This window comes from Phacochoerus africanus, chromosome 15 (genome assembly GCF_016906955.1).
Source record: "Phacochoerus africanus isolate WHEZ1 chromosome 15, ROS_Pafr_v1, whole genome shotgun sequence".
NCBI classification, from domain to species: Eukaryota; Metazoa; Chordata; class Mammalia; order Artiodactyla; family Suidae; genus Phacochoerus; species Phacochoerus africanus.
The window spans coordinates 76,327,505-76,565,120 of NC_062558.1; the positions used below are offsets into that span (position 1 = coordinate 76,327,505).

General features: G+C 37.8%; 1 protein-coding gene across 1 annotated transcript; it reads left to right on the forward strand.

The window, feature by feature from the left end:
• The first annotated feature begins 41,186 nt into the window (after positions 1 to 41,186).
• MCU (mitochondrial calcium uniporter) lies at positions 41,187 to 235,104 on the forward strand. The gene is made up of 8 exons (XM_047759565.1): positions 41,187 to 41,368; positions 194,480 to 194,549; positions 215,029 to 215,199; positions 216,592 to 216,696; positions 226,469 to 226,629; positions 227,944 to 228,147; positions 231,107 to 231,223; positions 233,131 to 235,104. Exons 1-8 carry the CDS (start codon positions 41,219 to 41,221, stop codon positions 233,206 to 233,208), a joined length of 1,056 nt encoding a protein of 351 aa, XP_047615521.1. The 5' UTR covers positions 41,187 to 41,218; the 3' UTR covers positions 233,209 to 235,104.
• The last annotated feature ends 2,512 nt before the right edge of the window (positions 235,105 to 237,616 follow it).

Below are 237,616 nucleotides of genomic sequence, written 5' to 3' on the forward strand. Positions count from 1 at the left end.
CACAGGATGCTGAATTATCAGAAATAATACAGGCTTTTAAGCCAAATAAGTTTGGATTAAAAACCCTAAAGCTGCTACTTATTTGCTTTATTACTCTAAACTTCCATTTTCCTATGTGTAAATTAAGTATTCTTATATCTACCTTATAGAGTTGTTATGCAGATTAATGAGAGTGTATCTAAAGCAGAAAACAATACTAGATACTCAGTAAATGGTAGATATTATGATCTCATATGCTTGTTTTAATTAAGTGTTCAAGCAACATTTAGAAAAAAAATTAAAAGAAGAGAAGAAGGAAAAAAAAAAAAGCAGTTTATCACTCCTTTCCCTATCTTGTCCTACTTAGCTGCACATACCAAAGATCTTCTAACTTTGTGAGTTCAGTCACATCAGATTTCAGAATCAATCCACATCCTGCCTGATAGTATATTGAAAATATCTTTTCCACCAGCAGATGAGTCAAATCAGTCTTGCTTTGATAAACATATCCTATATACCTAATACATGCTTTTTTCCTCAACTCATTGTTTTGACCAATCTGCAGAATTTTTATTTTGATTGCTGATTTGCATTATTTCCTCCCTTAGGGCCAGTATCCTAACTTGAACTCTAGCCTGGCTGTCTGTGGTTCAGAAAAAAAAAAAAAAATCTTCTTAGTCTCGCACTTGGCAATCCCTTCTCCCTGGAGCTGAGCCAACCTCTGTATCCCTAGCTGATGGCCAGGGACCAACTTCAAACTGTAAAGACCCTCCTAACCCTCCTTGTATCCTTATTTGACCAGAGCCAGTGTGGCAAATAAGTTTCATACTAGGTTAACAGCAATTTACTGATAGTCACTGCCTGGAGCACTGTGTTGAGAAGTAGTAGAAGGCTTTTCTGGGTACATAGGAAGGAAAACCATAACTGACAAAGAAAGTCTGCCTTAGGGGCCAGGTTGGGGAATGTGGAAGGAAAAGGGTCGTGGTGTCACACATTGGCCAGCCTTAGTTCAGATTCCTGCTGCTTGATCCCCATTCTAGAGTAGAGTCCTTATGCGGCAATGCCAGCCATTAAGCCTGAATCTTTCCGTGTGCTTTGAACGCTGTGATTTGGACTGAGGTTACCCTCATGGCTGTGTCCATTCTAGTCATCAGGTGACTGTGCTGACAGTCATTGTTCTGAAGGCCAGCCAGCCTGCTCTACATAACCTCTCCCTTTAGCCCTAGGGTGGTGATAATGGCTTCTCGCTGTTAGAAACTCTGGGTTACGACAGGACCAGTTGTGATTCCCCTATACTCCACCTACACCTTTAGAAATGGTCTCTCCTCAAATTATCCTATTTTGAGTATGCCATCTGTTTCCTGTTGGCACCCCAAGTAACACGAGTGCTTACTATGTACCAGGCACTGAAGATACAGTAGTAAACAAAGAGATTAAAATTCCTACTTCCTACCTTCTGGAGATTACTTTCCAGCCAGTTACAAAATGCCTTATAATTAGACCTGCATAAGTTATAGTCTTGCCTGTCTGAAATTTATATGCCTGTCTTGCCATTAGGCACAATTAAGAAAGGGTACACATGTACCAGCAAGTATAGTTTTGAATAGACCCCTATAATTAGGACCTCAGGAAATCCTGAGGGTAAGAATTCTCATACTTCCTCAAATCGCTCATGTGTTGCCTTTTTTTATTCAACAAATATTTATTAAGAGCCCAAGTGCTCAATACATTTAAGTTGGCTTGTTACTATGTTCTAGGTATGCTATGAGCTGAGGGGTGGAAGTGGGTAGGGAAAAGGAGCATACAGAGATGAGTAGAACAGGTTGTGTGAGAAATAGACTCATAAACAATCGCTGCGCAGTGTTAAAGTCTATAACAGAGGCTTGTGAGAAGTGCTTTGAGTGTATAGAGGAGAGAATGACAGTTCATTTGGAAGGTTGGGAACGTCTTCATGGAGGTGATGTTTGATCTGAGCTTAGGTGGATGAGTAATACTCTGCCAGAAAGAGGGAAAGGGGGAGTTCCTGCCGTGGCATGGTGGGTTAGTGATCTGGCTTGTCTCTGTGGAGGTGCTGGTTGGATCCCTGGCCTGGCATAGTGGGGGTTAAGGATCCAGTGTTGCTGCAGCTATGGTGTAGGTCATAGCTCCAGAACTTCCATGTGCATGGGTGCAGATGAAAAAGAGAGAGAGAGAGAGAAGGAAGGAAGGGGAAAAGAGGTAGACTTTTACTGCAACAGTGTATGAGAGTAATGATGAGGACCTAAACTAAAACAGTGACAATGGGAATGGAGAGATGAAGGTGGTGATTTTCCCTGGTATTTAGAAGGTAGAATCAGAAAATTCTGATGACTTAGATGTGGGTAAAAGATGGAACAGGAGACCAAGATGATGCAAAACGATGGGAGACTAGTCCGTAATTTGGCAAAATAGAGGAACAGAAATTGAAATCTGTCTGGTCAGAGTTTTGTTGTGGCTCAGTGGGTTAAGAACCTGACATAGTGTCCTTGAGGATGCAGATTTAATCCCTGACGTAGCTCAGTGGGTTAAGGATCCAGCGTTGCTGCAAGCTGGAGGTCACAGATGAAGGTTGGATCTGGTGTTACTGTGGCTGTGGCATAGACTAGCAGCTGCAGCTCCAATTTGACCCCTAGCCTGGGAACTTCCAGAAAAAGAAATCTGTCTTGCCAAAGGAGAAGCCAACAAAAAGCAAGCTGATTTTATTGTTGAAGTTGAAAAAGTTCAGGAATTGGAGGTATCAGGTGTATCAGAAGTTGAGGAGTGAGCTGGAGACAGGTGAGTAGGTCAATATCCAATGCACAAAGCATGTTAGACCCACCAATCCTCTTGTCTCCCTGGTAGAGTCAGCAAGTATCCTTTCTCCACTCAACCAATATCCTCTTGAACTGAACTAGAAAGGCCTTGAGGTCAAAGATATAAGGCAAAGTAGAGGGTCTGGATGAGACATAAACAAAAAATAGGGGCATTCCCATTATTAGCAGGTTAAGAATCTGACTACCCATGAGGATGGGGGTTCAATCCCAGGCCATGCACAGTGGGTTAAGCATCTGGCGATGTGGCATGTTGAGGCGTAGGTCCCAGATGCAGCTCAGATCTTATGTTGCTTTGGCCATGGTATAGTCTCACCCCTAACCCAGGAACTTCCATATGCCCCAGGGGTGGCCCTAAAAAGAGAATTAAGTCAGTCTCCCAAATCCTGAGGGTGTTCCCTCCCCACTCAACTCCTGGAATGTTAGTACCCAGTCAGAGTCCCCAAGCAGGAGCTTCTGCCCAGCCTCTCCCCCTGCGGAAATGACCACTAGGCAACAAGCCTCGCTCATACACAGTAAACTTGCAATCAAGTCTTTCAGTTCCTCACTCCTAAAAATGAATGGACACAGAAGAATCACCAGAAAAGTGAAGAATTTCTCTTAACAAGAAAGCCAGAGATAGATGCAGAGAGGAGGATCTTGGAGGAAACAGAGAGTAGAGGGAAGTGAGGAAAATATTTTTAAAATTAGTTTCCTCAGATAAAAGAAGATATTTCATTCATGAAATAGGAGTAGTTTGCTTAGAAAAAAAAAAAAAACAGTGAAGAACAATAAAAAAAAATCTCTGGTAAATTAGACATATGATATAGTCAAAGATTTAAAGGAATTTCCTAGAAGGTAACACAAGACATTAGAGATGAAGAATAAGAGAGGAGAGAGAAGAAAATGAAAAAAAATCAATCCAGGAGTTCCAGCATATGGCTGTGAGAGAATGGAGAAAGTGGAGTGGAAGAAAGGATCAAATAAATAATAAAACAAAATTGTCAAAACTACCCATCGAGTGTAACAGTAATGACATTTCAGACTGCAAGGGCTCAAGAAAATTTATCTCCTATACCCTCCTTCTCAGGAGGCTACTGAAGGATACCCAAATGCAACACTACACAAAAAGAAGAAAAGAGATCCAGAAAACAGAAATTCAATGCAGAAGAAAGATATAGAGAATCCCACAGAAAACTGTGAAGATGAATCTCAGGATGACAGTGAACAGGCCTAGAGACAAAACCACAGCCAAATTGGAGGAGGACAGAGGATTCTAGAAGAAATTGCTCCAGAGGGAAAAACAATATCAACAACAGCAACCAGATAGAGTGAGTATACATACATATATATATATATTTTTTTTCATTTTATTTTATTTTATTTTTTTGTCTTTTTGCTATTTCTTGGGCCACTCCTGTGGCATATGGAGGTTTCCAGGCTAGGGGTCAAATCGGAGCTGTAGCCACTGGCCTATGCCAGAGCCACAGCAACGTGGGATCCGAGCTGTGTCTGCAACCTACACCACAGTTCATGGCAACGCCGGATCTTCAACCCACTGAGCAAGGGCAGGGACCGAACCCGCAACCTCATGGTTCCTAGTCAGATTCGTTAACCACTGCGCCACAACGGGAACTCCAAGAGTGAGCATATTGAAAGGATGAAAATGTCGCTTTACCATTTTGGGTCTTTCTCCCAGAAACATATTGCTTTGGTTTAACCATAAGAAAAACATCAAACAAATCCCAATTCAGAGATGTTCTACAAAATACTTAAGTGGTACTCCTCAAACTGTTCAGGGCATCAAAAACAGAAAAGTCTGAAAAACTGTCAGATGTAGATACAAGAGGACCCCAAAGAAACAAGACTGCAAAGCAGAATGTGGTACCCTGAAACAGACAAACAAGTACTGGTAAAAACTAAAGAAATCTGAAAAAATAATGAAGTTTAGTTAATTTAACCTATCAACATTAGTTCATAAATTGTAACAGTAATTAATTGATTGTAACAATAGTGTACCGTACTAATATAAGATGTTAATAAGAGAAACTAGATAGTTGAGGAGACCCCCCTGTACTATCTTTACAATTTTTGTGTGAATCTAAAACTGTTCTAACTTTATTTTTTAAAGAGCTAAATGAGAGAAGTGAGAAGCAATCATTAACTTCAGGAAAGCCAAGAAATTATATAAGGAAATTCTCTAATAGTATATCTCAGGGCTCAGCAATTAATAATAATGATATAATCCTAATAATGTAAAAACTGATTAACAACTTCATGGAATGACCTTTAAATTGAGTTTAGAAAGAGAAGTAAATGTATGGGTATAGATACAAGATTTCCAAATCCTCATCTTCCATAGAAGGAAGTCAGTAGATAATGTCTAAAATAGAAAACTAAAGAATTAACAGCATAGGAGTTCCTGTCATGGCGCAGCAGAAACAAATATGACTAGGAACCATGAGGTTTCAGGTTCGATCCCTGGCGTCGCTCAGTAGGTTAAGGATCCGGTGTTGCTGTGAGCTGTGGTGTAAGTCGCAGACGCAGCTCAAATCTGGGCTTGCTGTGGCTTAGGCCCGCAGCTGTAGCTCTGATTTGACCCCTAGCCTGGGAAACTCCATATGCAGCTGGTGCGGCCCTAAAAAAAAAAAAAGATTTAGCAGATAAATATATTATTTAGAAACATGGATGGAGATAGGTGCCAGTAGAAATAGTTTTGTTGTTGTCGTTGTTTTGTTTTTTGCTTTTTAGGGCCACACCGGAGGCATGTGGAGATTCCCAGGCTAAGGGTCGAATTGGAGCTGTAGCCACCGACCTACCACAGCAACGCAGGATCCGAGCCGTGTCTGCGACCTACACCACAGCTCATGGCAACGCTGGATCCTTAACCCACTGAGCAAGGCTCCAGAGGCCAGGGATTGAACCTGATACCTCATGATTCCTAGTTGGAGTCGTTTCCGCTGGACCACAGCAGAACTCCCAGAAATAGTTTTTAAAGGCTGACAATGGCTGCCTCTGGGTAGCTAGTTGCAGGGAAAGTGTTGGGAGAGGAGGGGCGGTGTTCTACCATTTTTTGTTATAAACTTTTTTTGCATTGCTGACCTTTACATCTATGTGATGTATTACATTAATTTGATAAAAATAAAAGTTTTAAAAGAATGGGAAATATTTAGAGTAAAGTGGGGAGAGAACATTTCTGTGATGCTAATAGTCTAATAGTTAACACCTATGGTAGTTAATGAAAGGGAGCAAATGATACACCACTCAAAAAAAAAAAAAAAAAAAACGGGGAATATTAAATTGCCTTCTGAGGAATTCCCTGGTGATTCAGCAGGTTAATGATCTGGTGTTGTCACTGCCGTGGCTTGGGTCACTCACTGTTGTGACATGGATTTGATCCTTGCCTGGAACTTCCAAATGCTAGGGTGTGGCCAAAAAAAAAAAAAAAATTGCCTCTGAGAGACCACACAAGTGATACATAGATAGATACATATCTAAAAGATACAGAACACTTGATATACTAACTAAATGTACTAATACGGTTAAAGAAGGATTCAAACAGAATGTGGATCAGTCAGCCACAGGAGTCTAGAGAACAGGTTCTCAGAGACAGACAATGGCCAGGCCTGTCTAAAGCCTGGCCAGGTGAAAGGGTGCCATGTAGCAGGTGCTCTATTCTGGAGATGATGCATAAACATTTGAAATTGTTAACAAACTTCCTTTTCTCTGTTTCCATGCTCACCCAGCAACTTAGTACTTTTGTAACTGAGCAGGACCCTTTGGGGCCTTCCTGTGAGAGACCCCTCCCCCATAACGTCTGCTTTAGCTCCTCTCTGAAGTTCCTAGATCATGGTCTCTGATGCATATTTTGTGGTTTTTCAGATGCTGAAAAAACACCACCAAATGGAATAAATTAATTACTCCTTGATCATGAACACATAGACCCCAGACCTTCTGGTGCCTCAGGATAGATAATGTTAACCGCTCGGTTACATCAATGTCAACCAATCAGAGGATCGTGCATGAGCTAATCACATACCCTGGGATGCCACCCCTCCTCCTGGCATGGCCCTGCAATAAGCCTTTCTGTGCTCCAAACTGACGTGTAGGTTTGTTTGGCCTCACTGTACAAACTTGCTTTCGTTAACAATTATAATTTGCCTTCTTGTATAGTCCCCAGAGGAAGAGAAAGGATACAAGCCTAAAGACACGTGGGTTAGTCCTCTTGGCAAATATACTTTTTATTGTGAGATAAACAACCCAGCATTCTTTTTATGTGATTTTCTGTGAGCAAGGTCAATATCATTCTGCTCTCTGAGAGTCTTGGCACCATTTTGCAGCTGACATATGAGGCTTCTGGGCCTTCTAAATCGAGGGCCAGGAGTTCCCATCGTGGTGCAGTGGAAACGAATCTGACTTGGAACCATGAGGTTGCGGGTTCACTCCCTGGCCTTGCTCAGTGGGTTAATGATTCGGCATTGCCATTAGCTTTGGTGTAGGTGGCAGACGTGGCTTGAATCTGCCATTGCTGTGGTTGTGGTGTAGGCCGGCAGCTGTAGCTCCGATTTGACGCCTATCCTGAGAAACTCCATATGCCGCAGGTGTGGCCCTAAAAAGACGAAAGACAAAATAAAATAAAATTAAATTAAATTAAAATAAATAAAATAAAATAAAATAAATCGAGGGCCAGAGGCTGGCCTGTGAATTCACTGGGGGGGTGGAGGCAGGGGAACCCATAGGGGTCAATCACCTGGCTTTGCCTTGGCAATAGCCTGACCTCTCTATGGACCACCATCTCCTTTGAGCCTCATTTATGCATGAAGGGATATTTTAATAATGTTACACAAGACATACATATCGTTGTTGTGGAGCAAAATGATCCTAGCCTCTTATTTTTCTAATTCTTGTAATAGGTCAGGTAGACGATAAAAGACTATTTCCTATTGGGTGCTCCTGAGTGAACTAATCTGATAGGATATTTTGATCAGTGCCTACAGACACCCACATAGGTTGAGAGTTTGAAACCCAGAGCTACTGGCACTGACCTTAAGGACAACTCACTGTCCACTACATCTGGGCAGGATAATACCACTAGTCTAGTTGCGATTTCTTCTAAAGCCCACTATTGTAAAGAGAAGTGGTGTTATGACTAGGAGAGGCATCAAGTTTGCTGTTTCCTTCCTGTACTCATTATGGTTCAGGCCTTGCCTTCAGTAGGGTAATACATGAATCATCAGCATTAGCAAAACTTGGAAGCTTGTTAGAAATGCAGACTCTCAAGCCCCATCCCATTCTTACTGAATTAGAATGTACATTACAACAAGATCTCTAGGTGATTCAAACGTACTGTAAAGTTTGAGAAGCACTGATCTAGGGCATGTTTTTCAAGCTGTGGTTGCAGCCCATTAGTGGGTCATGAAATCAATTTAGTGGTTCTGCCCCCAGCATTTTTTCAATGAAAGAAAACAGAAAATATCAGAGGGCATTGCATGTAGAAGAGTCAGCATTATTTTGTGAAACTCTTATTTGCTTACAAATATGTTTATATTTACTGAGTCCTGATGTAATGTGTGGGTCCTGGTCAAAAAATTTGAAAGCTTCTGGTTTAGGGCACTGTTTCTCAAAATGTCTGCATGGAAATCCTTAAAGGTATTTAAAAATGTTAGGCCCAGGAGTTCCCATCATGGCTCAGTGGGAACTTGTATACATGAGGATGCTGGTTCGATCCCTGGCTTTGCTCAGTGGGTGAAGGATCCAGAATTGCCGTGAGCTGTGGTGTAGGTCAAAGATGCGGCTCAGATCCTGTGTTGCTATGGCTGTGGCGTAGCTCCAATTCCATCTGTAGCCTGGGAACCTCCATATGCGGCTAATGCAGCCCTAAAAAAAAAAGAAAAAAAAAATGTTAGGCCCACATTGAGGTAGGAGCAGGAATTTGTATTTTAAACACACACCCCAGGTAATTCCGATTGTGATGCACACTAAATGAGAACCACTAGCTTGGCAGTGATTCTCGGACTTTAGCATGCATTAGAATCAACTGGAAGAGTTCCCATTGTGGCTCAGCGGTAATGAGTCCAACTAGTATCCATGAGGACGCAGGTTCAATCCCTGGCCTCACTCAGTGGGTTAAGGTTCCTGTGTTGCTGTGGCTGTGGTGTAGGCCAGCAGCTGCAGCTCCAATTGGACCCCTAGCTTTGGAACCGATATATGCTGTGGGTGAGCCCCCCCCCCCCAAAAAAAAATAAAACAAAAGGAAAAAAAAGAAACAACACATGTTGCTGGGCCTTACTTCCAGGCTTTCTAATTGAGCAAATCTGGGGTGTGGCCCAAGGATTTCAGTTCTAACAAATTCCCAGGTGATGCTGATGCCACAGTTCCAGGAACATCAAAATACAACTGTGAAGGGCTTAGAACCAGGATATTTGCTTTAAGCTAAATTATTTCTCTAATTTATGACTAAACCCATCAACTCAACAACTCAACAAACAATCCTATTAATTTCTTTATATATCATCATCATACAGCAAAAGGCCTTTTCTTAATTGTTCCAAGGAGGATCTCTATTGATCTCTATTGATGATATTTATATATCATCATCATACAGCAAAAGGCCTTTTCTTAATTGTTCCAAGGAGGATCTCTATTGAATACTTACGGCATTTTACTCTTCTAAGAATCACAGATCTATCCACTTTTTGCCAGTTTCTCTTTTCTCTGGAGAGTACCTTTTACAGTCATCAGTTTGGCATGCAGAGAGGAATGTTATTAAAGTTCTGAATTTGTAAACTTTTTTATTCACAGAATTTTTTCGATGAGTGCTGCTCAGTGCCTCAACCTTGAATAGGCAGCGTCCCTCTCACCTAAGTGCTCAACAGAGATGCATGTATTCCCACACCACCCCAGACCTCCCGAATCAGAATCTTTGAGGTGAGGACTAGTAAAACCCTCCAGACTGTTCTTATACACTATAAAGTGTGAAGAGCACTGTGCTAGTTGTGCTTTTACAGTTGATGAAGGCTTGTGTTAAACTGCAACATCTTTGTCATCATCACGCTGGGGAACCCAGCAGCAATATCAACTTTTGAAGGATGTGACCCTGGATTTTCCAACACCACATTCAACACAGGGTATGTAGCCTGTAACTATTAGTCAAAGTTTCCTATATTTATTGAGAATGTTCATATGCCTACACTTTGAGAGGTTACCAAAGCAAATTACACATCTGCGCATTCATATCTCCTGAAGCTTATTATCAGAAATTCTTTTCCTCCTTTCTTGATACAGTGATTTTTTTTTAATCTCCCAAAATATACGTGGAAATTAAGTATCATGGAAATTATTAAACTGAAGGTTATGTGTGGTGGTGGATTTTAAAACAGAAGAAAACTTTCAAAATTCAGAGGTGGAAAAGAAACCTACATTGGAAAAATGTAGGCTGTTCAAGCATATGGAAATGTATATCATGGGCCAAAACCTGCTGTTAGCAACTGGAGATCAACTCTTAATGACATTGGCTGATTCCATTTGAAAAGAATTGATGTTGCCAGAGAATCTTCATTTTTAAAGAATTCCCTGAAAATCAATGACTTCCATATCACATTACTAGTATGATTTTCCCCAATAGAGGCTGAAGATGCTACTTTAGCACAATTTACCTGATATCCCCATTAAGCCAACAATGTCCAGGACAATCCCGAGCCTGTGTGGTGTATGTGTATATGTGTGTGTGTTTATTTACTATTTTTCAATAAAAGTGATAACTTTTTTTTTTTCTTTTTAGGGCCGAACCCACGGCACATGGAGGTTCCCGGGCTTGGGGTCGAACTAGAGCTATAGTTCCTGGCCTGCACCACAGCCACAGCAACGTGGGATCCAAGCCATGTCTGCAACCTACACCACAGCACATGGCAACTTCAGATCCTTAACCCACTGACCAAGGCCAGAGATCAAACCTGTGTCCATCATGGATACTTGTCGGGATCCTTAACCACTGAGCCACGCCAGGAACTCTGAGAATAGTTTTTCTAAAACCTATAATGTTTCGTTCCTCTTCTTTATTTTAAAGAGGGGCAATTAATCTTAGTAATATTCTTTTTAGTTAATTAGTTATCATAATATATATTGATGGGTTGTGCTTTCTGTTTCACATTTGTACCCAATTTGTTGCAACCCCCAACTTTGTGTAGTGCATGCTCAGCAGCAGCAAATTGCTTCCTATTTACAACTGCCTTCCAGTGTACTGTATCACCATTAAGAGATTTGTCCATTACTGATGACAGATACATTGTAAAGGCCCAGAGTAGTCCCAAAAAGCACAGAAGTCTTAAAAGTACTGTGAGGCCCGCTGAGCCATATGGCTTAGCTATATAATTTCTGTTTATAAATTAGGACAGTGAGCTGTGTCATGGTTAAGAGCATGGGTTTTGGAGTCAGACAGGTCTAGGTTTCAAGTCAAAGCTTGAGAATTTACAAGCTGAGTTACATTAAGCAAGTTATGTAAATTTTCAGAGCTTCATTGTTCTTAACTGGAAAATGGGAATAATAAATAAGGTTATTGTAAAGGATTAAATAAGATAATGCATGTTATGCCAGGCACTGTTAAGATAAGTGCTCAGTAACTGTTTGCTTTTCTTACTATTTTTAGTAACAATGTTATTATTTCACAGGCCACAATGAAATGAGGAGAATACCAAATGGCTGTATACCTCAAAAATGTAAATCTGTAGACATAGAATTATTTTATTCTTTTCATGTTGATTATCCTTTTCCCCCTTTGATTGTATTTTCCTTCTTGTTAGCAAACTCATGCTTCCTAATATTTATATAATTATATGGTGGTGCCTACATCAAATATCTGGTTATAGGGAACCTCATGCTATGGATGAGACTTGCTCTCTTGGAACACATTAGCTTTGAATCTGTTCTTAGCATAAAGATTTTTCTCTTTATACCCTGTGCTATTTTCCTACTGTTGCTGATTTTAATTTAAAATATTTCTCTTGGAGTTCTGCTCTGGCTCAATGGGATCTGTGGCATCATGGGAGCACTAGGATGCAGGTTTGATACCCAGCCCTGAAGAGTGAGTTAAGGAACCAGTGTTGCCACAGCTGCAGCCTAGGTTGAAACTGCAGCTTGGATCTGATCCCTATGCTGCGGGGTGGCCAAAAATAATTTTTTTTTCTTCTGTCTTTGGGTGTTAGATGGGTACGCTACTACATCAGAAATGATTATGGTGCTTCTGTGGGTGAGGTGAGCTCGTATTTGTTCTTAACTTTAAATATGTGTCAACAACTACTTCAGTAGTATAAAATCCAACTTCCTGGGGGATCTGGCAGTCCTAGTCTTGGAGTTGGCCACGGAAGTGGGTTTTTGACCAGCCGTTATGCTGCAACTTGGAGCTTAAAAATAGGGGAAATGATATGAACAGTCTAGAGGAAAGTGTTTGCTTACCTTTAAGTATTCGGGGATCCTCCTTTATCCACAAAGTAACCTGATTTTGGAAGGTGGCTAAGAGCCAAAGATCAAGCTACATAGCTGGACTCCAGGTGGGAATTTGTATATCAGCAATAACAGAACTTCACAAAATATTCCAAAAACATCTGAGGAGTCTTAAATTAGAATAATTCCTAATTAAAGTTGATAGTATCTCTAAATCTTTTCTTACATAGAACTAATGAATTATAGACATTTACATCCTTTCATTCAATATATGAAAGATTGAAAATTACACTGTAGCAGATGGAGAGCTTACTGTATGACTCATTGAAAGCAGGATAGGTCAGGAATGTTTATGTTTGCCTAATACAACTCAAGCTTCAACACAAGATTTTGCAACATAAATCAATCAAGTAAAAGATTGGTGGATTTTTTTTTTTTTGCAACTCTTGTAAAAATTGAACTTTACTTGAGAATCTCAGGATGACTAATTTATATGTGCTACCTTATTAATGAAACTACTACTTGAATGAAAGTATGAATTTGATTTCTGTATCCTTAGTACCTAGTACAGTATTTACCATATTAAATGCTGGTTTGATGAATCATTGAATGAATGAGAAGGAGGGGGGAGAGAAATAGAAAAAGAATGAAAGGAATGGATGGGTGAATGGATGTGGGATCGTTTATCCCTCTTTTGAAGGCAAATAAATGATAAGAATTAAAGTGATTCACTGATGAAGGCAGACTGGCAATAAAAGGAACATACCCAAAGTGTTCTATGCTAGAAATACCCACTTTCTACCCCCTCTGGTGGATGGGTCTTATTCTTTAGGTCATCCTCAACCCTAGCTGCATATTAAAATCACCTATAGTATTTTTTAAAAGACGTCAATGCCTAATCCCCACCTTCCACCTCCACATTATATGTATATACATATGGCTGTGCCTGTGGCATATGGAGGGTCCCTGGGCCAGGGATTGAAGCTGTGCCACAGCAGTGACTCAAGCCACTGCAGTGATGATGGCAGATCCCCAATTTGCTGCACCACAAGGGAACTCCCATCCCAGTATTTTTTAAAAAGATGGTTCTAATGTGTATCCAAGGCTGAGAATAACTGTGTGAAGGAATTATAATTGCTATGCTTTTTGGGTTGCTTTTGTTGTTGTTGTTTTGTTTTGTTTTGTTTTAAGAGGAGAAGCAAAAAGATACATTTGCCAAAACTTGTTTTTGTTTTCCTTCCAAAGTTTTTAAAATTAGTGTTAGGTGTTTGCTGAACCAAAAATAATGTCTTAGTCTGTTTGGTCTGTTATTATGGAATACCATATATTGGGTGGCTTAAACAACAAAACTTTATTTCTTACACTTTTGGAGTCTGCAAAGTCCAAGATCAAGGCACCAGAAGATTAAATGTCTGGTGAGAACCACTTTCTGGTTCATCAATGGCCATCTTTTTCCTGTGTCCCCCACTTGGCAGAAGGGGCAAGGGAGCTCTCTGGGGTGTCTTTTATAAAGACACTTAATCCCATTCATAAGGGCTCTACCCTCATAACCCAATCACCCCACAAAGACCCCACCTTGAAATATCATATTGGGCATTAGGTTTCAATATATGAATGTGAGGGAATAGAAACATTCAGGCTCTAACAGATAAACACTAATGAGACACAAAACAGAACAAGATTATTATTGTTCTGATCCACAGTAGCTTAACTTACTGACCTGCAAAAGGAAGTTTGCTTACTGCTACCATAGCAAAGTGTAAAAAGGTTTTTCACTTCTAATTAAATATGCACCACAAGATTGGTTTGCCCAGTGTCACTGTTAGGGCAGGTTAGGTAACACAGAAGTTAAAGCTTAAGGATGCAACAGAACACCTTGGGGTATGTCTAGATAATGCAATATTCCATTAATACCAAGGCACAAAATCCAGTACTCTTCTCAGTTGCTTGTAAATCCATGAATCATCTCAGCTTGGTTTCTTTTAAGAATAGGATCTTACTATGGTGTTCACAGACAAGTGAAAAAAAAAACTCTATGAAAGCTAAATTGCATTTTCTTTTATCTCAACTACTGCAATTAAATTTCCAGCCAGAGGCCACTTTCAGACTCATGTTTTGAAGTTGCTAATGATATCTGAAAATATAATATCCATGAGGGCAGGGATATGTTGTTTGTTTTTTGTTTACTGCTCATCCCTGTAAGAAATAGACTACTAGGCACAGAGTAGATACTTGATGAATATTAATTGACTGAGTAAGAATTGTGGGTTAGGTATTGGATAGTGATTTCCAATGCACACTGAAAAACTGTGGGAACTACTTCAAGAACTTCATTATTGTTTTTATTATGAGAGTCTAGAATGGATATTATAATGAATATTTGTTATTTTAGCCCTTCAGCATCACTTCTCTCTTCCCTTCTTCAGAAGGTAAAACTCTTTCCCACTGAAAACCAACTCAATGTAGACTTCTCCTCATTAGCCATAGGGGATGAACTGTGACCATGACCCGTCTCATTAGAAAATGACTACATCCCTTATTTGCTCTCACTTACTCCCCTTCACATTTTGGTTCCTAATCCAAGTCAAGACACTCAGTCTGCCCTGTGACTTTCTGCTGAAGCTAATAGGGAAGATTGTCTCTATCAGCCAAAGTTAATTATGGATACTGTTTTGGAGTCTGGAGCTGATGACACCATCTTCCCTGCTTTGGGGCTAGAACCTGTACGTAGTAGTAAGCCAGTTAGAGGCAAGCAGAACTGAAAGATGGAAAGAGTGAGAGAAACTGTTTTCTCTTCATCAAAAACTCATACCCCCCCCTTTTTTTTTTGTCTTTTCAGGGCCACACCCGCGGCATATGGAGGCTCCCAGGCTAGGGGTCAAATTGGAGATGTAGCCACTGGCCTACGCCACAGCCACAGCAACATGGGACCCAAGCCATGTCTGCGACCTACACCACAGCTCACGGCAACACTGGATCCTTAACCCACTGAGCGAGGCCAGGGATGGAACCTGCAGCCTCATGGTTCCTAGTCAGATTCATTTCTGCTGTTCCACAGCAGGAACTTCCCTCATACTATTTTTTAAATAGAAATATCTTTGTTTTTTCTGATTATGAAAGTAAAAAAATGCTCATTGTGAAAAATTTCAGAAAATGCAAAAAATGTAGAGTTCAATATTCATAAACCATCTTTTTGATATTCTAATACAAGTGCTTTTTTTCTTATTAAAAAGTTTCATCAATTTATGTGTCATATCAATAAAGACATATTTACATAATTAAAGGTTTACATAATTTACATAATTACATATAATAGTCCACTGTGTAAATTAATTATAATTTACTTAACCACCCCTATTGTTGCTGATAGCTCTTAAAAAGATTTAGGCTTGTTTTCTGAAAAAAGCACTAACTCTTACATTGATTGATTCCTCATTACCTTCTCTTATTCTAAATTTTCCTGGTGTAATTCAAACAGTTGCAGGTTATTGGTTGGATGAGTGAGGTACAAGCAGATTTTTTTAGCTGTATAAAGAACAGAAAGTAGTACTTTTGTAACCATGCAATATTTCATACTGAATTTCAAATTTACTAATTTCTTTTTGTGTGTGTGTGATTCAGAGAAACCATAGGACTTTTTTATGCCTTTTTTAAAAATTAAAATGTAGTTTATTTACAATGTTCTGTCAGTTTCTTCTGTACAGCAAAGTGACCCAGTCATATATATATTTGTGTGTGTGTGTGTGTGTGTGTATATATATATATATATATACTTTTTCTCTTATAATCTTCCATCATGTTCTATTACAAGTGATTGGATATACTTCCCTGTGCTACACAGCAGGACCTAATTGCTTATCCATTCTAAATATAATAGTTTGCATCTGCTAACCCCAAACTCCCAGTCCATTCCACTCCCTCCTCCTCCCCCTTGGCAACCACAAGTCTCTTCTCCATGTCTGTGAGTTTTTTCTGTTTCTGTTCTGTAGATAGGTTCATTTGTACCATATTTTAGGTTCCACATATAAGTGATATCATATGGTATTTGTCTATTTCTGACTTCACTTAGTATGAGAATCTCTAGTCGCATCTATGTTGCTGCAAATGGCATTTCATTTTTTATGACTGAGTAGTATTCCATCTTAATCCATTCATCCGTTGATGGACATTTAGGTTGTTTCCATGTTTTGGCTAATGTGAATAGTGCTGCTATGAACATAGGGGTTCATGTATGTTTTTGAATTGTGGTTTTGTCTGGATATATGCCCAGAAGTGGGATTGCTGAATCATATAGTAGTTCTATGTTTAGTTTCTGAGGAACCTCTATACTGTTTTCCATAATGGTTACTAAGCTTACTAATTTCATAGAAGTGAAGAGTAAGTATAACCAAGCAGGACCCAAGAGGTCCTGCCCCCATATCCTCTGCTTTAGCTCCTCTCTGAAGTATCTGAGTAATGGTGTCTGATGCACATTTCCTGAGTTGACTTACCCACACCAAATTGAAGAAATTAACCATCTGATGACATGAGCACATGGCTCCCAGACCTACTGGAGCCTAAGGATTGATAATGCTAACTCCTGTGACACAACCTTATTACTTCACCATCAACCAATCAGAGAATTGTGCACAGGCTAATCAAAGACACTGGAACTCCTCTCCCTCACCTCACCTTTAAAAAGGAGTTTGCCCCCTGGTGCAGTGGGTTAAGAGTCTGACTGCAGCAACTCAGGTCACTACAAAGGAGGTAAGAGTAGGGTTCAGTTCAGTTCTTGACCTGGGAACTTCCATATGCTGTGGGTGCAGCCATAAAAACAAGTTTAGAAATAAAAAATAGGTTATACTGCTAGGAATATAGTAAGATTCATTGAAAGTAAATAAATAAAAAGTTTTTCTTGAAATCCATTGGGGACTTTGGGTGTTTTGAGCACTAGCTGCTTTGGACTCCTTGCTTGGCTCTCTGCAATAAATGTCACACTTTCCTTCACTATAGCCTGGTGTCAGTAGGTTGGCTTTACTGCATGTGGGCAAGTGAACCCAAGTTTGGTTCAATAACATAAGCATCATATCCCTAGTGTTTAGCACATTTCTTGGCTAGTCTCCAGATTCATTAAAAAATCATGTTTGTGTAATGCCTGTGGCATAATATTTTGGTGCTGAGTATACCCCACTCTCTGATGGCTACCAGATCTGTAATTATAAGGGTGTGGTTATTCAATAGCGTGAGTAAACCCAATCCCACAGCAGACATCATTTGTGCTTTATTAAGATAAAAAAGCAACCGGAAATCAAGTAACTACAGAAATCTAGAAAATGTATAAATATTCAGTGTAAAGAAACTTGACAAATCAAAAGCAGAAGATATGTCTGAAAAGCAAGAGTTTATGAGAACAAGATGAGAAAATAAAATATCTCTAGGATTTTTAGAAGGACAAAAGGGAACACATATTAATAAATGTCGTGTCATTCTTTTTCAGTGCGGCTGGCATCTTTTGAAATAGGAGCCAATTATAACAGAAACCAATAATAAAAGGAAATAGCTTTGATAGAATCATTTTGAAAAAGAGATGTAGGACACATGATGCTGCTTTTTGTGAGTTCCCACTCATGCCTTATGCTTTCCTTTTACAAAGAACAGATTTGTTGCTGTGGGTAAGTCCAGTTTCCTGGTTATTTTTAGAGAACTAATGCCTTTTTCACATAATTAAGCAACTTAGACATTGTCAGCGATAATTGTGGATAAGACTCTAAAGCATTACCATAGATTCCTAGGAAGATACTTCAAATTGAATGTTTCTATTACCCTTCATATGCGTTATACTAATATACTAAAGAAAAGATGACATAGTGGAGCCCTGCGGAGACTCATCTAAATGCATAAAAGCTTAGTAAGTAGTTCATGTTAGGACAATGGAATTTAATTTTCACTTTGCCTCCAGCTTCATGGACATAAAATTGGTAATTTTAAAATTGTATGTATTTAAGGTATACAACTTGATGTTTTATATGTATGTGTGTTTGTGTGTGTATAGTGAAATAATCCCATAATCAAGATAATTAGTATATCCATCACCTCACCTAATTACCTTTTGTGTGTGTGTGTGTGGGGGGTGACAACACTCAAAATATACACTCTGGAGTTCTGTTATGGCAGGTTAAGGATCTGGTGTTGTCACTGCTGTGGCTTGGGTTACTGCTGTGGTGTGTTTCCCTGGCTTGGGAACTTCCACAGGCTGTGGGCGCAGTCAAAAAACAAAGCCAAACAAAACAAAAAAACGACACTCTTAGCAAATTTCAAATATACAATATAACACTATTAGTCATAGTTACATTGTTGTACATTAGATCATGCCTAAAGACTAGAATTTTGTATCCTTTGACCAACAAATCTCTATTTCCCCCTCCTTTCTCCCAGCCCCTGGCAGCTACCACTCTACTTTCTGTTTCTTTGAGTTTTACTATTTTAGATTTCACATATAAGTGAGATCATGCAGTATTTGTCTTTCCGAATCTGGCTGATCTCACCTAGGATGATGTCCTCAAGTTTCATCTGTGTTGTCACAAATGGCACGATTTCCTTCATTTTAAAGGCTGAATAATAATATATCTCTTCTTGTTTTTTGGTCCCATCTGCAGCATATGGAAGGTCAAACTAGTGCCACTGCAGAGACAACACCGGATCCTTAACCTGCTGAGCCACAGTGTGAACTCCAAAGCTGAATAATATTTCATTGTATATATATGCGTGTGCGTGTGTGTGTGTGTGTGTGTATACCACATTTTCTGTATCCTTTCATGATTAATGGATATCTACATTGTTTCCATATCTTGGTTTTTGTGAATAATGCTGAAATCAACATGGGAGTACAATTTTCACTTTTTCTTTTTTTTTTGTCTTTTTGTCTTTTTAGGGCCTCACCGGTGGCATTATGGAGGTTTCCAGGCTAGGGGTCTAATCGGAGCTATAGCTGCCAGCCTACGCCACAGCCACAGCAACGCCAGATCCTTAACCCACTGAGCAAGGCCAGGGATCGAGCCCACAATCTCATAGTTCCTAGTTGGATTCATTTCCTCTGCGTCACGATGGGAACTCCACAATTTTCACTTTTCTAAATACCAAGAAACATCTACCATAATTAGTCTTATAGAGATTCTCAGCTTCTCTCAATTTCTATATGGTATCTAAGGATTTTATTGTTTTTGAAGAAAAAGTAAAATTGAGAAAGGAAATCTTTTATGAATTTCTAGGAGACTCTAAGTGATACTGAAATAAATTAACATATGTGGAAAATAGCTTGAGTTAGGACGAGTACAAGTAGCTCCATTGTTAATGCTTAGGTTTAGTTTTTAGGAATATTGGGAAAGGTTTATTGCAAGATGTATAATATACTCTAAAGCACGTAAATTTATATTTTCAAACTCTTTGTTTTTTTTTTATTTATTTGCTTCAAAGAGATATATTTCGTCTTCCAAATCATAAAATATCTTCCCAGGGAGAACTTTGCATAGATGTTTTTGTTACTTTTAAGTCTTAAAAAATCTTTTTCCATCAAACTTCTGAAATGTAGAAGTGTTCCAGACAATACTGTAGAATTCAATAACATGAGTTACCTTTGTGTATTTTTTTCCTTAAGGTTAACCTAGTTAGTAGTCACTAACATTGGTAATATTGGGGAAATAATATTGTTCAGGCAAAGGAAAAAGGGCTGTTGTTACTATCAAAGTCTTTGTAAAAGGTATAATGATTCTAAAACTTGATCTGGGAGTATAAGAATACAACTAATAGAAAAAAAATTAATTATGAAAAAGGACTAAGTCAAGCTAATATAAAAACATATCCAAACTACTATATTAAAACAGAGAACTGTGGGAGTTCCCACTGTGGCTCAGCAGAAAAAAGTCTGACTACCATCCATGAGGATGCAGGTTCCATCCCTGGCCTTGTTCAGTGGGTTAAGGATCTGGTGTTGCTGTGAGCTGTGGTGTAGGTCACAGATGCTGCTGGGATCCCAAGTTGCTGTGGCTGTGGTGTAGGCCGGCAGATGTATCTTCAATTCAACCCCTAGCCTGGGAACTTCCATATGCTGCGGGTATGGCCCTAAAAAAAGGAAACAAAACAAAACAAAACAAAAACCAGAGAAGTGTAAGTAAAAAAAAATAACCTAGAGCAGAAATAGTCCTATTACATATAGGAACTTGCCATGCGATACAAGGGATTTCATAAATCACTAGAGGAAGGAAGGACCATTTTGGAATATTTATCAATTTAGAAAAAAATTTTATATCATCTACTCATATTATATATCAAAATAAATTCCAGATGAATTAAAGAGTAGGTATAAAATGTTAATCAATGGAAAAACTGGAAGAAAATAGAACAGAGTGTGTAATAAATCTCTGGAAGGTAATTATTTTTTATACTCAAGCAGTTTTTTAAAAATCAAAGGAAAATATGAATAGGCTTTTGTATTGCTTTGTTTGTCTTTTGTTTTTTCTTTTTTTTTTTTTTTTTTACTGCCGCAGATGTGGCATATGGAAGTTCCCTGGCCAAGGGTTGAGTCAGAGCTGCAGCTGTAGCCTATGCCACAGCCACCAACACTGGATCCGAGATACATCTGTGACCTATGCAGCAGCTTGTGGCAATGCGGAATCCTTAATCCATGATCGAGGCCAGGGATCAAACCTGCGTCCTCACAGAGAAAATGTCAGGTCTTTAACCTGCTGAGATATAATAGGAACTCCTTAACAGGTTTTTTTTTTTAAGTAATCAAAATGAGTAAGCAACAACAGAATGGGAAAATATCTGCAAATCTACTAAATGTAAAGGGTTATAATCTTTCTTGTATAAAGAGCTCAGACAAATTGATAAAATATACTAGGCCTCAAAGAAATAGAGAACAAATGATGTAATGTTAGTGAACAAACATGTAGAAAAAATATTGTTTTACTAGTAATCAATAAATGCAAACTAAAATAATTAATAAAGTGTCTGTTTTCACTTAAGAATTTAGAAACTAATTTAAACAATCATATCAAATAAGCAAGGGTGCAATGAAAAGGTCCTTTCATACATCATTAAAGTCTTGATAAACCAATAAGCCATCAAAATGTTTCTATCTTTGACCCAGGAATTCCACATCCCTATAACCATAATATGTCTGAGGAAGTAAAGCTAGTGCTTAAACCAAGTTATTCTGCTAAATTTCAAGTTTTACTGAGCTGTGGAAAGTAATATATAAAAATATTTTAAGTGAAAATGATTAAATTTTGAGAAAAGAAAAGCCAGTGTAGGGGAGTGCAAAATGGAGAATTAATATATTTAAGGAAAAGGGGGAAAAAAAACAGTTCTGGAAACATTTAGAGTAAGTGAAGTGGAACGATTTGGGGGGAGTTGGGAATCAAAGAGGTACTTTTTTCATCTCCTTTGTCATTTTCTTTCTTTCTTTTTTTTTTTTTTTTGCTTTTTAGGGCCCCACCCAAAGCATATGGAGGTTCCCTGGCTAGGGGTCCAATTGGAGCTACAGCAATATAGGATCCAAGCCACGTCTGCAACCTACATCACAGCTCATGGCAATGCCAGATCCTTAACCCACTGATGATTCCTAGTCGGGTTTGTTTCTGCTGCGATATGACAGGACTCCTTCTTTGTCATTTTTAAGCTTTTGTTGTTTTAATTGCCATGTTTGTAATTAATATACACATTTTGATTCCTGCTCCTCCTGAACAGTGAATCACTAAATGCCATGCTTTTTCATTGTTGTCCATATATATTCTACATATACAGTGAGTGTATTGTTTTTCTAGATGTCTCACAGGAATAATTAGACAGTGTCTTTAGTATCTTTGATGTTTCTTTTTTATAAGTCCTAACATGTAAGATCCTTGATATAGGAAAGTGTCACAAATATACAGTCACTACTCATGACAGTGACATAGAGTCCCCATTTTTCTTCTCATCCTTTACAATAACAGATATACAAATAATCAGTCCAAAGCTGTTACTCTCTCCTGTTAACAGTTTGCGATTTGTTCCAGGTTTAATTCTTGATCTTTTTTTTTTTTTTTTTTTGGCCATTTCTCGGGCCGCTCCCACGGCATATGGAGGTTCCCAGGCTAGGGGTCGAATTGGAGCTGTAGCCACCGGCCTACGCCAGAGCCACAGCAACTTGGGATCTGAGCCACGTCTGCGACCTACACCACAGCTCAGGGCAACGCTGGATCCTTAACCCACTGAGCAAGGTCAGGGATCGAACCAGCAACCTCATGGTTCCTAGTCAGATTCGTTAACCACTGCGCCACGACGGACACTCCAGGTTTAATTCTATTAAGGCATAGATTGACTATAAATGTTAATCTCTTTTAGCAATTCCTAGTTTGGTCAGTAATTAAGGCCTTTCTTTCCCTATGTGGAACTCCTTATGTGTCTGTCTTCTACCACAATTTCTGCAGTTTCCAACCCTCCCTCATTCCAACAGGGAAGACCTCCTATATAATCACACTATTATACTCTATGTGCAGTGCTCATACATGTGTTTATTTATAACATATATGACAGCGTTTTCATTCCCTATCATTGCTTCAGAGCTGGCACTGCTAAATTCCTACTTGTAGGTTCAACCAGCTCTGGGGGTGGGGAAGGAGCGGCGAACCCTCATTTGTAGCATTTGCCAGTTCTTGTATGGAAGTACTCACACTCTAGCCATTTTAAAACTACTGGCATAACATCACTGAACACAGAGTCGGGAAGAGATGCACAGTAGCACAGCATCATCTAGTATTTCTATCATACAGACACAACAAACATAAATAACCTTGAGCAGAGACAATAGTAAAATGTAGTAAAATCATTAGGAAATAATGAGTTCCAGTATTCTTACCTTTGTTTTTAATATAATTTATCAACTGTAAGTGTATATAACTTAAGTTTAAAATATGGCTGTGTTTAACACCTAGCTTGCAATGATATCCTGAAAATTTAGCAACTGGCTCTTGCTAACTAATACAACTTAGCTCTAACATACCAATGGTTTTAACCTTGCCCCAGACTCTAGAACTAAGCCCCAGTTTAGTAACTTGAATGAGTCAGTCTTCTATCTAGATGAACTCTGATCTCAAATACATGGAAACTAGATTCAGATTAGATTACTGGTGTGCACAGAACATTTCTATGTGCTTGCCATTGTGCTAGATTATGAGGATGTAAATAGTCTTCCACCATCTTCCCGTGTCAGTAAACAGCGCTCCCTTTTCAAGTTTTTCAGACCAAGAATCTTGGGGTCATCTTTGACTTCTCTCATTCTCTTCCATCTTATTTCAAGTCTATTAGCACATTCTGATGGCTCTACCTTCAGGATATAACCATGTTCCAGTTACTTCTCACCCCTCTCCCAACCAGCCTCTCTGAGCTACCATTCTTTCTTACCTGGATGACTGGACTTGTGTCCTACATGGTCTTGTTTCCATCTTGCCCCCTTATGGTCGTACCCCAAAACAATAGTCAGACAGATCCTTTTGAACTGTTAAGTCTTGTGCTTTTCTCCTGCTCAGTAATCCCCTACAGTTTTTCATCTCATTCGAAGTAAAAGCCAGAGTCCTCATAATGATCTCCAGGGCCCAACATAATAGGTGTCTCTCTCCTTACTTCTCTGACATCACTTCCTATTTTCCCCCTTCCTTGTTCTGCACCACTCTGATGGCCTCCTTATTTTGCCTCAGATGTGCTGGGCAGGATGCTGTGAAGGGTCTTTGCATTTGCTCTATTCTCTGCCTAGAGCACCCATCTTAAGCTGCATGACTCGTGTCTTGTCCAAGACTTTGCTCACATGCCATCCTCTCAGTGAGGACTTCTCTACTACCTTATTTTAAATTGCAGCCCCACTTTTCATCTTAAGAACTTGCCACTTAAATTTTCTCCATAGACTTATTTCAATTGACCTACCATATGTTTTACTTATTTATTTGCTTTTTGTCTATACTCCCTACCCTGTAACTAAAATATAAACTTCACAAGGTCTGTGAACTTTATTCTCTTCATTGCTGATTCCCTGGTGTCTAAAATGATGTCTGGTATATGTTGGTGCTTAATAGATATTTATTGAACGAATGAATGCATGAAGATCTGTCCTCAAGGAGTTTGGTAAGTTTATAGGTTTTCTTTCTTTATTTTTTCTAACCAAAGTGACTGGATTTCCTACCTGGACTCCAGTTCCTAGTGATTAATCCTCAGTACTTGGTACCAGGCATCTACAGTCTGACCTGCCTGCAAAGATCTTTGTCAGTTACCAGGTCAACTCTAAATCTTGGGTCTTCCTTGGGTGGGATTTTTGGTACTTATGTTCTTCTATTCCTTTACCCCATAGATTTATCTTTCAGTTTTAGACCTTTGAATTAATATGATTTCATGTCTCAGTTTGATAACTTTTTCCTTCATTGTCTGAGTTTTGGATCTGATAGTATGCTAATGTGACAAAGATTATATAACAAAATATATTACCATTACAATCTTTAAAAATTAAAATGGGCATTGTAAGGATAATAGCTCTTTTAGCAATTAGATAGGATATTACTTGTTATCTATCAACCCTCCTATTATCTACATGAGATAGGTGAATATCCCTATAATATTCTTAGGTTTGACACACACAAAAAGCTAAGTAGATTAGAAGATGTCAACTATTGTTAGATTTAAGATCCCTCACTACCTACACACTTTTCTCGGGCACTTTACAAAAATCCTGGAATAACTAGGAGCAACTGAGTAATATCCTCATTTGTTAGCTGGTATTTGCTACCTGACAAGAAGGCTACGGACAGCTCTGAATTAATAATCAGTGTCCTTCAATCTAAGATGATTAGAGGTGATAATATAAATCAGAATTTTTAAATGCCAACAATCACAAATTTTGCGAAATAATTTTGTTTTCTTAAAGCATCTTCTCCAAGGCCTATTTTATTTCTGCCAAGGTTCTGCAAAGAATGGCAGTATAAATAGTAACATTTTCCAAGTAGAATTGCTGTGGCTCAAACTCAGGGAGCACTAAGTACCTAAAAATACCAGTAGAAATAATAGAAAGGATTTTTCTCTTTATGCAGCAACAGTCTAGAGAGATCAAAAATCTTTTATAGCATTCATACCCTTTTCATCACTGTATTTTTGTGAGGGAACTGGAGAGAAAGAAGGGCAAATAATTTATCATATTTTTATAGATAAAGAAACTGAGGCACCAAGTTAGGGAATTTCTTGCTTGAGACCACAATGGCACATTAATTTTAGAAAAGGACTGCTGCATCCTCCTAGTTATTAGCTTACAGGGTGTTTTTTCCAGATCACTCTGCACTGCTAATATAATTCAGATTCCAAGTAATAATAGAAGATGGTCAGGGCAAAGTAATGGTAATGAGCTAGAGCTAGAAATGAAAATAGAGTCCAACCAAGTCTTCTAGCGCCCTGTCCATCGATCCTGCCATTAAGCTGCAGGACTAAATTACTGGACTTCATCAAAAAGTGGCAGCCTAATGCTATTGGAGAGTAACCAGTGTCAGTTCAGTTAACTTTTCATTATAGATGGACAGAATAATTCATATTTTGACAGGCTCTAAGGAAAAACCATCTCACATTAAAACTCTTCTTGGACATTGTCATTTTTCTTCCGTTATTTAAGGTGTTTGCTTGCGTGATGGAAAAAGATCTTGGTTGACAGCAGATCGCTAGGATTCAGAAAAAAAAAGACATTACGAGTTAAAAATAATTATCTCTTTGCTTAAAGAAGGTGTGAATCAGCAAGCTGAAGAACTCAGGTTCTCAATGGGTTGGCTGTGTCAGTCTGAGGGATAATGTTGTCCATTCTAACCTCTGAGAATAGGCCAGGGAAAGAGAGGAAAAAATAGAAGAGAAGGGGCGCTGTCATCTTTTCCTCTACATTTAAGATATCTGTTGCTTAACCTGGTAGTGACTAGTCATAATTCAGAAGTCAAGAAGCTTTCCACCAGGCCCCAAATAACCAAAGCAATCTTGAGAAAGAACAGCAGAGCTGAAGGAATCACACTTCTTGATTTCAGACCACTACAAAGCTACAGTAATCAAAATGTATGATACTGGCACCAAAACAGACACATAGATCAAGGGAACAGAATAGAGAACCCAGAAATAAACCTATGCACTTATGGTCAATTAATCTGTGACAAAAGAGGCAAGAGTATAGGATGGGGAAAAAAGTCTCTTCAATAAGCGGTGCTGGGAACACTGGACAGCCACATGTAAAAATGAAATCAGAACATTCTCTAATAGTATTTATAAAAATAAACTCAAAATAGATTAAAGACTTAAATGTAAACCTGGAAACCATAAAACCATAGAAGAAACCATAGGCAGAACACTCTTAGACCTAAACTGTAGCAACTTTTTTGGATCTGTCTCCTAAGGCAAAAGAAACAAAAGCAAACATAAACAAATGGGACCTACTTAAACTTAAAAGCTTTTGACAGGAAAAATGTATGGCAATTTCTAGATAATGGTTTCCAAGGAAACCACTGGCAAAACAAGAGAGACCTACAGAATGGGAGAACATATTTGCAAATGACATGATCTATAAGGGTTTAATATCTAAAATATACAAACAAGTTATACAACTCTGATCAACTATATATATATATATATATCCAATCAAAAGAAGGACAGAAGAGCTGAATAAACATTTCTCCAAAGACCATATAGCTGGCCAAAAAGCACATGAAAAAATACTCAACATAGCTAATTATCAGGGTAATGAAAATCAAAACTACGAGATAGCATCTCACATGTGTCAGACTGGCTGTCATCAATACAACCACAAATTACAAATGTTGGCAGGAATGTGAAGAAAAGGGAATTCTCTGTACACTGATGGTTGGAATGTAAGTTTGTATAACCACTGTGGAAAACAACATATGGAATTCCTAGAAAACTAAAAATAGAACTGCCATATGATCTAGAAATTCCATTCCTAGAATTTCTGAAGAAGATGAAAACACTAATTTGAAAATATACATGCACCCTAATATTCATAGCAGCATTATTCACCATAGCCTACCTAAGTGTGGTAGCAACCTAAGTGTCATCAAGAGATGAATGGTAAAGAAAATGTGAAACACACACACACTCACACACACACTAAAATATTAGCCATGAAAAAAAAGAAATTTTGCCATTTACAACAATATGAAGGGTATTATATCTAGTGAAATGTCAGAGAAAATCATACTGTATGTTATCATTTATATATACAATCTAAAAATAAAACAAATAAATCAGTATAACAAAACAGAAACAGACTCACAGATATAGAGAACAAATTAGTGGTTACCAATGGGGAGGGAGAAGGGGAAGAGGAGGTAGGGGACTAAGAGTTTCAAAGATACAATAAATAAGCTACAGGAGTTCTCATTGTGGGAACTGTAAGGAACCTGACTAGTATCCATGAGGATGCAGGTTCAGTCCCTGGCCTCGCTCAGTGGGTTAAGGATCCAGCATTGCCATGAGCGGTTGTGTGGGTCACAGACGTGGCTCGGATCCCGTGTTGCTGTGGCTGTAGCGTAGGTCGGCAACTACAGCTCTAATTCGACCCCTAGCCTGAGAACTTTCATATGCTGCAGGTGTGGCCCTAAAAAAAAAGAAAAGACCAAAAAAAAGCTACAAAGATATATTTTACAGCACAAGGAATATTGGCAGTATTTTTTAATATCTTTAAGTGGAGTATATGCAATAAAAATTTTGAATTGCTATTTTGTACACCTGAAACTAATATTGTAAATCAACTATACCTCAATTTTAAAACAAGAAACTTTTCATCAAATGAAAAATATTCTGAGATGCAACACAGAGAGATGAGTTCTCACTATATGAACTGACACATGGTACTCTTCTCACGTATTTTCAAGAGCATGGGTACCATGCCCTGCTGGAAGAGATATAAAGCTCACATAGATTTCCTCAATGGTGAAACTTTTCATATAAATCAGAACTTCAGAAAGGTAGGGACCAAATGAACAACAATTTTATTATCTTCATAATTCTTTTCATAGTTTTGTATAGCAAATTCTCAGATGAAGAAATGTCTTTGGGGTTGTCTAGTTTCCCTCGATACCTCTCATGTATACAGGACATATACATGCTATTAAACTGCTGTTTGTTTTCTCCTGTTTAAAAAAAGAAAAAAAAGGAAACATCTTTAACATAATATTTATGGTTTTACTTGAACTGACATTTTTTAAGGTGCTGCATAGCTTTATGAACATTATTGTTCACTTTTACAACGACCCAGAGAGGAGAATATTGTTTTATAGATGAGGAAGCAAGTTTTAAGCGTTTTTCCCAAGGTCACAGATTGCATAGCAATCAGAGCTGGGTTTAGAATCTAGGTCTCCCAAAGCACTTCTAATACCCTTTCTACAATGTCACAGAAGTCACTGGCAATATTTTAATTTTTATCTTTATGGCAATTTTTGGATAAACGCTAGGCTATTTGATATTTTTTTGAGAAGTAGATTTAAGAATATTTGTTTTGAATCCCTCTTTTTCTCATATATTTAGCAACGTATAGGCATTAGACAGCAGATTGTGGGTCTTTTGGCTGCAAAAAAATGCGTTTCCTCAAAACTGGAGGGGCACTGTAAGCCTGTTTGTTTTGGGTTCACCCAGGGTACTATAAGTCAGACTTGATGGCTACAGGCAGAGTCCTAAAGTGAGAAATGTGAGTTGACTTGTGGTAAACAAAGGATTTCTTATCCTTTTTAAAACAAGATAGAAGGCACTAGTGGATAAACTGAGATACAAACTTTTGATTTTACTGCAGCCTAACATGAAATATTAGAAAGCCTTTTAGTTTTAGAGAAAAAGCAAGCTAGTGTTCTTTTCAATTTACTTACTCCCTAGAAAGGTTATAATAATTGAGCATTTGCTGATCATCACCAATTCACCAGTTGTTACACTAAACATAGATTTTAACCCAACCCCTACCTGGTGGAATATTGTCTCAGCAATTTGGTGATAAAATTATTAAAATCATTAATGATTAATTCCTATGCGACTACATCTAGGGAACTTCAGGGAAAGCTTATGCCTTCTCTAACCAATCATTAAGCCAAATAAATATTTGAATAGTCTCCATTATGCACCAATCTCAGTGTTAGGCATTGTACTGCCTTCACTATGAACTAAATAAAAGCTCAGTATCATTCTAGAGTAATTGAATGAGTGAAGGAAATAGGAAGAAAGATACCGCATTTGCCCAAAAGATGCTATCTAGGACACCAAAACATACCAAAGAAATTAATGTAGCAAAGAAACTACTCTAAAAAAAAGGCCATGTCTTTTTTTTTTAACTTTTATTTTTATCATGATGCTACTCTCTATGGGCTGAGTGAGTACTTTTGAACTAATAGTTCAGTACAATTTACTCTGAGATCATGTCCTGAACTCTTCCACAGCAGGAGAGGTAGTATAGAGAAATACATTAAATGTGTGGATTCTGGTGTCAGATATCCTAGATTCATATCTTAACCCCACTACTTCTCAGCAAGGATATCTTTGGCAAGTTACTTCTCAATGCCACAATTTTCTTACCTGAAAAATGGGGGCTAATATAGCATTTTCCTCATACGAATATTGTGAGGATTAAAGATGCTGTGATGTGGGAGTTCCCATTATGGCGCAGTGGTTAACAAACCCCACTAGGAACCATGAGGTTGCAGGTTCGATCCCGATCCCTGGCCTCGCCCAGTGGGCTAATGATCCAGCGTTGCCGTGAGCTGTGGTGTAGGTTGCAGACAAGGCTCAGATCCAGCGTTGCTGTGGCCCTGGCGCAGGCCGGTGGCTACAGTTCTGATTAGACCCCTAGCCTGGGAACCTCCATATGCCACAGGAGCGGCCCTAGAAAAGGCAAAAAGACAAAAAAAAATACTGTAATGTAATGTTTATATAGAACACAGCCCAACACCTTGCCAATAGCTAGTACTCAGTATTATCATTAATAATATTTCTTTCATTCCGATTAAAAAATACTTTAAAATCTAGATCTAATTAATCTTCTTATGACCTCGCCAAAAGGTCTACTTCCATACGCTACCTGCCAGATAGCCCACTTACAAATGAGAAATCTATATATGTACTTACCTGTGATAAATTAGACCACTGAAGCTCAATACCCTGCAGTAAAGTATAGGGTTGGTGTAACTGGAAATCTACAACTACACAAACTCTAGGAAAGCAGTTGTCTGGGTAGGGGCGGGTATAGTAAGACAAAGATAAGCATGAGTCAAAAAAAACAGAGATAAGCATGAGTCAGACCTCAGTTGGATTCAGCTCTGCACACAGTACTTAGCCTCTTTGAATGATTTCTTAGTTTCTGTGCCTTTGGGAAATTAAACTCTTTAGACTATTAATTTTTCTCATCTATAACATTGGGAAAATAATACCTTGAGAATTCACTGAGTTTTTTGTGAAGACAGTGAATCCACAGAGTAGAGGCTAAGTAAATGTATTGAGGGCTGCATCCAGCACTGTGAATGTTAGTTCTCTTTTTCTGAAGCTCTCTTGGGAAAAGAGTAGCAATAAGGGGATGGGGAGTGGGGCTGGGTGGGGGGAGGGAGTGGGGAGGGCAGCCCCTCAGCAACATTATGACAGATGTGATTTACCCAAGTCTGTCACAGATGGTGAGTCAGTGTACAAGGGGGCCAGAGGGGGTAGAAATCTAGTCTGGGCTCCATTCTCCATGATGTGCAAGGGGCCTCTTTGTATAAAGTTGCTCTATTCTCCACCCAGTTTCTACACCACTTCCTGACTTTCAGTTCCTTCACACCTTTCCGGAGGGCTCAGTGGCTTCCCAAGGTCATGACCCATCACTGCTGTTCCCACTAGAACCACTTCGAACTTCTCAGGTCATCCAATACCATTGGATCTTGCTGCGAAAATCCTACTCTTTTCAGTGTCCCCCTCCTCCAGTTCTCTTCTCAGAGATGAATACTGATCACATAAATGAATCCTCCTAAGGAAGACCTTCCTCTAGTTATTTATATCATGTCCACTAGTATTTTAATAAAGTGTGTTCTCAGTGTTTCAACCCAAGGGAGCAAACAATGTGAGGGTTTGAGGTATCGGGGTGAAGCGAATGTACAGAAGCAGTTTGAAAGCCGAGAGGACTTTTCGCCACAGCACATAGAAGCTGTCTATTCTGCTAACATATAAAACTGGAGATGGCAGTGAATGTGAACCAGGAAGTAGAAACTGTGTGCATTTAATGAACAACCCTGCCTGCCCCACATCAGCTAGTCCATTTAAAGAATCAACAAAACTTTGGCCCCTGTACCCATACTAGCCTCTGAAAGAAGAGAATGTGGGAGGGGAAGACTTCGTTGGAGAGTGAAAAGAGAACTGCCTTGAGAGTTAGGAAACTTGGGTCCTAGCTCTGCCTTCACCGTAGAACGGCTTATGGCCTTGGGAAATGTCAGTTGCATGTTTAGACTTCAATGACTTCCCTGTAGACGGAGAGGCTGAACTAGGGAAACTTTTCTCCGGACTAACCTTCTCTGTGGCTTTTTTTTCCCATTGCAAACTGATTAGCCTAGCAGGAAAAGCAACACCGAACAGTAGTTTAAAGAGTATTATATTGAACTTCAAATTAAGAGTGCTGGCTTCCAGAGAGGCAGATTGTGTTAATGATTAGGAGTGTAGGGGCTGGAGTCCTTCATTCCTGGATTTGGGTACTGAATTTGGACAAACCACTTAACCTCAATTTCTTCATCTGTAAAAGAATGGTAATACCTATGTCATAATGTTAGTGAGAGGATGAAACTAATACATATAAAAGCACTCAGCACAGTGCCTGATATCTAGTAAGTCCTCAATACTTGGTGATGGTATTATTCATCCTAGCTCTGATACTAAATTAATTCTTGACTGGCTGTCATTCACCTCTCTGGGTCTTCTTAAATTTTGAGGGGGAGAGTCCAATCAGAGTATAGGACTAAATTATTTCAAGTTATTTCTATTATTTATTTCCATCTTTCAATTTTTATCTTTTAATGTTTGCAATAGAAAAATTTGTTTTTGGAGTTCCCATTGTGGCTCAGGGGGTTAAGAATCTGACTAGTAATGAGGATGCGTGTTTGCTCCCTGACCATGCTCAGTGGGTTAAGGATCCCGTGATGCTGGAAGTGCAGTGTAGGTAACAGATACTGCTCAGATCTGGCATTGTTGTGGCTGAGGTGTAGGCCAGCAGCTGCAGCTCTGATTTAACCCCTACCCTGGGAACTTCCATATGCTGCAGGCCCTAAAAAGACAAAAGGAAAAGGAAAAACAAAGGAAAATTTGTCTTCAAAATTTGGCCAGATTGGAATTTAGTAACTCAATTATCCCTCCCATGTGCACATTATAGCTTCCCAGAAACATCTCTAAATCAGAACTACTCCCTTTGTGAGTGGGAGGATCATTGCTGGCTACCAGGATATAAGAGTTGTACAGTTTTCATCCTAAAACCATTGCTGCTGTACCTCAGCTCCCACATAGGAGACCCCATCTCTTTAGATGTCTGGGTCCGAGAGTGCAGCTGCCACTTGGGCCCTTAAGACATTTGTCTCTGTAGGCAAATAACCACAATCACCCTGAGAAATAATTTGATTAAGTGTGAATATGCTGCATGCCACTGATTACTAGCATCATGTTTCTTTTTGGCAGGGAGCTCAGCTCGGCCTTCAGCCCAATGACTTGATCACAACAATCTTTAAATCCCATATTTGATGGTCTGCTTCCTGGTTCATTCCTGGTACCAATTCTGTATCATTCAGGAGAGAAAAACCATAACCAGTTACTTGATCAGAGATAATTTAGTAGAAATAATTGTTAACTAGATATAAAGATGTTAACAAGGGTAAACAGAAAATGAATAAATGATTAGGTAGCAACTGCAGGAAGCAGCTACGATTCCTATGACTGAGAAAACAAAGAAAAATGGTTAGAATGATTAAAACTTAGAGAAGAGGCTTTTATGAACAATTCTTTATATTAATAGTCATTTTTTCAAATAAGTGGCATGGTTTCTGTTTCCTGAGTGTGCTATCACTGATACAGTGGTTGTACCAATTTTTACGCCCACAGGCAACATATGAAGATTGAAATTGCATCATGTTCTTACCAAAACTTGATGTTTTTCGTCTTTTTTAACTATTCTGGTGGGCTCAAAGTATATTATTGCATTGTGGTTTTCAATTTGCATTTCCCTCATGGGGAATGAAGTCAAGCACCTTTTCATTTGTTCACCGGTTATTGTGATCTCTTTTGTGAATTACCTGTCCAAATCTTTTGGCCTGCCTTTTTATTTTTTATTTTTTGTCTTTTTAGGACCCCTTCCCAGGTAGGGGTCGAGTCAGAGCCATGGCCTCCAGCCTATGCCACAGTCACAGCAACACCAGATCCGAGCTGCATCTGCAACACATGCCTCAGCTTAACCCACTGAGCAAGGCCAGGGATCATACCTGCATCCTCATGGATACTAGTTGGGTTCTTAATCCACTGAGTCACAATGGGAACTCCAAATTAATGTATTTTTCTTATTGATTCATGAGAGTTCTTTATGTATTTTGGACATGAATTCTTGGTTGGATGTAGCACCCCAGCTTTCTGTCAATATAATATGCCCAGGCAGCTTTACCAGTTCAGATGTACTCCTTTGATTAAATGGCCCTATGGACTAAATTACTGTGTTGTTCTTATTGTAGTACCTTTATTATTATTTGGGGGGGGGGGGCTGAGGCATATGGAGTTCCCAGGCCAGGGATCAGATTTGAGCCGTAATTGTGACCTAAGCCACAACTGCAGCAATGCTGGATCCTTAACCCACTATGCTAGGCTGGGATCGAACCTGTGTTCCAGCACTCCCAAGATGCTGCTGACAATCCTGCTGTGCCACAGCAGGAACTCCTGTAGTAACTTAATAAGCCCAAGAGTAGCGGAGTATGAGTACTATAACTTTCTCTATTGTAAGAAGAGAGGAATATGTATTTTATTCATGCATTTATTCATTCATTCCACAAATTGCTTTGAACACGTTTATTGAACATTAATTATATGCAAGGAACTGTGCTGACTATGTAAGTTTGCTCTTTCTGAAGTATAACAACTCAGCTTGGGAACTTTATACATATCGTCATTGTAATAAAATAAGAATATTACATTAGAGTTAGAGCTGTTGCATAGTGTGTTAAGAATCTGACTGCAGTGGCTCGGGTCACTGTGAAAATGTAGGTTTGATCACTGACTTGGCACAGTGGTTTAAAGATTCAGTATTGCAGTTGTGTAGGTCACAGCTGTGGCTCAGATCCAATCCCTGGCCCAGGAACTTTCGTATGCCACAGGTGTGGCTGTAAAAGAAAAAAAAAATCTATATGTTAAATTTAATTTAATAAAGTTGACTTATTTCCCAGGATTATTTCCAGGAGAAGGAATCATGTTGGCACACAGTAAGTTATTTGTCTATGTTTATTTATTTTTTCACATTCCAAAATACAAAATGATAAGAAAGCAGCAAAGTCCTTTTTATTTTATTATATTATTATTTTTTGTCTTTTTAGGGCCATAACCACAGCATATGGAGGGTCCCAGGCTAGGGATCTAATTGGAGCTGTAGTCGCCAGCCACAGCCACAGCCATAGCCACAGTAACCCGGGATTTGAGCCGCGTCTTCGACCTACATCACAGCTCACAGCAATGCTGGATCCTTAACCCACTGAGCGAGGTCAGGGATCGAACCCACTACCTCATGGTTCCTAGTCAGATTCGTTTATGATGCACCACAACGAGAACTCCTGCAAAGTCTATTTTAAAAGAATCATCAAATCTTTACAATCTTTCTCAAATCCTGAGTGAGTTCTACATCATGGGAATTAATAAAATGGCACTTCCCAATTAACTTGAGATTCTGAGTTAGGATGATTTCAAATGCTCTCCTGGGTTTGTAATCTAGAGGTATTTGTGAAATTTTCTTCTTTTTACTGATAATCATGTTTTGGATTGATAGGTAATAGGTCTAATTGCTTCTGAGCCTTAAAGTAGTAGCATCTGTAGGTGCTATAAAACTTGCTTAAATTTAAACAAGTTTATTCAACCTGTTATCCCCTCTAATGCTGGATAAGCCAAAGGACCCTGTTTTAGCCTAATATATGCATCCTACCAAAGCAAGGCATGAAGAAAGGAAAGCAATATCTTCTTATGATGCTCTGAGACTAAATTTTTTTATACTCTAGGCAGCGAAAAAGAAACTAAGTAGACTTGAACCCTGCTACACATCAACAGCAAAAAAATTTCTTCATATGTCTTCTTAGTAATGTTGTTGGAATGGCTTTTAAAGGATTTTTCAGGAATTCTGACTGATATATAAACATTCAGAAACAGTGGGAAGAATTGAACATATGGGAAGAACTGATCCCATTTCAAGGTTAGGATGGATAAACAAGCATTTTAGAAAAAGAAATACATGATGCAGAAAATGTGAACTTTGCAAAATCTCTCCTAGCATATATTGTCTGTTATATACAGGCATTCAATATATTTTCCATGGTTGACTAATTTAATGAATAAATAAATTATACTCATTCTGGTCTTGTCCCCTACTTATCCCAACTCTCAATTAATAGTAATTATTTTTGGAGTTCCTGTCGTGGCACAGCAGAAACCAATCCAACTAGCACCCATGAGGTTTCGGGTTCGATCCCTGGCCTCGCTCAGTGGGTTAAGGATCCAGCATTGCCGTGAGCTGTGGTGTAGGTCACAGACGAGGCTCAGATCTGGCCTTGCTGTGGCTGTGGCGCTGGCCGGCGGCTGCAGCTCTCATTCGACCCCTAACCTGGAAACCTTCATATGCCACAGGTTCGGCCCTAAAAAAAGACAAAAAAATAGTAATTATTTTCTGAGTCCCTCCTCAAATTTTAGATAATTTGGCTCTCAAGTTTCAGGAGCTGGAATGGCTTTTAAAGTGCTTAATTAAGAGCAATTTGTTAATGATTATTATCTCTTGGAACAATATCCTTCCTCTTTACATCCTTTGAAGTTATCTTTACACATTCCAAGTCTCATGCTGCTTTTTATTCCTTAGGGCTAGTTTTTATTCAATACAAGAGAACAAAATTCTGTTTCTCTCTCTTCTTAATGTGACCCTTTCTGTCATCCTTTCCTTGATCCTTTCCAAATCAGTAGTGGTTGCTGTAAGTGATGGCTAAGAGACAAGATGCCAAGTGCAATGGCTATATTTAAAGAGCAGCGCTTGCACCTGTTGTTAACTGGCAATGACCAATTTCACACCCACAGTTTCCTTCACCCTCTGCCTCCCATCAAGTGCAACCCGTAGCCCAGACTCTATGTATTCACATATAAAATTACTTACAAAGATTATATACATTACGTGGAAATGGAGAATGAATATAACATTTGACACTAAATTAGTTCAGTTTCAGAGGAGCTGAAATTTGGGCAACACCCAGCTTAATGATACATCAGATCTTGAAATAGGCAGACAGAAGTGGCTAGGTATTTGACAAATTTTTGAAGACTATTAATAGACTATCTAGCCCCAAAATTATTGTTATTATTATTTTTTTGTCTTTTTAGGTCCACATTCACAGCATATGAAGGATCCCAGGCTAGGGGTCGAATCAGAAATGTAGCTGCTGGCCTATACCACAGCCACAGCAATGCAGGATCTGAGCCAAGTCTGCAGCCTACACCACATCTCACGGTAACACAGGATCCTTAACCCACTGAGTGAGGCCAGGGATCGAAACTGCGTCCTCATGGATGCTAGTCAGATTCGTTTCCACTGAGCCACAATGGGAACTCCCTGAAAATAACTATTCCAAACCTGCCATATTTGTGACATTATTTTGGCTATCAGCATTGGAGGATCCTCTAAATGTAAATGTTGTGTAGAAGAGGCAGCCCAGGAAGTACTTGCTATCATCTGAAGCCTCAGTTTAAAATAATTTGCCAGACTGACAGCTCTAATCTGGAAGAGCTATGTAGGAGAAAGATAGTAACATAAATAATTCTGATACAAACACATATAGAAGGTGAGAAAAGGGGACTGTGGTCTAGCCAGCCAGATTAACCTAATCAACCAGGTCTGAAAATCGAGGGTGTGGCGGGGCTCACTGTCAGACCCACTCACATCAAGTACCAAAATACTGTGAAAAAAAGTCAAACAACAAATTCTGAGAGTTTAAATTTACCTGGGATTTTCCTCTCAGAGGAGGCCAAGTTGATCTGCAAAAGAGTGGAACAGGTGGCTTATAGGTACAGTTGGAGCAAAGCTTTGGAAGTTGGAAACTGGGCGTATTTAGGGTATGGGTAGTAAATGCCTGAAGAACAGAGAGAGGGGGGAGCCCAATACCAATTTGGAATTTTGTTATAATTCAGCCTTGTTAGAGAATGTCCTGAAGATTTTGGGGGGCACTTTTGAATGCTCTGGAATGGATGGTGTGGAGTCACATAAAAATGTGTGCTGAATTTCTGTGCACTTAGGTGTGGTTTATTTGAGTGTAGGATTAGTATCTTGCCCCTTTGAATCACTTAAGATAGAGACAAAAGACTTCCTGACTCCAAAGGTCTGGTAATAGCAAAGGCTACAGGAGGCAATCCAACACAAAAAGGAGAGCATTAAAGGTAGCTGCCAACCTCTCAGATCCTGAGAAATATGAACAAAGACAGTCCTATTTGAACAAGCCCTGCCCCTCTCAACTCAATGTTTCCCTGGTGTTGTGTGCTTGACAGAAAAAACAAGACAAAACAAAAACACTTAAAGATTGGATGTTACTGACATGGAAGAATGTTAGATTAGAGTCGCTTAGTTGTAAAATGCATAGAGTCAGTCCTCCTTTGGAAGCCAGGGCATGAAACACTTGTCACACAAAATTTTTAGAAGGGAGTATGTAAATATATTTATGTAAATTACATATCTAAAGTACCTGAGGTTGTGCTCTGTATCACAATAAAGGGATGGGAATATTGGGGGAAGAAAAGGAAGAAGCAGAAGTTCCTGCTGTGGTGCAGTGGGGTCCTTGGGCCTCTGGAGCATGGAGACGTGGGTTTGATTTCCACCCGGTGCAGCAGGTTAAGGGTCTTGCATTGCCACAGCCATGATGCAGATTCCAACTGTAGCTCAGATCTGATCCCTGGCCCGGGAACTCCATATGCCACAGGGCAGCCAAAAAAGAAAAAATAAGAGAGAGAGAGAGAGAAATAAGGAAGAAAACGGAGTGTGTGCGCGTGTGTGTGTTAAATGAAGTCAGACCAGATATAGATACAGAGAAGCTATGTAGTTGGGTTTAAGTGTAGTTGAGTCCTTCTGCAGATGGGTGGGTGTAGAAAAATAGGAAAAATGATATCTAAAAAAATAGTGAGGCCAAATAGCCAGAAAACAGATCTAGGCTGTGGTTTATGATACATATGTGAAGGCTAAAACCCCTTTCCTCTTGCTCTCCTGCATGTACTTTTTTTCTGATCTTTAAGAATTGCTGACCTCACTTGAATGATAATTCACAATATCAGTAAAGCATGAAACATAGCCCCCAGATCTCTAAGCTGATCCCCTTTATGGTTTCTCGCTCACGTCAATAAACTTTGTGCATCACCTACCCTGGCTATTCTGGAATGCTTTGGCAAATACTCCACAGAGTTGAGTCATACTTTGGAGCTGACTTTAGTGTACATTTTTGTAGGGAACCTAGTTAGGGTTTCACGCTCCAGGAAATCTGTTCTGATTAGTTTTAGCTAAAAAAAAGATCAACCTGTTTTTAAGTATTGGCACAGAAAGCAATTCTGCAGCCATGTAGGTTTCAGTGACCGTATTTTTGTAATTATAAAAATAACATGCAGATGGAAAAAAGCTAAACTATTCAAAAGGGTGGCTACTCCTTAAAACTTCCCGGAGGTAACATTTGTTGTTGTTGTTGCTGCTTATTCTTCCAGAAATCACTGTTTACCTAGAGGATGATTTTCTGTTGTGCTATCTATACTTTCTCCTTCTTTGGCCTAGCCAACCCGCTGGTAGGAGCTACGTCCTTTGCAACTAGGGAAAGGTTTTCTCTGTGGAGAGATAAATGACATTTGTTTAACTTCTAGCCTGGATTATTAGGGCTCAGTTTAGTCAGTGGATTCTCAAAATATAAGCCTACCTGTGGTTCATCAATGGTATCATCTTGGTAGATAAAAGATGACACATTTTGGTAAATAGATAAAAAGAAAGCTTTTGGTAATCCCTCCAGTTTCAGGTTTATGCCCTTGAAAAAAAAAAAAAAACCAAAAACTTATTTATTGTGGTTCTTTTGCAAATCCACAGAACTGAATCAGTACTGCAGGATGCAGGTGTAGTTTTCCTCTCTTCGAAAAATAGAGGAAAGACAATTCTAGCAGAACTTTCCAAAGGGTAAAATGGAGCGGAGAGCACAGTACTGATTCATAGCCAGATTTTTGAAACCACAGAAAATAGAAACAAAACTAAAACCTGTGGCAATCCTAGTAAGAAGGTGTGAAGGGACAAGGGAGAAGGGGAAATGGCACAGCATGGGTCAGTACATAAAATGCAGATGGGATAAATATAGATGGGTGGAAAATGATTGTGAGCAAAGTTGCTCCAGGAATGTCACAGATTTCCAGCTAGGGGGATTAGTGTGTGCAGCTGTTGAATGGGGGGCTTATCTCATCCCTGAGCTCTCAAGTTCCACTGTTGAGCAATAAATGCCTTTTGGGTGAGTGTGGTATGAGTGTCTCACCTGGAGAAGCCAATCATCTTACTGTTCTGGGGTGGGGTGGAAGGATTAAACAAACCACAAGCTTGACGTCATTATTTAACTACTGTTGGCCAAAAAAGTACCATTTCAGTCCAAATTTAAAGAATACTATGAGAATAAGTGGCACAATAAAATTATGTGTGTGTATTGTGTTTGTTTCAACTTTTTCTCCTGAGGCTGCTCTACAAAGATGTTTCCCCAAATTTAGGACTTTTATATGCTTATCAAACTGTTTTCCTGAGTCTGATTTTAAAATCAAGTGTGAGCCTTAAGTAGTTTATAATAATAAGCAGCAAGGACATCCTCTTCCAGGGAAATTCAAGAACCTCAAATCTCCTTTCTTTCATAGTCTTAAGTAAGCTATCATTATGAGCTTGTTTCTGTGGAAAGAAGTATTTTTCAGGAGAAAGAGTTATTCTAAATTATGAAAATTTATTAAAATAACCTTTACGTGGTTTTTATTACATTACCACCATGTTGTTTCTATAGTTTAATAAGTGGTAAGAAAATAGAGGGTTGCTTCTGGAGAGTGTAAGAATATCAGTATAAAGGTGCTGTAAAAGTGGAATGAGTATCTGAAATGCATAGAGTTCTGTTAATTCACTCTGATAATATGTACTTATCCTGGGACTTTGGTATCAATCATTCTACTCCTCCGTACTATGCTACATATTACAGTCATTAGATCACCCCGTGAGGTGGGGTTAATTTCAGCGTATCCAAATACCAGTTATGAGTGATAATTCTGGGTGTGTCCTTGAGAGTTCCAGCACATCTGGCTAATGATTACTAATTTGGTGCCTGTTTTGCCAAGTTAAAACACTCACGAAGTACAAAGCTTTGCAAAAACATCCATTTCCTCGGTTACCCTTTTCATAACTGTATCCTTGGTGAAGATTAGCCGAATCGAACATGCCATCCCTATCGCTGCTATTCTGAGGGGCTCGGATGCCAATTACCGGCTCCCTTGTATTTGCCCGTAATTGACTATCCCACAATAGGTAACTCTGGAAGTGACAGGCAATCTCTAGCGTGGTTCTCCCGCCGGTCGATTGGGCCTTGCAAGAAGCCCCGCCTCGTCAACTCAGTCAAGGGCGCCAGTTGGCCCGGCATGGGTGAGTGGCGGATCCTAGCTCCGCCCCGGCCGTCCGCTGCGCTGCCTGGGCCGGCGCCGTTTCCAGTTGAGAGATGGCGGCCGCCGCAGGTAGATCGCTCCTGCTGCTCCTCTCCTCCCGGGGCGGCGGCGGGGGGGCCGGCGGCTGCGGAGCGCTGACTGCCGGCTGCTTCCCCGCGCTGGGCGTCAGCCGCCACCGGCAGCAGCAGCAGCACCACCGGACGGTGAGCGAGCGCGCCCCGCGGCTCTGGGGAGGGCGGGGCGGCGCTGGTGTGTGGGAGCCGCCGGCAGGCAGGCCGCCGGGGCAGCGGGCGAGTTACCTCAACTCGCGGCCGCTCCCGAGGTTGCCGGGCACCGAGGAGCCGCTGTGCCCTTCAGGCTCCTGCGGCGGCAACCGGGGAAAAAAGGGAGGGCGGAGGAAGCCTAGAGGAGGAGGAGGAGGAGGGGCGACGGCGGGGATGTTCCCGCAGGACCAGGGACACCAGGGCGGGGAAGGGACGGGACTTGAACCTCTCCCAGACCCGCCCCCGATCTCGGTCCCTCCCTCCTTTTTCCTTAACAGCTTTGCCCCATTGCTCATGAACTGAGCCCCGTGCAAAGTTGTCCCCCTTCTCTCCTCCTCCAGGCGGGTTGGGGTGCCCTGAGTTGCCGCGGCTGCCTTGTGTATGTGTCAGGAGAGTGGCAGTGCCATGCTACTGGGAACCGTTCCCCGGAGGGCAACCCAGGACCCAGCGGGGCCGCTCCCTCGTTCTTTCTCAGCCCTTGGAGAATGGACAAGACGGAAAATCAAACTTTATCCCCCTCTGTGACTTCCTGCTAGTGGGCTTGGGGAACAGCACGCTTGCGATGGATGCTGCATTGCTCAGGAGGCAAGCTTCATCCCTGTCAGGTCCTTAAAGGTCCTCGTGGTCCTTTTGGAGGGCTGATTTATAAGCTTGTTAACGCGTGCCTGAAGAAGGAGGGGTGGGCAGCAGGCAGAGGGAAAAGCGAGTATGACAAGTTGTTCACAGAGGCAGGGATTTGGTGGTTGTATTAACCAGTTATTGCTGGATTTCATTGGCTGGCAACGCACGGGAGTTTCTATTTGAACAGTCTTTGTGTGTGTGTGTGTGTGTGTGTGTGTGTGTGTGTATGTATTTCTTTTTCAGTTGCAAGAGATCAACTTGGCATGGAGTTCTTGACCTAACAAGTCAGCAGGTTCTCTTCCTTTGGACTTTCTAGACCCATAGTGTTGGTCTCTGGCCAACTCCAAGAGAAAGACTGTAGGTTTTATTTCCTAGGGCGAGGGTGTAATAGTGTGGCAATAAGAGAATCACTGCAGACAGCCTAATAGCAGATACTAGTACCTTCAGCCCTCAACAGATAACATCCACCTGTCTTGTTCTCACAGCTCTTGAAGGGAAGCTGAATGGAGCTTTTCAGAGAATACCCCAAGACTGATGACAGCATAAAATTAAGTGTATGAAAGAGCAATGAAGGGAACTAATGCTTTTTAAATGCAAGATGGTATTGTTGTTATTGGTCCTAGGTATGGACCCTATCCTCATTCTTGGGAGAAAATGGTATTCTTCACTTTGGCATACTGACATATTGCTTTGCTGAAGCTTTTGGGTGAGAGCCGAGCTTTCCATAGTTCAATTTAGATTTGCATGTTTCATAGCCTCCAATTATGTGTTTTGTTCTCTTAAAAACATAAGGCCATCCAAAAATCTGATTGCATTCCCCTCCCCCTCAAACTATTTAAAGACTTCCCAAGTTGTCTTTATCGCTGTATTTTGATAATACATCTTCTGATTTTGCAGTTTGTTTTTAAGACTATTTGGGCGTGGTATATCATTTAGCATTTTAAAATTTGTGCCTTGTGTATTTTCCACTATGTGAATTTGTCAGGCTGTTAGTGCCTTCCTTGTGCGAGTACTTCATGAACGTGTTTTTCGGTGCTATTCTGGGGTGCGTAAAAGTGATGTGCTGAATTTGTAGCTGAAAGCACAACTGAAATGAAGTGTTATTTCTGAAGGGCAGAAGTGTTATGAGAATGGTGACTTGTAAATGAATTTAGAATTGTAAGATTTTGAAAAAAGTTGCGCCTGATTATTTAAAATATGTAAACAGTTTTCCCCCCTTTTCTAAAATTGCTCTGAAGCTGTCATGTATGCAGTTGTCTCCATCTGTTATTCCTCATAAGGCTCAGTTTGAAAGGTATCTCTGAGAGATTTAACTCTTGACATTTTATGCCCGATGAGACCCAAAAAGGGGAGAGACTTGCCGCCAGGGTTACAAGGCTAATATATGACAGTTTTAGAAACCCACCCCAGATATTCTGACCCCCTTATTGTGTTCTTTTTATTATAGAATACACTTGCTTCTTCACATCTTCCTTTTTCCTTATAAAACTTCCTGTTGTTTGTTATGAGAGTATTGGTATTTCAAAACACCATGAATGAGAATTCTCCATGTAGGTTTGAGGCATATGTATCAGGCAATATGGGAACAAACAACTTGCTCTTATAAAAGGTCCAGAGAGACACTAAGGTTGAATCTTGCATAGGTGACATCCTGTGTTTGTGCAGCAGATGGCACTCTGAGTTGGACTAGATCACAAGTCTAGCTTGTGCCACTTTTGTTCTGCTGTAGTAGGTATGGTAAATTAGAGCCAGTGGGACATAACTAATGACAGTACTGGTTAATTTTTTGCTCGAGAGGCAGGTTTTTTGATGTCTATCTTTTCCAAGTTTGGAGAACAAGTCCAGAGCAATATAGTTCAGCTAACTGGTAAATGTATTGTGAGGTTATAAAAGAGTTTGCACCCCCCTATTAAACTATCATTCAGCTGACTTAATAGGAAAAAAAGGTGCAAGGGCTTATTCAGTATTTGTAGCACCATCTAGTGTAATTTTTCCTTTCTTGTGTGAAGAGCCCGTTACTGCTTTCCAGCTCGTGACTGTAAAGTATTTGTTGCATGCCTTTCTGTGTGGTTAGTGAAGGTGGCTATTTTCAAGGAGGATTCTTTGACGGGAACTGCCTTTCATTGTGAGCTGTATAATTCCTTTGCTAAATAAAAGTATGTCATCTCTGATTATGACAGCCTGATTGTTGGCATTTCCTAGTGGTCAATGGCTATGCTGAATTACTAAATCTCAAATTTCTTAAGTCTGTCATTATGCTATTATAGTCTGTGGCTGTCCCTTTCTACTTCACACATTGTAGTTCTTTGGCAGTGATATTCTTTCAGTTTAACCTGAAAGTTTTAACAGATGTTATATTGCCTGACACGAAGGAAACGGAGGAAGGTCCCAGTTCTTTCATCAGGTTTCTCATGAACTGGCCCAGTCTTGATTTGCCAGATGCACCCAGCACAAATACTCCACTGTACCTAAGCCAGTGTCTCATATATCCGTAGTAAAGGTTTATGCAGTTTTTGTACCTGAATTTCAGTCTTAATCACTCCTCTAACCTCTAAAGTCCATTTTTAGGTGAGACTATGGCCTATGACTTCTCTTCCCTTTTTTTTTTTTTTTTGATGTGCATCATTGTATTTTTTTCTCTAAATGATTTTTATGTTTTCCATTATAGTTGGTTTACAGTGTTCTGACACTTTTCTACTGTACAACAAAGTGACCAGTATGACTCCTCTTTCAGTCTAATATCCTCACTTTACAGATGAGGAAATAGACCTAATGGAAACTGAGGAAAGTGACTTGTTCTGTAATGTTTGTGGTTAATGACATCTGGAATGAAAATTCTTTTAAGTGGAGGTGGATTCAAGGAGAAATCTTAGTCTGAATCTTAATTTGTGTGTTTCCTAGCTTTTAATCCCTTTCCATTGTTCTTGTCTGTCTTTTCTGAACTCTGATAGGATTTATTATTTTCAGGACACAGGTCGACACTGGCTTGTTCTCTAAGTGTTTCATTTGTGAGTGCCTTACCTCACTGGGCAAAGATTGTGTCTTACTACTTTTTTGTCTCTCTTAGACTGCAGCACATTGCTAGGTACATAGGTGACACTCAGACAAGCCTTAATTGAAAATGCACCTTTTGTCTGCTTGCTGGTGAAAAGGTGTGCCCCCTTCTTCTCCCCGACTAGTTTGACTTGTTTAATGACCTGTTGCTTAGGTAGCCACATTTGGGTAACTGCTTAAAGTGTAGTTTTGTCAGTGCTGTCTTTGGTGGTATATTACACTTCTTTATTGTGGACTGATACAGAGAATTGTACCATTGGATTAGCTCTGCAGTGGTACAGACTTTCTGTCCAAAGCAGCAAAAGCATGAGGAAAAAAACCCAGATTATTAGGAATATATGTTTGAATCAGAGTCTAGATTTTATTGTTTTAGTCGACTGTAATATTAAGGTTTTGAAGATTCTGGATAAATACGTTTAGAACAGATTTATTAAGGAAATTTTATTTATTTTAAATCTTTTTTTTTTTTTTAGGGCCACACCTGCGACATATGGAGGTTCCCAGGCTAGGGGTCTAATCAGAGCTGCAGCTGCCACCCTACACCACAGCCACAGCAACATGGGATCGGAGCCGCATCTGCAACCTACACCACAGCTCACGGTAATGCCGGATCCTTAACCTACTGAGGGAGGCCAGGGCTCGAACCTGCATCCTTATGGATGCTAGTCAGATTCGTTAACTACTGAGCCATGACAGGAATTCTTATTTATCTTAAATCTTGCTTATTTTGAACCCCGTAAAATATTTGAATGAGTAAATTTGGATCTAGTCAGCAAATTCTGCTTATTTGAACTTTTCTAAGTCTCAGGGTGTTCTATTTTATGCTTTATGGAACTCCAGGAAGAAATCTAAATAGAAGATGCAACATCAAGGATGGTGTATGTCAAAGACAGCAAACTGAATGTGAATCCTTTTTTGGTGTGGGGGCTGCCTAATGTTTGAAGGTGAAATCAAGGAGTGGGCATGGTCTTCTGCAGTAGCCCTTCGTTGATACCATTGTCTGAATAACTCTTGAGATGTTGCTTTTTTCTTTTTATATTCTAGTTTTGTGCCCCTGTGGGTTTTCTTAAAAATTACTGTTTGTTTTCCTGTGAATAAGTAATTTTTTCTTAAAAATTGCTGTTTGTTTTCCTGTGAATAAGTACAAATCCTACCTTTTAGGATTTCAAGAAAGCCATTCAATATAGGCTATCTTGAATCCTCTATTCTTTCACTGATTAATACAATATGTGAGCAACATATCATTGGGAAAACTGAGATGTTACCAAGTAAGATATATACTTAAAAGAGTCCTAGAATTTTTTTTGGCTGGACCCTTGGCATGTGGAATTTCTCTGGGAAGGGGTCAAGAGTCCTGGAATTTAGATCTTGAAAAGCTGTAGGTTAAGGAAATAAACGTTGAGGGACAGTAGAATGGCTTTTTCCTTCATAGCCCAGCAAGTTACTACAGACCTGAAAATGGTTTACATATCTGCTGGTTTTCCCATTCAGTCTTTTCCTACCAAAATTACATAATTTTATATTTCCTTCTAAAAATGTTTAAGCTGAGATTGGTTTTTAAAAGTGAATTGGGGTCAGATTCCTCCAATAAGTACCTAAACTCAAACTCAGTCTTAAATAGTTACTCTCTGATGTAGATCAGGCTTGATGACATCTGATAAAAAAAAACCTGTTCTCGTAGGTTGAACAGAAAAGGGAAACAATCTATTTCACTGCACTTTATTAATGCTTGTAGTGTAAAAATGAAAGTTAACTTCAAGGAAAGTAATTTTAATAAGTTCAGTTAATGTTTGACCCATAAACCATGTACAGGCTTGAATCTTTTATACTGGTAAAAGCATAACTTGGTAAATTACATCACCACCTGAGTCTAATAGCATGCTAAAATTGAACTTTTTCTAATGCAGTTCTGGATAATGACATTGCATTCCCACATTTCTCTTAAAAGAGCCTTATCCAAAAGTTCTTTAATGACATTAACGTTTATTGGGAGTTCCCATTGTGGCTCAACAAGTTAAGAACCTGACTAGTATCCGTCATGCATTGGGTTAGGGATCTGGTGTTGGTGGCAGCTGCAGGGCAGGCCGGCAGCTGCAGCTCCAGTTCAACCCCTAGCCTGGGAATTTCCATATGGTGCAAATATGGCCCTAAAAAAAGAAAAAAAATCATTAATCCAGAAGAGTGAGATGTTTACCTTTTATGCTTCATTATATTTTTTTCTTACTATTTATTATCTACTTTATTGTTTGGGAAGCACTTGTAATAATCACCAGAAAATTGCTGAGGTGGACCTGTTAGGTATAGGACACTATCCAGAGGACAATGTCAAATGTACAGGCCTGAGCTGTACTGCCTTACAGGTTGCAAGATTTTTTAAACTCCTTTTTTGCCTTCTAAGAAGGCCCACTTTGAACTTCTTATCTGTAGTAAATCGTGTTACAGGATGTTTAAGCGTATGTCTGCCTTAAACTTTGGAGAAAATTAATGCAACTGATAGTTTATAAAATAACAGGAAAGCAAATAGGTTAGCTGAACTACGTGACCCTTAAAAATAGAGCAGGAGATAGAGAAGAAAGCATCTAAGAGCTGAGGGCATTGTGTTTCCCCATTTAATTCTCATCATAACCCTATGAGAGGTATTATTGTCCTAGTTTTATAGATGAGGAAATTGAGGACTAGATGGGTTCATTTCTTATTATGTGTCATAAATTGTTTTAATGATAGGGATGTGAAGATGGACACATGTTTTGGAGCTGGGATTTAAGCCTAGGTCTTGCTAGAGTTAAAGCTGTACCAAGCTGGTTGTCAGTGTGGGTCTTCCTTTTCAGTCGGCTTCTTTAGCTCTGTTCTTTTCTCACGCATCTACTGCAAGTTTCTTCCAAGAGATCTCACCGTTCCTCCCACTGACTACATTTTTTGTTGTGGTTGTCTTTTTAGGGCTGCACCTGCAGCATACGGAGGTTCCCAGGCTAGAGGTCGAATTGGAGCTGTAGCTGCTGGCCTATGCCACAGCAATGCCAGATCTGAGCCGAGTTGGTGACCTACACCACAGCTCATGGCAATGACAGATCCCCAACCCAATGAGCAAGGCCAGGAATTGAACCTGTGTCCTCATGGATACTAGTCAGATTCATTTCCACTGAGCCATGACTGCATTATTTATTTATTTTAAAAGGGCCACACCTGTGGCATATGGAGGTTCCCAGGCTAAGGGTCCAATTGGAGCTACAGCTGCCAGCCTGTGTCACAGCCACAGCAACGCCAGATTTGAGCTGTGTCTGTGGCCTACACCACAGCTCATGGCAACACCGGATCCTTAACCCTCTGAGCAAGGCCAGGGATGGAACCCGAAACCTCATGGTTCCTAGTCAGATTTGTTTCTGCTGCACCACAACAGGAACTCCACTGACTGCATTTTAAAAATTTTTCTCCACCCAGCCCCCAAGGAATTAGCTGATAAGGGGTCTAAGGTATTACCTCCCCAGAGATCTTTGAAATTTAGTTTAAGATTCTGAAAAGTCACATCCACTAAATCTGGTACTTACTGAGTATTACTTCTATATCAAGCACTTTTATAACATTGTATAGTATATTCCACAACAACCCTTTAGGCAAAATACTCTCCCCATTGTACAGATGGGAAAATGAAGACCTGGAAAGTTAACCAACTGGGAGTCATTCAGAAAATATCTATGGAATTCCTGTTCTTAGTGAGACACTGTGCTGGAAAAGAGCTGTTTCTGTTGTGGTCCTAAAAGTTCTCAGTCTAGCCAGGAGATACTCATACATAAGACTGTAACTGGCTGTGCTTTTTTTTTTTTTTTTCTTTGAGGGTTCATTGGGAGCCTTAGGACTACCTGAGAATGTTGGTGGAGGCTGCACATGGGAGGCCTTGTTTGAGCTGAAATATGGGGAAATTTTGAGGTGTGGGGTATTGGAATGCTTGGTTCAAATTCCAGGCAGCATTACTATCTAACATGACAGTATGAGGGAGTAAGTTTTTTTTGAGAAGCAACCAGTAATTTGTTACAACCGGAGTATGGGCAAGAATAGCTGGAGATTAGGCTGGATAATAGTAGTGATACCAATAGTAATTAATATTTATCAGTTGTACCATGTGCAAAGCGTTGTACATGGTCTCATTTAATTCTGATGAATAGGTGCTGTTCTTATCCTAGCTCTACAGATAGTGAAACTGAGTTACCCCAGATTGGTTAAATGATTTGCCTAGGATCATAGCCGGTTAGTGACACACAGCTAGGAAATGATTTGCCCAGGGTAATATAGATAGCTACAGACATACCCAGCATATGAACCAAGTAGTCTGGCTCCAGAGACTGTCTCTCTTTTTTTTTTTTTTTTGTCTTTTTGCTATTTCTTGGGCCACTCTCGTGGCATATGGAGGTTCCCAGGCTAGGGGTCCAATCAGAGCTGTAGCCGCCAGTCTACACCAGAGCCACAGCAACGCGGGACCCCAGCTGAGTCTGCAACCTACACCACAGCTCAGGCAACTCCAGATCGTCAACCCCTGAGCAAGGCCAGGGTTCGAACCCGCAACCTCATGGTTCCTAGTCGGATTCATTAACCACTGCGCCACGACGGGAGCTCCCAGAGACTGTCTCTTAATCATTTGCTATGATGCAGGATCAGACCATGAAAGGACTTCTGAAGGAGCTGAAGTTTTATTATGCGGATCAGTGGGTTTTTTTTTAAAAAAAAACCCAATCCACAGAAATACATTTTTTATTATGACTGAGCATGTGCATGTGTGCATAAAACTATGAAAAGTTTCATGAACAATATTTTTACTTTGTATGAGGCATGCATAGTTTCTCTTCTGTTTTCTTAAGGAAATACTGGTTGGGACCCACTTAAATTGATTCTACAATTTAAGCCACAGTTTGGAAAAATACTGCTTGTCAGTGTGTGAGTGTTGGAAGAATTTCAAGTAGGGGAATTGCATGGTTAGGTTTGTGCTTTTAGATAGGTCACACTGGCAGCAGTGTGAAGGCTTCATTGGAGAGAATGGGACCAGAAAGACAGACACCAGTGCAGAACATCTTAATGGACCAGGCAAAAGATGCCTGAACTGGGACAGTACATTGAGGATAGAGAAAAGGGACTAGAGAGAAGGAAGATTAGGAAGTAGAGTTGATAGAACTTGGCAATTGAATGTGGACTATCACTCAGCTAGTACCAGGTAGAAAGGCAGTTTAAGTCAAAACTATATTATTCAGGCACTGAAATTTTACTTCTTTTTTTTTTGTCTTTTGTCTTTTTTGTTGTTGTTGTTGTTGTTGTTGCTATTTCTTGGGCCGCTCCCGCGGCATATGGAGGTTCCCAGCCTAGGGGTTGAATCAGAGCTGTAGCCACCGGCCTACGCCAGAGCCACAGCAATGCGGGATCCGAGCCGCGTCTGCAACCTACACCACAGCTCACGGCAAGGCAGGATCCTTAACCCACTGAGCAAGGCCAGGGATCGAACCCATAACCTCGTGGTTCCTAGTCGGATTCATTAACGACTTCGCCACGACGGGAACTCCGAAATTTTACTTCTTGACCTTTTTTATGTGTTTTTTTTTTTTTTGTAGTCATGTTAAATATACTTTGTTGTTTTATCTACACCTCTACTTTTGTATTTAAAAAAAAAACAAAACTGGTTTAGGAGTTCTCATTGCGGGTTCAGCAGGTTAAGGACCTGACATATTGTTGGTGAGGATGTGGGTTTGATCCCTGGCTTTGTGCAGTGGGTTAAAGATCTGGCGTTGCTGCAAGCTATGGTATAGGTGGCTTGGATCCGGTGTTGCCATGGCTGTGGCATAGGCCAGTGGTTGTAGCTCTGATTTGACCCCTGGTCTGGAAACTTCCATATGTTGTGGTGTGGCCCTAAAAAAAAAAAGAAGAAACCTGGTTTTATTATTATTATTATTATTTGCTTTTTAGGGCCACATCTGTGGCATGTGGAGTTTCCCAGGCTAGAGGCTAAATTAGAGTTGCAGCTGTCAGCCAACACCATAGCCACAGAAGGCAGGATCTGAGCCACGTCTGTGACCTACATCACAGCTCATGGCAACGCCGGATCCTTAACCCACTGAGTGAGGCCAGGGATTGAACTCACCTCCTCATGGGTACTAGTCGGGTTCGATACTGCTGAGCCATGATGGAAACTCCTAATTATTTTTAAACAATTAAAACATCTACATATCAAATCAGATACCCACCTTACCCTCTTATTTCTGAGTCCCCACCCCTATTCCATCTACTATTATCTGGAAGATTTGCATAGCAGTATGAAAAATTCACACTTCTGTTCTAGCTTAGTGGCTAATGAACCCAGTTAGGATCCATGAGAACGCAGGTTTGATCCTTGGCCTCACTCAGTGGACTAAGGTTCTGGCGTTGCCACTGAGCTATGGTTTAGGTTGCAGACTTGGCTTGGATCCTGAGTTGCTGTGGCTGTGGTGTAGGCCAGTGGCTATAGCTCCGATTCGGCCCCTAGCTTGGAAACTTCCATATGCCATGGGTACGGCGCTAAAAAGGCAAAAAAAAAAAATTCAAATAGCATGATGAACACTCAGCAAATCTCTTTTGAAATAATATATTCTCTGTATTATACTGTCCCAAAGCAGAAACTCTTAATGTTATAGTCATTTATTAGAAGAATACTTTTGAATAATTTTCTTGGACTTTGTTCTCTTTAACTTTCCATTTTTGTAATATTTGATTCCCATTAGGGAATATTAAGCATTGTGTGTATGATACTCTTACCTTAAAAAAAAAAACAAAAAAAAACCCCTGCCATTCCTAAGCATGAAACCTTTTCTTAGTAAAATTTTAGTAGTCTTCCTTTCCACATCATAAATGTAGATATACAAGATTCCTACTGCTGCCACCCCAGTTATTGAAGAGAGGTATAATATATATATTATATTTATATATAAATAATTGAGAACCAGTTATTTGGAGTGGTTTTCTAGCATTTTATTTGACTAGAATCTTACTGGATTGCTTTACCTAGAGAGCACATGTTCTTTGGTCTTCTAGGTATTATAACACAAAGGTAAGTATTTATTTGATAACTGTGATACTTTTTTTAGAGACATTATAGTGTCTGCTCTACCAGAAGAGATTGTTTTTGCAATGTAGTTGATGAACCTTTTGAAATCTTATAGGAGCAAAGCATAGCTGAATTACAGATTTTTTGTTTTGTTTTTGTTTTTGTTTTTTTTGCTATTTTTTGGGCCGCTCCCGCGGCATATGGAGGTTCCCAGGCTAGGGGTCTAATCGGAGCTGTAGCCACTGGCCTACGCCAGAGCCACAGCAACGCGGGATCCGAGCCGCGTCTGTAACCTCCACCACAGCTCACGGCAACACCGGATCGTTAACCCACTGAGCAAGGGCAGGGACCGAACCCGCAACCTCATGGTTCCTAGTCGGATTCGTTAACCACTGCGCCACCACGGGAACTCTGAATCACAGAATTTTTTATTAATTTTCTGAGATAGTTAAATACATGAAAAGATGAAAGTCCTAAGAGTGTGTATATGTGTGTTTCTCAGACACACATAAAAAGTAAGTAATTGAAGGGAATTAGGTGCTGTGTGGTTTAATAGAGTCAGGAGTCTGGGTTCTCCTTTCTCTTACATTAACTTTCTATTTGACCTTGGGCAAGTGAGGAAACCTCTTGGATCCTAATATTTTTGTCAATTAAAGGTGCTTGATTAGGTGAGCCTAAAGGTCATCTTTAATTCTATGATATGTATCATTTTTATATAATATTTGACAAGTAATTTTTACATTATTTCATTGGTTAGCTTGTATAAAATCATAAACTGATGTACATTTGCTTATTCTCACAAGGGCCAAGGGCTCGGGGTGAAGAAAAATAGCCTTTCGATTCCTTTTCAGGACCTTTCACGTAATTACTTCTGACATCTTGATAAAGAGTTTACCCTGCATTTGTTTTAAATAGTTCATTATGCCTTTTAATCCTGTCTTACTCTTTTTTCTTTTTTTTCTAATTCCAACTGCTAAGGGAGTTGGGGGAAGAAGTGCAGATGTGGTAGGGAATTCTGAGAGTTGGAGAGGGGAGGAGGGAAAAAACAGTGCTGGAGTGTTGAGGTGATTTCGGACTGTTCTAATAATTTGTTAATTCTGAGTTGTGGTCTGCCAGCCTGAAACAGAAAATGTTTCTTGGTATTTATACAACAGGTATCCCTATTGTGTAAACTTTAACAAGTGATTAGTTGCCCATAGTAGTCTATTCTCCCAAACTCTGTGAACTGAATCTAATGCAGTGTCAACAGCAGAGACATTTAATGATTAAAAAAATCCTGGGGGAACAGGTCCTAGGGACCATTGTCTAAAACCATCAACTTTTGGGGTGTTCCGGTTCTGGCTCAGCAGTAATGAACCCGACTAGTATCCATGAGGACATGGGTTTGATTCTTGGCCTTGCTCAGTGGGTTAAATGATCCTGGGAGCTGCGGTGTGGGTGGCAGAGGCGGCTTGGATGTGGCATGGCTGTGGCTGTGGCTGTGGCCAGCAGCTGTAGCTCCGATTTGACCCCTAGCCTGGGAACTTCCTTACGCTGAGGGTGTGGCCCTAAAAAAAAAAAAAAATTCCTTCAACTCTAAGAATAATGCAGCTATATATCATCTTGTTCTTTGTGCCTAGATACTGCAGTGGTGGGAATTACAGAACTATGAAAAAGAACTTTTCTTTGAATCAGGTAGCGGCTACTAATCATAAAAGAGTTCACAAATTGTGCTGAAACAAGCATGGCTGTATAACATGCCAGGTAAAAATAGCAATGACAAAAGATTATAGTGCCATTATGCTGTAAGTAATTTAAGAAATTGACACAAGGACATCTACCTGGCAGGTATTTGGAGCAAATGAGGAAAAAAAGGGAAGAGTGAGGGGCTGGGCACTGCAGAAGAGAGAAAGGAACTATTTGAAAGCGGTACTGCCAACTCTAGATTCCCTGCAGATACATATTTCCAAAGATGACAGATTTTTGGAGGTGTTTATTTTGGAACGAATCTTCTGTATTTCCATCCTACCCCCACTGTATCCTGTATCTTGCACTGCCAGAATTCTGCTAGCTGCCATGAAGCAGGGCTGTGGCAAGTGGCCAAGTGTGATAAAAACCTCTTTTTCATTTTAAAACAGAGTATAGTTGTCACATTACTTTAAAGAAGTATTTGAAGATGGATTGAATGGAGTAGAAGTAGTAGTAAATACCTAATGAGAAGATTGAAAGTTTTGATTTGGTTTTGATAGAATTGCATTTCTTTTGTAAACAGAAGAATACCAGCTTATGTCTATCTCTGTCAGTTTCTCTTTCTTGTCTCTCTTTTCCTGATCTTTGAGTGCTGCTGAATAGACAGGAAAAATGTGTTTTCTTATCACAAAGAGGTGGTAGTAATTTTTTGGGTTGATTTCATTTTTGAGGGGATCCCAAAGGTATATACTCTGTGTGAATGTTTCACTATTTATATGCATGGTAATAATTAGGTTTTGTTTCATATTTTGTTGTTGTTTTAACCCCAAAGAAAATGAAATCTTTTTTTTTTTTCCATTTCCAGCTCAGACTGAAGCTTCAAAATAAAATGTTGTCTAAGCACAGATGAGATGGTAGAACAGAATTGTAGTATACTGTATTATAGGATTTTGGAATATTCATTTATTAAGTGGAGAATTGAACTCCATTCAATCAGTACTTTCTTTAATTTGAATATATCATCCTGCGTTAGTGTTTGATTCAGAATGAATTCATAGCTTGGCCAAGTGCCACAAAGTCGGGTGAGCTTTAGATATATAGTGGCTTTCTTTAATAATTGCTAGAGCTTTTAGCAATAAGGGGGTGGGGTGAAAGGGAACTAGATGTAGTAGATTTCTTGCCTAAAACAAGTATTCTTGGTAAAATTAAAAGTAGAGACAAGCTGAGGCTCTGAGTTATGGGTCTGAAGGTCATATCACAGCCAGCATTAAAAAGTAGCAGAACTAGTGGGAAAAAGGCAAGACTGAAGGAAGATAACTACTGATGAGCAGGCTTTCAAAGAAGCTCACTTGGAAAAGCCATTCCAACCAGATGGTTGTTTTTGTTTGGGGGTGGGGTGGGGTGGATGTCTTTCGTAAAGGAAATTATCTTGTGTTCAGTCAAACATACAAGGGGAAAAGTCTTGTCTTTTTAAATGATGAAGTATGTAATGTCTATAAAGACAAGTTTAAAAACGACAAGGAAATGTATTTCCTTTAGCTTGAGAAATTGAACGGTACAATTATAATTACTAAATTATCAAATTTCCTTCCTCAATCCTGTTTCCTGTCCTCTCTCTGAAAGAAACATTCTCTCCAATTTGATGTTTTCTGTGCATGTGTTTATGCCATATATATATACTTCATACAATATTTTAAACGTATTTTAAAACTTATTTAGAAGATACTACACTGTGTATATCCTTATGCAATTTGTTCTTTTTTGATTAATACTAAAAAAAATTATGTAGTTGATACATGTGGTTGTGATTCATTCATTTTTAACTGTGTGCAATTTTATTCTCTATTTCACTATATAACTTTTCCTGAAAGTTGACTGAAAGCCTTTTTAGCTGAATATTTGGGGAAGACAGGGAAGAGAAATATTTTATGTCATTTAAAAAGTTAGATTAAGACTTTTGGAGTTCCCATTGTGGCTCAGCAGGTTAAGGACTCAGTGTTGTCTCTGAGGATGCTGGTTCAATTCCTGGCCTTGCTCATCGGGTTAAGGATTTGGTTGCCTCAAGCTGCAGTATAGGTTGCGGATGTGGCTCGGATCTGGTGTTACCATGGCTGTGGTGCAGGCTGTCAGCTGCCGCTCCAATTCGATCCTTGGCCCGGGAACTTCCATATGCTGCAGATGTGTGGCTGTAAAAAGAAAAAAAAAAGACTTGACTTTCAAAAAAGCCAGTTCCCTTTTTTGGTGTGGAATGTCCTCCTTTATCATTTTTCTGGGAAAACCCCTTACACTTCCTGAGAGGAGGCAGAGAAGAGTAATGTTTAATTGCGCAGATGAACATGTCTTGTGCAAAATGCAGAACAGCATCTGCTATATTACAGCCAGCTCACAAGGGACTGAGCTGCAGCAAAAGCTTGGTTTACTGTATTAAAATTCTCAGATTTTTTTTAAGTGCAGACAAGCTGTGAATAGAAATTTCTTGTAATTATTTTTTTTCTGTGTGTTTGGAATAATTTGCATTTGGACTATCTGCCTTAGTTTGTAAAAGGATATGTCCCTTATATGGTAAAAAACACCCAAAAAAACTGTTCTTGAATTGTGTCATGGCTTTGATGGCGTAAAAGAAAAATAAGGTATAGGGTTGAGGGAAGGCACTTTTTTTGAGGCAAGTAGTTGGTGTGAAATAGGTATTTGTTTTAATAACAAGTAATACACACACACGTATGTCAGTATATATTCTTTGTAGTCATTGATTTAAAAAGCCAATCTCTGATAAATATTTTTTCTTCCCAGTTTCATTCTTTTCATTGTCTTTGATAATGGTTTGAACAGTTTTGCAGAATACATAGTACAGAACTTCATTCAGGTTATCCCTCTAAATGATTTGCTACAATGCATTAACCAGAATGCTGATGCAGCGAGGGAAACACTAATAAATGGGATGCTTTCCAGGGACTGTAGCTAAGACAAAGCAAACACAAGCCAAAATTAAGAAGAAAACATTAGTTAGGCATCCAAGATGTAGTCCAGCCAGATATGCTATTAACAGTGAATATCCCATTCTAATTAGATTAATGGAGGCCTGGGCAATTTGAATCACCAGACTTTAAAAAAATGACCCAACTTTAAGCATGTTAGAATTAGGGGTTAGTGGAAAAATAGTCTTTTGGCTAAAATTGATTTAGAGTGAAAACTTAGGAGTTCCTGTCATGGCTCAGTGGTTAACGAATCCATCTAGGAACCATGAGGTTGCTGGTTCGATCCCTGGCCTTGCTCAGTGGGTTAAGGATCTGGTGTTGCCCTGAGCTATGGTGTAGGTTGCAGACATGGCTCAGATCCCTCTTTGCTGTGGCTGTGGTGTAGGCCGGTGGCTACAGCTCCGATTTGACCCCTGGCCTGGGAACCTCCATATGCCTTGGGAGCGGCCCTGGAAATGGCAAAAAAAAAGAATGAAAACTTAAATTATTTGCTGTTTCTTGTTGAAAAGATTCTAATGTCTCAAGAATGATTAAACTCAGCTGCCTGTTTGTTCCTTCCATTGTGATTCTGAGGGAAAGGGTACTGAATGGACCTGCAAATAAGAGTGGTTTTTTTTGTTTGTTTTGTTTAGAGGAAGGAGGAGAAAGGATATTGCTAATTAAGAATAATTTTTGTTTTTTCACTTTGGCCATTTTCTTACAAATCATACTGATTTTTTTTTTCATAAATTATTTCCCCATGAATAGTGTAGGTTTGGAAAGAGGAGGTAGGTATGTAAACAAGCTTTTTTTTTTTTTTGTCTTTTTGCCATTTCTTGGGCTGCTCCCGCGACATATGCAGGTTCCCAGGCTAGGGGTCTAATCGGAGCTGTAGCTGCCAGCCTACACCACAGCCACAACTCGGGATCTGAGCTGCGTCTGCGACCTACACCACAGCTCATGGCAACACCGAATCGTTAACCCACTGAGCAAGGTCAGGGAGTGAACCCGCAACCTCATGGTTCCTAGTCGGATTTGTTAACCACTGCACCAGGACGGGAACTCCATAAACAAGCTTTTTAAAATTGCTCTTCTTGTTTTTGAAAGATCTTTGATTAATTCGCCAAGAGTCAGGCATTTAAAAACAGAACTCCTACACCAGAGAGTTAATTTTTTTTTACTGTACTAAGATTTCTGAGTTTTGTAAACATGTTTCTGAAACTAGTGAAAGTTCCTGAATGAACCTGGATAGCCTGAGACCTCTATTGCCAGGGACTCCTTATGTTTTTAAAAAAATTTTCTTAATTTTTCATAGTTTATTAGGGTTATTTTTTTTAAGTGCTAGAACGGTAGAGGTGTGGTGAAAAAATTTCCCTCTAAAAATGTTTCTAAAGGTATTGATTTATGAGTTGTTGTTTCAAATTACCTGTTTTTACATCTCTCTGAGCCTACCATGTGGTTATCTAAGATACTTTCCTCTGAAAAAAAAGTGTATTTCAGAGTTTATCAAAACCAGTCTGAATTTATTCTAAATTACAACTCATTCTCTCTCCCTCTTGTTTTGTTTTTGGCTTTTTAGGACTGTACCTGTGGCATGTGGATGCTCCCAGGCTAGGGGTATCGATCGGAGCTACAGCTGCTGGCCTACACCACAGCCATAGCAATGCTGGATCCTTAACCCACTGAGCAAGGCCAGGGATCGAACCCGCATCCTCATGGATCCTAGTTGGGTTAGTTAACAGCTGAGCCATGAAGGGAACAATTCATGTTCTTTTTTTTTTTTTTTTTTTTTTTTTTAGGAAAAGACAAGTTTATTGAGGCAATAGATACTGTTAACATGGTGGGCTGATTTCCTGATAATCAGGGAGAGCCGACCTAACTCATGTTCTTTTGAAAGTGTCCTCTTGTCCTAAAGGTCACTTGTAATAACCAGCAGCTAAGAATGTCTTAAGACCTTTTGAGACTTTCTTATCTTTTTCGGCATTATATGCTGAGGTACCCACGTCAGCAGGCTCAAGAGGGCCTTTACCTTTGACATTGACTTTACTTTTTTCTATTCTTTTAGGTCTTTCACTACCATCCCTACAGTGGTTGGCAAGATATCGTTTCCACCTCACTCTCCATGTACCATTGCCAGTGACATCTTAGCTGCTAGAGTGTGGAGCTGGCCTGTGGGAGTCAAGTAAGTGCCTTTTTTACTATTTGGCATGGTTTTTGCTTACTTTGCAAAGCCATGGAGAGGAACTCCTTAAGATTAGTTTTTAAAAAGGCACTTGCTTGATCCTTGTGGGCCGGCTCTTTGCTCCAGCCTGCTATTGTACACCTGGTACCTAACATGGGGCTGCATTTAGCAAGATGACTATCACCAAAAGGAACATTTTTGCTGGGCTAGACCCTAAGGAGCCTAGATCTGATCTTGGCTTGATTAGGCCATTTATATTGATGGGCAACCCCTGTCGCATCCCAGAATGAATCAGAACTTGTGTGTTAGCTCAATTAGTTAGTGTGGCCTCCTGGAAATTTAATAGGGTGTTATAGATGACCAAGGGTCTGTTGTTCTAAACCAGCTGGGTTATATGGAAACAGAACAGCTCTCTCAGGAAAGCCAATGTCCTTGGTGTTTTTTATTTTATTTTTTAATTTTTTTGAATTAATTTAGCTTACTTTAAGGAAGCAATGATTGCTGGTATTAATGATGTTTGGGTTTCTGTACTTATTGCTAAAGTTGCTAAAACCTGGTGTTTTACTTTTGCAGGTCACCTTTTAAATTTTGCCTATATAAATTAACACATCCCCTGTTATGTCATAACAACCATGTAAGGGAGAGTGTTTTCCTGCTCTGTCTTAGGTATTGGTGATGTGACCTGTTCATTCAGGGGAAACTTGAGCAGTCCCAGGTATGTGAAGATCCTGATTCATAAACATTTTGTCCCTGCAAACAAAACACAGTTTATTTCATGTTCATGAGAGTGAGCTCATGATGTAGTTTTACAAAATCAATCAATCTTGCCTGTTGATTTTCCTGCCCCTGATGTTATAGAACAGGGATTGGCAAATTGCAGCTGAGACCACTGCTTGTTTTTGTAAATAAAGCTTTATTGGAACACAGATACATTTGTCATTCACGTGTTGTCTGTGACTGCTTTTGCACTGTAACAACAGAGTTGAGCTGTGACAGAGACCATATGACCACAAAACCTAAAGTATCTGACTCTTTTAGAAAAAGTTTGCTGACTTCTGCTATAAAAGAACCAAGCTTCAAGCTGTATTTAGATATAAACTTATCAGAACTACAGTTGAATTCATTAGATTAGCAGGTGAGGGACAGAACCGAAGCTAGAAGTTAGGTCTCCTGTCTCCTTGTCTCTAGGGTTCCTTCCTCTAGGCCTCATACCGTGTTAGTAGTTTCGCTACTAGCTATAAGGCCCAGTCTTTTTCCTTTATTTTCCCCAAAGTAAAAGTGAAGACTCAATGATTTAAACCATAAAGATATGATTTATTGGAGAATCGACCTTACCTAGAGTTTGGATGCTTTTGTTTTATTATTTGAAGGTAACTGGGGCATTGTATCTTAATCACTTTGTGCTTATAGCGTATACTCAAAAAAGATTAGGTTAGTTGGAATGAAAAGAAATGTGATCCTTGTTCATAATTTCATAGCTGGGGTGAGACGAAAATTGGCATAGATGGAATGCTTCCTTCATGAATCTATGTGTCTAAGCTCATAAATAGCACGATAGTTTGTGTGTGTGTGCGCATGCATATGGGTGTTTAACAGCTCTCTCAGTGCATTCGAATTGCATTCTGAGAAGAGTTTAGCAGGTGTATTACAATCTGCAGATATGTTGCAGAGTTTTAAATAGAGTTAAAAATAAATTTTATTTTAAAACAGTTTTGGATTTACAGGAAAATGGCTAAGACGATACACAGATTTCCTGCATATACCCCTTCCCCAGCCCCCCTGTTGTTAACATCTTATGTTAGTAGAGTACATTTGTTATAATTAATGAACCAATATTGATACATTTTTATTGCTAAAGTCCATACTTCATTCAGATTCCCTTAGTGTTTGTGTAATATTCTTTCTCTGTTCTAGGATTAAATGAATTTTTATTAGTATATTCACTGATATAGAAGGCATTCATATGACCACCTGAGGGTTAAACTAGTTTTGAAGTCCCTTCAATTTCCAGGAGTGTAATTAAATGAATACAGGCTTAATTGCTGCAGAGTTCTGGCTTGCAACATTTATATTCTGTAACTTGTCAAGAAAGTGATTGCTTTAGCCTTATTGATAGTAATGGCTCTTCAATTGTTTGTTCCTAAATTTTTATCATCATCCATTCCAGAAAGGACAGGACAGACTTAGTTACATCTGTTATTGTCATATGCGAAATTGCTTGTGAAAATATTCAATGTAAATTGCTGTCTTTGGAAGCAATGTGGATCAACTGTCCTACTTCAGTATGTTTACTGCCCCCCCCCCCCCCCCCCCCCGCAAAGTAGTCAGCACCTTCGGATGAATCATTAATCATTCAAATTTCCCTATAAAGACCTTAAACCATATCTTCCTTAAACATTTATTAGTTATTTCCCAAAGTTAAACATGTGCATGCTCTGTGACTTAGCAGTTCCACTCTTGGACTTATACACAACAGAGTTATGTGCATATATTCACCGGAAGACATGGATAAAAATGTTCGTAACAGAACTAATTGAAATGGTCTAAACTAGTTTTCCAAATTCCTATCAACAGTAGAAGGGGTAGATAAATCTCTGGCATAATCACACAATACATGTTATAAACATTGATCACAGTCAACAGACTACAGCCGTGTATAATAATGTGTGAATCTCACAAATATAATATTGAGCAAAAGAAGCCAGATCCTCTATGATTCTATTTACATAAATTTCAAAAATAGGTAAAACTATCTGAGGTGTCAGGAGATTGATTACTCTTGTTGGGAATGGGGGAAACTGCGTTGGGATATGAAGGGGCTTCATGAGGTGCTAGTAATGTTCAGTTTCTTGTTTGAGCCCTGGCTACATGGATGTATTCACTTGGTGAACATTCTCCAAGCTTATATATTTTTCTATATTTATGTTATTCTTCAAAGAAAAAAGTATTCAAAAGTATTAGCAACTCTGGAAAACACACATGTAAAATTCACTGCGACATTTGAGGGTTATGTGGAGAACAAACTGAGCAAATTTACCTTACATCTTAGAATAATAGGGTGTCTGAATTATAGGATTATCAGAGTGCTCTTATATTACTGGAGCTGTTACAGTCGTTTTTGTACAATGAGATGAATAAATTGTAGCTGCCCTTTATTGTAAGCAGGTTTGGGGACTGCCTCAGAAGAGACTTCTTTTTAGTCTGTGTTGATAGAGAAACCGGGTTACAATGTCCATTCATTCTTTTATTATAGTAAAGACTATTAAGCCAAGTAGTTGTGACTTGGGTATATTGGTATGATTATATATCCTGGAATTTCTCCTTCCCTCTGATTGTTATTATTAGGTCAGTGAGTGAGCTTTCAAACCTCACCAGAATGTAGAGTCCTTTTCCCAAATGGAGCCCTTTTTTGTGACTTTACTGGTTTTGTTTTTTTTCTTTTTCTTTCTTGTTGGTACCTTTGGTTCTTCCAGTTGCTTGAATTAAATTATTTTTTGGCTCTCCCCTTTGCCTTTGCAACCGTTTCCTATTGTTAAAATATATGGTCGAGATGCACATAACATAAAATTTACTTTCTTAACCATTTCTTAGTGTACAGTTCAGTACAAGCATATCTCATTTTATTGTACCCTTTATTGTGCTTTACAGATACTGAATTTTTTACAAATTGAAGGTTTGTGGCAACTCTACATTAAGCAAGTCTGTCAGCACCATTTTTCCAATAGCATTTGCATACTTCATTTCTCTGTGTCACGTTTTGGTAATTCATGCAATATTTAAAATTTTTTCATTATTATTATGTGTTATGGTGATCTGTGATCAGTGATCTTTAATATTACTGCTGCAGCTGGCTGAAGGCTTAGATGATGGTAGGCAGTTTTTAGCAATAAATTATTTTTAAATCAAGGTATATACTTTTTTTTTTTTTTTTAGACATACTGCTATTGCACACTTAGCAGACTACAGCAAACAGAACTTTGAGATGCACTGGGAAACCATAAAATTCATGTGACTCACTTTTTTGGAATATTTGCTCTATCGTGGTGGTATGGAGCCACATCCGGAATATCTACCAAGTGTACCTGTGTCCTGCCCTTTTTATTTAATAATTAAATCCTAGTTGGAGTCTGCCTTTCTCACCTCAGTTATCTTGTACTTTGTTTTCTCATTACACCATCCTTAGTTGTATTTAAACTCTTATCATGTGTCTGGACCTCTGTATAAAGAGCATCTCAACTTGCAGTGTTTCCTCTGCACTCAGTCCATTCTTTATCTTCCGGTCAGATTTATCTTTCTAACATCTTACCAAAACATTTCCTCCTACAAAACTTTTGCTTACCGCCACCTATAGGATTTAATACAAATTCCTTAGTCTGGTATTCAAGACCTTCTGAAGTTGAGTTCCAGTGTGTCTTTCTACCTTTAATGATAATGTTGATAACCAGTGATTGCTTGTTAACTTGCAGGTTGTGTGAAGCACCATACATGCATGGCTTTATTTAATTTATTCCTGTAAATTATTTAGTGTAATTACTACTGCTGAGGAAATAGAGGCTGGAGGGTTCTAAATAATGTACCTGAACTAGTACAAGTTATAGTTGTAACTCCTGTCTCCCAGAACTCTTGAATGCCTTCAGTAGACCCATCCCTGACCACCAAGTGCATTTGCACCTTTATCCTATCTCTTTCACTTTGCAGATCCACAGCCTGGAAGGCCCCTGGCTCATTCCTTCTTCCCTCTCTCACGACCTCATTCTCTTCATCCATCAAGGCCTAGCTCAAGTTCTATCTGTTCAGTGTCCCCCCCCCCCCCCCGGCAGTTTATAAAATACTCATTAGCCTCCACTTATTTTGTATTTTATTGCCTTGAATCTGTATTTTTTAATGAATGGATGATTCAGCTTTGTCTTTAGATTGTAACCTCCTGGAGATTGAAGTCTTGGATTATAGGTTTTTTTTTTTTTTAATGTCTCCTGAAGTGCTATATATTTATATAAAAGGTGCTCAATAAGTGTATGTGTTGATCATTTGAAATGGTATCAGAACCGTTAATAGCTAAAGATATATAATATACATCTAAGACTCTTTCTTAGCCTTTGTGTTTCTTGAAGCTTTTTATAAATCCAACTAGTAGTCTTAATTCAGAACCAGGAATGACTATACCTAGAGCTAGATATTGATTGAGTTCCTCATAAGAAGCTTAAGTGAACAGTAATTTCGTGATGCAATTACCAAACTGATTTGTTCGTATGTATTATAGGTGTTTTCATTTCAGCCAAAATGGAATGCTTCTTTTGCCACATACTGATTCAAATCAGAATAGCTCTTCATAACAAGAGTTTGACTTCTTTTTTTAAATTGATGTATAGTTGACTTACATATTATATTAGTTTCAGATATACAATGTAGTGATTGAATATTTTCTATATTACACTCCATATGAAGTTATTATAAAATATGGGCTATATTCCCTGTGTTGTACATCCTTATATCTTTATTTTATACTTAATTTATTTATACCTCTTCACCCCCTACCCTTGTCTTGCCTTATTCCTACCCCCCTGCCCACTGGCAACTGTGAGTTTCTTCTCTGTATATGTTAATTTATTTCTGTTTTGCTATATTTGTTTTATTTTTTAGATTCCACATGAATGAAAACACAATATTTGCCTTTGTCTGATTTATTTTACAGAGCATCGTAGCCTTTCAGTCTGTCCATGTTGTTGCAAACAGCAAAGTTTTATTCTTTTTATGGCTGAGTAATACTCCATGGTATGTGTAAACCACTTTACCCATTCATTTATTGATGGATTTAGGTTGACTTCTGACGGTCTCACTACTGGCACTTTGTTTTAGGCCGTGAACACGTCTCATGTGGATTATAACAAAAGCCTCCAAATTGGCCTCCCTGTTTGTGCCTTTTGTTAGCTATGGTCAGAACTCAAGCAGTGGAAGTGATGCTGTCAGGCCGAAGATGACTGTTCCAGCAGCTTCAGATTTCAACTCAGAGTAAAAGAGTATGTTAAGTGGCCTATGGGCAGCAATGTGCTGATAAACTGGCTCTCTGGAGAAGGAAAAGCTTCTGATTTGTAGCATATGCCTATTTCTGTGGTATAATTATTCCCACTAGGGGAGTCAAAGTTCTGGAATGTATAAGAGTCTGCTCTTCTTCAGCTGGTTCCAGCCAGCTCCAGCTTACCACTGCTGAACACGTGGTTCCTTGTCTCACCCCTGACTGCTGCCACTTCCCCCTTCCCCACTTTGTTCTTGTGATACTGCCCTCCTTGCTGTTCCTCAGACATGCCATATGTGCACTCACCTCAGAGGATCTTTACATTTTTAGTTTGCTATAATTAGAATGCTCTTCTGAATACCTGCAGATTTGCTCATTTCTTATCTCTGTCAAGTGTACTCGAATATCTTCTTTGATCTCCCTATATAAATTTGCAGTCTTTACATCTACCTCACTGCTTCCTTTCTTCATTACCCTGCTTTATTTTTTTCTGAGCACTTGCAACATATGTTTATCTATTACTTGCTTTCCCTTCCTGTATCCTTTGTTAGAGCAGGAACATTTTCTTCACTACAGATTCCTCAGCACCCACAAGAGTACCTACCACATAGGCACTCAAAAAGATGTTGGAGTTCAACAAATCTGGCTAACATCCATGAGGACGCAGGTTTGATCCCTGGCCTCGATCAGTGGGTTTAGGATCCAGTGTTGCTGTGAGCTGTGATGTAGGTCGAAGATGTGGCTCGGATCCATCGTTGCTGTGGCTGTGGTGTAGGCCAACAGCTACAGCTCTGAATCAACCCCTAGCCTGGGAACCTCCATATGCCGCAGGTGCGGTCCTTAAAAAAAAAAAAAAAAAAAAGTTGTTGAATCAATTGATATGTACTACTTTTATTTATTTATTTATTTTTCTTTTTTGGCTGCACCACGGCACATGGAGTTCCTAGGCTGGGGATCAGATCCAAGCCACAATTGTGACCTAAGCTGCACCTGTGGCAATGCTAGATCCTTAACCTGCTGTCCTGGGCCGGGGATCGAACCTGTGTTCCAGTGCTCCCAAGATGCTGCCAGTTCCCATTGACCACAGCAGGAACTGCAATATGTACTTCTTTTAAAGACATAAATTTTTAAAATTAAAATTTTGTTTTGAAATTAAGGTATAGTTGATGTACTGCAAAGTGACTCAGTTACATACATGTATGCGTTCTTTTTTATATTCTTTTCCGTTATGGTCTGTCCTGTCCCAGGAGATTGGGTATGGTTTCCTGTGCTATACAGTAGGACTTTATTATTTATCCTTTCTAAATGTGATAGTTTGTATCTACTAACTCCAAGCTCCCAGTCCATACATCTTCCTCCCCCCTCTCACTTGGCAACCACAAGTCTGTTCTCTATGTCTGTGAGTCTTTCTGTTTTGTAGATAGGTTTATTTGTGGCCTTATTTTACATTCCATATATAAGTAATATAATATGGGATTTGTTCTTTTCTTTCTGACTTACTTCATTCACTTAGTATGGTAGTCTCTATTTGCATCCATGTTGCTACGAATAAAGATAAATATGAGTGTGTGTATTTCTCTACTTTAGAGAACATCCTTGATATGGAAGGAATTTTTAATTTTTGTTTTATTGGTTGTCCTAAAATAACTTCCAAAATACACTGCAGTGTTTTTGTACCTGTCTGATGCCTTTCTGTAGTGATGCATTACTTCTGTTTCTAGGCAGTGTTTTCTGTACGTGAAGATAATGGTTATATTTGCTGTTAAGACTGAAAAAGGAGCATTTCATTTTGGCTGAAATAAAAATATCTGTAATACATGCGGACAAATCATTTTGGTAATTGCATCAAGAAATTACTGTTCACTTAAGCTTCTTATGAGGAGCTCAACAATATTTATGGTTAAAGTATTTGGTAGTGTGTTAATCTCGTAATAACATTATTGCAAGTTTGAAGATCTGGAATGAGTAATGAGAACAGGGAATATATATACTTTATTTGAAGACTAACATGGGTTTATGAGGACAGTTTTATATATAAATATTAAGATTTAAAGGCTAGCTTTACATATTGGTTTATTGTAATCAAAAAGGTGTATGACTTCTTTTGAACTAGATGCTGTCTTTTCTCCTTGATCTCAGTTTCTTCCTTTTTCCCCTGAAGTGGAATTCAGCCCTCTGCTTGACTTAGTCTAGGCATAAACAAATGTTACACTGAGGTGGCAAGATTGAGTAGTAGTTACTAACCAGGGTTTTCTTTCTTTGTTTTTTTTTAACAATTAAATATTTTTACAAGTAAAATAAGAATTGAGAACATGATAGCCAGAGTTGATGTTTTTCAAATTAATCTTTTGGGTATCAACCATGTTAACCTATTTTTATTTTAGGGTTGGAGTTATAGAGGTCAGAGAAAAGGGTAACTTGAAAGCTATCATTTCTTGGCAAACAATTAAGAAATGGAGAGAAAAATCTGTTTTTCTTTTACAACTATGCATGTTACTTTCTTGAGTGACACTAAAATTTGCAGTATTTCTCTTCTACAGACTTTTGAACATTGGAGAAAAAACCCTCTTTCTCTTCTGAAAGCATAATTTTCTTTGTTATGTTACTTTTGTCTTCAGAAAATGTTTATCTTCTAGAGTTTTTTTTTTAAATTAAGACTGTGTTTTTAGAGCAGCATCGCAAAGATTTATAGCAAAACTGAGGGAAAGGTATAGAGATACAGATTTTTTTTTACAACATTCTTAGTAATTATCAAGTTTGTCAGAGACAGCAGATATAAACTTGTTTTCTGCTCATGTGTGTGATGCTGTGATTCTTATTTTTTCTAAAATATTCAGAATGATTATCCATTTTAAAAGCTTGTATCTATTATAAGGGTACTAAATCTTTATCATAGAAAAATTGAGATATACAGAAAAATGGAAGGAGGAAGAAAATGTTACTGAGAGACAACCATTGTTAACATTTTTATGTATTTCCTTCCAGACGTTTTTTATGGAGTTCATCTCGCCTCTGATAAAGAATCATTGATCTTTATATGCAACATAAAACTATATAACTATATTTTGCTTCTTTTGCTTAGCGTTTTACCAGATATTTAAAAAATCTTGTCATAAACATTTAGTGACAGCATAATATTCCAAAGAGTGGCTGTATCGTTTGTCTTAATAATGCAGTTTTCAAAATAGATTTTGTTGGTGGCGCATTTGAGAATTTTAAAGAATAAATATTCTTTACCCTGAAACAAGTTTCAGGAAAATTGAAAACAATAACAACAAAAAACATTGGTAATCCTTCTGTCATGTGTTACTGTGTGAACAGTGTTGGTTACTGCCCTGACCATATTCTTAGACACTCACAAGTAACAGCCACAAATTACAGTAAAGTTATTTAAAGCATCTTTAAAACCCCATCTGTTTGAGATGCTGTTTTCTAGAAATATTTTGCTATTTTAGTGGAGACTGTCAGATTCTTCTATGGCTATTGGAAAGTCTATCCTTCTGTCTATAGGTTTGGTAATTAAAAATATTAAGAAATAAGCTCAAAGTGGGTATGGAGAGATCATATCTCAACGTAGTAAAGGCCATTTATGATAACCTCTCAGCTAACATCATACTCAGTGATAAAAAAGCTGAAAGCCTTCCTGAAAGCTGAAATTCAGAAACAGGACGAGAATGCCCAACCTTAGTGCTTCTATTTAACATAGTATTGGAAGTCCTAGCCACAACAGTCAGATGAAGAGAAATAAAATGTATCCAGATTGGGAGGGAAGAGGTAAAATATGTCACTATTTGCAGATGACATGATACTCTATATAGAGAATCCTAAAGTCTCCTCACAAAAACTATTAGAACTAATAAGTTATTACAGCAAGGCAGAAAGATACAAGATTGATATACAGAAATCTGTTGCATTTTTATATACTAATAATGAAATAACAGAGAAAGTGAAAAAAGAATTTCAGAGTTCCCCTTGTGGCTCAGCAATGGTGAACCCCACTATTGTCTCTGAAGACACAGGTTTAATCCCTGGCCTTGCTCAGTGGGTTAAGGATCCAGCATTGCCATGAGCTGCAGTGTGGGCTGCAGATGTGGCTTGGATCTGGTATTGTGGTGGCTGTGGCATAGGCTGGCAGCTGTAGTTCAGATTTGACCCCTAGCCCAGGAACTTCCATATGCTGTGGGTGCAGCCCTAAAAAAGCAAAAACAAAACAGAAGTACCTCATTTAAAAATGTATTCAATTTACAATTAAATACCAAGGAATAAACTTAACCAAGGAGGTGAAAAACCTATATGCTGAAAACTATGAAACATTGATAAAGGAAGTTGAGGATGATTCAAAGAAATTGAAGGATATCCAGTGCTTTTGGATTGGAAGAATTAATATTGCTAAAATGCCTATACTGTCCAAAGCAGTCTACAGATTTAATGCAATCCCTATCAAATTTCCCATGACCATTTTCACAGAACTAGAACAAATAATCCTAAAATTTATATGGAACCACAAAAGATCCAGAATTGCCAAAGCAATCCTGAGAAAAAAAGACAAGCCTGGAGATATAACTTTTCTAGACTTCAGACTATATAACAAAGCTACAGTAATCAAAATAGTTTAGGGAGTTCCCATCATGGCTCAGTGGTTAATGAATCCGACTAGGAACTATGAAGTTGTGGGTTTGATCCCTGGCCTCACTCAGTGGGTTAAGGATCTGGGTTTGCCCTGAGCTGTGGTGTAGGTTGCAGACATGGCTCAGATCCCTCTTTGCTGTGGCTATGGTGTAGGCCGGTGGCTACAGCTCCGATTAGACCCCTAGCCTGGGAACCTCCATATGCTGTGGGTGTGGCCCTAGAAAAAGACAAAAAGACCAAAACCAAACCAAAACAAAACAAAAACAAATCAAAACAGTTCAGTATTGACACAAAACCAGACACATAGATCAATAAAACGGCATAAAGATCCCAGAAATAAGCCCACACACCTAGGGTCAATTAATCTGTGACAAAGGTGGCAGGAATATACAATAGAGAAAAGATAGTTCCTTCAACAAGTGGCGTTGGGAAAGCTGGACAGCTACATGTAAAGCAATGAAACTAGAACATTCCCTTATACCATATATGAAAATAAACTGAAAATGGTTTTAAGACAATTGTAAGACCTGACACCATAAAACTTCTAGAAGAGAGCATAGGCAAAACATTCTTTGACATAAGTTGTGGCAATATTTTCTTAGATTAGGCTCCCAAGGCAAAAGAAATAAAAGGTAAACAAGTTGGACCTAATCAAACTTAAAAGCTTTTGCACAGCAAAGGAGACCAGCAACAAAAGGAACAGACAGTCTATGGAATGGAAGAAAATATTTGCAGATGATGCAACCAACAAGGATTTAATATCCATAATAATAGAAACAACTCATACAACTCAAATCAAAAGAGACAAACAACCCAAACAAACCAAAAAAAAAAAAAATGGGCAGAAGACCTGAATAGGTGTTTTTCCAAAGAAGGCATACACATGGCCAAAAAACACATGAAAAGTTGCTCAACATCACTAATTATTAGAGACATGTAGATCAAAACTACAATGAAGTTATTACCTCACACCAGTCAGAATGGCCATCATCACAAAATCTGCAGACAATAAATGCCAGAGAAGATATGGATAATAAGATTGTTGGTAGGAATGTAAATTGGTGTAGCCACAAATGGAAAACAATATGGAGGCTCCTTAAAAAACTGAAAATAGAACTACCATATGACTCAGCAATTCCACTTCTGGGTATTTATCCAGAAAAAATGAAAATTCTAATTCAAAAGGCACATGCACCCCCATGTTCATAGGAGTACTGTTACGATAGCTAAGACATGGAAGCAACTTGTGTCCATCCACAGGTGAATGGATAAGGATGATGTGTGTGTATGTGTGTGAATATAAATATATACACATGCATATATGTACATACATATATATGTGTGTATATATACACACACAATGGAATACTCTTCAGCCATTAAAAAAAAATGAAATGTTACTTGCAGCAACATGGATAAACTTAGAAATTATCATACTAAATGAAGTAAATCAGAAAAAGACAAATATTACATGATGTCACATGTGGAATCTAAAAAGTAATACAATGCATCTATATACAAAACAAATAGACTCACAGACATAGAAAAGCAAACTTACGGTTACCAAAAGTAAAGGGCGGGGAGGAACGTATTAGGAGTCTGGGATTAACAGATACAAACTACTGTACATAAAAATAGATGAGCAATGAGGATTTACTGCATAGCTCAGGGACTTACACCCAATATCTTATAATAACCTATAATGGAATCTAATCTGCCAAAAAAAATCACTATGCTGTACACCTGAAACTGACACAAAATTGTAAATCAAGTATATTTCAGAAAAGAAAGAATATTAAGAAATAATTGTCCTGGGAGTTCTTGGTGTAGGACAGTGGATTAAAGATCTAACTACAGTGGCTTAGGTTGCTGCAAAGGTGCAGGTTCAATCCCCAGCCCAGTGTAGTGGATTAAGGATCTGGTGGTGCTGCAAACTCCAGTGTCAGTTGCAGCTGCAGCTCAGATTTGACCCCTGGTGAAGGAACTTCCATATGCTGTGGGTGTGGCCAAAAAAGGAAAGGGAAAGAAGGAAGGAAAGAGGGAGGGAGGGGGGAAGGGGAGGAAGGAAGGAAGGAAGGAAGGAGGGAGGGAGGGAGAGGAGAGAAGGAAGGAGAAAGGGAAAGAAAGAATTGTCCTGTAAACTGTTTTTTTAGAATTGCTCCCTGGTGTTTTTATAGCTTGGGATTCTATCACATAGGTGTGTAGCTATGTACTGCACTTAAATCAATTCCCTGTGTTACACATTGTTTCCAGTCTTGCTGTTATTTGCGTTGTTATAAGAATAACTTTGTGCATTCAATATTGCTCCTGTATGAGCTTAAAGAATGCCTTCCTAAAAGCAGAAGGTATGAGAATTACTGTCTGCTTACATCTTTGCCACCAAAAATTGTTACTAGCATTTGATAACAAATACTAAACTGTGTCTGGTGAAAAAATGGTATCTTGCTGTAGGTTTAATTTGCATGAAGTGAAACAACTATATCATTATTATTTTGCTGTGCACTAAATCTCCTATTTGTTTACTCTTACAGTGATATGGGTCCTTTTCTTTGTAATTTAATAGGAGCTCTTTATATATTAGGGAAACTAACCCTTTATAATCTGAGTTGCAATTTTTTTTTCAGCTTGTCATTTTTTTAAACATTTAAATCACTTAAGTCTGAGTCTATACATTCAACTTTTAGGCATTATTTTAAGGGCCGTATTATGTATGAAAGTAGGAAGCTACCTGTAATTGCTAAGTGAATAAAATATTAGCCCTGAAAATACCTGAAGATGGTTGTGTTAGATTTATTCCTTCTGCTTAATGGAGAAGCAAATTTCAGCTAAACACATGGAAGAATTTTCTTTGATTATACCAACTTTTTTTTTTTTTTTTCCCCCTTATGGTTACACCTGCGGCATACGGAAGTTCCCAGGCTAGGGGTTGAATTGGAGCTGCAGCTGCTGACCTATGCCACAGCACTGGCAGCACTGGATCCAAGCCACATCTGCCACCTACACTGCAGCTTATGGCAATGCCAGATACTTAACCCACTGAGCAAGGCCAGGGATTGAACCTGAATTCTCAGGGACACTATGTTAGTTCTTAACCTGCTGAGCCACAACAGGAACTCCTGATTATATCAGCTTTAATATGGAGTGGGCATTTTTGGGACTAGATGGAGTCTTTGTTATTAGATCTGTTTCGATGTATACATATATTTTCATGCAACTGTGAATTTATATTTCTTTCCTAATTTTCTTTCTCTCTTTTTGTTCCATTTTGTTCCAAGGTAACCGTGTATATTTATCCTTCTTTATTTTTCTCCATACTTGAAATGTCATCCTATCTTTTTCTTGTCTGCCTTCCTATCAGTACACACACTCCCTACTTGAATTGTCATCCTGTCTTTTTTCTTGTCTGCCTAACTATCAATACACGCACACTCTCCTCATGCATATATGTAGTGTTTTTTTTTTTTTTAATTTTACTTTGGTTTATAGAATTGGATTATATTATACCTTCTTTTCTGTATCTTGTTTTTCTCACCCAGCAATAATTAGAACTGCCTCTAAGTCAATATGTGTAACTCTGAGTCATTCATTTAATGGCCATATAAAATATGGCATTATATATGAGATTATTCCCTGGTGCAGCTAGTACCATGGTTTATTTAGTTAATTCCTTGTTGATGGACATATACTTTGTTTCCCATTTTTTGTCACTGTGAACATTGTAATATCTTTTGCTGGCCCATTTCCTCCATGGGATAAAAAATCAAGAGTGGGATTATTGATTCAAAGGATGTGTACATATGATATTTTTATGTTTAGTAATAATTAATGAATACTGTCAAATTGTTTTCTAAAACCAACAACATAAGAGAGTCTTTCTAAGGTCTCTGCTAATTCATGGAAGACCAGAAAATATAATTATGTAGCCTTTTTATAGTTAGGTACAGGATTTGCTGGATTCTTACGAGAATCTGAAGAGTTTTATCTGAAGAGTTATTTTTATAAAATCGATTATCTCTCTGTGTTCTGGGTAGTTGTATTACTTTAATATAAAGCAAAATAAAATTCTATCCTCAAAGCTCTAGTTCATTAAACTAGTAGCAGTGTAATATTCTAATAGACTAGAGAATAAATAGAATTGAGACAAATTTTAAAATCTATCTTTAAGGATGAGGTTGGGAAATAAAGGCCATTTTGGTAATAATAGATTTTTATCTTTAAATTGGGTATTTGCTTGGTTACAAAAGTATTAATTAAAGAATCTCTTTCTCTAGTAGATTCTCAGCTTGAACAGATAAATATAGAGCACCAATGTTCAGAAAGGGAATAGTGTAGCAAATGTGTGGGTAGCTGTTGTAGTTTTGCACAGCAGATAACATCTAGAATAAAGAATAGATGAAAATGCTTATTAAGGATTAGTGTTCTTGCAACATCATCAAATACACCATTCCCCAAGCCTAGCATTCAGAGCCATTCATAATCTTGCCGATCTTGCATTATCTAAGATATTTTCAACCCAGCTAAACACACTTTACCTTAATTCCTTATTTCTGTGTTTGTCACACTCATTCCCATTACTATTCATTTGTTCTCATCCATTTAGAAATCATATATTTCCCCTTCTACACCCCTGTAGAAAGATGGATTACAGTTGACCTCTGGCCTCTCCAATACACATCTATCCTCTTTAGCTCCTAACTTCTTCTTCTTAGTCTTTTTTTTTTTTTTTTTTTTTTTCCTTTTCAGGGCTGTGCCTGTGGCATATGGAAATTCCTAGGCTAGGGGTTGAATTGGAGCTGTAGTTACCAACCACAGCCACAGCAATTCGGGATCCAAGCCGCATCTGCAACCTACACCACAGCTCATGGCAACACTGGATCTTTAACCCACTGTGCCGGGCCAGGGATGGAACCCACATCCTCATGGATACTAATGAAGTTCGTTTCTGCTGAGCCACAGTGGGAATTCCATTAGCTCTTAACTACTATAGCACTGATATTTTGAATATCTTCAAACTGGTTTCCAAGAACTATACATTTATGTATCAGTAAAAAGGTGGATTTTTTTGTTTTTTAGTTTTTATTGAATGCCTCTTGTATGTACAGCACTATTCTAAATTGTAGGTATATAGGGATGAACAAGCTAGACAATATCCCTTTCATGGAATTTATATTCTTGTTGGGAGAGACAGACAATAGATAAAATAATTAACAAAAAAATCAGTAAGAATCTGATGAAAACATTTGTGAATAATGAATCTGATACCTTAGTTGGAAGTGGCGGAACCACCCCACTTACAGAAAAAAAATTTTTTTTTCCCATTTTTAATTAAAAAATTTTTTTCCCCTTTTTTAAAGTTTAGTTGATTTATAGTGTTTCAGGCATATAGCACAGTGATTCAGTCATACATGTATCTATAATACATCTATATCTTCTACTTTATAGGTTATTACAAGATATTGAATATAATTCCCTGGGCTATACAGCAGGTCCTTACTGATGTCTGTTTTATATATAGTAGTGAGTGTATATCTGTTAATCCCAAATCCCTAATTTAACCCTCTTCCCCTTTCCTCTTTGGTAACCATGAATTTGTTTTCTGTCTTTGAGTCAATTTCTGTTGTAAAATGAGTTCCTTTGTTATCTGTTTTTAGATTCCACATGTAAGTGATATCATATGATATTTGTCTTTCTCTTTCTGACTTACTTCACTTAGTTTGATAATCTTTAGGTCCATCTATGTTGCTGCAAATGGCATTATTTCATTCTTTTTTAATGTCTGAGTAGTATTCTGGTGTATATATCTATATCTGTATCTATATAGAGATAAAGAAGATGTGGCATATATGCATCTATCTATACATACATACATACACACACGCCAGAATACTACTCAGCATATACATATGCCATATATATCTTCTTTATCTGTTTCATTTGTCAATGGGCACTTAGGTTTAAAAAAAATTATTTTTAAGGATTTTGCATAGGGCACAGAATATTTGCAGGAAGCTGGAGAATCAGTCCTGAAGTCTGCTTAGCTAGGAACAGTGCCCACATTATACCCCCAGACTATGTCATTGGTGACTCTACTGTTTTTGCCACGGGGAACAGGTATTTGAATTTGTACTGTCTATGCTAAGTGTGAGATGCAGCTGCTAGGATCTTTGCCATTTCTGTGTCTGAAGGAAAGCTAATATTTCTCTGAGCTGTTCTTCAGAACATATTCCAAAACATGGTGTCTCCATTATATCACTTGCTTCCTAATTGAAATATCATTTCAATGTGTTCGATAGGCAGAACCTAGGTCAAATACTTGCTTCCTGTTTGCAAGAGAGGCTGGGAAAATGAATTTCTGACTCCTGTCTTGGGAAGGCAGGAATTATGAGAAATTCTCCTAAAGGAAGGCTGTTTAAAGCTGCTGGGTCTGGGTAGTTAAAAACCATGGGAAATCTGATATGGTAGAGAGTGGTTGCAGGATTGACTTGGATTTGAGTAGTCAGGGAGGGCCTTCCTGGGTTAAGGTACTTAGGCTGAGATGTAAATGACAAGGAGAAATCTATGTAATGATAAGGGTGTAGAATACCTCAATATCGGGAACAGTGAAAAGAGGTTTAGGATCAAGATGAGGGTTTGGGACACAATTTGGTGGATGAGATTGGTCTAATAGAGGCACAGAGGGATGATTGGTGTTGCTGGAGTGTGGTGCATGAGAGAAAGTGTAGAGTGAGGCTACAGAGGAGAGAAGATTTTGTTCTGTTTTGTTTTGATGGAAATTTGAAGACATTCATCTTACTTCCTTTTTCTTCCCCTGAGATGTCTTGTTGAGAGTAGAGATGTAATTATAGATGTGGAAAAAGAAAGACATTTCTGTGTTATTAAATCCCATGAGCTGCTGGATATCATAGAGTGACTAAAATTATTTACATACTGCTTAGGAGGAGAACAGCATGAGGTTTCTAACAAAGATAAGAAATACTAGGGTTTCCATTGTGGTGCAGTGGGTTAAGTATCTGACTGCAGTAGTTCAGGTTGCTGCAGAGACGTGGATTCAATCCCAGGCCCAGGCACTTCCATATACTGTGGGTATAGACATTAAAAAAAAAAAAAATTTAAAGAAATACTAGAAAGACTACAGGCCCAGTGAGTAGTGGAATGAAGCTGTCTGTTTTCATTCCAGTGCCTAACCTAAGGTTGGCCTTGAAAGAAATTGCTTCTTTATCCAACTCTCACCTTGACGAATGTTTTGTGGTTAGAGTTACTTGTAATGCACTAGCTCTAGTGACTGCTTCAGAATAGCAAAAGCCTCCAACCTCAGTTAGCACAGATAGATCTTTTCCTATTAAAGAATTCTATTATAGACGTTCTAGTCCTGGCTCAGCGGTAATGAACCCAACTAGGATCCATGAGGATGTGGGTTTGATCCCTAGCCTCCCTTCATGGGTTAAGGATCCAGCATTGCTGTGAGCTGTGGTGTAGGTCGAAGATGTGGCTTGGATCCTGTGTTGTTGTTGCTGTGGTGTAGGCCAGCATCTGCTGCTCTCATTCGACCCCTAGCCTGGGAACTTCCATATGCCATGGGTGTGGCCTTAAATATAGGAAAAAAAAAAAAAAAGGAAAACAATGTATTAAATAATGAAGTGATAGAAAACTGCATTGTAGACCACTTTTAAAAAAGAAATCAACCCCACCAAGTGAGATAAATTTGTGCCTTTGGAATGCAGGATAGTTGCCGCTATGAATAAGTGAACTCAGCTTCCTGCTCACTTTCTTTTCTACTTTCTATTTCCAACTTAAGCTGGGACTGCTTAAATACTATTAGATATTATTAGATTTATGTATCTAATATTCTCATGCTACAGAGTAGCATTTGGACTTTAGGTGGACTAACAGCACCATATGTGGTAATATTCTAACAAGAGTTCCTCAGCCTTGGCACTACTAATACTTTGTACCAGATAATTCTTGTGATTGAGGGACTGTCCTGTGCATTGTAAGACCTTCAGCAGCATTCCTGGCCTCTAAGCACTAGATACCATTAGCACTCCCCTCCCCAATTTTGATAACCAAGAAATGTCTTTAGACATTGCCAAATATCACTCCTGGATGAGAACCACTGCTCTACTGTATCTTTCCGCCTTCTTTCAAAAGTTATTCTTCTAGTTGTCCTTCCTAATAATATCTGATGGCCATACCCTGTAGGTGCTTTCTAGAGAATGCATTCTTGTGAACAGTTTTTGAATGCGACCTCCTTATATTAAATATACTGAAAGTTTTAATAGTTGCAAAGTGAGAAGATAAGACCTCTTTTCCTTGTATGCATATCCTTTGGATTTTTCTAGTACTCCTCTTTTTTTTAGGGCCGCACTTTCGGCATATGGAGGTTCCCAGGCTAGGGGTCGAATCGGAGCTGTAGCTGCCAGCCTACTCCAGAGCCACAGCCATGCCAGATCTGAGCCGTGTCTGCAACCTACACCCAGCTCACGGCAACGCCAGATCCTTAACCCACTGAGAGAGGCCAGGGATGGAACTCACAACCTCATGGTTCCTAATGGGATTTGTTTCCGCTGTGCCACGTTGGGAACTCCTCCAGTACTACTTTTGTAAGATCATACAAGATGATGCATGTGAAAGTGCACTGTGGGCAGTGTTAGTTGATGCAGTGCCTGGTGCCTCAGTAACTATTTCACCTTTCCCCCATTGTGTAGTCGCAGTAATGGTTTCTGAATCTGACTCTAGTCTCACATGTGAGCTCTGATAAGCCTAAGCCAGAGGTTTTGAAACTGCCAGACATGACCTATTAAAGGGTCATAAAGTCAATTTAGTAGCAGGACAACTAACTTAAAAAAAAATAAGTGTAATACAAAAAAAATGAATGCATTGTGAATAGTAAGGATGTTTTATTTTATAGAATGATTGTTAACTTATCTGATTATGTGTATATATGTACATACTTAGTTTGATAAAAATATATTTGATATTGTGGCTTGAAATTGAAAAAGTTAAAAAGCCACTAGTCTCAGGTAGTCATATAATTACATCCCCCTGACCAGTGATTGAGCAAGCCTAGGGCTCGCCAGTCTGTACATGGAAATGCTCTGGTGGCAGTAATTGATTCTGGGGTGGGCACATGATCTAACTTGGCCCAGACAGCCTGAAGGAAAGGGTTTTGAGTAAGGGAAGCTTCTTGCTTTTTTATGAGTGCAAAGAAACCTACAAATCCATTTGTGACTAGCTGCTCTCATAAACCACTGGAAGAATCAGCCATTGAGGTTGAAAATGGACACAGCCTGGGTTCTTCAAGACATTATGGAACTGCTGGATTAATATGGGCTTAAACATTGCACTCCTATCTCTGGTCCTTCATGTAGGGACAGATTATTTCCATTATGTTAAAACCACCTGAAGTTTATTTTATTCTGTAACTGCAAGAGTACTGACTGATGGGTATAGATGATATGAGTGGTGTTTTGGAATAATTGCTGGAAACACTTTATATTTTTAGAATCTAGATGAAAATCATACTAAATCCTTTTTCTTATCTAGGAAACTGAATTGGGACTAAGTTACTTCAGGCCTCATGTAGAACAGATTGCTTTATTTGAATGCAATATTTAATATATGTAATATGCTACCTTGTAAATATGTAAATATTAAACATATAAAAATATCATTTTAAGAGTTCTATTAACCATCCATTTTTTGGCCTTTATTTTCATTTATTGGGTTTAAAGCTAATTCTGTTTCAAAAGCTTTTCTTTTTAGCTGTACTCAGAAATTGTTTCCCAAGCTCAAAAAGCAGTTATGATTTTTTTTTTTTTTTGCTGGTATGTTTGATTGTATTTATTTCTCTTCAGAGTATTTAAAAAAGGAAAAAAAAAAAATTTGTCTCATCCTATTTATTTATTTATTTAGCCATATCTGCTGTGCCTGGAAGTTCCTGGGCCAGGGATTCAATCTGTGCCTTAGTTGCAGCCTGCACTGCAGCTGCAGCAATGTTGGATCCTTAACCTGCTGCACCACTTGGGAACTTCCATGTCTCATCCTTTTTAAATGGTTGAAAATGTTAATAATTCAGAGAACAAGTCTGTGGAAAAAAATAAAGATTACTACTCATTCAGACTTTTATCCTGGGTATTCTTGTCAGCACCCATGGAAAGGATGTTGGAAAGTTATGGCTGTCCTTAACTTCAGTGTAAAGGGTAGGAATCTCTCTTTTTTCATAACAGCTTTGTTGACATATAATTTACATACCGCAGCATTCTCCCTTGTAAAGTATACAATTCAGTGTATTCACAGAGTTCTGCACTCTAATTCCAGGTCATTTTCATCACCACGGAAAGAAACCTTGTGCTTACTAGCAGTCACTCACCATTCCCTCCTATATCCAGCCCCTGGCAATCACTAATTTCTTCTTTCTATGGATTTTCCTAACCTGAACATTTCACTTGAATGAAATCATGCAATGCATGACTTTTGTGACTGGTGTCTTTCACTTAATATCATGTTTTCTAAAGTTCATCCATTTTATACCATACTTGAATGCTTCATCCTTCTTATTGTATAATCCGTAACATTGGATGAATATACATATTTTATTTATCCATTCATCAGTAGAATAATGTTTGGGTTATTTCCATTTTTTACTAGTATGAATAATGCTATGAACATTCTTGTACAGGTTTTTTGTGGACATATGTTTTCATTTCTCTTGGGTATATACCGAAAAGTAGAATTTCAGGTCACAGGATAATTTTATGTTTAAGTTTTTGAGGAACTGCCAGACTTTTATCTTAGCCATCCTAGTGAGTGTGAAATGGTATCTCTTTGTGGTTTTGATCTGTATTTCCCTAATAACTAATGTTGAACACAATTTCATGTGCTTATTAGCCATTTGTGTATCTTTGTACAAATGCCTATTCAGTCCTTGGCCCATTTTAAATTGGGTTGTTTGTCTTTCTGTTGTTGAGTTGTAAGAGTAGGGATGACTTTCTTAAGCTTTACTTCATTATGAATCTATCATTCATTCATTTTTCAAACTGATAACTCAGAGAATGTTCTTACAGAGAAGTCACTCCTGTGTCCTTTTCAGTGTCTTTTAGTTTTTTAATTGTTGGTCATAAAGAGAGTAAGTCATGTTTTTTAAAAAGTGAAATGGAGATTGTTGATAGATAAATGGAAGAAATTTTAAAGCACTATTACTTTCAATCAAATGTGATAGGACCTGGTGAACTAAATTAAATCCCTTTAATTCCTGTGGGAATCTGTGCAAGGAAATCATGACTGCTAAATGTGTCAAAAAAAAAAAAAATGCTGTTGGTTTCTTGCACAGTCCTTCAACACAATTACCTCACTAGGAATATAAGAAACATTTGTACCTAGTATCACAAAGTTTTGGAGTTCCCATTGTGGCGCAGTGGTTAGCGAATCTGACTAGGAACCATGAGGTTGCGGGTTCGATCCCTGCCGTTGCTCAGTGGGTCAAGGATCCGGCGTTGCCATGAGCTGTGGTGTAGGTCGCAGACGTGGCTCGGATCCTGCGTTGCTGTGGCTCTGGCATAGGCTGGCAGCTACAGCTCCGATTCGACCCCTAGCCCAGGAACCTCCATATGCCGCAGGAGCGGCCCAAGAAATGGCAAACAGACAAAAAAAAAAACAAAAAAAAACCCCAAAGTTTTGTGTGTAACATTTAAATATATGTTTGTTTTACCCTCCCTCAAAAGGAATTTAGGTATTCGAAGAATTCATAACCGGTTTAACTGGACAGTGAGAGTGATTTACATATAGCTATCGTATGTAGCTTCTTTTGTAGTAGCAAATGGAGGCTGTTAAATGTATTCTTAGCTCGATTAAATTATAGGAGAGAGCATCCGTGAGACCAGAAATACCCTTTTGATTTTTTCCCTACATTTAGTGGGTTTAATGAGTGTAATCTTTCAGTAAGAGCACTTATGCCTGATTAGTATTAAATGGAAAAAAATAAACAGACTATCTGTAAGGAGTGCTTAAAGAAAGGTAGAGACCATTGGAAAGATCACACACAGGGTTTGGTGACAGACTTGATTTCAAAATCTACCATTCTCTCCCTAGGTGACCTTGATCTTGGACAAGCCACCCTAATCTCTAAACATTAGTCTTATCTGTAAAGTGGGATGGATGAAATCTACATTACAGGGTTGTTGAAAAGATAAAATGAGGCAACATATGAGAGGCATATAAGCTAGTGCTCAAGCGATGGTACCTACTGTATACTGTTTCTTTTCTTCTTCTTCTCTTTTTTTCCCCCATTTTTGGCCACCCTGTGCCTTTTTTCCCCCTATGCCACAGCCACAGCAGCTTGGAATCTGAGCCATATCTGATCCTTAACCCACCACCAAAGCCAGGAATCGAACCCGCATCCTCATGGTTACTAACCAGGTTTGTAACCTGCTGAACCACAACAGGAACTCCCTATATTGGTTTGATTTAGATAGTTTTAGTCTTATTTACCTTAAATTGGTGCATCTATTTAATCTTGATGAACCTTTCTGATAATTTCATAGAAGGTAGACAAAACAAATTTGGATGTACTTTTTTTTCAAGAATTAACTTTTTATTATAATGGTAAAATATGCTTGTTGAAGAAAAACTTGGAAAATTATTTTGAAAGTTACATTTTAAAACCTCAAAAATAGGAATCAGTGGACAGAGGCTTAAAATGGGAATGTGGTCCAGGAAGGAAAGAAAAATCCCTCAAAAGTAAATAATAGCAATGTTAATGGAAATTCTGAGTAAGAATTGGAGAAGGATTCTTTAAAGACTGATGTATACTACCAAAGAAATCACTTGCTTTACTCAGATCTAAGACAGACATTTACAAAATGCCACTGGGGAGGATGTACAATTGAGTGACTTTAGAGCATTATCAGAATGAGCTCAAAATGAGATGACACTTCTAAAGAAACAAAAAAAGCAAAAACGTTTTTAAAATTGTGGAATAATAGGAATAAGTAAGTGTAAGACTGCTTTTTATATTTAATGATGTTAAAACAGATGACAATGAAGGCATGATTCCTTACCTCTTACTCACATTTCAGATAAAGAACCTCTTTTGACTTGAAGGATGAAAATGACACTAATAAAGGATAGTCCAAGTCTGGAAATAGTGAAAAGCCTATAAGAAAACATAGAGTTAGCCCAGTAAAAAATAAACTGCATGGTTCTCAGAATTTAACTATGAAATTATCTGTGGTCTTTGAGAAGTCTTAGAAAAGGAGAGAAATCCTAGAAAATTGAAGTCGAGTCTTCTGAAAAAGAGAGTAGAGTTGAAGACCAGAAAGAGACTAGTGACATAGGCAGGATTCTAGAGTAGATGACTAAAAATGGATTTAAAAATTTTTAAGTATTTTAAAGAAGGAAGTAACAGTTGAAGATTACCCTAATTTTCTTTCTAAACTAGTAGTTGAGTGAAATGCTTGTCCATGCTGTCCAGCATGGTTATAACTAGCCACAGGTGACTTGAAATGTGCCTAGTTCAAATTTAGATGTCCTAAAATATACATCAGGATTATTTAGATGTTGACATGATACTATTTTGGAGAGACTGTGTTAAATAAAATATTTTATTAAAGTTAATTTTACTTGTTTTTTTCTTTTTCTTGCTTTTTAGGGCTGCACCTGTGGCACATGGAGGTTCCCAGGCTACGGGTCGAATCATAGCTACACCTGCCGGTCTGCACCACAACCACAGCAAGCTGAGCTGCATCTGTGACCTACACCATAGTTCATGGCAACACTGGATCCTTAACCTGTTGCAGAAACCGCAAAAACCGTGGCAACGGAAGGAGACAAACAGCACTCAGAGATATGAAAAAGCAAGGTTTATTCAGCACTGGTGCGGGCTCAGAGGAGTCACCTCCAGAGTCTGAGCACCAGGTCTTTGTTCTCAGTAACATTTATACACTACAAGGTCTTGATTTTTCCATGTAAGCATCCCGGACCTCCCCCATCCCCAAGCAGACAGTGTTCCTCCCTAAGAAACTGAGCAAGCAAGGTTACAGAAGCAGAACTGATAAGCAATGCTGGGTACCTGATTAGCAGGGCTGTTGGCTTGGACAGAGGGCACACAGTTGTTACATTATTACAAGAAGGGTGGCATAGTGATGAGCACAGCTGGAAAGGCTTGCAGCTGCCTTCTTAGCCAAGGCGGGGGAGGGTGTTCTTTAGTTAAAACTCCATTTCAAACCCACTGATCGAGGCCCAGGATCGAACCCACAACCTCATGGTTCCTAGTCGGATTCATTTCCACTGCGCCACAATGGGACTGCCTCCCTTTTCTTTTATTAAGGTGGCTTATAGACTATTTAAAATTGTATGTGTGACATATTCTATTGAAAATATAGTGGATAACACTGTGCTTTAGACACAGTAATAGTTACTAAGCTATTTTTGAAAAATATTAAGATACTGGATATTGAACCAGGGTTATAATAATTTCCTTGTAAACAACATGGAAAAAAATGAGTACTTTACATTCTTGTAATTGAGTGGACTTAGAACCAGTTAAATCCAAAGAATTTTAATAAAAAGAATGCATATGTCTGTTGGTGGAATGTTCTGGTTATGCTGACCATAACAGCAAACAATGGTAACATGGTAGCAATAGGCAGACACTATGCTTTGTCATCATTTTAAAATTTACTCATCTTTTTGAGTTAAACTTTTAATTTTGAAATAGTTATAGATCAACATGCAATTGTAAGTAATACTGCAGAGAGATCCAATGAGTCCTTTACCCAGTTCCCCCAAATTGTAACATTTTGCAAAACTGTAGTACTATATCCCAACCAGGATGTTAACAAAAGTACAATTAGACTTTGTGTTTCCTTCTACTCATCCTGTGTGTGTGTGTGTGTGTGTGTGTGTGTGTGTGTGTGTGTGTGTGTGTGTTTTAGTTCTCTAGAGTTACATGTGTAGGCTTCTGTATCCATCACCACAAGGATCCTTCTTCCTATCCTTTAAAAATCCTACCTTTTTCCTCCTCACTCCCTAACCCCTGGCAATGACTAACATGTTTTCCTTTTCTCTAAGTTTGTCATTTCAGGAATGTTATATAAACAGACTCATGCTGTTCATAACCTTTTGAGATGGGCTTTCTTTCACTCAGCATCAATAATAGTTCACCCTTTTCCCCCCTTTATTGTAGTAGGATGTACATAACACAGTACTTACTTTAACCACTTGTACATGTGCATTTCAGAAACATTAACTACATCATCACTATCTAAAACTTTCATCATCCCTCCAAATACTCTGTATCGATTAAACAGTAATTTTCCCCTCTTCCAGCACTTGTAAACTCCAGTCTTCTTTCTATACCTATGTGTTTGCCTATTCCAGGTAACTTATATAAGTATAATCATACAATAGTTATCACTCTGAGTCTGGCTTATTTCATTAAGGATAACGTTCTCAGGGTCCATCATCTTGTATGTAGCAAGTGTCAGGATTTCAGTCCTTTTTTATAGCTGAGTATACAACATTTTTATTAATAACACATGGATGATGATTTGCTTTGCAAATCCATATATCTGATAATAAGTTGTCTAGTTAATGTGTTTTTTCAAAATAGAGATTGAAAATAGTTACTATACTGAAAGAATGGGTCAAGGTGGATTGAACATTGGTAAGTGTAGAATTCCACATATGATTCCAAAAATAGGTATTACTCTAGCTAGATGTGATGTGGTTTACCTGCAGATAACATGAAAAATACCCCGGAGGATTTCGTTTGACATAATGTTCAGTGTGAGTCCACAGTGTGATTTGGATTCTTAATAGAATCAAAGTCCAGAATAAGGAGTATAATTGATCCAGAGTATTGTGTTCGTTTTTGGGTACCCTATTTTATGGGTGCATATTTAACAACAGAGACATATTCAGGAGAGAAACCAGGATGATCTGACAGTAATGTATTAGCCACTCTTTTGTAAAATGGAGTGAACTGCCATGAGGGGTCCCTTTCAAAAGATTTGTTCAAGCAGAGGCTGGCTGAACACTAGCCAGGGTCATTGGATTCTTAATGCACTGAGCAAGGCCAGGGATCGAACCTGCAACCTCTTGGTTCCTAGTCGGATTCATTAACCACTGCGCCACGATGGGAACTCCTATGTCATGTATTTCTGTATTTAATTTTAATTTTTACAATTGGTATGTATTACTCTATTTTTTAAAAAAGCACAGTTATAAATGTCCCTGTTTTGTAAATCAACACAATAGTTTAATTTTTAAAATTTCATAGTTCAATAAATTAATATAAGCATTCCCAGTGTTTAAAACCCAGGAATTAAAAAAAAAAAGGCGTTCTTATCGTGGCTCAGTGGTAATGAACCTAGTTAGTATCCATGAGGATCTGGGTTTGATCCTGGGCCTTGCTCAGTGGGTTAAGGATCTGGCATTTCCTTGAGCTATGGTGTAGGTCACAGATATGGCTCTGATCCTGAGTTGCTATGGCTGCAGGGTAGGCCGGCAGCTGTAGCTCTGAATGGACTCCTAGCCTGGAAACTTCCACATCCTGCAGGTGCTGCCCTGAAAAGCAAAAAAAACAAAAGTACAGAAAACCCTTGTATTGAGAGGTGTGTGAATACGTGGAGGTTGGGTACGTTATTTTTGTATGATTTGGAAGAGTGCTTTGCTTAATGTTTGCCTTTGTTCCTTTTAGTAGTTCTCTGGATGGTAACTGTGAAAGTTGGTTGGGCTTTGGCAGGTCACTCTGCATACTCAGATTTACCTTCAACCCTCAGGTCTGGATTGTTAGATAACTAAATAGTAAGATTCTGACTAATTTCTGTGAGTTATTTTCTCTCTCATTGACTCTGTATGGTTAGTACTCCTGTACTTGTAAAGGCTGTTAGTTCTAAAAGGAAGTGAGAGGGGGGGAAAATGTTGCATTCTCTTAGGAAAATATTTCCTTCTTACCCAGCTATCTTTTGTTTTCCCTCAGATGGTTCTGTTTTATCCCTTGGAGACTAAGGGTTGGCCCTTTGTGCTTGCGGGGAAAGGATTATGACCGACATTTGCCTCCTGAAGATGTTTAGGAGAGATGTTGCTAAGCTGCCTTAGTAAATAGGTTGAAAACAAAAACTCTGAGCCACACCTCCTTTCCCTGTTATTATCTTAGTGAATTTTAGCTTTGGATTCTAATGATTTAAATGTTGCTGTTCTCTCATGTACTTTTGAAATCTGTAGCATTTGTCAGGGAAGAGACTTATTACTGTGCTTCCTTTGGCTTAGTTTAACAGTAACCCTTTTGATGATTTTTAGGCCAAACATTTAGCAGCTAAGTAGAGGATGATCTTGGACATTGTTGCATGATGTCAACATGAAGTTGTTTCGTGTTAGAAACTGTAGTACAAGAAGGAATGCTTCTGTTAGTGTTTGATCATAGTGCTTTCACAGATTGGTTGCTTTCAGTGTTTATGAAAAGTTTCTGTAAGAACTTTCACACTACACTGCCTTATATAAAGCTGCTTCGTCTTGTTAGTGAAGCGTATGACGTGTGGCTTAAACTCTAAACGGCCACACTTCTTGAGAATAATTTGCTTTTCCCTAACTTTAGAAATTCTTCATTTGGTACCACAGTAGTGAAAAGTCCAAATGAAAAGTCCAACTTTCTGGTCATGATTTGATTTTCAGCGATGTTAAGGATCGCTGAGTGTCTTAGGAGTAAGAAAACAAAGAGTGATAATTTATGTAACAGGAACTTTCTGTTAGAGCAAGATAGGAACAAAAGTGGTAAAACAGATGAGCAGAAACCTCAATCCAAGAAGTAACTTTAAAAAAAAAAAAAAAAACAACCAACTTATTCTGTGTCTTCCATGTGAAAGGCTAAGTCTTGGCTCCAGACCTCAAATAGCACTTACCCTGACTGTAAGAGATGTATAATTTAAAACTTCAAGGGAGAGGATAAGGAAAGCAACCCTATGTGCATTCCTTAGGAGAAAGTTGGCAGTGTTTCCCTCTTTTCTGCTTCTTAACTTTTGACCTGAATTTCAAAAATGGGCTCTCCCTGATTATAGGCTCCAGGTGCTGCAAGCTTCTGGCTACATCCCTAACAACTCCTTACCATTTCGTACTTGTACTTTGGCATGGGAGCGGGGATAAGTGGTGGTAGAGATGGGGGTTTATCTTTAGGAACAGTGGCTGCTTCAATAGCCATGAGGACGTGCAGGCTTCCGGGAGTTAGGACAGCTGGAGAAACCCTGTAATAATTTGAAAGAATGAGAAAGCTTACCCTAGAACTGGGGACAGACTTATAGTCTGTTATAAATAAAACCACTGGAAAACTTTCCAGCTCTGTTAATGGAATAAAGCTTATAATTATAGTAATCAAGAAGAGTTTTTTTGAGGAAGAATGGGGAGGTGGAGAGGAGTAAAGTTTTACGTATAAGTCCCCTAAGGGCTCCGAGAAATTCCTCCCACTCATTTCTCCCTTCGTTATATACTCAGCAAATCAAAAAATAGCCTTGTGGAATGGGAAATAGAGCCAGTCATATATAGTAATAAAGTAGTGTGTACCCTTTGTGCCAGATTTAGCTTTCAGATTGAGCAAACATTAGAAAAGACTCTACTTTTTCCCCTGGTGTGCTGTTTGTTTTAGATAAAACAGAACAAAAAGACAGAGCCTTTCGGAAAGTTTATGTTAAGCAAGGGAATTCGAATTCTTAATTATCTTGAAAAAGGAAATGTTGTTACCACAGTGGTGGTGTTGACATCCTAGCTTCACATTTCAGTAGTTCAGGGTTATAAATAACAGGACATAAGAAATGTTATGTGAAACTTGTAGTTTCTTACCTGTGGAAATTCTGTATTTAGCACACAGTTTTTAATGGTCATCCTGCTGCTTAAACTCCTCTGCTGCTTATTACCTGGAGAATAAAGCTTAAAATTCATGAGCTTTGGTACTGAAAGTCCTTCATGGTTTGAACCCAGTCTACAGGTTCTTTTTTTTCTTTCCTTCTCTCTTTTTTTTGCAACCTAGGCTTTTCCTGTGCTAGATTCCTGAAACATGCCTTGTGGTTCTGTCTTTGTTCATGGCTTCTTTTTGTACCAGATGTCCTCCTGACCCTTTCTAATGGTCAAAAAGCTGTTCGTTCTTCAAGGCCCTAGCTCTTTTATTTGTACTGTTATTAGAACACCCCCTCATTATTATATTCAGCTAAAGCCAAAAATATATTTCGATATGATTAGAAGTCAAGTGATATGTGCACTTAGTATAAATACTTAGGCTTAAATGTCATGTCACAGAGACATGCTACTCATAGTTGATGCACAGGAATTTATGTATGTATGTATGTATTTTAAATTTTATAGCTGTACCTAAAGCATAAGGAAATTCCTGGGCTAGGGATTGAATCCGACCTATGCCACAGCTGCGGCAGCACAGGATCATTTAACCCACTGTGCCGGGCTGGGGATTGAATCTGTGTCTCTCCAGAGACCTCAGCCCCTGTGGTTGGACTCTAAACTCACTGCACCACAGTGGGAACTCCAGCAAATCATTTAAATTACTGGTCAGAACTATAAATTGGAGTGTCTAGAAGTAGTTTACCTTAAAAAATTTTGACTACTAGTGATTAGTTACCAAAAAAGAAAAGGCTGGAATGACAAGTATACATTGAAGTGAAGTTGATATTTAGATTTTAGGTAGACAATTTCCCTTTAATACTTTAAAAATAACATTTGAAATTATGCTTAGCATAATTTGACTCTTGCTAAATTATATTGTGTCAGAGTTTTTAAAAATCTGAAGTGTTGGGAATTGGAAAGGTGATAAAGTCAGACTATATATGTGGCTGTTTTCTTTGAATTCTAGCTAAAAAGTGTTAATTTCAGTGCTAGGCAAATTTAGCATTTTAATAGCCTTCCTTGCAGTAGTCCTTCAGGCTGCTCTGTTTATGAAATAGAGGAAATTTTTCCGTTTTAAAGAAAGCCAACTTCTTATGTTCCTGTAGTCTCTGCCTTTTTACTGGAGTAGGATTTGGGGGTATGTGGTTATTCAACCTCTTTCCTGTTAAAGTAGGCTTAGTACATGAGGTTAACCAATGAAGAAAATTAAGATTTTTATTGTTACTCTGCTTTGAACCTGTCAGTCAGTGTTTTTTCTCCTTGCTGTATTTCAGTTAATAACAGCTCTCTTGCTTACTGCGCTATGACCAGCTAGAAAAGAGTGCCTTCTCTTCATAACTTTTTTCCTTCTAGTGTGAAGCTTTCTCTTCTGTTACCTCAAAATAGGAAGCTCCGTAATTCATGGTTGATCATAACAGTGAAATGTCAAAATATCTTATTAGAAATGTTTTTTTTCCAAAACAAAACTTCTTACCAGTCTTCTTGGTATTTCTTGAACAACCTACTTTCAGAGTTGTGATTTTTAGTTCTGCTTTTCCTTCTGGCTTCTGACTCTTTTTCTGTATGCGTATCTTGTTATTTGTTTTCTTGATTTCTAACTTTGATTCCAGCAAGGTCATAGAAGCTGGTGTAGTGCAAGAGTGAGTTCAAAGCAACAGATACTGTGAGTCATTAGCTCCTTTGCCCCAGCAACCAGTGTGCTACTCTTAGGTGTGGTCAGAACTCTTAATGAAGTTTCAGGACAGATAATCTGGTTGTGATGGTAGGGAGACGAGAGCATGGTTTTGAGAGAGGAAGTTTTTTAAATCTGATAGGCAAGGACTTACTACTGGATGTGTAAAAAGTTTCTAGCTGTATTTGGCATAATGTGGGCTCTTCCAGCATATTTCAATGGTTGTTCGTAAAATATTAAGACATTTATTCATATATTTAATTATAAACACAATTAACCATCTTTTTCCCCCCTCAGGTACAGCAGTTAATGAGCTTAATAATAAAGCTCTTGAGAGAGCAGCAATTAATTGGCCATGACTAAATGTAGGTTTCAATACACACAAGCAAATTGTATAAAAAATATGCCCCTGTAATTTATAGACATTCTCTGAAAAGTGTAAACATATAGAAACAGTCTTCTTTTGAAAGTGGAAGGTATTTTCATACCAAGTGGAATGAAAGACATCTGTACTGTGAGAAGAGTATTCATGTTCTCTGTGGTCAGTGGTCACCACTGTTGACATTTCCTGTGCCATGCTTCCAGTTGACTGTGGCTGGTGGATTATTTATATCTAAAACTTCCATTTGATTAGTCTTCTTGTTTCCACTTGTTTCTATTTTTTCTATGTACTCTGTCCATCTTCGTCATCATAGGGTTTCTTTAGACTTGCAGTTTATTTAATTTATACTCTGTTGTATTACCATTTTTCCTGAGAGGTTTTCAGCATTTTTATATACACTTCAGCCATTTTTTAGACCTCTAGGCCTTGGATTAAGTAAATAGTGCTCAGCACTTCTTACCTTCACAACCTATTCGTCACCACTGGTCAGTGTTTTTATTTATATATTAGTAGCCATTGTTTTTTGTTTGTTTGTTTTTAAAGCCACTCCTGCAACATATGGAAGTTCCCAGGCTAGGTGTCGAATCAGAGCTGCAGCTGAGGCCGAAGGCACAGCCATGGCAACACTGGATCTAAGCCACATCTGTGACCTATGCTGTAGCTTGTGGCAAATGCTGGAACCTTAACCCCCTGGGTGAGGCCAGGGATCGAACCCACATCCTTATGGAGAGTAGGTTGGAACCTTAACCCTCTGAGCCACAATGGGAACTCCAGCCATTGTTTTTATGTGTACATTTAATGATTGCCTATTCATTGACTAAAGTCACTATGTGAAAGCTGTAATTTAAAGGGTTCTTATAGGACACAGTGGAAGATAAGGCAGACATGTGTCTTGCCCAACAATTTCCACACATATGGGTATACCTAATAACGAAGAGCCATTAGTTGTAAAATATTTTATTGGTCATGGGCAGGGAATTATTTTACCCAATGGAGGAGATAGAAAGGACCAGAGAACCTGAGTTAGGAAAGGTGATTCTCCTGAAGATGGAGTTAGAATGGTAGTTCGCTCTTTGGGCAACTCATGAGCTGATTTTTAAGGGGTGCAAAGCAATAAATACTACCAAGGATTTTATTCAAGGCAGGAAGTCAGGGAAAGGGGGGCAAACAAGTGCACTGTATTTGGCTTTGGTATCAAATGTGTGTGGGTACATGTGTGTGAGTAGCCGGATGGGGTAGGGTGAAAGGAGAGAGTGTGAGTGAGTGTGCCACTTGGTCACTATATTTAATGGCCTTGCCTGGAGATTAGCTATCTAGGGAAAGGTTTCTTGAGCCCTCTTAATATAAACATCCTTTATGAGGGGGATGGTAAACTTAGCTGTAATTCATTCCTTTATTCATTCAGCAAGTATTTATACTTAGTACCTTTTGTATCAGGCACTGTTCTATCATTGGAAGCTTTTCTTTTTGTTTGTATTTGTTCATTTAAGGAGCTATGTAAGTCATGTTTCTACTTCTAGAAGCTTGCAGTATAAGCTTTATGAGTAAGTTTATTATGAATTCAGAGGCAAATGAAAGAAACTTTGATTAAAAAAAAAGATTGATTTTGCATTACCACCTAGGAGAGTAGATGCTTTTATTGGAAGAGTGGCTGTGAAGAAACCATGAAAGATTTAGTACCTGATAGAATTTGAGACAACTAATTAGACTTGAAAATAACCCTTGTTCTATGTAGGAGCTTTACTTCTACTTGAAGTCCTCTCGGTGCGTGATGGTAGCTGATTCTGAGAAGCTGAGCAAGATACTGTTCTATAGTTTAATTAAACTGCAGCTCTTTCCAATAATCCAGCCGTTTGTTCTTTGTAACTCATTTTTTTCACTTCTTCCCTTTGACAGTTTTACATATATTATTTTTAAAATTTTGCTTTTGTTATTTGAAAGTTCTTTTAACTCAATTCCTTTTTAACCCACCCTTAATATAGAAAGTATTTTCTATATATTTTATAAATTTTTTCTATGTCTTATGTAATAACTATATCATTTAGTTTCATTTTTCCTATCCTAGATCTAAAGCAGGTTGGTTTTTTGTTTTTATTTTTGTTTTTTTTTTGGATGGTTAACAGCAGTAATATGATGTTCCTATTTAGTGACAGACCAAGTACAGCAATGTGCTGACTTCATTTTGCCAACTAGCTCCTTGAATCCAGAAAAATTTGGTGAGGAGGAAAAAAAATGCTAGAATTTTTGGCTGACTGCTCACAGCTTTGAAACAGAACATAAACTGCAAGGCTGGTGGTTGTTCAAAGCCACAGACCCTCTCCTTTTTTAAAAACATCTAGTTCATACCAGATTTCTTGGAGCTACAGGACAGACTTTCTGCCAGACCTGTTCCCGAGTTTTATTGGAGAGTATTACAGGAATGGTGAGCTAGACTTCTGGGTCAGCAGATAGTCCCCATGTCACTGGGTGACATTTTATATTTTCTTTTAGCCTTTGGGTATTTAGTTTAAGAATTTTCTCTCCGTAAAGTGATCTGTCCCTCTTGTTTTGGATTTGTGTAATAAGATCTGCAAATAAGTATTTCATATTAACATTATAAAATTTTCTTTGTGGTTAGCCTATTTGAGTTTTAAAAAACTATGTAAAATTGAGGAGTTCCCATTGTGGCGCAGTGGTTAACGAATCCGACTAGGAACCATGAGGTTGCGGGTTCGGTCCCTGCCCTTGCTCAGTGGGTTGACGATCCGGTGTTGCCGTGAGCTGTGGTGTAGGTCGCAGACGCGGCTCGGATCCCGCGTTGCTGTGGCTCTGGCGTAGGCCAGGGGCTACAGCTCCGATTTGACCCCTAGCCTGGGAACCTCCATATGCCATGGGAGCGGCCCAAAGAAATAGCAAAAAGACAAAAAAAAAAAAAAAACCCTATGTAAAATTGAAAGGCTTATGAACAACTTAAACCAGTTTAACTAAAAAAAAAAAAAAAAATTTTTTTTTTGTCTTTTCAGGGCCACACCTGCAGCATATGGAAGTTCCCAGGCTAGGGGTCAAATTTGAGCTGCAGCTGGTGGCCTTCACCACAGCCACAGTAACGTGGGATCTGAGCTTCGTCTGCCACCTACACCACAACTCATGGTGACTTGGGATCCTTAACCCACTGAGTGAGGCCAGAAGTTGAACCTACATCCTCATGGTATGATACTAGTCGGGTTGGTTACCGCTGAGCCCTGAGAGGAACTCCAGTTTAATTCAGTTTTTTAAGGAAGCAGGTTTATATCTAAAGGCTCAAATTCTGTTTACCTAAAGGTATACTTAGTTTTTCTTTTCTTTTTTTTTTTTTTGTCGTTTTGCCATTTCTTGGGCCGCTCCTGCGGCATATGGAGGTTCCCAGGCTAGGGGTTTAATCGGAGCTGTAGCCGCCGGCCTACGCCAGAGCCACAGCAACGCAGGATCTGAGCCGCGTCTGCAACCTACACCACAGCTCACGGCAATGCCGGATCGTTAACCCACTGAGCAAGGGCAGGGACCGAACCCACAACCTCAAGGTTCCTAGTCGGATTCGTTAACCACTGCGCCACGACGGGAACTCCTAGTTTTTCTTATAATAGAAATATTTTAGTATTTTATACATAAACAGTTACCATGGTATGTTACTTTTTGTCACAAGGACTTGGCAAACACAGATATTTTGTAAAACAAGTGTCCTCACACCACAACTTTTTCGTTGAGAGCCTTTTTGTGTATTTTAAAGTTTTCTACTGTACCATGTAGTGTAATATTTTACATGGCAGAATTTTTCACCATAGTCTCAGTATTTTTCCTCTGAAAGTCTGTAGTTACAAACTTGATTGAGTAGCTATTAAAATTGTTTTAAAAATTATACAATATACATAATATAAAATTTACCGCCTTAACTACATTTAAGTATATAGTTCAGTGACATTAAGTACATTTACAGTGTTGTGCTCCATCCAACTATCCATAGAACTTTTTCGTCATCCTATACTGAAGTAGCTGTCTTTACTGCTTTCTGGTGGAAGGGCATCCTACCTGGTTCTGCCTATATTTTGTTTCCTTGGATTAGGTTTTTCTTTGCAGTCCAAGCCTAGTGTGCATATTTCCATCTTCTGTTTATACACTCAACAAATATTTATTGAGCACCTCTGTGTAGGTAATATGGCAGGGAACCTTGTGGTATAACTATTGGCTGTAATAGTCAAATACAGAACTGATACCGCCACACTAGCATTGCTGTAGTGTTTCAAAAGTCAAAAAGAAGAAATCTCTATAAAATATTTGGATTATGGCCAGGCTTAAAGGAAAAAAATAGTTAAAAGGGAAAAAATTCTTGAGCAAAAGCTCCAAGTCATATCACATACCTGGAGAATCCAAAAAAACTTTTGTGATTATAAAAAAACTTGTACAGTGGATTTATAGTTAACTTTAAGTGTCACAGAGGCATAAATGTTACCTATTTTGTCTATGTAAATATTACCTCCCTTTTAAATTGGATAAATATGTCTCCAGAGAGATGTATCATTTGAATTGTATTTATTAATGCTGTGTCTATCCCAAGCAGTTATGTCTAAAGTCCAAGAGTTTCCTGTGTGGCCTAGTGGTTAAGGATTGGGTATTGTCACTGCTGTGGCAGCTCAGGTTCGATCCCTGGCCCAGGACCTTTCACATGCTGTGTGCATGCCCCCCCCCCCCCCCACAAAATAAGTCTGTCATTTTTAGGTCTCCTATTTGTTCTAGGCTATGTAATAAGATTTTAGTGTGTGAAATATCTAAAATCACCTCCAGAGATTTTATGCTATTTTTATAATTTTAATGTCCATAGCCATCTGAAATCTAAACTCAACACAAATTTGTTATAATTGCTATCATGTACGGTAATCCAGGATATAGGAAAAGGAATTTATATGGATCCTCTAATGCCAACCCTGAGATACCAAGACTTGTGGTCAGTATGTTAGGGTACTGGGAGGTGTCAGATTTATTAGCTCTTAGAAGCTTGGTAAACACTTCATGGTAGGTTGCTAAGTATGAAGTTAGTCTCTTTGAAATTTGGAAATATAAAGAGAGTTCTGAACCTAACAATGAAACTGTTTAGGGCTTTTTAGCATAAAGCTGGAGATGTGACCAAAAGAAGCTAAAAATATAAAAGAAAAGTTTAGAAGTGGATGCAGGATTTGTCCTGCATGTAAAATCTTATTACATATTCCACGTGTGTGTGTGTGTGTGTGTGTGTGTGTGTGTGTGTGTTAAGGCACACTCATAGCATATGGAAGTTCCCAGGCAAGGGGTGGAACTGGAGTTGCAGCTGCCCGCCGACGCCACAGCCACAGCAACATGGCATCTGAGCCTCATCTGTGACCCACATGGCAATGCCAGATCCTTAACCCCACTGAGGGATTGAACCTGCATCCTCGTGGATACTAGTCAGGTACGTTACCCTTGAGCCACGATGGGAACTCCCAGGACAAAGTGTTATAGAGGAATAGTTTGAGCTTATTTTTCTTTGACTTAGATTGCCTATTTGCTGCATTTAGTCTATGTACAAGGCCCAGGTTTTATTTCCTCATTTTGTGCACTCCTTTGTGGACATGAGTTTCCCAAACTGCCCCTGTGGTCTTAAATCTATAGTTGGTTGCTTTGAGATATTTGGGAGACTGCACAGTGCCTCAATAAATAGTAAAGAATACTCCTCGAACCAGCAATTTTAAAAAAATGGGGAAAAAGACAAGGCTTGAGCCAAAAAAGTTAGGAGCATTATATTTAAAAATAGTCCAAGTTTTAGTTTGGTTTTCATTTTCTTCTTTTTAAACTCTTTTAGAGTATAATGCTTGTTACTATGGAGTAATAAGGACTGTTCTTGTTACAGATAATTTTGTTGCTTTGGTACTTTTGATGCAACTGCAAAGACTTTATAACGAGCAGAGTGTTAGGCCTTCTATTGTTGTTAGGAAAATTACTATGGAAACACATCAAAACATAGAACATTATAGGACTGTTCAGTCAAAATATAGTGCAGCTATATATGTAATTTAAAACTTTTTAGGAGTTCCCTGGTGGCTCACTGGGTTAAAGATCCAGTGTTGTCACTGCTGTGGCTTGGGTCACTGCAGTAGTGTGGGTTCGATCTCTGACCCTGGAACTTATGTGTGTCAAAGGCATGACCTAAAAACAACAACAACAAAAACTTTTCTGTAGCCACATAAAAAGGTAAAGAAAAGACAGGTGAAAAAAACTATGAATGAGTTATTTTACTTTTGGGGGAGTACTAAGTCCTCAAGAATCTTAGCACACATCTCAATTAGCATATGACTGGGGGCTGTCATAGCACAGTGTAGGTCTGTCATTTTATTCTCTCTCTTTATCTCATCAGATATGTTACCAAGGAATGTTAACAAGTATTAACTTTTTCCTACCCGGTGACCTGTCCAAAGTTGGACGACAAGAAGGATAAATAAGGAGTCTAGGTAGCTGATTCCCTGAGGAAGCAAGTTTGTTGTTTTAATAGACTGTGAAAGAAATATATCCTGGTCCATGCTTGTTACAATCTCAAGAAGGTATTGTAATTTAAAACCTATCCTTTCTTTAATAATGGTATCACATCCAAGAAATAGATAAACTTTCCATCGGGAGATAGAGCATATTAGAGTCATTTAGCTTCCTTAGAATTTGGCAGATAGCATCCTAAATTGGAATAAAAAGCACTGGTCTTGGATAAAGAGGGTGTGATTTGAACCATAAAAAAGAGTGAAATCTCTCCATTTGGAACAACATGGGTGCACCTGGAGGATATTATGCTTAGAAAAATAAGTCAGACAGAGAAAGATAATTACTGTATGTTTTCACTTATATATAGTATCTAAAAATTAACAAAAATGAACACACAAAACAAAAACAGACTCATAGATACAGAGAACTAGCTAGCAGTTACCAGAGGAAAGAGGGATAAAACAGGTGAAGGGGAATAAGAGGTACAAACTATTAGATATAAAATAAATGTTACAGGTATGTAATGTACAGAATAGGAAATATAGTCAATATTTTATAATACCTTTGGAGTATAATCTATAAAAATAGCAAATTACTGTGTTGTACACTTGAAACTAATATAAAAATGTGTACTTCAAAATTAAAAAAAAGCACTGGCCTCTTTGCTGTTAAATAGGTGTAAAATGAAAATGGAGACATGAGTAGAAATTTTAATTGGGTGATTTGTTTTTCTTCAACATGAAACTAGAGTTTCTCCTAAGCTATTAATCCTAGGGATATGGCATAACTAGCGTTTCAGATTATTTAATAAAATATGCAGTTATAGAATCTGAAGAAGAGAATTTTATTAGCTATAATTGACAAAATAAATAAGTGTAACACATTAATTAAATTCATTATTCTTGCCCTTCTTCTTTTTTTCCTTCCTTAAACCTTTTACAAGGGCTATTTGTAGGACTACTTTCTATGTCTTGGTATTGGGTAGGGATTTTGAGTTAGGCCCCCAAAAGGGGAAATAGATTAAGGATAGAATGGCCATATAATTCATCATATGAAGTCTCTTTGGGTCCATGTGCCAGACTTTCTCTGTGGTTTGCCTACTAGTAGGCTTGCTAGGATATAGGGTTTACATCTTTTTCTTTATACGTGCTGCCCAAAGTGGTCATACCAATTTACTTTTTCACCAGTAGTGTACAGGAGTTCACATCGTTCCATATCCTTTCAATACCACTTGTTGTCGTCAGGCTTTTAGTTTTTTTTCCCCCCAAATGATGGATATGAGATGCACTCTTAGAGTATTTTAGATCATTTTCCTGATTATGAGTGAGGTTGAGTGCTTTAAAAATATTTCATAGCTATTCATGTTTCTCCTGTGAGTCTTCCATTTATACCTTTAATCCATTTTCTACTTAAAATCAGCTCTTAGGATCAATTTAAATGTGTTCTATGTAATTACACCGTTTTAAATGTCATTACCTCAGAAAAACCCTTTTTAATGGCCTCTGATATGAAATCAGTAGTCCAAATGAGTAGTTTGTCTATTTTTAGATCTTCTGCTTCAGAAATCATTGCTTAGAACTTCTGGGTTGGTGAACCTGTGGAGATATGGGGAAAATGGGTCTTCCTGGAGAGGCACTCCTTCCCACATCCTTGCTCTATATTTCTTCAGTTTGACTGTTTCTAGTTTCTGATGCTCTCTCCAGGTAGATAGTGTCATAATTAAGTTGAATTTTCGGACACCCTGCTGGTGTTCAAGAATTGCTTGTTGGTGGTGTAGGTAAACCTTTCATGCACATATGTTGGAATTGAGTCCAGGAACCCAAAATAGTTATGTGTCAGGAAAGGGAAAATGGTACAGGAGAACCAACCCAGATGAGATTTGGAGCAGTGATCATCTGTGAACCATCAGAGTCAGCCAGCCAGCTTCTCAGAAGCCCAAACACAGTTTTCATGAAAGAGAAAAATTAAAGTGAATAGATCATACCTCGAAGAGATTAAAAAATTAAAATTGACTTTAACTTTTAAATACATTTCATATAAATTATGGCCACTGGAACATAGGTCTTCTATCAGATACATGTCTTTAACAATCTTTGTGTCAGAAACCTCTGTCTCAACTTTAAACACCTATCTAGTTTAAGAAAAAAATCATTGTTCACTTTCTGCCTTCTGACAATTTGCATACTGTTTCATTGTATTTTATGGACTGAATATGTTCTTTGATAAATTCAAATTGGTCATGCATTTCAGCAGCTGAAACATTTAGTGTTTTAAAACCAAATCAGCATTTACTTCCTCTGAAGGCCTCATATCTAGATGAGCAGAATTTTAAACTTGTGGTATATCATCTCAATGTTGCCATTCATTGTTAGCAAAATATCGGACCATTGACAACACATACTTGTTCATTACATAGTGCACAAGTGTTTAACTTTGGAAATAAAAATTTTGAACTACTCTTGTGTTTCTGACTTTATCCTAGTCATCCTTCAATGCCATTTTTAGGTGGCTATGTTATTTCTTAGTGGCATGTTTTATTTATGAGATTAGAGATGTTATGCTCTAGTAACACACATTAAATAAAGGAAATAGGGAGTTCCCTTTGTGGCTCAGTAGGTTAAGAACCTGGCTAGTATCTATGAGGTTGCAGGTTCGATTCCTGGCCTCATTCAGTGGATTAATGATCCGGTGTTGCCCCAGGCTGTAGCATGGATTGCAGATACAGCTTGGATCTGGTGTTGCTGTGGCTGTGGGGTAGGCTGGCAGCTGCAGCTCCAGTTTGACCCCTAGCCTGGGAACTTCTATATGTGGCCCTAAAAAGGAAAAAAAAAAATCCTCTCTAATGTGGTGAGGGCACATTAGTGATAATTCAATATTATATTTGAATGTGGCAGCCATGTGCGTCTGCCTGTCCATGATACAGGGAGACTTGTCCTTTGACAGATTATTCTGCCAGATGTTCAGTGTTTTCTTCCCAAATGGAGCAGACGGAGTCACATGAATTTGGCCTTGATCTTAATGGAGGTTGGTTTGTATATAGTTTGTAGAACTGCCCAGTAGAAACCAAAGATTTCATGAAGTTAATCCCTTGAGATGCCTTAGGGGACAAACTTTTTTTGCTTGTGCTCTGTTGTGCACGTTTCTCAGACAGGTAGTCAAGAAGCCTTGGAGAAGGAAAAGGGAGGTTTTTTTTGTTGCTGTCTTCAGCTTGGAGGTTTGTTCTGCCCCAAGAAAGGCAGTGCATTCTAGGAAAAATAACAGTGAATTTAGCCTATTTATTGCCCACTTCTGGCATTATTTTTTTATTTCCTCAGTTTAGGTGATTGCCCAGACTTTCCTCATTTGTTGCTTTTTATTATTTTTTTTTAGGGCTGCACCTGCGGCATGTGGAGGCTCCCAGGCTAGGGGTCCAGTCGGAGCTACAGCTGCCGGCCTACACCAAAGCCACAGCAATATCAGATCCGAGCCATGTCTATGACTTACACCACAGCTCACAGCAACACTGGATCTTTAACCCCCTGAGCGAGAGCAGGGATCGAACCCGTAACCTCATGGTTCCTAGTCGGATTTGTTTCTGCTGTGCCACGACAGGAACTCCCTCATTTGTTAAATGGAGGTAATATCACTTGCTCTGAGTAACCCTGAGAGATGTGAGGTGAGGCAGGCTTGAGGCTCTAGCATGTGCTGCATAAAATGCTACTAAACAAGCCAAAAGAATGCAGCAAGTATTGCCAGATGATATTGCTGATGATACTGATTATCCCAGCTATCAATTCTTATACTTCCTCAAGTTTCCAAATTATGATTACCTTTTGATTGAGCCATTTGTGTGTAGTATCTCTAGCAAGTGCTATACTAAGATTCCAAAGAATTAAAAGGTGACATAAGTCATAAGGCTTGCATTTGTAGAATGTTTCTATTCTTGAAAAGCACTTTCACAACTTTTCCTTTATCGTGCATTGAAATAACTAAAGCAGGGATTTTTATATCTATTTTTATGACATTGTGTTGGCAGAAAAAATATTTCCATGTGATTATCACTTTGCAGTAAAAAATCTTTTTCATACATTATCTCAGAGGAGACCCACAGAGGTGAATTGATTTACCGAGGACATAACACTATTTTGTGACAGATTCAGATTTGAATACAGAGCTTCTTGGTGTCCATCCCTCCCGTGAAAATATGTCTTGATGAAGAGAATAATCCGTAGCAATTATAGAATGTGCTTTATATCCAGGTGCCAAGAAGATACAGGCATAGAGTTGGAAAAACATTCCTTTCTTCCTTTAGTACTGTATCTGTGCTTCCCTTAGTAGTGGTATCTACTACTGTAAATGTGTAGTAAATGTGTAGCTAGCATTCCGGTTGAATAGGAACAGAGTGACAACAAAACTTGCTCATTTGGAAGATAGAGAGACATGAAGGAAGCATAGATCTTAGGTCTTCATTTTATTTCGGGTTTTGCCTGCTGTGTGGGTCACAGTAAGCATCATTCAGTTGTAGAATTGGAGGCCTGTTAAATCCTCTAGTTTACAGGCCTGTTGGTATATATTCCTTATAGCTGAATTACGCTGCAGTGAGACTATAAGCTTGGAATTTATGGTAATAGAAGTTTTAAATATCCCAAACATTGCATTATGGTTGGAAGGAGCTCTTTTCTTAAGGGAGCAGGATCAAATGTCTGCTTTGAGGTGAAATGAATCAACAGGAGGTTTCTGAGGAGCGTTCTTTTCCAAGTTCAGAGAAACTGCAGCTATGTCACTATGTGTAAATCTGGTGATTTATGTGTGTCACATGGATATAAAACTCAGTCTTTCCTATGAAATGCTCTAATCTTAAGCAAGGTTTAGTGTTCTCTGAAGTGATTTTTCTTTTTCTTTTTTTCTTTTTTTTTTAAAATGAGCTCAAACCTGATAGATTGTTGGGGTTTTTTTTGGGGGGGGGGTTGCTTTCTTTTGATTTTGACTGGATACCATTTAGTCTTCTCTTAAATTTGTATTGTTTACAGAGCTCTCTAATTTTCCTCTCAGAATTTAAAACGATCCATGAGTATGATTGTCCTCCCTAAAATAAGTAATATCCAAAACATGAATGTGTGGTGTAAAAATGTTAAATAAATTATCAGTACTAACAGCAGTGATACCCTTTAACATTCATCATCCATTTACTAAGTCCTAGGTACCAAGAACTTTTTCTATTTGCTAATCTTTATATTAAAATATAAACATGAAATAGTTTATAAAATGCCTTATTGTCATAATTCAACATTCATAGAAATATCTTATGAAGTAGATGGTATTCATTTGAAAAGATGAGGAATCTGAGGCTCAGAGAGGCATATGTACATGGTTGCTATAATTATTGGTTACAGTTTATTGAGCATTTTTTCAGTGCCTGTCGTCATTTTTATGTAATCCTCAAAACTGGAGTTCCCATTATGGCTCAGCAGTAATGAACCTGACTGGTATCTATGAGGATGTGGGTCCAGTCCCTGGCTTCAGTGGTTTAAAGGATCAGGTGTTGCCGTGAGCTGCAGTGTAGGTCGCAGACACCAGTTGGTTCTGGTGTTGCTGTGGCTATTAGCTGTGATTCGACCCCTAGCCTGGAACTTCCATTTGCTGGGGGTGCAACACTAAAAGACGAAAAAACCGAAAACAAACAGAAAACCAAAAAACTGCACTGTGAGGCAAACACTGTTTTCAAACACTTTTTCCACATAAGGAAACTCAGGTTTAGAGTGGTTAAGTAACTCGCCCAAGATTACATAACCAGTAGTAAGTACTGGAGGAGGCGGTTACCACTAGCTTGTGAGACAGTTTTGTTTCAAGTAGAAAAAAGTACCCCCTATCATGAACCAATTAAATAACTGAAACTTCTTCAGGACTGCCATACCATTTTAGTCGGTAGCTTTGGGACTGGGTTAGGTGCTGCCTCTTCCAAAAAATGCAGCCCCTCTTCCAGGGTGGAGGGCCTAATGAGCTGAATGTGGGCACACTTTCATCCCCCTTCACTTTCTTGACCAGGTGCCTTTGTTTTGTGCTTTAACTTCATCACCATGCATAGTGGTCTCAAAGCTAAGATTTCAGCCACGTCTGTCTGACTCCAGAGCCTGTGGTTTATTTATTAGCATACTGCCAGTTAATCGCGAAGTTACCTTCAATCCAATTTTTCTGACCATAAACACTTTACTCTTTCTGTTGTATACCATGCAGGTTGGTTGACTTACTGGTAACACAGGAGTTCCCATACGATGCTGTGTCCATTGCTCAGTTCCACAGGCATCATTTGTTGATAAAGACTTCTGAGGGTTTAGCAGGAAGAGCTAAAGAGTGATAACCCACATCTCATAACTATTTTTTTGGTTAACTGTAGCTCAAGACTTATTCCTGAATTCCTGAGTTCACCACCTAGTTAGCTCTGTGACCTTGACCATGTTAGGGAAAGAAAATAGTATAATGGTTAAGAGCATGGACTTTGGACTCTGATTACCTGGGGTCAGATTCTAGCTATTACTAACTCTGTGAACTTGAGAAACTTACTTTATGTCCTTAAATCTTGTTTGTAATATTAGAGGTGGAATGGGAAACATTAATTCCTATCCTAAAGAGTTATGAGAATATATTTGACTATATGAGTTAAATATATTAAGTACTTAGAACATTGCTTGGTATGTAAATATAGTAAGTATCTAAATGCTCGCTAAGGAGTTCCTGCTGAGGTGCAGTGTGTTAAGAATCTGTCATTTGCTACAGCTGAGTCTTGGATTTGATCTCTGGCCTGGGAACTTCTGTATGTGCTGGATGTAGCACCCCGCCCCCACCCCAAATATTAGCTGATATTTTTGTTGTTATTATTATTATTATTAATATTACATCATTATGAATTTGTGCCTGTAAGTCCAAGCAGTTTGATTTGCTAAAATATAAGTGATCATCTAAATATGGTCTCTTAGAGGATTCAAAGAAACGGAAAGATAGTCCATGCTCCTGGATTGGAAGAATTAATATCGTTTAAATGGCCATACTACTCAAAACAATCTACATATTCAATGTAATCCCTATCCAATTACCCATGACGTCTTTCACAGAACTAGAACAAACAATCCAAAAATTTATATGGAGCCACAAAAGCCCCAAAATTGCCAAAGCAATAGTGAGGAACAAAAACCAAGCAGGAGACAGAACCCTCTCAGACTTCAGACAATATTACAAAGCTACAGTAATCAAGACAGTGTGGTACTGGCATCAAAACAGACATACAGACCAATGGAATAGAATAGAGAACCCAAAAATAAACCCAGACACCTATTGTCAATTACTTTCTGACAAAGGAGGCAAGAACATAAAATGGGAAAAAGAGTCTTTTCAATAAGTGGTGCTGGGAAAACTGGACAGCTGCATGTAAATCAGTGAAACTGGAACACACCCTCACACCATGCACAAAAATAAACTCCAAATGGCTTAAAGATTTAAATGTAAGACAAGATACCATAACACTCCTAGAGGAGAACATAGGCAAAACATTTTCTGACATCAGTCATACAAATGTTTTCTTAGGCACCTTCCCAAAGCAGTAGAAATAAAAACAAACCAGTGGGACCTAATCAAATGTACAAGCTTTTCACAGCAAAGAAAACCATAAAAAAACAAAACAAAACCCCCAAAGACAACCTACAGAATGGGAGAAAATAGTTGCAAATGATAGAACCGACAAGGCTTAATCTCTACAGTACACAAACAACTTATCCAACTCAACAGCAAAAAAACCTACAACTCAATTGAAAAATGGGCAAAAGACCTGAATGGAAATTTTTCCAAAGAGTGCAGATGGCCAACAGGCACATGAAAAAATGCTCAACATCACTAATTATTAGAGAAATACCTATCAAAACTACAATGAGGTGCCACCTCACACTAGTCAGTAAGGCCATCATTAACAAGTCAACAAATAACAAATGCTGGAGAGTGTATGGAGAAAAGGGTACCCTACTTCACTGTTGGTGGGAATGTCAGTTGGTACTACCACTATGGAAAACAGTGTGGAGGTACCTCTACTAAATATAGAGCTACCATATGAGCCAGAAATCCTACTCCTGGGCATATATCTGGACAAAACTTTCCTTGAAAAAGACACATGTACCCGTATGTTCATTGCAGCTCTATTCACAATAGCCAGGACATGGAAACAACCTAAATGTCCATTGACAGATGAATGGATTAAGATGTGGTATATATACACAATGGAATACTACTCAGTCATAAAAAGAACAAAATAATGCCATTTGTAGCAACGTGGATGGAACTAGAGATTCTCATCCTGAGTGAAGTCAGAAAAAGACAAATACCATATGATATCACATATCTGAAATCTAATATATAGCACAAATGCACCTATCTACAGAAAAGAAATAAACTCATGTACTTGGAGAACAGACTTGTGGTTGCCAAGGGAGATGGGGAGGGAGTGGGAGGGACTGCGAATTTGGGGTTAGTAGGTGCAAACTATTGTATTTGGAGTGGATAAGCAATGAGATCCTGCTGTATAGCACAGGGAACTATATGTAATCACTTGTGATGGAACATGATGGAGGAAAATGTGAGAAAAACTGTGTGTATATATGTGTGTGTGTGTGTGTATATATATATGTATAGGTCACTGCTGTACAGTAGAAATTGACAGAACATTGTAAATCAACTATAACAGAAAAAACAAAAATCTTAAATAAATAAGGTCTCTTGGGACTTCTTCCTGCCATACAAAAATTTTCAAAGATTGCCTCAAAGTTCTTGCTTTAGGGATACTAGCCCAATTCAAACCTATTCCTAAAAGAGGTTTGCACAGTCATATAGTATCCTCCATTCATTTTTTTTTCTGAAATAATAATGCTCGTACTGTGTTGTAATAGCAATCTCTGTTTTGTATTGTTACCATTTAAGAAATCCATTTTTATTAGATTGCTCTAGGTTACCACAACTAACAGTTACTCATGTAAAAATTTTCTCTTGGATCATTAGCCAGTTTGGGGAGCCTCTAAAGAAATCTTGTAATTCAGTGGAGGTTCTTAGAGGTTATAATAGCATTATCATTGCTTGCTGTATTCATTGTCAGTATTCTTACTGACCTGTTTTTAATGGTACTTTTGCTGTATTCAGAGAATGGCTCACTCGGAGACTCCCTGGTTGACTTGACTTTGGCACACCCAGCATATTACATGAGTAGCTTTTGTCATCCATTTTGTTCACTGACTTTCCTTATTTGCTTTTTCTTCCCTCTCCACTCTCTGTCCTTATTTCATCGTGTGCCCTGAGAAGTTTTGATAAGAGTTTTGGTATCAGAATTCATGAATTCAAGCTTAAGATTTTTCTTATGGAGTCGTATTAAAGTACAGAACGTATGAAAAAGCTAATTAACATTTCACAAAGCAATAAATGATAAAGATTGCCAGTAAGTGGTTTTATCAGTTAAAATCTCACTAGGAAAATAGAAACCATTTCAGGTGTTTATGTAGGAAAAATATAACACATAATGAAGGAGCTGAGAACCAAATAAGAGATGGTGAAATAAGCTAGAGATTAGCAACAGGAAATCACTATCATCACTACCACCCCTTCCTGGTGAAGAAACACAGGGAGGTACAATGTTATTGCACAGAGTACAAACATTATTTCAGGAAAAAATTATTAATTTGGTTAGGTAAATTAATAATTTTTTCCCTTCCCCAAAAATGCACAGAAAGCCCCGTAAAAACTGCTGTTTTTGAATAGGAAGCTTCTCACTTTTTCTAGGAGGTGCCAGCCTACACGTCAATGCTAAAGGGTAAAAGTATTTTTAAAAAGCCATAAAAATTGGAAAAACATCACCTAGTTTTACATTTCTTTAATTTCTAAAAAGAGAAAAAAGAACTTAACACTTAGCTAAAGTGGTCTGAGAAGTAATACCTACCAAATATAAGCCAGTGTCTTTCCGTAAAGAATTCTGTCCCCCCTACCTCATGACAATGTTCTTTGAAGTTAATTTTTATACTATATTATGCTCACAGGTATAGTTGTATACTAGTATTTGGTACTCAGAGATGGTGTATAAAATCTCTGCCACTCAGAGGAAGTGAAAAACAGTTATTAAAGCAATATAGTCCTCTTTTCTGCAAGCATGAATAGGCAACTTTCAGTTTCTGGAAATAATTGTCTAACTCAAACTTGCCTGTGGGTGGATTAGCCTCATTGAAGAGTGTTGGTCAAGAAATAAGCCAATGATTTTGCTGAGTGTGCCAGTTTCTTGTCTTTGTTTGAAAGAAGAAATAACAAAACTAATTAAACTCTGGTTTTCATGGCTGTTTAATCTGTTTCCTTGGCTTCGAGAACTTTTGTCATTTTTAAAAACTCTTTCTTTTCTTTAATTTTATTTAAATTTTCTGTTGAAGGAATTTTAAGGCAGATTTAAGAAGTAATGTGAGAGAAGACAATGATAATACATTTAGAAATGACAATTTGAAAAATGCAATATTATTTAATGAGATAACCTTCAAAGTTAAAATACTCAAATTCTGTTTGTAATTCTGCCTCTATTCAATTGTATCATTAAAGTTATGGTCCTTAACCTTCTGATGTTCTGTTCGTCAAGTCTCCATCTTAGAAATTGGTATGAGGTTTGAATGCAGTTTGTAAAATTTGCTTTAAAGTAAGAAAACCTTCGGTACAGGTGTTCCCAGTGTGGCTCAGCAGAAATGAATCTGACTAGTATCCATGAGGATGCAGATTTGATCCCTGGCCTTGCTCATTGGGTTAAGGACCCGGCGTTGCTGTGAGCTATGTTGTAGGTTGCAGGTGTGGCTTGGATCCTGAGTTGCTGTGGCTGTCGCACAGGCTGGCAGCTGTAGCTCCTATTCGACCCCTAGCCCAGGAACTTAATATGCCTCAGGTACACCCCACCCCCACCCCCCAAAAAAGCAGAAAGCAAGCAAAAAAAAAAAAAAAAAGAACCTCTCAGTGCAAGAATAAAGCAGTCTTCTTTACTATGGAGTGAATATTTGTGTCCTCCCATATTTCGTATGTTGGAGCCCTAATTTCCAGTGTGATTATATTTGGAGACAAAGCCTGTGGGGAGATGATAAAGATTAGATGAAGCCATAAGGGTCGGGTCCTGATCAGCAGGCCTGGTGCCCTTATAAGAAGTGAAAGAAAAATGAGAACTCCTAGCACAAAGATGGCTGTGTAGACGGAGAAAGCTCCCACCGGAAACCAACATCAGACCTTCATCTGGGATTTCTAGCCTCCAGAACTGTGAAAAAATACAAGGCTTTTATTTAAGCAACCCAGTCTGTGGTATTTTGCTGTGGCAGCCCAAGACACCCTCGACACTACTTATCTTTAAATCCTGCAAAACTCTCAAATCTTGATTGAAGAACTGGCTCCCTGAAAAACCTGGTTTTAATACTTAAAAGTCATACCTTAAGAGAAACAATATTTAGTGAATATTTACTTAGCACCAGGCATTGTTTTAGGTGCATTTTAAAAAATGTATTTTATAATTTAATCCTCAAAAGAGCTGTGGGTGGTAGATATTTTTGTCCTTATTTTATAAAGCAACTAAGACTTACCCAAGGTTATATAGTTAGTAAGTGATAGGAATGAGATTCAAACATAGTCCCTCTGAAGCTTTTAAATTACGCTCTAATTCCCTCTGTGTTTCTGCTGGTTGTCCTGAGCTCAGTAGAATGCCAGGCAGAGTGCAAAGACCAGAGACTTAGTGAAGTGACTTAAGATTGTAGAGCTAATTAGAGAAGTGGAGATCAATACTAATGTTTTGCAGTCCATTTTTAAAAAATATCTTTATATATGTATTTTTTCTACTGCACAGCATGGTGACCCAGTTACACCTACATGTATACATTCTTTTTTTCTCACATTACGTGTTCCATCATAATTGACTAGACAAAGTTCCCAGTGCTACACAGCAGGATCCATTTTTAAGCCTGTGTAAATGCTAACCATTAACAATGAGAAGCACCAGAGAATGTTGAATGAAATGAGTTACATATATGGAATCAATCTTAAACCACAAAACGAGCCAGAAATTTAGACTCTACTTTTCTTCTCCTGAAGAACAGAAGTAATAGTTGATTGAAAAAAAAAAAAAAAAGACGCATGGAGTTCTCATTGTGGCTCAGCAACCAACCCGTCTACCATCCATGAGGATTCTCTGGCCCCGTTCAGTGGGTTAAGGCTCCAGCATTGCTGTGAGCTGGGGTGTAGGCTGCAGACACAGCTCAGATCCAGCATTTCTGTGGCTGTGGCACAGGCTAGCAGCTGCAGCTCTGATCCGACCTCTAGCCTGGGAACTTCCTATATGCCACAGGTGCGGCCCTAAAAAAAAAAAGATGTACAGGACTGATAAGTGGTTAACTGACCTATCTTCATCTTAGCTAGCAGATTCTAAGGTACAAAGAAAATGAAGTTTTCTTTTCTGACTTTGAGTTGATGATATTTTTAGGTATTTTATTTTTTTGCTTTTTAGGGCCACACCTGTGGCATATGGAAGTTCCCAGGCTAGGGGTCTAATCAGAGCTACAGCTGCCGGCCTTTGCCACAGCCACAGCAACGCCAGATGCAAGCTGCATCTGCGACCTACACCACAGCTCATGGCAATGCCGGATCCTTAACCCACTGAGCGAGGCCAGGGATTGAACCAGCATTCTCATGGTTCCTAGTCCAGTTCATTTCTGCTGAGCCACAACAGGAACTCCCACTTTTTGGTGTTTTATAATAGCCACTGTCATAACTTCATGGGTACCTGTCAGACTGAAAACTATGTAATGTGTGAAGGTTGACTTTTCCCAAATTCCCTTTTTGATTAGTAGAATATGATTAGTAGAATAGGCTATGTAAGTGTTGATCTAAGATGTTTTACTCTTAAACTGACTTTGGATTTGAATTCCCACCTCTACTACTTTTGAGCTATATAATTAATCTTGGGCAAGATACTGAATCCTTCTGAGCTCCCCACCCCTACCCCATTGAAGGCAACAGAATCACCTTCTAAGGTTCTTTGCAAAGATCAAGAATGCTTAGGAAACACTTAATTACCATGGAGATGGGCACATATTATGGCCTCAAAAATCTTAGCTGATATCATTATGAACTATAGCATTGACCATGCCTCTGAAGAGGGGAAAATAACATCAATTTTAGAGGGTTATAAAATGGTATTTTGTACCTTCTGAATATTTCTAAAACCTTGATTCAGGAGATGAACTTCAGTACTAATTTATTTTGTCAGATACTCAGGAGACCTAAATTAAAAACTGTGGATAAATAAAATACAGTTGACCCTTGAACAAGCTGAAGTTAGGGGCGTTCATCCTTCATGCAGTCCAAACACCCTGTATAACCTGTAGTTGACCCTCCACACAGGCAGTTCCTCCACGTCTGCAGTTCTGCATCCTTGGATTCAAGTAACCACAGGTAGTATAATACTATAGTATTTACTTGGGAAAAAAATCCATGTGTAAGTGGGCCAATGCAATTCAAACCCATGTCGTCTAAGAGTCAACTATAGTTCTGATGGATTTGGGGGTTGATAGAACTAATAATATGTTCCTAATGACTATATATGTGTATATATATATATATTTTATATATGTGTGTATATATATCTGATATGACACAAGAACACAGATAAAAAGTTGCATACATGCAAGTTCCATGGGAAGACTGCATCATAATGAGTACTTATCCTGTTAATAAAAAGAGACAAGTCAGAGGAAGTAAACAAGTATTAATAGATCTCTGTGCCTGGAATGACAGATGAGGAATGAATGCAATTCATATTGCCAGTTAAGATTCTGGATTGAAGAAAATGTTTTAATTATAGTAAAAGGGTCTTTGGAATTAAATTATGACCATGTATCAGTTCTAAAATACTATTGAGCATCTCTGTAGACAGGAGCTGTGCTAGATAATGGGAATACAATTTTAAGTAAGATAGAGTTCCCACCCTTGAGCAGATACAGTAATAGAAAAAGCCTCCAAATGTCTTAATTTTTTGTTGCTGCAGTAACAAATTACCATAAACTTAGTGGCTTAAAAGAACATAAACTTACTAGCTTGCAGTTCTGTAGCTCAGAAATCTGACATGGATCTCACTGTGCTAAAATCAGGGTGTCAGTAGGGCTGTGTTCCTTTCTGGACTCTTAACAAGGAGCATTCATTTCCTTGCTTTTTCTAGTTTCTAGAAGCCACTCATATTCTTGGCTTATAATCCCTTCCATCTTCAAAGCCAGCAGCAGTGGGGGTCCAATTCTTTTCACACTGCCATCTCTTTGGGTTTCTGCAGCTGGGAATGGTTTTCTGATTTTAAGGACGCATATAATTATATTGTGCCCACCTGGATAATCCTGGATGATTATTTTAAATCCTCATCTTTCAAGTCCTTAGCCATATCAGTAAGGTCTGTTTTGCCATGTAAGGTAACATATTCATGTACTTTTTAGGATTAAAGTGTGGCCTCTATTTTTTTTTGGGGGGGGGGAGCAGCATTGTTTTTCCTTTCACACCGAGGATTATGGAAGAATAAAAGTTGGGCACCTAACCCAGATTAGGGGTCCAGAAAAACTAGGAGGAGATCAGTTGAGTCTTGAATTGGGTTGAGTGAAGGAGGCATGTGGAGAGGTGGCTGCTTGGTCTGTCCCAATGGGAGAAAAGCATTTGAATTAAGGGATGCTATGTGAATATACTATATATTGAATGTGAAATAGTGTGGCTTGCTTATTTATTTTTAAGGAATAAATTCAAGATGTAGAATCCAATGGTGGAATGGAGAGAGGGAGCGATGGGTGGAGAGGCTTGATTATGGTAGGACTTTGCATAGTATGCTTCAGAGCTTAGGTTTACCTTACAGACAGTGACATGACATAGAAGAATTTGAAACTGGGAGTAGCATGTTCAGATTTCACTTTTGATAGATCATTCTTAGCTGTCTTGAGGGAGACTAAGACTGGAGGTGAAGACAGTGAAAAGGCTGTTAACTTTTGTTGAGGTAATCTTTATATATAATTCAGTTGATTAAGTTTTTGGCTTAGATGCCTGGATCATATTGTCTAAGATAGAAGAATTCAGAAAGAAAGGCTTGAGAGATGTAAGGTAATAATAATAATACTCCCCTGCACCTTACACGTAAAGTGAAAGAAGAACCTTGTAGAGTTAAAGTCTTAATTTGCTTCTCTAAAAGTAGCCATTTACCATCAGTAAGTAAGCCAACATTTGAGGCTGAACTGTTAGATTTTTCTGTTCTTAAGAGCAATCCTTTTTCCCTTTGGCATCTATTCTAAGTATACGTAATGTTGACTGGCCACATATTTTGCCTTTCCCTGCCTTGTAGCTTTCGTGTCCACTAAATGATTTAATGAGTCAGAGTATTGTAGAAGTCCATTCCAGTTTACTTTCTCTCCCTTTGTTATGTTGTGGTTATTGAGCCCATTCCTGCCTTGCCAAGTAGTCCATTATTCAGTTTAGTTGACAGTGTAAGTGTGGTCACAGAAGGTACTTGTTAATAACTCCAGGATATCAAAAAAATTCAAGGAGATGGTTGCTAATTAAGAGTGGAATTTACAGAAAGTTCCTGTTGTGGCACAGCAGAAACAAATCCGACTAATATCCGTGAGGCTGTGGGTTCGATCCCTGGCCTTGCTCAGTGGGTCAGCTATCTAGCGTTGTTGTGAGCTGTGGTATATGTTGCAGACGTGGCTTGGATCCTGAGTTGCTGTGGCTATGCCGTGGGCCGGCAGGTGTAGCTCTGATTCAGCCCCTAGCCTGGAAACTTTGATATGCTGTGGGTATGGCCCTAAAAAGCATAAATAAACAAACAAACAAACAAATAAATAAATTGGGAGTTCCCTTCGTGGCTTAGTGGGTAACGAACCTGACTAGGATCCATGAGGGTGCGGGTTCGATCCTTGACCTTGCTCAATGGGTTAAAGATCTGGTGTTGCTGTGACCTATGATATAGGTCGAAAATGTGGCTCAGATCCCTAGTTGCTGGGGCTGTGATGTAGGATGGCAGCTGTTGCTCAGATTAGACCCCTAGCCTGGGAACCTCCTAAAAGGCAAAAGTAAACAAAATAAACAAGAGTGGAATTTATGGAGTTCCCATTGGGGTGCTTGGAAATGAATCCGACTAGTATCCATGAGGATGAGGGTTCAATGCCTGGCCCCGCTCAGTTGGTCAGGGATCCAGTGTTGCCAAGAGCTGTGATGTAGGTTGCAGATGCAGCTTGCATCCCTAGTTGCTGTGGCTGTGGCTGTGGCCGGCAGCTGTAGCTCCCATTAGACCCCAGCCTGGGAACTTCCATATGCTCTCGGTGTGGCCTTAAAAAGCAAAAACAAACAAACAAAAAACAAGAATGGAATTTACATGTAGACATGGTATTTTTTTCCTTGTGGTACAGTAGTTTTATGTATTATATAGCTAGGAATTCTAGTTATTTTGAAAGATGAGTCTATGCTTGCTCTGGTAGCTGAAAGGTAGAATAACTTGCTATATAGCACATGTGTCCAAATATTTTCTCTTCAATAGCTGGACTAAGAGATCTTAGATACACTGCTTAAACTATAAAACATTTAAGGAGTAAATTATACCTTTTCTTGAGAAAGAGTATGCAAGTAGGAAATAATTATAATTTGAATTTAAATGGTTTGAATACTCCTAAATAGATTTGGGGTTATATTTTTTAATATTTCTAATTGAAAGGAGGGGCACAGTCTACTCAGAGCAACTAAGAAATGTAACTGCTATGAAGTTCAAAGTTGATTTATATTACTCTTTGGCTTTATGAAGAGAATGAGTTTATCTGGGTGGTCTGAATTTCTATTGTAGCACCAGTTCACTGTAAATAATTTGACTAGTAGCCCCCGTATAGATTCATTAATGAACACAAAATTGTAGAATGGGGTAACGAGACTTATATGGATATAATTTTTGCCTTTAAGAACAATTAGATATTAGGCAGAGAACAAAAGCCTTAATGAAAACACTGTGCTTTGCCTAAATGAAATCAATCTGTAAAAATATCTGTTGTTGATATAGCATAGTATGGTTAATTAGACCATCTGATATTTTACAAATGTATTACTTAAAACAGTTTTGTCTGTAAAATGTTGCAAAATCTGCAGATGGTTTCATTAGAGGTCCTATAAAAAATGAGAGTTGATAGGAGAAGGTAGAGTAGAAGGGAGAGAAAACTATAAGCCTTTTGTTCTGCTTAATGCCAGACCCTCCTGGAAAGTTAATATTTCCTGGGACATGTCTTATGTTTCAAAGATTATTAATTTTAATAACTCTGTAGGGCTTTGTATTGCAGATATCAGAGGCAAATATCATTATCAAGCGTAAGTAATCTTTTTTTTCTCATCATTGAGTTTCAGAAGCTCTAAAATTTTCTAGGATAAAACAGTGTAGACTTATTTTTCTTTTCTTGAAGTTTATATCAATTGGAATAAAACTGAGAGGTTTGAAATTAAAAATACCTTTTCTCTCTTTTCCCTTAAAATTTTTTTTGTTTCATTTGTTCATTCTTGGCCTCCCTGTGGTATATGGAGCTCCCAGGCCAGGGATCAGATCTGAGCCACAGCTGCAGCTACCCTGGATCCTTTAACCCCTGTGCCAGGCTGGGCATTGAAAGTGCATCCCAACACTCCTAAGACGCCATCAATCCTGTTGCACCACAGTAGGAGCTCCTAAAATTTTTATATTTAATAGGAAAAGTACAACAAGACTAGATTTTTTTGGATGTCAGATTAAACCTGGTCTCAGCCATTAATTAGCATTACTAACTTATGGTAAAATCAAGGCTCTTCACAGTCTCTGAAGTTCAAATACGAAGTTGTTTTTTTTTTTTTTTTTATGACCTCTGTATTGCTAGGTTCAAAATATGTGGGAAGTAAAAGACCTACATTGATCACTACATTTAGTTAATTGAAGTAGTAAACTATCAGTCTACAGCTTAGGTCTGCTTGGACTCCTAAAACTCAATCTTACCTTTAAATAATTTTTATTTTTATTTATTTATTTTTGCTTTTTAGGGCCACAACCATGGTATGTGGAAGTTCCCAGGCTAGGGGTCTAATCAGAGCTGTAGCTGCCAACCTACACCACAGTCATGTAGCAACACCAGATCCTAGCCATATCTGTGACCTACACCACAGCTCACGGCAACACTGGATACTTAGCACTCTGAGCGAGGCCAGGGATGGAACCTGCGTCCTCATGGATCCTAGTCAGGTTTGTTGCTGCTGAGCCATGACGGGAACTCCTAAATAATTTTTAAGATAATTTTCTTTTTTCAAATGTACTTTTAGAAGATTGCATAATCTTGTAACTAGGGCATTAAAACTGAATATTCAAGATTACAGTCCATTTCCCAGAACTTATTTTCTCTCTGTAAAATTGTTAAGACACTACTTCATGGCCTTCTCATACTGTGTTTCTGATACTTATTAATAAATTATGATTGAAAATGAAGTTGTTGGGACTTCCCGTCGTGGCGCAGTGGTTAACGAATCCGACTAGGAACCATGAGGTTGAGGGTTCGGTCCCTGCCCTTGCTCAGTGGGTTAACGATCCGGCGTTGCCGTGAGCTGTGGTGTAGGTTGCAGACGCGGCTCGGATCCAGCGTTGCTGTGGCTCTGGCGTAGGCTGGTGGCTACAGCTCCGATTCGACCCCTAGCCTGGGAACCTCCATATGCCGAGGGAGCGGCCCAAGAAATAGCAAAAAAAAAAAGACAAAAAAAAAAGAAAGAAAATGAAGTTGTTTAACATTCTGTGGTTCTTTACATGAACTTCTATGCATTAAAAATTCTTTATTTCTCCTGATTTAAATATGCTCATCAAGTACTTTTCCAAAGACCAATAGATGTGAAAGAACAATCGAGAGATTGTTCTTGTGGGGGGAACTCTTCTAAAGGGCCCAGCCTTGATTCTGTGTCTTCTGTTCCTTTTTTTTTTTTTAAATAAATGTCTTTATTTTATTTTTGGCTTTTTTGCTATTTTTGGGGCAGCTCCCCCGGCATATGGAGGTTCCCATGTTAGGGGGGTCGAATCGGAGCTGTAGCCACCAGCCTACGCCAGAGCCACAGCAACGCTGGATCCGAGCCGCGTCTGTAACCTACACCACAGCTCACAGCAACGCTGGATCGTTAACCCACTGAGCAAGGGCAGGGACCGAACCCTCAACCTCATGGTTCCTAGTCGGATTCGTTAACCACTGTGCCACAACGGGAACTCCCCTTCTGCTCCTTTTTAAATCAATTGTATTGCGGTATAATTGACCATGTTATGAACTAAATTGAAGTGTACAATTCCTGAGTTTTGACAAGCATATAAATCCATGTTACCACCACCACAATCACATAGAATATTTTCATCACTCCAAAAGTTCCCTTGTGCCTCTTTGCAGTTAATATCTTTTTTACCTCTGGCCGCAGGCTACCATTAACCTACTTCTGACATTACAGATTAATTTTAGATTCTGTGCTAAAATTTATTTGAAATTCAGATTATTTTATTTTTTAAAAACTATTTTAATGGATTACTTTGGTTTAGGTCTTCAGGGTTTTCCAAATTAAATGTTTTCCGTCTGCTATCTATAGTGGTCTCTTTAGCTCTGAGATTTCCTAGGAAAGATATTACCCACAAATTATAGATTTTATAGAGACCCAGAGAGAGTATGAGACCATGAGGATTCATGCTTGCTGAAAAAGGAGCTCAGCTGACAGTTTTATGAAGGGAATGAAAATGTCTATTTTGATTTGACTATACCTTGTGTTTTTGTATCAAATCAGTTCCTTTCAGCTCTTTTGTCTCTAGCACATTAAGTTCTGATAAATTTATAAAGGATGAACATAAGGGTTTAGGATTTGTTTAGTGCTTCCCATTTTTAAGTAACTTTGATCAAATCATAAGGTTTATAAAGTTTAGTTTTTGGAGTTCCCTTGTGGTGCAGTGGGTTAAGGATCTGGTGTTGTCACTGTAGCTCCTTGGGTTGCTACTGTGGTGCAGGTTTGATCCCTGGCCCAGGAACTTCCACGTACCATTGGGTGTGGCCAAAAAAGTTAAAGTTTAGTTTTCTTATTTGAAAAATGAAAATTAAAATTCAGAGTTGTTAGAGGAGTTAAAAGAGAATGTATGAACAGAAATCTGTTTAATTTTGGGTGAAATTTTACTGGTTGTTTTGTCTTCATCTTGCTAACTTTTAATTTAGGCACGTGCTAGATAATTGGATCAACTTACAAAACAACCTCTAAGGGAACATAGCGAATGTTAATAAGACTCTTAAAATAACAGGTACTGTCTGTAAAAGTGAAAAATCTCCATGGGGAACAAAGAAGATGGGAAATAAAGAGTAGTCGATTTTTGATCTAGAGAAGAATAAAATGACTTACAATATGTTTTTTTTAATTGCTTTTATTTCTGCACAAAATAAAATTACCATATTATCTTTCACAATTCTATCTCTGGAATCCTAGGATCCTCTTAAATGGAGTGACTTGGCTATGAAGTCATCTTGGTATTGTAAAAATTCACCTCTCTTTGTCTAGGTTGCAAGATAGATGTGTCCTCTTTAAAAAATCTGCTTTATAGTCAGTAAAAATAGATTCTAAAGAATTTCTCTGCAAAGGGTTCTGGTAATTCATTTCTTGATTTAAAAACTGTTCAATGCATTTAGGATTTTCTATTCATGTTCAAATTCCAGTAAATTAGAATTCTGCAAATCAACCTTGAATTCTGTGCATTATAGGAACTAAGCAAAATGATAATTTCAGCCTCTTGACTGATGAGAGTCCACTCATGTCGATTGTTGTTACTTTAATACCGTATTTCGTTGCCTCTAAGATGCCATCAAGTAAATACACCATTATTTTATGCAGCTTTTTTTTTTTTTTTGGTCTTTTTAGGGCCATACCCACGGCATATGGAGATTCCCAGGCTAGGAGTCGAATCAGAGCCACAGCCGTCTGCCTACACCACAGCCACAGCAACGCCAGATCCCTAACCCACTGAGCGAGGCCAGGGATTGAATCTATGTCTTTATGGATACTAGTCAGATTCGTTTCCACTGAGCCATGACAAGAACTCCTTATGTTTTTAAAAATGGTTAAACTATGACATTTTGCTTTATCATGCAAAATTTTATTTTATGCTTACTGAAAATTTCTTTAGATATTTAAAAATTATGTATCACATATGAAAGGAATACATAAGTGAAATAAATCACTTAAGGTTACCTTAAAACTTCTTAACATTAGGAGCCCAAATCTCATGAACCATTTTTATTTTTTACGCAGAGCTGTGGGTATCCATGTTTTTCTGTACACCATCATCCCATGTTTTAGAAAATGCTCCAGTATTGTCTCTAATAGTGTTAACCTAATAGTGTTAAAATTATATAATTTTATGCCTTTTAAAAAAGCAGAGAGAATAGAGAGCAAGTATAAGAGTTTCTTATTTTAAATCTAATTTCTCAGTTGTTGTCTTCATTTCTGTGAATTCAAGCAACTTTTGGTGTCCTTTACTTACTATAATACAGCTTTGCTTCTACTTATCTTTGCTGTTATTATAAAATATATTACATTCCTAAATATTATAGGCTCAACAGTACAACTATATATATACTATTTTATACAATTGCTTTTTAGTTAAGAGAGAGAAAGAAAAACTCATTTATACTATGTTTTGTAACTACATAATTACCTTTACTGAAGATCTTTGATTTTTTTATGTGGATTTGAATTACTTTGGGGGTCACGTGCCTTCAGCCTCAACAGTTTTCTTTACTATTTCTTATCAGGCAGTTGTTTGAATTTTTGTTTATCTGTGAATGTCTTTATCTGTCTTCATTTTGAAAGATGGTTTTACTTTCCATGTAAGATGATATGATTCTTGGTTGACAGATTATTTTGGTTTCAACACTTCGAATATGTCATCCTACTGCCTTTTAGCCTTTATTATTTCTGATGAGAAGTCTGTTATTAATCTTTTTGCGATTTCCTTATAAGTGAGGAGTTGTTTTTCTCTTGCTGCTTTCAAGATTTTTTCCTAGGATATGTCATATATAATAATATCTCCTTTGTTTTCCTACCAGGAGTTTGTTGAGCTTGTTAGAAATGTAGATTGTTTTAATCAAATTTGGGGGGGGGTTAACCATTATTTCTTTGAATTTTTTTTTTGTTCCTTTTTCTACTTCTGCGAAAAAAGTTTTCTTCTCTATTCTCACTATGTGTATGTTTCTATGCTTTATGATTTCCCACTTTTCTCTGAGACTGTTTATGTGCGTTCATTCTCTTTACTCTCTATTCTTCAGATTGTACAATACCTATCCATCTATATTCAACTTCACTGACTTTTCTGCTAATTTATATTTGTTCATTCCGGGAATGAATGCTTTTTCTTGGTTATTGTACTTCTCAACTCCTGAATTTCCATTATTTAAAAAGATTTCTATATCTTAATGACATTTTGTATTTGATGAGAAATTTTCATGGCTTCCTTTACTTTTTAAAACATTATTTCCTTTAATTCTTCAGACATGTTGTCTTTAAGTCTTTGCCTACTAAGTACAACATCTGGACTCTTTCTGTTGCTTGTACTTTCTGTTGCTTGCTCTTTTTTCCTGTGTGGAGGTCATGGTTTCCTATTTCTTTGCATGTCTCATACTTTTTTTTTTTTTTTGGTCAAAAACTAGACATTTTAGATAACATTGTCACAACTAAAGATATGATTCCACCCCCAATGCCCATACACTCACCAAATTGGATGTTGTCTGTTTGTTTATTTGTTTAGTGGCTTGGCTGGACCATTTTGGTGAAGTCTACTTTCCTTATGGTGTGTAGCTTCTGATATTCCTCAGAAGTCACAATCTTTGGCATCACTTCAGGATGATGGTGGTTGTAGCAGGGCTCTCTTTCCCTGTTCTCTCTGTTAAGTTGTCTGCCTCTGCAGATATCATACCCAACTCTTAGCTTCCACTGATTACTCTATTGCTATCAGTATTACCTCTGCCATAAATTCTTCTACAGGCTAATACAATTAAATTTGGGCCTCATTGCAAGGGTAATTTTGTGGCCAGTCTTTGCAGTTTTTTTGAATCCAGAAGGACTCTTCTTAACTATTTTATTCCCTAGTTCTCTCTGGTAAAATTCCAGCTGTTCTGTGGTTTAGCTTGTTTCTTTTAAAGAGCTGCCAGTCACCAAAATCTCTAATATCTTCTATAGTGCCCTCGCTATGAACTTTCCCACACTGTGTTCCAAATAAAGTCATTTCCCTTGGGGAGCATTTTGGAGCTTTCTCTGCTTTTGTGTCCTGCCTTGGGCTAACCCTCTGCCACTGCCCTGGAGCTGGGAGTGAGGATAGTGGCTCCTCTTGGAATGACACTACTACTTGGTCTTCTAGGCTCTTTCTGTTGTGGAAACTTTTACTCCATGAGCAAGCTGGGACAAGGGCAGTTGGGATTCCAGTATTCTGGGCTTGGCTGCTGTGGTAGAACTTCAGTCCTGTGAATGGGGCCCGGGTGGAGGAAGTGAAGCCCAGACCTCTTTAGCTGCCCCTCCTGGGCAGATATCATAGTCCTTAAATGGGATTTGAGGGCAGAGGAAGTCCTGCATTCTTGGTTGCTCTCATCTGGAGTAGGCCTTCCATCATGCTGAACTTGGGGAGTGGTTAGGGAGGGAAGCAGGATGTAGCTCCGATGCCAAAGTTTTGCTTTTACAGAGATTTAGTAGATTTTCTTTCTTTCTTTTTTTTTTTTTGTCTTTTGTTGTTGTTGTTGTTGTTGTTGTTGCTATTTCTTGGGCTGCTCCCGCGGCATATGGAGGTTCCCAGGCTAGGGGTCGAATCGCAGCTGTAGCCACCGGCCTACACCAGAGCCACAGCAACGCGGGATCCGAGCCGCGTCTGCAACCTACACCACAGCTCACGGCAACGCCGGATCGTTAACCCACTGAGCAAGGGCAGGGACCGAACCCTCAACCTCATGGTTCCTAGTCGGATTCGTTAACCACTGCGCTACGACGGGAACTCCAAGATTTAGTAGATTTTCTTAAATAAATGTTTCTTCATTTGCTCTATACCTTTAGGACCATTTCCAGAGATTTTAAATGGTTGGTTTATTTTGTTTGTTTGTTCGTAATAATTTTCACCAATTATAGATGTTTTGCTGGGAAAATGGTGAATAGAACTCCTCAAGCTGGCATTCTAAATGTTGTCTCCATTTTGGGGATTTTTTTTTTACCTTTTTATTTTGTACGTTCTAATTATACTACTTTTTCTTCTGAAAATGTTTTCATTTCCTTCTCAATGGACTTAGAAGGTATGTGTTACTTTTATATTCTATTTAATTTTTTTTTTGTCTTTTTTTTAGGGCCGTGGCCCATGGCATATGGAGGCTCCCAGCCTAGGGGTTGAATCAGAGCTGCAGCTGCTGGCCTACACCACAACCACAGCCATGCTAGATCCAAGTCACGTCTGTTACCTGCACCACAGCTCACAGCAACACAGGATCCTTAACCCACTGAGTGAGGCCAGGGATTGAACCTGCGTCCTTATGGATAGTAGTCAGATTTGTTTCCTCTGAACCCCGATGGGAACTTCTATATTCTATTAATATTTAGCATTAAAATTTTAACATGCATTTCTGAATTAAAAGTCTACAATAATTAGTATCTTTACCTTTATTTCATGTAGTCCAGAAATTTTTGTATGCTTTTACTCCCATCATTCCATCATTCAAAATGTTGTTTTTATCTATTTTTTAATTCCACTTTTTATTCTTCCAAATTAATTATAATTATTATTATTAACAATTAGATTTACCCCAATCTTTACCAGATCTTTGTTCACCATTCTCTTCTTTTTAGGTTCAATCTTCTTTTGATGTACATCCTTTGGTAGTTCTTTCTTTTAGGATTTGTATATAATAAACTCTCTTATTCTTTGTTTTGGTGAAAATGTTTTCATTGTCCTAATCCTTTAATGATTAGTTGGATATAGAATTTTATATTGATGGTAACTTTACCTCATCCTTTAATGATGTTATTCTATATTATTCATACATGTAGCGTCAGTCTAATTAGTCATCTACAGTTTTTCTCCATTTTTTTGTGTTTTTTAATCGTAGTGAAATACAAATAACAAAATGTAGCCATTTCTTTTTCTTTCTTTTTTTTTCTTTTTTTTTTTTTTTTGGCCTTTTTGCCATTTCTTGGGCTGCTCCTGTGGCGTATGGAAGTTCCCAGGCTCGGGTTCGAATTGGAGTTGTAGCCACCGGCCTACACCAGAGCCACAGCAACACAGGATCCGAGCCGCATCTGCAACCTACACCACAGCTCACCGCAACGCCGGAAACTTAACCCACTGAGCAAGGCCAGGGATCGAGCCCGCAACCTCATGGTTCCTAGTTGGATTTGTTAACCACTGAGCCACAACGGGAACTCCCAAAATGTAGCTTTTTAAAGTAGTTCATTGGTGTTGAATGTTTTCACATTGTTGTGCATCCATCTCCACTGTCTCCAGAAATTTTTCTTTCTCCCAAATGGGAACTCCATACCTGTTAAAAATAATTTCCCATTAACTTATCCCCTGCCCCCATAACCACCATTCTACTTTGTCTCAATGAATTTAATTATTTAAGGTTGAACTATATTCCATTGTATGTATATACTACTTTTTGTTTATCCATTTATCTTTTTTGCTTTTTAGGGCCGCCCCCAAGGCGTATGGCAGTTCCCAATTGGAGCTGTAGCTGCCAGCCTGGCCTGCGCCACAGCCACAGCAATGCCAGATCCGAGCCGCATTTGCTACCTACACCACAGCTCATGGCAACACCAGATCCTTAACCCAATGAGCAAAGTCAGGGATTGAACCCACATCCTCATGATACTAGTCAGGTTCTTAACCCACTGAGCCACAGTGGGAATTCCCTCCATTTATCTGTTGATGGAAACTTAGGTTGTTTCCATCTTTTGAGTGCTGTGAATAGTGCCGCTATGAAAATAGGTGTGCAGATATCTCTTTAAGCACTTATTTCTTTGGATATATGAATGCTGGATCATTTCATAGTTCTATTTTTAATTTTTCGAGGAACCGCCATGCTGTTTTAATAGCAGCTGCACCAGTTTACATTTCCATCAACAACGTACCAGTGTTCCAATTCTTTCCATCTTTACCAGTGTTAATAGTTACCATTCTAATGGATGTGAGGGGATAGCTAATTGTGGTTTTCATTTGCAGTTCCCTAACCATTAGTGATTTTCAGCCTCTTTTCATGTGCTTGCTTGGGCATGTGTATATCTTCTTTGGAAAAAATCTGTTAAAGTCTTTTGCTCATTTATTAATTGACTTGTTGTTGTTGTTATTGAGTGTAAGAGTTCTTTTTATATTCTGGATATTATTAACCCCTTATCAGATATATGATTTGCAATAATTTTCTTCAGTTCCGTAGGATACCTTTTTGCTCTGTCGATTTTGTTCTTTGATGGACAGAAGTGTTTTGTTTTGTTTTGTTTGGCTGTGTCCATGGCATATAGAAGTTCCCAGGCCAGGAATTGAACCTGAGCCACAGTAGTGGCCATACTGAATCCCTAACTGCTAGGCCACCAGGGAACTCTAATGCACAAAAGTTTTTAATTTTGATGTAGTCTACCTTGGTGAGTTTCAAAACCCAGGCTCATGGATTGATTACCAAGGAGCTTCCCCTGCCAGGGCTCTAGTTTTCATTTTTCAATTGATTTTTAGGCCCTAGAAATTATTATATTCTTGTGTGCTCAGCTATGCATGGGATATTTGTTATATTTTTATCCAGCATTTTTCCATGTTTTGTGGTAAAAGAGTTTTTAGTTTACCTCGTCTCAAGTATTGGTAAGAACAAAAGTATGTACTCTCTGATCTATTTGGGGAAAGTTTTCATATATGAAGTATGCTAAGGGCCTTTTAAGATCCTAGGATTGGAGTTCCCATCATGGCTCAGCAAAAACTAATCTGACTAGTAACCATGAGAACAGGTTCTATACCTAGCCTTACTCAGTGGGTTAAGAATCCGGCGTTGCCGTGAGCTGTGGTGTAGGTCCCAGATGTGGCTCGGATCCCACGTTGCTATGGCTGTGGTGCAGGCTGGCACCTGCAGCGCTGATTTAACCCTAGCTTGGGAAGCTCCGTATGCTGCAGGTGTGGCACTAAAAAGACAAATAATAATAAAATAAAATCCGAGGATTAAAGAAATCTTTCTCAATTCATGGTATCTCCTTCTTGGTATAGCAGGTCGTTCCCACAGGGGGAGCAAGAGGATTCAAATTCAATTTAAGCCATGTCCTAGCACTACTGCTACCGTGGCTAGTCTGAGGGGAGATGGATTGATAGTATCTAAAGTTTTTTACAACTTAAATAATGAAACCTATTTATAAGCTGTATAAAATTTCTCTATTAATCTCTTTAACACCCCCACAAAAGTGTAGTAATATCAGGATAGTGTTAAATGGGAAAAAATTGCAATAATTTTTTAAAATGGGTTTTTATATGTTATATATGTTACAAGCTAGTGAAGAACATGCAGCAAACACCAAGAGGATATATTGTTCACTGTTTCCCACTATGCCTATACAGCTGAAAATACTGGAAATATATAACCATTTGTTATTTGGCCTTATTGGATGTGGAATGCAGTGAAGTATTTTTTGGATCCAGGGTATCTGTGATTAGCTCATAACAACATTAGCCCATGGTGTTGCCTTCTATTGCTGTTACTTTTTGTCAAATAGAAAAAGCCTTTAGGCATGAGCTAGCAGAAGGTGAAATACTTAGTTTCATTGGTTCCAGAGACTTGACAGCAATGTAGTTATACACCTCACTGCTGAGTCACAAATTTTTGCCACTCTTAAATTCTTTGGCAAGATTATTTTGGCTTATATACTTGGTACTGATATAATCACAAGGGTCGTTATAATAGGGGAATGGGAGATGTAATAAGATGTGATGAGAGAAAGGGGTCATGGAGCCAAGGAATGCAGGGCGCCTCTGGAAGTGGAAGAGGGCAAGGAAGCAAATTCTTGTCTCAGAGCCTCTAGAAGAAACTAGCCCTATAGAAATCTTGACTTTATTTAGCCCATTGAGACTTGTTTTGATTTTCTGACCTCCAGAACTGTAAGAGAACAAATATGTGTTGTTTTAAGCCACTTAATTTTGTGGTAATTTGTTACAGAGACAATAAAACTAATAAAACAAGAAAAACCTGACTTATTGTAACTGGTGAAAGCACTCTAATGCTAATAACGTATTTGTATTTTCTGAGTACTTTGATTTTTGTTTCAGGAAAAATCTGCCGACTTTTTAAGTTTTAGGCATCTTCATAGTTTTAGATCCTAGCAGTTAGACTGTACTAAGATTGTCTAATGTTACCTTCATTCTGTTTCTAAAAGTGAAATGAAAAGTGCATCAGAGCAGAAAGTTTTAATTAAATTCATGCAAATAATCCCATAACTATTATACATTACCATATCAATGCCTTCTTTTTTGCTCTCTATTATTAATGTTATTGCTTACATTGTTGCCCCAAAACCAAGACTTAAAATTTACTATTAAAAACATAATTTCTCTCATCACAGGCTTATCTAAGACTTTTACTTTGAGCAAATACAGGCTTCTTTCAGAAGTAAACGGGTTTTAAGAGTACTGTGAGGGAGTTCCCGTTGTGGCACAGAGGAAACGGATCTGACTAGTATCCATGAGGACACAGGTTTGATGCTCGGCTGCCTCGCTCAGTGGGTTAAGGATCCGGCCTTGCCCTGAGCTGTGGTGTAGGTTGCAGATGTGGCTCGGTTCTGGTGTGGCTATGGCGTAGGCCAGTGGCTGTAGCTCCAATTTGACCCCTAGCCTGGGAACTTCCATATGCCCTGGGTGCGGCCCTGAAAAGCAAAAAAAGCACAATGAAAGGAATGTTCACTTTAAATGATTAGCTAATAAGTTTCACAATACAGTATTTTTTTTGAAACTGACTAACGTTTAATGCAGTTGTTGAATTTTCAGGCTTAATTCTCAGGTTGTGTCATTGGGAAGCTTTATGAAAACTGCCATTGATTAAGTATTTTCACATGAAAGATGTTAAACATTGATATGAGGAAAAAATTTATAAAATACCATATGCTTGTCTTTTTTTCTTTTTTCTTATTTATGGGTAAATCCTCGCTAGACTATCTAGTATAAGAAACAGAGAAAGATTTTTTTATTTTTAAGCTCTTTGGAGCCTAGGTCATAATGTGTGGCTAGAGACTGAGGTCTTGTTACCAACACTGTCCTGAATGACTAGATTGCCCAGCCTAACTCTGTTGTCTTGTTCGTTTGTTTTTTTAATAGCCGCATTGGAGGCATATGAACGTTCCCAGGCTAGGGGTCAAATCAGAGCTGTAGCTGCTGGCCTACACCACAGCCACAGCAACTCAGGATCTGTGCCATGTCTGCAACCTACACTGCAGCTCACAGCAATGCCAGATCCTATAAACCCACTGAACGAGGCCAGGGATTGAATCTGCATCCTCATGGATCCTTGTTGGGTTCATTACCACTGAGCCACGATGGGAACTCCTGGCTTGTTTGGTTTTTATCATTAAAAACACTGTTGTTGGAGTTCCCGAGGTGGCGAAGCGGAAACGAATCCGACTAGGAACCATGAGGTTTCGTTTCGGGTTGGATCCTTGGCCTCGTTCAGTGGGTAAAAGATCTGGCATTGCCATGAGCTGCGGTATAGATGGCAGATGAGGCTCAGATCTGGCATTGCTGCAGCTGTGGCTTAGGTTGGCAGCTACAGCTCTGATTAGACCCCCTAGCTTGCTGCCGGTGTGGCCCTAAAAAGACATAAGACAGAAAAAAAAAAAAAAACTTTGTTGTTATTTAGCAAATGATATTTATTCACTGCAAATAAATAAGAAAATATAACTATGCGAAAATAAGATAGTAATATATTTATGTTAACAGTCTGGTATAGATTTTCCCCGACTTTTCCTGTATATGCTATTTCTAAACTGTTTTATCACATAGCATTATATTGAATATCTTTTCATGTGACATTTGCACTAGAATTTTAATACGTGGCAGTTTTCCTTAGAATCTGGAATCAGACTTTGGTTTGATTCTGGACTTTTCAGCTTAACACTTACATGACTTGGCAAATAAAACTCATTTGTAAGCTGGAGATAAATTACAGGATTGTTGTGAAGATTACGGTCATATAAAACATTTAACACAAAATCTGGTATACAGTATCATTTGATAAATGGTCACTATCTTCACTCAAGTATTCTGTTATATGAACATACTATAATTAATGAAACAAATTTCTTATTGTTAGCAAACTTTTTCTAAAGTTTGAAGTTATTTTAAAAAATAGAACATTTAAGCAGTTACTAAAATGCCAAGAAGATTTATGGGGTGTGGGGATCGAAGGACTGAATCTCGAGACCTCTCATGATCAAGAGTAGCACCTATATACTCTTTTTTATTTTTTAAAAGAATGATTAGCCCAGTCTTATTTTGTAGGCAAATACATGTAAAATAATGTGCCACTATAGTCTTTTTTATATCTCTAATACTGAGTTATTTCACTATTTTAAAATTCAATTTAAAAATTGAGTATAGTATGTGAAAAAAATTTCCAATTATGTTTGCTTAAGTATGTTGTTTATACAAGACACTGAGGTATACGATAGCAACTGGTGCCTGGGATGACCTTTAGCTTTGATTTTCTCTTTTTCAGTGATTAAGTGTGTGATTTTGGACAAGTTACTAATACTGAAACTGGAAGCGCTTACAACTTGAGCCTAGCCAGAACCCAGATTGGGAGTTGAACGCATGGTTTTTGAATTAGCATACTCACTTAGAATACTCACCCGGTGCCTGGACTTACTGAAGTTCAGGTTCTTTGTGCCTCAGCACAGAAGGAATTCAGTGAGAGACAAAGTCATAAGCAAGAAATAGATTTATTAAGATGAGGCACTTGTGAGAGATACAAGTGGGCAGGCAAGCAGGCTCTGCCCCAGGATTAGGTGGGCTACAGTTTTACGATCCAAGGGAAGTGAGAAGTGGGGAAAGACGGCTTCTTCCTCTTTCTTCAGTAGTAACTCCTTCCTATTGGGTAAGAGAGTATTTGACCCTTTAAGGTCAAACCAGGACTGTCAGGGTACCTATTTAAATCATTAGAAGGGTGGTCCTTAAGCCCCTGCTCTTGGTCTGAACTTGAATGCCGGCCCCATTTTATCTTTCACTTAATGACCCAAGGCATATCTCATGCTTTTATTAGTTAAACAAACCTGCTTGTTCTGATGGCTTTCTTGAGCAGTTGTTAACTTAGAGTGATCTCCCAAAGTTCCTTAGGTTTCCCTCTCTACCTGTGGCCCCTTATTGGGAATTCTACAGCTACCTATGTAATTATCCTGCTCTATCCCTATCAGTACTACTTGACTGTATTTTCTTCTGAGTAAAATGAAGGTATTAGACTAGATCAACAATTCTCAAATTAGAGTAATGAGCAGATCCTTTAAAAGGGACAAATATTCCAACTGTTGACTTTTAAACTATATTGTTGTTGTTTTAACTTAGGTATTCAGCTTTAGTGCGGACAAACATAAAGCTAAATAGAAGTTCCCTCTGCTACATACATGTGGAGCTACAAAACCCAAACAAGTTACAAACAAAACTATAAAACCAACATATTAACAACATCAACATGAATGATAATGGTTTGCTGAAACTAAAATGCTGCTTCCAATGTTAATGTCATTCCTTGCTACCTAGGAATCCAGACTACAGTGCATGAGATAATTTATTTCCCCTAACTTGTTATTATTAAAACTATTATGAATCTTTGATTTGGTATATCATGGTATTATTTGGTCTTCAGTGGCTCAAACTGTATTGCTTCTCTGCTTTTCTCATTAGCCTAGGATAATGAGGAAAACTGATGACTTACTGTGTGTAAACACAAATGTGGGCACACAAGTATACTAGTAACACTTTATAATTAAGTATTCATCCAGATGACCCAAATTTTCAAAGATTATCAGTAGTAAAGGCAGAAAAATTAAAACTTCTTATGTAAAATGCCTAAACTTTTTTTTTTTTTTGGTCTCTTAGGGCTGCTCCCATGGCATATGGAGGTTCTCAGGCTAGCAGTCAAATCAGAGCTGTAGCAGCCGGCCTACACCACAGCCAGAGCCACAGCAACACCAGGTCTGAGCCAAGTCTGTGACCTATACCACAGCTCATTGCAATGCCAGATCCTTAACCCACTGAGCAAGGCCAGGAATCTAACCTGCATCTTTATCGATGCTAGTCAGGTTCATTTCTGCTAAGCCACAATGGGAACTCCTGAAAACTCTTAAACTCTTGAATATACAACCAGAGATCTGGGCTGTGGTCCATATTGACAACATCAAACTAGATCATGAAGATGCTTCCGTGATTGTATGACTAGGAAGCCATTCCTGTAAGTAATGATAGCAATATATACATACATTCCAGAGTATCCCACTTAGATTAGGAAAAAAATGTATTTTATGAAGTTAGAGTGTTTTTTTTTTTTTTTAAATAAGCAACTAGAAAAATCATATTGTCTACTTTCTCAGTGGGAGATAATTTGACAGGCCCCCCCGCCCAAGAGATATTTGTCAATGTTTGGAGATATTTTTGGTCGTCAAAAACTATCTGGGAGGTGGCAGTGATACTGGCATCAGTGGCTAGAGGCCAAGGATACTTCTAAACATACTAGAGTTCACAGGACAGCCCCTGCAACAAAGAATTACCCATCCCAAAATGTCAGTAGTACCAAAGTTAAGAAATCCTGATATAGGGAATTATAACCAATGGCAAGGGTAGTTTTAGTAAAAGAATAGCATGATCATGTTCATAAAAACTTCATTATTAGAAGCACAAAAGGCCCTACAATCATATACCTGTAATATGAACCAGGACTATTTAAAATCAAGTATTTATGAAATAGACAATAACTTTAAGAAATTTTTTTTTCTACAATGGGTCTAGGAACAAAAGAATGGAAGTATGGTGCTACTTAGTTTTTCTTAAAGTAAATGTGGTTTCTATATCTCAGTTGCAGAAACTGTTACCTAAGAAAATAAACTTTATGCGATTTCTCTTACATTTTGTCTAACTTCTGGTATAAATGAATTTGAAAGAATAACCTTTCTAGCTGTGGTTCAAAATCATATCAAAGTGATCCCTGAAATATGAAAAAAGCATTATGTTTTAGCACTAGGGTCATTCTTTCTTATGTATTTTTTTTTGGTTTTGTTTTTAGTTTGTTTTACTTATTATAGAAAATTATAGAAGATTTTCCAAGGTAAGGAGAATAATATAATTAACTCATGAACCCCAGTGTACCCATTATTCAGCTTTGGCATTTGAACATTTTACCAGTCTTGTTATGTCTTTCCCCTCACCTCTAGCTCCCTTCCCACAATTGTTTTAAATCAAATTGTAGATATCATATTATTCCATCCATAAATACTTTGTCACTCTGTTTTAAGAGAAGGTTTTATCTTGTGTGTGTAGGCTATGGGGGAAGTGAAATTGTGGCAAGTCTTTGGAATGGAGGTTTATTGTAAATTAGTGGATAATCCATAGTCTTCCCTATGATATAACTTCTGTTAAAATTTATTGAATTAAAAAATCTAAATTAATTTTAAAGTCATGTTATAATTTTAATGTATCACAAAGGCAATTTACTCATTGTTAGAAAGAGTTTTTAATGCCACCCTTAATTCTAGCATTGGCTTTAATCACAGCCTGGTCCCCACTGCTGCTCCTCTCTTTCCTCCTGGCATTTTACTAATCCATTTCTTTTCTTTTGGCCTTTCCCAAGTATATACTTATGACACCTGACTCTTGGAAATCTATTATTGCTTTTGTTGCTCCCCTTAAATATTTGTACTTTTAAAAATTCTTAAAACCAGTGTAATGGGTTTTAAGCAAGAGCATGATATGAAAAGATTAGCATTTCAGATAGATAATTTTGGTTATGTTGTGGAGGATAGGTAGGAGGCAGGGAGAACTGGATTGGTGCAGTTCAGACTTGGAGATATAGAAACAGATGGATTTACAGCTATTTAGGAGCTAGAACCCACAGTCTTTGGTGACTGAAGGAAGGAAGGTGGGAGGAAGGAGTTAAGAACGATGGCCAAGTTTATAATTTCAACAACCAAATGATAGTACCATTTTCTGAGATAAGGAATACAAGGAAGAAAGCAGATTTGTGGGGAAAATATTCTTCTATTTGATTTCCTAACTTGGTGAGTGGTGCGGGGGAATAATCTTCTCTTGACTTTCAGTATGGTGTTCTAGTGAAACAAGAATTACTTTACTTGAGCAGTTCTGTGATTTCATTCATACTTTTAAACTAGTTTATGAGAAGAAAATCTGTGGGATTGCTTGTACTTTTAGTTCTTCATGGCATGCAAGTTTTGTGTGGTCATTATTTAGATCAGCATTTGTTACCTGACAATCATATACCAGAAAAATAACAAAGTTGAGTACATGTTATAAGGGAGTCTTCCAACCCCCTATCCATTCTTTACTTAGTTGTCTTTTATAACTTAGAGGCCACTGATGTTTGATTTACATTAGTGATAGAAGCCCAAGTCTTGAGAGAAAGTGACCCCAGATTTTCCTTTTTCCGTGCACCCTTTAAGCTTCCTTTCTTAGAAAGAATACTGTTCCACCATAAAATCGTCCATGCATGGTGAAGGGTCAGTGTGGTATAGGTACTAAGAAACTTTTAAAAGTTTCATTTATTCACTAGTTAAAATAGCTTCCTTCCTCTCTCTCCCTCCCTCCTTCCCTCCCTCCCTTACTCCCTGAGAAGCAGTTTATTGATTGATTGATTCATATGGTCCCTCTGGAGATGTCTTTTTTTTTTTTTTTTTTTTTGCCATGCCTGCATTATGTGGAGTTCCCTGGGCAGGGATTGAATCCAAGCCACAGCTGTAACCAGAGCCACAGCAGTGACAACACTAGATTCTTAACTCACTGAGCCATGGGGGAAATACTGGATGTCTTTTTTAAAAAAATTAAAGTTCAAATCAATGAAACTAGAACAAACCCTCACACCATGCACAAAAATAAACTCAAAATGGCTTAAAGACTTAAAAAGACAAGACATCATACAACTCCTAGAAGAGAACACAGGTAAAACATTCTCTGATATCAACCACATGAATGTTTTCTTAGGTCAGTTTCAAGACAATAGAAATAAAAACAAAAATAAACCAATGGGACCTTATCAAACTTACAAGCTTTTTTGCACAGCAAAGGAAACGGTGAAAAAACTCCAAAAAGACAACCTACCAAAAAGAATGGGAGAAAATATTTGCAAATGATGCACTTGACAAGGGCTTAATCTCCAAAATATACAGACAGCTCATGTAACTTAATAGCAAAAAAAAAAAAAACAAACCCAAAAACTCCAATTGAAAAATGTGCAGAAGACCTAAATAGACATTTCTCCATACATGTGTATAGGAACATGAAAAAAAGGGTTCAACATCACTAATTAATAGAGAATGCAAATCAAAACTACAATGAGGTACCACCTCACACTGGTCAGAATGGCCATTATTAATAACACTACAAATAGCAAATACTGGAGAGGATGTGGAGAACTCCTACACTCTTGGTGGGAATGTAAATTGGTACAACCACTATGGAAAACAGTATGGAGGTACCTCAGAAAACTAAATGTAGAACTACCATATGACCCAGAAATCCCACTCCTGGTTGTATATCCAGACAAAACTTTCATTCAAAGATAGCTGCACACACCTGTGTTCATTGCAGCACTATTCCAATAGCCAAGACATGGAAACAAGCTAAATGTCCATTGACAGATGAATGGAGTAAGAAGATGTGGTTACATATACACAAATGGAATACTACTCAGCCATATAAAGAACAAAATAATGCCATTTGCAGCAACATGGATTGGACCAAATGGTCTCATAAGTGAGGTAAGTCAGAAAGACAGATACCAAAGGATATTACTTATATGTGGAATCTAAAATATGGTACAGATGAACCTATCTGCAGAACAGAAACAGACCCACAGACATGAACAGCAGACTTGTGGTTGCCAAGGAGGAGGGGGTGGGATGGACTGGGAGTTTGGGGTTAATAGATGCAAACTGTTACATTTAGAATGGCAAGACAATGAGGTCCTGATGTATAGCACGGGAAACTATGTCCAATCACTTGTGATGGAACATGATGAAAGATAACAAGAGAAAGAGTGTGTGTATAGATGTATGACTGGGTCACTTTGCTGTATAGCAGAAAATGACAGAGCAGGAGTTCCCGTTTTGGTGCAGCAGAAACAAATCCAGCTAGGACCCATGAGGTTGCAGATTCCATCCCTGGCCTCGCACAGTGGGTTAAAGATCCGAAAATCCAGCGTTGCCATGAGCTATGGTGTAGATCACAGACATGGCTGGGATCCTGTGTTGCTGTGGCTGGGGCATAGGCCGGCAGCTGTAGCTCTGATTTGGCCCCTAGCCTGGGAACCTCCATGTGCTGTGAGTATGGCCCTAAAAAAGCAAAAAAAGAAAGAAAGAAGATGACAGAACAATGTAAATCAACTATAATTAAAAAAATTAAAGTACAGTGATTTATAATATGTTAGTTTCATATGTACAGCACAGCAATTCAGTTATACACAGACACACACATTCTTTTTCAGGTTCTTTTTCCTTATAGGTTATTACAAAATATTGAGTACAGTACTCTGTGCTATACAGTAGTTCCTTGTTGGTTATCTCTTTTATATATAAGTAGTATATATATGTAAATGCCAGCCTCCTAATCTATCCCTCTTCCCACCTCCCCTTTCCCCTTTAGTAGCCATAAGTTTGTTGTTTTCTACGTCTGTGAGTCTCTTTCTGTTTTGGAAATAAGTTCATTTGAATCCTTTTTTTTTTTAATCCCGCATATAAGCAATATCATGTGATATTTGTCTTTGTCTGATTTACTTAGTATGATAATCTCTAGGTTCATCCATGTTGCTGCAAATGCATTATTTCATTCTTTTTTTATGGCTGAGTCATATTCCATTGCGTATATATACTCCATCTTCTTTATCCATTAATTTGTCACATGATTAATAGCACTTTCTTTTAAAGATCTTTGACACCTAAGAAATTTAATGTGTAAATCTTTATTAATTTCTGTATTATCTTCACAAGAGACATTTTCACTCCTCTTTCTTTTCTGCTTCAGATTGTATTTATGAGCTTTATCCAAAAGAGTTGGTCCTGTCATTAGTAGTCAGTTGAATCAGGTGGGTAACAAGGTAGGGCTAGTTCTAATACGCTAATGGAAGCTTAGTACATTTGTTTCACATGAGTTTCTTTGACAGAGGGACACTGAAAGCCTCTCAAGTAAAAGCTGGGGTCCCAAAGCTCCAAGACTAGATGGTTCCATCAACTTGTGAATTTCTCTACCAAGTAGTTAAAATACATGTAACTAATAATTCAAAGGTGGCAGTTCTTCCAGGTAAAGTTCAGAGGCTTTGGAGGGTTTCATAGTGATCTCAACACTTAAAATTCTTGGTATTTGTTTCACATAGTGTCACTCTTTTGGGAATCAAAATCTTCCCCCAAGTGAATAGTTCATCGGCAAAGTTCCAGAGGAAGATCAAGTCCAAAAAGATCTCTAAAAGTAGCTTTGTTTGGTCTTTGCATTTTTAAACTTAGATCATCAAAGAGAAAAATAGAAAGTGGCAAAATGATACAAGTCCTTTTTTGAAACTTCAATGATGGCATACTTTAAACTCCAAAATAGTAAATATTTACCTGCTTATTTCTGGGAAGGACCAACTCATAAAGTCCTTCAAGCTCTGTATTGTACAACTCCAGGGAGTGAAATTCCTATATATGGAATGTAGCAGCCCAGGGTCTGGGAATCTGGCCATTAGCGGGGACTCTGCCAGCAGAGCCATTGATACTGGGAGAAAAGCAAAAACTAGCAGTCTGAGTGCATCAGAGACCCATCCAGCCCTGCCAATCAAAAGGAGCCTGATGGGGCAGGATGAAATAGGTTTCCCTTATGAAACTTAAAAGATAATAAGGAAATGGTACCCAGTAGAAAACATTTAGAAAAATAACTTTTAAATAGAAGTGATTTGGTTCTCCTCAAATCCACCCGTGTCCCCCCATCTCCATTACTTTTATCATTCTTTAAAATAACAACAAAAGCACAAACATCACAAAACCTTGAAGTTAACCTTCTAGCTACCATTGGCCATCAACATCGAATGGTTATTAGAATAGTATACTTTTTTTCCTTCTTGGCTTTGTGGCAAATTTTAAAGTCTCAGGTAAGGGAGAGTGTATAGTAGATAGTGTGCCTTAACCTTTTTGTTTCTATTATCACCAAGATAGCTTTTTGAAATTCTGTGGCGTGGTCTGCCCCTGGCTCTTAGTGTTGGATTTCAAATATGATTTAAATAAATGTGGGTGCTTCCAGTTAAAGAAGGTAGATTTTCCCCTTAGGTTTTATTGAGAAATAATTGACATACCTAACGATAAATTTAAGGTGCACAGCATAATATACAGTTTTATTTACATATGTTGTGAAATGATTACCACAGTAGGTTCCACTAACATCCATCATTTTAATACAGATACACTAAAAAGAAAAAAAAATTATCTTTGTGATGAGAACTCTTAGGATCTTTTCTTTTCACAACTTTCTTATACCCTAGTCTGTCCCCCACCTTTCCCTCTTATCCACAGTTTGGTCTCTGCAGTTTCAGTTACCCAGGGTCAATCATGGTCAGAAAATATTAAATGGAAAATCCTGTAAATAATTCATAAGTTTTGAATTGTGAGCCATTCTGAATAGTGTGCTTGCCATCCTGCTCTTTCCCTCCCCAAATGTGAATCATCTCTTTGTCCAGCATATCTCACCCATGAGTCATTTAATAGCCCTGCAGGTTATCAGATAGACTGCCTTGGTATCACAGTGCTTGTGTTCAAGTAACCCTTATTTTACTTAATATTGACTTAATAAAGCACAAGCGTAGTGATGCTGGCAATTTGGATATTCTCTTATGGTGCCTAATTTATAAATTAAACCTCATCATAGGTATGTATGTATAGGAAAAAACATAGTATATGTAGGATTTGATCCTAGCCACAGTTTCAGGCATCCACTGAGTGTCTAGGAACGCAGGAGGGGGAACTACTGTATGTCAAACAGCAGTGTTAACTGTAGTCAGATGATACACTGAACACAGATTTACCTTCAGTCTTTCTCAAAACTCCACTAAAATGATGACGGCCTTGTTTTTTTTGGGCATAAATCCACAAGGGGAACAAAGGACAAAGGAAAGGGGAAGGGAAATGGAAAGGATTTAAAATTTTAGATTTAGGAATCTGAAGAGAAGAATGAGTACTTCCTTAAGAAAGCTGAGAGAGTTCTGTAGTGGTGCAATGGGTTAAGGATCTGGCGTTGTCACTGCAACAGCTAAAGTCACTGCTGTAGCATGGGTTCCGTCCTTGGCCCAGGAATTTCCGCATGCTGCAGGTATGGCCAAAAAAACAAAACAAAACAAACAAACAAAAAAAGAAAGAAAGAAAAGAGAAAGAAAGCTGAATCCCAAATTAGTAATGTTGTAAATTGAGAAGGACTTGGCTTACCCTGAAACACCCTCCCAGTCAGTGCCTTTGTGAAACGGGAATGTGTTAACAACAGGAGAAATGAGTTGAAAGACTCATTGAAAATCTCTTAACATGGTACTTTGTCCCCCAGATTATCTACCCATCCTAGGAGAAAGCTGAATGAAAAGAGAATGAGGAGTTCCTGTCATGGCTCAGTGGTTAACGAATCTGACTAGAAACTATGAAGTTGCAGGTTCGATCCCTGGCCTCACTCAGTGGGTTAACCATCCGGCGTTGCTGTGAGCTATGGTGTAGATCACAGATGCGGCTTGGATCTAGCATTGATATGGCTCTGGTGTAGGCTGGTGGCTACAGCTCCGATTCGACTCCTAGCCTGGGAACCTCCACATGCTGCAGGTGTGGCCCCAGAAGACAGAAAGACAAAAAAAAAAAAAAAGAATGAAACAGAGATTTTCTGTAATGGACTGCATGAGGGCAGGGGTATCATACCGAAAGAGAAGGATTAAATGGAAATTGACATATTGAATATTGATATTTCTAACCTTCTTCCCTCATTTGGCTCTGAGAGCATTGGCAGACAAGCTTTTATCCTTGAAGTAAGAGATTGGTCTTTTTCTGGAGAACCTGACATAATCTTAAAGAAAAGATTTAAAGATATTAATTTGGGTTTCTGCAGGGAAATTACACCAACCGGATCACTTTTGCAGTGAAGACCACTATTTATGTAAAGATTCCAATCAGCGTTTTAGCCACCACCCCTCACTCCTAAGTATGAGGAATCAATCAAAGATCACTAGACAGTTGAGGAACAATTTTAACATGAACAGAACCAAAGCAAATAAGAAACACCAACTTAGAGTTTATTCAGGAAGAAGGAAAAAATTTTTTAAAATGTATCACTAATAATTTTCAGAGAGAAAAAAAAATAACGTATCTAGTATATGGTGCTCCAAAGAAGGAGCTTTCAGAAAACCAAAAAGGATTTTAGAAATTAAAAATATAACAAATAAAATATTCCATAAAAGTTTTGAAGTGACAAGAAACTAGAACTAAAAGAAGAGATAAACTTAGGAGAGAAAAATTAGAAGATTAGAGGACCACTCTAAGAGATTTCATAACCAAAAGAGATTCACGTAATAGGAGTTTCAAAGAGTCACAGTAGAAATGGAGAAGAAATTATTAAAGAAACAATTCAAGAAATCTTTTTATAACTCACATACAAGTTTCTGTGTTGAAATAATCCAGCAATTGCCAAGCATAGTGAGACCCATATCAAGAACCTCTTTTCTAAAATTTCTAAAAATGATTAAAAAAAGAAAATCAATACAAAATCAAGAGCAAAAACAAATTTTATACAAAGGATCAAAGCTCAAGCTTCTCAACAGTAGAATCTACTAAATAATGGGAAAATGCCCTCTAAATTTCAAAGGAAAACAATTTTTAATCTAAGTTTCTATGTCTAGTCAAACCTTGAAATAAGAGTGAGGGAGACTAAAGATATTTTCAGACGTATAAAGCCTCCAGTTTTTCCTGCCAAGCACACTTTCTCAGAAGGCTAATGGAATGTGTGCTCTACCAAAGTGAGGAGGTACCTCTAGAAGAAGGTGTTTTCCGGGAAGTAGGATCTTAGGGATGAAGGAAGTCTTTAGCGGGTCTAGAAAACAACCAGTCCAGATTGGAGTGGTTCAGAAAAGTCCAAGAGAGATGTCTTCAAAAAGAAGAATGGAGAAGTTCCCGTTGTGGCTCAGCTGTAATGAACCCGACTAGTATCCATGAGACACGGGTTGGATTCCCTGGCCAGTGGGTTAAGGATCTGGCGTGGCCGTGAGCTGTGAGCTGTGGTATAGGTCGCAGACATGGCTCAGATCTTGCATTGCTGTGTCTGTGGTGTATGCCAACAGGTCCAGCTCTGATTCGACCCCTAGCCTGGGAACTTCCACATGCCATGGGTACAGCCCTAAAAAGACAAAAATAAATAAATAAAAAAGATCCTGAACTTCATTAGTTATTAGGGAAATGCAAATTTAAAACGAGATACCTCCTCATACCCATTACAATGGCTATAATGATAAATAAAAGACAAAATAACTGGTGTTGGTGAGGATGTGGACCTTCATATGCTGTTGATGGGAATGTAAAATGATACAGCTACTTTGGAAAATAGTTTGGCCATTCCTTTAAGTGTTTAACATATGTTGACTAAAATTCAATTAACAAGCTAAGAAAAAAGAATTTTATTCAAGCCAAACTGAGCATTATAACCTGAGAGATGGACTCTCAGAAGCTCTGAGAATTGTTCTACCTGTTAAAAGTCAAAGGCACAATCACATAAATTTTTGAGACAAAGGATTGTATATCAAAGTGACATACTGACATTTTATGTAAAGTTCACCGATACGCAGTCCAGGTAAGCATGTAAATGGAATAGCAGGTCACCATGAACCCACCCCCCTACAGAGCTGGGAAAAAAATGTTAATCTTTTAAGAAGTTGCATTGCTAGTGCTAGAAGAAAGGGGGAAAAATGATTTTTATGGCTGAGCAAGCATTCTCAACATTGAGGAGTAATGGTTAATGTATAATGCAGATGCACACTGTACCCTACAGGGGAGGGAGGAGGCCCAGGAAGACAGAATTTTATGCTTAAATTTTCTTGTCCTGCCTTAAAATATAAATTTTCTTTATTCACATAGATTTCCCATCTGACTCAACAGTAACTTCTGGGTATATACCAAACCCACTGCACCTCAGTGGAAACTGCCTGAGGAACCCAATTTTAATTTTTACTTCCTTTTTTTTTGTCTTTTTTTTGCTATTTCTTTGGGCCGCTCCCACGGCATATGGAGGTTCCCGGGCTAGGGGGTCGAATGGGAGCTGTAGCCACCGGCCTATGCCAGAGCCACAGCAACGCGGGATCCGAGCCGCGTCTGCAACCTACACCACAGCTCACGGCAATGCCGGATCGTTAACCCACTGAGCAAGGGCAGGGACCAAACCCGCAACCTCATGGTTCCCAGTTGGACTCGTTAACCACTGCGCCACGACGGGAACTCCAATTTTTACTTTATTATTTAACTTTTTAAGAGTGTGTATCTAGCTTCCTTTATTATATGTAGGGACATGGCTTTATTTGTATCTTGGCTGGTAGTAAGGCCAGGAACAACACAGTTTATTGTGATTCTAGTGTAGCTGAGCCAACATCCTATGAGCGAATAGCAGTATATGGTAGCATATAAGGGACTAGTCCTTGAACTTTAAAGGAAGAAAATAAATGATCAAGAATCCAGGTACTTTGGAACTGTTTGTAACTTGTGGTGGCTCTCATCAGACCCTCCTTAAACTGAGGCAAACCTGCATGATTTTTGGCCTTTATAGTTCTATAAAAAGTATGAAGGGAATTCGCAGCCATGAACAAACAAAACAAAACAGTAACTCAGCTGGTTTGAATTTTTGCTGAATGCCCTTTAAGCATAATCAATATCCACCTTAAGTACTTCATTGAGTAGTTTAAATGAAACCACTGCCTTGCACGTGCTCCACTTTGGCTAAAGAATGTCAATGTGCAGAACACTGTAAACCAGCTGTAATGGAAAAAAATAAAAATCATTAAAAAAAAAAGAATGTCAATGTATAGATTGTTTTCAGGTTGGATTTTATTACCTGACTTAGGTACACCATCTGGGTGCATGCTGTGTGAAACTTCCAGATATTTTGAAGGGTTAGACTTTGTTTTTTAATTCCTTCTCGTTCCTCACCCTACTGTCATGTCCAAAACAAGTGTACTGCTATTCATTTTAGAATATTATTTAGGACAAAAGGTATGATTGAAAACTGGAGTTCAAAGTTCCCATTGTGACTCGGTGGAAGTGAATCTGACTAGTATTCATGAGGATGCAGGTTCGATCCCTGGCCTTGCTCAGTGGGTTAAGGATTTGACATTGCCATGAGCTGTGGTGTGGGTCACAGATACAGCTCAGATCTGGCGTTTCTGTGGCTGTGGTGTAGGCCAGCAGCTACAGTTCCAATTAAACCCCTAGCCTGGGAACCTCCACATGCAGTTGGTGTGGCCTTAAAAAGACAAAAATAAATAAATAAATAAATAAAAATTGGTGTTCCCGTTTTGGCTCAGCAGGTTAAGAATCCAACTAGAATCCATGAGGATGCAGGTTCAATCCCTGGTCTTGCTCATCGAATTAAGGATCCAGAGTTGCCACAACTTGTGCTGTGGGTTGCTTACCTCAGACCTCAAATTGCTGTGGCTGTGCAGTAGGCTGGCAGCTGCAGAACAGATTCAACCCCTAGCTCTGGGGACTTCCATTTGCCACAGGTGCAGCCCTAAATAGAAGAAGAAAACAAACTAGTGGTTCCCTGAAGGAGTGTGTTTTGGACTCAGATATGGAATTGCCACATGCCACTTGTTTGGGTGTGTCTTTGACATCTGAGAGGCTCTTGCATGTGCTGTGTGAACACTCTTTTTAGATGAGCTTGCTTAGTGGAACAGTGTTGAGTTTTAGCTTATTTTCTTCAGAGGGAAAAATATGTCAGGAGTTCCTGTCGTGGCTCAGCAGTAATGAACCAACTGGTATCCATGAGGATGCAGGTTTGATCCCTGGCCTCACTGGATCCAGTATTGCCATGAGCTGTGGTGTATGTCGCAGACACGGCTCAGATCTGGCGTTGCCATGGCTGTGGTGTAGACTGGCAGCTATAGCTCCCTTTCGACCTCTAGCCTTGGGAAGTTCCATATGCTGCAGGTGGAAAAAAAGAAAAAAGAAAAATATATCAGGTTAAACATTACAGGATGAATAGAAGCTTTAGGAGTGGGGCAGCTGTTGTGTTACATTAGAGCAAATAGTTTATTTTCTCAAAGGAAGGGGGAGAGCAGAGATCATAACCAGAAAAACACAAGAGTGAGATGGAGAAGAAAATATAAGTTCCTAAAATCAGATGCAAGTGGGAAGGGTCTTCTTCATGATTAACTACCTTTTTTTTTTTTTTTTCTGCCTTTTAGGGCCTCACCCAAGGCATGTGGAAGTTCCCAGGCTAGGAGTCTAATCTGAGCTACAGCTGCCAGCCTACATCACAGCCACGGCAACACAGGATCCTTAACCCATTGATCCATGCCAGGGATCGAACCAGCATGCTCATGGTTCCTAGTCGAGTTCGTTAACCACTGAGCCACTAAGGGATTTTTAAGTAGTGTTGCTTCTTTCTTCTTCTTTTCTTTCTTAAAAAATTCTTTTATTTTGTCTGACTTGTGGTTTCAAAAGCAGGTTAAAGAGAAGCTTATTATGAAGTCTAGAACCATAGGCATTATTGAAATTTACCAGCCCCCAGAAGTCAGTATCTAATTACAGTACCTTTTAGGCTCTTCCACATAATTAACATTACTGCTTCATCCAAGAGTACTATTGGATACTGTGGTTCCTTACTTAACCCTTCATGTGCCACTAGGTTGTAGAGCCCATTTACTTGGATCTGTGAGGGCTTTGCATCTTCTAAGAAATTTCCTCTTACTTCTTGAGAACCAATGAAAAGAGTATGCCTCATTCAGAGAGAGGAGAGAGAAAGAGGGAGATTGCTTTGAATTTGACTAAAAGAAAAGTACTGAGGCTTTTATTTTCTTTACTTTTGGTTTTTCAGATCTTACCAAAATAATACTGTCACATTTGAAAATATGTAGCTCCGTTTTCTTAATAGAGCTCTTAGAATGATGCTGTTGTGCAGATAGTAATTGTGGTTTTTAAAAGCTAATGTGTGTAATTTATTTACATAAAATCAAGCCATCTTGTAACCATGCATAATTTTCTTGAACATTTTGTTGAAGGTAAGTGCAAGTTTTTAACTGACTGCATGTAGTTGTAGGAGAGGTTAAAGAATAAATTCAAGTAAGCTGTCTGCCTGCTGGCATGTCTAAGAAGGACAGAAAGTCCTGCAAAGCAATTGTTGGTGGAGATTAGATCTCTGGCTGTCCTTGTCTGTCAGGAAAAGCCCTCTGTGCACCCAGCAGCTCCCAAAAATGTTAATCTATCACTGTGCAGGGAGATGGTTCTAGGGAAAGCCTGTCCCTGGATAGGCGTGGGTGTGAGAGAGGGCTGCTGGTCAATCTGCCTCTTCGACTGAAGTAGATTGCAGAGCTGCTTTGCCTTTTCAGGGCACCAGTGTCGGAATTCCTGCTACTCAGCGCATTTGGGGAAATTCCTAAATGCTGATATATTTTCAGCTCTTAAGTGATAATGCCCTTGTTGGAGTGAAAACAAAAAGTATATAAGGAATGATTTTTAAAACACAAATTAACCAGTTCCTAGTGTATGTCTTTTACTTGCTTGATAGAGCTATTCAAGCAATCTTGCCATTGTCAAGGGAATTGGGATTCCACACAGTTCAGGGATTACCCTTCTTTTCCTTTCCCCGGGGCTCCTTCTGCCTTAAGATATTTAGCATGAAGATGCAGTTTGATGATTCGGCAGGAGAATCTCCCCATTTTCCACACGTATCACACAGCAAAGCACATGATAGTGGTGGTTGTTCCACACAAACCTGGCAGTGCTACTGCCAGCAGGTTTTCGATAACTTTGATGACTCTGCAGCAAGGTTAGTGGTTGTGTATTCACTGAGGCTACAACTCTATTTTTCTCTCTCTGCTTTCGTCCATCTCCCCACCTCGCCTACTGCCACCCCCTACTACTTAGGTTTATAAACTTGCAAATGGTATGCAGGGACTAGCATTTTAAAATACATTTTAGGTGTATTTTTTTAAGTGCATTATAGAAGTATATCCCAATGTCCAAAAACGTTCTCTAATTGTCGCATTTAGTGGCAGATTAAGGAAACAAAATATGAAATAGACAAATTATAGTCTAGGAAATCATACTTGTTGTGTAGGCATTTATCTGACAAATTGAAGTGATCTGCTTTTGTGTTTTGGCATATTGTATTCATTTTTTAGTGTTTATATAATGTTCCGTTGGCTCATTTCATGGAAATAAGGGTTCACTTTATCTTTGACCCTTGTCTTAATACAAATAAGATCCTACAAGGGCAGTACTTTTCACTTTAGTTTAACTTGTGAAAAAAAAATTATATGTGTAGCCACTTACTTTAATTCAGTTTAGTTACCTAATAGAAGTGGTTGAAGGAATCCTTTTGGAAAGGAGATTTTTTTAAAAATAGAAATCAAAGGAGTATTGCTCAGCAGCTCTTAACTAATAGATACTTATTGAGTATATATTATGGGAACATTTTGAGCACTTTAAGGATTCTAAAGACGAATAATATGTCCTTGTCCTCAAGGTGTTTCTTACTAGTTTGAGGAGATGAAAGTTGTCCATGGAACAGTAAATGAACAGGACTGTTTTTGTTTTTTCTTTTTTTATATATAATGATTTTTATTTTTTCTATTATAGTTGGTTTACAGTGTTTTGTCAGTTTTCTACTGCACAGCAATGTGTGTTTTTGTTTTTTCTTATGTGGTCGCCCCGTAGCATATGGAGTTCCTGGGTCAGGGATCATATCCAAGACACAGTTGTGACGTAAGCCACAGCTGCAGCAACACTGGATCCTTAATCCACTGTGCCGGGCAGGGGATAGAACTTGAGTCTCAGTGCTCCCAAGATACCACTGATCCCATTGTATCACAGCAAGAACTCTACGACTGTTTTTTGGGGTTTTTTTAGTTTAATTTTATTGGAGTATTATTGATTTACAATGTTATATTAGTTTCAGGTGTACAGCAAAGTGAATCAGTCATAAATATATCCATTCTTTTTTCCCACATATAGGTTATTACAAACTTGTGAGTAAATTTGCCTGTGCCATACAGTAGGTTCTTGTTAACCATCTGTTTTATATAGTAGTGTGCTGATGTTATTCCTGTTTTCTCAGGTCTTCCCTCTCCCCAGTGGTTTCACCTATGGTAACCATAAGATTGGTTAGAAATCTGTCAGTTTGTTTCTGTTTTTTAAATAAGTTCTTTTGTATCATTTTTATTAGATTCTATATGTAATTGACATCATATGATATTTGTCTTTCTGACTTACTTCACTTAGTATATAATCTCTAGGTCCATCCATGTTGGTGCAAATGACATTATTTCTTTTTTTATGGCTGAATAATATTCCATTGTGTGTATATGTACCACATCTTCCTCTGTCATTGGACATTTTGGTTGCTTCCATGTCTTGGCTATTGCAAATAGTGCTGCAGTGAACATTGGGGTGCATGTATCTTTTCGAATTAGAAATTTCTCTGGATATATGACTGGGAGTGGAATTGCTGGATCATATGGTAGTTCTATATTTAGTTTTTTAAGGAATTTCCATACTGAACTCCATAGTGGTTGCAACAATTTACATTCCTACCAATGGTGTAGAAGGATTCCCTTTCTCCACACCGTCTCTAGCATTTATTGTTTGTAGACTTTTTGATGATGGCCAGAGGTATGAGGTGATACCTCTTAGTAGTTTTGATTGGCATTTGTCTAGTGATGTTGAGCATCTTTTCATGTGTTTTTTGGCCATCTGTATGTCTTCTTTGGACATATGTCTGTTTAGATCTTCTGCTTATTTTCTGATTGTTTTTTTTTTGTTTGTTTTGATATTGAGCTGTATAAGATGTTTGTATATTTTGGAGATTAATCCTTTGTTGGTTGCTTCATTTGCAAATATATTCTCCCATTCTGTGGGTTGTCTTTCCATTTTTTTATTTCTTTTTTTATGGTTTCCTTTGCTTTATAAAAGCTTTTAAGTTTAATTAGGTCCCTTTGGTTTTTTTTTTTTTATTGTCATTCTAGTAGGTGGATCAAACAAGATATTGCTGCAATTTATGTCAGAGAGTTTCTGCCTATTGAGACTGTTTTTTTGTTAGTTCGTTTGCTTTGTTTTCTCTTGTTATGGCCACATCCGAGGCATATGGAAATTCCCACGTTAGGTTTGGAATTGGAGCTGCAGTTCCTGGCCTCTGCCACAGTCACAGCAACACTGGATCCAAGCTGCATCTGCGACCTGGGCCACAGCTTGTGGCTCATGACAAAGCTGGATCCCCAACCCACTGAGCGAGGCCAGGGATTGAACCCATATCCTCATGGATACTAGTCAAATTTGTTTCCTCTGTGCCACAATGGGAACTCCTTCTTTATTTTTTTCATAGCACCTCAGCGTTGCTCTGTAGGTAGTAGGTACTTAGTTGATAGCTTTTATTTAAGAAAAGTGATAATAGTTGTCAGGAAACAAGGACAGAATCTATTCTATATTCCAGTCCATGGAGTGAATTCTGTCCTTTTCACTCAGTAGGTGTCCAGACCATTACCTAAACAAGTAGTTGTTGACTTTGGATATATGACTCCAGCTGGTTAAACAACTCAGTGACTGCTTTCCAGTGTAGTATTGAAATGATAGGATTGTAGTGAAAACACATAGATAGTAGGCTATGTAAATAGTTGCATATTCAAACTTGTGATCAGTAAAGTTCATCTAGTACATTTTGTTTGAAAAATTTATACCACACCATATTGCTAAGTGATGGGTAAAGAAGATGTGTTTCTAAAGTCATTTTATATTTTGCATTGTTATTTAGTAGCCCATCATGAGCAGTTGACAGAGTGCTTGCTTGCTAGTCTATAACATCCCCTGTTTAAAAGCTGTTGGCAGCAGACCAAGTAGTTTGTTGGAATAAGCCTCACATTTGCTAAGTAGGACTTAAGAGAGTGAGGGTTGGGTATAGCTGAATTTCTTCCTCTGACAACAGTCTAAATGGGGTGTGATGTCTCCGAGCCAGTTTTGCTGTTTTCCTGAATCTTTTATGACTTGTTATCTCTTTCCTTAAGTGGAAGAATAAGACTGTGCTTAGAGTCCTTGAGTCCTGTAACTGGTTCATTTGTGCTTGTCTAGAATGATTACTGTGTCTACTCCTTGAGACTTGGAAGGGGTGAGTGTAGGGTATTAGATGAGTAAAGATTGTACCTTTTCATTTCTTTTCTTTGGGTCTTCCCATTGACTATCTCTGAGTTCAGATATGTGCAGGTACACTCTAGGGACCTTGGAACCTACCATCATCAAATGAGCAGAATTGACACACCGAGTAACTTGACCATTTCCAAAAATGGAATTGAACGGCTGGAAATTTTGTAAACAGGGTACTTAGAAGTACAATCTTAGCACAATAGGTAAGAGAATGTTTTAGATTTAAATAATATGATGTAATTCAGGTTCTGTTGTACCAGTTAATATCTAACAGAGTGAAATGGCTGGAATTCGAGTGATTGCCAATGCAGATTAGCTATAATACAGCATTCCCTAAATGTCTGTAACTTTTGTGATGTATTTAGAACTACATTAGCTTTAACTTTATGAAGTAGTAAGTATAGGAGGTATAAGAATTTATAATGCTAACTTTATATTATTATTACTATTTTGAAGAGGCCTTGTCTACAACATGCAGAAATTCTAAGGTCAAACTCATGCCATAGCAGTGATCAGAGCTGCAGCAGTGACAACACCAGATCCTTAACCTGCTGAGCCACCAGGGAACTCAGATGCTAGCTTTATATTATTTCATAGTCTAACCATCTTCTTTTGAGCTCTCTCTCTCTCTGATTTTGTTTAATGGTGCACTTGTTCCATTTTCATACCATATCTGGATAAAATACAGTTAAACCAAATTTGACACACATATTTGACATCTCATCCCTTCATTCAAATATAAGATTCGTCAAGTTCATTTCCAGGGCTTCTAGCTTTCCCTTTCTGTTCCCATTAATCCCTGTTGAGTCCTGTTCCCTAATAATTCTCCATCAAATTTGCATTCAAGGAAAAGATAGGCTATCAATACATTAATCTTTGTAAACTTCCCAGGCTTCTGAAATTAGATTCATATTTCTTTTTTTTTTATTTAAAAAAAGTATTATAATTATTTTTTAATAGTTATTTTCCCAATACAATTTTTTTTCTACTGTACAGCATGGTGGCCCAGTTACACATACATGTACACATTCTGTTTTTGCACATTATCATACTCCATCATAAGTGACTAGACTTAGTTCCCAGTGCTACACAGCAGGATCTCATTGCTAATCCATTCCAAAGGCAATAGTTTGTATCTATTAACCCCAAGCTCCCCAACCACCCCCACTCCCTCCCCCTCCCCCTTGGCAACCACAAGTCTATTCTGCAGGTCCATGATTTTCTTTTCTGTGGAAAGGTTCATTTGTGCCTTATATTAGATTCCAGATGTAAGTGATATCATATGGTATTTATCTTTCTTTTTCTGACTTACTTCACTCAGTATGAGAGTCTCTAGTTCTATCCATGGAAATGGCATTATTGTGTTCTTTTTTATGGCTGAGTAGTATTCCATTGTGTACATATTCCACTTCTTCCTAATCCAATCATCTGTCAATGGACATTTGGGTTGTTTCCATGTCTTGGCTATTGTGGATAGAGCTGCAATGAATATGCAGGTGCATGTGTCTTTTTTAAGGAAAGTTTTGTCTGGACATATGCCCAAGAGTGGGATTGCTGGGTCATATGGTAGTTCTATGCATAGATTTCTAAGGTATCCCCATACTGATCTCCATAATGGTTGTACCAGTTTACATTCCCACCAACAGTGCAGGAGGGTTCCCTTTTCTCCACACCCCCTCCAGATTCATATTTCTAATCATGGCACCAAAGCAGTTATCCTCTTTTAAAGGCATTCAGACTTCATCAAACCACCTAAGTCACACAATAGAATATGGAGGACTAGAAAAGAAATTTGAAAACTAGCTAGCATGATCAGAGATCCTCAAAAGGATGTCACTTCCTCTTCTCACTACATGGCTTACTAGCTGTTTGTGGTTACACACTTCTAATATATTTATTGGCTTTGATTATGGTTTGAACAGTGTCTCAATTCAGGAGACTGCGATAACCTGTTCTGTGCTGTACATTGTCATAGATCACTTAAGCCATAGACATATACATCAGAATTCTGAATTCTGTGGATTTCTTCTTCCTTCAACATTGAAATCCCGATACCAGCATTTTCGTCTGGTTCTAGTGCATGTCTTTCATGTTGCAAAATTCAGCAAAGGCGAGGAAAGAGAAGACATTCTTTGAATCTTTATCAAGTGAATGTTGGCTTTTTCAGTAAAATGAGAAGGGCAATAACTTTTAGGCTAATTCCAGACTTTTCTCTTTCGTACTTTCTGTCCTCCTTCTTCCACCCCCATTTGGGGTGGTGGTAGGGGGTGAGTATATATAGGAAGTTGTTTGTATTATATACTTCCCAGCAGCCTAAACAAACACATGAAGATTGTTAACTGAATATAACATATGTACTCTTCTTAGAAATTGTGGTATTAAAAAGAAAACTCTGCAAGACAATTCTGGTATGTTTTATTTTCAAATGCTATTATTTTGTAGATGAATGGAGAGGAAAGTGTAAGTGTAGAGTTGAAATATACATCCCCTGTTAAACTGAATCTCTTTTTGCTTGATGAAATAATAACCCTGGATATTCCTGGGATTTCCTGGTCTTTATTTATTTATAAGTTTGTATCTAGGGAAGGCTGTGGCTACACAATAAAAGCTACTAGACATGCTCTGTGGTGCTATACTCAGAGAGCTTTGATTGCAGAAGTACTATTGTGAATATTAGCAATTCAGTTGAAATATAATCTCCTAGGACCTCAAATCCAGCATATAATTTAACTCACAATAGTGCTTTTCATTTTGATTACAGAGAAATAAGAAGCAAAGAGATATGTTGTGGTCTAACAAAGATAGATGGATCAGATACTTTGGAGGCATTTCAAAATCTTTAAAGCCTTGCTCTATTGTTATATACTTAGCAGATATTCTTCAGAGTGATTGATTCTCCTGAAACGAATAGTGTTCATATAATACATTCTTGGTAGTCTTTGTAGATGAGGGGAGGAATTGAAAGAATATTTTAAGATTTTAAGTGAAATGATATTCTCATTGTTGAGGGGTAAGAAGTGGTGGGTGACACTTTTTATCTTTGTTACCCTACTTATTTTCAACAACTCAAAATTTGTGATGGGTCTTATGTCTTAAGTTCCTTTATACAATTAAATGACTTTAATGTTTAAAATCAAATTTGTCTATAAAGCTCAACTACTGGCCAGCTATCTCTTAAAGTTGTATAAAATGGACAGAAGAAAATTTTCATTTAAGGTCATGTATGGACTGCAAACCATAATCATTAGTATTTATTCTTTTCACTCCTTTCTGTTTTATTACTCTCTTGACCATCCCAGCTATAAATTGAGTCTAGGAGAAATGGTATCAAAGTTTTCATGCTAGTCCTTTGATAGATTCTCTTTAGCGCATCTTTTTCTCTATAAAAAGATGTTCTCTTTCTCTCTTTGGAGTTTCTACTTAATTATATTTTCTGTTTAGATATAGGAGAAATTACTTTTGTTTTATTAGGAAGCCTTTCAGCCAATTTGCTTTCCCATAGTTATTGAAATGCCATGAATCACCAAGTATGACTAATCTGAATAATTATTCTATGAGTACAGGTACATTAGTTTTAAGATGATCTTTGCACATTTATGTAAAAATATGAAATTATATTATAATTTCATGTTTAACTATGAAGTTATATTAATATATTAATTATAACTAAATTATGTTATTTTTTCTCCTTCTGAACATGTTTTCTTCTATGTGAGAAATTCTTTCTAAATGCCGAAAAGCAACAAACCTTTTTAAATAACTCTATCCAGTAGAGATTGCTACCTCAGTTCCTTTTATCAAAAGGAACCATATGGGGCCTTTGAAGTCAAGTTTGAATCCTGGCTCTGCTGCTTCCTAGCTGTGTGGCCTTGGATCAAGTCACTCAGTACTCCATGTGAATATCGAAATAGAGGTGATAATACCACCTCAGGAGTTTCTTTTGAAGATTAAATGATATCAGTGCATGTAAGATATAGTGTGTTACATGGCTAGTGTGTCAGAGATGCTAGAGGCAGTGATGATTATGCTGCTTTTCAAGGCTCAGAGCAATAATATGGCCAGGAGCAACAGATATTGAACCACTCAGAAAGAGAGCAACCAGCAAAAGGAATAACTATTAAAAAAAAAAAAATTTTTAGAAGCTCAGTAGTCTTGGACCACTTATATAGGTAAACAGTCCTAAATCCCTCTGTAGCCATGAGAATTTAATTTATTGAATTGGGATATACTGGGTCCATGAGATCTATTGCTTTGTAACAGATCACCTTAAAATTTAGTGACCCAAAACAACAATAGTTATTGTATAATTATCTCATGGTTTTGTGAGTTGATTGGTCTCAGCAAGATAGTTCTTGTTTAGTATCATGTGGTTATAATCAGATGATGACAAGGTCTTCCTCACACATGTCTGGCCGAGGCTTGTACCTCAGCTAAGGACTGTCTGTATGTGGCTTTTCTATGTGACCTAGATTTCCTAAGCACATGGTGGCTAGGTTCCAAGAGTGGTACCTCAGAAGAGCCAAGTGGAAGCTGTTTTGCCTTTTATGGCCTAGTTTCAGAAGTCATATATCATTACTTCTTCTTCATTCACTTCATTGATCTACTTAAATTTGAAGAATCATAGACCCTCTTGATGGAAATAATTTTTAGCTTCATCATAATGCGAGAAAAAACATGTAGGATAAGATATATTGTGGTGCCTGTCTTTAGTAAACACAATTTGCCAATCTACCCTCTGTCTACATAGACAAGAATTCATATCCCACATGCAAAATACATTGAACTCCTTGACCAAGTTCTCAGTTTGCTTTCCATTACAGCATCAACTCCAAGTCCAGGATCTTACTATATCAAGTTCATGTGTAATGAGGCTCCTCAAGTATCGTTCCCTGCATACAGCTCCTTGAGACCACATACATATGTGCAACATATAATGGCAGGACAGGTATAGAATACCCACGATAGATCCTCCCATTGAAAAAGAGGGGAAAACAAGCAGTATATGGCAGTTACTGATGGATAGCAGTTCTGGAATCCAGCCAAACACGTATTGCCAGTTCTTTGATTAGGCGCAGTCTTTGTGCGGTTGTTTCCTAAAATTCTTGGCTCTACCCTCTGGGCTCTTGACTTTGCTGAATCATCCTTGCTTTTGCATAAAAATGAGTCTCTGGGTTTTTTTGTTTGTTTGTTTTTTGTTTTGTGTGTGTTTTTTTGTTTTGCTGTTAATAGCCTTATAAAGTTTGGGAGGTCCAAAGCCTCTCTTCATTTTGTTTTGTTTCTGAGCTTTTCTGTCCAAGTTGATGTAATTTCTCCAATACAACCTTTGTATGCGTCTTATTAAATCAGTTTATGAATTTACTCTATTAGACAAATCTACACCAAAAATTTCTTCAAGATAAACATTTCTTGGTGTTCCCACTGTGGGACAGAGGGATCAGCAGTGTCTCTGGGGCGCAGGGTTTGATCCCCAGCCCGGCATAGTGGGATTGTAATTTGCTACTGGGCCTTGGATCTGATCCCTGGTCTGGGAACTCCAAATGCTGCAGGGTGGATAAAAAAGAAAGAAAAAAAGATAAGCCTTTCTCAACCTTGGGCTCCCTGTGAGACTGCAGTGGGAAAAGATACTGAAGATTCTTAGAAACCCTATTATTTAATGAAGAGTATCTGTGAGGCATGCCCTTATTGACAGCCTTTTTGTTTCTCCTTGAAAAGGCCTGTAAGGCATCACTTTAAGCCTTGCCAGGGTCTTAATAAAGGGTCTTGAAGGTTTGTTCTCAATTTGATATTTGCCTGGAACCTGCTTATTAATTTGAGAATGGCTTGCCTTCTGTAGAGGTAAGGAACGAGAAAGTTTTATTTTCAAACCCAGTAAAAATCCTATGTGTTTATATTTCTTTTTAAATTTCCATTGAAAAAATGGTACATTTATTTTGGAGCTCCGTTGTGTCTCATTGGTTAATGAATCCAACTAGGAACCATGAGGTTGCGGGTTTGACCCCTAGCCTTGCTCAGTGGGTCAAGGATCCAGCATTGCCATGAGCTGTGGTGTAGGTCACAGACATGACTCGGATCTGGCATTGCTGTGGCTGTGGTATAGGCCGGTGGCTACAGCTCCAATTGGGCCCCTAGCATGGGAACCTCCTTGTGACACGGGTGCGGCCCTAGAAAAGACAAAAAGACAAAAAAAGAAAAAATGGTAGTTTTTGTTGTTTGTTTTTGTTTTTTTTAGGGCTGCACTCTCAGCCTATGGAAGTTCCCAGGGTAGGGGTTGAATCGGAGCTCAGCTGCTGGCCTACACCACAGGCATAGCAACTTGGGATCTGAGCTATGTCTGCGACCTACACTGCAGCTCACGGCAACAGTGGATCCTTAACCCACTGAACAGGACCAGGGATGGAACTCACATCCTCATGGTCGATAGTTGGGTTCATTACTGCTGAGCCATCATGGGAACTCCAAAAAAAAATGGTTGATTTTTAAAAATAGCTTATTTTTCCACTTGTATTTTACTATAGATAGTTCCATGAAGGTAGGTAGCACCTTTGAAATTCTGCCCCCAAATCTCCTTAGCTATCACATTGAAGTTCATTAGATATATTTCCTATTTTCCACATACTGCTGGTGATTATACCGCCAAAATTTCTACCACTGTGTATATTTCTTTCAGCTTCTGATAACATTTTCCTCATTTTCTTTTAGGCTTTCATTGGCAGTCTCCTCGAGGCCTACCCTACCCTACCTTTATCTGCCATCCCATTTCAAAATCAGTGCCACATATTTTAGGTTTTTGATATAGTGGCACCCAACTTCCAGGATTATCAAATAAAAGTAGTTTCATAATCCATATGATTTAAGTAAAATGAGTAAATTTTAGGAAAATTTCCATTAAAACTGCTTAAAAATTCAAATTGTGCATATGATAATTGTGATTCTGTTTTAAAATAATTTTATCTTTTAGAGATCTTGAAATATTAGTATATAACATGATATAGTTTCTGGGAACTTGCTTCGAAGTAATATTTAGGCAAGGGAAATGGGTTAAGATGAAATAAGATCAACCATAATTTTGCAGTTGTTGAATCTGGGTGATGATTATTACATGGGGATTCATTGTATAAAATATTTGCATATATTTAAATTTTTCCATAGTAAAAAGTTAAATAAAAATACTTTGGGAGTTCTTCAGAAGAAAGTTAAAACTTAAAAAAGATTTCATACCTAAAAGAGTAGGCTCTAGATTCATGGAAAATTCACTTATATGGAATACTCAATTTTCTGATAGTGCCAAGTGAATAAGGCATATGTGGTATTTTTTGGTTACCTACAGTTAGTTATGCACTGAATATTTTGTTCTCAATTAAATTTTTTTTTCTTACTTTATGATTACGTTGCTTATCCACAAAAGCTACCTCATGATCTATTTTACTGGATCTCACCTGGCATCATAACAAAAAAAGTCAATATACTGGGTGATTTTCAAACTATCCTCCTAAAGTACCTCTAACTACAGAGAGTGAGAAATATACCCCCTCAGGATCCTAGGGATATCCTTGCCAAGTATGAAGTTTCTTTGAAATCCCATTTTCAAATTCTCATTTAAAGCTTGCCTACATTTTTTACTAAGTATGTGTATCTTTTTATATTGTAAGGTTTTCCTGGTATCCAATGATAGAGAATTCCTATGAACTTTTGTAAGTAGAAATGGCATAAAATGAAGAAGCAGTTACCTTAGGATACCTCTTGTTAATGGATGCAAGATAAAGCACTAATGTTCCCAGACACAGTTCAAAGCTATGGTGGGCTTGATGCTGGGTGTGGTTCCCAGGGAAGAAGCTTGGTGGTGCTGCTCTCGCTGCATGGGATGCACACTGCCTCTGCCATGGCTCACCCCAAAACAAACACTGAACACTATTTTTGCTTTTTGCCTTTTTCTCATTGTTTGGCCATTTGTATTTCTTCTTTTACGAATTGCCAGTTCACAAGTTGTAATGATATAAGTGTGTGATAAATTACTTTCGAAATGTATTGGACATCTAACATTTGGTTGGATCATTTTAGTTTCTATTATTATTTTTATAGTCCATCTGACAAATGCAAAAAGATGGAAAAGTCTCTTATTCTGGTATCAGCAAGACAAGATTTATTTACTGAATGACTTAATCCACATATCCTCACTGTCTAGAAATTATATCCTCTGAGTTACTCTCTTAATTTGAAAGCCTGAAAATCATTGATAATAAAGGCAAAAATCTTCTAACAGAATACTGAATAAAAGAGAAAGTTGTACTTTTCTAAAGAAAATCTTTGAATTGAATTGTGTTTGGATGATTTTTTTAACCTTGTCAGCATGCATTACAATTTTTTAAATGGGAATATTTATATCCAATTAAGTACAGAAATTTTGGGTGTTGGATTTTGTTTTGTTTTGTTTTGTTTTTTGGCCACCTGGCAGTGTATGGAGTTCCTGGGCCAGGGTTCGGATCTGAGCCACATTTGTGATCCACTCAGCTGTGGCAACACCAGAACAGATCCTTTAACCTACTCTGCAGGGGCCAGGGATTGAATCTGCATCCTGTTGCTGCAGAGATGCCCCCAATCCCATTGCATCACAGTGGGAACTCCAGGTGTTGGATTATTTTTATTTTTTATTTTTATTTATTTATTTTTTTGTCTTTTTGCCATTTCTAGGGCCACTCCCGCGGCATGTGGAGGTTCCCAGGCGAGGGGTCGAATCAGAGCTGTAGCTGCCGGCCTACGCCAGAGCGACAGCAACTTGGGATCCGAGCCACGTCTGCGACCCACACCACAGCTCACGGCAATGCCAGATCCTTAACCCACTGAGCAAGGCCAAGGATCGAACCCGCCACCTCATGGTTCCTAGTCGGATTCGTTAACCACTGAGCCACAATGGGAACTCCTGGATTATTTTTAAAACTTATTCAGTGAAAGGAGAAACGGAAAAGTTTAGCATATTATTATTAACTTGGGAAGGTGGAGGTAGGTAGTGCTTTGAAGACAGTGCCCTAGAAAATTTATATGACTTTTAGTGTTATATCATCCATTAATCTAGGTAACTAGTATTATTTGATAGAAATTTAAAATGCTTTAGTAATAGGAATTCCTGTTGTGGCACAGCAGAAACAAATCCGACTAGGAACCACGAGGTTGCAGGTTCAATCCCTGGCTTTGCTTCAGTGGGTTGAGGACACGGCATTGCGGTGAGCTGTGGTGTAGGTCGCAGATGCAGCCCGGATCCTGCATTGCTGTAGCCATGGTGTAGGCCGGCAGTTGTAGCTCCGATTTGACCCCTAGCCTGGGAACCTCCATATGCCGCAGGAGTGGCCCTAAAAAGAAAAAAAAAAGAAAAAGAAAAAGAAAAAAATGGAATGGCCCTAAAAAGCAAAAAAAAAAAATAATAATAAAAATAAAATGCTTTAGTAATAGAAGTGGATGAGGGGTTCAAATTGATTAATTTCCTAGCTAATTTGTATTAACCCGTAATACTTTTAGTCCTTTTTGCTAAAACCATTTTCTAAAGGTCTGTTCTGTTCTGTTCCTTTTATATGTATGACTCTTTCTTGAATGATTATGTCAGGTAACTTAAGGGACATCATTTTGAATATAAATTTGTTTTTCATCTTCTAGGATTGTCTTATAGAGGCTGTAGGATCAAAATGCTTTGATAGATTTTTATAGTAATGACCTTAAAGTCATCTTATCCAGTCCTCCTGTCACAGATGGAGAGAGCGAAGTTCAGAGAGAGGTGAGGGCCTTGAGAGAGCTGGTAGTCTGAGCCAGGTCTGGAGCTAACATTAGAAGTTTAGTCACATGTTCTTCCCATATGCCCTACTTCCTTTTGAGAGGCTTGGACTAACTCTGACCCACAGGCTTCTTAGAAGATTATCTTTGGTAATTCTTTGCCAGTCTGTTTTCTTAAAAACTGCTACTTTATGTTAAAAAAAAAATAGGAAACATATATTGTTTTGTTAGGGGTCTAGTTAATTAATTCAAGGTTACCTTAATTCAGCAAGTTTTCCATATTCATGTAAGATTTCCTTTAAGAATATGTAAGTGGGCTTTGAGGAATTATGATACCAAGTGTTCAACTCATAAATGGAAACTTCCACACTTGAGAGGTCAGCCCATTCTATCCTGAAGGACATACGGCATTTCCAAATGCAAATGGTTCTAGAGGCAGGCTCTTGGTGTATTCTGAGGATTTTCCTTGTCTTCTTTGAGACAAGCATCTATCCTTGTTTCAGTAACTTCACCATTTTCAGTGAGTCTAGCAAGCTAAAAGATAAAAAAGACAAAGAAATTTTGTTAACCCCATTTCCATCTAAAAATAATTTTGTATCTAATTGAAATACAAGTCAAGCCTATTTGAGTTTTCTTTAAAAAAAAAAGTATTTATGAATGACTTAAAGCTAATTGCTCTGGTCAGGGTTTCTGAATATTTTGGAAGTCCTGTTGTGAAACTGGCAGGGACCTATAAATGAGGCCTACAGATTTGTGGTTGCATCAGAAATTGAGTGAAAAAGGAAATTTATGGTAAAGATAAATACTTAACTGCTCTAGGCAGTGGATAGGCACTACTCTCAGTGTCTGCCCTGCTCAATTATATTCGATATGTATATCTCTTCAAAATATTCAGCCTTTGTTTTTAAAAGCGAACAAAACATTAATTTCTTTGCATAATCCTTGAAGCTTCACTTTCTGTTGTGTATTTTATGCCTTTATTTGAACATTAAAATAACATTTGTTTATATATTTCTCCTAATTCAATAAATGCCTGTAAAAAGTGAGCTGGTAAATCTGTCCAATCCTTTGCAAAAACATCACGGCTCAAACTTATTTTGGAATACTTAGAACTCACTACAGCTTAATCAGCATGGTTTCATTACCTGTACAACCTTCAGGTCATGTACCAAAAGAATTGTATCTTATTTCATTTGTATTATTCATGACTCATAGGTTCTGTATTTCTCTTATAATAGAATAATATCCTACCCCCCATTCTTCTTTGTGAATTATATTGTCAGAGAAGATAGACTTAAAACAGAATACTTTTAAGGAGGAAAATTAGGTGAGTTTTTCTATCTGGATAATCTGTTTTGTTTTATGTTACTGGGGAGAGAAATATAGGTCACAAAGTAGATTTTTTTTTTCCCTGCATATGAGTTTGTTTTAGAAACCATTTCTTCATAAAATCAGCAGCAGTTCTCTCTAATTTTTCCTGTATTTTTTTCATCCAGCTGGCTCTCATTTTCCCCTACCTTCTTCTTGCTTGCCTATTGTAATAAAGACTTAGTGAGCCTAAGGTAACTGTGGAGCTTTCATTTAATAATGCAGTAGTGGAAAGAATGAACAAATATATGCAGCAAAGAAATAAAATCCAAGGCTGTAAATCTGGATTGCTCAATTTGTTCCTGAGTAGTATTCTCTGCTATTAATTTATCTATGAACACTGAAAACTCTGAAAAAGGAGTATGCTTTTGAAAGCTTTTGGACAATCTCAATATTTATCCTCCTAGTTTTTTGGTGATAAATAACCTTAAGCTTCCATTTTGTATTCTTAGTATTTTATTATGATAACTGAAAACTTTTATGAAAGTTGAAGGAATAGCTTAATTAATGAATCTCATGTATCCATTACCTGATGTCATCAGTTATCAACCACAAGGCCAGTACCTCATCTTTACCCTCACCTGTTTCCTTGCACACATACACACAAATACTGGATTGTTTTATGCAAATCATTTATCATGTCATTTTCCCAAAAATACTTCTGTATGTTTCTCTGACAGATAATGATAGCCACAATACCATCATCACATCTAAAAATGTCACATTTCAGAGTTCCTGTTGTGGAAACGAATCTGATTAGGAACCACGAAGTTGCGGGTTCGATCCCTGGCCTTGCTCAGTAAGTTCAGGATCCGGCATTGTCATGAGCTGTGGTGTAGGTTGAAGACACCTCGGATCTGGCTTGCTGTGGCTCTGGCGTAGGCAGGTGGCTACAGCTCAGATTAGACCCCTAATTTTTTTATTTTATATTTATTTATTCATTTTGTTGTTTTTTTGTTATGTTTTTGTCTTTTTAGGGCTGCACCCGTGGCGGAACCTCCTTTTTAGGGTGTGGCCCTAAAAGGACAAAATAACAAAATGAATAAACAAATAAATATAAAATAAATAAATAAAAACATCACATTTCTTTAGTATCATGAAATAACTAATGATTATTCAGTTTTCTTAATTGTTCCATACATGTTTTGCTACAGTTGGTTCATTTGAAGCAGAATCCAAAGAATGATAAATTATTCTCTTTTAATTCTAGGTTCCTATTCCCTCACCTTTCTTCAGCAGTGTAAGTGAATAAGAAAAAAGCTGTGAAAGTTTACACTTTCATTTCAAAGGCCAACAAATGCATAGTCCAAAATAATAACAAAACTTTTTACTAATTAACTGCCTGAAATACATAGTACTTTTCTTTTCTTTTTTTTTGGTTTTTTTTTTTTTTTGGCTTTTAAGGGTCGCATCCATGGCATATGGAGGTTCCCAGGCTAGGGGTCAAATTGAAGCTGTAGCCTCTGTCCTACACCACAGACACAGCAACGCCAGATACGAGCTGCATCTGTGACCTACACCACAGCTCACAGCAATGCTGGATCCTTAACCTGCTGAGCGAGACCAGAGATTGAACCCACAAGCTCATGGCTCCTAGTTGGATTCATTTCTGCTGCGCCGCAACAGGAACTCTGTAGTACTTTTTATTCTTCATACTGTTTGATCACTTCTTCGTATGACAACGTTTTTTTATGGTAATTTTCTATAGAGGATAAAAGATAATTCAGCGTTTAGCATGATTAATTGAAATTTGGTTTTTTTATTGTTGGTAGTTTGGGTTCAAAAAAGAGCAAATTGACACACAGATGCAGGTACCATTTACCACAAATAGGAGTGTTAATTGATTCTGTTATGTTCTATTTCCAACAAAAGTGAAAAAAAAGTATGTTGCATTATCTTTGTATGCATGTGTTATCATATATATTTTTGACTAAAGAGAACTTCAGTTTGGCTAGTGTGAATGAGAATTGAATCTTTCACCTTCAAGTTTTTTTCCTTTGCCATTTATTTGTTGAAACAAATCAGATAACTTGTGCTGTGGAAATTCCCTATAAGATTTGTTAGTCCTTGGGACTTCTTTTAACATGTTTTCTTCTCTCCTCTATTCCTGCTTGTTACTAATTAAATGTAGAAGTGTAATCAGATTCTAGTTCAGTTTTTTGCAAGAATACATTACAGGTAATTCTGTTTGCTTTCTTTTGCATCACATTGGAGGACATAATGTTCATATACTTCTCCTTATGTTAAGATACATTAGCACTACCCCTAGTTTTCAGTTTAATTTTTTAAAACAGTCTAAAAATGTGATATTGAAATGTTGCATTTATTATATCAATTTGGAACTTTTAACATCTCAAAACAAATTTATGTTTTTCTTTTGTAATGTTAGACATGTAATGTTTTCTTTTAAAGAAGGGAAAAAAAGACTCAGAACAATTCTAAAACCCAGAATAGGGAGTTGCCATCATGGCTCAGTGGAAATGAATCTGACTAGTTTCCATGAGGATACAGGTTTGATCCCTGGCCTCACTCAGTGGGTTAAGGATCCGGTGTTGCCATGAGCTATGGTGTAGGTCACAGACATGGCTCGGATCTGGCTGTGCTGTGCCTGTGGTGTAGGCCAGTGGCTGCCGCTCCAATTCAACCCCAGCCTGGGAACCTCCATGTGTCACAGGTGAGGCCCTAAAAAGACAAAAAAATAAATAAATAAATAAATAAAACCCAGAATAGATCTTCTTGCATAAGAACTATACAGTGAAAAAGCTACTTTGTTAAATTAAGGAAGATTCTCTTAAGTTTTGTGTTCCTTCATTCCACAGATACTTATGCATATAATAAATACTTATTGAGTCTGTTATGTGCCAGGCGTTGTAAAGGTAACATGGTTCCTGCTTTCATGGAGCTTACAGTCTCGTAAAAGGAACAAATATTAATCAAATAATTTTATAATTATAAAATTATAATTTTATAAGTGCTTTAGAAGAGAGATGTGAAGGGGAGTTCCCGTTGTGGCTCAGTGGTTAACAAATTCGACTAGGAACCATGAGGTTGAGGGTTCGATCCCTGGCCTTGCTCAGTGGGTTAAGGATCCGGCGTTGCCGTGAGCTGTGGTGTAGGTTGCAGATGCAGCTCGGATCCCGTGTTGCTGTGGCTCTGGCGTAGGCTGGCGGCTATGGCTCCGATTCGACCCCTAGCCTGGGAACCTCCATATGCCGCGAGAGTGGCCCAAGAAATGGCAGAAAGACAAAAAAAAAAAAAAGAAGAAGAAGAAGAAAGATGTGAAGAACTCTAAGAGCATTTATTAAGAAGATTTGACCTAGTCTGCTTATTAAGAAGGTAGTGATTGAATAGGATCCACAAAAATGAATAGTCATTAATCAGCTTAAGGAATAAACTGGGTCTTTCTTTAAACAGATTGAATGAAGAAAGACCCTGTGGCCGAAGAGGAGAATGTAGAATTTAAGTAATTGCAAAAGCCAGTATATACTGAGCATGTAGAGAGTGAAGAGAAGTCTAGTGTGAGATGAATCCAGAGACATAGGTAGGCTATAGATCATGAAAGGCTTTACAGGTAGCTTTGTGGAGGTCTTTAATTCATTAATTCATTCAAATATACAGTATTATTTGAATGGATGTGTCCATTATGTGGTAGATACAAAGATAGATTCCACCAGGAACATATAGTTGAACCAGTCATGAACGTGTGCCCTAGTGGTGGTGTAGGCAGAAGTGAAGGAGACAAAATAAATCAATAATAGGGAGTTCCCGTCGTGGTGCAGTGGTTAACGAATCCGACTAGGAACCATGAGGTTGCGGGTTCGGTCCCTGCCCTTGCTCAGTGGGTTAAGGATCCGGCGTTGCCATGAGCTGTGGTGTAGGTTGCAGACGCGGCTCGGATCCCGCGTTGCTGTGGCTCTGGCGTAGGCCGGTGGCTACAGCTCCGATTCAACCCCTAGCCTGGGAACCTCCATATGCTGCGGGAGCAGCCCAAGAAATAGCAACAACAACAACAAAAGACAAAAGACCAAAAAAAAAAAATAATAAATAAGAAAGAATCACATAGCGAGAAGCACCAAGAATAAAATACAACCAGGAGTTCCCGTCGTGGCGCAGTGGTTAACGAATCCGACTAGGAACCATGAGGTTGCGGGTTCGGTCCCTGCCCTTGCTCAGTGGGTTGAAGATCCGGCATTGCCATGAGCTGTGGTGTAGGTTGCGGACGTGGCTCGGATCCCGCGTTGCTGTGGCTCTGGCGTAGGCCGGTGGCTACAGCTCCGATTCGACCCCTAGCCTGGGAACCTCCATATGCTGCGGGAGTGGCCCAAAGAAATAGCAAAAAGACAAAAAAAAAAAAAAAGAAAGAAAGAAAGAAAAAAACCCAGACTCTCGTGTTCACAGTGCCTGTTGAACTGCTTTCCACTGAGTAGATAGAGAGGACCTGTCTGAGGAGGGGAGTTGAAAGAAAGCTGAAGACTAGAAGGAGCAATCTATAAAAATATGTTGGCAGAGGAAAGAAATTTTGTAAGGCCATAAGACCAGAACAAAGTTGGCCTTTTTAAGGAGAGCATTGGACTTGGACCTATGGAATAAGGATGACAAAGGTTCAAAGAGGCACATAGCTCCTAACATCACTGTAAAACCATACTGCAAAACCAGTAAAATTCAAGTGGCTTTAATTTTATGTGATTATGTTTTGCTAACATTAGATGGCCAATAGTGAAATATGATTATGGCACTGACTACCCCTGCTCTGATTCTTTTTTTTTTGTCTTTGCTATTTCTTTGGGCCGCTCCCGCGGCATATGGAGGTTCCCAGGCTAGGGGTCGAATCGGAGCTGTAGCCACCAGCCTACGCCAGAGCCACAGCAACGCGGGATCCGAGCCGCGTCTGCAACCTACACCACAGCTCATGGCAACGCGGGATCCTTAACCCACTGAGCAAGGGCAGGGACCAAACCCGCAACCTCATGGTTCCTAGTCGGATTCGTTAACCACTGCGCCACGACGGGAACTCCTGCCCTGATTCTTTTGAGTCCATCATACGTACATTACTCTGTGTGGTGTCATGACTCAGTCCTCCTACCATTTTTTCCCTTCTTTTTGAAATTTGACAAGAGCTTTGTATAATCTGTCATGATCTCACTTGGCTGCATAGAACTTCTTTTCACTAACACAGTGTAAAATACAGATGTGGAGGTGAATCTTATAGCATTTTACTCCAGTTTATCTAGGTTTTATTTTATTTTTTTACAGTCTGGATAGCACAGCTCTAGAGAGTGACATTTGCTTTAGTAATCAATTTGGTTTCTTAAAAATCCTTGAGAAATAATATTTATTGTATTGCTTTTCACACACAGAAGCAGCATTTTCATTTATTATTTGGATACCTAGGTAAGTTTAAAAACCTGACTTGGCTCAGTAGTAACGAACCTGACTAGTATCCATGAGGACACGGGTTCCATCCTTGGCCTCGCTCAGTGATAGGCCAGCATTGCTGTGGCTGTGGCTGTGGCATAGGCCAGCAATTGCAGCTCTGATTCAACCCCTAGGCTGGGAATTTCCATATGCCATGGCATGGCCCTAAAAAAACAAAAAAAAAACCAAAACAAACAAACAAAAAAACACACAAACCTGACTTTGGTCATAAATAAATACCATTACAAGGTGATTCATCTTTAGGGAGAGAGAAGATTCTTCGACAGTAATTTAATAATTCCTCATTAACAACACCATCAGCTGAAGTAAAACCTAAAAGAAAGTCTTGAGGAATATATTACCTGATGTTAATATTTTAATGACTTTTCATTGGGCCAAATGTGCTACTTTTTATATATATATATATATATATATATATATATAGATAGATAGATATAGATGTGTATCTATATAGAGAGAGAGCTAGATAGATGTGTATATATATATATAGATATAGATGTATATCTATAGATACACACACACATACATACATACATACATATACACATATACACTCTAAAGTACTTCTCTGGTGATCCGATAACTTTTAATGTGGTCTAAGCTAAGAAAACTAATGAAATTTGCTCAAAGTTAAATGAGTTGTTTTATTCATTTGTTTTTATTCAAAAAGGAGGCTAGTCATCATAAAATAATCAAAGCCCAAATTTTAACTAATTCTGAATCGTTTATTGGAACAGTGAGTATAATGTTATCAAAATCAAATCATTTTCTGCCTCTTTCCTTCTCTCTCCATATTTATACCTTCTCTCTCCTTCTCCTCCTTCCCCCACCCCATTCCTCACATATAAGCTTTGCTCAGTAGTTAGACCTGATATTGTATTGGATTTTTAACTTTAGTATTGATTGGCTGTCCTAAGGGTGTCCAGCATAAGATAGGGCACGGAGACTCTTTTCCCTTTTCTCGCCCAGAAACATGTATTATTCATAAAATAACATATTCTATTAATGTGTATTTATAAATTATCAGCAAGGTAAAGTAATGAAATATAAAAAAACTTGCAAAAAGAGTCATTGATTTCTGTCCAGATTCTGTTTACTTACTTAAACATCTAATTACTTTTCCAAATAGAAATTGTCACTTAGATACAAACTAGTCATAAGCAACTGTTTAGACACATTTATTTTATTTTACTTGATGATGAATGATTTTGTAGGAAATACGTAGGTAAAAATAACATGAATTTAAAGAACAGTTATATTTTAGAACAACATGTTATCATCACTAATGGATATTAGGTTTCTTTTGTCATATTTAGCAGTTGGCATACCATTTCTTCCACCTGCTATCTCTGAAACTCAGCCAGATTCTCTTGTCTTTGGCTTTGATGCAGAGCTCATTACCAGCCAGATGAGAAAGGATTCAAGTAAATGTTTGCCCTGAAATTAGATGAGTCTACTGTAGAAATTTTTTACGAGATAGGAACAGTCATGGAAATCTGAAATACTAACTTCAAAAGGCTTATAGAATCCCAAGAAAATATCTTACAGTTTGACTCAAGAACAAAGTTTCCGAAAAAAAAATTCATTTAATTTTCAAATGAATTCTTCATATTCAGGAGATAGGCAGATGTTAGATAAAGGAAAAAATATGACTCTAATAACACACATTTTAAAGGTCATGTTTTAGACCATTATCCTTCTGGTGCCTTGAGGGAGAGTTGGGATTGGTTTATTTTGTGGAAAATGTTGAAAATTAAAAGAAGTTTTGGCTTTATCCTTTAAGCAAAGAGAAGCCATTGAAAGTGTTTTGAAGAGGGTATGGTGTCATCCAGTCTTTTTTTAAGAAGATGAATGGTCCACTCTGATGAATATATTAGAAGAATAGGGACTATTTGCAGGAGTAGTTAACAATAGCAAAAAAACAAACAAAAAACCCTTTTTTAGTGCTTTTGAGTGTCAGTGCTTTTTATTCATTAGCCCTTTGATACCTTATATCTGGATTTATAGATGCAGAAACAAAGGCTTGAGGAAGTTTTTTAAAAAAAAAAAAGTTGCTCAAAATCACAAAGCTAGTGGGGGAGCTGAGATTCAAATCCATTCCTCTTTTTTTTTTTTTTTTTTCTTTTTTAGGGCCGTACCCGAGGCACATGGAGGTTCTCAGGCTAGGGGTCCAATCGGAGCTACAGCTGGTGGCCTACTCCACAGATGCAGCAACATCAGATCCGAGCCACATCTACAACCTACACCACAGCTTACAGCAATGCCAGATCCTTAACCCACTGAGCAAGGCCAGGGATTGAACCCGTAACCTCATGGTTCCTAGCCAGATTTGTTTCTACTGCACCACGATGGGAACTCTTCAAGTCCATTTCTGACTTTAGGACCTGTGCTCTTCATCTCTTAATTATACCAATGTCAGTTAAAAAAAATTAAAAAGGAGTGAAAAAGGAGGTAAAATGGTGACAGTGGACTTTATGAGATATGGAATTGCCTGGCAGTTAGACATGAAATTGTAAGATGGCTATGAGCTTAAAGCCTGAGAGAGTAGCCAGAGATTGGCAGTATAATTAATCAAAATAGGAAACACAGGAGTGAAACAGGTTTGGGAACATATTTAGTTCAAGAAACTGTAGGTATATATTTGGTAGAAATATCTGGAGTTGGAAATTTGGATTTGAAAATCAATACAGAAAGGACAAGTTATTACTTTCATTGTGATAACTTGAAGTTCTAAAAAAGTGAGCTCTCCAGGCGTAATGAAGTGTGAAAAGGCAAAGTTAAAGAACAAGTCTTAATAAGGAGTATTTTGGGGTCAGCTAAAAGAGCAGTAGTCAATGATGGAGACAGAAATAGTCAAAATACACAGTAGGGCAAGAAGTAAATTCGGGAGTTCTTATAACATCATAAAATTCAAAGCAAAGAATTTCAATAGGCAGGAGGTAGTCAACAGTGTCAAATGTTTCCAAAGGTATTAATATATGAGAAAAAAGGCCATGGAAAATTTGACAGTGAAAACTAGTTTGGTAGATGGACATTTAGATTGTTCCCATGTCTTGGCTGTTGTGAATAGTGCTGCAAATGGCACAAATGAGCCTATCTACAGAAAAGAAACAAACTCATGGACATGGCGAACAGACTTGTGGTTGCCGAGGGGGAGGAAGTGAGATGGTCTGGGAGGTTGAAGTTAGTAGATGCATACTATTGCATTTGGAGTGGATAAGCAATGAGATCCTACTGTATAGCTCAGGGAACTATATATAGTCACTTGTGATGGAACATGATGGAGGATAATGTGAGAAGAAGAATGTATATTTGTGTATGTCTGGATCACTTTGCTGTACAGCAGAAATTGACAGAACATTGTAAATCAACTATAATAAAAATTTTTTTTTTAATTTGGTAGAAAGTGGGATCAGTGAAGATAGAGTTTGTGGGGTTGGTGAATGGATGTAGTACAAAAATAGACATGTTTAAGGTTGGAATAAAGAGCCATAACTGAGGTAGTGAAGAAATTGACTTTGCAAAGGAATACAGATGCTTCATCCTCTGATGTAGAATAAAAAAAAGAAACTAATACACCATTGTAATTCAACTATATGATAGGTGGGTAGGCAGGTAGATAGATTAGATAGATAGATGAAAAGAAAAAGAAAATTAAGAGAAGCTTTGTGATGGAAAAGAAAGAAGTTGTGGGAATGAATTTCAGAAGATCTTAATCTTAGTAAAGGAGGAGGTGAGGTCATTTATTGAGAGGTGTAGGAAGCAATTCTGAAAAGCTCTGTAGGGAAAAAGTCTGATTGTCTACTAGAAATGTGTGAAAGCCTTTAGTAAGCAAAGCTCATCATCTAGCTAAGGTTGGATAATGTGAATTTGTAGCAATTTTAGTTAAGACAATTATATTGCCTTTTTAAAAAAACAATTCTTGCCTCATCCTAAGACAGGAGCTGTTGATGAAGTGAATTATCAGAAGTAGAGGTTGCAAAGTGGGTCTAGGAGGTCAAGGAAGCTGAGACATAAGATAGCATATTAAAATAAGGCCTATCCTAACAGGGGAAAAGCAAGGGGGATAGGCCTGGATATGCTGAGGGAGAATATTGAACAAGACTCTGTAACTTCTTTAGGTTACAGTCAGTAAGATCTGAAAGCTATTCCGCACATGCTTTTTTTTTTAGGGTTTTTTTTTTTTCTTTAATATGTTACCTGTGGTATATGAAATTTCTGGGGCTAGTAGCAGAATCCAAGCTACAGCTGCTGGTCTACTTCAAAGCCACGGCAACGCCGGATCCGAGCCACATCCACGACCTATGTACACTTCATTAGTTTAATTTGTGGGAGGTCACACTTTGAACCAAGATAGTTTAAACTCAGATCTTCTACTTCTGCTTTTTTAAAATGAAAATGCATAATTTCTAATGTAGGAAAGATAGCTTATAAAGTAGATGATCAGGTTTAAATATGTACTGCCTTTCAGTTTTGGTGTAATGGTCATTGTTTTTAGAAAAAGGTTATTGATGTTAAAAGGAAACTTGCATCGTAGCATCATTGAGCCAAAACAACACTTGAGGTCTTGTTAATGTGTTCATGTATGTTGTTGTTGAAGTAAATTGGCATTTGTATGAGATAAGCATTTTCTTGTGCCATTTGTAGTTATTTGAGTAAGTAACCAATAGACTTGATCTTCTATAAATCTGTTTAATAAGATGTGTACTGTACCATCAGTAGGACTTGTTCCGATTGTTCTTATAATTGGATTTTCAACCCGATTAGGTAGCCACCCAGTTCTTGTTTCCTTTCTCTCAACCAGTGCATTGGAATTTCAGAGCAGGAGGAAAGTAATCTTTCAAACTCACTTTAGTTTGATAGAAAGGGCTCATTGTTAATAAAAATGCCTAAGTTGTCTTTGAGCTTATTGTTTAATGATTTCCTTTTATCTCTATATTCAGGGACTGAGTATTGAGACTATTTAAATATTTGAAAAATTCATATTAACCAACTTATCTTTGAAGACAGTTTCTCAAAATAGCATAATATTTTTTGAAAAGAATTTTACCAAAATACCCTATTGGCTTTTTTCTCATTTTGGTACCTATAAAATTCTAAACGATGTCTTTTCCTTCATTACAGATATAACCTAAAACATTCCCCTGTATCTTCCTTATTACTTTTCAGGAGAAAAATAAATTTCACTCAGCCAAGCCTCGTCATTTGTATGCTAGATACACTTGAAAGCAATTTCCTATATAGAATATATTTTAGGAAATGATATTATCTCTATTCATGTTGGGTGTATAGTGCTTTTTTTAAAAATATAGAAAGTATAATGCTTTTAATTTGGAATTTCAAGTTTTTTTTTCTTTTTTTTGGTCTTTTTGTCTTTTCTAGGGCCACACCCGCAGCATATGGAGATTCTCAGGCTAGGGGTCTAATTGGAGCTACAGCTGCTGGCCTACACCAGAGCCACAGCAACACCAAATCCAAGCCCCATCTGTGACCTACACCTCAGCTCACTGCAACACTGGATCCTTAACCCACTGAGCGAGGCCAGGGATCGAACCCGCAACCTCATGGTTCCTAGTCGGATTCATTAACCACTGAGCCACGACAGGAACTCCAGAATTTCAAGATTTCTTATACTTTATTATTGATGTGTGGTGGAGACAATGGACAGAACAAGAGACAAAATGAAGAAGAGAGACCTCTGACCCCAATGACCAGAGAGAAGAGAATTCTATAAAGAAATTTAGAGGTTGAATACAGGTTGTGAAGGGCAAAGGAACTTCAGGGATGGTCTTCTAGCGAGTAATCTTTGGTATTCATTATTGAAGATAATGCTCTAAAATAGCATTTGATGTGAGGGGCTATTTTCTGACAATACCTAAAAAAAATGTATTATTGTTGCAATATGAAGCAAATTTTTGTCAAGCAACATAACGAGGAAGTAAGCTTTCTTCCTATTACTGCTTTAAATGATGTTTTATCAAATACTTAGGTCTTATATTGTCTGTTTGTTAGTGTCCTGCAGAAGATTGGTGGAACAGGACATTCAGCCCTTGAGTAAACATAAGATCTACAGCTTGACAATTTAGTCATCTCGTGGCTTGGTGATTGAAAATGTGCTTTAATTGTCACATCTTATTCCTGGATCACTCTCATCACTGTCATTTCTATGCTGTTCTAAACATTAAATGGCATGAGGACATACTGCTGCCAGCACTTGGAACACAGTCTAGTTGTGAGTCCAGTAGCCCAGCCCAATGTTCTGGAATTTTATATATTGAGAATGACTCATGTCAAATTCCCAAAGGAAGCTGAAATGAGATAGCTTTTAGCAAGATGAATAGAACCCATTGGAACACAAATTCAAATGATAGAGCCAGCCATAGACTGCTAGTGAGAGCTGCTGACTAGCCAACTTGGAAATTAACACTTAGAGACAGAGGATCTTTTTTATGAGCGAAGGCATCAACCAGCAGCGTGGTATAAGATTCAGAGCTGTAAACAACTTTGAAGACTGCAGGAACCCAAACCTTTAATTATAGAAGGTAATAAACCAGGCAAAATTTATGAAAGAATATAAGAGGGTTTGTTGATGTGAATACCATATCTTTTGATATTTACACTACGGATCACATACTTTCGTGACTTTTTTTCTGATTGTGAGATAACACATGATTACTGTAAATAATTTGGAGATGATAGACATAATCGCCTAAATCTGTTTGGCACATGTTCTTCTGGTCTATATATAGATATTTTAAAAACATAATTCAGCTTCATACTGCACAATGTGTATTATAACTACTAGCATGATATTTTAATACCTAGAACCAGAGAATTTTAAGCATTAAAAATCACCTAATCTAACCTAAAATTGGAGGCAATAAATGAACCAGAGTGGCAGATGATGGAAAAGGAAAGGCAATTATATATACACCTATGTCCAAAAATGAGTGCCAGATCAAATAGAAGAGTACAAGGGACTTTAGTGATGGTCAGGTGAAATCGCTAATCCTAAACCTAATTGTAAGCATCCTATGGAAGTCTTTTATAGTACATCATTCTGCAACTACTTTTAATCCACGTGATACAACTGATTTGGCACGGCTGCTCGAACAGATCTCCAAACAAATGTTGTTCCTGGCACAGGTTTCCTCTAAGCAGTTCTTTCACACTGCTGATGTTGGATTTTTATCTTTCATTCCCCTATGCATTAAAACCTATCAAGTCTATAATTTATTGCTTTAAAAGATTAGCTCATCTTAAAGTATAATGTGTGAGGAGGAGACTTCTGTTAAAGGTAGCAGAGTGAAGAAAGCTTTCTTCTTCCCTTCTCTTCTGAAACTCACTGAAAATAAGGAAAATAAAGTCTGACATTAGTGAAATGAGGCACAAGGCTAAGGCCTAAAATACAAACAGTGAAGCATAATTTGCTGAATACTGTGAAATCTGGATCAGTGCAGGAGGGCCCCTCCTGGGAATCCCAAGAAATATACTGATTTCTCTAAAAATAGGTGTTATAATACTCTAAAGGTCTAACCAGTGAGCCTTTGGAGCTGTGGCCTGTGGTTGTTCATAGACTCACAGAAATTCTAGGTATGAACTATTACAGAAAATACAGTAACAGTTTTTTTTTAAAAATCTCTTTAAGTGCTAAGAGATAAAAGAACAACAGAAAGAGATGAAATATCAATGGGCAAAAATCTCAGGAAAAAAGTATTAGAGAAAAAGAAAAAACATTAGAGAAATGAAAACTACATTAGAAATTTAAAAAGAGAACAAATGTAATCAGAGACACGGCTGAGAGGCTTAAGGATATTGCATAGCATTAAATATGAAAATATAAGATATAAAAATTATGGAAAAGAAGATAAGGGAAAACAAAGGAGATCTAAAATACATATGGGTCAGCAAACATTTTCTGGAAAGGGCCAAATAGTAAATATTTTAGGCCCTATGGTCAATACAGTTTCTGTTGCAGCCTTTCAGCACTGCCTCTTTTAGTGCAGAAGCAGCCATAGATGCTACATATGGCTTTGTTCCAGTAAAATTTATATACAGAAACAGGTGGTGGGCTGGGTTTTGCCTGCTCTGTTTGCCAACTTCTGTTCTGGATAAAAACAATAAATGGAACTGAAAAAATATTTAGAGCTATAATAGAAGAAAATTTTCCCTGAAATAATTAAAACTTTGAGTCAAGGTAACTACCCTCTGCCTGAGAATAGTTAATATAGATGAACTGATACCAAGACCTTATCTTGGCCAAATCGCTGAACTCGAACAGAGAAAGAATTCTGTGGACATCTAGGTAGTTTGCGGGGGTAGGTGTGGCACACAGCACAGAACTTGGACTTTCTTTTTCCTTAGCAAGAAGCATGGGAGAATGTCTACCATGTCCTGAGATTTACCTAGGATTTTTTTTTTCTTTTTTTTGTCTTTTTGCCTTTTCTAGGGCCGCTTCCCTTGGCATATGGAGGTTCCCAGGCTAGGGGTCGAATCGGAGCTGTAGCCATTGGCCTATGCCAGAGCCACAGCAACGTGGGATCTGAGCTGCATCTGCAACCTACACCACAGCTCACGGCAACGCCGGGTCCTTAACCCACTGAGCAAGGGCAGGGATCGAACCTGAAACCTCATGGTTCCTAGTCAGATTCATTAACCACTGCGCCACGACGGGAACTCCTTACCTAGGATTTTTTTAACCAGTCAAATATTTTAATATAAATGCAATACGTAAATGTATTCTAGAATGGAAAAGCTCAATAAACATAATACTCTATAAGACCTTTTTAAAACAAATTACATCATAATAAAATACACTTAATCAAAAGGTAAAATAAAGATTTCAGAAATAAACCATGATAAAAATAGTGTAACAATGAGAAATTAAATTCATTTTATTACAGAACTTATATACCTCAAAGGAAATGATACTTACAGAATAGATGATAAATTTATAAACTGTGATGTTATAAAAATAACATAACTAATAAATCAGGTGAGGAAGGGGGATAAAAGGAAGTATACATGTGCTCCTTTCTTCATCTTTTATGGCAAGAAATGAATAAATACTCCTTAAAATTGAACACGGCTGAAAAATTACTCCAGGTTCTTAATGTTTTTCATAATTTTTTTTTCTTAACTCTAGAGGATCTTTTAGAAACCAGTAATTGTGTGATGCAGCCCTCACTAACAATTCTTCCATTTTACATTAGAACCTTTTTTTCAGGAATTGACTGAAAACTTAAATACTCCAAGAATAACATATAGGAATGTGTTCAGAGGGGCAAAAAATAAGAATTTGTTTGGTTGTATAGTAGCGTTTTTAGTAGTCATTTAAATAAAGGGAAATTTCCTCTGACTTCCTGTACTTTAGTAACTGAAAAGTATTTCCTTCCAACCAATTGGTGTGTGCTTTTTAAGTACCTAATACAGGAGGTAATCATCCTAAACTAAGGCCTAATCTGGTGAAGTACCGAGCTTCATTATAAAAGTTATCCGGGAAACCAGGTAGACAAGCAAGTCCATATAAGCAGGATGAGATGTTGGTAGCATAATGTCATTTAAACAGTTGAATTTAACAGTTTGATTAACAAAAAGTGTTATGCAGCAAACTTACTGCCAATCCTTTTTTTTTTTCCCCCTTTTTTCATTGCTATGAAATAAAGTTACTCATTGGGGTTGGTTTCCTTCATACTCCTCCGGCGTACACTCTAAAATCGGTTTAATCTAGAAGGATTCAGAAAATTGTCTTTGTTGGTTCTCTCCCTATAGCCTCTCTCTCTTTGGCATTTGTATTGCAAAGTGAGTAGCTTGTATATATAGGTTTCAAATAAAGTAATTATGGTAACTAAGCTTTTACTTTGGAGGGTAGACTCTCTTCAGGTATGTTTGTTTCTTATGCTTCTACCTGACACCATTTGCTCAAAACAGTAATAGGACCCTTTAGTCCTAGCTAGTTCCATCTCATCACATGTCCTTTCCCTGCAGGGTACCAATATCATTTTGTTTTCTTGACCTTACCACCTTCTTAATAGTAGCCTGAGGTATGCTAGCTTGCTAATACTTTATAAAGAAACCTGTTATCATTTTTGGATAAGCATTCGACTCTTGTTTTTTTAGGTGCTGCTTGCAGTGGCCACTGGCATTGGTATTACAATTATTACTGTTTTTAGCATGACAGTTATTAAGTGGTTACTATAAATTAGCATTAAGAGAAGTACATGGCACTGTTTTCTTCTTCTTTTTTTTTTAATTGTTATTTCCCCCAACAGTTTTTTTTTTTTTCCATTGTACAGCACGGGGACCCAGTTACACATACATGTATACACAATTTTTTCTCCCATTGTCGTGCTCCGTTGTAAGTATCTAGACATAGTTCTCAGTGCTACACTGCAGGATCTCATTGTTAATCCATTCCAAAAGCAATAGTTTGCATCCGTTAACTCCAAGCTCCCAATCCATCCAACTCCCTCCCCTTCCCCCTGGGCAACCACAAGTCCATACTCCAAGTCCATGATTTCACTCATATCTGGTATATAATATACAGCACACATGGCACAATTTTTGTTTTCAAAGGGCTTATAGTCTTTTTTTGAAGAGGTATTATAAATGTCAGTAAAAGCTGGAAGTATCTTACTTTGTATTAGTAAAGTGATAGAGGAAGAGTAGTAGAGACTTTAATGGGCTTAATGACACAGAGAGCTCTGAATTTTTATCCCAAAGGAAATAAATATTTATTGAGTGCCTTATATGTACTAAGTACTTTAAAAATTCAGTCAAGTACTACTCTAAACCCTAAATGTGGATAATAGTTTTATTTGCTTTAGACTTTTAGAATTTTGTAAAATGTAAAATGGAAATTTTGGAAATAGGCAAGATCAGCAGTGTTCAGCTTCCCTCTTGGAAAGGAATTAGATGATAGGGCAATAATAGAGTAGAAAACTTAAAGGATTAAACATCTCATAATTGAACACCATTTTGGCTGCATTACAGGATTGAAAGAAAGTGATTTTGAAAGTAAAGTTCTACCTGATAATCTAGGTCATTGTCCTCTTCTGTGACTTCTTAGATTTTCATGTGCTTCATATGTAGTATTATGATTAGTGGGGACTAAGTGTGAGCAAATCATGATTGCGCTTTTATGGTAATAATGATGTTCACAGTGTTTTATCGATTTACTCCATGAAAATAAAACAGAAGGTACTATTCTGAGAAGCCACTTAGGTTTTCTCGTCTTCCTGACTTCTCTGATTATTTCTATTTTAGAACCCTAAACTCCTTTAACACATCCTTGTTGTAGAACTGACCAACTTCTATTTATTGCAGTTGATACTGAAGACCAATTATTGAATGATTTTGTAGTGTTGAATTGAAAGAGGGAGAATGTGGTATTGTGGCCATCCTCAAAGAGGTTGTGTTGTTAAGGTGTGCAAAGACAACATTGACTTAAAACATTGTTTTAGTGATTCTGTTCAATGACATTACATGTATTGGCACTGAGTTCCATTAAACATATATACTGGAAATAAGAGTAACATTTAATGCTCTTACTCCTCTTATGAGAACATTAACTCAATATATAAACAGAATCCAATTTTGACTCTGTTGTATCTCTAAAATACTTTTTTCTGATGGGCAAGATAGGAAAAGATTTGAAATATTTTATTGAGTGACATTTGAACATTTAGTGGGAAAACCTCATGGCGAATGGTATCTGGATCCTAACCAGCATTTCTATCTTTTTTTTTTAAATGATTTTTATTTTTTTCCATTATAGCTGGTTTACAGTGTTCCTGTCAATTTTCTACAGTACAGCAAGCTGACCCAGTCACACATACTTACATACATCTTTTTTCTAACATTATTATGTTCCATCGTAAGTGACTAGATATAGTTCCCAGTGCTGTACAGCAGGATCTCATTGCTTATCCATTCCAAATAGTTTGAATCTATTATTCCCAAATTCCCAGTCCATCCCACTCCCTTACCCTCCCCCTTAGCAACCACGAGCCTGTTCTCCATGTCCATGATTTTCTTTTCTGGGGAAAGGTTCATTTGTGCTGTACATTAGATTCCAGATATAAGCAGTTATCATATGGTATTTGTCTTTCTCTTTCTGATTTACTTCACTTAGTATGAGAGTCTCTAGTTCCATCCATGTTGCTGCAGATGGTATTATTTTGTTCTTTTTATGGCTGAGTAATATTCCATTGTGTATATATACCACATTTTCTTAATCCGTTCATCTGTTGATGGACATTTAGTTTGTTTCCATGTCTTAGCTATTGTGAATAGTGCTTCAATGAACATATGGGTGTATATAGGTGCATATGTCTTTTTTAAGGAAAGTTTTGTTTGGATATATGCCCAAGAGTAGGATTGCTGGGTCATCTGGGAGTTGTATATTTAGTTTTCTAAGGTACCCTCATACTGTTTTCCATAGTGGTTGTACCAATTTACATTCTGACCAAGAGTGTAGGCGGGTTCCCTTTTCTCCACACCCTGTCCAGCATTTGTTATTTGTGGACTTATTAATGATGGCCATTCTAACAGTGTGAGATGGTATCATGGTAGTTTTCATTTGCATTTCTCTACTAATCAGTGATGTTGAGTATTTTTTCATGTGCTTGTTGGCCATCTGTATATCTTCCTTGGAGAAAAGTCTATGCAGGTCTTTTGCCTGTTTTTCCATTGGGTTGTAGGTTTTATTGCTGTTGAGTTGTATAAATTGCTTGTATATTTTAGAGATTAATCCCTTGTCAGTTGCATCATTTGAAACTATTTTCTCCCATTTCATAGGTTGTATATTTGTTTTTTTACTATTTTTTTTTATTTTTTGCTGTGCAAAAGCTTGTCAGTTTGATAAGGTCCCATTGGTTTATTTTTGTTTTTATTTCTGTTGCCTTGGGAGACTGACCTGAGAAAACATTTGTAAGGTTGCTATCAGAGAATGTTTTGCCTATGTTCTCTTCTAGGAGTTTGATGATGTCTTGTCTTACATTTAAGTCTTTAAGCCATCTGGAGTTTATTTTTATGCATGGTATGAGGGTTTGTTCCAGTTTCACTGATTTACATGTGGCTGTCCAGTTTTCTGATCATCACTTGCTGAAGAGACTGTCTTTTTCCCATTTTATATTCTTGCCTCCTTTGTCAAAGATTAACTGACTGTAGTTGTCTGGGTTTATTTCTGGGTTCTCTATTCTGTTCCGTTGGTCTGTGTGTCTGTTTTGGTACCAGTACCACACTGTCTTGATATCTGTGGCTTTGTAATATTGTCTGAAGTTTGGGACAGTTTTGCTCCTGCCTGGTTTTTATTCCATATAAATTTTTGGACTGTTTGTTCTAGTTCTGTGAAAAATGTCATGGGGATCTCATTGAATCTGTAGATTGCTTTGGATAGTATGGCCATTTTTACAATAGTAATTTTTCCAACCCAGGAGCAAGGAATGTCTTTCCATTTCTTTGAATCCTCTTTAATTTCCTTGATTAATGTTTTATAGTTCTCAGCATATGAGCTAACCAGCATTTCTAAAAATCAAGAGCAGAGAGGGATTTAGGTCAATTTTTATTGTTTTGACAAATTGAGGTGAGCCACAATAGGCCTTATAACTTGTATAGTTCAACTGAAAAGCCACTTTGAGAAAATAGCTTTTATTATAAGTCTGACATTTTGTTGAGAAGAAAGAGTAGTAATAGAGAAAGAAATAAGGGGAGAAAACCCTTTCTTTTAGGCAAACACTACCTCTGTGTCTAGTATATATTTGAAACCTCTGATAACTGTTTGCATGCTTATTTAACAAAAGATAGGCTTTAGGGATTGATGTTGTATTTCATGTAGAAGCACTAAAGGAAATATTAGTGAGACCTTCTCATTAGAGAGTAGCGGGGGTAGGAGTAAACCTCCTGAACCACTGCTCATCTGTCACCATTAGGCCTTCAGTTAGATACTGCAGAGTATTTTTGACAGACAAAAGAGCCCAGAATGACTATTGGAGCTCCTATTTGACTTTCATAATAAAGGCATTTATTACCTTCCCCTTCTTCTGCTTAGATTAGCTTTAGAATATTGAAGATTTCAGTGTGTCCCAAAATTAAGAATGTTTTTTGGGGAAGGGTTTTCAGGAAGAACTAAGACATATGCATACATGTACACAAACACAATGTTAAGACAAGTTGTTAGTCCTTTAATTGTTGCTCCTCTCATTTCCCAGCATTTGCTTTACCCCAACATGCAAAATGCTCATCATTAAATTTAGATATCAGCACACTAAGTATAAAATATCCTGATGAATATAAGAGGAAATCAGAGAGGAAAGTTTTTTGCATTCAAGGATCCCAGAATATTCTAAATATTTAGCACTTGGAAGTCCCTAGTCTGTAGTAGCCTATCAACCTTAGCACTTGTAGATTTTTAATAAATGCTTTCCCTTTTAATTTTTTATGTAGACAAATTGCAAATTAAAGAAAAGTTGAAAGAATAGTGCAGTAGACATCCAGATTCCCTTTGGCAAAGTATATTTTTCACCCCTCACTGAGTCTTTTGAGACATCACTGACACTTCATTCAAAAAAGTTCATCAGGGAGTTCCTGTCGTGGCGCAGTGGTTAACGAATCCGACTAGGAACCATGAGGTTGTGGGTTCGGTCCCTGCCCTTGCTCAGTGGGTTAACGATCCGGCGTTGCCGTGAGCTGTGGTGTAGGTTGCAGACGCAGCTCGGATCCAGCGTTGCTGTGGCTCTGGTGTAGGCTGGTGGCTGCAGCTCCAATTTGACCCCTAGCCTGGGAACCTCCATATGCCGCGGGAGCGGCCCAAGAAATAGCAAAAAGACAAAAAAAAAAAAGTTCATCATCTGTCTTCCAGGAATAAGAACGAACATCTTCTATATGATCATAATATAATTATTTCACTCAAGAAACTTAACATTGATACAGTGCTATTAAGTAATACACTGAAACATATAGTTAGGTGGTATTATTGACTCAAAGAATTTTTTTCTGCCTACCTCAAAGACAAATGCATTTTCCCCTTTGAAGATAAATTTGAAGAGAAAGCATTTGCCATTTATTCAATGAAGTTGAGTTATATATATATATATCTGTTACAGGGCATGAAGCAATAATTGTGTCTTTCATCAATGAGAATCTGTTGAAAGATATGATCCATTTACCTTATATTTGTGCTTCAAACAGTATTTGTGCTGTGCATTTGTATAATATATATTTACATACCTCATGTATTTGTTACTATTGCTTGCTAACATTTGTTGAGAATTTTGTCAGTAAGAAATAAGATATTATGTGTCATGTATCATAAGAACGATTAGATTTGATTCTTATTAATTTTTCTGCCCAGCTTCATTGTTAGAAAGAAATAAATATTGTTGGTATCTCAGTGTTACTTTTGACCTCATGCTTATATTGGCTGGAGAGAAAACATTAAGGTGATGGCCACAATTATTCACACTTTGCTTTGAAAGAGAGGCATAATAAGAATTATTTAATATTTCACTGACAAATGATCAAGTAGATATCTTTTTTTGAGCTTTTACATCCATTGGCTAGGATTTTTTAATGGGATAATAATATGAGGTTTCATATTGTTTTGCTTAGTAGTTATGCCCTCCCATGTCCTGTATGTGTTCCTTCCCCCCCCCCCCAAATGGTGACATGATACTCGATTCCACACAATCATTATGCTTTCAACTAAGTATTGAGACCAGGACTTGAACTTTGTACATCAAATTCTATTCCTAGATTCAGTGCCCAATCTGCCAAGTGAAATTGATTTTTGCTTTATCTCTAAAGCATTGTCCCATTTTTAACTCTCTTCCTCGTGATCATTCCTCCTGCCTAGGAGAAGCAATAGGTTCCTATATTGCAGGAAACAAAGTAGAAAGGGAACAATGATCTGGGATGAAAATCAAAAAGTAAAGGTTTATAGGGGTTTAAAATTTTTAATCCAAACATTTGGTCCCCAAAGTCTGCAAATATAAATACAAGATTTATATTTGCCTAATGAAGTGCTCCCTTCATGTAAAATGTAGTGAAGTAGTCAGCTAATTTTGAACCTCATTTGGTGTTTAAGTCTTAGCAGTTATATATGGTAAGCCTTTTGAAGCATGTATATTCTTTCTAGAAAACTAGTTTAAAAACCAGCTGGTCATGCAGCACCATGGAGTAAAATGACCCAGTCCAACTTTTGCTTATAGTATTAATAAGATTAATATGTAACAACAATATCCTACTGTATAGCAATATGGTAGTGTAGTATACTCTAGTATCCTTTCCTATAGTATAGGAAACTGTACTTAATATCTAGTAATAAACTATAATGGAAAAGAGGTGAAAAAGAATGTGTGTGTAACTGATTCACTTTGCTGTACAGCAGAAACTTATACAACATTGTAAATCAGCTATACTTTAAAAAGCCAACTTCAAAAAAATGATTAAAGCAAAACTAAAAAAATATTAATATGCATGTCTGTGTTCTTAACATGAAATTGATCTTCTCATCAGAAGGAAACAAACATGCTTTTCTGCTGTACTTTTAACTCTGCACTGTTCAGGGGAAGCAGCCTATTCTGTTTGGAAAGTTCCTCACAACAGTTTCTTGAAATAACATGTAGAATAGCTCTCCTGTCAAGCAAGAAACAAAGATAAGTCCTTTAATTGTCACCAAAATTGTCAGCTTTAACTCAGTGGTATTAAAAGCCTCTGGCAACACCACATACAAGTGTAGATACTTGGCTATTTTCTAATGTACATGGAACATTTTCTAAAACTGACCATAAACTAGGCCATAAAACAAGTCTTGGAAGACTCAACATTGTTTGTTGCTTCTCCCCAAATGGATTTATGTATCCAATATAATACCAGTCAAAGCCCTAGGAAAAATTTTTGTAGGAATTAACAAATTTATTTAAAAATATGTAATAAAATGCAGAGGGCTAAGAATAGTCAGGGAAGTCATAGAGAAATAGAAAATTGAAGGGTTTGCAATGCCAGATATTAAGACTTCATGCTGTAAGAATTAAGACAGTGTAGAACTGTGCAAGGGGAGATGAATAGACAAATGGAATAAAGTAGGTAGTACAGAGACATAACCACATACTTGATTTATGACAAATCCTCCATTTCAATTAAATGGAGGAAAAAAATGGTCTTTTCAATACTTGGGGCTAGGTCAGTGTGATGCCATATAGAAAAATAAATTTAATCTTGACCTCACCTTGCAACAGATTTTTTTTAAAACTTCTAGGTGGATTTGCTGCTGTGGCGCAGTGGGTTAATGATCCAGCTTGTGTCTGTGGAGGTGCCAGTTCAATCCCCGGCCCCTTGCAGTGTGTTAAGGATCCAGTGTTGCTGCAGCTGTTGCATAGGTTGCAGCTCTGCCTCAGATTCTGTTCCTGGCCTGGGAACTTAAAACAAACAAACAAAGAAACACTTCTAGATAAAATATAGATATAAAAGTGAAAAGTAAAATTATAAAGCTTGTTAAATAAACCATAGAGAATATCTTCATGCCCTCAGAATAGGAAAAGATTTCTTAAACAGGATACAAAAAGTGCTAATCATAAAGGAAAAGATTGCTAATTGGATTACATTAAATTTTTTTTTTTTTTTTTTTGCTCACCAAGATACCATAAAGAGAGAAGTAGCAAGTTGCAGAGTGAGGAAAGATGCTAGCAGTACATATATCTGACAAAGGGCTTATCATATCCTAACTATATTAAGAAATTTAATAATCATTAAAAAAACTGAGAGACTTGAATGGCTGCTCACAAGAGGATATCTAAATGGTCAATAAACATAGAAAAAGAATCTCAACCTCGTTAATAATCAAGTAATAAAACTACTGGGAGATAAGACACACACCTGCCAGAATGGCCAAAATTTAACAGAACTGACAATACCAGATATTCATAAGAATGCAAACATCTAGAACTCTTTTGTTTTTTAGGGCTGCACCTGTGGACAGGGAAGTGGAAGTTCCAAGTCTAGTGATCTAATCAGAGCTGCAGTTGCCGGCCTATACCAAGCCACAGCAACACGGGGTCTGAGCTGTGTCTGCGACCTACACCACACACAGCTCATGGCAACACCAGATCCCTAACCCACTGGGTGAGGCCAGGGATCGAACCTGTGTTCTCATGGGTAGTAGTTGGGTTTTTTAACCTCTGAGCCACGACAGGAACTCCACATCTGGAACTCTTAAATGCTAGTAGATATGTAAGTTGTTACCTGCTACTTTGCAAAACTGGCAGAATCTCTTAAATGTGAACTTATGTATATCCTTATGACCCAGCAATTCTGCTCCTAGCCATATACCCAGAGGATGTGCATACATCAGTGCACCAAAAGACATAAAGAATATTCACTACAGAATTATTAGCCAAATCTGGAAATAGCCCAAATGGCCTTTTTGGAATACTCGTACAGTAGATTCAAGTAATGGATACATAGATATGCAGTGATGAAAAATAACTAACTACTGCTATCCTCAACAACATAGACAAATCTTATACATGTAATGTTAAGCAGCAAAAGCCAAATTCAAATTAATAAATGCTGTATGGTTCCATTAATGTAAAATCCAGGCCTTTATCAGAAAATAAAATCTAACCTTCTTGCCAGCCCCCAGGAAAAGCTTTTTGAGAGAAAAGATGTTTGTTGAAGACTGTTTAAAGGATAAACAGTTTGCTTTTTCTTTCTTTTCAGTAATTTGGAAATTTTGTAAACAGAAAATTATAGAGAATTATACAGAAATACCACCCATAGTTTAAATATTTGAATTTTGCCATATTTGTACCAGCTCTTTTTTACTAAGAAGATAAATAATAAATATATAGTGCAATACAATAAAGTTAATGCTGCCTTTGTTCCCATCCCCAGTTCCAAAACTCTTTCTCCCCAGAGATTATTACCATAAAAATGATATCTTTACCATATATTTAGTGTTTAAATATATTATGTATACCATATTAACGTGAAAAGGAAAACAATAGCATGCATGTGTATATTTCTTTTAAACTTACATACAGACTACTGTAATTTGCTTATCCTTCTATAATTTACTTTTTAAATTGGATTTATTAACTTGTAGATCTATTAATAGCTTTTAATTCTAAATGAACTTTATTGTATGAATGTCCATCATATTTATGCTGTTTTAATTTACAGTCTTAAATCAAGCTGACTCTGCCAAAAAAGATTGACTTTACTCAATTATATTTTAAGATGATAAAGACAGATTCATGTTTTATCAAAGAATGATGTAAGAAACAATCTTATGAAATTTCTTATTTAATCTAATACCCAGAATTTGGGGAGGAACTTCATATCCACTATTATTACTCAGAGCTTCCTATGTAAAATGCTGCATCAGGAATTTCTTTTAGAACTTTGTGTTAGAAAATATGTTCCCTATCCTGACAAATTGTTGTGCTTTCTCCCTTATATTAATGAGAATTATCACTGATTGTGTTGTCTTCTTGTCTTGGGGCCTAGGAGGCCAGAATAGTTTTTTATTGTCGCTCTAACAAATTACAACAAACTTTGTGGCCTAACGTAAATTTATTATGTTAGAAGTCCAATACAGGTCTCACTGGGCTAAAAGGAAAGTGTCAGCAAGTCTCTGTTCCTCTCTGGAGGCTCCAAAGGAGAATCTGTTTCCTTGCCTTTTCCAGCTTCCAGAGGCTACACCCTTGCCTTGGCCACCTTCTCCTTCAGTGACGTTAAGGAGAGTTTCTTGGTCATTGTCATACTGGCACCTCTCTGGTTCTCTGTAGCCACATCTTCCTCTATTCGAAGGCCCCTGTGATAACATTGGTCCTATCTAGATAACCCAGGATAATCTCCCTATTTTAAACTCAGTTTATTGACACTCTTAATTCCATCTTCCAGCTTAATTTCCATTTGCCAAATAACATACCCGCAAATTCCAGAGATTAGGACACGGAGATCTTTTGTGGGGGGTGGAGAGGGCATTATTCTGGCTACCACAGAGACTTGGAGCCAAATATTGAACTTAATTTAGCCTCTATTTAGCTTTTGATGGCTTGTATCAAAACCTCTTTTATCCCAATCTTTATTTTCTAATATTTGTATTTTTCTTTCTCCTGGTTTTTAAACTTCAATTTCAGATTAAAAAAAAAAAAATGTACCACCATTTGTGGTGTGCTTGTGTTGTAGTCACCTCAAATTCTTTGTAGAACAGACCAAGGATAAATAAAATAATTCGAAAACTTAGACCTTGTGAATGTTGAGAAAATGAAGAGAATGATAGTGATAGTGGTAATAGGGACCTCTCTCTATGTACAGATAAGGATCTGCCGTCTCTCAGTTTCAGTCTCAACTGTGTAAAATTGTGGCTAGAATCATTAGCTAAGAGATTGGCCCCCCCTGTGATCTCTCAACAGGGGGAGAGATCAGCTAAAGTCAGAGAGACTGAGCTGAGGACCGTTCTGGGTTGAGTATTTTCAGCTTTGAATTATATATGAAAACCATCTTAACTGTCATATTTGGTCTTACCCATACTGCACTAAAACCTGTCATGACTATTATTCTTTTATATTAATTTTAAATAGTGTGTTCATTATCTGAAGTTACACTCTGAAAAGTTAGGAATATTTTCAAAAATCAAGCAAATTAAAATAATTCCCCTTCACTAAATAGAGTAAAAGGAGGGAAGTTTATCAAACTCATATCTATATGAGGCTGGAGTGTTAAAGATAAATAGTGTTTGTCTTATGGATGTTTTTAAATCTCCAGTTAATTAAAGGTGGATTTGTTTGTTTTATGGTATGGAAAAGCTGAAGGAAAACATTATCAGTCAGCTAGTGCATGATTCTGTTGCTTGTATTCCAGATTGAGATTTACAGTTTCACGGGACAATTACATTAGAATTGCAGACAGCATGTTTATTTTTTTTTTAGCTAGATAAAAAACAATGTCCATCAACAGATGATTGGATTCGGAAGATGTGGTATATATACACAGTGGAATACTACTCAGCCATAAAAAAGAATGACATAATGCCATTTGCAGCAACATGGATGGAACTAGAGAATCTCATACTGAGTGAAATGAGCCAGAAAGACAAAGACAAATACCATATGATATCACTTATAACTGGAATCTAATATCCAGCACAAATGAACATCTGCACAGAAAAGAAAATCATGGACTTGGAAAACAGACTTGTGGCTGCCTGATGGGAGAGGGAGGGAGTGGGAGGGATCGGGAGCTTGGGATTATCAGACACAATTTAGAATAGATTTACAAGGAGATCCTACTGAGTAGCATTGAGAACTATGTCTAGATATTCATGTTGCAACAGAACAAAGGGTGGGGAAAAAAATGTAATGTATACATGTAAGGATAACTTGATCCCCTTGCTGTACAGTGGGAAAATAAAATAAAAAAATAAAAATAATAATAATTTAGAAGATATGGAGTGTGTCTGTGTGTACATGCGTGCATGCAGTGGAATAGTACTCATCCATGAAAAAGAATGAAATAATGCCATTTTCAGCAACATGGATGGACCTAAAGTTTATCATACTAAGTGAAGCAAGTCAGAAAGAGAAAGACATAACATGTGATGTCAGTTATATGTGGAACCTAAAGAAAAAATGATTTTTTAAAAAAAGCACTTATTTACAAAATAGAAATAGATGCACAGACATAGAAAACTTATGGAGTTACTCAAGGGGTAGCAACAGAGTAGGGAAAGAGATAAATTAGGCGTTTGGGATTAACTTATACATGCTACTATATATAAAATAGATAAACACCAAGGACCTACTGTATAGCACAGAGAAGTATATTCAATATCTTGTGATAACCTGTAACGGAAAAGAATCTAAAAAAAAATATATATATATATAGATACATGTATAACTGAATCACTTTACTGTACACCTGAAACTAACACATTTAGTTCAATTAACTATACTTCAGTTTTAAAAATGGCTGAAAATAAATAAAAAGAAAATGGCTAAAAATAAATGAAAAAGGAATTATGAAACAAAACCAACTACTTTACTGTTACTTTCTCGTTGTAAGTTTTGGTTTTCTCATGGTATAAGTCTCTTATGCTTACACACATGAGGGAGGGGTGGTGGGGAGTGATTTCTATAGCAGCTATTGTGTCCCTCTCCTTGCAGAGAAATAAAAAGGGCCTGTAGTTATTTGTATTTGTGAGTGGTAACTACTTTCTTTTTCATTATTAGTTGAAGCTAAAGTGAAAACAAAAATTATAGAAGACCTTCTTTTGGTTTGAAGTCACTTACGTCATTAATATAAGGAAAATGTCTTACTACCACTCCCCCACTTTTTATTTTATCCTTAGCTAAGAAAAAATGAAGCAACTAAAAGAATGTAGAAGCAATATGGAGTAAAAGTTACTGAAATCTTATATATCACAATTTTCTCCTTCTGCCCTAAATTTTCTCTTGCATTTTAAAATTTTATTTATTTATTTATTCATTCATTCATTCATTTATTGCTTTTTTAGGGCCACCTATGCAGCATGTGGAAGTTCCCAGGGCGAGGGGTCTAATCAGAGCTGTAGCTGCTGGCCTGTGCCACAGCCACAGCAACGTGGGATCTGAGCCCTGTCTGCAGTCTACACCACAGCTCACATCAGTGCTCATTACCTGACCCACTGAAGGAGGCTAGGTATTGAACCCGCATCCTCATAGTTACTAGTCAGGTTTGTTACCACTGAGCCACAGCAGGAACTCCTTCTCTTGCATTTTAAAGGTTTCAGAAAAAATAAATAGGTCTGCTATATTTTACTTTAAAAAAGAGAGAAGAATACAAGAAAATATTTTGTTTATGCTAATTCTTTTTCTTTTTTATTTATGTTAATTCAGTTTATGTTAATTCTTTTTCTTTCTCAACTTTTATTTGGAAAACATTTTAAACCTACAGAAAAATTGCAGAAAAATTGATGAATCTATTCATCTATAATAGATTCATCAATTATTAATATTTTGCCGCATTTGCTTTATTTCTCTTTACACACACGTATATATGTACACATGCATATGGTTATTTCTTATTTTCTGATTTATTTGACAGTGTCAGACATCATAATCCTAAATGCTTCAGCCATGTTTTTCCTAAGAACAGTAACATTCTCCTGTTCTTGTTAAAAATACAGACTCTGATTTTACTTTTTCATGAATCCTGTCTATTACCTGTGCTTTATCAGCATTCGAGAACAAAGGAAGCGGTGAGGGGAATTATTAATAGCAGCCACCCACCTCCTAAGCTATTCACCACTATGCATCTTTCAGAAACCAAGTGTGAAAATGAAAGATAGAGACTGATTTTCAAACCTAAATAAGTGTAAAGTACTTGATGGACAAGGCCCCTGTAGCATTAAAAGTAAGCCTAATTTGTTGAGATAGCCCATACAGTTGAATCATTTCCCCAAATACCTATTGGTATTTATATTCATAAAGTCATAGACTTTCAGAGTTGGAAGAGCCTTACCGTGTATATTGTATAACTCATTCGTTTTAAAGATTAAAGAACTAAAGTTCAAAGTCACACAACTAGAGATGAGACTAGAATCTAGCTTTTCAAACTCTTAATGCAGTATTCTTTCTGTAATGCCATGTTGCTTTTCCCCATGAGCCTTTGTTGCTTATGCTGGAGTCTTGATAAATGAGAAAGGTAGAATGTCTGAGACTACTATCCCTAACTAATGAATGTACTCCTTCAATCTCATTTGAATGAACTATAGCAGTGCTTCTCAAAATTTAAGGTTCTTGCAAATTTCCTGGTCATATTGTTAAAATGCAGATTATGACTCAGTAAGTCTGAGGTAGGACCTGAGAATCTGTAGTTATAACATGTTCATCAGATGCTGATGCTATAGAGCCATGAACTGCATATGAGTAGCAGTTATCTAGAACCAGCATAGAAATCTCATAGACCCCAGCTACCAGCAAAGTAGAAAAACAAAGTATTTGTTAGCGAAAGTATAGAGAATAATATAACTAACACCTCTTTACTTATCATCAAGCCAAAATAAAATACTTTTAAAAGTTGTTGATTTCCTAACTTTTATGCCACCTTAGAGAAGGGGAGTTTTATCTCAATACAATAATTTATAGATACAACTTCCTATTTCCCCAGTATTGTTATATATACTGAGATTCCACAGGTATTAATGATACTATGGAAGAAAATATTAATTCAGGTGATGAAAAGAACCACAGCCAAATTGAACCATCAATCAATATGCAAGCAATGAAATTACATTTTTACCCTCAATAAAAACATCTTTTAAACCAGCTGTGTTTATTCACTTAACAAATACTGAGAGTTCACATTACCATGTAGTTTCCATTATAATTTCATTCCCTTGTATCTAAGTATATATGCTGCTTTTAATTTTCTAAATGATTTTTTTGGAAGTTACAAATGCTAGGTTTTATAGGACAGTGAGTTTTTTAAGGACTTTGCATTTGAGTATTTTGTTGTTTATAATTAGCAGTACACTTAATGGCCATCTCAATACAACATGGAATACATTTGTATCTACAGCAGCTAAAAATAAAATAGACATTTTCATATATTTAAAGGAATTTGCCCTCTGATAATCTCCCAAAATGCTTATGGAAATAACTTACTTTCTTATTACTCAGAGTAGTTTAGCAGTAAAATATAAAGAAATTCTTAAATGTCAAAGGTATCGAGGTATAAGGAAGAAGACAACTCAATTAGATAAATATTTATTAAGCTTTTACTTTTTCCTCGTATATGAGAGTAGGATATAATATATAAAGACATGAAGGCAGTCCTCAGGGTGATCATTACGCTGAAGGGAAGGCAGGCATCTAAATGGATAATTAGAATACAGTGTGGCAAATGAAAACAGGTAAGGACAAAATCTAGGAACAGTGCAGGAAGGAGTTAGAGAATATAATACATTTTAAAACATTTAAACTATGAGAATTAGGAATTTCTGAAAAAGGGAAGGATGGATAGAGAACATAATGTAGAATCTAGATGAAAGGTATAGAAGGGTGTTCACTGTAGAATTCAACTTTGAGTATGTTTGAAGTTTCATAGTGTCAGATAAAATAATAGTTGTAAAAAACAGGTAGGATGTTACAGAGGGGCCACAGTTTTTACCTTTCTTGTGAATGTAGGTTCTTAATAAATAGAATGAAAGGAACAAAATAGAAAAGAACCTATTCACTGTGGGGAAAGTGGTAGTTGTCACTTAAGAAAAGCAGAAATACCTTCTGCTGGTATCATTAATGTGACTGTCATGAGACTCAAAAGAGTAGAATTGCATCTGTTAAGGAAAATGTAGCAACCTTCAGGGTGTAAACACATTCCAACTGTAGATGTAGAAATCGCCTCAGATACTAGGGTCTAGACTACACAATGAAATTTTAGTAGATACTGGACTGTAGTTCTTATCCATTATAAACCACAGGGTGTAATTTTGGTGTTATACCGAAATCTTAGAAACATTGTTTATCAATGAAGATAATTTGTGCCAAATATCTTAGTGATATACAAGAAATATCACTAATGTTTTCAATCTTAGAACCTAGATATTGATTTCAAAACCTCATATAAGAGAATTTGCTGTAATGAGCATTTCTTGTTAAATGGATAAATATTTGTATTTGGATTAAAAAGTGACCTTTGTAATTGTTCATACTTCATTGAATGATATGATATACAACTAGTTATGGTGAAGGTTTGAGTGCTCTGATTATTTTAGTTTATTTCTGTGTCAGCAGTGAAGATTTTATAGCTAAGTTCTTGCTTTGTATGCTTTTATATACATTATATGCATGTATGCTATTGTGTACCTGTATCTTTATATACATTTGATCCTCAAAGCACTGTGAGTTGTTGAACATGTATTACTATTAAAATAATCTTATTGATGATTTGGGAGGTAGATGATTTCCTAATTAGAAAACTAATGTCGAAAGGTGCAACAAAAAGTCCTTCATATTGCCTTGTTTTGTAAATGTGAAATTCTCTTGGAAATCAAAGGTCTATAAATTGAATCATGGACTTCCATTATGAAGTAACAATATCGTCAAATGGGGAAATGCTGCAAATTTATAATAAAATGTAGGAACCATTTTAAATTACATATTCAAGGAGAAAATAATTTTCTAATATTAAACTATTATATAATTTAACTCAAAATATAAGTACCAATTTCACTTAAACTATATCAGAAACTTTGCTTCCTTAGTTATTGAAAGAAGAATGAAATAAGCTCTATAATTAGTCAAAGCCTTTACATATTTTTTATGGTTCTTTCTGAAGAGATTCTCTTTTAAACCTTCAGATTTCTACCTTAAACATCATAAGGTGTATATGTTATATAATATCTCTTTGGAGATAAGCGTGGCTTTTGAAATGCATGAAACATTAAATTCTTTTTAGTGGGAAACAGTCCCTTAAAGAGGTTGATTTGAGTTTTGTTCTGAATAGCTTAAATATTGGTAGACTATTAGTCATTCAAATGTTGTCACATTTATATTGTCGCTTATCCTTAAATGAAATCAGCCTTATGAAATAGTTGTCATTGCTATTTTTAGTTTAACAGATGGGAAAACTGAGACTTTGGGGTTGAAATTCATGAATTCAGCTGGCCCCAACACTTGTAACTGCAGTGTTTCCCCTATATCAGATCTTGAAGGTTTGAAGCCATGGTGCTTCTTTTATTTGTTTACTTATCTTATTTTTCATTTTTTTTTTTATGTCTGTACCGTAGCCTATGGAAGTTCCCAGGCCAGGGTTGAAACCAAGCCCCTGCTGCAACCTATGCCACAGCTGTGGCAATGCCAGATCCTTTAACCCACTATGCTGGGCCAGAGATTGAACTCAAACCTCTGCAGTGACCCAAGCTGCTGCAGTCAGGCTCTTAACCCACTGCGCCACAGCCGAAACTCGCATGGTGCTTATTTTAGTGTATTGGTGGAGTTGAAATCATGAAAAATTATTGCTGATGTAATGCTTCAACAGTTTTATCGTGTTGAGGATATGGACAAAACTGATGTCAAATTGTAGAAGATGTTATAGATATGTCTTGCTTTAGAACAAATGAAAGAGTTTTACACTATTAATCCTAGTATGATTGTAAGCACTGGCTTCTAGAGAGAGGTTTGGCAGAGTTGTTGAAATCTAGGTACTCTGGTCTTAAAGAAGAAAAGCTTTTGGAACATGTATTGAAAGCATCTGTTCTCATAAGCATTACTTGTTACACTAGGGGAAATGTAACAGGGTGTTATCATTTGACATATCTAAACTCATGGTATAGTGGGGCTGTGGACAAATATATAAACATAATTATTCCATTTAAAACTTTTTGATACGATTAATATAGTATTTTTATATTTAGTTTAACATAGGTAATAGCTATTTGTTTTCTAATGAAATTTGGTCCCAAGATTTTCATAAAGGAAACTGGGTTAATGAGGAAGTACTTTTTTCTCTTTCTTTTGTTCTCTCTTTCTTTCTTTTTTCTATTTCTCTGACTCTGGTCCAGTGTCTAACTGGCTGTGAATATTTAGGGGATATTGACAGGTTATGTAGACTTGACAGTCTTACCAGGTTGCTGGCAGGAATATATTGCTGAGTTTGCTCTTCTGAACAATGAAAGGTGAGTGTAGGGGAAATTGCATAATTTATGATAGAACTAAAGGATTTTAAAGTTACTTTTGACTTGAGTTTAATAATTTGCTCTTGGGGCATAGAATGCCTTTTTATAATACTAAAACTTGATTTTTTAATAAAATGATCTTGAATCTTACAACTTGGGGAAATTAAGTTACGGTGTTTTGTAGTCAGACTAAGTTGATAATGCTAGTATTTTTATTCTCCTGGGGTTAAGATTTAAGGGTAATGGGACTTCTCACTGTGGCTCAGTGGTAATGAACCTGACTAGCATCCATGAGGACGCAGGTTCCATCCCAGGCCTCGCTCGGTGGGTTAAGGATGTGGCATTGCTGTGAGCTGTGGTGTAGGTCGCAGACATGGCTCAGATCTGGCATTGCTGTGGCTATAGTGTAGGCTGGCAGCTACAGCTCCAACTCGACCCCTAGTCTGGGAACTTCTGTATGCCTCAGGTGTGGCCCTAAAAAGACAAAAAATTAAATAATAATTTAATTTAAAGGTAATGGTCATAATACCAGAGCAGATGTTATGCTTTCCTTTATTTTCACTAGAATCCCTGTTTCTTCTAAAAGTTCTCAAGTTACTCATCAAAAATGTGGACTATCTCTTACCAAAAGTATAAACTTGTATTTTCTTTTCAAGGGATCATGTCAACACCAAATCACCTTGATCATTTGGAATTGACTGCCTAGAGATTTACTCTTTCTCTGATGATTTCTGCACATTCTTGAATATTTACTTTCTTGATCTTAATCTTGTTCTCTGCCTATGAAATTTAAAGATGTGAATAATACATGTCGTTTGTGTGAAAGTTTTTCTTTTTTAACTTCTCGGTATATTTTTTAAATATTTGGCATAAGTTAAGTATTTATGAAACTCTATTTTCTTGTGACTTATTAAGAATGTACAATTTAACTAACAAAATATATTCCGTATAGGGGAGTCATGGAATACAGTTTAGAATGCCAGTGGCCGTTTGGCTTGAGTACTTACAGTCCTTTCCTTATATTTTTTGTCTTTATTTTGTGTTTCTTTGTTGTTGTCACTGTTGCCATATTTCAAAAAAAAAAAAAAAAAAAGCAAGAGCAAAATCGTTTTTGTTTCTTTTGGTGTTATTCAACTATAGACTGTTATAAAGTTTAAAGAAAGGGACCTATATGTCTGTTTGTAAACATTTAATAAGTGATATTTTGTAATTGCCAGCATCATTATAGAAGTGACTGGGAAGGACTTTAGGAAGGTGAATTATCTCAAAACTACAGAGGTGGAATTCTACAGCAAAGGTCAACAAACATTTTCTTAAAGGGGCATATGGTAAATATTTGAGATTTTGTGGGCCATATGGTCTCTTTTGCAATCATTCAGCTCTCCTGCAACTACACAACTACTCAATTCTGCTGTTGTAGTTTGAAAGTAGATGAATGAGCTCTAGATAGTAAATAAGTGGGCTTGGTTGTGTTCTAGTAAAACTTTATTTACTAAAACAGGACTACCTGCCAACTTGTGTTCCATAGCATGCTAACAAATAGTATTCATAAACAACCATGTATTTATGTGGTTCTCTGACCTACAGAAATGTCTTTTATTACTGTACATAGTAATTATTTATTTATTTATTTATTATTTTTTTTTGTCTTTTCCTAGGGCCGCATTCATGGCATATGGAGGTTCCCAGGCTAGGGGTCGAATGGGAGCTGCAGCTGCTGGCCTGCACCACAGCCACAGCAATGCAGGATCCGAGCCACGTCTGCAACCTACACCACAGCTCACAGCAACACCGGATCCTTAACCCACTGAGTAAGGCCAGGGATCGAACCCGCAACCTCAGGGTTCCTAGTCGGATTCATTAACCACTGCGCCACGATGGGAACTCCTGTACATAGTAATTTATAAAGTCATAGAGGACAGAGGGTAAAATAACTTAAACATTTTAAATAAAAGCATCTTTGTAGAAGATAGCTAAGCATTCTAGAGCTATAGTTGAGCCAACAGAGACCTACAGAAGATGGTTAGTAGTATCGAGGCCTGGGTTCTAATCCTGATTCTGATAGGTGACTCTGAATAAGTCACTTTCCTTCTGTGAGTCTGTTTCCTCATTTATAGAATAAGACATAGGACTCTTCTTCCTTTGTCTTCCATCTCATTAGTGTTCAAGCTACTCCATGGAGCCTAAGGATTCCTTGGATTCCCGTAAGGGAGTTCAAGCAAAGGATTAGGATTGTAGGGTTTCCCAGCACACCCGTCTTTAACCAGAGCATCCTCGAATCTCTGAGTAGAATTTACTACAACTGAGTGTTTTGAAACTTGAAAAATCTGAACATGGCAGTCTACAGTAAAGTTGTTGTGTCCCTTAACTTAAAGGTTCTCAGTTACCGTGTCGAAACATTAATGTGTCATGACCAGCCATGAAGACTCAAGTAATTTTAAATGATTGTTAGTACATAGTCTCACCTCTGTGTGGTCTCTTAAGCTGGTAAGAGGTGGGAATTAATGATACCAATATGAGGGATGTTAAGTCTGTTATACATAGCAATGTATAAGGTATGTCTTATCATAGAGTCCTAAATGATTTTTCTTTAGGCTAATAGAGTGGAATGTAGTATCTGGCTCTGAGGCTAGTATGTTGGTTTTTAGTCAGTATGTATTCTTTTCCTCCTCCTTTAATACTTTTTGGGGCTAGGAAAGTAAAGGGTACAAAGGAATTAATTAAGCATTTGGCAAGTCAGAAACATACACAGTATCTTTTCAGAAACTTAGTTTAGTTGTGAGAGCCTATATTCTAAACCTAAATCCACAATGGCACTACTCTTTGAGGAAGTAGTAAAGGTGGATATTAGTGTGAGTTCCTTCTAATATTCAGAAGGTGGTAGTGATTAAGGACTCAGGAGTGAAATTACTTGACCAAATTAAAAAAAAAAATGTAGGAGGAGAGTGAGGAGCTCCCTGGTGGCTCAGCAGGTTAAGGATCCAGTGTTGTTCCTCTTGTGGCTCAGGTCACTGCTATGGCACAGATTTGATCCCTGACCCGGGAACTTTGCATGCTATGGGTGTGGCCAAAAAAAGGAAGAGTGAACAGAAAGACTAGATGTCTACCCAGTAACAGTAAATTCCTGAGGTGACTACTTAATAACTATCTTATACCTAGTAAAAGAAATGAAGGAAATGCAGATCTAAAAGCTAGCAAGAGGAGCAAGAAGCAAGAAAGTTTAGACTTGACAGCACTTAAAACTGGTATTAAGTGTTTTAAAAACTAGATGAAAAACAGTTTGTGTGGTGTGTGTATATGTAAATGTGTTTGTATGAAATCTTGAAAATAAACCAGTTTGTTCATCACCATCATACCAAGATGATAGGAGTTTGAGAGCCTCTTTTTTTAAATCTGTATTTTTAGATTTTTCTGTAAAGAATACATATTTAAATAATTAAAAGCTATTACACACACACACACACACACACACACGCACACACACGCACACACACATATAACATTTGTTGTTGTATCCTAACAATGGATGTATCCTTTTTGTATTTTCTAGGTGCACCAGCGGCTCTCTTCTTGGCAGAATTTGGGAGTCGTTTATTGCAGTACTGTTGTGCCCTCTGATGGTGAGTTTTGGCAACTCCATTTTTTATTGCTAATGCTTTTTTTCTCTTTAATTCAGTGTTTCCTATTCCCTGTCTGACATATACATTCACAAACTATACTCTTTCACTTAAGATGTGCTTGAAGTCAGAGAGAGGAGATGGGAGGCTAGAGGAGAAATAAAATTTGAACAAGGATCTAGTGAATTTAGAGGAGAAATCAGGAGGAAAAACTAATAGACTCCAACAAGTTTTCATACATCATGGAATAATACTATCTACTCCTTTCATTTATGTTTTAAACAAACTGGGAAAATCACAGAAATGCCATCTTTGGTACTTCCTAACCATTGAGTCTTTATATTATGGGTAATGATCAAACCCTCCAGCTCCTTCGTGGCATCGGAGCCTAGACAGAAGCGGTTCAGAGTCTGAAACCTCTTGCCCTTCTTTGCCTTTTCTTCCCTTAGGCTCAGGGCTATAATACTCTTCTTTGATGTGAGAAAAAAGTGAACAGATGCTTGGGGACCATATATAGCCGTTTATGAAAGTCCATGGTGCTGCAAATTGGCAGGAGAATCTAAGCTTCTGTTGTATTTATAGTAGTGGAGGAGATATGTTTACAACTCTTCCTGTCATTTCTTTTACCCAGCATTGCACGTTTATAGTTTAGATTATTTGCTTACAGTTGACTATTAAATATATTTTCTCTGTACAAAGTTTAGTTTGATAGAACTGTAATTAACTTCAGCTTTCTAAACATTAATTCATAGGCATAGCAACCATTGAAAGGGCACCCTGCACATTTACATAGACACCTGAAATTGAAGAAACCTCAGGTGCATTTATTTGAAAGTGCCGGGATCTCCTGTCTTTAATCAGTATAGATATTTTCAGTGTTATCAGAACCCCTCCCAAAGTTGTTTAGATATATAAACAGGGTGCTCATATTTGCTGAATAACCTAGATTTGAAGGAACTATCCATTTGTGATTACTCTTTTGTAGTATGGAAAGGTTGAAAGGAAAATGAGGCCATAATCAAAACAGTGAAAAATAGTAGCTGGATTTCTTTTTCCTCCATCTTAGAGACATAAAGAGGTGATAAAATAATATCAGTGTACAAATTAAAAAGCAGCACTTGGCACTTCGTTATAGCTGAGGACAGTAGTTGTGTTGCCCTTAGTCAAAACTCAGTATGTATGTAGATGCCAGTACCTCCTACATGACCAGGAGCCAGAGGCCCATAATACCACCTGCCCATGCCACCTACTCTTTCCCTCCTTAGGCCCCTCCAAAGCAGTAGATGGGTATCACTCTTGCCCCTAGAACTGTCTTGGCCCACTAAATAGCCAGAGAGGGGCTTTCCACTGCCATGTCTGCACCTTTCCCAGGTCCTATTACTATCCTCCATTACCAATGCAGGTGACATCATTGGATGGTTTCATTAGAGAGAGAGAATTTCTCCCAGTATAAAGAATACTTTTCATAGCGATGAATCCTCTCAGTTAATTCTAAACTAGTAGCATTTCATTTTCAAATTTCTTGCTTTTACAGTATTGTCTGAAATTTTTATCTATTCAGTGTCTATATATAAATATTTGGTAAGTTATATATATTCAGTGGCAACTAAGTCACACTACAACAGGACACTTGTGCCAGTAGTTATGATATTCAGTAGCAAATAATTTAAACTAATGAATTCCTCCTGAAATATATATATTGTTAATTTTACCACATACCACAGTTATTATTATCCTATATACTAATGTGTGTAAAAAATTTTCAGTAATGTAACCATGGTACAGTTGTACTGGGTTATCTGGCTGAATTTTTCACAGGACATAAATGCCAGTATGTTGCCTTTACACTGTATGAGCGGTTTTTTACAAAAGTATTTTTACAAAAGTAAAGGGATACATGCTTAAAAAAAAAAAAAAAATTCTCCCCAAATTCCTACCGATAATACTATTGCCCTCCTTAAAAAAAAATCAACTCATATTACTAGTTATCAAGAAATAGAAGCAGAAGATTATTTGACTTAATGCATTTCAGTGTTTTTACTACCCCTAAATTATATACCTTTCTTATTTGTACATATAGTTTAATTTTACCTTAGCCTGGTACAGCATGTAAGAAAACTCTGCTTAACGCTACTTCAGTAGAATTTAGCCACCAATAGTAAATGTCTCTACCATCATTCATTGCTCCTTGTTATGACTGCTGGGTCATAGTCTATATCAAATGTGGGCTTGACCCTGTTTTTTGTTTTTTTGTTTGTTTTTTTAAGTACAAGGTCTAAAATACCATATTGTGTAGTTGTGATATTTATATGCCTAGTATAGAGTATATGTACCTAGGAGTTCTTGCTGTGTTGCAGTTGGTTCAAAATCTGACTCCAGGGGCATGGGCCACTGCAGAGGTGTGGGTTCGATCTCTGACCTGGGGCAGTGGATTAAAGGATTCGATGTTGCCACAGCTGCTGCAGGGCCCAGATTCAATCCCTGGCCTGGGAACTTCTATATGCTGCAGGTGTGGCCTGGGGGGAAAAAAAGAATTTAAAACGAATATATACCTATTATATACTGCTTCTCAGTAATTGTTTGTTACCTAGTTATGACTATGATAGCTGAGGTAAAAAACATAGATTATTTTAAATGTTTAACCTCCCTACCGAAGCAATCTAAAAGGTTCTTACTTCTCCTTATGTCATTAAATGCTTTAGAGGATTTAATGAAAGCTCTAGCTTCTCTCTCTAGAAAAAATCTTATCTAGAACTTGAGAAATATTATGTATAATTTCTTAGTGACAAACACTCTCTCAAACCAACTCATGGAACCCCTGGTCTCATGAACCTCAACTCTGGAACTGCTTTTGCTACACTGCATGCAAGCACACATGCACATGCCTGTGCCCACGCCCTGTTCCCTTTCATGAGAGGCATTGTGCTTAGAGGTTAAGTATCAAGCTCTGGAGTCAAGATGTGCATCCCAGTTGCACCACTTAACCAACCTTTAACCTTAGGCATAGTAATTAACTTTGAAAAACCTTCTCTCTCATTTGTGAAATAGATGAAATAGAAGATAATAATGATTACCTCTTGCAAGAGAAAAAATATACTTACCTACAGAAATAGTACTTACCCACCAGAAACTCTTTACTCTATCAAGAGTGTTTGTGATAGTGTCAAAGACCCCTAAAAAAAAAAATTGTGGTTTGGGGCTTCTCATTTTAATTTTTCTATGCCCTAGATCTTTAATTGTAAAGTGACTAAAATTTTTATGATTGTATGGTTTATAACTTATTTAGAGGTCTTTAGAGCCTTCAGGGGTTCCCTCCTTATTTTTATTATTATTATTATTATTATTGCTTTTGGGAGCCACACCCACAGCACATGGCAGTTCCCAGGCTAGATGTGGAGTTGGAGCTATAGCTGCTGGCCTACACCACAGCTCACAGCAATGCCGGATCCCCGACCCACTGAGCAAGGCCAGGGATGGAAACCGCATCCTCATGGATACTAGTCAGATTACATTGCTCCACAACAGGAGCTCCCCCTCCATATTACTGCAAGTTGAGGATGAGAGAGTAATTCTGCTATGGATAGGTTGTTTATAGAATTTATCATCCAACCCAGGACACTTTTGAGAGTAAGAGAGGGCAACCAGAGTTGTCCTGACAATTAAATAGCATAAGTGAGGACATATCTTCACTGTAGGGGAGCAGGAGTAAGAGCAAGGAAGATAGTAGTCTCTTATGACTGCCTTCATTTTTCTACCCAGAAATGTAATGCTACTCAATTAGCCTTGTATTGGGTATCATAGTAGAAAGTTGTGTCTATTTTGTAGTTGACAAAAAAAGTAAGATTTCCTTACAAAAAATTGCTTGAAGACAAATAATTTTAGTGATGAATGGTTATTGAAAATTCCTGTTTAATAATAAACAACTAGAGTTCCTGCTGTAGTGCAACAGGACTGGCAGTGTCTCTCTCTGAAGCACTGGAACGCTGGTTCAATCCCCAGCCTAGCATAGTGGGTTAAGGATCCGGTGTTGCCACAGCTACTGCAGCCAAAATAAATAAATAAGTAATAACAAATTAAAAAATAAACAACCGTCTGTCTAACCCAAATATAGATAATATATATAAATTCTTAATCTTAGTTAATGTCTGTGGGTGGTTTGGGAAACAGTATATATGTCCCAGCTTTTTTCTTTGTTTTTTTGTCCTGTTCGCTTTTAAAAGCTTTGTTGACAGGTATTTCGTATTTCCATAAAATTCAACTATCGTCATGCAAGTATGATAAAAATACAGCTTTATACTACTTCCTTCACCCCTAAAAGTTTTCTTGTTCTTGTTTTGCAATCAATCCCTGGTCCCAACTAAGCCCCAGGCAAACTCTAGTCTGCTTTTTCTATATACAGTTAAACCTTTTCTTAAAATGTCGTATAAATGGACTCATTGTCAAAAGACAATGTATAGTCTTTTGTTATCTAGCATCTTTTACATAACCTAATACTTTTAAGATTTGTCCATATTGTAACCTGGGTGCTAGTGAGATTGTTTCCACTGAGCCATGATGGAACTCCCCATATTGTAACATGTATTGTAGTTCTTTTTTTTTTCTTTCTTTCTTTTTTTCTCTTTCTTTTTTTCTTATATAATGATTTTTATTTTTTTCTATTATAGCTGGTTTACAGTATTCTGTCAGTTTTCTACTGTACAGCATGGTGACCCAGTTACACTTACATGTATTCTAGACTACTACTCAGCAATAACAATAAAGAACTACAATACATAGTGTTCTGCCTGTGTTTTCCTCTAGGAGTTTTATTGTATCTACTCTTACATCTAGGTCTTTAATTCATTTTGAGATTATTTTGTATTTTTGTATGCGATGTTGGAGAATCTTCTAATTTCATTCTTTGACATGTAGCTGTGCAAGTTTCCCATCACCACTTATTGAAGAAACTATCTTTTCTCCATTGTACATTCTTAGCTCCTTTGTTGTAGATTAATTGACTATAGGTATGTGGGTTTTTTCTGGGCTTTCTATTCTGTTCCATTGATCTATATGTTTGTTTTTGTGGCAGTACCATATTGTTTTGATGACTGTTACTTTGTAGTATGGTCTGAAGTCAGGGAGCATGATTCCTCCAGCACTTCTTCCTTCTCAAGATTTTTGTATCTATTTGAGGTCTTTGATGTTTCCACACAAATTTAAAATTTTCTTCCAGTTCAGTGAAAAATGCCATTGGTAATTTGATAGTGATTGCATTGGATCTGTAGATTGCCTTGGGTAGTATGGTCATTTTGACAATATTGGTTCTTTCAGCTCAAGAACATGGTATATCTTTCCAACTGTTTGTGTGGTCTTCAGGTTTTTTCATTGTTTGCTTAACCTTTTAAGGAAGTACACAACTGGTTTCCAAAGTGGCTGTCCCACTTTGCATTTCTATCAGCAATGTATAACTGTTCCAGTTTCCCCATGTCCTCCCCAACACTTGGTATGGTCATATCCTTTTTTTTTTTTTTTTTTGTCTTTTTAGGGCTGTAACCACAGCATAATGGAGGTTCCCAGGCTAGGGGTCAAATCAGAGCTGTAGCTGCTGGCCTATACCACAGCCATAGCAACACCAGATACGACCCATGTCTTCAACTTACACCACAGCTCACAGCAACAAGCTTAACCCAATGAACAAGGCCAGGGTTTGAACCTGAATTCTCATGGATACTAGTCAGATTCATTTCCACTGAGCCACAACGGGAATTCTGCTATGGTCAGTATTCTTGATTATAGACATTCTAGTGGACTTATAGTATTATTTCATTGTGGCTTTAATTTGTATTTCACTGATGACTAAGCCATTGAACATCTTTTAATATAATTATTAACCATTCAGATATTTTCTTTGATGAAGTGCCCAAACTTTGTGCCCATTTAAAAAAATTGACTTAGTATTGATTTGTAAGGGTTCTTTATATAGTTTAGAGTTTTTCCTGTTACATTTATTTATTTATTTTTCTTTTTAGGACTGCAGCTGTGGCATATGGAAGTTCCCAGACTAGGGGTCTAATTGAAGCTACAGCTGCCAGCCTATGCCAGAGCCACAGCAACACCAGATCCAAGAAGCATCTGTGACCTATGCCACAGCTCATGGCAATACCAGATCTTTAACCCCTGAACAAGGGCAGAGATCAAACCCTCAACCTCATGGTTCCTAGTTGGATTCACTTCCACTGTGCCATGACGGGAACTCCTCCTGTTACTTTTAAAATAGCTTTGGGGGGGAAGGGAAGTTTTTTTTTTTAAATCATGTTTTATTATTAATGTTCGCTTGTATACAATTGGAAATTATGTATTTATTTTCATCATATTGAGGTATAAACATACCTTACCAATATCTTTCATTCCAACTTTTAAAAACTGACAACAAAAAGGAAATGAAAGTAATGAAATCACCAAAAATGATAGAACAGAAAACCTCAGTATTTTAAGGTGGGCCTAGTTCTCACTAAGATAAATGTGAAGTTGGGAAAGCTGAAACACTTTCTTATTTTTCCATGTTTTTAATATATTCTACAGTTTGAATTTTTATGTAAGTAGAAGTTTCAGTTTGAAAATACCAAAATATGGTTGAACTTGTTCCATCACAAAAGCCTTTTTTGAAGGACTGTATAAAATTAACTCTCACATTGCTAAGAAAAACAGACACATGAACTTGGAAAGACGTTTAAGCTTTATGTGCTGACAGTATTTAAACTGGCTTAGCATGGAGCAAAAGTAAATTTTTGTCAAATTTCAGTTGATATCATCCATTCTAGGATTGCCATCACTTATTTCAATGTTTTGAAATAAGTTTTAAGGGAATTGGAAACTATCCGATTTTTCTCCAGAAGGCAACTTGAAGAAACTACTGCTATTGCTCTTAAAGAATTTAGTTTCTAGTTTTTGTCTGATAATATGCATGTTGATACACAGAAAAATCCCAAACATGTGATCTCTTATGGAAATTAGAAAAAGCTGTTAACATTAATGACTACCACTATCTTTGAAATAGTGTTAAATTAATTTTCCTAAATAACTACCAGAAAAAAAAATTTTTTTCACTGTAAGATATTGGTACTCTGTGAACAGATGGCACATCTTCCAAACTTAGCAACATGCATACTTATATGGCCTCAGAGAAGAAAGGAGATCTGCCCATTGCAATAATGCACTGGTTTTTTTTCATTGGTACATACTGACATTGAAAACTTCCAACAGCTCTAAAAGAAGCCTTGCCTGCTACTTCTCACAGAAGTAATAACTACTGTGAGAACAAGATTTTAAGAGAAAAGGAATCAAAATAGAAATTTGTCCTTGCTAGATTAAACATTGGATAGTTTTGCCATTTAAAAGAAGAGAACGTTTATTACAGAAGTTTAGTTACAGCTTGATTTATTTGGGGATATTTGGGCCAAATATGAATGAGCGTAATCTTATAATTCAAGACCCTACAGTCATTGTTATGAATTTGGTAGAAAAAATCATGAGCCATTTTAACCAAGCAGTAGCTCTGAAGTATATAGAAATAGACAACTTTGTAAATTTTCCAGCTGTCGAAGGAAGTTTCTCCAGTTATGAGTAGAAAGCTTTGTCACTTTCTCTGCAAAAATTTAGAAAAACTTTAGAGCTCTTAAAGATTACCTCCACCCAGAAACCTTAAAATTGGAATTTGGATTTGTAATCTTTTCATTTTGATATTGCATCAAATCAGTGAGCGATATAAAGTTAATTCTAAGAGTCTTAGAGAAATCTTAGGTTCCTTGAACATGCCTAGCCAAGCAACATCTGGCGAAGTGAACTATGGGGATCTGTGACTATGTTTGCTACCACATACTTTTATAAGAGGCTCAAGAGTTTTCACAACTTCTTTTCAGTAAAATAGAAAAGCACTGGTGTTCCCATTGTGGCGCAGTGGAAACGAATCTGACTAGGAACCGTGGGGTTGCAGGTTCGATCCCTGGCCTTGCTCAGTGAGTTAAGGATCCGGTGTTGCCGTGAGCTGTGTTGTAGGTTGCAGACACAGCTTGGATCTGGCATTGCTGTGCCTGTGGTATAGGCCAGCAGCTATAGCTCTGATTTGACCCTTAGCCTGGGAATCTCCATATGCCACAAGTGCGGCCCTAAAAAAGCAAAAAAAAAAAACCCAAAAAACAAAAAAACCCCCAAAACCAAACAAACAAAAAAATAGAAAAGCACAGGGAGTTCCCTTGTGGCACAATGACTTAAGGATCTGACATCATCGTTGCAGCAGCTTGCATTGCTGCTGTGACACAGATTCTGTCCCTACCCTGGGAACTTCCACATGCTGCAGGCATGGCCAAAAAAACCAACCAAAAAACAACAACAAAAAAACAGAAAGGTACAATTTTTTTTAAATATCCAAGATGTTATTCAAGTTACCATGTTCCCAAACCAGGCCACTATGTGACTCTTTATTCAGGCCAAAAAATAGCAGCCTTATAATTGAAATGTTCTTTTATATAGAATTTATTTTTTGTCTTAATTTGTACATTTTTATTTTGTTTCTATAAAAAGATGAGAAAATGGCCATTAATTTTGGTTTAAAGTGAGGAAAAATGCTTCAGGTTTTATAAACGTTTATTTTTTAAGAATGGCAATGTGGCCTGAGAAGTCAGGCTACCATGACAAAATACTATAGGCTGGGTGGCTTAAACACAAAAGTTTATTTTATCACAGTTTTGGAGGTCAGTGTGCATAGGAGCTCTCTTCTTAGCTTACAGATGGCCACCTTCTCACTCTGTCCCCGTGGTGAAGGGTGGGGAAAGCTCTTACTCTTCCTGTAGAGTTACTATCCTTACAGATTAGGGCCCCACCCTTATCTTCTTCTTTAAGCTTAATTACTTCCTAAAAGAACCTATCTCCAGATAGTCACATTGGGAATTAGAGTTTCCAAATACAAATTTGTGGGGATCATAATTCAGTCCATAGCAGGTAATATGAAGGAAATCGTTTTCCAATGCAACAAAATTAATTATATCTCAAGTTATTGTGTATAAATTGTTTGAATTTTTCCAGGAAATAGGTCTAAGGGGGAGAATCTATACCTTCTTCAGATCCTCAAAGAGGTCAATTATCCAAAAATACCAAGAAACATACCTGGTTTGTATAATTTATACTGTTTTTCCCCTTGTTGCCCTCAGTGGAACAAGTCATTTTTGTACTCTTGAGGTTTAAAAGCATGATTGGAAATTATCTCATGGAACTTGATTTATCAGACTACTAAAGTTAAGATTCTATAATTGGGCTTTTTTATATTGCTATGAAAAGATACTTTCTACATAAATATTTGCACGTTTTTCAAAATGAGTTTTATCCAAGTGCTAATATGTGACAGATTTAACATTTTAATATACTATGAATAATTTAAAGAAATTTAAGTTCCCTCTTTTACATTATTTAAGTAAATTACAAGGATATTTTTGCCATAATGTGTAAGAAAGGGCCTTACTATCAACAAAATAATATTTAATTTATTGTAGTAAAACGGTGATCTTATGTTTTATCTAATAGATTGTAGTTTAATGAAAAGGGATTTGGGAATATTTATGAACATAGAAATGAATATTAAAAATAAATTATTTGAAGGTATCTATGAATGAAACAAATTAAATCTGTAAGGAATTTATTAAGAATAATAAATTTTATTGAAGAACCTATAAGAAGATAGTAGTAAATACAGAGTTAGAATGTGTTAATGAATATGAAGACAATATTGTAACAGTTGTCAGTTTCCCCCACACGAATATATAAACTCAGTGCAATGCTAATGTAAACCTCAACAAGAACTGATAAACTTATTCAGAAATTCATATGAAAGAATAAAACTCTTTAAACACTTAAAATAAATTTGGAGTAGAAGGGGAGAAACTGTCTACCTAAATGACATATTATGATTTATTTTTAAAACCATAATAATCAAAACAGTGAAGTATTTGTATAGAAATGATTGTAGGGTCAGATTAGAGAAAACTTGCATATGTGGAGATTTGATGTGTGATAGAATTAGCTTTGTAAATCAGGAGAAAGGGCAGAGTATTAAATCAGTGGTGCTGTTACAATTGATTTCTTATCTCACAAAAGTGAGTTCCAGATGGCATAAAGAGTAAAATGTGAAACAAGCTCTAAAAGGAAGAAAATTGTTAACCAGATTTACATCAAAACTAAAACATACCTCCAAAAAAACTACTAGAATCAATAAATAAATTCATAAACTTGCAGGAGACAAAATTAATATATAGAAGTCAGCTGTGTTTCTATATGCTAACAGTGAACTATCAGGAAGAGAAATTAAGAAAACAATCTCATTTACAGTTGCATCAAAAATATTAAAATACCTAGAAATAAATCTAACCAAGGAGGTAAATATTTGTACTCACAAAATTATGAGACATTGATGAAGGGAATTCAAGATGACACAAACAAATGGAAAGATATACCATGCTCATGGGTAGGAAGAATTAATCTTGTTAAGATGATTACACTCCCCAAAGCAATCTTCAAATTCATTGCAATCCTTATCAAAATAGCAATGGCATTTTTGATGGAACTAGAGTAAATAATCCTAAACTTTGTGTGTTTAGGACGACGCAAAAGACCTAAACACAAAAGACCTTTAATAGCCAAAAGAATCTTATGAAAGAAGAACAGAGCTGGAGGTATCATACTCCCCGCTTTCAGATTATACTACAAAACTACAGTAATCAAAACAATGTGGTATTGGCACAAAAACAGACACATGGATCAATAGATCAGAATAGAAAATCCAGAAATTAAACCCACACTTCATGGTCAGTTAATCTATAACAAAGGAAACAAGAATATACAGTGGTAAAAAGACTCTTCAATAAATGTTAAGAAAACTGTACAGCTACATGCCAAAGAATCAATGGACTACTTTCTCACACAATATACAAAAATAAACTCAAAATGGATTAAAGACTTAAATGGAAGACCTAAAATTATAAAATTCCTAGAAGAAAGCATAGGCAGTACACTCTTTGACATTGGTCTTGAGAATATTTTTTGTGTCTATGTCCTCAGGCAAGGCAAACAGAAGCAAAAATAAACAAATAGACCACATCAAACTAAAAACCTTTTGCACAGAAAGGGGAAATATCAACAAAACAAAAAGGCACCCTGATGAATAGGAGAAGATATCTGCAAATGATATGTTTGATAAAAGGTTAATATCCAAATTATTAAAGAACTCATACAACTCAACATCAAAGAAATAAGCAACACAATTGCAAAATGGACAAAGGACCCGAGAAGACATTTTTCCAAAGAAGACATACTGATGGCCAACAGAGACATGAAAAGATCTCAATATCACTAATCATCAAGGAAATGCAAATGTCACATCACACCTGTCAGGCTGGCTATTATCAAAAAGAAATAACAAATGTTGGAGAGGATGTGGAGAAAAGAGAATCCTCCTGCGCTATTGGTTGGAATTAAATTGGTACAGCCACTATCAAAAACAGTATGGAGATTCCTCAAAAATAAATAAAATGACCATGTGATTAAGCAATTCTACTTCAAGGTATTTTTCTGAAGAAAACAAAAACACACTAATTTGAGAAGATATATGCATTTCTATGTTCATTGCAGCATTATTTAAAATAGCCAAGATATGGAAGCAACATAAGTGTCCATGGATAGGTGAATGGATAAAGAGGTGATGTGATATATATGTGTGTTTGTGTGTGTGTATATATATAGTAGCATATTATGCAGTCATGAAAAAGAATGACATCTTGTCATTTGAAACAACATGGATTGACCTTAGGGACATCATCTAACCTTGCTGGACTTTATTGTCCTTAGCTATAGAAGAAGGGCATTAATCTGTGTGGTTTCTCTGGCTCTTCCAACACTAAAATTCTGGTTATTATATTTCACATTCTTGATGCAGAATAGTACAGAAAGGGGAAAGAAAAGAAACAGATGATGGCAATATCATAAACCACTGGAATCATCCATCATGTAATATCAAGTTCAGTTCTAAGTATCTCTAAGTAAACATACCAAGTGGCTTCCTTATTGTACCAGTTCCCTTTCATATTAAGTCCTTAAGAGATATACAGTCCTGTTCATAAAATGATAAATTGTAGAAGAGATTTTATTAATTATTTTGAGCACCGAAATACTAGGAAGTTTTTAAAGCACTTTTAACAATTGGTTAAATAACAAGCATGTGTTATTGTATGACTTTCTGTACCTGATGTTCCAAAGGCTTTTTAAAAAATTTATTGCTTCTTCAACCCTAAGTATCTATTCCCTTTGCACTTCTCTTCTTACTCTGGAAAGTTTCTTGCCTTTCAATTTTTATTTCTAAATCGGTAGTCATGTTTTGTCTCTCGATATTTATATAATTCCCCACAATTTCTAGTTTCTCTGAAGTACACTGCTGTAGAGTATTCTTAGATTATTTCTTATTTATTGAAATGAAGATCAAAGCAAAAGATTTTTTATACCAACCAAAATGTCATTTGATGCAATTTACACTTTAAAAGTTTGTCTCTAGAGAACAGTAGTTGACAGCTGTCATTAGCTTGTAAATTCCCTTGTGACTTCACTGCAACCAATTTTGTATATTGTTCAACTTGAGGAACTTGGGTAATTGTTATTCTTTGGTTCCAAAACAAGAACTCTAACAGTAACATTACAATTTTAGTGTGTGGGAAAGAAAGAGACCTGGGGATTTATTTCAAAATCAGTATTATAATAAAGCTTTGTCAGTTATGAAATGTGCTATCCATGCAAAAGTTTTTCCAAGCTTTTGTAATTTAATTCCTTTTAAAGGCTTCATAATCTTTAAAGGAAAAAGTTAAACTGAGTGATAAACACCTTCTGTGTTGACTTTATCTGTTATTTTAAAACAGTCATCTATAAACCCTTACTATGAAACTGATTTATTAGTGTAGTGAAATCGTCCATACTTTATGTGTTGAAAATTCACAGATTCCTGTTTTTTATTTAAATTCAATGCTGTCTCCTTCTTGAAATCTGTGGTTGAATATGCTCACATATAGAAAGAGGACTGGAGTTCCCATCATGGTGCAGCAGAAACGAATCGAACTACTATCCATGAGGACGCAGTTTTGATCCCTGGCCCCGCTCAGTAGGTTAAGGATCTGGTGTTGCTGTGAGCTGTGATATAATTTGAAGACACAACTAGGATCCTGTGTTGCTGTGGCTGTGACTGTGGCTGGCAGCTGTAGCTCTGTAACTCTGATCTGACCCCTAGCGTGGGAACTTCCATATGCTTCAGGTGCAGTCCTAAAAAGCAAAAAAAAAAAAAAAAAGAAAAAGAAAAAGAAAGAAAGAAAGAAGACTGGTTTGGGGGTCAGGGAGGAGGGACAACATGTAGACAAGTTAGTTACCTAATTTTATGACCCCATCATCATTAGTGCCTATAGAACACATAGGAATATTTATGTTACTGGCTCTGACTTTAAGGAAACAATGGATTGCCAAGGAAACTTTAAAAAATTAGAAATAAAATAACAAAAATGTCATGTATCTTTAGATATTGGAAACTTTAGATAGTACGTGCTATGTATTAAGTTCATATTGCTATTTTTTGACCTCTTCTTCATTAGGAAACTCAGGCTATCCTTTTGGAAGGGATAAATAGAGATTTCTGACTTTGCTTCTTTTTTAGTTTTTATGTAAAAGTTCAAATCATGTATTCATTAATTCAAAGGATAAGCTGCCCTGGGAATTGTTGTCCTGCTATCAACAGCTAGAACACCAGACAAAATAAGTGAAAATACTGTTTTTACACATTGGACAATAGGCAAGACAGAACTATGATCTCTGAGAAAAGCAAAGCAAATGAGATTAACCTTGCATTACTTCAGTTCACAGCATGAGGCTTTAGCTAAATTCTAAACCACAAGGCCAGGCTATAACAACTTCCAAGAAAATAGCAGTTACCAGGAACTGTAAGATCAATAACTCTTAGTGCTCACTCAGGGCCAGAAAATATTTGACTTCCTTGTAGCCAGAGAGGAGAGACATCACTAAATATATGAACATTCAGTAGAGACCCCCAAAAGAACCATAACTTGAAAGAGGGGCCAAATGGGCCCTAGAATAAAGGATTCTCTATATCTGTCCTAAAAGATGAAAGGATCAAGCTTATATGCAAGTAACTTAACTGTACAGCAAGACCCAGCATTTAGCAATGTGAAAGTCACAATGTCTAACCTCCCATCACAAATTAACTAGGCAGGAGTTCCTGCTGTAGCACAGTGGGCTAAGAATCCAATAGCAGTGGCTCTGGTCACTGCAAAGGCATGGGTTCCATCTCTGGCCCGGCACAGTGAGTTAAAGGATCTGGTGTTGCTAGAGCTGCAGTGTATGTCACAGCTGCAGCTCAGATTTAGTCCCTAACCCAGGAACTTCTATATGCCATGTGTGTGGCCATAAAAAAAGAAAAAAAATTGCTAGTCATATGATGAGGCCAGAGGATGGGGGGGGGGTGTGAAATCATTCGGTAGAACCAGACCTAGAAATGACAGAGATGATGGAATTAACATACAAGAATTTTAAAATAGTACTATAAATGGGATGCTTATATTCAGGGAGAGAAAAGAAAACATAATATGAAGAAAAATAGAAAATAGAACAATAATCAAATAGAACATCTAGAGATGAAAAATGTATGTTAAAAGGAAAGGATCCAGTGACGTTGAAGTACACAGCAATTGAAACTATCCAAAATGAATCTGAGAAGGGGAAACCCTTGAAATATATTAAAAGAGCTTCAGTGCCCTGTGAGACAGTGCCACATGATCTGTCATATAAGTGTGACTGGAATCCCACAAGAGTGGAGACAGAAAAAAATATGAGTAATGGCCAAAATTTTTCTAAACTTTTTTAAAACAGCCCACAGACCTAAGAAATTTAACAGTTCCCAAACAGAATAATCATAAAGAAAGGCACAGAAAGAAACATTATAATCCAATTGCTGAAAACCAAAGATAAAGAGAACATATTAAAAGCAGCCAGGGGAAAAAAAAAGACATTTTACATACAAAGGATCAAAGATAAGAATGTACAGAAATTTATCATATATTATGCAAACCAGAAGACAGTTCTTTAGAATACTGAAAGGAGGTGAAAAGTCAACATAGAATTTTTTACATAGAAAAAATGTCTTTCAAAAATGAAGATGAAATAAAGACTTCTTCAGACTTATTAAAGTTGACAGATTTTATTGCCAACATATCTGCACCAGTTTAAGGAAGCTCTTGAGGCATAGGGAAAATGATAACAAATGGAAATTTGGATCTATACCAAAAAAGCAAGGAACATCAGCGGGTAAATATATCTAAAATATAAGAGATTTTTTTTCTAATTTTAAAATTTCTTTAAAATATAATCAGTTAAAGTAAAAATAGTGTATTATGTATTTTATAACATGTAGAAATAGAATGTAGAACAATAGCACAATGCAGGGGGAATGGAAGTTTATTTTTGTAAGTTCTCTACATTATACCCAAAGTGGTATGATATTATTTGTCTTTTTTTAGGGCTGCACCTGAGACACATAGAGGTTTCCAGACTAGGGGTCAAATTGGAACTGTAGCTGCCCGCCTATGCCACAGCCACAGCAATGTGGGACTTGAACTGTGTCTGCGACCTACACCACAGCTCATGGCAATGCTGGATCTTTTAACCCACTGAGCAAGGCCAGGGATCAAACCTGCGTCCTCATGGTTACTAGTCAGATTCCCACAATGGGAACTCCAGTATGATATTATTTGAAAGTTAACCATGATTAGTTAAAGATATATATTGTAAGCAGGATGTAAGATTAACATGCAGGGAGTTCTCGTCTTGGCACAGCGGAAACAAATCCGACTAGGAACCATGAGGTTGCGGGTTCGATCCCTGGCCTCACTCAGTAGGTTGAGGATCCCGCATTGTGGTGAGCTGTGGCATAAGTTGGAGACACGGCTCGGATCTGGCATTGCAGTAGCTGTGGCATAGGCCGGTAGCAACAGCTCTGATTAGACCCTAGCCTGGGAACCTCCATATGCCGCAGATGCGGTCCTAAAAAGAAAAAAAAAAAAAAGACGACAAAAAAAAGATTAACATGAAGAAATCAATCGCATTTTTGTATACTAACAATGAAATATTAGAAAAGGAATGCAAAAATACAATACCTTTTAAAATCACACCCCAAAAAATTAAATACCTGGGAATATACCTGACCAAGGAGGTAAAGGATTTATATGCTGAGAACTATAAAACATTAATCAAGGAAATTAAAGAAGATACAAAGAAATGGAAAAATAGTCCATGCTCCTGGGTCAGAAAAATTAATATTGTAAAAATGGCCATACTAGCCAAAGCAATCTACAGATTCAATGCAATCCCTATCAAATTACCCATGACATCTTTCACAGAACTAGAGCAATCCAAAAATTTATATGGAACCACAAAAGACCCAGAATTGCCAAAGCAATCCTGAGGAACAAAAACCAAGCAGGAGGCATAACTCTCCCAGACTTCAGGCAATATTACAAAGCCACAGTCATCAAGACAGTGTGGTACTGGCATCAAAACAGACACACAGACCAATGGAACAGAATAGAGAACCCAGAAATAAACCCAGACACCTACAGTCAGTTAATCTTTGACAAAGGAGGCAAAAATATAAAATGGGAAAAAGACAATCTCTTCAGCAAGTGATGATCAGAAAACTGGAGAGCCACATGTAAATCAGTGAAACTGGAACAAACCCTCACATCATGCACAGAAATAAACTCCAGATGGCTTAAAGACTTGAACATAAGACAAGACACCATCAAACTCCTAGAAGAGAACATAGGCAAAACATTCTCTGAAAGCAACCTTACAAATGTTTTCTCAGGTCAGTCTCCCAAAGCATCAGAAATAAAAGCAAAAATAAACCAATGGGACCTAATCAAACTGGCAAGCTTTTGCACAGCAAAAAAAAAAAAAAAAAAAAGACAACCAATGAAATGGGAGAAAATAGTTTCAAATGATGCAACTGACAAGGGCTTAATCTCTAAAATATACAAACAACTTAAACAATTCAACAGCAAAAAAGTCAACAACCCAATTGAAAATTGGACAAAAGACCTGAATAGACTTTTCTCCAAGGAAGATACACAGATGGCCAACAAGCACATGGAAAAATGCTCAACATCACTGATTATTAGAGAAATGCAAATCAAAACAACTATGAGGTACCACCTCACACCAGTCAGAATGACCATCATTAATAAGTCCACAAATAGCAAATGCTAGAGGAGATGTGGAGAAAAGGGAATCTTCCTTCACTGCTGGTGGGAATATAAGCTGGTACAACCACTATGGAGAACAGTATTGAGGCACCTTAGAAATCTATACATAGAACTACAATATGACCCAGCAGTCCCACTCTTGGGCATATATCCAGACAAAACTTTCCTTGAAAGAGACACATGCACTCATATGTTCATTGCAGCACTATTCACAATAGCCAAGACATGGAAACAACCTAAATGTCCACTGACAGATGATTGGATTAAAAAGATGTGGTGTATATATATACACAATGGAGTACTACTCAGCTATAAAAAAAGAACAAAATAATGCCATTTGCAGCAACATGGATGGAATGAGAGACTCTCATACTAAGTGAAGTAAGTCAGAAAGAGAAAGACAAATACCATATGGTATCACTTATATCTGGAATACAATATATGGCACAAATGAAACTTTCCCCAGAAAAGAAACTCATGGACATGGAGGACAGACTTGTGGTTGCCAAGAGGGAGGGGGTGGGAGTAGGAGAGACTGGGAATTTTGGGTTAATAGATACAAACTGTTGCCTTTAGAATGGATAAGCCAGTGGGGTCCTGCTGTACAGCACTGGGAACTATGTCTGGTCACTTGTGATGGAGCATAATAATGTCAGAGAAAAGAATATATACATGTAAAAAAAAACTTAACACATACTTTCTGAAAAAAAAATAGGAGTAGCCCCTGAAAACATGAAAATGTATAGTTAATAAGCCTATAGTAGGGATTAAATATAGTCCTAAAAATGCTCAGTAAATCTAAAGGAGTAAAAGGATAGAAGAAAAGTAGAGGAAAGAATAGTAGGGTCAAGAAAAGTAGCAAAATGGCAGAGTTACACACAACCATATTTATAATTTATTAAATGCAATTATATACACACTTTAATTAAAAGAGATTGTTGGGTACAAGATTATTGGATACAATAGCAATATTCAGCCATATGTTGTCTTCAGAAAACCCACTTTGAATATAGATATGGGTAGGTTAAAAGTAAAAGGATAAGAAAAGATATACCACGAAAACAAATGTGAACACAAAGACTTGTAAGTAAATAATCATAAAAGGTTTTTTTCATAGTAGTCCAAAGCTGGAAACTATCCACAGGTCAATCAACAGGTAAATGGATGAACAAATTGTAGTATATCCATGTATAGTAAAATGCAATTCAGCAATAAAAATGAATTGACTACTAATGCCTGCAACAGTGTGGATGAATCTCAAAATCATTATACTGATAAAGAAGCCAGATACAAAAGAGTACATGCTATATGATTCCAATAGTATAAAAATCTGAAAAAGCCTAAGTATGATCTGTAGTGACAAAAATCCAGTCAGTAGTTGCTCAGGGATTAACTGGAAGGGAGATCAAGAAAATGTGGGGGGGGGGGGGGGGGGAAGGAGTTCCCGTTGTGGCTCAGTTGTTAACGAATCCGACTAGGAACCATGAGGTTGCGGCTTCAATCCCTGGCCTTGCTCAGTGGGTTAAGGACCTGGCGTTGCCTTGAGCTGTGGTGTATGTCGCAGACGCGGCTCAGATCCCGCATTGCTGTGGCTCTGGCATAGGCTGGCAGCTACAGCTCTGGTTAGACCCCTAGCCTGGGAACCTCCATATGCCACGGAAGCGGTCCTAGAAATGGCAAAAAAAAAAAAGAAAAAAAGAAAATTTGGGGAGTTTATGGAAATGTTCTTTATCTTGATTATTATGTCACAATTCATCAGATGTTCATTTAAAATAAGAATGTATTTTGTTATTTATAAACTATGCTTCCATAAGGCTTACTTTTAAAATTTAATTCATGAAAAAAATGTAGTATAAGTCTTTTGTATTCAATATAGGCCTTATAACTTACTAGAATAGATATAAGGAAATAAGATGTAAATGACAATAACCATGGAAAGTTTGATGCATCTGGAATCCCCAGAACAATAATCTCCATATGTTTCCTCTCAGCTCTTCAATTTTGAGGGGTGTGAATCCTTAGAAACATGTAGAATGCATCTTTTGAGTCTTTAAAAAAAATAAAAGGTGATAAACATTATCACTCATCTATAAAGCATGATGCTTTAAATGGTTTTTTTAATTTATTCCTCACAATAACTTTATCAGTTAGGGAGTAAACCCATTTTATATATGAAAAAGTGAGGCTCATAGAAGTTATGTAATATGCCCAAAGTTATAGTCAGGATTCCATCCCAGGTTTGACTCCAAACCCTGTTTTCTTTTCACAGGCTTGTGCTAACTAATCATTGTTAAATGCTTGGTTGCTTGTGTAAAAAAATCCTAGTTCAAAATTTATTTATTAAAAATTTTGTTTGAAAATGATTTGAAAGGGAGTCATTCTGGCATTTGTTTTAGTGACTAAGACTATAAACACTGTTGAAGAACAACATAAGGAAATAAAGAATTCTGTGCTGTACTGTTGTAGAAAATCCTTTCAGTTGTATCGCTTATGATAATGTTTCACCTAATGACTTTTTGTTAGTAAATCCCTAAAGTTGAGTTTTGGCTTCTAGCTAATCTCAGGAAAATGTTCAAGAGAACTTAGAAGGACTTGTTTTTTATATTTCATAATATGTCCATATTGGATAAGAGAATGCTTACTTGTCAAGCACCATGGATATAATACTGTACCACAATTGAGTTGACTGTCCATGAGTAAGAGTCTCGCTTATTAGCGTACTTTCAGATGTCATTCCCCAGGGATTCTTGAAATCTGGCTTCTTAGTGTCACCTGCCTCCTATAGGGTATGGAATTTGGCCTAGCAAACTCTGGCTACTCAATAAAATCTTACTAAATAGAACCAGGGTTTATATTCACCAATACTAAGAACTTTACCTCAGATTCCTGGGCAAGCCTCTTTTTGACCCATTTAGAAAATAATCTTTTGCATATTTTCTTTTTTCTGAAAAGTAAGTTGTGTGGTAGATATGATCTTCTGTATAAGCCAGTTACCAGGGTAACCTTCAATTGAAGTTAAAGGGTATATTCTTGATTCTTTTAAAACATTTTAAACCACACAAATAATAATAAGCCCCCATATAAGAAGATTAATAATATAGCTTTAACTTGAAATCTAATTATCTTATGATTATGGGTCTTTTTCATTTCAGATGTAACAGTGGTGTATCAAAATGGGTTACCTGTGATATCTGTGAGACTACCATCCCGGCGTGAACGCTGCCAGTTTACACTCAAACCCATCTCAGACTCTGTTGGTGTGTTTTTACGACAGCTGCAAGAAGAAGATCGGGGAATTGACAGAGTTGCAATCTATTCACCAGGTATTATCACCTTCATTATTAATTCCCACCCAGCCCTCAGTTCCCCCCACCACATACACACACACACACACCACAGTTGCAAAAGAATCTCATGCTCTAACGTTACGACACTTTTTTTTTTGCTTAGCGAATGTCAGGAGAGAGAGTGATTTCTCTCCCAGTTTTCAGAATATGGTAGTTCAGTAGTTCAGTTTTAGCAAGTGTATATACACGGAAAGTCTCATTCAAAAGCACCTCACGTATAATGCCATAGGCAAAGATGGACAGTCGTCACATTTTATACTTTTGAGAACTTTTGTCATTACCTTAGGCATAGAATGAACTTTCCCAGTAGTTGTGCCATCGTCTCTGAAGATTTGAAATATTAGGACTTCTTTTTAGATCTTCTTATGTCTTTCACATAAATGTCTACCAAATAAAGACACGTGATTTAAAAATAATATAAAATAAGGCACTAAAAATTTCCCATTTGACATGACATCCATTTCATGTATTTATTTTTTAAGTGCCTTACATTTTTCACTTTGAAAAATTTTAAACCTACAGAAAACGTAAAAGCCTAGTACAGTAAGTACCTATTTACCCTTGGATTTATCAATTGTTACTAATTTGCCATATTTCTATAGTTTTAAGTATTTTAAATTCTCAACTCATAATGTAATTAGTAGACCAACTTGGTTGCCATACTTTGCTCACCTAACATCTGCCCCTACTGGATTATTGGCAACTAATCAGTAACTATACTGCCAAGTACCATATATTAGAAAACATTGGGTTTTTCACCCAACCAACTTCCATCATAGAAAAATAGATACCCATGCAGCTCTCCCAGTGACCCTAAATTTCCAGCTGACACTTAGACATCTGTGTAATTACTTCACTTGTTTACAAAGTTGTGCCAGAAAAGCGTGTGTTAAATCTTCACAGACTTGAGGCCATGAAAACAAAAAGTCTCAGATAACATGAGCTTTGTTTAGCATAGAACTTGGGGATAACGCAAAAAGCTGAAATTTAAAAGATGTAATTTTTTAAATCTTTTTGATGATGGCTTTTTTTTTTTTTTTTTTTTGGTCTTTCTGTCTTTCCTAGGGCGGCATGTGGAGGTTCCCAGGCTAGGGGTCTAATCGGAGCTGTAGCCACCGGCCTACACCAGAGCCACAGCAACACCAGATCCAAGCCACGTCTGCGACCTACACCACATCTCATGGCAACGCCAAATCCTTAACCCATTGACTGAGGCCAGGGATCAAACCTGCAACCTCATGGTTCCTAGTCCGATTCGTTAACCACTGAGCCATGATGGGAATTCCAGGGATTGCTTTTTTCCTGACCACTCTTGAATAATTGTGGACATATGACAAATTAAAATTTTTACATTTGAATTTTTCACAGATGGCGTACGAGTTGCTGCCTCAACAGGGATAGACCTCCTTCTCCTTGACGACTTTAAGCTGGTCATTAATGACTTAACATATCATGTACGACCACCAAAGAGAGGTAAATAGTAACCTTGATAAAGTAAGAGAAGTGTGGGAAGGGCTTAAGGAAAGGACTTTGTTTTCCCTGGATAAATTTGAGAAACAGACAATATTCAAAGACCATTCCAAGTTTTACATACAGGTAGCACTTGGCTAGTGTGTTGACTAAAACATAGACACGAGAATGCTTTATTATTAGCTGTTGTCGCTCTGTTTCGCATAAATGAATGTCCTACATAACTTAAACTCCTTCCTGTCATACATGCTAAAAGTCAATATTATTTTAATAACATTATGGGAGAATCTTTTTTAAACAAATTATAGACTTCGCTGCCCTCTTAAACACTTGTAACAGGAATTAACCCCCCCTTTTTTTGACGGCTGAAGGTTGGCAGTCTGAAAGTTAATTATTGTACACTTGAGAACTTCGAACATGTATATGCTTTTATGTGAAAAACTGTGTATTTGCTTCACGTGCAAATTCTAAGAACACCAAAAAACTCAACAATCAAATATTTCCAGGAACTATTTTTAAAAACCAAAGTTAATACAAAAAATCTATGATAAAATATCAAAAATTTAAATAAAGGAGTTCTCCTGTAGCGCAGCAGGTTAAGGAACGCAGCGTTGTCACTGCAGTGGCTTAGGTTGCTGCTGTGACACAGGTTCAGTCCCTGGCCCAGGGACCTCTGCATGCCACAGGTGTGGCCAAAAAAAATAAATAAATAAATAAAGACAGAGTCAATATAACTGATTTTTCTTTTTACCCTGTGCTCTGATATGGTTCTATATAGTACTAATGCTATTAAATAGCCCTTTAAAATAGCATTTCGAATTGTGTCTTTTTTGGTCATTTTTCTCTCTTTACACTTGATATTCAGTGTCACTTGCTGCTGCTGTTAATTCTCTTCCCATGATCACCACCCCCTCCACCAGCCTCCTAGGACATTTGTTCTCTTCCATTCTGCTTTTGAGAATCATGTCCAATGTAGAAAAAGTTCTAAATAAAAACCTAAGTCCTGAATGCCTCCAAAATCTACCTTAAAATGTTTTCTCTTTTCCTCTTAAATGTTGCAAGCTCTTCCTCCCCCCACCCCATATTCCTTTCCTTTCCTGAACTATGCCCCATTCTTTACCACCTCAGTATTTACTCATCTTTCCTCTAAGAAGCCTTTTCCTTTTCTTCCTAACCTTCTCTTTCGTCGTATCAAAATTGTCAGTGTCAGCTCTTCCACAAAGCCTTTCATGATCTTTTTCTTCTTTCTGTAACTCCCAGCCAACCAGAAGTGATTACTCTCTTCTCTGAATTCTTATTCCTTTTCTCTTAAAATGCTCAGAGGGAAGGCACTGTGGTTTTGTATACCCCTTTGACTTAGGTAGTCATTCTGTGTTGAGTGAATTAAATGAGTTAAAGTATCCTTTAAATAGTAAGATGTTACTGAATCAGATTTTATTAAGTTGGAATAATTGAACATGTAGGCCAGGGATTGATTGTTAGCCGTACATTGGCTAGATATGCTAATATATTTTTCTTTCCTTTTTTCTTTCTTTTTTTTTTTCTCTCTCTTTTTAGATGCAGTGTATAGCAACTTGATTTGGGGTCTCAGTTCCCAGACCAGGCTTTGAACCCAGACTGTAGCAATGAAAGCACTGAATCCTAATCACTATACCACTAGGGAACTCCCATTAATACATCTCTCTTCTTAATGCACTGATTCTTGGACTAGAAGTTTTCTCAAAAATAACAGAAGTGCGGCCTTATATTACTCAGTTTTCTTGCTGTGCTTTAATTTGCTCCTTTTTTCCAGCTTTATTGACATACAGTTGACATATAACATTGTGTGAGTTTAAGGTGTACAGTGTGGTGATTTAACACCTTTATATATTGAGAAATGATTACCACAATAGGATTAATTACTACCTTCATCATCTCACTTAAATGCCATTTCTTTTTGATGAGAACCCTTGATAGCTACTTTCTTAGCTACTTTCAAGTATACATTATGTCTTGTTAACTATAAGTCACCATGCTGTACATTAGATCCTCAGAACTTATTCATCTGATGATTGTAAAATTGGTACCCTGTGACCAACATAGAACTACCATGTGATCCAGCAGTCCCACTTCGGGGCATATATCCACCCAAAGGAAATGAAATCAGCAACTCAAAGAGATAGATAGCTACACTCCCCATGTTCACTGCATCATTATTCACAATAGGCAAGCTATGGAAACACCTAAGTGTGCATCTATAGATGAATGGATAAAGGAGATGGGGTGTGTGTGTGTGTGTGTGTGTGTGTGTGTGTGTTTGTGTGTGTGTGTGAGAGAGAGAGAATTATCTAGAGAACTGGTTTTATTTAGATTTTCTACTGCATTAGTAAAATGTTAAAAGTTGACTAATATATTATTATATAAAATGTATAGGAAAGTAAAGATATGAACTTTCATCTATTATGTTGCCAAATCTAGAGGTATTTTAATCAATGAATAATTCCAACTATCTTATCTAATACTGTCTTTTTAAAACAGAAATGTCATGGGAGTTCCCGTCATGGCTCAGTGGTTAACGAATCTGACTAGGAACCATGAGGTTTCGGGTTCGAACCCTGGCCTCGCTCAGTGGGTTAAGGATCCAATGTTGCCATGAGCTGTGGTGTAGGTTGCAGACATAGCTCATATCCCGAGTTGCTGTGTAGCTCTGGTGTAGGCTGGCAGCTACAGCTCTGATCAGAGCCTTAGCCTGGGAACCTCCATATGCCGTGAGTTCGGCCCTAGAAAAAGGCAAAAAGACAAAAAAAAAAAAAGGAATGTCTTGTCCATTGACATGAAATATCTTTTCCCATCCCTTCACTTTCAGTCTACATGTGTCCTTTGCCCTAAGGTGAGTTTCTGTTTTAGTTTTTTAAATAGGGCTATTCTCAAGGAATATAAAGGTAGAAACTGAAAAGGAAAAAAATTATATTTGATTCTCTGGTAATTAATTTGACAGCCTTACAACTCTTTGCTTATCTATGTCTCAGAACTGTGGGGTATCTGTCTACCTTCCCTAGAAGTCAATTAGAATGTAAGGTGTGTAAAGGTTAAAAGGCTCTAATTCATGTGATCATTGTAAAATGAAATGTGAAATTTGGTAAGCTGAATTGAAGCTTTAGTATAGAACTTTAAAAGACCACTTTAATATTTAAATTCAGACATCAAAGCTCTCTCAGCTCTGTTATTATTAGCCAATGAGAGATTATGTCATTGTATACTGTTCCTCACAGAATCTTAAATAATAAAGGGTTGAAGTTCATAAATACTTTTCACTCAACTTAAAACATAGTAAAGAAAATCTTTTTTGGAGTTCCCGTCGTGGCTCAGTGGTTAACGAACCCAACTAGTAACCATGGGGTTGCAGGTTCCATCCCTGGCCTTGCTTAGTGGGTTAAGGATCCAGGTTGCCATAGACTGTGGTGTAGGTTGCAGACGCGAGTGCAGCTCTGATTCTGCCCCTAGCCTGGGAACCTCCATATGCCACGGAAGCGGCCCTAAAAAGACAAACAAACAAAAAAACTTATTTGTTTTGGATAAAATATAAGATAGGTTTTCATTTTGTTTCCACATATTATCTTCCTCTCCCTGTTTGAGGAAGATATTGCTGGCATCTCCGTCACCACACTTTTTCAGCTCCGTTGAGTAAGAGAACACTTGAATTTCTGTATTTGAGAGGATACTAATCATCCAGATGAGTAAGCATATTTCTCTTCCCCACATTGTAACTGTTTTTAGTGAAAATTCTAAATGGAGAAAAGAAATCGAAGGCACTAGGTTTTGGGTGTTAGATAATCAGAAGAACACTAGGATTTTATGTATGTGTAGAGCAGTTGGAACAAATCTGCTTTTGATTAATAAAAGTTAAAATAGTTGATGAAGGAAAACTTTTCCAGAATAGTTTTTTAAGTTTTGACACAATTTTTTTCTACTCATTCCTTACCCCCACCTTCAATTTTACCTTTTCTCTCCTATTTTTCTTTTCCTTGTGGTCAGATAGCATTTAGAACTAAAAATGATCTATGAATGTAGTACACCAGTAAACCTTAGGTTCACACACTTCACCAGGCACTGAGGTTAGAGAGTTTATTCGTATATGATCTAATGTGGCCACATTTGATGTTAATGTGAGATTGGCAGTCATAAGTATTACAGATACCTCAAGGACTGACAACATTTGTACTTAACCTAATTTGGAGGGAAGAGGCAAGAAAAAACTGAAATGGAACAAGGGGTCAGGTCATAGCAGCAAGGCTAGTTGCAAGTTCTATTGAATTCTTTTGGTTATCATAGCTATTATGATTGGATTCCCCTCTGATCACTGCAGGATAAGAGGGATAACTATTTTAGCAATTAGATGGTTTAAAATCCTAATCTAATCTAGAATGGAAGGAAGAGTGTGGAAAGGGAGCACAAAAAGCCTTTTATCCCAGTCCATGTTAAAGCAATAATTAACTGCCTTCCTCTTCATCTTGGGGAGGAAAAGAATATAGCCTGTATCACTGGCAATTGAACATTTTTGTGCTAAGGAGGATCATTTTGATTGGCTCCAGTAAGCCCTTTTCTCTATTTATCCATCCAGAGTATATTGAGGGACTTTGCTTCTCTCTTAATGATGTAAATAATTGAGAGAGAAGGTTGAATGGACAAACCAAATGCCAACAATAACAAATACCTTATCAGAGACTCAAATAGCCAGAGTTCTTCCCAAACCACTGTAGTAGCTGAAAAGACTTTTTAATCCCCATTATTTTAGCACATCTCCCCATCTTTGTATATCTTACTATCCTAGCATTGTTGGTATGTGCAGACACATTAATATCTTAATTGCATTTTTAGTGAATCATACCAGAATCATCCAGAAGTGTTTTGTTAGGCCGTTGGCAAATTTACCTTCTCCCTCCCTATAATTTCACCTCCAAATAATGTGGACAGCTTTTTCAGGGTCAAAGGTTTGAGGTTGCACTTTTCCTCCACCATGATAATACCCTGGAAGCATATTCTCTCTGTCAAGAAAATCTAATAAAGCTGAGTCCCTTGAGTTTTCCAGGGCTTTATGGAAGCCTGATCAGAAAGTAACAACTCTGTGTTCAGCCAGGTCTAGAATTGGACATCTGTGAGTTTGATATCCTATGAATTATCATTTTATAGCCTTTTCATTGCCATTTGAAGGTATGTTGGAGCACATTAAATTTTATTTGTTTTGAATAGATAATACATTCACAACGTCAAAGAATGTATGGGAAAATTTTTTCTCATCTCTCTTTCACAGCAACCATTTCTTTTCGTAGCAGCAAGCACTGTTTTTAGCTTCTTGTGTTTCCTATTAGAGATAGTCAGTGCATGCATAAACAAATGTGAAAGCATAATCTTTTTTGCCTTTTAATGCAAATAATACCGTATCATACAGGATTCAATTGGGGAGGCAGAACCATGTGAAAAATCTGGCACAAAAGATTTACTATAGGAGTAAGGCTTTGTGCAGTTGTAGATGAAGGTAAAGAAATAAGAGTCTAGGAGTTTCCGTCGTGGCAAAGCAGAAACAAATCTGACTAGGAACTTTGAGGTCCCAGGTTCGATCCCTGGCCTCGCTCAGTGGGTTAAGGATCTGGGGTTGCTGTGAGCTGTGGTGTAGGTTGCAAACTCGGCTTAGATCCTGCGTTGCTGTGGCCATGGTGTAGGCCAGCAGCTGGAGCTCCTATTAGACCCCTAGCCTGGGAACCTCTATATGCCGAGGGAGTGGCCCTAAAAAGCAAAAAAAAAAAAAAAAAAAAAAAAAAGAAGTAAGAGTAAAAAGAGAACCTTGGGGAGTTACCTGGTGGCCTAGCGGTTAAGGAACCAGCATTGTCACTGCTGTGGCTTGGGTTCGATCCCTGGCCTGGGAACCTCCACATACCATAAGAGCAGCCAAAAAAAGAAAAAAAAAAGGCAAGGGGGAACTTCAGAAAATCAGAGAAAAGTTACTAATTTTGAAGTGACAACACATATGGATGAATCAAAGCTTTCCAGGGAACCTGAAAACTCAGATGCATCCAACTCTTAGGATAAGGAGAATTAGCAAAAACGAGGGCTGACAGAGAAATCCCTAGGACAGTTTTATCAAATAGAAATTTCTGTGATGATGAAAATATTCCATTTCTGCACTGTCCAGTATGGTAGCCATCAGTCACATGTGCCTGTTGAGCACCTGAAATGTGGCTTGTGTGATTGAGAAACTGAATTTTAAACTTGATTTCATTGTAATTAATTTAAATTTAAATAGCCACTTATGGCAAGCAGTTACTCTTGGAGAGCACAGCTCTGGAAGGCTGCATCTGGTTGTGGGTGTGGATTTGCTGCTAATCATCCCAGGCGGCAGTTGAGAAGAAAGAGCTGGATGCAGAGCAGGGGGGAGCAGGCACACGCTGGCATCGCCAGACACTGCCGCATCTATCTCTACTACTAACAACAACCCTCAGAGCATCATGGCTTCTCCTTCATTTCTACCTTCCAAATTCTCACTCAAATTCTTCTTTTGGTTAACTCTAATTCCATACAGGGAATTTTGGGGAACTTGGGATATTTTGGGAAAGACAATTCCAATTAAGCTAGATGACAAGGTATAAAACCACCAAACTGCTTTTCTTACCTAATAGTGTATTCGAAAGATCTTAACATACTAGTACATAAAGAATGCCTCAGTCGTTCCCACAGCTGCTGTTTATTACATTGTATGAATGTGTGTCACCATTCACTTAACTGCATATTTTATAATTTATCAATGGGCTTTGATGTTGTTCTCATTTTTTGCTGTAGTATATAGTGCAGCATTGAATAGTCTTGAATGTGTGTCACTTAGAAAGCATATGAGTGTATGTATAGGAAAAATACCTAGAAGTGAAGGTGCTGTGTGTCAAAGTGCATGTGGATCAAAAACTTAAATTTTAAAGAAGGAAAAAAAAAGATTTAAAATCATGAAAAAAATCAGAAGAAATATTTTTACAACCTTGGAGTGAGAAATATCTACCTATGACATAAAACAGAAAAGAAGCCATTAAAAAAAGATTGATTTTGGAGTTTCCGTCTTGGTGCAGCAGAAACGAATCCGACTAGGAACCATGAGGTGGTGGGTTCAAACTTGGCCTCGCTCAGCAGGTTAAGGGTCCGGCGTTGCCATGAGCTCTGGTGTAGGTCCCAGACCTAGCTCGGGTCTGGCGTTGCTGTGGCTCTGGCGTAGGCAGGCAGCAACAGCTCTGATTAGACCCCTAGCCTGGGAACCTCCATATGCCGTGGGTACGGCCCTAAAAAGACAAAAGACCAAAAAAAAAGGTTGATATAAAAAATAAACTTTCTGTGAAACAGAACCTATAATATGCATGTTAATTTTTAAACTAATGAGTCCTTAGTGTGAATGATCTTCTAATAGAAATTTACTTTTTTTTTGTCTTTTTTTGTCTCTTTGTTGTTGTTGTTGTTGTTGTTGCTATTTCTTGGGCCGCTCCCACGGCATATGGAGGTTCCCAGGCTAGGGGTCGAATCGCAGCTGTAGCCACCGGCCTACACCAGAGCCACAGCAACGCGGGATCCGAGCCGCGTCTGCAACCTACACCACTGCTCACGGCAACGCCGGATCGTTAACCCACTGAGCAAGGGCAGGGACCGAACCCGCAACCTCATGGTTCCTAGTCGGATTCGTTAACCACTGCGCCACGACGGGAACTCCAGAAATTTACTTTTTTTTTACTGCACCTGCGGTGTATGGAATTTCCCAAGCCAGGGATCAAATCTGAGCCATAGGTGCAGTTCGAGCTGCCACAGAGGCAATGCCAGATCCTTAACCCACTGTGCTACAGTGGGAACTCCAGAAACTTACTTTTTGTAAAATAAAAGCCAAGCCTGGTTTCAGATTTCATAGACTTGCTGGTTGCGATTATTCATACCTATTTAATCATTAATGTATTCATGCTTCATTAGGAAAAGGAAGAGGAGAGAGCCTATTTAGTTTGCTTGCCTACTTGCTTCCTTCCTTATTTCCTCCCTTCATCCCTCCCCTTCTCCCTCCTTGGATTTCTAAGCAAATACAGTGTAATTATGGTGTTGAAAATGGAAATGGAAAAAGAAAGGGCTAGAATAGAAAAGTCATTGGCCTACCAGTCAGAAGATCTTTTCCCACTCCATGCTAGCTCTGCAACTCTGTGAATATCATGATTAGACCTCATTAAAGAGAGGAACCACCTCACATTTGATTTTTTTTTCCTTCTGTAGTGAATAGATCAGTACCTCATACAAAAATGTTTGTTAATATTATCTTTCTAGGTCTCAAATTCCACATTTATAAGTTGCAGGCACCAAGCTTACCCATGGTGCCATGAGGTCAAATATGAGATAATATATGTGAGAGGATTTTGTTAACCATAGATAATTTACACCTACCTAAAGAATTGTCTTTTTGAGAGAGTACTGAAATTACGGGAAGAATATTAATATTGATACAGTAGAAACATCAAAACTCAATTCCCGGCCTGGGGAACAGGAGGCATGGACTCTTCCACTTTGCTGTGACATTCTAGAGTGCAGTTTTCTCTTTTCGTAACTTTGGAAAGCGTAGAACTGTGTGTGAATGTGAGCTGCAATTTTAGTGCAAAGCAGACCCTGTTGACATTGACAACTTCTAGAACTCCGAGTGTTCTTACTTTTATCTTTTCCCATTAATGCAGCACACATTCATTGAAGCATGCAAGATACTATGCTAGATGCTATATCCCATTTTACTATATCAGCTCTTCTCTAATCCAATGTGCTCCCCTTCTTTGAATTTTTTTATTGATTGAATTTCTGTGATAACTGTACTAAAGGACATCCTTGAGGGATATTTGAAATATACACATGACTAATTCTGACTGTGGCTTATTTTGATTTAGAAGAAGTTTGACCTACTGTAGCTAACAAAATGTCACAGTTAAGACTAACAGGATTCGAAAACAAAAGCTTTACTTCTGGTGCTTTTTAAAAAATTCTTTGGCAGCTGAGACCAGCTGACTTTGTATTAAATTCTCAAAACATAATTTTTAGATTTCTGGAAACATATGCTACTCAGAGAAGAGGATATTGAATCAAAGAATTATTTACTCTTTTTCCTTTTCAGTCATTCTCAGAACTTCATGCCCTTTTGAGCTTAGTATTGACACCCATGCAGCTGTTCTGCCTTTGCCCAATGGGAACAAATAAAACTTGGATGCTAGGAGGAAGGTGTATGGGGCTTATATTATTAGGATAATGGTATTTTTAGTTATACCTTTGTATTTGCACATTTGAAATGCTATATTTTTTTTCCTCAGTTGTTCATTACTAAAGGGAAAAAATGACCAATTAAAATGGCAAGATCACAGATCAATTATAGATCAGTATTTGAATAAGCATGATAATAATTAGATTAATTCTAAACCTTTCGTTTTTTTGTCTAATAAAGATTATTATTACTCATAAACTCATTTGTAGCATTTAGAATTCCAAGAATAAAATGGTGGATGTTGGCTTCAAACTTTCGGTTGCCCAAATAAGAACTTAAGTTTCTAGGATTTATAGACTCCTCCTTTTTAAAAAAGAACTGTTCTTTTCCTTTGGCTCAGCATTGAAGGTGGGATTCCCTATAGTGGATGAGTGGATGACTCTGCCTTGCTATTATCACTGGCTAAGCAACCCTGGAATAGCAACTCTTGATTTAAGGCATACTTTTTGTTTGTTTGTTTGTTTTTTTAATGTAATCCTTTTCTTTCAGACCTCTTAAGCCATGAAAATGCAGCAACACTGAACGATGTAAAGACACTGGTCCAGCAGCTATACACCACGCTGTGCATTGAGCAGCACCAGTTAAACAAGGAGAGAGAGCTCATCGAAAGATTAGAAGATCTCAAAGAACAACTGGCGCCCCTGGAAAAGGTGCAAATTCAAATTTCAGACTTTCTCTACCAGTATTTTTCCCAGAGCATATGTGTTTGCTTTTTTCTCCCCCTCCAAGTTTTATGTGGTTGAGTTGTGTCAGTCATTAGAAATGTTTTGATAGGAGTTCCTGTAGTGGCTCAGCAGTAACAAACTCGACTAGTATCCATGAGGACACAAGTTCAATCCCTGGTCTCATTCAGTGGGTTAAGGATCCGCCGTTGCTGTGAGCTGTGGTATAGGTCCCAGATACAGCTCAGATCCTACATTGCTGTGGCCGTAGTGTAGGCTGGCAGCTACACTCCGATTCAACCCCTGGCCTGTGAATTTCCATATGCTGAGGGTGCTGCTCTAAAAAGACAAAAAAAGGAAAAAAGAAAAGTGATAAATTAAATTTGAAGAGCTGTTGTGCAGGGGTATGAGATTTAAATTTGGTGTTTTCAAAATGTAAAGAATTTTTTTAATGCACAAGCTATAACTAATTACTATCTATCCTTTATTGAATATTTACTATGTGCCAGGACTTGTCCTGAGTATTTTACCCATATTCTCCTATTTAATCCTCAGAATAACTGATGAATGAAATTATGGTGATTTGCAAATTGGACCCTAAACTTAGCCATTCTGAATCCATAGTCCGTGCTCTGACTCACTATGCTGTTTTGCCCCATGGTAGACCTTTTGAATAAAAATTGATGACAGATTGAATCTTGTATGCTACAGTGAGAGAACATCAGTGTGTTTTCATTTCCTTCTTTCAGAAACAGTAATTTTGTGGTTGAATAAAGACCTGTTGAAACTAACTTATTCACTCCCATTGTTTCACATATTTTCAGCAGCTTCTATGGTGAAACATAAAACACAAGTGTCCAAAAAAGGTTTATTCCTATAAAGTATTCAGTGAAACGTATAGATACCATTTAGGAAGATAAACTGTGTTCCACTAGAATTGAGACCAACTTTTATCTTGATTATGAAATCTGTTTCTTTAGTAAACATAAAACAGTTTAAGATTGGCTCTGTATCGGAGTTCCCATGGTGGCACAGCAGACACGAATCCAACTAGTATCCATGAGGATGTGGGTTCAATCCCTGGCCTTGCTCAGCAGGTCAGGGATCAGACGTTGCTGTGAGTTGTGGTGTAGGTCGCAGATGCGGCTTGGATCCTTCATTGCTGTGGCTGAAGTGAGGCCGGCAGCTCTAGTTCCATATGCCGCAGGTGCGGCCCAAAAAGCAAAAAATTTTAAAATAATATAAAATAAAATTGGCTGTATGTCAAAATGCCTTACAATTGACCAATACTGTGCCCTATAGGTACGAATTGAGATTAGCAGAAAAGCTGAGAAGAGGACCACTTTGGTGCTATGGGGTGGACTTGCCTACATGGCCACACAGTTTGGCATCTTGGCCCGGCTTACCTGGTGGGAATATTCCTGGGACATCATGGAGCCAGTCACCTACTTCATCACTTATGGAAGTGCCATGGCAATGTATGCATATTTTGTAATGACACGCCAGGTAAGAATTCCTCTTCAAGTAACTTTATATCAGATAGTAGTGAAATGTTGGTTGTCAAAGTTGTTCTTTTTTCTCTCATAGTCTTTCTAAGGCCAGGTCCCTTTAAGTACTCATTTATCTTTTATACACATACACACATAGTTGCACATGCACATGCATGCCAGTTACATATCAGGCACTATTCTAGGTGCTAGAGATGGAGACATAAGACTTGGCTTTGGCCCCCTATCGAGCAAACAGACTGTTAAGAGAGCCATGTAAACCATTAAATTCATAAAAATATTACAGTAAGATACAGAATAAGAAGGCAAAGGAGAGGAGTGGTCAGCCATAGGATGACTCATTCAGCTCAGTTTGCTTGGCTTTTTATATACTTTGTAATTAATTTAGCATTCCAATGGGATAGTCCCAAGAATCTTGCTTTTTACTGAATGTTTGGAATGGAGAGTTGGTGATAACTAATCAGGTAGTTAAACTAAACTCTGGGCTGCTTCTAAATATGTTAAGAGTATAATTGTTTGCTATTGTTGTTTTTACCTCATGGAAGAAAGGTGAAAATTAGATATCTAATCACTGTTCCATTCTTTATCAACCAAGGCTCATATATTAATATCAGCTTCTAGAACCAATTTTTATTGCTGGTGCTATTGTTTGTTTTGTTTTTTTTTTAGTAGCTTGGGAATCCATAGTGTCACTTTAAGAAGTATGAGGGATTTATTGTCACTTATTATCACCATGTATGATACAACCACAGAGCCAAGCTCCCTTGAGTAAAAATCATTCGAGGAGTTCCCATTGTGGCTCGGCAGGTTAAGGACCTGACGTTGTCTCTGTGAGGATGCAGGTTCGATCCCTGGCCTCACTTAGTGGGATAAGAATCCGGCATTGCCATAAGTTGCAGCATTGGTCACAGATGCAGCTTGGAGCTGGTGTTGCTGTGGCACAGGCCACAGCTGCAGCTCCAATTCCACCCCTAGTCAAGGAACTTCCAGGTACGGCTGTAAAAAGAAAAAAAAAATATCATTTGAAATAGCTGAGACATGAGAAACCTTCTCCATTTTCTTAAGTATCAGAAAGAAGAATATTGCTTCTCCTATATTTTTGTATGTCCGCTGTTGAACATAGGCATTTTGTTTCTGTTTTTGTTAGACCAATCATTATAAGCCTATTTGGGGGGGGGGGTGGAGAATGAAAGCCCAAGATGTTATTTAACCTTCCTGAACCTTCCAGTATGTCTGTGGAGAAGAGAGACAGTGAACCATTTGTGTCCTGTTATTGTTTGCCCAGAGTCTCTAGCACTTGGTACCATGTCTACCTGATACTCTTCACTCCACATGAACAGAACTGACAGCCAGATCAGCCTTCCCTAGTCACAGCTCTGGATGAAGCTCGCAATATATATCTGTCTATCTGTCTGTGTTTCTCACCCTCTTCCTCTCCCTCTCTATCTTTAATGGGTTCTTCTTATTGATAGAAGTACAGACTCCATAGCCTGATATTCCTAACTGGTTGCTGCCTTTTCCAAATGTGTATGTACTAAGTATTTTAAACACATCAAATTACAGTTGACCCTTGAACAGCGGGGGTTGGGGCATGAACCCTCTGAAAAGAAAAAGAAAAAAAAATTTTCATCTAAAACTTAGGTTGGCCCTTCATTTCCATGGTTCATCTGTATCCACATTTTTTCCATATCCATGGTTCTGAATCCGGGGATTCACCCAACTGAGGATCATGTAGTGCTGTAGTATCTACTATGGAAAAAAATCTGCCTGAAAGTGGACCTGTGCAGTTTAAGCCCACATTGCTCAAGGGTCGACTGTATATAGTCTTTTCTTTGTCTTTTTTTTTTGTCTTTTTTCTTTTTATTCCGCGGCATATGGAGGTTCCCAAGCTGGGGTCAAATCAAAACTGTAGCTACAGGCCTACACCACAGCCACTGCAACCCAGGATCTGAGCCTTGCCTTTGATCTGCACCACAGCTCACAGCAACACCAGATCATTAACCCACTGAGTGAGGCCAGGGATCAAATCTGTGTCCTCATGGATGCTCGTCAGATTTGTTTCTGCTGAGCCACCATGGAAATTCCTTTTTCTTTTCTTTTTTTTTAATGTAGTCTTTATTTCCCCCAAATGCTCCGAGTCTTCCACACTTGATTCCATATTTCATATCATTCTATTAACTGGGAAGGTTTTCCCTGTTGATCTATACCTGTTATATTTCAAGGTTTATTTAAATGTTTATCTTTCATGAACTTTTGATCACTCCCCTACAGCCAACTTTGATCTCCCTCTTCTGAATTTCTCTAGCACATTGTGCCATCTTGTATTGTAATTATTCATGTTCAACGTCTTTTCCCTTTTACTAGTCTATTATATCTTATGAGGCAAGGCTTTCAGGGTTTGATTTTTATTTTTCATTTTTTATTTCCTTACCATGCCTAATACAGTGCCTTATATCTTTAATAGCCTATCTGTCCTATTTAAATGCTGTACTTCTATGATTCCTAAACATTTTTGCTGCCCCCAAGTGACAAGTCGCAAAATAGCAGGAGTAAACAATTTTATGAACAGGAAAACATTAACCAAATAAAATGAAAATAGAAAGTTTCAGGAGTTCCTGTCGTGGCTCGGTGGTTAGCGAATCCAACTAGGAACCATGAGGTTGCGGGTTCCATCCCTGGCCTTGCTCAGTGGGTTAAGGATCTGGTGTTGGCTGTGGTCGTGGCATAGGCTGGCGGCTACAGCTCTGATTGGACCCCTAGCCTGGGAACCTCCATATGCTGCGGGTGTGGCTCTAAGACAAAAGACAAAAAAAAAAGATATATTTAACACAGTACATGTCAGTGGTATATCTTTATATGTGCTCCTGTGTATTGAATCTAACCAACAGTAAATGCTTACTTGTGAAGATAGTGTGCTAAGGACTAACAATTTAATTTCTCCTCCTTTATTTTTGTAGGAATATGTTTATCCAGAAGCCAGAGACAGACAATACTTACTATTTTTCCATAAAGGAGCCAAAAAGTCACGTTTTGACCTTGAGAAATACAATCAACTCAAAGATGCAATTGCTCAGGTAAGTTTTCCAAAAATGAAAGTAAATCCGGAGTTCCCGTCGTGGCGCAGTGGTTAACGAATCCGACTAGGAACCATGAGGTTGCGGGTTCGGTCCCTGCCCTTGCTCAGTGGGTTAACGATCCGGCGTTGCCGTGAGCTGTGGTGTAGGTTGCAGACGCGGCTCGGATCCCGTGTTGCTGTGGCTCTGGCATAGGCCGGTGGCTACAGCTCCGATTTGACCCCTAGCCTGGGAACCTCCATATGCCGCGGGAGTGGCCCAAAGAAATAGCAAAAAGCCAAAAAAAAAAAAAAAAAAAGAAGAAGAAAAGAAAGTAAATCCCAGCCCAATCTTGTGTGGTATCAGCAGAAGCAGCAGCTATAATCACAGCACTTAAATGTGCACCCTCGGAAAGAACCATCCAGTCCTCTTCTTCCTATGTAAATCATTCCTTGGTTGATAAAAACGGCTATTTTAGGATGGATGCCTCTCTAGAAAGTTTTATAACACAGTGTAGAAAGATGATGGATCAGAGTTCCCGTTGTGGCTCAGTGGAAATGAATCTGACTAGCATCCATGAGGACTCAGGTTCGATCCATGGCCTCGCTCAGTGGGTTAAAGATCTGACATTGCTGTGAGCTGTGGTGTAGGTCACAGATGCAGCTCGGATCTGGTGTGGCTGTGGCTGTGGTGTAGGCTAGCAGCTACAGCTCCGATTAAACCCCTACCTGGGAACCTCCATGTGCTACAGGTTCAGCCCTAAAAAGACAAAAAAAAAAAAAGAAAGAAAGAAAGATGATGGGTCATACCTCTCCTGTTAACACTAGCATATTAAAATTTTTAGACTTATTTTTACTTTTTTCATTTTGTTTCTTTAGAGTTTTCTCTCTTTTTTAAAATCTTTCTACAGTAATAGACCCAAAGATCTCTCACCCAAAATGTGTGGTAGCAGTGAAACAAAAATAAAATCCAGGTCAGAGAGAGATGACTAGAAATCTTTGCCTGGTACAGGTCAGAGATTATTGAGCTAGAAAATTTTTTTTTAAAAGATCGCTATTTTATTTTTCGTTGCTACCTATTTCAGATTTCTGAATGTGCCTCCCCCTCATTCTGATGTCTTTTTGGTGAAGAAATCCTTAGCTCTCTTCTCTGCAATCTTTTATGACTTGAGAGATTTCTTAAAGACTCTAGAAGCCCTCCCATTCTCTTTAATATTTAATTGCTTTTCTCTGGACCTTCTCCGTCCCTTTTTGGTGATGAAGTTGTACTTTGAATAGGCTCAATCCATCTTCCTGCGTTGGCCTAAGTGAAACCTAATCTTTTGTTGCTCACTATGGTAGTTCTCAACTGGAGGGAATGCATCAGACTCATCCCTGGAGCTATTAAAAATACAGATGCTTCAGCCCCACCCTAAGCCTTTTAATCCAGCACCTCAAGGGTGAACCCAAACAAGTGTGAGTTTTGAAAGTGCTGCAGTTTGACTGCACATCCCTGTTTTAAAAATGACTGACTGGTGAAAAACTTAACCACTAGATAGAGAACTCAAGTCGTGAGCAGCATAAATTTAAATTCTGGCTCCAGGCAGAAGTGTGTGGAAGGGCTTCTCCCTGGAGAAATGCCATCAAAGTGCATCAGATGCTCCCACATTCCTGACTCAGGGACCCTGAGTCCTGCCCTGTCAATTGCAGAGCCTTTTCTGGAGGTTCTGTTGACAGCTGAAACTGCTGGGATACACTTCCATTTCTGTCCTCCTTTGCTGTCCTGTTTGTTTAAAGCCCTTTGCCTGCGGCACTCTTATTTTGAGGGTGATAGAGAAGATCTCTTGGACTCAAAGTGATGCAGGAAAGACGATTTCCTTTTCTCAGGAGACAGTAATATCACTGAAAGCTTCACTAGCCAGTTTTTCTCACCTTTTGTTTCTATTTTAGGCAGAAATGGACCTGAAGAGACTGAGAGACCCATTACAAGTACATCTGCCCCTCCGACAAATTGGCGAAAAAGATTGATCTGCAAAGAGCCTCTGAATCCCGACAGAAAGAACACCTGTTTCTAACTATGGCCTTTTTATTAAAGCATTGCAGGTGGAAGCTGGGAGCCATGTCGGGGTTCAGAGTTTTTACCTTTAATTAAAAAACAAAACACAAAGGATCTTAGGAAAGAAAAGGATGTTAAAATCTGAGGATCAGGGTTTGTGGAATATAAGCTCAAAGGGCTTAGTATTATCTTAATCGAGCATCTCAGTTTCTGGATGAAAATGATGCATTATATAGTTGAGAAATTCACAAAGAGAAAATGATGCTGGGCGTGTTTGTTTCTTGCATCTTCTTTGCAGGGTCAGCAAAACAGTAACACACCAGCACCCGACTCAGCTCTAATTTTTTTTCAATTTAACTTTTCTTATTTTTGACATAGGAGTAACTAAATATACCAGAAAAGCAAATCCTTGAGATATGTGGTGGCAAACAGAGTCTGAGCCCATGTCATTAGCATTTATTTTAGATTGGACCCAGTCTCTGCAAAGTTACCAGGAATCTCTCCCATTTGTGCCCCTTTTCTTGACCACCCACACGTGTTGTTACACTAATTTTATCCATATGATAATTGGAACCAACTTATGGCTGTTTGATAATTGACACTTTGGATTATCCCTTAATACCTTCTTAAATGTCTATATATTCCAGTGCTCTGGATCAGTACCTAGAAATCATTGGCAACACTGCATGGGTTGTTTTGTTTTGTTGTTTTTTACTAATTAATCTTTAAGAGGAGGACAAATTTCCCTCCTTTATTTAACTATCCCGTTGATACTCCCCCCTCCCTCCACAGCTCAAGCCAGCGAGGGAGTGTTCAGCTGTATTACCAAATCAGGAAGATATAAGGTTTACAAATTGGCTAAAAATCATGGCTCTGTAGCCATTTTCAGAACCAGAATAACTTCACTGCTGTTAATCTGCTTGTGTGACAGCATTCCAGGCCAGCCAGATGGCACTGCCTTGTCTGGAGGCCTTGCTAGTCTCGCAGGACACACACACTTGCACACTGTTTGTGAGCCCTCCCACCCCCACGACCTCAGTAGTTGTAAGTCAAGTGTGTGGATCTCAAAGGGTGCAATTTATCTTTATACCAGAATACATTTCTATGGCTTCTTTCAGCTTACCCTCTTCACCCTATTTTTTCTTATCTTGAATTGAGAGAAAGAACGGTTAATCTTATACTCCATCAGAATATTTTCTACCGTAACTCCAGATGCCATCAACATTTGAAGAGTCAAGGGAATCTGTTCTAATATCCTGTTTTTGACTACTGTGGGGGCAGGCTGGAGAGGATGATAGGGCTTGCCACACAGCTGATTGATTGGCTGTTTTCTTTCACATGAGTCATCCCTCTTCGTCATGGCAAGGGGTTTCTTTCTCTTTTTCTTCCTCCTTTGGGATCCTTGTGTATGAAGAGAAACACTTTAAATGACAAACCCAGACTCCAGGTGCCTTGCAGAGGTCGAAGGTCAGCCAGGATTGCTGCTGCTGCTCCTGCCACCACCCCTTCCACTGGCATGACGGAATGAAAGGATGCATGTCTCCACTTCCCGTCCCTCCTCCCACTTCCTTCCCCGCCCGCCCCCGGTCCGTTCAACCCCCTTCCCTCATTTATTTCTGTTAAGTTGTGCGAATTATTTTTAAACCATTTATCCTGTTTGTACGCAGGGTTTTTAAGAAGAAACAGTACAATGCAATGAGCAAATTCTTGCAGGGTGTGGGAGGCAAGGGGGAGGGGAGGACATGGAGAAAAGTCCTTTAAACAAAATAGCAAAATACTGAACATGTGTAAAATCCTGTATCATTTATGAAATATGTATAAAAAGCAATGTACCTTCTGGAACAATAAATACTTATTCAATTTTTGAACTATAGCATCTCATTCTTTTTTTGTTTTGTTTTGATTTTGGTTTTTGGCTGCAAGTTCCTGGGCCAGGGATCAAACCCCAGCCACAGCAGTGACAACGCCAGATCTTTAACCCCCTGAGCCACAAGGGAACTCCTACAGCATCTCATTCTTGGACTCAAGAAAGTTGTTTGAGGATGAGCCAAGATCAAATGCTCATTATTCTAAGAGTTTATATCAAATTTATAATGATCACCAAGTAGGAATATATTACATGTCACCTCATCCGTCAAAGGTACATCAAAAAGCATGTTAAATGTCTGCATTAAATGCAGTGTGAGATGTACCGAGAGCTTCCACAGCTGTGGTCCAGCCTCCTGGCAGCTCACAGCAACCTAACACAGACATCCCTAAGGTTTGTAAGGTTTAAGACAGTAAGATTGAAAATATTAAGCCATTGTTTGCAATCAACAAACCGAATAATGGGAGTTCCTGATAGGGGGTTAAGAACCCAGTGAGTATCCATGATGCAAGTTCGATCCCTGGCCTCACTCAGCATGGCTGTGAGCTGTGGTGTAGATCTCAGACTTAGCTTGGATCTGGCATTGCTGTGGCTGTGGCTCAGGCTGGCAGCTGCATCTCTGCTTTGACCCCTGCCTGGGAATTTCCATATGCTGTGGGTGAGACCCTAAAAAACCCACACAAAAAAGCAACCACGCACACTGAATAATGGAGAGTGTTAAATCCACTAGTAATTGTAGGTAATGCAGTTTTGCTGAGGAATCATACTTTACTTTTAGAGCTGTAAAAGGATTCTCAGTATGGTTCCTGGAGCAGCAACTTGCATCTCCAGAAATGCAAGTTCTCTGGTCCCTCCTAAATCAGAAACTAGGATTGGGACCAGCAATCTGTGTTTTACAAACCCTCCTGGTGATTCTGATGCCAACCATGGATCTAGTCCAGCCATTGCTTTAAAGAGAAAGAAACGGAGACCCAGAGAGGGCATCTATGTCACGACTCATCAGTGAATCCTGTGATCAAACAATCAGACCATGTGAGGACTGGTGAGTATGGTGAGCATGGCAAATGGAAAGGATAGATATCATGTCACGTGTATGTACTATTGTATCTTGCTTATGAAGTTAGAGTGATAAGCACATAGTAGATGCTTACAAAAACAAATATAAATTGGTTGAATTTTTAAAATCTGCCTGGAAAGAATTTCACCGAAAAGGGAGCTTCCTAGATTTTGGAGCTCACTTTCACCAAAACTGTTAAGTGTTGTGATTCATTTTTATCATTACCAACAACCTTTAGTTGGTTGCTCTCCCAAATAAGTCCAAATCTGCATCTTCCAAAATGCACTGTGTGGCTCTTTCCTTAGGATAAATGTATAGGTTAATTTTAACAATTCTCACTGAATCTAAAATGACCCACTTCATAAATTTTCATTTATGTATGTTTTATAAAATGCATCATCCACTGAGCAAGCCCTCCACCTTGAAAACTGTCCTCAGCTTGTGACTTTTCTGCAAATCTCTGACTGCTTCTCAGTCTGTTTTGCAGCATCCTCTTCCTCTGCCCATATTCCATTTTCCATGAAGGCTCTCATCTACTCCCCTCCCCAAATTTCAGTTACCATTTATATGCTGGTAGCTCTCAGACTGTTATTCTAGCTCAGATCTCTTCTGAAGAGCCGACGGGTTCATCCACCTCCTAACTGATCTATTTCCAGCACTCCCGCCTGTGCATTCAATTCGTTCAGTGTCGCCAAGAGTATTTTTATTTTAATTTCTAATAGCACATACTTTAGAAAAATAAGGAAATATGAACAAGAGTACATTAAATGTGGGAGAAGGGAGGCTAAAAGACGCCACACAAAGCAGTCAAGCAAAACCTAGGATGCAAGACATTGTATAGGACAAAGGATTGGGTTTCTTCAACAAATAGCATGGGGTGGGGTGTGGGGGGCTGTTATAGATCAAAAGAACTTAAGAGAACCACAAGCAATGTATGGCTCCAGTTTAAATCCTCACTCAAACTAGTAATACAAAGGAATTTTTGAAACAACTGGGAAGATTTAAATATGGAGTGAGTATTAGATGATATTAAGGAATTATACTAGTTTCCATATTTGTAATCATGACTGGGATTATGTAAAAAGAGACGCCATTTGTTAGAAATGCATACTGCTATATAAATGAAACAAGACTGACAAAATGTTAATAATTATCACAGCTGGGTACTCATTGTTTTTCCTACTTTGTATATATTTGAAATTTTTCATCATAAAAAATTAAAATGAAAGGGCAGGTCAACTAAAAAGGAAAAAATAGGAATAACAAGAGAAAAAAAAAATCCCGCCATACTGGGAATGCTTGTTTACAGAACCAAAGGGCTATCTGGTAAAAGTCCTTGACTCTGGCAATCAATCCTGGCAGCAAATCTGGGTTTATCTCATACACACGTCCTCTGTTTCTCTGCAACACACGTGAAACACTCGGATGGCTTCTCAGGGACAGGAAATTGTGGGGT

Coding starts and splice junctions, on each gene's coding strand:
- MCU (XM_047759565.1), top strand. CDS start 41,219: ATGGCGGCCGCCGCAGGTAGATCGCTCCTGCTGCTCCTCTCCTCCCGG. Junction 215,200..216,591: donor AGTTGCAATCTATTCACCAG/GTATTATCACCT, acceptor AATTTTTCACAG/ATGGCGTACGAGTTGCTGCC. Junction 216,697..226,468: donor TGTACGACCACCAAAGAGAG/GTAAATAGTAAC, acceptor CTTTTCTTTCAG/ACCTCTTAAGCCATGAAAAT.